Here is a 262,349-nt window from a genome sequence, read left to right on the forward strand (position 1 = left end):
TGAGATTATTGTAAAATTAACCGCTTTCTTTTGTGTGTTTTTAATATACATTTATCATTGTGTATCTCACTGTTTTAAATAAAATCTAAAAAAAAAATTCTGAATACTGCCTTAAGAAATTTATTTTCCCAAAGGACTATTTTCTTTTGGAAGAAACTGTTATTAATATGTATTCGAAATTAGACAGAGGAAAAAATATATGAGGGTAATCATTTTACATCTATAACGAGTGCAGTTGTAATGGTGGTATAAACAGCATTTACAAAACTATTAATATCGATATGAAACATAATCTCCCTGAGATTTAAAAAGATTTAGGAATAATATCCTTTCCAATGACGTTCTCTCGTTTGCTAATAACAGCAGTTTAAATATAATTATTTTCAGCGTGAAGAAGACGGCAATTATATAATTAAGTAGATTAGTTTATTCAATGTGGAGGACAGTTGTTATTATTACTAGGTACTGTTGATCAAAACTTATATGTAACTCTGCATAACAATGTTAACTAGAGTATCACTATACAAATTGCTGACCTAGAAAATGTACAGAGAACCTTCACGGCGCGCATAACGGAGATAAAACACCTAAATTACTGGGAGCGCTTGAGGTTCCTGAACCTGTATTCCCTGGAACGCAGGCGGGAGAGATACATGATTATATACAACTGGAAAATCCTAGAGGGACTAGTACCGAACTTGCACACGAAAATCACTCACTACGAAAGCAAAAGACTTGGCAGACGATGCAACATCCGCCCAATGAAAAGCAGGGGTGTCACTAGCACGATAAGAGACCATACAATAAGTGTCAGGGGCCCGAGACTGTTCAACTGCCTCCCAGCACACATAAGGGGGATTACCAATAGACCCCTGGCAGTCTTCAAGCTGGCACTGGACAAGCACCTAAAGTCGGTTCCTGACCAGCCGGGCTGTGGCTCGTACGTTGGTTTGCGTGCAGCCAGCAGCAACAGCCTGGTTGATCAGGCTCTGATCCACCAGGAGGCCTGGTCACAGACCGGGCCGCGGGGGCGTTGACCCCCGGAACTCTCTCCAGGTAAACTTCATAAAAATGTTAGCCAGAGCATCGCTATACATGACTCATGAAATCGTAATGACACGATTGCCCACAAACCATACCCCGGGCAGGGATAGAACCCGCGATCAGAGAGTCTCAAAACTCCAGACCGTCGCGTTAGCCACTGGACCAGCTAGCCACAATAAGATTCATCCAACTAGGTATATTTCTACACCATAGGAAGGTTAGCATAGGCACCACTGTGACCACAAATGCAAGTTTTTACAGAAGAATCTCCAGCTAGCGTGGCCGTGACGCACTCTAGCTCAAGTCCCCTCAAAGCCATCAACATGACTCATGAAATCGTAATGACACGATTGCAAACAAACCATACCACGGGCAGGGATAGAACCCGCGATCAGAGAGTCTCAAAACTTCAGACCGTCGTGTGTAGAAATATGGTGTAGAAATATACCTAGTTGGATGAATATTATTGTGGTTAGCTGGTCCAGTGGCTAACACGACGATCGAGTATTGAGACTCTCTGATCGCGGGTTCTATCCCCGCCCGTGGTATGGTTTATCACTATACAACTCATCATAACAATGTTAACCAGAGTACCACTATACAACTCTTCTTAACAATGTTAATCAGAGTATTACTAGACAACTCTTCATATCAGTGTTATTATCGATATAAAATTCGCAGGTCATAGAAGAGGATTAATTCCATTTAATAAACATTATTCTGCAAGATGTTATTTAACTGTCGTAGATTATATCCTGGGTCATAATCAACTGTTGGGAATGGCATCCTGGGTGCTAGTTGCTAGAAACAGATTTAGTTTAGTATTCGGAGAAACTATAGTTCTCATTAATATTTATTCAGACCATCAGATAAATTCTGTTGAGAAATGGCATTACCAGTTAAGTTTAAAGACTTATACTTAACTTAAAAGGACAACTCATCGCCTGCACAGCCGCCCCTGCAGACGAGGTCTAGAAGCTGTCAAAACCATCTCAACATGGGCTGTCAAGAAATATAATTTGTAAGATTATAAATTACCCCTAGGGGGTGTTATGTCAGCATATTTCATACACTGGTGGCTGACGATGTACGTACTTGTTTGGACTCAATGGTCCGCATATCACCGGGGTTTATGATAAGTGACTAACTCACGATTTTATACTCAACTGCGCAGTCAATAGTAGTACATCACGAGTTAGAACACTTACCTGGGTATATGTATCTGACCCGTAATTACGCCCGGATATCCGTTGAGTTGATTGAAGAATAGTGTTCTTTGAAGAATGTCGCACTACACTCTGTTGGATCGCAACACTCGTTGTTACACTGTTCATCAATAATTGTTGACACAATATCACTAAGAAGTTGATCACACTTCTCTGTAAGTGATTATCGTGTTTTGTGAGACACTTTGTCCACACTAACGCACAGATCAGTGTTCTTTGTTGGTTATCCTGGCGTCAGTGTCACTCGTAGTAGAGTCAAAGTAATCTGCAAGACGCCACAGCGCTCCATGCCGTCACTGCCCCCAGCACAAAAAAAAACTCACCTAGTACTCCTTGCTTCCTTGCCACTTCCTCGATGAAGCAAAGCAGAATGTTTGATTCTTGCTCTCTTAAGCATAGACAACAATGTCCACTATCTTTACTATGGTAATAAAGTGGGAGCAAGATTTTCCTTAATTGTCCTGCTAAAGTAAGAGATGCACTGTCTCTTATAAAAATACAATTTGCAACACTGGACTGCAAGGAGCAGAGGCCGTTTGACCACGCATATGGCATCTGAGATCAATTACTCACTCTAGCAGTAAACAAGATACTCGCCCCTTCTGAGAGGGCTTGGCCCCTCAGGGCTGAAAGGGGCTGAACGGGCTGAAGGGGGCTGAAGGGGGCTGAAGGGGGCTGATACCCCCCTCCTGGAGAAAATTTCTCCACACTGGGGGGCGGCAGAGGTTCGCTGCAGGTGAACTATTCATCACTTAACATTAATTTGTTTTTCTCACTCGCCACCACTGCTGCTTGTCTTTTCTGAACAGCTTTAGTCTGTGCGGTATCTGGAGAATCACTAATTTTGTTTTCAACACTGTGTAATTCTAACGGCACTAGTTTATTTATTGTCCGCTTATTCACTACACTTTTGTTTAAAACATCAACTGTCCTGATGATTCCATTCGCATCAGGATATATGGTCACAATTTTTCCAAGTGGCCATTGGGACCTCGGACTATCATTGTCAATAATCACTATGTCACCAGGTCTTAAGGACTTATGATTTTCAGGAACACCAGCTCCATAGAAGTGTTCTCTCAATGAGGTGAGATAGTCTTCTCGCCAAATTTTCTCCCAATGTTCAATCACTTTATTAAGGTGTTTGAATTTACTTATGAGTTGCTCAGGTTCGAAATAAGTAGGATCCTTTATGATTTCTTTATCATTCATGGGAGGAACAGGTTCGAGCCTTCTGCCATGGAGTAAATGAGATGGACTTAACACTTCTAAATTGTCCAGATCATCGGTAACATAAGTTAGAGGTCTGTTGTTGACTCTGTTTTCTATTTCAGTCACAACTGTACGGAATTCTTCTAAGTCGATTCTTTGACGATGAAGAGTCTTCCTTAAACAACGTTTTACAATGCCGATCATTCTTTCATAAAATCCGCCGTGTCATGGAGATTTAGGAGGAATGTATCTCCAACGACATCTGCGTTGATTCACCATCTGTTGTACTTCTGGTTGATCAAAGATCTTGCTTATATAAGCAGCACCAGCAACAAAGTTCGTTGCATTATCTGAAATCATCAGTCTGGGACATGCTCTTCTGGCTGCAAACCTTCTGAATAATTTGATAAAAGTTTCAGCAGACATGTCAGTGGCTACTTCTAGATGTACTGCTCTAGTTGTAGCACAAGTGAACAAACAGATGTACACCTTGATGGGAACTTTGTCAACTGTTTTGGTTAAAATTATTGGTCCAGTGTAATCTACACCTGTCACCTCAAATGGAGTGATATGACAAACTCTTTCAGAGGGATATGGAGGTGGACCTGGATACTGACATACTCGCATATCGCAGTGACGACAAGTAATACAGTCCTTTATTTGTTTTTTCACACTTTGTCGACCTTGAGGTATCCAGTAGGACTGTCGTATATGACAAAGTGTGTCAGCTACCCCACCATGTAACACGTTACTGTGGGCGTTTTGCACAATCAGTTTTGTTAGCCAATGATTCTTGGGGATCAATATTGGATGTATGGCTTCTTTAGGTAGTGAAGAATTATGAATTCTTCCTCGACATCTCATAATCTTTTCTGAGTCGAGATAAAGTCCTAAAGAATTAATCATAACAGGTTTCTTTGGGGATTTATTTTGTGTTTCTAGAAATTTATATTCTGTAGAGAAAACGTCTTTCTGTATTAGTTTCACCCAGTATTTAATGGGTTCAAGACATTCATAATCAGGTTTTATTCCTTTATTGAATTCAAAGACAAGAGCTGTAACTCTTAATAGTTTACCCAAAGATGAGTATTTAGATCCATCAATGACTATTTCTGTTGTGGCTGCTGCAGTATTTACACAACTTATTTCTGCTGTGTTCAAGCAGACTGTTTCTTCTGGCATAATGTGAGCTTTTTGCTGAGGCCAGTTATTTTCATCAGAGAGCCAGTTTGGTCCATGGAGCCATAATTTATTATCCACAAATTTCTTGAGTGGGACACCACGTGACAACATGTCAGCTGGATTCTCTTGGGTAGAGACGTGGAGAAAGAGATAATCTCTCTGCATCTCTTTTATTTCTGCTACTCTGTTCTGAACATAGACCAGCTTACTCTTAATATTTCTTAACCACTGGAGAACTGCCTCATTATCACTCCAGATCACGGTTTTTTCAATAGTGAGATGATCAAGTACTTTGTTGAGATAGACAGCTAATTTTGTACCTACATAGAGTGCTGTCAGTTCCAATTGTGGTACTGTTCTGACCTTCAAGGGTGCTACCCTGGCCTTTGAAGTAATTAGTGTACTTCCTTCAGCATTACTCATGTAAGCTACAGCGCCATAACCTCTGGTTGACGCATCACAGAACACATGTAATGTGTACTTGTTTCCCTCTTGACCTATTTGTCTGGGAAATTTAATTTGATGAAGTTGTTTAAACTCCTTGGATATTTCATCCCATGCTTGACTCATTTCTAGAGGCACGTTCTCATCCCATCCAATTTTGAGCTTCCATGCATTTTGCATAAGCATTTTACCCTTTATGGTAATTAGTGAGACGAGTCCTAGAGGATCAAAACATTGTGATACCTCTGACAGTAAACTACGTTTAGTGAGTGTACTGCATGATTTATTATTTATCCTTTTGAGACTCAAAGTATCTTCCTGTGTGTTCCAATTAAGTCCCAGCATATTGTTGCAATCAGGAATTTCAGTTTCAGGGAAATCTTCTTTGATAAGTTCCGTTAATTGCTTTGAATTTGTATTCCACATCCTTAGAGGCATGTTTGCTTCTTTCATCTCCTTGTTAGCTTCTCTGTATAAGGATTTCAAATCCTCCTCTTTATTCACAGTACCTTGAAGATTGTCCACATAGAAACTTTTCTTTAAGATTTCTTTGAAGGGACTTTCAGATTTCTTCAAATGTGTATTTAGAGTAGCTTCTAGTAAGAATGGAGAGGATGTTGCACCAAATAATACTGATTTGAAACGATAAGTTTTCACAGGACTTTGAGGATCATGTTGATTTTCAGGCCACAAGAATCGAGTATAATCTCTATCTATTTCTTGTAGTCCTACTCTTAAGAAAGCCTTGGAAATATCAGCCGTGTAGGCATATGGGTTTGTGCGAAATTTCATAAGCACGTCTCCAAGCTTCTCAGTTAGTGAGGGTCCGGTCATCAGACAGTCATTAAGACTTGCTATATCTTTATTTGCACGTGTGCTGCAATTATATACAACACGTAGTGGAGTGGTTTCAGAATCTTTTCTGACTCCATGGCGCGGGAGATAATGAGCGTTTGTCTTCAACTTATCTTCAACTATTTCCTCAATGAATTTATTGTCCAACTGTTCTTGTATGATATTATCATAGACAGTCAGTAACTCTGGATTCTTCCTGAGCTCATGTATTTGTGCTTTCATCTGTCCGAAAGCCATGCGATAATTGCTAGGCAGATGTGGTGGATTTAATTTCCATGGTAACCTAACCCAATACTGTCCATCTTTATATTTGACAGTGTCCAAATATTGGCTATAAGTCTGAGACTCTTGTGGGCTTGGTTTATTTACATCAATACCTATCGCATCTAAATCCCACAACTTATCAACTGGTTCATTCATTTCTTACAGTAATGATAATTTTTGCTGTGGTATGATCAGCGGTTATTCTCGTAACTAGTACATTTTCCACTGAATCAATATCAGCTTCTTTCCCACTTTGAGAGGGAATGGGACCACCTATCATGTGGCCTCCTGCTGTTTCAAGCAAGTGAACATCATGTTTACTTACTATATTTTGCACAAAACAGTGATAATAATCACTTCCAATTATTAAATCAATTGGACTAATAGTGTCCGTCTGTATGTCAGGACAGGCTAACTTGACCTTAGCTGCTTTCAGTGCTGCAACTATTTCTTAATCCCTGGATCTGCACAGACTTAGGCAAATCATCTACTACCACAGCTTCTACTGTCTTTTTCCTGTTTCGTAGACCAACAGTGATTCTGGCTAGGTCATATGTCTGTTTACCAGAATTGTGGAAAAAACCAGCTCTAACTGTATTTTGGCATAGGGTTGTTTATTCAGTTTCTGCAACACTGTTCTTCTTATGAAGGACCTTTGTGAGCCTTGATCAAATAGTGTTAGCACATTGGTTTTGTGTAATTTATTAGATAACTGAACTCGAGCTATCGGGAGAGCAGTTGCTTTAAACTTATCTCTCACATTTAATGCTGTTGCTTGTTGACTTCCTGATTCTGTGGAAGTCTTCTGCTGTTCAGCAAAAGTATTTTGGCATAATGCTGTATGATGCATAACCTTGCATTTAAAACACTTCTTCAGTGAGCATTTACCTCCCTTGTGTTCACCTAAACACTTGATGCACCTTTTCAGCTGATGAACACGTTGTTTACGTGCCTCCATTGATGTGTATTGACTACAATACTGTGCCCAATGTGTTCCATCACAAAGTACACATTTTGGAGTACGTTTATGTATGACAGTCTGTTTACTGTCTGTTGTATTCACAGCTTGATAAATGCCTATATGGGATTTCCCATTATGTGGTTTAGTGGGAGTAGTTATACTCTTTTTATGCTGAGTTGAAGGTTTATTATCCACCAGATTTGTGGATTTTTCATCTTGTCTCGTTGCTTGCATGCATGAAACTATTGTTTGTAAACCATTGCTAATTTCCTCACAAGTGAAATAGCGTTTATTGAACATAATATTTAATCGTTCAATAGTTTGTGGTGACAACTTATCTTGTACAATACCACTGATAAACCAATCACATTGTCTTAGGTCATATTTAGCACCTAGAGATCTGAGACTATTGTCTAATGTGATTCTAAATGCCTGTAAGTCTGAAAAACAATGTTTGGGTGGCTTTAAGCTTGATATTAAGACTGCATGTCTAACTCTGGCCTTGTCAGCATCGAAGTAATTGTCTGCTAAGACACGTAAGGCTATTTGATAATTGCCTTTGACCACCGGAAATGACTTAACAATTCATAGGGTTCTCCCTTCACAAGACATTTAAGGTAATTGAACTTAGCAATCTCATGTGGTGACGTGTACTTAGCTCAGTGGTGACGTGTACTTAGCTCTGTGAAGACCTGTTTCTGTGCTCTCTGTGAATCTGAACCAGGATGCCCTCTCTTGAGCAGCTTTACCAGCAGCTGAGAGAAGAGCTCAGAGTTGTAAGCTGGAGATACGGCGATTAACGGAGGAGAACAAGAGGATTCGTAGTAATCCTCCTGTTGTGAGTCCCCAGGTTAAGAGGGGAGCTTGGTCAGTGGCCGGGCAACATGGAACCAAGCTGAAGATCAAGAAAACGGTTGGAGAGGCAGAAACAACGAGAAACCAGAAGACTACCGTGGAAACTTCCAACTCATTCTCGGTGCTACCTGACGAATGTGAGTGTTCTACTGGGAATGCCACAACGAGCACCAAGGAAGCATTGGCAGACGTGAGTGAGACATCCCTAGAAACCCCAACGAAGACCATCGAGAACGTGTTGAAGAATTCTACAAGTGGTGTAATGCTACCTGAAGAATGTGAGTCGACTACTCGGAGCATCACGACGGACGACGCCAAGGAAGGTAAAAACATTGTTGTTGTTGGGGATAGCCAGATTAGGTACATGGATAGGGCATTCTGCTTGAAGGATAGGAGTAGGAGGCAGAGAGTGTGTTTTCCAGGGGCTGGGATGAAGGATATTGTTAGCCGTCTGGATGACATCATGAGAGGTAATGGGAGCAATCCTATTATCTGTCTCAGTGCTGGAGGCAACGATGTTGGCAGACGTAGGAGTGAGGACCTGATTAGCAGGTATAGGTCAGCAATAGAGATAATTAGGAGGAAGGGTGGGGAACCTGTCATATGTGGCATTTTGCAAAGGAGAGGAGTTGGAAATGAATGGTTGTCCAGAGCAATTGGTGTCAATTGCTGGCTGGACAAATACTGTAAGGAAAATGCGGTAACATTCATTGACAACTGGGACCTCTTCTATGGCAGAAATGACATGTATGCCAGGGACGGGGTTCACTTATCTAGGTCTGGGGTGGGAGCACTGGCCAACGCAGTGGAGGGAGCTGTTAGGTCTTTAAACTAGGAATAGTTAGTGGTATGGGTTTTTGAGGGAAAACTGTGAAGTCGCAGGGTAGTAATATGAGTACTAGGAGAACTAGTAATAGGCAAAATGAGGTGGATATTGGAAAGCCAGTAGCACTAATTGACAAGGGCAGTAATAGGTTTAGTGGAATAACAGAAAGGAGCAGGAAGGGTAAAGAGAGAGGAGGGTCCTTAAATATTTATTACACAAATAGTCGCAGTGCTAGGAATAAGATGGACGAGTTGAGACTAGTTGCTAGTGCAGGTAAAATAGATGTATTTGCCATTACTGAGACGTGGTTTAATTCAAAAAGTCGGGACATGCCTGCAGAATGTCTCATCCAGGGTTTTAAATTGTTCCAAGTAGATAGAAGTGTCGGAAAGGGGGGTGGGGTGGCATTGTATGTCAGAGATCGCTTGAACTGTTGCATAAAAACGGGTATTAAGTCTGAAGTAACACATACAGAGTCTGTTTGGATAGAATTTTCAGAGGGGCATGAAAAATTAAGTTTAGGTGTGATATACCGTCCCCCAAATTTAGATAGGGACCAGGGGAGACTACTATGGCAGGAAACTGTTATGGCCACAAGGCACGATAATGTAGTAATTCTAGGAGACTTTAACTTTAGTCATATTGATTTGAATTTCTTGACTGGAAATTTAGAATCACACGACTTCTTAGAAGTAGTTCAGGATTGTTTTTTGAAGCAGTTTGTGACAGAACCTACAAGGGGTAATAACCTGCTTGACTTAGTTCTGGCAAACAACGAATCCCTTGTTAATAATTTAGAAGTTTCAGAGGAACTGGGTGCTAGCGACCACAAATCATTTACATTTAGCATTGAATGGTTGTATGATAGTAGGGATAACTCAGTAACAGTCCCAGATTTTCGCTTAGCAGATTACGATGGGCTTAGAGAACACTTATCATCTGTTGACTGGGGTAACGAAGAGAGCTATCAATATGACAGTTTTCTTAACACAATACATGCTGCTCAAAGAACGTTTATCCCTTATAAGGAAATTAGATCAAATAGAAATGACCCAAAAAGGATGAATAATAGGCGGAAATATCTACTAGGGCATAAGAAAGGAATTTATAGGCGTATCAAAAGAGGCGAGGGTCATCTTATGAATCAGTATATTGACATTAAGAGGGACATTAAAAAGGGGATAAGAAAAGCTAAAAGGGACTATGAAATTAAAGTTGCTAGGGATTCTAAAACTAACCCAAAAAGTTTTTTCCAGGTATATAGAACAAAAGTCAGAGATAAGATAGGTCCCCTTAAAAATAACTATGGGCATCTTACTGACAAAGAGAATGAAATGTGCTCGATTTTAAATAATTATTTTCTCTCTGTTTTTACACAGGAAGACACTAATAATATTCCGGTAATTAATTTTTATAGTGGGCCAGAAGAAGATAAATTATGTAACATCACAGTCACTAGTGAAATGGTTGTGAAGCAGATAGACCGACTGAAGCAAAATAAGTCACCTGGTCCTGATGAGGTTTTTTCAAGGGTTCTTAAGGAATGCAAAATGGAACTCTGTGAAACATTAACTAATATTTTTAATTTATCTCTTCAAACAGGTGTAGTGTCTGATATGTGGAAGATGGCTAATGTAATTCCTATTTTTAAAACAGGGGACAAGTCGTTACCGTCAAATTACCGCCCAATAAGCCTGACCTCAATTGTAGGCAAATTACTAGAGTCAATTATAGCTGAGATTATAAGAAGCCATCTCGATAAGCATAGCTTGATTAATGATACTCAGCATGGATTCACAAGAGGCCGGTCTTGTCTAACTAATTTATTAATTTTCTTCAGTAAAGCTTTTGAGGCTGTTGACCACGATAAAGAATTTGATATTATTTACTTAGATTTTAGTAAGGCATTTGATAGAGTTCCGCACCAAAGACTGTTGAAGAAAGTAGCAGCTCATGGCATTGGGGGAAGGGTGCTCTCGTGGATCGAATCATGGCTCACAGACAGGAAGCAGAGAGTGTCCATCAATGGGGTTAAATCCGAGTGGGGATCTGTAACAAGTGGCGTTCCACAGAGATCAGTCTTGGGCCCGTTGTTGTTTATAATATATATCAATGATCTTGATGAAGGAATTACTAGTGATAAGAGCAAATTCGCCGATGACACGAAGATAGGTAGGATAATTGATTCAAACGTAGATGTTAGGGAACTTCAGGAGGATTTAGACAAACTCTACTCTTGGTCAGAAAAGTGGCAGATGCAGTTCAATGTAGATAAATGCAAGGTTCTGAAGCTCGGGAGTGTCCATAACCCTAGCACTTATAAGTTAAATAATGTAGAACTTAGCCATACAGATTGCGAAAAGGACTTGGGGGTTATGGTAAGCAGCAACCTTAAACCAAGACAGCAATGCCTAAGCGTACGAAATAAGGCTAATAGATTACTGGGATTTATATCAAGAAGTGTAAGCAACAGAAGTCCAGAGGTCATACTGCAGCTTTATGCATCATTAGTAAGGCCTCACCTAGATTATGCAGCTCAATTCTGGTCTCCATATTACAGAATGGACATAAATTCGTTAGAAAACATTCAGCGTAGGATGACTAAATTAATACATAGCATTAGAAATCTTCCTTATGAAGAAAGATTGAAGACTCTTAAGTTACATTCACTTGTTAGACGAAGAATGAGGGAAGACCTGATCGAAGTGTATAAGTGGAAGATAGGTATTAATAGAGGGGATATTAACAAGGTCTTGAGGATATCTCTCCAAGAGAGAACCCGCAGTAATGGATTTAAATTAGATTTAAATTAGTGGTGACGTGTACTTATTCAGTGGTGAAGTGTACTTAGCTCTGTGAAGACCTGTTTGTGTGCTCTCTGTGAATCTGAACCAGGATGCCCTCTCTTGAGCAGCTTTACCAGCAGCTGAGAGAAGAACTCAGAGTTGCTAAACTGGAGATACGGCGATTAACGGAGGAGAACAAGAGGATTCGTAGTAATCCTCCTGTTGTGAGTCCCCAGGTTAAGAGGGGAGCTTGGTCAGTGGCCGGGCAACATGGAACCAAGCTGAAGATTAAGAAAACGGTTGGAGAGGCAGAAACAACGAGAAACCAGAAGACTGCCGTGGAAACTTCCAACTCATTCTCGGTGCTACCTGACGAATGTGAGTGTTCTACTGGGAATGCCACAACGAGCACCAAGGAAGCATTGGCAGACGTGAGTGAGACATCCCTAGAAACCCCAACGAAGACCATCGAGAACGTCATGACGAATTCTACAAGTGGTGTAATGCTACCTGGCGAATGTGAGTCGACTACTCGGAGCATCACTACGGACGACGCCAAGGAAGGTAAAAACATTGTTGTTGTTGGTGATAGCCAGATTAGGTACATGGATAGGGCATTCTGTTTGAAGGATAGGAGTAGGAGGCAGAGAGTGTGTTTTCCTGGGGCTGGGATGAAGGATATTGTTAGCCGTCTGGATGACATCATGAGAGGTAATGGGAGCAATCCTATTATCTGTCTCAGTGCTGGAGGCAACGATGTTGGCAGACGTAGGAGTGAGGACCTGATTAGCAGGTATAGGTCAGCAATAGAGATAATTAGGAAGAAGGGTGGGAAACCTGTCATATGTGGCATTTTGCCAAGGAGAGGAGTTGGAAATGAATGGTTGTCCAGAGCAATTTGTGTCAATTGCTGGCTGGACAAATACTGTAAGGAAAATGAGGTAACATTCATTGACAACTGGGACCTCTTCTATGGCAGAAATGACATGTATGCCAGGGATGGGGTTCACTTGTCTAGGTGTGGGGTGGGAGCACTGGCCAACGCAGTGGAGGGACCTGTTAGGTCTTTAAACTAGGAATAGTTAGTGGTATGGGTTTTGGCGGGAAAACTGTGAAGTCGCAGGGTAGTAACATGAGTACTAGGAGAACTAGTAATAGGCAAAATGAGGTGGATATTGGAAAGCCAGTGGCACTAATTGACAATGACAGTAATAGATTTAGTGGAATAACAGAAAGGAGCAGGAAGGGTAAAGAGATAGGAGGGTCATTAAACATTTATTACACAAATAGTCGCAGTGCTAGGAATAAGATGGACGAGTTGAGACTAGTTGCTAGTGCAGGTAAAATAGATGTATTTGCCATTACTGAGACGTGGTTTAATTCAAAAAGTCGGGACATGCATGCAGAATGTCACATTCAGGGTTTTAAATTGTTCCAAGTAGATAGAAGTATCGGGAAGGGGGGTGGGGTGGCATTGTATGTCCGAGATCGCTTGAACTGTTGCATAAAAACGGGTATTAAGTCTGAAGTAACACATACAGAGTCTGTTTGGATAGAATTTTCAGAGGGGCATGAAAAATTAATTTTAGGTGTGATATACCGTCCCCCAAATTTAGATAGGGACCAGGGGAGACTACTATGGGAGGAAATTGTTAGGGCCACAAGGCACGATAATGTAGTAATTCTAGGAGACTTTAACTTTAGTCATATTGATTGGAATTTCTTGACTGGGAATTTAGAATCATACGATTTCTTAGAAGTAGTTCAGGATTGTTTTTTGAAGCAGTTTGTGACAGAACCTACAAGGGGTAATAACCTGCTTGACTTAGTTCTGGCAAACAATGAATCCCATGTTAATAATTTAGAAGTTTCAGAGGAACTGGGTGCTAGCGACCACAAATCAATTACATGTAGAATTGAATGGAAGTATGATAGTAGGGATAACTCAGTAACAGTCCCAGATTTTCCCTTAGCAGATTACGATGGGCTTAGAGAACACTTATCATCTGTTGACTGGGGTAACGAAGAGAGCTATCAATATGACAGTTTTCTGAACACAATACATGCTGCTCAAAGAACGTTTATCCCTTATAAGGAAATTAGATCAAATAGAAATGACCCAAAATGGATGAATAATAGGCTGAAATATCTACTAGGGCATAAGAAAGGAATTTATAGGCGTATCAAAAGAGGCGAGGGTCATCTTATGAATCAGTATATTGACATTAAGAGGGACATTAAAAAGGGGATAAGAAAAGCTAAAGGAGACTATGAAATTAAAGTTGCTAAGGATTCTAAAACTAACCCAAAAAGTTTTTTCCAGGTCTATAGAACAAAAGTCAGAGATAAGATAGGTCCCCTTAAAAATAACTATGGGCATCTTACTGACAAAGAGAATGAAATGTGCTCGATTTTAAATAATTATTTTCTCTCGGTTTTTACACAGGAAGACACTAATAATATTCCGGTAATTAATTTTTATAGTGGATCAGAAGAAGATAAATTATGTAACATCACAGTCACTAGTGAAATGGTTGTGAAGCAGATAGACAGACTGAAGCAAAATAAGTCACCGGGTCCTGATGAGGTTTTTTCAAGGGTTCTAAAGGAATGCAAAATGGAAGTATGTGAACTGTTAACTAATATTTTTAATTTATCTCTTCAAACAGGTGCAGTGTCTGATATGTGGAAGATGGCTAATGTAATTCCTATTTTTAAAACAGGGGACAAGTCGTTACCGTCAAATTACCGCCCAATAAGCCTGACCTCAATTGTAGGCAAATTACTAGAGTCAATTATAGCTAAGATTATAAGAAGCCATCTCGATAAGCATAGCTTGATTAATGATACTCAGCATGGATTCACAAGAGGCCGGTCTTGTCTAACTAATTCATTGACTTTCTTCAGTAAAGCTTTTGAGGCTGTTGACCACGATAAAGAATTTGATATTATTTACTTAGATTTTAGTAAGGCATTTGATAGAGTTCCGCACCAAAGACTGTTGAAGAAAGTAGCAGCTCATGGCATTGGGGGAAGGGTGCTCTCGTGGATCGAATCATGGCTCACAGACAGGAAGCAAAGAGTGTCCATAAATGGGGTTAAATCCGAGTGGGGATCAGTAACAAGTGGCGTTCCACAGGGATCAGTCTTGGGCCCGTTGTTGTTTATAATATATATCAATGATCTTGATGAAGGAATTACTAGTGATATGAGCAAATTCGCCGATGACACGATGATAGGTAGGATAATTGATTCAAACGTAGATGTTAGGGAACTTCAGGAGGATTTAGACAAACTCTACTCTTGGTCAGAAAAGTGGCAGATGCAGTTCAATGTAGATAAATGCAAGGTTCTGAAGCTCGGGAGTGTCCATAACCCTAGCACTTATAAGTTAAATAATGTAGAACTTAACCATTACTGCGGGTTCTCTCTTGGAGAGATATCCTCAAGACCTTGTTAATATCCCCTTTATTAATACCTATCTTCCACTTGTACACTTCGATCAGGTCTCCCCTCATTCTTCGTCTAACAAGTGAATGTAACTTAAGAGTCTTCAATCTTTCTTCATAAGGAAGATTTCTAATGATATGTAATAATTTAGTCATCCTACGCTGAATGTTTTCTAACGAATTTATGTCCATTCTGTAATATGGAGACCAGAATTGAGCTGCATAATCTAGGTGAGGCCTTACTAATGATGTATAAAGCTGCAGTATGACCTCTGGACTTCTGTTGCTTACACTTCTTGATATAAATCCCAGTAATCTATTTGCCTTATTACGTACGCTTAGGCATTGCTGTCTTGGTTTAAGGTTGCTGCTTACCATAACCCCCAAGTCCCTTTCGCAATCTGTATGGCTAAGTTCTACATTATTTAACTTATAAGTGCTAGGGTTATGGACACTCCCGAGCTTCAGAACCTTGCATTTATCTACATTGAACTGCATCTGCCACTTTTCTGACCAAGAGTAGAGTTTGTCTAAATCCTCCTGAAGTTCCCTAACATCTACATTTGAATCAATTATCCTACCTATCTTCGTGTCATCGGCGAATTTGCTCATATCACTAGTAATTCCTTCATCAAGATCATTGATATATATTATAAACAACAACGGGCCCAAGACTGATCCCTGTGGAACCCCACTTGTTACTGATCCCCACTCGGATTTAACCCCATTTATGGACACTCTCTGCTTCCTGTCTGTGAGCCATGATTCGATCCACGAGAGCACCCTTCCCCCAATGCCATGAGCTGCTACTTTCTTCAACAGTCTTTGGTGCGGAACTCTATCAAATGCCTTACTAAAATCTAAGTAAACAATATCAAATTCTTTATCGTGGTCAACAGCCTCAAAAGCTTTACTGAAGAAAGTTAATAAATTAGTTAGACAAGACCGGCCTCTTGTGAATCCATGCTGAGTATCATTAATCAAGCTATGCTTATCAAGATGGCTTCTTATAATCTCAGCTGTAATTGACTCTAGTAATTTGCCTACAATTGAGGTCAGGCTTATTGGGCGGTAATTTGACGGTAACGACTTGTCCCCTGTTTTAAAAATAGGAATTACATTAGCCATCTTCCACATATCAGACACTACACCTGTTTGAAGAGATAAATTAAAAATATTAGTTAATGGTTCACAGACTTCCATTTTGCATTCCTTAAGAACCCTTGAAAAAACCTCATCAGGACCCGGTGACTTATTTTGCTTCAGTCGGTCTATCTGCTTCACAACCATTTCACTAGTGACTGTGATGTTACATAATTTATCTTCTTCTGATCCACTATAAAAATTAATTACCGGAATATTATTAGTGTCTTCCTGTGTAAAAACCGAGAGAAAATAATTATTTAAAATCGAGCACATTTCATTCTCTTTGTCAGTAAGATGCCCATAGTTATTTTTAAGGGGACCTATCTTATCTCTGACTTTTGTTCTATAGACCTGGAAAAAACTTTTTGGGTTAGTTTTAGAATCCCTAGCAACTTTAATTTCATAGTCCCTTTTAGCTTTTCTTATCCCCTTTTTAATGTCCCTCTTAATGTCAATATACTGATTCATAAGATGACCCTCGCCTCTTTTGATACGTCTATAAATTCCTTTCTTATGCCCTAGTAGATATTTCAGCCTATTATTCATCCATTTTGGGTCATTTCTATTTGATCTAATTTCCTTATAAGGGATAAACGTTCTTTGAGCAGCATGTATTGTGTTCAGAAAACTGTAATATTGATAGCTCTCTTCGTTACCCCAGTCAACAGATGATAAGTGTTCTCTAAGCCCATCGTAATCTGCTAAGCGAAAATCTGGGACTGTTACTGAGTTATCCCTACTATCATACTTCCATTCAATTCTAAATGTAATTGATTTGTGGTCGCTAGCACCCAGTTCCTCTGAAACTTCTAAATTATTAACAAGGGATTCATTGTTTGCCAGAACTAAGTCAAGCAGGTTATTACCCCTTGTAGGTTCTGTCACAAACTGCTTCAAAAAACAATCCTGAACTACTTCTAAGAAGTCGTGTGATTCTAAATTTCCAGTCAAGAAATTCCAATCAATATGACTAAAGTTAAAGTCTCCTAGAATTACTACATTATCGTGCCTTGTGGCCATAACAATTTCCTGCCATAGTAGTCTCCCCTGGTCCCTATCTAAATTTGGGGGATGGTATATCACACCTAAACTTAATTTTTCATGCCCCTCTGAAAATTCTATCCAAACAGACTCTGTATGTGTTACTTCAGACTTAATACCCGTTTTTATGCAACAGTTCAAGCGATCTCTGACATACAATGCCACCCCACCCCCCTTTCCGACACTTCTATCTACTTGGAACAATTTAAAACCCTGGATGAGACATTCTGCAGGCATGTCCCGACTTTTTGAATTAAACCACTTCTCAGTAATGGCAAATACATCTATGTTACCTGCACTAGCAACTAGTCTCAACTCGTCCATCTTATTCCTAGCACTGCGACTATTTGTGTAAAAAATATTTAAGGACCCTCCTCTCTCTTTACCCTTCCTGCTCCTTTCTGTTATTCCACTAAACCTATTACTGCCCTTGTCAATTAGTGCTACTGGCTTTCCAATATCCACCTCATTTTGCCTATTACTATTTCTCCTAGTACTCATATTACTACCCTGCGACTTCACAGTTTTCCCGCAAAAACCCATACCACTAATTATTCCTAGTTTAAAGACCTAACAGGTCCCTCCACTGCGTTGGCCAGTGCTCCCACCCCAGACCTAGATAAGTGAACCCCGTCCCTGGCATACATGTCATTTCTGCCATAGAAGAGGTCCCAGTTGTCAATGAATGTTACCGCATTTTCCTTACAGTATTTGTCCAGCCAGCAATTGACACCAATTGCTCTGGACAACCATTCATTTCCAACTCCTCTCCTTTGCAAAATGCCACATATGACAGGTTCCCCACCCTTCCTCCTAATTATCTCTATTGCTGACCTATACCTGCTAATCAGGTCCTCACTCCTACGTCTGCCAACATCGTTGCCTCCAGCACTGAGACAGATAATAGGATTGCTCCCATTACCTCTCATGATGTCATCCAGACGGCTAACAATATCCTTCATCCCAGCCCCTGGAAAACACACTCTCTGCCTCCTACTCCTATCCTTCAAGCAGAATGCCCTATCCATGTACCTAATCTGGCTATCCCCAACAACAACAATGTTTTTACCTTCCTTTGCGTCGTCCCTCGTGATGCTCCGAGTAGTCGACTCACATTCTTCAGGTAGCATTACACCACTTGTAGAATTCTTCAACACGTTCTCGATGGTCTTCGTTGGGGTTTCTAGGGATGTCTCACTCACGTCTGCCAATGCTTCCTTGGTGCTCGTTGTGGCATTCCCAGTAGAACACTCACATTCGTCAGGTAGCACCGAGAATGAGTTGGAAGTTTCCACGGTAGTCTTCTGGTTTCTCGTTGTTTCTGCCTCTCCAACCGTTTTCTTGATCTTCAGCTTGGTTCCATGTTGCCCGGCCACTGACCAAGCTCCCCTCTTAACCTGGGGACTCACAACAGGAGGATTACTACGAATCCTCTTGTTCTCCTCCGTTAATCGCCGTATCTCCAGCTTACAACTCTGAGCTCTTCTCTCAGCTGCTGGTAAAGCTGCTCAAGAGAGGGCATCCTGGTACAGATTCACAGAGAGCACACAAACAGGTCTTCACAGAGCTAAGTACACGTCACCATTGAGCTAAGTACACGTCACCACATGAGATTGCTAAGTTCAATTACCTTAAATGTCTTGTGAAGGGAGAACCCTATGAACTGTTAAGTCATTTCCGGTGGTCAAAGGCAATTATCAAATAGCCTTACGTGTCTTAGCAGACAATTACTTCGATGCTGACAAGGCCAGAGTTAGACATGCAGTCTTAATATCAAGCTTAAAGCCACCCAAACATTGTTTTTCAGACTTACAGGCATTTAGAATCACATTAGACAATAGTCTCAGATCTCTAGGTGCTAAATATGACCTAAGACAATGTGATTGGTTTATCAGTGGTATTGTACAAGATAAGTTGTCACCACAAACTATTGAACGATTAAATATTATGTTCAATAAACGCTATTTCACTTGTGAGGAAATTAGCAATGGTTTACAAACAATAGTTTCATGCATGCAAGCAACGAGACAAGATGAAAAATCCACAAATCTGGTGGATAATAAACCTTCAACTCAGCATAAAAAGAGTATAACTACTCCCACTAAACCACATAATGGGAAATCCCATATAGGCATTTATCAAGCTGTGAATACAACAGACAGTAAACAGACTGTCATACATAAACGTACTCCAAAATGTGTACTTTGTGATGGAACACATTGGGCACAGTATTGTAGTCAATACACATCAATGGAGGCACGTAAACAACGTGTTCATCAGCTGAAAAGGTGCATCAAGTGTTTAGGTGAACACAAGGGAGGTAAATGCTCACTGAAGAAGTGTTTTAAATGCAAGGTTATGCATCATACAGCATTATGCCAAAATACTTTTGCTGAACAGCAGAAGACTTCCACAGAATCAGGAAGTCAACAAGCAACAGCATTAAATGTGAGAGATAAGTTTAAAGCAACTGCTCTCCCGATAGCTCGAGTTCAGTTATCTAATAAATTACACAAAACCAATGTGCTAACACTATTTGATCAAGGCTCACAAAGGTCCTTCATAAGAAGAACAGTGTTGCAGAAACTGAATAAACAACCCTATGCCAAAATACAGTTAGAGCTGGTTTTTTCCACAATTCTGGTAAACAGACATATGACCTAGCCAGAATCACTGTTGGTCTACGAAACAGGAAAAAGACAGTAGAAGCTGTGGTAGTAGATGATTTGCCTAAGTCTGTGCAGATCCAGGGATTAAGAAATAGTTGCAGCACTGAAAGCAGCTAAGGTCAAGTTAGCCTGTCCTGACATACAGACGGACACTATTAGTCCAATTGATTTAATAATTGGAAGTGATTATTATCACTGTTTTGTGCAAAATATAGTAAGTAAACATGATGTTCACTTGCTTGAAACAGCAGGAGGCCACATGATAGGTGGTCCCATTCCTCTCAAAGTGGGAAAGAAGCTGATATTGATTCAGTGGAAAATGTACTTTAAGAGTAGGACTACAAGAAATAGATAGAGATTATACTCGATTCTTGTGGCCTGAAAATCCACATGATCCTCAAAGTCCTGTGAAAACTTATCGTTTCAAATCAGTATTATTTGGTGCAACATCCTCTCCATTCTTACTAGAAGCTACTCTAAATACACATTTGAAGAAATCTGAAAGTCCCTTCAAAGAAATCTTAAAGAAAAGTTTCTATGTGGACAATCTTCAAGGTAGTGTGAATAAAGAGGAGGATTTGAAATCCTTATACAGAGAAGCTAACAAGGAAATGAAAGAAGCAAATATGCCTCTAAGGATGTGGAATACAAATTCAAAGCAATTAAGGGAACTTATCAAAGAAGATTTCGCTGAAGCTGAAATTCCTGATTGCAACAATATGCTGGGACTTAATTGGAACACACAGGAAGATACTTTGAGTCTCAAAAAGATAAACAATAAATCATGCAGTACACTCACTAAACGTAGTTTACTGTCAGAGGTATCACAATGTTTTGATCCTCTAGGACTCGTCTCACCAATTACCATAAAGGGTAAAATGCTTATGCAAGATGCATGGAAGCTCAAAATTGGATGGGATGAGAACTTGCCTCTAGAATTGAGTCAAGCATGGGATGAAATATCCAAGGAGTTTAAACAACTTCATCAAATTAAATTTCCCAGACAAACAGGTCAAGAGGGAAACAAGTACACATTACATGTGTTCTGTGATGCGTCAACCAGAGGTTATGGTGCTGTAGCTTACATGAGTAATGTTGAAGGAAGTACACTAATTACTTCAAAGGCCAGGGTAGCACCCTTGAAGGTCAGAACAGTACCACAATTGGAACTGACAGCACTCTATGTAGGTACAAAATTAGCTGTCTATCTCAACAAAGTACTTGATCATCTCACTATTGAGAAAACCGTGATCTGGAGTGATAATGAGGCAGTTCTCCAGTGGTTAAGAAATAATAAGAGTAAGTTGGTCTATGTACAGAACAGAGTAGCAGAAATAAAAGAGATGCAGAGAGATTATCTCTTTCTCCACGTCTCTACCCAAGAGAATCCAGCTGACATGTTGTCACGTGGTGTCCCACTCAAGAAATTTGTGGATAATAAATTATGGCTCCACGGACCGAACTGGCTCTCTGATGAAAATAACTGGCCTCAGCAAAAAGCTCACATTATGCCAGAAGAAACAGTCTGCTTGAACACAGCAGAAATAAGTTGTGTAAATACTACAGACACAACAGAAATAGTCATTGATGGATCTAAATACTCATCTTTGGGTAAACTCTTAAGAGTTACAGCTCTTGTCTTTAAATTCATTAAAGGAATAAAACCTGATTATGAATATCTTGAACCCATTAAATACTGGGTGAAACTAATACAGAAAGTTGTTTTCTCTACAGAATATAAATTTCTGGAAGCACAAGATAAATCCCCAAAGAAACCTGTTATGATTAATTCTTTAGGACTTTATCTCGACTCAGAAAAGATTATAAGATGTCGAGGACGAATTCATAATTCTTCACTACCTAAAGAAGCCATACATCCAATACTGATCCCCAAGAATCATTGGCTAACAAAACTGATTGTGCAGAACGCCCACAGTAACGTGTTACATGGTGGGGTAGCTGACACACTTTGTCATATGCGACAATCTTACTGGACACCTCAAGGTCGACAAAGTGCGAAAAAACAAATAAAGGATTGTATTACTTGTCGTCACTACGATATGCGTGTATGTCAGTATCCAGGTCCACCTCCATATCCCTCTGAAAGAGTTTGTCATATCACTCCATTTGAGGTGACAGGTGTAGATTACACAGGACCAATAATTTTAACCAAAACAGTTGACAAAGTTCCCATCAAGGTGTACATCTGTTTGTTCACTTGTGCTACAACTAGAGCAGTACATCTAGAAGTAGCCACTGACATGTCTGCTGAAACCTTTATCAAATTATTCAGAAGGTTTACAGCCAGAAGGGCATGTCCCAGACTGATGATTTCAGACAATGCAACGAACTTCGTTGCTGGTGCTGCTTATATAAGCAAGATCTTTGATCAACCAGAAGTACAACAGATGCTGAATCAACGCAGTTGTCGTTGGAGATACATTCCTCCTAAATCTCCATGGCACGGCAGATTTTATGAAAGAATGATCGGCATTGTAAAACGTTGTTTAAGGAAGACTCTTCATCGTCAGAGAATAGACTTAGAAGAATTCCGTACAGTTGTGACTGAAATAGAAAATAGAGTCAACAACAGACCTCTAACTCATATTACCGATGATCTGGACAATTTAGAAGTGTTAAGTCCATCTCATTTACTCCATGGCAGAAGGCTCGAACCTGTTCCTCCCATGAATGATAAAGAAATCATAGAAGATCCTACTTATTTCGAACCTGAGCAACTCAGATGTAAATTCAAACACCTTAATAAAGTGACTGAACATTGGGAGAAAATTTGGCGAGAAGACTATCTCACCTCATTGAGAGAACACTTCTATGGAGCTGGTGTTCCTGGAAATCATAAGTCCTTAAGACCGGGTGACATAGTGATTATCGACAATGATGGTCCGAGGTCCCAATGGCCACTTTGAAAAATTGTGACCATATATCCTGATGCAAATGGAATCATTAGGACAGTTGATGTTTTGAGCAAAGGTGTAGTGAATAAGCGGACAATAAAGAAACTAGTGCCGTTAGAATTACACAGTGTTGAAAACAAAATTAGTGATTCTCCAGAAACCGCACAGACTAAAGCTGTTCAGAAAAGACAAGCAGCAGTGGTGGCGAGTGAGAAAATTAATGTTAAGTGATGAATAGTTCACCTGCAGCGAACCTCCGCCGCCCCCCAGTGTGGAGAAATTTTCTCCAGGAGGGGGGTATCAGCCCCTTTCAGCCCTGAGGGGCCCAGCCCTCTCAGAAGGGGCAAATATCTTGTTTACTGCTACAGTGAGTAATTGATCACAGATGCCGTACAAGTATGCGTGGTCAAATGACCTCTGCTCCTTGCAGTCCAGTGTTGCAAAGTGTATTTTTATAAGAGACAGTACATCTCTTACTTTAGCAGGACAATTAAGGAAAATCCTGCTCCCACTTTATTACCATAGTAAAAATAGTGTACATTGTTGTCTATGCTTAAGACAGCAGGAAACAAACATTCTGCTTTGCTTCATCGAGGAAGTGGCAAGGAAGCAAAACGTACTAGGTCAGCTTTTTTTTTGTGCTAGGGGAGTGGCGGCGTGGGGCGCTGTGGCGTCTCCAGATTACTTTTGACTCTACTGAGAGTGACACTGACTCCAGGATAACCAACAAAGAACACTGATCTGTGCGTTAGTGTGGACAAAGTGTCTCATAAAACACGATAAACACTTACAGAGAAGTGTGATCAACTTCTTAGTGATATTGTGTGAACAATTATTGATGAACAGTGTAACAACGAGTGTTGCGATCCAACAGAGTGTAGTGCGACATTCTTCAAAGAACACTATTCTTCAATCAACTCAACGGATATCCAGGCGTAATTACGGGTCAGATACATATACCCAGGTAAGTGTTCTAACTCGTGATGTACTACTATTGACTGCGCAGTTGAGTATAAAGTCGTGAGTTAGTCACTTATCATAAACCCCGATGATATGCGGACCATTGAGTCCACACAAGTAGGTATTTTGTCAGCCATCAGTGAATGAAATATGCTGACATAACACCCCCTAGGGGTAATTTATAATCTTACAAATTATATTTCTTGACAGCCCATGTTGAGATGGTTTCGACAGCTTCTAGACCTCGTCTGCAGGGGCGGCTGTGCAGGCGATGAGTTGTCCTTTTAAGTTAAGTATTAGTCTTTAAACTTAACTGGTAATGCCATTTCTCAACAAAACATTGTTATGAAGAGTTGTTTACCTGGAGTTTACCTGGAGAGAGTTCCGGGGGTCAACGCCCCCACGGCCCGGTCTGTGACCAGGCCCCCTGGTGGATCAGAGCCTGATCAACCAGGCTGTTGCTGCTGGCTGCACGCAAACCAACGTACGAGCCACAGCCCGGCTGGTCAGGAACCGACTTTAGGTGCTTGTCCAGTGCCAGCTTGAAGACTGCCAGGGGTCTATTGGTAATCCCCCTTATGTGTGCTGGGAGGCAGTTGAACAGTCTCGGGCCCCTGACACTTATTGTATGGTCTCTTAACGTGCTAGTGACACCCCTGCTTTTCATTGGGGGGATGTTGCATCGTCTGCCAAGTCTTTTGCTTTCGTAGTGAGTGATTTTCGTGTGCAAGTTCGGTACTAGTCCCTCTAGGATTTTCCAGGTGTATATAATACATGTATCTCTCCCGCCTGCGTTCCAGGGAATACAGGTTCAGGAACCTCAAGCGCTCCCAGTAATTGAGGTGTTTTATCTCCGTTATGAGCGCCGTGAAGGTTCTCTGTACATTTTCTAGGTCAGCAATTTGTATAGTGATACTCTAGTTAACATTGTTATGCAGAGTTGCATATAAGTTTTGATCAACAGTACCTAGTAATAATAACAACTGTCCTCCACATTGAATAAACTAATCTACTTAATTATATAATTGCCGTCTTCTTCACGCTGAAAATAATTATATTTAAACTGCTGTTATTAGCAAACGAGAGAACGTCATTGGAAAGGATATTATTCCTAAATCTTTTTAAATCTCAGGGAGATTATGTTTCATATCGATATTAATAGTTTTGTAAATGCTGTTTATACCACCATTACAACTGCACTCGTTATAGATGTAAAATGATTACCCTCATATATTTTTTCCTCTGTCTAATTTCGAATACATATTAATAACAGTTTCTTTCAAAAGAAAATAGTCCTTTGCGAAAATAAATTTCTTAAGGCAGCATTCAGAATTTTTTTTTTAGATTTTATTTAAAACAGTGAGATACACAATGATAAATGTATATTAAAAACACACAAAACAAAGCGGTTAATTTTACAATAATCTCACACGACCAACGATACCCTACAATATAATGGTAATACACCTTACACACAAACAAAGTATAGACAAAGGTTTTGTGGAGAAATTTTCTCCAGGAGGGGGTATCAGCCCCCTTCAGCCCCTTCAGTCCCTTTCAGCCCTGAGGGGCCCAGCCCTCTCAGAAGAGGCAAGCGTCTTATTTACTGCTACAGTGAGTAATAGATCACAGATGCCGTACGAGTATGCGACGTGGTCAAGTGACCGCTGCTCCTTGCAGTCCTGTGTTGCAAAGTGTAGCTTAATAAAAGACAGTTCATCTCTTACTTTAGCAGGACAATTGAGGAAAATCCTGCTCCCACTTTATTACCATAGTAAAGATAGTGGACATTGTTGTCTATGCTTAAGACAGCAAGATTTAAACATTCTGCTTTACTTCATCGAGGAAGTGGCAAGGAAGCAAAAGTACTAGGTCAGCTTTTTCTTTGTGCTAAGGGAGTGACAGCATGGGGTGCTGTGGCGTTTTGAGATTACTTTTGACTCTACTGAGAGTGACACTGACGCCAGGATAACCAACAAAGAACGATCTGTGCGTTAGTGTGAACAAAGTATCTCCTAAAACACAATAAACACTTAAGAGAAGTGTGATCAGCTTCTTTAGTGATAAGATTGTGAACAATAAAGACAAATCTTGTGGAACATAGTGTACCAGTGTGCGTTTTCCTAGACTATGGAAGACGTGGACATCCAAGGACACTTCAGCTTCTATCAAGTCACCGATATCTGTCGAAGGTGTGAAGAACACCATAGCTCACGCTACAAGAGCAAGGTAGGTTATGAATTTCTTGTAGTACGGGGGACTGCGCAGTTCTTGAGTCGCAAGGAGTTTGTAATCAACCTATAGTCGGCAGTAAGGTGCGGACTTTTGAGTCCAAACAAGTACGTAAATTGTCAGCTATCAGTGAATGAAATATGCTGACATAACACCCCCTAGGGGTAATTTATAATCTTACAAATTATAACTCATTACAGCCCGTTGAGAGATGACTTCGACTGCTTCTCAAGACCTCGTCTGCAGGGGCGGCTGTGCAGGCGATGAGCTGTCTTTCTAAGTTACGTTCAAACTCTTTAAACTTAGCTGGTAATGCCATTTCTCAACAGGTTTTATACTCAGACACAACACATTATACATTATTAAAGAACATGTCTAACTATGTTGTATATACAAATGGCAAGCACACACGGGTAAGTATATAGACTGTATAATAAATCATTGTGTTAAAAAAACAACACACACAATAACACACACACACAAGCACACTCATACACACCAACATAAACATAGGTATTAATGAATCGACGACGAAAACATCCAAATATAACAAATACGATGTGTTATTTTTCATCTCAACAAATAATGTAATCAATTACATGTAATATCATATATTACAAGTAATGGGAAAACACATCTATACAAATACCAATGATTGGTATACAAGAATAACAAGGCAAAACTCTTAACGTTCTGCACATACAAAATTTTTACATTTTTATTAATGTCATCATCACATTGGAGACATACATACAACACTGGAGACATACATACAACACTGGAGACATACATACAACATTGGAGACATACATACAACATTGGAGACATACATACAACACTGGAGACATACATACAACATCGGAGACATACATGCAACACTGGAGACATACATACAACATTGGATACATACATACAACATTCACAAACACAAGACATTTACACCACACAATTAAACGCAGCTGACCAGCCCGTTAGATTGCCCACTGAACTAACACAAATTATCTCAAATCCTTTAACTCTAACGCTCTATATGCAGACGGGAAATCTTTCTCCCATCTCCCCTCATATACCAACTGATTTCGACACTTAGTTCTAAGAATTGTTCCCGCTAAAACCCGGATTCTGCTATTACCTTCAACATGCCTCATAGCCCAATATATTCAGAATTACCAAACAAGACGGTAAGTGTATTCATGTTATTAATAACAGAGGCGAGGATATTGTTGAGGAACTCGTCTGTACAAACTTCACTACTCACATCAAAATTTTGTTCATTCTTAGTTATGGTTTATTTATAAATAAATTGGCAGGCACATATAATCCCTACCTTATTATTATGGCATTCATATTGTCGGTGAACTTCTTGTTAACTACCACCACGCAATAATTATCTCTCCTTTTAATTTTTATCTAATACTTATATGATTTTTCGTAAGTACTGAACAGATAACGTAATCTTTAAAATATTTAATATGTTACAAATGGACATAGGAGAGATTAAATTCTCATTCCTAACCCAATTAATAAATCCACTATGTATAATGATTTAATGTAAACCATGTTTATTCATGGACAATTTCTTACTTTTTTAAATGAACGTGATTAAGTCTTTAAGTTATATAAACCTATTTCGGTATTTTTGTCGACATACGTGCAACTACGGCATTTACAGTAAATACATAATATCCAACTCTACTTCAGGTCCTCTTGAGAGATTACATTAATTTTAACCATAGAGACATCCGGTTTAGAATACACATCTCGTCGACTGGTTTTAGGAACGAAATAAATTTCTTTAATAATCCAAAGAGGAATGACATAACCTTGCAGCTAGAGGGAGGATAAATGTAATTTTACCACCACCATTCTTTCTTAATAATAATTAAATCTATTATTACAGTAGTGTGCAAATTCATTGGGACAGGAGTAAATTTTGTGATTATCTCATAATATGTTTTAGTCTCCTGCTTAATTAATGTAGTTTCAGTTCCTTTATTTTCAGAAGAGTTTGCTACCGACATCTGACAATCATCCAGCTGTGGTATTGCCTTGCAGTTCTCATCAGTGCTACAACAGCTGTTGTTTTGTAAGTCTATTCCTGTAAGTGTTCTCCATGAGTGACTATGGTTTTGGCAAATTATCTCCTTCAATTCATGATTATTGCTGAAATTGATGATGGATGTTGCACCTAGGAAGCGTGAAAATATTGTAGCTCATAGAAAACATGATGATATGAGTATCAGACAGATCGCCGAATATTTGAGCCTAGCAAAGTCAACTGTTGGTCGGATTCTGAAAAGAGCTGATGACACTTGTGACTGTGGAGTACTGCATGGGAAGATAAGGAAGAAAACACTAGACAACACCTCACGCTAACAAGGTTATCATAAGAAATTGTTTCAAGGATTCCATGGAAACTAGCAAACCTCTACTGAGAGATTTGGCTTCAGCTGGCGTACATACTGATTCTTCAACTGCTCGACAAAGCCTCCTTGAAGCTGGTAGAACTTGCAGAAAATCGGTAAAGAGACAATTATTGACTGCTGCAATGAAGCAAAAACGACTGCGGTGGACACTCGATCATAAGGGATGGACGACAGATGAATGGAGAAAAGTTATTTTTTTCAGATTAGGCGCATTTTGAAGTACATGGGTATAAATAGTAGTAGTGAGATGGAGCTAAGGCGAGCTTCTTCAGAATGGATGCATACAACAAGTGCCAATACATACATAACCCACATATAGGAGAGAAGTGCTTACGACGACGTTTCGGTCTGCTTTGGACCATTTACAAAGTCACACTAATAGAAAATAAGGAGGAAATAAGTATTTATTACTATTACCTTTACTTTTGCCTTCCTTCACTCCCACTTTTTTCTCTCTTTCACCACTAAACTGTTCTCCCTACTTTTTACTACCATTACAAAGTCACATTAACAGAAACGAGTATGGTACGAGTATATAGGCAAGTTGGAAAAGGGACGGGAACAAGAGAGGTAGAAGAGAAAGTGGAAGTAATGGTAGTAAAAAGTAGGGAGAACAGTTTAGTGGTGAAAGAGAGAAAAAAGTGGGAGTGAAGGAAGGCAAAAGTAAAGGTAATAGTAATAAATACTTATTTCCTCCTTATTTTCTGTTAGTGTGACTTTGTAAATGGTCCAAAGCAGACCGAAACGTCGTCGTAAGCTCCTCTCTCCTATGTATGGGTTGTTCCAGTCATGGTATTATGGACCCAGCAGGTAAGCACCATGGCCAGCAGTAATGCTTCGGAGTCTCAGGTTTAAGGGTTAAAGAAGGAGGTTCTACTTCTTCAGGAGGAAAATAGGAGGCCGAAGTTTTGCCTAGATGGGCTTGGGAGTGAGTGTGACATGGTGGGAGCTGGTGAGGAAAAGGATGCCAGCAGTGAGCTAAAGAGTTGCAGCCACTTTAAGTGGCAAGTGGTTCACAGTTCAGGAAGAAGGAAGACAAGGAAGGTTAATAGAGAAGATGTGAAGGTAGGAAATCGATTCTCTGTTCTCCAGGACGAGTCTACTTCAATGGTTAGTGAGGTTAAAGGTACCACTGACTCCCCTGCTAATCAAGGTAAGAATATTCTAATTGTAGGAGATTATCAGGTAAGATATAGGGACTGTGTTTTTTGAAACAGAGATAGGAAGACACACCCTCCTTGGAGAGTGTGCCTCCCAGGAGCTGGTGTTGGTGACATAGTCAGCAGGTTAGATATTATTATGTCAGGTAATGGGAACAAACCCATTATCTGTCTTAGTGTTGGCGGAAATGACAACAGGAAGGACAGGAGACAGGAGTTGCTGGATAAGTACAGATCAGCCATAGAAGTTGTCAGGTCTAAGGGAAGAATCCCAGTCATATGTAGCATCTTGCCTAGAAGGGAATGTCTAGGGCAATTGGTATAAATTGCTGGCTAGACAGGTACTGTAAGGAACATGCAATCCCATTCACTGATATCTGGGACAAATTCTCTGGCAAGCATGATATGTATGCAAGGGAAGGGGTTCATCTCTCTGGGGTTGGAGTAGTTGCACTAGCCAATTTGACTGAGTGGGTCATTGATGGCTTGTCTAAGAATTTAAACTGATAGATTATAGAGGTATGGGTGTTTGTGGGAAACAATCAGGCTGCAGTATTAGGGTTGAAAACATCAGATATTACCAGGATACCCCAGGGATATGTTTAAAAGACAATGTTCAAAATAAAGTTGCTAGTAAAGGCAAAACAATTGCTCAGCAAACAAAGAGAGATAGTAGAGGGCAACGAAAGACTAGCTCCCTTAAGGTTTACTATACAAATAGTAGGAGTCTAAGAAATAAGATAGATGAACTAAGATTACTTGCAAGTGCAGGTAATATAGATATTATTGCTATAACAGAGACCTGGTTCAGCTTGAAAGATAGAAATGCCTTCTGAATGAAGTATACAGGGTTATAAACTATTCCACACTGATAGGGACAACAGGAAGGGTGGTGGAGTGGCTATGTAGATCAGAGATAATTTAAACTGTTGTGTTAGACAAGATGTAAGATTAGAAACATCGGATACAAAATCTGTTTGGCTATAATTTCTCGAAGGTCGTGAAAAATTAATTTTGGGTGTGATTTATAGGCCCCCAAACGTATGCCGTATTCTATTCAAGATTGATGGACTGACAACATCGACTCAAGGTTGAGGGACTGATTACCTCATTCTCCTCCTATTCTTCAAGATTCTCCTTTGTATGGACTGATGAAGCCACTGTGTGGCGAAACGTTTCCTCAATAAAGATACCCAAGATTTGCACATGTGTCTAATTTATCAACATGTCGGTTCTCTGAACCATTCATCTTAAATCCATTATTCCTGGTTCTTACCTGGTTCGACACCCTCAGTACTTTATTAATGTCTCCCTTGTTTATGCCCGTCATCCACTTATACACTTCAATGATATCTCCCCTCATTCTACGCCTCTCCAGAGAGTGGAGATTTAAGGCTTTAAGTCTATCTTCATACGGGAGGTTCCTTACACAGTAAATCATTTTAGTCATTCTTCTCTGTATGTTCTCTAATGAGTCTATGTCCATCCTGTAGTAAGGGGACCAAAACTGAGCAGCATAATCTAAATGAGGCCTCACTAGTGATGTATAGAGCTGTAAAATAACTTTCGGACTTAAGAACATAAGAACATAAGAACATAAGAAAGGAGGAACACTGCAGCAGGCCTGTTGGCCCATACTAGGCAGGTCCTTTACAATTCGTCCCACTAACAAACATTTGACCTACCCAATTTTCAGTGCTACCCAAGAAATAAGCTCTGATGTGGAAGTCCCACTCAAATCCAACCCATCCCACTCATGTATTTATCCAACTTAATTTTGAAACTACCCAAAGTCCTAGCCTCAATAACCCAACTAGGTAGACTGTTCCACTCATCTACTACCCTATTTCCAAACCAATACTTTCCTATGTCCTTTCTAAATCTAAACTTATCTAATTTAAATCCATTACTGCGGGTTCTCTCTTGGAGAGATATCCTCAAGACCTTGTTAATATCCCCTTTATTAATACCTATCTTCCACTTATACACTTCGATCAGGTCTCCCCTCATTCTTCGTCTAACAAGTGAATGTAACTTAAGAGTCTTCAATCTTTCTTCATAAGGAAGATTTCTAATGCTATGTATTAATTTAGTCATCCTACGCTGAATGTTTTCTAACGAATTTATGTCCATTCTGTAATATGGAGACCAGAATTGAGCTGCATAATCTAGGTGAGGCCTTACTAATGATGTATAAAGCTGCAGTATGACCTCTGGACTTCTGTTGCTTACACTTCTTGATATAAATCCCAGTAATCTATTTGCCTTATTACGTACGCTTAGGCATTGTTGTCTTGGTTTAAGGTTGCTGCTTACCATAACCCCCAAGTCCTTTTCGCAATCTGTATGGTTAAGTTCTACATTATTTAACTTATAAGTGCTAGGGTTATGGACACTCCCGAGCTTCAGAACCTTGCATTTATCTACATTGAACTGCATCAGCCACTTTTCTGACCAAGAGTAGAGTTTGTCTAAATCCTCCTGAAGTTCCCTAACATCTACGTTTGAATCAATTATCCTACCTATCTTCGTGTCATCGGCGAATTTGCTCATATCACTAGTAATTCCTTCATCAAGATCATTGATATATATTATAAACAGCAACGGGCCCAAGACTGATCCCTGTGGAACGCCACTTGTTACTGATCCCCACTCGGATTTAACCCCATTTATGGACACTCATTCTCCTCCTGTTCTTCAAGATTCTCCTTTGTATGGACTGATGAAGCCACTGTGTGGCGAAACGTTTCCTCAATAAAGATACCCAAGAGCTGCACATGTGTCTAATTTATCAACATGTCGGTTCTCTGAACCATTCATCTACAAACCTGTCAGACACTGCAACTTCTTGGGATCTTAATACTTGGGAATTCTTCGCTTGCCTAATTCTTGGGCACGACCTACTTCCACATTGAACAAATGTGACACCGCCTATGGCTGCTACACCTCTCCTACCAACGGTTTATAAGCTCCTTCTCCGCACGTATGCCGTATTCTATTCAAGATTGATGGACTGATCACATCGACTCAAGGTTGAGGGACTGATTACCTCATTCTCCTCCTGTTCTTCAAGATTCTCCTTTGTATGGACTGATGAAGCCACTGTGTGGCGAAACGTTTCCTCAATAAATATACCCAAGAGTTGCACATGTGTCTAATTTATCATCAGGTGTAACAGGTGTTTGACCACTAGTAGTAGGTCTCTGTGACAGAGTTTTGCGGCAGATAGCCTGTACTCCTGTCCACCTTAATTGTTGATCACTAAAAGTATCCAAAACATTTTTAATTTCATCCTCAGATGGATCTGATTCAAGAAATTTATTTTCATAATGTGTATAGTCTGAATTAATTATTTCCATACGTTGTGTAAATAATTCAAACTTGACCTCAAGATCATCAAAATCTATGTTTTTATCTTGAGTTAATCCTATACAGACTGAAATTAGATTTTCTTATTGTGTAATCTTAGTCTGTAAAGACTGAAACTGAGTTTTCAAACAAGCCATTTTAATGGTATACTGAAAATTCTAGCACCACACTTAGACTGTTTAAAAATCACTGTACTGCTATAGACAGCTGAGTTTTTGTTATGCTTAAGTCAGCAATAATCGAGTCAGACACTACTGACCCACTAAGCTTAACCTCAGGGTCAATGACCATGAAGGGTACAGAGTACATGTGTCTGGTGTTTATGGCTTGAGTTTGCTGTGTCAGCCTGACCACGATGATTAATCGTAAATAACGATGTTATACACTTCATTCACTATACACTATAAATGTCACTGTATAACTGTAATCACAAGTGAATATTACTTACACATATATAAATTTCACTGTTAATATATATTTGAAAGCTTACACTTTATATATAAGTTCCTTTAATATAACAGGTAGATCTATAAGAAACAAACTTTAACACAATCTTGTCTCTTAATTTCTGTCTATAAACATTATAAACACTGTGTATATACACACATAGACAAACTGAACATCTGTTGGGTTGTTGTCTTGGTCAGCACTTCTCGAGATTGGAGCAGTGGGTGCAGGGTGTGGGTGAGTCACCCAGCTCCCGTTTTCTTTGGGTGAACGCTGGGTGAGCGCCCGTTTTCTTTTGGCTGCCCTTTCTCTGTGATTGAGTCTGGAGGGACTCATTTATACTGATTTATATTGTAAAACAGTAGTTCTACTGCTTTTTTCGAAGGACCTTGGCTCATAGGTTATTTGTACACTGTAGTACAACATATTTGGACCACAGTGTGGTCTTTATCCTGTTCGAAGGACCAATTCTGTTGAGAAATGGCATTACCAGTTAAGTTTAAAGACTTATACTTAGCTTAAAAGGACAACTCATTGCCTGCACAGCCGCCCCTGCAGACGAGGTCTAGAAGTTGTTAAAACCATCTCAACATGGGCTGTCAAGAAATATAATTTGTAAGATTATAAATTACCCCTAGGGGGTGTTATGTCAGCATATTTCATACACTGGTGGCTGATGATGTACGTACTTGTTTGGACTCAATGGTCCGCATATCACCGGGGTTTATGATAAGTGACTAACTCACGATTTTATACTCAACTGCGCAGTCAATAGTAGTACATCACGAGTTAGAACACTTACCTGGGTATATGTATCTGACCCGTAATTATGCCCGGATATCCGTTGAGTTGATTGAAGAATAGTGTTCTTTGAAGAATGTCGCACTACACTCTGCTGGATTGCAACACTCGTTGTTACACTGTTCATCAATAATTGTTCACACAATATCACTAAGAAGTTGATCACACTTCTCTGTAAGTGTTTATCGTGTTTTGTGAGACACTTTGTCCACACTAACGCACAGATCAGTGTTCTTTGTTGGTTATCCTGGCATCAGTGTCACTCGTAGTAGAGTCAAAGTAATCTGCAAGACGGCACAGTGCTCCATGCCGTCACTGCCCCCAGCGCAAAAAAAAACTGATCTAGTACTCCTTGCTTCCTTGCCACTTCCTCGATGAAGCAAAGCAGAATGTTTGATTCTTGCTCTCTTAAGCATAGACAACAATGTCCACTATCTTTACTATGGTAATAAAGTGGGAGCAGGATTTTCCTTAATTGTCCTGCTAAAGTAAGAGATGCACTGTCTCTTATAAAAATACACTTTGCAACACTGGACTGCAAGGAGCAGAGGCCATTTGACCACGCATACGGCATCTGTGATCAATTACTCACTCTAGCAGTAAACAAGATACTCGCCCCTTCTGAGAGGGCTTGGCCCCTCAGGGCTGAAAGGGGCTGAAGGGGCTGAAGGGGGCTGATACTCCCCTCCTGGAGAAAATTTCTCCACAAGATTATTTTACATTTCGGGGTATAAAGTGTTAAGAGATTTGAAGGACGTTAAATATAACACAGGTCCTGGATGTGAATACACACCGTGTTTGTACCTAGAAGTCTTAAGTAATTCCTATACGAAAATAAGGAATAAGCCAAATATTGTTGTCATTAATATCTTAATAAGTAACAGATATAAACGAGACATTGGGTCTGTTTCTAAATATTAAAAAAGACAATACTGCTTCTTGACAGCTTTGGTATGGCCTCTGTCCTGGCATTTAATATTATTTCAGAAATTTATAAAATATCCATATTTTACATACAAAAATGCAATACGGAACGTTAGTGGATACTATATAATGTGCATTGTTCTTGTATAATCTGACGAGGTATCCATGGAGAAAGTCTTTGAAAAAAGTATTAAAACCATTGCCATCAGATTCATTACAAAATAATAATTTAATTGAAAGATATGCCTTAAATACATTTAAAATACCAGTATGTATATGTATATTTTTTGTGAGTTTATTGATAAATTGTAATAAGGAGTAAAGGATCTATCTACGTAGTCAGACTGGCAGCACAGTACTTGTGAGTTAGCAACATTATGTTAACCTGAGCGAATCTGAGGATAAGGAGTGTTGACTTAGGGTTAACATACATAACATAGACACCTGCACAACGTAATACCTACAAGCTCACTCATCCGAAATGTTTACCATTGATGGTAAGTGTCAATTATTTTCTTATAGAACATAAGATTGTATAAGCGGGAACTTTTTTTAAAAAATTGGGTGCAGAAAATTTAAATAAATTTCATGGTCTAACTTCAGCAACATCAGAAATGTATCAGAAGGAACAAGTCTACTGAGTCTTATGAAGAGTTATTGCATAATGGAAGATTCGGGAGACTCAGTTTATAAGTTGTATGAACCCAGTTTTAGTCGTAATAAACGACTGTAAATGAGTATAACAGAAAGCTGGACGGGAGGATCACACCGTGGTCCTGGTGATGGCAAGTCCACATCTTTACCGCTGTTGTATATTTAATCAATAAAGAATAGAAGTGCAATATCTTTTTATTATTCCTAATTACAAAAAATTATTCATCTAATGTCTACAATATATATACCATTATCTATCGAAATGTATGAAATATGTAAAATAAAATTCCTAGACAAGAATCATGAAATAAAGTATACTTTATACATGGAAAGAATGTGTTTCCTTTATAAAATCCATGTGAGAAATAAATATATTTGAATGAAATAAAATAAGAGCAAGGTTGAACTCAGGGATGAGTGTTTAGGAACAGAGGATGAGACAGCTGGAGGAAGATTAAGTGCGAGTGCAGAGGGTCATGAAAGGTTGGGTTTTGGCTAGGATGGGACGGGGGGGTCAGGCGCAATGGTCAGGTTCTGGGGTAGGACATCAGGGGGTCGGGCACTGGGGTTACAATCGGGGTGCCATCCAGTGAAAATATTCTCCCCAAACTCCATACTAGAGTCAACGAGACACAATTATGACACTATTCAGGTTAGCACGGGATAAGCCAGAAGGAATTTTTAATTTATCCTGCTATATTTATATTTTCTTTGCTTATACATTTTTCCTCATGTATTCTTCACTAATATTCCCTCTACCTTCCACCTCTTTCTGGTTCCTTCAAGAGAATGAAGGTTTACAGCTCTCATACTGACTCTCTTAGAAAGATTCTGTACAAAGTGGATTAACTTTGCCAATAATTTTGCTATTCATTTTGATATTAATTTCGTCACTAAAGAAGTGAAAGAAAAATAGAAGGCAAAATATATTCAGAAAAACTGACATGGGAAATTTGAAGTTGGTTAGCTGGTTTTTACGAGAAATGATACGAGGAGCTTTATTGCAACTTGCGTTCAGTTATGATTTCAAGAATTTTCTTTCATTGTTTCCCTTAGTAAATATGAAGGCGTGTAAATTATCAGAAAAATGCTGCATTCTGGTCAAGATAACCTGCAACTTTGACATCACATCATTATTCACTATGGATCCTTGTTATACTAGGCATGCACCTAATTTGCCGAAAAATTCTCAGTAGACTTTCTCAATGATACTGAATGATGCATAAATTTTAATTAACTCTCTCATTAGCATTCTTGATAGAAGCACTAATTTGGCATGTCGACGGGTTCAGCACGGAGAATAGTCATGCCATCCCTTACAAGAATGACTTGGATGAGGAGAGAATAAGATTCCTCACCCCTGGGGAGGTAACTTGGCTAAGATACGTTGACGACTTCCTGATCATTGTTCCAAGACGCTTCATCAACTTCAACATTCTTAAAACACTAAACACTAAACACTAAAGTTTACCAATGATATGGAAAAAAGACAGAGATGCCTCTTCTTGATGTCACTATATGCAAGAACAAAGAAACACTTGATTTATAGGCATACCAACAAGGACTATACCAAAACCCACTAATGAACACAATTTACCTCACTGCTTATCTTACCACGACAAGAGAACGAAACGTGCAATATTATTGGCCTCTTTCAAAGTATACAAATGATGTGGTCAGTACCTACAGTCTAGAATGAGAACGCAACTACATTAATAAAACATTCTAAAGATTTTGCTGTCCACAATCCTTCATTACTTACTGCAGCAAAGAGCGGATAAGATACTAAACATATCAGACAATATTTCAACTCAAACAGACACATATTTATACATGCGAGCAGCACTAGCAAAAGCCTCCAAATCTTCAACCAAAGACATTGTCAGGGTTGCCACAATAGACTCCAACACAACAAAAGACTTGGTCAAAAACAAAACAGTATCCGATGGCACTACTGCCTGCGTCTGCTTTATACCCTGTAGAAAATGTGAAAAGATTTATGTTGGAGAAACTTCCAGCGATTTCAACATGAGGATCAGCGACAACAAATGTGCCTGGAAGATAAATGACACAAACAACGCTTGTACTTTTCACCGCAACAGAAAGAACCATCTGATAAACTTCTCCAGCACACACATAAACTCACTCACACACACACATACACACACATACACATACACACACACACACACATATTCACACATACGCACACAAACACAGAGAGACACACACATACACACCAGTGTTGCTGTCATGTAATGTATGTAAATTTATGGAGAAAATTATCAGGAAAAGAGTAGTGGAGCAGCTAGAACGGATTGGACTAATACCTGACAACAAGCATGGATTCAGGAAAGGAAAATCCTGCATGGAGTTCTATGACAAGATAACAGTAGTAAAACAGGAGAGAGAGGGATGGGTAGACTACATCTTGGACTGTAAAAAGGCTTTCGACACAGTACCATGCAAGAGACTGATTGAAAAATTAGATGAGCAGGCAGGAATGGGAGGGTAAAGTACTGCAATGGATTAGGGAATACCTGATACGTATGTCGGTCCGAGACGAGGTGTCAGAGTGGGTACATGTGTCGGATGGGGTTCCATAGTGTCAGTCATAGGTCCGGTGTCCCTGTCTGCAGACGATGTGAAATCAACGAGGAGAATACAAGCGGACGAGGATGAGGTGAGCCTACAAGGGGATCCAGACAGGCTGCAACCCTGGTACAACAAATGGCTCCTAGAATTTAACCCCAGCAAGTGCAAAAGTGTGAAACTTGGGGAAGGACAAAAGAGACAACATACAGAGTACAGTATTAGAGGTTACAGGCCGCAAAACTCATTCAAGGATAAGGATCTTGGGGTGAGTACCATACCGAGCACATCTCTTGAAGTATACATCAACCAAATAACTGCTGCACCATAAAGGCGTCGACATCTAGGTAAGGAGTCATTCACGACACTGTACACCATGTACGTCAGGCCCACATTGGAGTATGCAGCAGTTGGAACCCACACCTTGTCAAACATGTCAAGAAATTAGAGAAAGTGCAAATATTTACAACAAGACTTTTCCTGGAACTGAGGGGTTTGTGGTTCGTGGCCTGGTAGGCAAAGTTCTCGCTTCACACGCTGAGTGTCCGTGTTCGATAAAAGGGAAGGGTGAAAACATTGGGAGTGTTTCCTTACAACTGTTGTTCATGTTCACCCATCGGTAAAAGGGGTACGTGGTTGTTAGTCAACTGGTGTAGGGCGCATCCTGGGACAAAATTGACCTACTTTGCCCTAAATGCTCTGCATAACAAAGGGATTTCTGTATAGTAGTATGTCACTAATGTCACCTAGGCCTGTATACCTTGTACATGTACTTTCAGAAATAAAGATATGATTATTATTATTATTCTGATAATTATTATTAAGAAGAGAGGTTAAGGGAATTCAATTAGACATAAATGAAAGATAGGAGGGACAGGAGGGACAAGAGGGACAGGAGGGACAGGAGGGACAGGAGAGACATGGTAACAATACTTAGAAGAATTGACAAGGAAGATAGGAACAGAATGTTTCAGAGATGAGACACAGCAACAAGGGGTCACAACTGGATGTTCAAAACTCAGATGAGTCGCAGGGAAGTTAGGAAGTATTTCTTCAGCCATAGAGTTGTCAGAACGTCGAACAATCTTGTGAGTGATGTAATGGAGGCAGGATCGATACATAGATTTAAGAGGAGGTATGATAAAACTCGTGGAGCAGAGAGTAGTAGTAGTAGCGACCAGTAAAGAGGCGGGCCCAGGATCTATGACTCAACTCTAACCAATATTAGGTGAATTATGCGAGTACACACACGCATTCATGCACACACACACACACACACACACACACACACACACACACACACACACACACACACACACACACACACACACACACACACACATGCAGAGTCCATAACAGACCACACTGTCGCCCAGGAAAAGCTGAGAAGGGAAAATGGCAGACCACTGGACACAGAGATATCAGATAGAGAAGAGTTTGGAAAAAGGAAAGATGGGATGGAGACAGCTAAATCGACTCAGGGGATGCAAAGAGAAATGCAGTGGGAGAATGAAAGGGAGAGGTCAGGGTTTGTATATGGGCTTCAGCAAGTTGAAAGGGAAACTTACTAAGCAAGAAGAAAGGGGGAGAAAAAAGCAATCAAAAGTATCTTGAAAGCATTAATATAGGATAACATAACCTAGCTGACAAATTTTCTGAGAATAAGGGGGTTTACATGAGGAAAAATATGGTCAGTCAAAGTGATTTTCAAGACAGAATCGGCTCGAAACAGGGTTCTGCAGGTGAAAGCACGACTAAGCAACATACCAGTGTACTGGAGGGTGTATCTTGACTGCGAAAGAACATGAGAAGAAAAACAGAAACCGAAAGAGAGGGTACAAAGATGCAAGGAAGAAAGAGAAGCAAAGACATAATTGGGCAGGAGAACCCAAACTCAGGAGGAAGAGCAAATACAACCTCCCTCAGAACCAACTACAGAAGGCACTCAACCCTGACAACCCCAAAACAAGCAAATAATCTAACCCAAAGCCCACACACCGTACCCACTGCCCCCACCTTCCTCATCACAAACTCCACCTTCACAGCAACCCCCCCCCCCCCTCATTGATAACCAAAACCTGGTTATTGTTGTTGCATACAAACCTCAGGATGCAACTTCCCAACAATTGCAGGAACAGCTTTTGAAAATAGACCACTGTCTGGAAAATCTTCCAGCTCCTGCCCCAAACATCTTGCTCCTGGGGGATTTCAACTTAAGGCACCTAAAATGGATAAATGTAACAAATAATTCTGTAGCAGAGATAACCCCAGGACGCAGCTGAGTTGAAAACTCGCAGATAAACGAGCTTTTAAATCTCTGCACCAAATTCACCTTAAACCAACAAATAATAGAGCCAACAAAACTGGAGAATACACTGGATCTCATCTTCACTAACAATGATGATCTGATACGAAATAGTACCACATCAAAAACAATATTCACAGATCACAACATAATATGGGTTCACACATGCATGTGCGAGAGCCCAGACCAACAAAATGTGATCAATCACAAGGGAACCTTTACCAAATTCAACTTCAGTAACAAAAACATAAGGTGGGACCAAGTCAACCAGGTCCTAAATGATATAAACTGGGAAGATACCCTAAGGAACACGGATCCAAACCTATGTCTAGATCAAATTAACTTCGTGGCAGAAAGAGAAAGGCGCTCCCTGTACAGGCGAGGGCAAAGAGTAACAGCGACTAAAGGGACGGGTGAGCCATTTTTCTGTGATCAGGAAATTAGGATTGAAAAATTATGGAAAAAAATGTTTTTTACTGAAAAATAGTCCAAAATTCTGGCAATATTTTGATGTAATCAGCTTGTGTCTCAAATTTTCAAGTATTTTTTCATTAAATGTTACTGTTTTGTTCTTGCTGGCAGCAAAAATATATGTTGGTAATTAGTGTTTATGTTTTCATCTAAAAATTACGATTTTTATGATTATTTCATTCTAAATACTCTACATGGCAATTTCTCTACTGGCTAAAGTGTAGAACAGGGTGAGTGTCCCCCTCAGTAGCCTGCTGGCTGTCAACACGGAAGGAGAGTAGAAACATGCTGAGATAGTAGTTTCACACCAAACAAAAATAATAACTCAGAAATAAGTTATTGACATTGTGTTCCATTTTGTGAGATAAGAATTAATAGGAATGTTATGATTTTTGCACACGTTATTGAGGAATGATGGTTCTACAAACACCTGGGGGGGAGTTGCCATGTTGTTTACAGCTTTGTTTTTAATTATTTTTTCCACAACAAAAATAACTAACTTCAACATTTTTTTTTATGGAGTTTACTGACATTATCGCTGAAACGGCTTAACAATAATCTTGCCTTTATTTTTCATCTGGTGTTAAATAGAGCATTTTACATCAGGAAAATTTTAGGACCCATAAAATTTTGCATAATTTATTTTTTTCTATCTAACCTGAAGGCTAACAGTCAAAACAAACACAGTGTATACACAGTTGTATTAGGACTGAAGAAGCCACTCGTGGCGAAACGTTTCCTTTAATAAATGTCCTGAACTGTACATAAGTGTCTTTTTTCACATCTTGTCGGTATCACCATACCATTTCCTCACAGTGTATACATTTTTATGCTGCTTAATCCACTGTCAAAATCTCATTGAAACCGGAGCAAAAAAAAAAAATGGTGCTTTCGCTCGCCCCCTCCCAAAAGAGGCCAGCATATCTATCTGTAACACGAAGGGAAGTACTGGTCAGAGAAATAGCAAATATCGAACTTAATCTAAAGGAATCTTACAGGAGTCAAGAAATGTTGGAAGAACTACAAGCCAAAAATGAAATTGAAAAATCCAAAATATTTCTTTTCATATGCCAAATTTCAGTCGAGAACAACATCCAGTATTGGGCTCATACTTAGACGAGATGGGTCTTACACAGATGACAGCAAGGAAATGAGTGGGCTACTCAAGTCTCAATATGACTCGGTTTTTAGCGAGCCACTAACCAGACTGAGAGTCAAAGACCTAAGGCCAAATGACTTCGAAAAGGTGATAAATGACATGTCCATACACACTGCCTCCAAGCCCAGACTCATGGAACTCTGCGTTCATCACGAACTGCAAGAAACCCCTATCAAGTGCTTTTAACATCATATGGAGAAGGAACCTGAGGTCTTCTCACACCTGCTAATAACAACAGACATAGCCCCACTCCACAAAAGGGGCAGTTAAGCAATATGAAAGAACTATAGATCGATAGCACTAATATTCCATATCATAAAAGTCTTTGAAAGGGTTCTAAGAAGCAAGATCGTCACTCATCTAGATACCCATCAGTTGCACAACCCAGGGCAACCTGGGTTTAGAGCAGGTCGCTCCTGCCTATCCTAACTACTGGAACACTATGACAAGGTCCTGGATGCTCTAGAACACAAACAAAATGCAGATGTAGTACACACAGACTTTGCAAAACTCTTTGACATATGTGACCATTGTGTAATAGCGCACAAAATGCCTGAGAAAGGAATAACAGGAAAAGTTGGTAGATGGATCTATAATTTCCTATCAAATAGAACAAAAAGAGTAGTAGTAAACAGAGTAAAGTCTGAGACGGCTACTGTGAAAAGCTCTGTTCCACAAGGCACAGTACTCGCTCCCATCCTGTTCCTCATCTTCATATCTGACATAGACAGGGATGTAAGCCACGGCATAGTGTCTTTCATTGCAGATGACACCCGAATTTGCATGCCAGTGTCCTCCATTGAAGACACTGCAAGTCTCCAGGCGGACATCAACTAAATCTTTAAATGGGCCACAGAAAATAATATGTAGTTCAATGATGAGAGATTTCAGCTACTCTGATATGGAAAATGTGAGGAAATTAAAACTATATCGGAGTATAAACCAAATTCCAACCATTCAATAGAGCGAAAAACTAATGTAAAAGACCTGGGAGTGATCATGTCAGAGGATCTCACCTTCAAAGACCATAACATTGTATCAATCGCATCTGCTAGAAAAATGATAGGATGGATAATGAGAACCTTCAAAACTAGAGATGCCAAGCCTATAATGACACCCCTCAGATCGCTTGTTCTATCTAGGCTGCACTCTAACAACACCTTTCAAGGCAGGTGAAATTGGCCACCTAGAAAATGTAGAGAACTTTTACGGCACACGCAACTGCGATAAAACACCTCAATTACTGGGAACACTTGAAGTTCTTCCTCAATCTGTGCTCCCTAGAATGCAGGTGGGAGAGATACATGTTTATATAAACTTGGAAAATTCTAGAGGGATTAATACCAACTTGCACACGAAAATCACTCCCTATGAAAGCAAAAGTTTCGGCAGACGACGCAACATCCCCGCAATGAAAAGCAGGGGCGCCACTAGCACGATAAGAGACATCACAATAAGTGTCAGGGGCCCAAGACTGTTCAACTGCCTCCCAGCATACATAAAAAGGATTACCAACAGACCCCTGTCTGTCATCAAGAAGGCGCTGGACAGGCACCTAAAGTCAGTACCTGTCCAGCCGGGCTGTGATTCGTACGTCTGGTTGAGTGAGGCCTACAGTAACAGCCTCGTTGATCAGGCCCTGATCCACTATGAGGCCTGGTCAGAGACCGGACCGCGGGGGAGTTAACCCACGAAACCCTCTCCAGGTATACTCCAGGTGGTGATAGCTGAAAATTGATACTAGTGTCTCGTAGCTCTGTTAGCAGCGAACTCAGCTCACACACACTGAGGTCTGTGATTCAGGTCATGGTACCGGTGAAAACATGTGGGCGTGTTTCTTTAAGACATCTACTGTCCCTGTTCACCTAGCCCTAAACAGGTACCTGGGTGTTAGCCGACTGTTGAGGGTCCTATCCTATGGTGAAAATTAAACTAATTTGCACGAAATGCTCTGCTGTACAAGAAGCTTTCTATATAGCATGTCAAAGATATCGCCTGGAACTATATAATTGTATTATTTATTATTTATTAAAGATTCGCCGGTATTTTTCCGGCCCGGGCCTTTTCCAAGTGGTGGCCCGGCCTTGGCTCCCTCTCTAGGGAGTGACTCAGACCTAAATCTGCCATGGGAGGAGGCACAAGTACCCCCTCATCTTGTGAGCTACAAGCTCGGGCTCAGGCACCTACCCTACCCTAGAAGGGCTGGGCATGATGTCGATCTGTATAATTGCATTTTTATTATTATTATTTATTATTTTATTATTAAAGATTCGCCGGTATTCTCCCGGGCCGGGCCTTTTCCAAGTGGTGGCCCGGCCTTGGTTCCCCGTCTTGGGAGTGTCTGAGACCTAAGTCTTCCATGGGAGGAGGCACAAGTACCTCCTCATCTTTGGGACCAACTGTCCCCAGGCCTAGCCACAAGCTAGGCCTCCCTGGTCTGCCATCCCCGCTCCAAGGTGGCTAATGGGAATGACAGTCTTGTGAGCTGCAAGCCCGGGCTCAGGCACCTACCCTGCCCTAGAAGGGATAGGCATCGTGTCCATCTGCAAAATTGTATCATATACTTTGAGGAATAAAGATTATTATTATTTTTTATTCATTATTATTGGCTATTACACAATAAATAACTAAATAATTTACGTTCCAGATATTTCAGAATATTTAATCAAGCATATGATTTGAGGACAAAGTTATAATACACATATTTTGTTTTAGAGAGAGACAGACAAACAGAGAGAATGACGGTATTTATGAGTAAAGACACACGAAATTAGTGTTTTCTGAAGTTAGCCCTGTAATATCCCTAGATTTTCTTTGTTCTTATAAGTGAAACAGAACAAGGCAAATTTATTTACACCTGCGTCTGATTGCATGGGTCTCTATACCTTGCAATATACATCTTTTTTTCTAATATGGCTGTCTGAATTACTTATCATTCTTGTTATACATATTCCCAAAATGTTTACTAGATGGGATAACGAAAATGTTGAAAATAGCATCAATATACATCATTTTCAGCGCAACTCACCGAGTACTAACATCATGGCTTCTGAATCAACCTCATTCCTGACCTCACACACGCTCAGCCAACTTTGTAATGATTTCTTATGAATAATCGAAAATACACTTTAAAAAAATGGTAAAATAATTACTGAAAATTCAATTCACATGGCAGAATACATGGCCTATGACATTACCATTTATGAATGTAACTACGATTATTCATTTTAGAAATATTGTAGAGGAATTAGGTTTGCAACAAAATATTGCCATGCATCCAGAGAACTGAGGGTGCTTATCAACCACTTATTCTTAGGGTATCCCACCACTGCGCGGATTGTTCAATGGGCACGAGAGGAGCTCTGTGCCCATTGTGACCGAATGGTTCCGAAACCCTTGGTGCACTACCTGGCTACGATGCCACTTCCCGCTGCAGTCTCTGTGCGAGCCTGCTTTGGGCCTCCATTGCACTGTACACCAGCAGCCGTTAGTGCACACTAACTTTTGGTACGTCATTTAGCCATAGAGCCGGAGAGGTACCCCCTCCCCCTTCCCGCTGAAGAACTGCCATGCATGTACAAGAAAAGATAAACGACACTTCCCTACCCGGGGAGCCAATGCTGGGTCACCAAATTGGGAGAGACCCGGGCCGGGATCCATACCGGCAAATCAAATAGAACAGAAAATGTTGTCATGCATCAACACCATGCCCAGCCCTTCTAGAGCAGGGTAGGTGCCTGAGCCAGAGCTTGCAGCTCAGAAGCCTGCCTGCCATTCCCATTATCCCCCTTGGGGCGGGGATGGCAGACCAGAGAGGCGTAGCTTCTCCCTATGAGCCCCGTGAGGGCGGGGAATGTGGCTACGCCTGGGGACAGTTGGTCCCAACGATGAGCAGATACTTGCATCTCCTCTCATGACAGACATTAGTCTGAGATACTCCCGAGAAAGGGAGACAAGGCCGGGCCACCACTTGGAAAAGGCCCGGGCCGGGAGAGTACCGGTGAATCAAGAAGAATATTGCCAGATTTTAGCATCTCATAGGTGCACCTCTTAGGTGTAAACTAGGAGAAGAGAGGATTTTTTGGAGTGTGTGATTTTTACAAAACGATGGACAAGGTACAGGGAATGGAAAAGATGGGCTGGAGCTGTTGAGGCAAATACACAAAGAATAGAAAAGGATCTGAAGGTGCTAAAGAAGGAATTGGAGTTAATAAAGATAAGGGGTAAAGAGATGATAGCAGGAATAATAACAGTAAGCAACAGGATTAAATGAAGAGAAGAAGGCCTTTGCAGAGATACTCTTAGGTAACCATGAGGTGGTAGAGATAAGGGAAACAGGAAAAAAATTGCTCAAAATTTCCAAAAAATAAAAAAATGTAGGGAAAGGAAGTGGGAAGAAGAGAGAGAGAGGTCACTAATTATCCATGGGCTTCAGCATGCTGAAGGATATACTTATGATGAAATACGGCAAGTGGAGGAACAGGAGATAACAGACATAGTCAGGGTAACTGACAGGGAGGCTGGTGTCCCAGGTGACAAATTTTCATAGACTTGGAAAGTACTTGAAGGGGAAAAGATGCCCAGTCAAATTAACCCCTCACAACAGTAATGACAATGGACAGGATCATGCAGTGGAAACCACAGTTCAGGAACGTACAAAAATGACAATTGGGTATACTTTAATCAGGACAGATACGAGAGAGAGTGCGTACAAATGTGCTTGAGTCAGTAAGGAGAGACAGAACATGCATCCATGGAAATGAAAACTCAGCCTCCTGAGGACTGCGTAGCGTAGCGCACCCACGCATGTAGGCCATCCTTCAATCTATGGCATCCCCTCCCACCCTCGCACAAAAACTTAAATCAAATTATAATCCGCCTCCCTCTCCATACTCACAGTCCCTATTCACCAGCCCCAGTACCTTCTTCCCACCTGCCCCCTCACCCCAACTGCCAGACGCAATTTTCCCCCTCACATCAACCTCATTTATTGCTACTACATCCAGGATCCTGATTCTCTCCAGGGCACAAATTCCACCCTGCTTCCTATATTCCAATCCACCAATCTCTCCAAACCCCCTGACCCATGGGCAAGGACCAGGAATCCAGGAAGCAGCAAATCAGTACACGGTAGTGGAAAAGGAGTAGAAAGTATGGTACGTCAATACACAAAGCTCTCAGAGATGATAACATGAGAAATTTTCCTGGCTGGATATCAGATTTTTAAGAAAGATCGACGTAACGGAAGACAAGGAAAAGCACTGCTTATCAGAAACCGGGGAGTTTTGATAAGATAAGAGGAAAAGAGAGAGAGAGCGGGTTGGAGGGGGAGAGGGGGAAAAGCAGACGGCTGTCACCATGATGGGACCCACCGGGGGTCCCATGGTGGTGATATCAGTAATGTACATTCCTCCACTAAACAACGAGCAACCAAGACAAGAATATGATGAAAACAAGAGGGCAATGGTGGTCAGAAGAGTATACATGAGCAGGACAAAGAAGACTACTGATAATGGGGTATTTTAACCACAGTGAGAATAACTAGGAGAACCTAGAACCACACAAGCGACCATAAATGTGGAGGGCTAAGAAGCTGGAGTTGGTAATGGAGAACCTCATGCACCAACATGTTAGGGATACAACAGGAAAAGTGGGGAGAATGAACCAGCAAGGCTGGATCCTGAATGGTTCTGACATTTGAAACTCCCATCGGCGCTAGGGATCACACAGTCCTGAATTTCGAATACCTGGTGGAAGTATAGAAAAGAATGAAGCATCATGGGAAAGGTGTGAGTACACAAACTTTAAAAGAGAGGGCTTAACTAACATGGGGCAATTCCTGAATGAAGTGTGGAGGTAAAGAGAACTAGAAAAGACTGTAAATGAGATGATGGCGAATGGGGCAGGATAATGTCCATATATGGGTCCTGAGAGAGACACCAAAAACAATGAGCATGCCTCTGTCAACAATCTTCAACAAGTCTGTCAACAAAGGGCAACTGCCAGAAGTGTGAAAGACAATAAATGAGGTCCCAGTTATTAAGAGAGAAGAGACAGGTACTGTTAAATTACATACCATTGGCACTAACAAGTACAGTATGTAAAGTGACAGGAACTTGTTTAAGGATGGAAAATACTGTCAGAAGCCTACTGGAGTTCTATGACAAGATAACAAAAGTAAGGCAGGAGAGAGATAGATGAGTTGATAGTATTTTCTTAAACTGTAGGAAGGCGTTTGACACTACCGCGCAAGAGACAGTTACAGAAGCCAGAGTAGCAGGCAGGAATAAGAGAAAAAGCACTACACTGGATTAAGAAATACCTGACAAGAAGGAAGCAAGAAGTGATGGTCCAGGAAGAGGTGTAAGAAAGGGTGTAAGTGACGAGTGGTGTTACATAGGGATAAATACTACGGCTGTTGTTGTTTCTTGTATACGTGAATGACATGACAGAGTGATAGAGACAAGCTGAGATGATGTGACATTAATGAGAAGACTGGAATCAGACGTGAACCAGGAAAGGATGTAAATGATTCTAAATAGGTTGCATGTCACTTCTGACAAATGGTTCCTTGAGGTTAACCACAGCAAGAACAGAGTTACGAATCCTGAGGAAGGACAAAGAATACGGCTGACTGAGTTCAGGCTCGTGGGGAAAGGCTATAAACATTACTCAAGGAAAGGGACGTTGAGAGTATTATTATTATTATCATATTATTGAAGTACTCATCAACCAGATAATTTTCGTTATCTGAACAGTCATTCACGACACTTAACACCGTGTATTACAACCCAGGATTCCAAATGGCCTGTTATGCCGGGTGTAATGGGAGCAAAATAAACACAGCAGAAAAGTTTAGACTTATATTATCCTTCACCAATTTAGAACAGCAATATGTACACTATGTACAGTGATAAGTATAGTGCACTCCACGGTAAGCAAAGCAGAAATAGAAGCCACAAGATAGCAGACCGTGCTTCAACCAGCTCTAGAATGGGAATGACAAGGGCAGACAGGAGAGCGGTACCCACATAACCTCTGCGATTGCCCCCCTCAAGGAATGTTCCTTGATGTTGGTGAGGGGCTCTTGATTTAGGGAATTGGATCCGTGCTCCAGTTTCCCAAATTAAGCCTGAATGAATTCCACATCCCCCCCCCAGGCGCTGTATAATCCTCTGGGTTTAGCGCTTCCCCCTTGATTATAATAATAATAATAATCTGCGATTGCCAAAACCATCTTCTTATTGGCTAGAACCTGGTCACTAGTTGAACGACGGGGCCCCATCATCAACTCTTAGCAACCTGGTTCGCTGGTTGGGGGAGATAGCCTGTAAATGAGGGTGTGTACATGCGCCGAATAAAGGTTACGTACTCTTTGCATGCCACACCGTGTATGTCTGACCCAAATTGATGAACAAAGGTTTACAAAGTGTCTAGTCCTGGAGCTGAGTGTTATGTCAAATGGAGAGAAGTTATGAAAATTCAACCTTGAGACACTGTAGGACAGGAGAACTAGGGGAGAACAGGAACACGAGGGCCCTCTTGGAACTTGAAAATTCAGGTGAGTCAAAGGGAGATTAGATGGTATACCTTCAGTCTTAGAGTCTTCAGGAAGTGCAACGAAGTGCGGAGTGAATCAGAAGAGGCAAGAACCATACATAACCTAAATATAAGGAACGATAAGACTCTCAAAGTCAGGAGAAAGTGAACCTAGTAGCGATCACCGAAGTGGTAAGTACATATAGATGAGTACCTACATAAACACACACACACACACACATACACACACACACACACACACACACACACACACACAAACACACACACCCCAATCTCTATCTCGCTCACTCGCCATGGGTTGGGTAGGATTAGTGTTCCACATGGTTGAAACTCACCCATCACTAGCGTGTCTACGGGGAGAGGCACTGGCACAACAATAACAGTTAGCGTTTGGAAACCGCTTCAAAGGCCGTCTCCCTCATGCAAATTCATGCAGATAGGAGGGTAGAGTTGACAGTGAGAAGGGTAAGGGTCAAGGGATCTGTTTGCTGTATTCCTGGGTCATGATCCTATGTTTTCCTTGCAAACGTGAGCGGCCTAACTTGCCAAAGGGAGCACCAGGTGTTTAACAGCTGTGTGTGTTCTTTTGCACCATATATCCATTAGCCATTAAATTCGTTTATCAAACCGTCACACTATTATATCTGGACATTAAAAGAAAATTCAATACTGCCCCTATACAGCATCATGATCAATGTTAGCTTGTCTATTAATTTCCGTTTTTATCGTCGTAACAAAGTAATATCATTTACTTGGAACATCCCTTGATTATACCTTCAGAAGTAATAATAAATCTTTGGAGCGCGATAATATTCTTCCTCAATTTTAATGATATCTTAAAAAATATATTTAACTTGAGAATGGCAGGCAGTTATTTCACCAGATGTGTGTACCTGTGTACCCCATATATTGCAACCACGTTCTCCAGGACCTCGAGGACAGGTTTTCATTGCTGCTTCTAAATGTATAGAAGAAAACGGGTGGAGTAAGGAGAAGACGAAGAAGTAGAAGAAAAAGAAAGAGAATGTAAACATCATATAACCATTTACGAGAACTGGCTTAACAAATATCTGAATGCTTACAGAATACGATGGTCTGACCAGCACTAAACCACAGCCTGATCTGGATACAGCAGACCAGCACACACTCTCCATAGCTGAGTTTCATGAGTCACATCTGATCGTTCCCTCTCTCTCTCTCTCTCTCTCTCTCTCTCTCTCTCTCTCTCTCTCTCTCTCTCTCTCTCTCTCTCTCTCTCTCTCTCTCTCACCGTGGTGCATCCTTCTTTCACCCTTTTCATTGCCTCTTCTTCATTATATATACGCATTTGGCATCCTATGAAAAATACATGAAAACTGTTAGAAATTATTAAAATTATGTGAGCAAAAAACCTATAAGACTTTGTCATAATGAGTGTATGAAAACGTATAAGGTATTAATAGAAAAATATTATCAATCGAAGGTAATCAAAACTTCTTCAATCTGTGACTCGGGAACCAAGAGTTGAAGCAAGAGAGACTCCCGAAATACAGTGAAGTAAATTAAAAAATAATGGTTAACTTGCAACTTTCAGCTAACTCATCCTACCCTCTGCCATGTTCTCCCGCACCTCCACTAAAGTCTCTCCCACTCTCTACCCAACTCCCTCCACTTTTTTTTTATATATATATTTTATTTAAAACATAGAACAAATATAAGGATGTATAAGAGTATAATAAAATTAAAAACTATAGTGGATATTAACAATAACCTCTATTACACAATCCCAGTACAAAAAAATAAACACTACAGATAATGACCATATTACGACCAGATACACAACCCACAACATATCCTGCAAACCCCTCCTTTTACAATAATTACTATTGCCAGTGCAGACACACAGCTGACGCTTCTCACCCCCTCACATTAAATATATTTACATTCTGTGGAAAATAATTTCCCAATATTATGCTGTGTAAATAAACTTGATTAAAAGTGTATTTTTAAAAGAAGAGAATGGAGCCGACAGGGAGGCTCTGCGCATCCGCAAGGGACTCGCCATCTTGGTTTTAAATTGGATACAACGTTAATATAATGGGAAGAATTTTTCGTGCTCTAGAGGTTAAAATTGGATTGACACCTCTCAAATAGGAGGCGAAATTGTTGGATGTGCATTCCTGCATAACTTGAGATATCAGACGACTGGACAAGACAGCTCCAGGAACCTCAGATAAGCTCTCTAGATTTGTGTATAAATCTGGCCAGTGTTTTCATAAATTTAGTTAGTGAGGTTTTTCTGAGTATGATACAACTTAATATCCAGTCAAATTGGTGAGTGATATTAAGATATATTTTCCTTCTGTTATGTATATGTGAATTTATATATAATCATTTTTGAATATACAGTCCACAAATTTATATATTAACCAGTATTCCTGGTGTATGTATATTTCATTTAATTAATAGGTCCAGAGCAACTTGTGGTTATGATAGTGGTAGGTATCGAAGGGGAACATTTTTTGCGACCTAGGTGTCCCAAATTCCTACTTGTCTATGTAACATTGATAAATAATAATTATCTTTGTTATCATTTACTGTTATGTACATAATTAGTTACTTTCAGATAAATGCAATTTTCCACATTTAATTTGCCCGTTGGTCCTTCGAACCGGATGTAATTAGTTAAGTCATTAATTGGTTAATTACTTAATAATTATATGTGAAATGACAGGAGGTGGATGTTAAGTTCACAAATTTACTTAATGTGTAGTGGATTATAATTATTACAATATTAATTTGATAAGACAATTCCGGCCAAGATTTATATCAATGTATATGTAATTGATAAGGCAAGTGTTGCTAATTATATTAATGTGTATAATAATAATTTTGTTATGCCAAATTCTGGCAAGGATTTATATTAATTTGTATAATAATTTTGATAAGCCAAGGCTGGCTAAAGGTTTGTATTAATGTACATTTAAAATTTATATATAAATTTCTTACATGTGTAATTGCTAAGCTCAAGTAGCTAGGATTTATTCAAAGATAAGTTGTACTATTTACCTTTATAAAGTGCATAATTTAGTACATAATCAGTGTTATTAAGTTGAATTTAATACATTGCATCATGGCTGAAAATGAGGAAATTAATATAGAAGACAAACATATAGAATATAGAGTAAAGAAAGCATCAATACAGGCTAAAAAAGTTCATGTAACCAAGGCATATAATAAGTGCTTGGAATTAATGAATCAAGAAACTGTGAATACTGATGATTTAAAATTGTATTTAGATGCTTTAGGGAAAAGTCAGGCCTTGAATAAATTAAAATGTGTAAACCAGGCTAAAACTCCCAGAATTGTGTTTGCCTGTGTTTAATCCTGGAGAAAATTGGGAGGAATTTTGGTCAATTTTTAAAGCAGCTGTGCATGACAGGAGTGACCTAGCCTGTGTAACTAAATTATTTTACCTCAAAGGACAGGTAAGAGGAGATGCTTACATACTCATACAAGCCTTTCCCAATGTAGATGACTCTTACAAGGAAGCAGTTGACTTGTTGAAGGTCACTTATGGTAATACAGAACAAAGTAGGTTGGATCTAGTGAATATCATTGTTAATTTAAACTCTCCAGATCACACTTACAAATGTTTACAGCAGTTTAGAGTTAAACTGGAGAGCACTCTCAAAACTTTAAGTAATAAATATAATCTGAAGGAATCAGACTGGTTATTGAGTGCCATGGTACAGAATAAATTAAGCTGTAAAACACTTGAATGGCTCTCGAATAAATATCACAAGGATTATTTTTGTCTGGAAGAAATAAGACTAGGTCTACAAGAATCAATTGTTCAGTTGCAGACCAGCCAACTAACTCATTTTAAAGATGCAACATATAATAACTCTGAGGTATCTGTCAAGTTTCACAAAGGGAAAAATTATCCCAATGTTAATAATCAAATTTCATTTCTTAAAAAGAGTTGCATAGGTGCATATGATCCTTGCGTTAGTGTGAACAAAGTGTCTCACAAAACACAATAAACACTTACAGGGAAGTGTGATCAGCTTCTTTAGTGATAAGATTGTGAACAATAAAGACAAACCTTATGGAACATAGTGTACCAGTGTGTGTATTCCTAGACTATGGAAGACATGGACATCCAAGGACATCCAAGGACACTTCAGCTTCTATCAAATCACCGATACCTGTCGAGAGTGTAAAGAACACCATAGCTCACGCTACAAGAGCAAGGTAGGTTACAGATTTCTTGTAGTATGGGGGACTGCGCAGTTCTTGTGTCACAAGGAGTTTGTAATCAATCTATAGTCGGCAGTGAGGAGCAGACTTTTGAGTCCACACACATAAGTTTGTCAGCAATCAGTGAATGAAACATGCTGACATAACACCCCCTAGGGGTAAATTATTATTAACATAATATACTCTATTAAAGCTCGTTGTGGAGTGGATAAGACAACTTCTCAAGACCTAGCCTGCACAGGCGACTGTGTGGGCGATAGCTGTCTTATTAGCTAAGTACCCCTATATTTAATCTTTAACCTTAGATGGTAAACCATTTCTCAACAATTTGGTCGTGCTTAAACAGGATAAAGGCCACACTGTGGTCCAAATATGTTGTACTACAGTGTACAAATAACCTATGAGTTAAGGTCCTTCGAAAAAAGCTGTAAAACTAATGTTTTACAATATAAATCAGTATAAATGAGTCCCTCCAGGCTCAATCACAGAGAAAGGGCACCCGAAAGAAAACAGGAGCTTGCCCAGCGATCACCCGAAGAAATGGGAGCTGGGTGACTAGCCCAACAACAAAAAATGGGGGATGGCACCCATCATCCACTGCTCCAGATCCAGAAACGCTGACCACATCAACAAGCCAGATGACCGTCAGTTTGTCTGAGTGTATATACACATAGTGTTTATAATGTTTATACACAGAGATTAAGAAACAAGATTTATTATTATTATTAAAGATTCGCCGGTATTCTCCCGGCCGAGGCCTTTTCCAAGTGGTGGCCCGGCCTTGGCTCCCTCTTTAGGGACTGTCTGAGACCTAAGTCTCCCATGGGAGGAGGCACAAGTACCTCCTCATCTTTGGGACCAACTGCCCCCAGGCCTATCCACAAGCTAGGCCTCTCTGGTCTGTCATCCCTGCCTCAAGGGGGCTAATGGGAATGACAGTCTTGTGAGCTGTAAGCTCGGGCTCAGGCACCTACCCTACCCTAGAAGGGTTAGGCATGGTGTCGATGAAACAAGATTGTGTTTAAGTTTGTTTCTTATAGATATAACTGTTATATTAAAGGAAACTAAATATAAAATGTAAGCTTCATATATATATATATATATATATATATATATATATATATATATATATATATATATATATATATATATATATATATATATATAAATATATATATATATATATATATATATATATATATATATATATATATATATATATATATATATATATATATATATATATATATATATATATATATATATATATATATATATACATATATTAACAGCGACATTTATATATGTGTAAGAAATATACACGTGTGATTTACAGTTATGCAGTGACATTTATAGTGTGTAGTGAATGAAGTGTATAACATCGTTATTTATGATTAATCATCGTGGTCAGGCTGACACAGCAAACTCAAGCCATAAACACCAGCCATGTGTACTCTGTACCCTTCATGGTCATTGACCCTGAGGTTAAGCTTAGTGGGTCAGTAGTGTTTGACTCGATTATTGCTGACTTAATGACTTAAGCATAATAAAAACTCAGCTGTTTATAGCAGTACAGTGTTTTTTAAACACTGAGTGTGGAGCTAGAATTTTCAGTATACCATTAAAATGGTTTGTTTGAAAACTCAGTTTCAGTCTTTACAGACTAAGATTACACAATTAGAAAATCTAATCTCAGTCTGTATAGGATTAATTCAAGATGCAAACATAGATTTTGTTGATCTTGAGGTCAAATTTGAATTACTTACACAACGTCTGGAAATAATTATTTCAGACTATACACATTATGAAAAGGAATTTCTCGAATCAGATCCATCAGAGGATGAAATTAAAAATGTTTTGGATAATTTTAGTAATCAACAATTAAGGTGGACAGGAGTACAGGCAGTCTGCCACAAAACTCTGTCACAGAGACCTACTGTAACTAGTGGTCAAACACCTGTTACACCTGTAACAACAACAAGTGTCCCATTACCAAGCTTACCTACCTTGTCATTACCTATTTTCCAAGGTCATAATTACGAAGAATTCATTAGGGGTTTTCAATTCATAGTAAATTCACGAACTGACATAGATAAGATTGCTAAGTTTAATTATCTTAAGTGTTTTGTGAAGGGAGAACCCTATGAACTGATTAAGTCATTTACGGTGGTTAAAGACAATTATCAAATAGCCTTACGTGTCTTAGCAGATAATTACTTTGATGATAACAAGGCCAGAGTTAGACATGCAGTATTAATATCAAGCTTGAAGCCACCCAAACATTGCTTTTCAGACTTACAGGCATTTAGAATCACATTAGAAAATAGTCTCAGATCTCTGGGTGCTAAATATGACCTAAGAAAATGTGATTGGATTATCAGTGGTATTATACAGGATAAGCTGTCACCACAAACTATTGAACGATTAAATATTATATTCAATAAACGCTATTTCACTTGTGAAGGAATTAGTAATGGTTTACAAACAATAGTTTCATGCATGCAAGCAACGAGACAAGATGAAAAATAAACAAATCCTGTGGATAACAAACCTTTAACTCACTATAAAAAGAGTATACCTACTCCCACTAAATCACATAATGGGAAAACCCATATAGGCACTTATCAAGCTGTGAATACAACAGACAGTAAACAGACTGTCACACAAACGAACTCCAAAATGTGTACTTTGTAATGGAACACATTGGTCACAGTATTGTATTCAATACACATCAGTGGAGTCACGTAAACAACGTGTTCATCAGCTGAAACGTGCATCAAGTGTTTAGGTGAACACAAGGGAGGAAAATGCTCACTGAAGAAGTGTTTTAAATGCAAAGGTATGCATCATACAGCATTATGCCTAAATACTTTTGTTGAACAGCAGAAGACTTCCACAGAATCAGGAAGTCAACAAACAACAGCATTAAATGTGAGAGATAAGTTTAAAGCAACAGCTCTCCCGATAGCTCGAGTTGAGTTATCTAATAAATTATACAAAACCAATGTGGTAACACTATTTGATCAAGGCTCACAAAGGTCCTTCATAAGAAGAACAGTGTTACAGAAACTGAATAAACAACCCTATGCCAAAGTACAGTTAGATATAGCTGGGTTTTTCCACAATTCTGGTAAACATACATATGACCTAGCCAGAATCACTGTTGCTCTAGGAAACAGGAAAAAGACAGTAGAAGCTGTGGTAGTAAATGATTTGCCTAAGTCTGTGCAGATCCAGAGATTAAAAGAAACAGTTGCAGCACTGAAACCAGCTAAGGTCAAGTTAGCCTGTCCTGACATACAGACGGACACAATTAATCCAATTGATTTAATCATTTGAAGTGATTATTATCATTGTTTTGGGCAAAATATAGTAAGTAAACATGATGTTCACTTGTTGAAAACAGCAGGACGCTACATGATATGTGGTCCCGTCCCCTCTCAAAGTGGGAAAGAAGCTGATATTGATTCAGTAGAAAATGTACTAGTTACGAGAATAACCGCTGATCATGTACCACAGCAAAAATTATCATTACTGGAAGAAATGAATGATCCAGTTGATAAGTTGTGGGATTTAGATGCGATAGGTATTGATGTAAATAAACCAAACCCACAAGAGTCTCAGACTTATAGCCAATATTTGAGCACTGTGAAATATAAAGATGGACAGTATTGGGTTAGGTTACCATGGAAATTAAATCCACCACAGCTGCCTAGCAATTATTGCATGGCTCTCGGACAATTGAAAGCACAAATACATGAGTTCAGGAAGAATCCAGAGCTACTGACTGTCCATGAAAATATCATACAAGAACAGTTGCATAATAAATTCATTGAGGAAGAAGTCGAAGATAAGTTGAAGACAGAAGCTCATTATCTCCCGCACCATGGAGTCAGAAAAGATTCTGAAACCACTCCACTACGTGTTGTATACAATTGCAGTGCACGTGCAAATAAAGATGTAGCAAGTCTTAATGAGTGTCTGATGACCGGACCCTCACTAACTGAGAAGCTTGGAGACGTGCTTATGAAATTTCGCACAAACCCATGTGCCTAAACGGACTACGAGAAATAGATAAAGATAATACTCGATTCTTGTGGCCTGAAAATCCACATGATCCTCAAAGTCCTGTGAAAACTTATCGTTTCAAATCAGTATTATTTGGCGCAACATCCTCTCCATTCTTACTAGAAGCTAATCTAAATACACATTTGAAAAAATCAGAAAGTCCCTTCTAAGAAATCTTAAAGAAAAGTTTCTATGTGGACAATCTTCAAGGTACTGTGAATAAAGAGGAGGATTTGAAATCCTTATACAGAGAAGCTAACAAGGAGATGAAAGAAGCAAATATGCCACGAAGGATGTGGATACAAATTCAAAGCAATTTAGGGAACTTATCAAAGAAGGTTTCCCTGAAACTGAAATTTCTGATTGCAACAGTATGCTGGGATTTAATTGGAACACACAGGAAGACACTTTGAGTCTCAAAAGGATAAACAATAAATCATGCAGTACAGTCACCAAACGTAGTTTACTGTCAGAGGTATCACAATGTTTTGATCCTCTAGGACTCGTCTCACCGATTACCATAAAAGGTAAAATGCTTATGCAAGATGCATGGAAGCTCAAAATTGGATGGGATGAGAACTTGCCTCTAGAAATGAGTCAAGCATGGGATGAAATATCCAAGGGGTGTAAACAACTTCAACAAATTAAATTTCCCAGACAAATAGGTCAAGAGGGAATCAAGTACATATTACATGTATTCTGTGATGCGTCAACCAGAGGTTATGGCGCTGTAGCTTACATGAGTAATGCTGAACGAAGTACACTAATTACTTCAAAGGCCTTGAAGGTCAGAACAGTACCACAATTGGAACTGACAGCGCTCTTTGTAGGTACAAAATTAGCTGTCTGTCTCAACAAAGTACTTGATCACCTCACTATTGAGAAAACCGTGATCTGGAGTGATAATGAAGCAGTTCTCCAATGGTTAAGAGATAATAAGAGTAAGTTGGTCTATGTACAGAACAGAGTAGCAGAAATAAAAGAGATGCAGAGAGATTATCTCTTTCTTCACGTCTCTACCCAAGAGAATCCAGCTGACATGTTGTCACGTGGTGTCCCACTCAAGAAATTTGTGGATAATAAATTATGGCTCCACGGACCGAACTGGCGCTCTAATGAAAATAACTAGCCTCAGCAAAAAGTTCATTTTATGCCAGAAGAAACAGTCTGCTTGAACACAGCAGAAATAAGTGGTGTAAATTTCTTCAGACACAACAGAAATAGTCATTGATGGATCTAAATACTCATCTTTGGGTAAACTCTTAAGAGTTACAGCTCTTGTCTTTAAATTCAATAAAGGAATAAAACCTAATTATGAATATCTTGAACCCATTAAATACTGGGTGAAACTAATACAGAAAGATGTTTTCTCTACAGAATATAAATTTCTGGAAACACAAAATAAATCCCCAAAGAAGCCTTATATGAATAATTCTTTAGGATTTTATCTCGACTCAGAAACGATTATAAGATGTCGAGGAAGAATTCATAACTCTTCACTACCAAAAGAAGCCGTACATCCAATACTGATCCCCAACAATCATTGGCTAACAAAACTGATTGTTCAAAACGCCCACAGTAACGTGTTACATGGTGGGGTAGCTGACACACTTTGCCATTTACGACAATCCTACTGGATACCTCAAAGTAGACAAAGTGTGAAAAAAACTAATAAAGAACTGTATTACTTGTCGTCACTACGATATGCGAGTATGTCAGTATCCAGGTCCACCTCCATATCCCTCTGAAAGAGTTTGTCATATCACTCCATTTCAGGTGACAGGTGGAAATTACACTGGACCAATAATTTTAACCAAAACAGTTGACAAAGTTCCCATCTGTTTGTTCACTTGTGATACAACTAGAGCAGTACATCTAGAAGTAGCCACTGACATGTCTGCTTAAACCTTTATCAAATTATTCAGACGGTTTGCAGCCAGAAGGGTATGTCCCAGACTGATGATTTCAGATAATGTAACGAACTTTGTTGCTGGTGCTGCTTATATAAGCAAGATCAACCAGAAGTACAACAGATGCTGAATCAACGCAGTTGTCGTTGGAGATACATTCCTCCTAAATCGCCATGGCACGGAGGATTTTATGAAAGAATGATCCGCATTGTTAAACGTTGTTTAAGGAAGACTCTTCATCGTCAAAGAATCGACTTAGAAGAATTCCATAAAGTTGTGACTGAAATAGAAAACAGAGTCAACAACAGACCTCTAAATTATGTACCCAATGATCTGGACAATTTATAAGTGTTAAGTCCATCTCATTTACTCCACGGCAGAAGGTTCGAACCTGTTTCTCCAATGAATGATAAAGAAATCATAGAGGATCCTATTTATTTCGAACCTGAGCAACTCAGACGTAAATTCAAACACCATAATAAAGTGTTGAACGTTGGGAGAAAATTTGGCGAGAAGACTATCTCACTCCAATTCTATGGAGCTGGTGTTCCTGGAAATCATAAGTCCTTAAGACCTGGTGACATAATGATAATTGACAATGATGGTCCAAGGTCCCAATGGCCACTTGGAAAAATTGTGACCATATATCCTGATGCAAATGGAATCATCAGGACAGTTGATGTTTTGAGCAAAGGTGTAGTGAATAAGTGGACAATAAATAAACTAGTGCCGTTAGAATTACACAGTGTTGAAAACAAAATTATTGATTCTCCAGAAACCACACAGACTAAAACTGTTCAGAAAAGACAAGCAGCAGTGGTGGCGAGTGGGAAAATCAAATTAATGTTAAGTGATGAATAATTAACCTGCAACAAACCTCCGCCGCTCCCCAGTGTGGAGAAATTTTCTCCAGGAGGGGGTATCAGCCCTCTTCAGCCCCTTTCAGCCCCTTTCAGCCCTGAGGGGCCCAGCCCTCTCAGAAGGGGAAAGCATCTTGTTTACTGCTACAGCAAGTAATTGATCCCAGATACAGTACAAGTATGTGAAGTGGTTAAGTGACCGCCACTCCCAGCAAGAGTCCAGTGTTACAAAGTTGAGTTTAATAATAGGCAGTCCATCTCTTACCTTAGCAGGACAATTAAGGAAAATTCTGCTCCCACTTTATTACCATGGTAAAGATAGTGTACATTGTTGTCTATGCTTAAAACAACAAGAATCAGGCATTCTGCTTTGCTTCATGGAGGAAGTATGGGAAGGAAGCAAAAAGTACTAGGTCAGCTTTTCCTTTATGTTCTAGGAGCATTTCAACGGCGTAGGATGCTGTGAGGTCAGATTACTTTTCACTCTACTGGGAGTCTCACTGATTCCCGGATAACCAACAAAGAACACTGATCCGTGCATTAGTGTGAACAAAGTGTCTCACAAAACTCAATAAACACTTACAGGGAAGTGTGATCAGCTTCTTTAGTGATAAGATTGTGAACAATAAAGACAAACCTTGTGGAACATAGTGTACCAGTGTGCGTATTCCTAGACTATGGAAGACGTGGACATCCAAGGACACTTCAGCTTCTATCAAGTCACCGATACCTGTCGAGGGTGTATAGAACACCATAGCTCACGCTACAAGAGGAAGGTGGGTTACAGATTTCTTGTAGTATGGGAGACTGCATGATTCTTGTGTCGCAAGGAGTTTGTTATCAATCTATAGTTGGCAGTGTGGTGCAGACTTTTGAGTCCACACACGTAAGTTCGTCAGCAATCAGTGAAAGAAATATGCTGACATAACACCCCCCAGGGGTAAATTGTTATTAACATAATATATTCTATTACAGTCAGTTGTGAAGTGGATAAGACAACTTCTTAAGACCTCGCCTGCAGAGGCGACTGTGTGGGCGATAGTTGTCTTATTAGCTAAGTACCTCCTATATTTAATCTTTATCCTTAGCTGGTAAACCATTTCTCAACATTATCCAAATGGTTCATCGTGATTTTAGTAAGATAACATCACCATACCAAACTCCTTATAATATCTAACATGCCACATACAAACATACCGAATCTTAACACACATTCTACGAGTACTACACTTTCGCTGTGCCTTCTAGCACGTGCCTAACTAGTATTACATACAAATAAACATACAATCGATATTAATTTAGGTTACTAATCTTAATCACACATGAATACATAATAGGTAATTGCTTCAAAAGTTATGCAGGAACACGTTGCAAAAATTGCAAATAAACCTCAATGTTTCATGGAACATAATGAAAGGAATACCCTCTCTAGAAAAGCTAAAATTCACTTGCAATACCAGTACAAGCAGGACATAATCGCTTCCAAAGAAATTATTCATGTTGTATATTTTATATGTTACATATTTATAAATGTTATATATTTAAAATGTCATTTTTACCTTCCCCAACAAGGGAACTAAACAAAAATAGATCTTTCACACGCTGAGGTCAGTGCTCACGTGTGATCATACCTGCCTAAGCTCTAAGGAGTTAGAGTGGGCAGTTACCAAGCACCATGGCTTGTTGTAGTGCTTTAGTATCTCAGGTTCAAGTGTTGTAGAAGGAGATTCTGCTTCTTCAGAAGGAAAATAGGAGACTGAAGCTTCACATAGATGAGTTTGGGAGCGAGTGTGAGAAGGATTTAGCTGGTAAGGAAATGGTCACAAGCAGTGATAGTGACAGCCGCTTTAATTGGCAAGTGGTTCACAGTTCAGGAAGAAGGAAGAGGAGGAGAGTTAATAGAGAAGATGTGAAGGTAGGAAATCGATTCTCTCTTCTCCAAGACGAGTGTACTTTAGTGGTTAGTGAGGTTGAAGGTACCTCTAATTCCCCTGCTAATCAAGGTAAGAATATTTTAATAGTAGGCGATTGTGAGGGAAAAGTTCAATAGACAGGAGTAGCGAGGGAATATGTAGTAACAATAGTTTTATTGCCAGCTACTTGTTAAGGTAGGGTAAGTCCAGCTCCCGCTATTTCCCCCCTTTTTCCCCCTCCCCAAAAGTGATAGTTTGATTGCTGGCTGCTTGTTAAGGTAGGGTCAGTCTAGCTCTCGCTATCCCTTCCCCTCCCTCTTCCCCCCCCCCGAAAGGTGACGTGTGGGGCTCCGGTCAAACAGTAAATCACTCGACTCGCAGCTCCCAACACTACTGTAAGTACATGCCTGATCATATTTTAGTGGACTTATTGGTTGAAAGCTTCACTTTTGACTAATAATTAACTTAGTCCTCTCAATCTTGATAGGTTAAAATGTTTTAATAATCACCACATCTTTTAGGTATTGTACTTATCATGGAGAGTGATTTTTTAAGCAGTGGGTAATCTCTCTTTCTTTACAGCTTGAAAGGACAGAGAGGTTCACCTGCTAATCAACGAGTAGAAATTGAAGGAGATGGGCTAACGTTCTGAGACGTCCCAAATTTTGATCCACTTACCTGTTTGTGTATGCAAGTAGCAGGATATAACCCCTCATCATTGCAGTGGAAAAAACCTGCTTTCCTGTCATCTGGACGGATTATTGACGGCTAAAAAATCTGTGAAGAACGAGCCGGTGGGTTGTCACCAACACCTGCGACCCCCCACCCCATCATCGGCAGCGGCTACGATTTCAACAACACGCAGTGTCACCAACACCAGACACCCAAGTTTTATATGTATATATATTAGCATTGAATTCAGATATCATTTATATTTTTCATTTTTCATTTTCTTTAAGTGTTTTATATTTAAGTGTTTTATATTTTTTATTTTCTAAATAATAAAGTGTTTATGTTTGTCAGTTTTTGTTCTTTTTCTATTCACTAATTTTCCCGAGGAGGAGCCAGCCTTGTTAATACTGACTGAAGTTGTTACAGGGCTGATTAAACCTTCACAAGTGGCGACCTTGCCAGGATCAACTCGACTGAATCAAGATTCAACTCCATCTCGAATCTACCATTGGAACTTCAATGCTGCATACCACAGACGGTTACCACCAGCCATGAGTAATCATTCTCTATTGTAGGACTACAGTACAGGTATTTAAAAGATTTGGTGATTGTTATAGTCTCAATTTTTTGTAAGTCAAGTCGGGTAGGATATAATATTTAATTCTGCCACCTTTTTGTTCGAGCTTGAAACACTTTGGATGATTAGACTCTAGGGACCCGAGATTTTCCAATAACAATTTGTTTCATTGAGCTCTTTATTTTATCAGGGGAACTGTCACAGGACACTCTTGATTTGTTGGTGAGAAGATTGGATGGTCAAGTGACCCCATTCTACTTACCGTTTGCTCTGAGCCGGCAAAGAACCTTTCGTTTTCATTAATTGAAGCAGGGATCGAGCCCTCTGGTTTATTTACAGTTTGAGCAGAGCAGGAATTGAACCCTCCGTTTTCTTTAATACCCGTTCATTTCCCCTGATAGTTTAAGTTATTATTGCAAGTATGGAGGAATACCAGTTTTGGATGAATGCTGGAAGTAAGTTAGGAATAACAGGGAAAAATTTAGAATCTTTCATTAGTGCTAAGATCCAGGAAAGACTTGAAAGAGAGAGAATTGAGAGAGAAGAAAGACTGTTAGAAAGGGAAAGAGAAGAAGAAAAGGAGAGAGAGAGAATCGAAAGAGAAGAGAATACAGAGAGAGAGAGAATCGAAAGAGAAGAGAAAAAGGAGAGAGAGAGAATTGAGAGAGAAATCCAAGAAAGACAGTTAGAAAGAGAGAGAGAAGACAAAAAGGAGTGTGATAGACTTGATCGTGAGGAGAGAGCTAGAGTACGTGAAGAACAAGATAAATTAAGAGAACTTGAGGAAAGAGCAAAGGATACAGAAGTTGAGGAAAAAGCTAGAGAACGTGAAGAAAAAGCTAGAGAACTCGAGTTAATAGAGAGAGAAAAGGATCGCGAGCTCGAAAAAGCTCACCTTGAATTAGAGAATAAAATGTTAACTCTTACACAACAACAATTAGAGGAAGGAGTAATGGAACAACGTGCAGTCAGTGCACATATTCCAACACCTAATTTACCTCCCTTCACAGAGGGGGAAGACATTACTTCATACATTATCAGGTTTGAAAATACCGCTACCCTGTGTGAATGGCCTGCTGACACCTGGGCTACCAGGTTAGGAATGTTATTTTCTGGTACAGCTTTGAATATCTATGCAACTTTGTCGCAGGATATCATATGTAATTATAACCTACTGAAGAAGGCATTCCTTAAAGCATATCAAAAAACCACTAATTCTTACAGGAAAGATTTCAGTTATGCCACCTTACAGCCTAGCCAGAACTTTCAGCAGTTACAGGTAACACTCTTTCGTTTGTTCGACGTTTGGATAGAGAGTTCAGGAATTGATCACAGTTATGAATCTCTTAGAGACTTCATGGTTGCTGACCAGTTCCTGACAGCTCTTCCCCACCAGATAAGAACATTCATCAGAGAACGTAACCTGATTAAAGCTGAGGAAGTTGCTGAGGCTGCTGACCTGTATGCTGAGGCTCACAATTCCTATAAAGACCTAAAGGGATCGAACCCCAAGGGCAAGGGTTCATCAGACGTTAAAAAATCAAAGCCTCTAGTGGAAAGTAAAATGACTTATTTTATTCCTGTTTATCAATTGTGTGGTGTTAAGGGACATAAACGTCCAGATTGTCCTTCTAAGAAGGTCCAAAAAGTTGGAAGATGTTTTGAAGACTGTAATGACAAAGCACCCTTCTGTTCAGGAACAGTTAATGGACTTAATGTGTCTACCATTTTACGAGACACTGGATGCACATGTATAGTCATTTCTAATAAGCTGTTCCCTAACCTTAAAGAAACTCATTCCTCTGCTTTACTTTCAGACTACTTGGGCCGTAAGGACACTTTTCCTACCATCCGTTGTTACATTAGGTCTAAATGGTTCACAGGTTGGTCTGAAGCCGTACTAGCTCCCATCACTTCTTGCTCCATACTAATAGGTAATGTAAAAGGTGCCATTCTTCCTTCTGAGGTTGACCTTTCATCACCAAAGGTGGACATAAACTTTTCAGATCCTCTTCCTGTAGAGTCAGAGAAGCCCCTCGAAAGTTCAGATGAGACAATGTCTCGCGAGATTCATGTGGGATTAAAAACCAGTGATGCTACTCTCGAAAGCGAGGTAGTAGGATCACCGGTTCACTTGTTAGATGAAAGTGAAGGTATCACCTCCGATACCATAAATGTTTGACTACGGCTCAGACCAAAGACCAGGCTTCTCCTACTATCCATCATTTGATTTTCCCTGACTTTAAGCCTTTAGATATATCGAAGGACTCCTTTGTCAATTTACAACGTAATTGCCCTTCTCTTCATAATTGCCATAATGCCGCTTAACAAAATCAGGTTATCCAAAGGAAAAACTTTTCATATAAATTTGAATATATAAAAGGTATCTTGTACAAGTCAGTATTCAAATTAAATTCAGATGAGATAGACTATTCCATTTTAGTTGTTCCAAGTCAATGCAGAGAGACTGTTCTTAAAATGGCTCATGACCTGCCAGTGGCCGGACATTTCTCGCATCGTAAAACCTTAAATAAAATTAGGGAAACCTATTTTTGGCCAAAAATGTCCTCAGATATCACTACTTATTGTAGATCGTGTAAAGTTTGCCAACTGTCATCCTCCCGAGGTACCAGGCGAGTACCTATGGTCAAAATGCCTATCTTTATGGTACCCTTTGAAAGAGCAGCTATTGACATCGTTGGTCCTTTATCTCCAATTTCATCTGGGGGACATAGATATATATTAACATTAATTGATTATGCTTCGAGCTTCCCTGAAGCCGTTCCCTTAAAGACCATAACTACTACAGAGGTGGGTGAAGCCCTTTTGTCCATCTTCTCCAGAGTGGGCATCCCTAGAGAAATTTTGTCTGACCGTGGGTCACAATTCACATCTGACTTAATGCAACATCTATACCAACTTTTGGGAGTGAAGCCTCTCTTCACCACACCCTATTATCCAAGCTGTAATGGGAGAATTGAGCGCCAGCATTCGATTCTAAAGTCAATTTTAAGGAAACTTTGCTCCCTTAAACCTAAGGAATGGCATCGTTACCTACCCTGTGCTTTGTTTGCCATGAGGGAAGTTCCCAGTGACTCTTTGGGGTTTTCACCTTTTGAACTTCTCTATGGTAGACAGGCCAGAGGCCCATTGTCCATCCTTCATGACTTATGGACTAATGAGGACATAAGGGCTGAGGTTCAGTCTTCTTATCAGTTTCTCATTGACCTTAGATCCAAACTTGAGGAGACCTCTGACATAGTTTCGAAAAACTTAAGCTTGTCAATGGACCAGTACAAAACCTATTTTGATTCCAAAAGTCAGAGGAGAAGTTTTAAAGTAGGAGATGAAGTTCTTGTACTTTTGCCTATCAGGTCAAATAAATTATTAGTAGCATGGAAAGGTCCATATAAAGTATTAAAAATTTGTGGGAAAGTTGACTACCTCATGGAAGTCAAGGGGAAACCTAAGCTTTATCATATCAACATCCTTAAGAAATATTACCGAAGAAATTCGGTTAACAGCCTTAATAACTTTGACTTAGTTTTTCCACACGAACTTGAAAAGGCAACTGAAGAATGTAAGGTGTGTGTAATTGACACCTCTAACTTAGACTATGATGAAGAACTACATGACTTGGTGACTCTTGACCACTCTGGCACAACTAACATTAATATTAATGAATCTTTGGATGACCATAAGAGACATGAGCTACTTCAATGTGTAAGTAACTTTTCAGACGTCTTTACAGATATTCCAGGTGTTACCTCCACGGTAGTCCATAAGATTGACTTAGTGAGGGACAATCCTATCAAACGAAAATTATACCCAGTTCCAGTTCACCTTAGGGGTGCATTTGACCGAGAGGTAGACAAATTATTAAAACTAAAGATCATTGAAACTTCAGTATCTGCATATTGCTCACCAGTAGTCATGGTTAAGAAAGAGGATAATTCATATAGACTTGCTATTGACTTCAGAGGCCTTAATGCTATCACTCGGTGGGATGCTGAGCCTATGCCCTTAATAGATAGCGATCTACACAAATTTTATGACTCTTCCTTCTTTTCAGAGATTGATATTGCGCAGGCATATCATCAAGTAATGTTAGATCCTTCTTCTAAGCAGTACACCGCTTTTCCTACACACCAAGGACTGATGCAGTATAGAACTATGCCCTTCGGTTTGGTAACTGCCTGTGCTACCTACGTGAGACTGATGAGAAAGGTCTTGGGTAATATGCCAAATGTTTCAGTTTATTTTGATAACATTTACGTAATGACATCCAAGTGGGGCGAGCATATCCAAACATTAACATCAGTTTTGCGTAGGTTACGCTCACATGGCCTCACTGCCAAGCCGAAGAAATGCTTCCTTGGGTATAACAAGATTAGATATCTTGGACTGATGCTTTCTAATAACTCTCTGCAGCCTCTTCTCAGTAAGATCAAAGCTTTATTAGAATTTAAATTCACCAAAACCAAAAAGCTCATGTGTAGCTTTCTTGGTTCTGTAAATTTTTATGCACGGTTTATCCCGAACCTTACTGATCTTACATGCATCTTATCTGACTTCCTTAAAAAGTCTGTAAAGGAACCTCTTGAACTTTCCGATGTAGCTCGGGAAAAGTTTAATGAGATTAAAAGTATCTTTTCGAAAGACCCTATACTTAAGATTCCAGATATTAATAAAACATTTTGCTTAAGAACTGATGCCTCCAATTCTGGCTTAGGTGTGGTGTTACTACAATACCATGATGGTACTCCCTTCCCTGTATGCTTCCTAAGCCGGAAACTCCTTCCCGCAGAAACAAGATACTCCACCATAGAAAAGAAATGTTTGGCCCTTGTGTGGGGTATCTCCAAACTTAAATTTTATTTGCTTGGAAAAGAATTCATTTTAGAAATGGACCACAAACCTTTGATATACCTATAAACTTTTAAGGGAACGAACAGTCGCATCTTGAGGTGGACATTGGCACTCCAGGCTTTTAAGTTCCATATTGTATATATCAATGGTTCATCCAATTATTTCTCTGATTGGTTAAGTCGTGACAGTGAGTAGAAGATTTGTTGCCTTACACGACATCCACATGTTAGAACTTTTTCCTCGCCTATTCTTCTTATACTCCTTGGCTATAAGTCTTGGTATGAGGGAGTGTGAGGGAAAAGTTCAATAGATAGGAGTAGCGAGGGAGTATATAGTAACAATAGTTTTATTGCCAGCTACTTGTTAAGGTAGGGTAAGTCCAGCTCCTGCTATTCCCCCCCTTTTTCCCCCTCCCCGAAAGTGATAGTTTGATTGCCGGCTGCTTGTTAAGGTAGGGTCAGTCTAGCTCTCGCTATCCCTTCCCCTCCCTCTTCCCCCCCCCCGAAAGGTGACGTGTGGGGCTCCAGTCAAACAGTAAATCACTCGACTCGCAGCTCCCAACACTACTGTAAGTACATGCCTGATCATATTTTAGTGGACTTATTGGTTGAAAGCTTCACTTTTGACTAATAATTAACTTAGTCCTTTCAGTCTTGATAGGTTAAAATGTTTTAATAATCACCACATCTTTTAGGTATTGTACTTATCATGGAGAGTGATTTCTTAAGCAGTGGGTAATCTCTTTTTACAGCTTGAAAGGACAGAGAGGGTCACCTGCTAATCAACGAGTAGAAATTGAAGGAGACGGACTAACGTTCTGAGACGTCTCAAATTTTGATCCACTTACCTGTTTGTGTATGCAAGTAGCAGGATATAACCCCTCATCATTGCAGTGGAAAAAACCTGCTTTCCTGTCATCTGGATGGATAATTGACGGCTAAAAAAATCTGTGAAGAAAGAGCCTGTGGGTTGTCACCAACACCTGCGACCCCCCACCCCATCATCGGCAACGGCTACGATTTCAACAACACGCAGTGTCACCAACACCAGACACCCAAGTTTTATATATATATATTAGCATTGAATTCAGATATCATTTATATTTTTCATTTTTCGTTTTCTTTAAGGTAGGATTAATATTTCATATTTAAGTGTTTTATATTTTTTATTTTCTAAATAATAAAGTGTTTATGTTTGTCAGTTTTTGTTCTTTTTCTATTCATTAATTTTCCTGAGGAGGAGCCAGCCTTGGTAATACTGACTGAAGTTGTTACAGGGCTGAGTATACCTTCACAGCAATTCTCAGATAAGATATATGGACCATACATTTTGTAACAGAGACAGAAAGGTCAGACAGAGAGTGTGTCTTCCTGCAACTGGTGATGGTGTCATAGCCAGCAGGTTGGATAATATTATGGCAGGTAATGGAAACAAGCCTATTATCTGTCTTAGTGCTGGGGGTAATGACATTGGGAAGGGCAGGAGAGAGGAGCTGCTGGATAAGTACAGGGCAACCATAGAAGTAGTTAGGTCTAAGGGAGGGATCCCAGTCATATGTAGCATCTTGCCTAGAAAGGGAGTGGGCAATGAATGGATGTCTAGAGCAATTGGTATAAATTGCTGGCTAGACAGGTACTGCAAGGAACTTGCAATCCCATTCATTGATAACTGGGACCTATTCTTTGGCAAACGTTACATTTATGCAAGGGATGGGGTTCATCTCTCTGGGGATGGAGTGGTTGCACTAGTCAATTCGATTGAGAGGGTAAGTGATAAGATAAGATAAGATAAGATTTCGTTCGGATTTTTAACCCCGGGGGGTTAGCCACCCAGGATAACCCAAGAAAGTCAGTGCGTCATCGAGGACTGTCTAACTTATTTCCATTGGGGTCCTTAATCTTGTCCCCCAGGATGCGACCCACACCAGTCGACTAACACCCAGGTACCTATTTGCTGCTAGGTGAACAGGACAACAGGTGTAAGGAAACGTGTCGAAATGTTTCCACCCGCCGGGAATCGAACCCGGGCCCTCCGTGTGTGAAGCGGGAGCTTTAGCCACCAGGCCACCGGGCCTGGAATTTAAACTGATAGATTATAGAGATATGGGTGTTTGTGGGTAACAATCAGGCTGCAGCATTAGGGTTAAAAACAGCAGTTATTACCCGGATACCTCAGGGATATGTTTAAAAGACAATATTCAAAATAAAGTTGCTATAATGGCAAATCAATTGATCAACAAACAAAGAGAGATAGTAGAGGGCAACGAGTGATTACATCCCTTAAGGTTTAGTATACAAATAGTAGGAGTCTAAGAAATAAGATAGATGAGCTATGATTACATGCAAGTGTAGGTAATATAGATATTATTGTTATAACAGAGATCTGGTTCAACCTGAAAGATAGAGAAATGCCTTGTGAATGCAACATACAGGGTTATAACCTATTCCACACTTATAGGGTCAAGAGGAAGGGTAGTGGAGTGGCAATGTAAGTCAGAGAAATTTAAATTGTTGTTTAGACATGATATAAGATTAGAAACATCGATCACAGAATCAGTTTGGCTACAGTTTCTCGAGGGACGCGACAAATTTTGTGTGTGATTTATATGCCCCAAACTTTGATAGGTAGTGCAGTAAGCTGATATGGGACGAAATTCATAAGGCATCTAGATATGAAAATGTTGTGATAATGGGAGATTTTAACTTTAGACGAATTGAATGGAACAATATGACAGGAAATCTTGAGTCTAGTGGCTTTCTTGATATGGTTTAGGATTTCTTTTTAGAACAGGTTGTGACAGAACCAACTAGAGGAAACAATCTGCTTGACTTGGTTCTTGCCACCAAAGATTCACTAATTAATAATTTTGAGGTTAATGATGAGCTTGGGGAAAGTGATCACAAATCACTTACTTTCAGTATATCATGGAATTACCCAGATAACTACAATCAAATCTCTGTCCCAGATTTTCGCTTGGCCGACTTCATGGGGCTGAAAAATTACCTGGATGGGCTAAATTGGGATGTCCTCACTATGGGTCAGGTAGGTGATCTTGGTTGCCAATATGACGTTTTTCAGAGCATGGTTCTAGCTGCACAGACAACTTTTCTTCCGAGTAGGGAAATTAGATCTAACAAAAAAGACCCCAAATGGATGAACACTAGATTAAAACTTCTCATTGGTCAAAAGTGAGGCATATATAGGCGTGTCAAAAGAGGGGATGGGCAGTTAAGAAATCAATATATTCAATTAAAGAGAGAAATAAAGAAAGGAATAAGAAAAGCAAAAAGGGATTATGAGGCTAAGGTCGCAAGGGATTCAAAGACTAACCCAAAAGGGTTCTTTCAGGTATACAGAAGTAAGATTAGGGACATGATTGGCCCACTTAAGGGTAACTCTGGTCAGATCACTGACAGTGATAAGGATATGTGTGAAATTCTCAATACCTACTTCCTCTCAGTTTTCACCCTGGAAAATACTAGCGATATTCCTGAAATAATAGATTATGTAGAACAGGATGATAATAAACTGTGCATGATTGTGGTCACGAGGGACATGGTCCTCAGACAAATAGAGAAACTAAAACCTAACAAATCTCCAGGTCTTGATGAACTGTTTGCAAGGGTGATAAAGGAATGTAAAGAGGAACTTAGCATACCTTTGGCTAATCTTTTTAGCATATCACTACAAACTAGCATAGTTTGTACATATCACTACAAACTACCTATTTACAATGCAGGTGAGAGGTCATTGGCTTCGAACTATAGACCAATAAGCCTTACCTCCCGTCTGCAATATACCATGTAGGAAACGATACATAACCTTACGGTCCCTAGGTCGTATCCTTAATTTACTAAATCTTTGCCATATTACATCCCATATATACATGGGGTGTATCCCTTCAACCAGTACATGTCCCTCTAACAATTTACACAAAGTTTCCACCTTTACTTTTCCCGGTTCCTTGGCTAACACTAAGGCACGTAACACTTTTTCACATTCCTTCATTTCCGCTCCTCCATACCATTTCCATAGGTGATCATGTACCTTATCTAGTTGCCCCCCCCCTCCATCCACCTACACGCATCACTTCCCTCTTAATTAACACACATTTCACGTGCTTTCTCAAGTCAAACAAACCCAACTCTCCATTACATACCGGCAATGTCAGTACCTCCCTTCACAACCAGTTGCACCCTGAAACCCACAAGAATTTGAACACCATTCTAAAAATACTCGTGATCGCCATGCGACTTTACTATATAGTAATATATTGATGACAATTGCTCGTTGCCTAAGGGTTAATGGTGAGGTCACAGTATTCCAAACGTCACTGCACCTGTTCCACAGTCCTATTCAAATTGTTCACCCTTGCAGCACTCAGGTCAGCCTCATATATGACACCACAGATTTTCAGACAACCAGTCTGATACTACACTACATCACATCCCCATTCCAATCTCCCTGCCCCCTCTCCCAGCCCCATTATCATTGACTTCTCCAGATTTACTTTCATCCCAGTAGCTCTCCCGAACATGTGTACAACTTCCCCCAAAACTCCTAACCGTGTCTCCTCACACACAGGAATAATTGTATCGTCAATATAACCCACCAAACCAGGCCAAGGCTTCCGCACCTCATCCCCCCCATTCCTTAGATGATCCTCCACCATCCTATAAAAGGAATCCTGAACACATGCAAGCAATAGTTGTGATGTTGGACAACCCTGCCGAAGACCCTGTTCCATGTTGACTCCCTCCCCCACACACCCATTGATCTGCACCCTTAATTTCGCTCATGAGTACAACGTATCCATCCACCCCACTATTTATTCGCCAAGCCCCTGAGGAGAATATCCCGCAATGCCCCTCTTTCCACCCTGTCATAAGCCCCTTGCCAATCCTGTGGAGAAATTTTCTCCAGGAGGGGGGTATCAGCCCCCTTCAGCCCCTTTCAGCCCTTTCAGCCCTGAGGGGCCCAGCCCTCTCAGAAGGGGCAAGCGTCTTGTTTACTGCTACAGTGAGTAATTGATCGCAGATGCCGTATGAGTATGCGACGTGGTCAAGTTATAACTCTTTACAGCCCGTTGAGAGATGACTTCGACAGCTTCTCAAGACCTCATCTGCAGGGGCGGCTGTGCAGGCGATGAGCTGTCTTTCTAAGTTACGTACAAACTCTTTAAACTTAACTGGTAATGCCATTTCTCAACAAATCCAATGCCAACAACACCCCTCTTCCCCCTTTCATGTCCTCCAGGAACCCCTTTATGATCCCATGGCCCTCGACCATCGACCTACCAGGCAACCCAAACTGAGACTCAAACACCACCCTCCCCACAACACATTTAAGCCAAGAATTTTCATGAACAACTTATAATCGGCACAAAGCAACGAAATGGCTCAGTAATCCCAAAGGGTACTCTGCTTTTTACCCTTCGGGACCAACACCACCACCGCCGTTGCCTGCAATTCTCCCATCCTACCTCCGTCTTCATGGCATTCATTAACCTTTCTAGGAAACCCCTTAGCAGACCCCAGTGTTGAACATAAAATTCGCCTGGTAAACCATCTATCCCGGGAGCCTTTCCCTTCCTCATGTCCATAAGGGCTCTCCATATTTCCTCCTCCTCAATGACCCCACCCAGTACCTCCCGATCACTCCTCCCAAAGCGCACGGCACACACTCACATACCTGCCCAAAAACCTCACAATCCATCCCACTACTTTCCCCATATTCCTCAAACCATCTATTTACATATGCACTCGTCCCCGTTCTTTCCTGTAATACCTGACCCTCTCGAAAAAACCCCACCAAAGAAATGACTTGCAATCCCGGTATTGCAATCATTTGCTGTTATACCTTCTGTCCTTGCAGCATGCAAGCCGATGGCTTGTCGCCCCAGAGTACTTGGTCCAACCGCGCTTGTACCTGTACTGCTGCAAAATGCTCTTCTTGCAAATCCCTTATCTTGTCCTTCAACATTTGTATTTCCTCCACTGGGTAAACCCCCGTCACCCCACCTGCGTAACAATCCTGTAATCTAAATTCTAAATAATTTGACAATCCATACCACAATTGATTAATGTGTTTGCCCTCCCTCACATAAAATTGACGTATTCTTACCTTAGCCACACTATCCCACCATCCTACCACATCCTCCTCAGTCCTTCCCTCCACAAAGAGTTGTTCCCAAAATACTGCAAAACCTTCCACTCCCTCCCCATCCCCCAAAACCATCGTATTCAGTTTCCAATAACTTTCCTGCCTACGAGCCAAAGCTTCCCACCCCATCTCCACTGTTACCGCCCTATGATCGGAAGACACCATCTCAATGAGATAAATATATCCTGTCCAAACGAGCTGCGTATCCCCACCTTATAAAAGTATGTTCAACCTCCCATGTACCTCCCACAAAAGCATCTGGTAACTGAAGATCTCTAAACAGGCCCCCTAAGACGGAAGAAAAATATCCCGCTCCTCTGGGTTCCACGTCTCCCCTACACAATTCCAATCCTCCCCCCCCCCCGACAATCGCCACAGACGGTAACGTGGGTAGGAAGTACACAAGTTCCTCCCGCACAAAATCTGTCTTTACTTTCACTTCACTTTCTGCTGGGACATACACACACACAAATACCACTCTCTCTCCCGTCCACCATCCTTCCACAAGTAATACTCCCCCCCCTCTCCCCTCTTTCCTGTGCAATACAAGCAGGCTCGCCTCCCTGATCAACACTCCCCCTCCTCCTTTTAAACTCTCAGATGGCAACACATAAGCCTGGCACCCAGAAACCACTAATTCACGACCAAGTTTAAAATTGTGTTCCTGCACAAAAGCCACGTCAACCTTATATCTATTCAAAAACATCCGGAAGTACTCACGTTTTACACCATCACACAAACCATTAATATTTATTGTTACACACCTGAGACAGGTTTAAGGTTTCCCTCCCCACCTCATTTCAATACTCTTCCCTTTCTGACCATTCCCCTGGGCATTGCCTTTGCCACGTACTCCACCTTCTTTCCCTACCTCCCCCCCCCTTCTGTTGTGGCCCTCTCTTAGTCACTCTGGGTACCATAACCCCATGCCTTTTTCCCTGGCCTTTGTGCCGGCGTCAGAACATCGTCCGAATCCGACGCCACCGCCCTTTTTCTCGTTGCTTCCTCCGTCTCCATATCTGTGTCCTGGGAGTCCTCACAATGGACTTCCACCTCTACCACCCTGAATTCGTCTCCATGTCCTTCCATGGCAATCCCACTGTCCATCACAGGTGCCACCTGGTCCTCCCTCCTCCCACACAAACCTCCTTCCGCCCGGATCCCAGGTACCTGCTCAATGCGACTCTCCACCTCCGTAGACTGTAACATAGCCTGTAACACCGTCGCCAACTCTTCCTCGATAGCTTTCACTTCCGCGCCCACTTGCACCTCCTCACTCGACAACTGTACTGTCAATGGGCTGGGTGATTCATGAATCTCCACGTCCCCTTCCGATTCCACAGGAGGAGCCACCACCTCTTCACTCATGCGACCATGCCCTCCTCCTTGCCTCTGTTCTTACTCAGGCATTGTTTTCTCATGCGCAAGTGCTCCGCCTCTTGCCGACCCAAGAGCCCAATTCCACTTGCCACAATCTACCGCCATATGGTCATATTCGCCCCACAGTCGGCACGTACGCCTCTGCCCGGCATACGCCACCATTACCTGGGTTTTAAACTCCTCGAGATATACATACGAGGGTATTGGATGTCTCACCATCATCTTAAGATTGAAAGTACCCTCCGGAAATCCTGCATAAGCTCCTTTTACCCATTTTCCTCGTTGGGCTAGATGTACAGTCCCATATCTTTCGAAAACACTTCTTATATCCGCTTCATCAGCCTCAAAAGGCACGTTACGGAGCTTGTCCCAAGAATAATGTCTTGATACATCTGTCAACCTGACCCTCACTGCTGGTGTTACGTTAATGCTGACATCTTGAAAACGATCCACCAACGCCTCGTACACTTGAGCTGTTAGCACTTTCTCGAATATTCTATAAATACCATTTAGTGCCACTCCATATAAATCCTCATCTCTGATGTCGTATGTCTCTTATAATTTTGGGCAGTAACATCTCGGCTGACGTAGGCGTTAAAGCCCCACTAATATTAGAGCACAATGCCCACAGTATTCACTCTCCGGTGCATCTTTCTGCTTTATATTGGATTGATGAAGCCACTGTGTGGCAAAACGTTTCTTTAATAAAGATTCCTATATGATGCATAAGTGTCTCAATCTTCAACTTGTCGGTTGTGAAAACCATTCAACTCAACATATCAACAAGACCGACGTCGAAGACCTAACATCTTGACCGACGTGCAAACTGTCTCCAATCCTCCACCAATATTTCTAACATTCTCTACCAAATTTTCCCGGCAATTTCTCTGTGGTCTTTATCATTCTCTTCTGTCAAAAATCAGACAACTTACGGTGTACCGGCAGTGGCAGCAGTAGTGAAGAACAGCGGGTGGAACGATAGTGATGATTATTTTGATGAGTGTATATTACGAATTTATACCTATGCCGATATCACAATCGCATTCACACAGACCTGTATGCTGGTCGTAATATGATTGCCAGTACTTGACTTCCACTCTCAGGTTGTATCTTATTTTATGAAAACCTGAATCGTTTTATCAAAAAAAAAAAAAGAAAGAAAAAAAAAAAACATAATGTTCAGGAAGGTAATATACTAAATATCAACCAGTCATTTAAAATTTCCTTTAACGTCAAAAGGAAAACGTACCCTAATATATTTAGCAAAATCAATACACAGTGCTCTTACTCTCACAAACTTAGATTTTTATGTGCATTTACAAGTTACTATCAAGGAATGAAATGACTTTAAAATTTATATGCGGTGGAGGAACATATGAAGAATTTATTAAGATATTGGCCGTCTACCACTAAGGAAGGATGACCAGGAAAAGAAGAAGCAATTCCACTGACGTTCTTTTAGCCCATGTGATTCCAGAATCATCCGAACATCACAGCTCAAATAACCTTCTAAACTGCAATATTCTCACTTCTCCTTCAGATTGCAAGCGCTGTACTTCCCGCCTAGGACTCAAATCCGGCTAACAGTTTTGCCTGAATCTCCCTCACTATAACAAAACACCAAATTATGACATCACTTGGCTCTACACACTCCTGCCTAACACGTTTACCCAAGCCTGACAGATATTCCCTTCAACCCTACTTGGGACCACCCTCACTCATCCTTCCTTTTATCTCAAATTCATATGCCCTCCTAATCATCCTAATTTGCTCAATCATCTCTGTATGTCCATCTCAACATCTCCTCTACCATCTAAATAATACTCTTGGTAACCCCAAACGTAATCTCCTAACCACCAATTCTCTGCAAAATATTCCATAGATTCCCCTCAAATTTGACATCGCCACTGTCTCCAGTCTCTAACCTGCTGCAATGATTAAAACCCATGGTTAATATCTGCATAACAGTGATGGTAACTGTACTCTCTGGTACATTCCCTTTAATTGCCGCCTTGTATAAAGTTTATTGCCTCGACGCACCACCCACCTGTTTCTTCTCGTCAGTTTTATAAAGGGTTTACCTAATCTTTCATAGACCCATCTGCCGACGAATCGACTTCTAAGTACATAAAAACTTGAACATCAAAATGGTATACAATACCGACAGGTTGTTAGGTAAGACACATATGCAACAGTTAGACAACTTTATTCCGAAACGTTTCGCCTACACAGTAGGCTTCTTCAGTCGAATACAGAAAGTAGGCAGGAACAGTAGAGATGTGAAGACGATGTAATCAGTCCATCACCCTTAAAGTCGTAGAATTTGAGGTTGTCAGTCCCTCGGCCTGGAGAAGTTCAGTTCCATAGTCAGGAACTATCTGAAGATCAAGCGACAGTGCGGAGACTTAAATACTGTCGGAAGGAGAGGTGCAGGGTAGTAGTAGTAGTAGTAGTGAGAGGCAACTGAGAGGTCATGTCCCTCTCAGATCCAACCCTTCTCACTTGAAAAGCTTGTCCAAGGTGTTTTCTGTACCAAGATGCCACGTGTTGCAGTGTCTGACAAGATGAACATCAAAATGGTATACAATACCGACAGGTTGTTAGGTAAGACACATATGCAACAGTTAGACAACTTTATTCCGAAACGTTTCGCCTACACAGTAGGCTTCTTCAGTCGAATACAGAAAGTAGGTAGGAACAGTAGAGATGTGAAGACGATGTAATCAGTCCATCACCCTTAAAGTCGTAGAATTTGAGGTTGTCAGTCCCTCGGCCTGGAGAAGTTCAGTTCCATAGTCAGGAACTATCTGAAGATCAAGCGACAGTGCGGAGACTTAAATACTGTCGGAAGGAGAGGTGCAGGGTAGTAGTAGTAGTAGTAGTGAGAGGCAACTGAGAGGTCATGTCCCTCTCAGATCCAACCCTTCTCACTTGAAAAGCTTGTCCAAGGTGTTTTCTGTACCAAGATGCCACGTGTTGCAGTGTCTGACAAGATGAACATCAAAATGGTATACAATACCGACAGGTTGTTAGGTAAGACACATATGCAACAGTTAGACAACTTTATTCCGAAACGTTTCGCCTACACAGTAGGCTTCTTCAGTCGAATACAGAAAGTAGGCAGGAACAGTAGAGATGTGAAGACGATGTAATCAGTCCATCACCCTTAAAGTCGTAGAATTTGAGGTTGTCAGTCCCTCGGCCTGGAGAAGTTCAGTTCCATAGTCAGGAACTATCTGAAGATCAAGCGACAGTGCGGAGACTTAAATACTGTCGGAAGGAGAGGTGCAGGGTAGTAGTAGTAGTAGTAGTGAGAGGCAACTGAGAGGTCATGTCCCTCTCAGATCCAACCCTTCTCACTTGAAAAGCTTGTCCAAGGTGTTTTCTGTACCAAGATGCCACGTGTTGCAGTGTCTGACAAGATGAACATCAAAATGGTATACAATACCGACAGGTTGTTAGGTAAGACACATATGCAACAGTTAGACAACTTTATTCCGAAACGTTTCGCCTACACAGTAGGCTTCTTCAGTCGAATACAGAAAGTAGGCAGGAACAGTAGAGATGTGAAGACGATGTAATCAGTCCATCACCCTTAAAGTCGTAGAATTTGAGGTTGTCAGTCCCTCGGCCTGGAGAAGTTCAGTTCCATAGTCAGGAACTATCTGAAGATCAAGCGACAGTGCGGAGACTTAAATACTGTCGGAAGGAGAGGTGCAGGGTAGTAGTAGTAGTAGTAGTGAGAGGCAACTGAGAGGTCATGTCCCTCTCAGATCCAACCCTTCTCACTTGAAAAGCTTGTCCAAGGTGTTTTCTGTACCAAGATGCCACGTGTTGCAGTGTCTGACAAGATGAACATCAAAATGGTATACAATACCGACAGGTTGTTAGGTAAGACACATATGCAACAGTTAGACAACTTTATTCCGAAACGTTTCGCCTACACAGTAGGCTTCTTCAGTCGAATACAGAAAGTAGGCAGGAACAGTAGAGATGTGAAGACGATGGACTGATTACATCGTCTTCACATCTCTACTGTTCCTGCCTACTTTCTGTATTCGACTGAAGAAGCCTACTGTGTAGGCGAAACGTTTCGGAATAAAGTTGTCTAACTGTTGCATATGTGTCTTACCTAACAACCTGTCGGTATTGTATACCATTTTGATGTTCATCTTGTCAGACACTGCAACACGTGGCATCTTGGTACAGAAAACACCTTGGACAAGCTTTTCAAGTGAGAAGGGTTGGATCTGAGAGGGACATGACCTCTCAGTTGCCTCTCACTACTACTACTACTACTACCCTGCACCTCTCCTTCCGACAGTATTTAAGTCTCCGCACTGTCGCTTGATCTTCAGATAGTTCCTGACTATGGAACTGAACTTCTCCAGGCCGAGGGACTGACAACCTCAAATTCTACGACTTTAAGGGTGATGGACTGATTACATCGTCTTCACATCTCTACTGTTCCTGCCTACTTTCTGTATTCGACTGAAGAAGCCTACTGTGTAGGCGAAACGTTTCGGAATAAAGTTGTCTAACTGTTGCATATGTGTCTTACCTAACAACCTGTCGGTATTGTATACCATTTTGATGTTCATCTTGTCAGACACTGCAACACGTGGCATCTTGGTACAGAAAACACCTTGGACAAGCTTTTCAAGTGAGAAGGGTTGGATCTGAGAGGGACATGACCTCTCAGTTGCCTCTCACTACTACTACTACTACTACCCTGCACCTCTCCTTCCGACAGTATTTAAGTCTCCGCACTGTCGCTTGATCTTCAGATAGTTCCTGACTATGGAACTGAACTTCTCCAGGCCGAGGGACTGACAACCTCAAATTCTACGACTTTAAGGGTGATGGACTGATTACATCGTCTTCACATCTCTACTGTTCCTGCCTACTTTCTGTATTCGACTGAAGAAGCCTACTGTATAGGCGAAACGTTTCGGAATAAAGTTGTCTAACTGTTGCATATGTGTCTTACCTAACAACCTGTCGGTATTGTATACCATTTTGATGTTCATCTTGTCAGACACTGCAACACGTGGCATCTTGGTACAGAAAACACCTTGGACAAGCTTTTCAAGTGAGAAGGGTTGGATCTGAGAGGGACATGACCTCTCAGTTGCCTCTCACTACTACTACTACTACTACCCTGCACCTCTCCTTCCGACAGTATTTAAGTCTCCGCACTGTCGCTTGATCTTCAGATAGTTCCTGACTATGGAACTGAACTTCTCCAGGCCGAGGGACTGACAACCTCAAATTCTACGACTTTAAGGGTGATGGACTGATTACATCGTCTTCACATCTCTACTGTTCCTGCCTACTTTCTGTATTCGACTGAAGAAGCCTACTGTGTAGGCGAAACGTTTCGGAATAAAGTTGTCTAACTGTTGCATATGTGTCTTACCTAACAACCTGTCGGTATTGTATACCATTTTGATGTTCATCTTGTCAGACACTGCAACACGTGGCATCTTGGTACAGAAAACACCTTGGACAAGCTTTTCAAGTGAGAAGGGTTGGATCTGAGAGGGACATGACCTCTCAGTTGCCTCTCACTACTACTACTACTACTACCCTGCACCTCTCCTTCCGACAGTATTTAAGTCTCCGCACTGTCGCTTGATCTTCAGATAGTTCCTGACTATGGAACTGAACTTCTCCAGGCCGAGGGACTGACAACCTCAAATTCTACGACTTTAAGGGTGATGGACTGATTACATCGTCTTCACATCTCTACTGTTCCTGCCTACTTTCTGTATTCGACTGAAGAAGCCTACTGTGTAGGCGAAACGTTTCGGAATAAAGTTGTCTAACTGTTGCATATGTGTCTTACCTAACAACATAAAAACTTTTCCGTCTTTCAAACTCCCTCCCTCTAATCTATTCTCAAATAATTAATTGTCTAGTTTTTTGTTAATATACATATAAAAATATAGTTACACATTATCTATACATCAATAATAGCCTAAATACCCAATGCATAATAAATATATTTAATTTTGAAATAGTTGCCAACACCCAGGCTAATGAAAGCACACACTGAACAACAATAGTAAGTATTAAACACACTAAGCTGGAGATAAAATAAATAATCTTAAAAAGTCCCAATTAAAATGCTAGGTAGTGTAATTACCATGTATTCCGACTATGATTGTGCACCGATACTGTGTTCTGGACAGCTGTGCTCAAAACAGCTAAGTACGTAATGAATACAATCTTCGTGAAGAGAGCCAACAAGAACACCGGTATACCCTGACTCACTACCAAAGATGTGTAAGAACATACAAGGTATTACCTAATACTGATAAAAATATGAAAGCAGCCGTATACTCTAGGTGTTTTCCAGAGAATTCTAATATGTTGGTGAGGTGAATGATAAACAACAGAAACGTCAATCGCACACACTACAATGCTACAGGTAAAAACATGAGAGAAAACATGTAATGATGTACAGTGCCAACCAATGAGGGATAGTGTGGTAACGTACAGACCGCAAGCTATACCATGTAAGATGGAGCACCCACACGGGTGGTATTTGTCATGTACACATCAAACAGTGCAGTAAAAAAAATTATGTACCACAGATATTAAGCTATCATTCCTTCATAGAAAAACAATAAATAAATTTAAAATATTAGGTAAAATAACATCTTGTACATAAGGTCGATATTTAAATACAACAATGAAAATAATATGAATAATATTCATATACCTTAATGATAATATTCAGTAAGCAAGAAAACTAACTAATTAACATTATTATTTTTGTAATGTTGATTTTGTGCACAAGATATAATTTTGCCTAATATCATTATGTTATATTATTAGAATTCTAAGCAGGAATGGCAATATTAATATTCATCGTTCTCTAGTTTTTTTTTCTGCAGAGGTAGTTGCATGAATGACAAATGTCTCCTTAATGTGTATTCAGTCTTAATAATTCTATCTTGTAATCTAAACATTCCCGGATTCCTCCTTATTGGTGGTGCTGAAGATGGACGTGGTCTCACTTGTGTCAGTACTCTGCTTCATTAACTTCTCTATATCATGCTTTTGCTTGTAGTTTTCGTTTGCGTATTTGACGTTTATGTTGTTTATCGCTCACCCACACCAACATATGAGGAGATTCTGGGAGACACCTGGAGTGTAGAAATGCCTGCAACTTTCTCTTTCTGTCTTGGTTTGTATCTTACTGTGCGAGGACGTGGTACTGCTATCCTCGGAAGATTATTCCCATTTCTGGTTTTGTTTGTCCTTACACATCTATGGTGGAGAATCATATCGGATTTACGTCATTTGGATCTTATTTAGCATGTACCTAGTTGTCATGTAGATTTTCGCATAATGTTCAGGGGTAATGATGGTATATTGTCCAGGGGTAATCAGAAGTTTATATTACTCTGATGAAGATTAGCCCTTGAACCGTGCATGGCGTACATCGTATATCAAAAGACCTGAATGGGGATGAGGTACGTTGTACGCAGAATTTATTCCTGTCTCCATATATGATAATTACAACACTGTTTAGGCCTCAGGACCTTTGTTTGGGTTGTCACACACCTCTCGAGGTCAAAGCAAATAAATTGTTGGCTACGGGGTCAGAATAAAGGACGAAAGGTAAAATTATCTCAGAATGCTATTCTTACAGTGGTTGGCTGGAAAATGCTGATTCGTGTCTATCCCAGCAGCCCTGATACTCCCAGCAGTCCAGACACCCTGAATAGCCCTAACACCCTCAGTAGTCCTGACACCCCAGCAGCCTGGACACCTTCCTGCCAGTACAACATGTGACACCTGCACATTCCTTACACACTACACATAGGGCACCAACAGTACCCCTGACACCCACCACCAATACCACCACTACCCCTGTCACCCACCACCATCCCTGACACCCACCACCAACACCCCTGACACCCACGACCACCAGCACCCCTGAGATCCACCACCACCATCACTCCTGACACCCACCACCACCACCACCATCCCTGACACCAACCACCACTACCACCTCTGATACCCACCACCACCAGCACCCCTGACACCCACCACCACCAGCACCCCTGATACCCACCACCACAAGCATCCCTGACACCCACCATCACCAGCACCCCTGACACCCACCAACCGACCACCCCAGACACCTACCACCATCTGCGCCTCTAACACCCACCACCATCTCCACCTCTGGTATCACCACCACCAGCACCCCTGACATCCACCAACACCAGCATTTATGACACCCACAACCACCACCACCCCTGACTCTCACCACCACCACCATCACTGACACTCACCACCACCACCACCATCCCTGACACCCACCACCACAAGCACCCTTGACACCCACCACCACCACCACCCCTGACACCCATCACCACCAGCACTCCTGACACCCACCACCACCACCACCCCTGACACCCACCACCACCCCCAACAATACCCTAGACACCCACCACCACCCCTAACACCACCAATCCTGGTACCCATACCAGAACAATATGTAACAGTATCAGCTGCTGCCAACTCCACATGGAGCACCACCTGGCACTCTCCTGACTGCCAGTTGCTCTGACACCTCCACATGTAACACCAGCTGAAACGCTAACATCACAAATGCACCACCTGTACTCCGGAGATTACCAGTTGTCCAGCTAACACTATATAAGACACTATCAGTTTCCGCTGCTATCACTGCATCTGACATAACAAGCTGTGCTACAGAGCATACAAGCTAAACAAATTCAACCAGTTTCCCTTCCAACACCGTGTGACACAAGCTGCCATGCTAAAATCACAATAACACCACTAGCTGCCCTGCCAGGAGCACATGTTGCATCATCAGTATAAGTAACAACACCACTTGTCCTATCAAATCCACATGTGATACTACAATCTACACTCTAATCACAACATCCTTGACATCACCAGCTACTCTGCCCACAATACATCGGACACCACCAGCAGGACTGACGACGCCAGCTGCCATGCCAATAAAGATAGTCATGCGATGCGTCAATAGGTCTATCTTCATGTTTCAACAGTTCACAACAGTATCACAACAGTATCACAACAGTATCACAACAGTATCACAACAGTATCACAACAGTATCACAACAGTATCACAACAATATCACAACAGTATCACAACAGTATCACAACAGTATCACAACAGTATCACAACAGTATCACAACAGTATCACAACAGTATCACAACAGTATCACAACAGTATCACAACAGTTCACTGTACAGATAATGAAGCAAAAATTGACTCATTAGAATTGATGCAACATTTATTAGAACAAATTAATGGAAAATATTGACATATTGGATTTATTATGATAGGGTTATCCGCTTATTTCTAGTGTTAAAACAACTTGAAAAACGTTTTTACTATTGTTAAATGTTGTATATAGTCACTGACAATGCAAAATGGTCATATTTACCTAACAAAAAATAAAATATATTATTTTTTGAAATAATGACGATGTTCCTGTTGCTGGGTCACTGTCTGCCAACATCTCCATTCCAAATATCATTATATTTTTATAAGAGTTTCGGTTTTTTAGCTTTATTCAAATGAGAAAAATCAGCTATAAAAGTTAAAAAAAAAAATGATGAGGACAACGATAGCGGTTTGTAAAGTAAAAGGACACAAGTGCAACTAATGTCATTTTATTGTGGCAACATTTCGCTCTGCAGGAGTTTTAACAAAACGTTGCCACAATAAAATATCACATTAGTTGCACTTGTGTCCTTTTACTTTACATATTGTCGGTAATTATACCAAAATAAATAGCGGTATGCTTTTCACATAGATAAAAGATCTTATGTACTTATGTATAAAATATATCGTACCGCTCGAAGGGCCACTTACTTCTCCCCACAAAAAAAAATAGCATATATTCTAACTATTATATGTGTATAATAAAAAAAAAAACATCAAAATAATAATAGTGTACACATATTTTTCATTTTACACACTTTGTTTCATGATACAGGACACGAGATGAAGTTTGATATCTCAGTCAGTAGGAGCTAAACTACCAAATTCAAATAGGGTTGCATACTAGTTTTTACTTAGTAAAAACATTCCCAAATGCCTCACAAACTTTATTTACTTTTCAAAATGTAGGTTACACCTTTATTTTTTCACTAAAAAGAAATTAATATGATCACCTTAATTCCAGATTAATAACGTTTGGATGGATAAAGGAAATTTAGGAGCATGAAACAAGCTGCTGCACTCAACATGCTGAATGTGTTTACATTCCCATTCAATGGGATGAGACCAGACGCCTACATAAGAGGTGATGTTGCTCCTTGAAGCCTTCTAGTTGACGCCATCTTTAATGTGCATTTAGGAAAGAAATACCATGTACCACCCGATGAAGGTATAAGTACTATGATTAATATTCTAACACATCAATAATGATATACATTGAAATTAATTTATTCTGTGTATGTCTGCCTCTCTGCATATTAACAAGGTGGTAGTTGTTATGACTGCAGTGGCTAGTAGGTGGATAGGTAACTGATAGGTTAAGTGGTGGGACTGAGGAAAGGGAGAATGGAGCGTGGAAAGCAATTCGATTGGTAGTCATGGGTGGATGCACTGTGCAACGAGGTGCAAACTAACCTCCCTGACGAGGCTTTACTGACTAGGCATCATAGACGAATTACCACAGACGAGGCATCTCAGAGTTACTTGCTTAGAGACATCATTGAAGGCACATCTTTCCGAAATATTAAGAGATGAAAATTAAGATAAAGATTAGGATTCTTTATTTCTGTCTATGGAATTCCAAAGTATATAGTAATAAAAACATAAGATACGCAGCATTTTGGTAGGAAGTAATACAGAAATATTTTTCATATTTATAATTTTATGTGATAATTCCAGCCTGGAATGACAGTGTAAAGAGTTAAGTTGATTCTAAAATACCAGCCACATCACAAAGTTTGAGTTGTACTGATGTGCAAAATCCTACAGACAAAACAGTCGAGTGATTCTTAATTGTCCTCAATAGTCCATCAATCATATTTAAAAATAATAATTGTTTTCCATTCCTTGTGTGGATAAACTGGACACTTGTGCGGTACTTGGGTATAATTACTGTGGAAACGTTTCGCCACATAGTAGCTTCATCAGCCCAGTACAAAGAAGAGTGGTAAAGATCAGAAGGAGTTTGAGGTAATCAGCCCCTCAGCTTCGAGTCGATGTAATCAGTCCATCAGTCCTGATAAGAATACAGCACATGAGCGAAGAAGGGGCTTATATACTACAGACAGGTGAGGTGAAGCAGTGGTAGGTGGTGTCACCTTGGACAAATCCACAGGTGGAAGTAAGTCATGCCTGTAGGTTCGGCAAGCGTAGAATTCTCTGTATCCAGATCTCAAGACGTTGCTGTATCTGGCAGAAATGTGGATAAATGGTTCAGAGAACAATTGATCAACATTCCTTGTGTAAATTAAAAGTAATCTTAACTATTATCATACATTCTTATTCCTCTAAGTTAATAATTTTGTTTCAACAATTGGAATAATAACTGCGCGTGGTACAATTACAAGTAAGTTAACACCTCAGGGAGTAACCATGATGAGTAACGTGACAACTCTGGGAGTAACTATGACAGATAAGATAACAGAATAAAGAGTATCCATGATGAGTAATTAAAAATCTCATGCAGTAACCATCACCAGTTACATAACAGAGAGCAATCAATGAATTTTAATAAAAACATTAGGAATCATCAAGTTGGGTACTCAGGGACGTTTTTAAGTCTAATACATGAAGAAGAACATGATAAATGTGCATTACTTTCATCTTTACTACTGAGACATTTTCCTAACCAGGGAGATGGTAGAAGATATGAGGAGACAGTTTGTGATTCATCCCTCAACCTGGAAAGTTCTGATGAAGACGGTGGAAGAGTTGAAGAAGTAAGCTGAAGTGATCAGTCTCTCAGTCTTGCTAGGAAGCGATCAATCCATCAGTCTTATTTGTCTACTTGTCGCTTTTATAAATAATTAATATAAAGTACTTACTGTTGTATGAACGCTGTGGCCGCCTCACTACTGCTTAATGCTCTTAATCTAAAGAGATGCCCTGTGGCCTGGTGGGTCAAGCTCTCGCTTGGGGGGGTATTTCCTTACACCGGTTGTCTATGTTCACCCATCAGTAAAATGGGTACCTGGCTGTTAGTGGACTGGTGTAGGTCGCATCCTGGGACAAAACTGACCTAATTTGCCCGAAATGCTGAGCGTAACAAGTGGCTTTCTATATAGTAGTATGTTATTGATGTCAGCTACACCTGTATACCTTGTACATGTACTTGTAGAAATAGAGATATTACTATATTAGGTAGAACTACAAATGTCATCCATCAGGATTATCTCATTTTCTCCCTCTCAGTACAACCCTTACAGGTTTAGTGCTTACTCATTACTACAATAAAAATGTATTAATGTTAATAGCTCGTTAAGTTGACAAGCATCTGCTGTCCTTCCCTAAAGACTTTTATGTGAAACATAAACAAAGGATCAGTATATCGGTGTTTCCTAAGCCGCTTCCAAATATTTTACTATCACCTCTTAAAATCTGAATTTATCTAGAACTGATCGTCTCTTTCGAGCGGATGGGCTTAGGAGAATGTATCTTTGTTATTCTTAGGAGGACCGTAACTGTCTGGCAAGACGAGGCGAGGATCATCAACTTCACATAAAGGGGATTTCCATGCGTGCGCAGACACATCTGTACTCACTGTTCTCACCTGCTCGTAACTGCAGAGGTCGAGGCTCAGGTCCTCACTCTGCCTCTCAAACTGGCCACTACTGGATTCAGTATCTCGTGTCTTCGTTAGCCCTGTCATACCTATTCTTGAAGTTATAAGAATATAAGAACATAAGAATGGAGGAACACTGCAGAAGGCCTACTGGCACATAAAAGGCAGGTCCTTATCAAAACCACCCCTACCCAAAGCTATCCATTAATTTACCCCAGTATATATCACGGCAAATCATCTTTACTCCCTGACTAATTTCACTTTCTGACCACTTTGAAGCGAATGAGTAGGAGAGCTCTGGTTTGAAAGAGAGGGAAATAGATAGATAGATAGATAGATAGATAGATAGATAGATAGATAGATAGATAGATAGATAGATAGATAGGTAGATAGATATATAGATAGATAGATAGAGAGAAAGAGAGAGAGAGAGAGAGAGAGAGAGAGAGAGAGAGAGAGAGAGAGAGAGAGAGAGAGAGAGAGAGAGAGAGAGAGACGACTGAACTCTGACATTTACTTTTCCATGAGAGGAAATGGCAGCTGCTATTAGTTACATTAGTTACCAGCTTACTTCTCTTACTTCTCATGTGTCTCTTATCACCATCTCAGACTCCCTCAAGAGAACATCATCGCCAGTGATTCCATCACCTTCCATCATCTCCGAACCCCTGAGGTTTCTCTATATTTCACCAGCTTTGCCCTTACTGATTTCCCTCTCATTATCTTCGAGGTTGCCTTCAACTCTCTTAGCTCCTCTTCCAGTTTTGTGGTTCTATCTTCTACTAAACTGGTCCTACCTACCCGTTTTACATCCTCTTCCCACCATTTCCTCCCGAAGGGAATTGAATTGCCTCTTAAAAACCTCACTCGTTATGCCAGCTTCTATAGTCTCTTTCAGTCTTATTAATTCTCTGAAGAGCTTCAGAACACTTTATTCCGCCACAGCTGCCTTATTAAATTAACTGTTCTGTGATTTTTTCACTGGCTTGACTGAAGTTTGCTAAAGTTTCTCTCCGAAGGTGATATGAACATCATCTTGTTTCTCCCAGACACACACACTCACACAGAGAAGTGTGCGAGTGTATGTCTGAGATGTGGGGATCTGGGCACGAAAGAGTGCTCACCTATGTGAGTTTTTGTTTGTGAATATGAAATAATGTTCGTGTTTGTGTACGCGATTGTGAATTTGCTTGAAAGTGTCTGTTCGCATTTATGTGCACGTGAAGGAATCCAAAAACTGGAATCTTTGCGCTTATGTATGTGTACATTCTGAATATGTTTACATATCTGGGTGTATGATTATGCTGGTCTGCGAGTGTTTTGAGGGCTGTGAGAATGTGTATGCTAGAGTTAGTTGCTATTTTGTCACAGACACTTCTCGATAAAACACTTGACCTGTCAGGTGGGATGCATATGTGTGAGTTCGTGAATGTGTGTGCTCACCTATATGTAGTTGTAGGGGTTGACTCACAGCTCTTGGCCCAGCCTCTTCTGTGGTCGCTACTAGTTCACCACGCTATCATTTCCCATCTATCCCTCCTGTCCTTCAGCATCACCTATCCCCCCTGTTCCCTTAACCCCTCCTCATAGGACGTACCCCTTAGCTTTGAGATAAGTTTTGTAGTATCTACCATTCACTTTATCCTGTATACTAGACGGGCTTATTCTCCTACAATTCATACACTCCCCTTTATCCTCTTTCCATTTTTTCAAAGTAACTATACATAATCTCTGCCTGTAATTAGGTAAATATTCTTTCATGCATATATCGAACAAATACACCATCCTCTCCAAAACAACATCTCCAAAAGCCTTTGACATTTCTGTCTTAATCCCATCTGTACCAATTGCTTTATCCATTTTTATTCTGACCACTGTCTCGCACACCTCACCCTCACTCGCATCAGGTTATTCCTCACTTCAACAAGATGCTGCAGGTTCCCTGCCTAGTGGATGAAATTTCAGCCTCGCTTTCTTCAGAATATCCTTCAACATTCCCAGAGCCTCCACCTCTCCACTTAATGACTTCTCTCTTTTGTTTTTAACTGGCAAATCCATTTGATTCCAAGGCTTTATTTCATTTATTTATTCATATTATTATTATTATTATTATTATTATTATTATTATTATTATTATTATTATTATTATTATTATTATTATTATTATCATCATTATTTTTATTATAATTATTACTGTTACTGTGAGAAGGCAGTTAACCCGTAGAGTTGACGGAGCGCATGTGGAATGGGTAGCAATCAAGATTTGATTCGAGGACGGTGAGGAGTGTGTGATCGTGGATATGTGTTGCTGAAGACATACGCTTTTGTGTCTGAGCTTATATTAAAGTTATTAAGGCTAAACATTGTCATAAATTGTTGTTCTAAGTGTAGACAGGCCTTACGCAACAAAATATTCCCATATAAAACAAATCACATACAAACGGAAAAATATGTTCATTTTGAATCTAGTCTGAGGACTCCGAGCTCACTAAACTTATTTAGGCTTTCAGGAAAGTGAATCTTATAGCGGCCAGTTAATGGCTATAATAAAATGCTAGAAAAGACCCATTACTGACTAAACCTACAACACAAAACGTGAGAGAAATCATCCCGAGAGTAATCTTGATGCCAAGTCTTGTTTTTAATATTGCAAATGATTGCGGAATCTACAAAGAACTTAGTAAACAATGCATGATTGTCACCTCTTCATTGAAGTGCTTTTTTTAAAAAAAATTCTGATTATATACTCATTTTCCTGACTTTCTTTAATTCGTCATGTCTGTACGAATATTCGCTAATAACGTTATACTCTCTCTCCGCTGAGAGAGAGGGAGAGAGGGAGACAGAGAGAGAGAGAGAGAGAGAGAGAGAGAGAGAGAGAGAGAGAGAGAGAGAGAGAGAGAGAGAGAGAGAGAGAGAGAGAGAGAGAGAGAGAGAGAGAGAGAGAGAGAGTGTGTGTGTGTGTGTGTGTGTACTCACCTAGAGTTGTAGTTGCAAGGGACGAGTTACAACTCCTGGCCCCGCCTCATCAATGGTCGCTACTAGGTCACTCTTCCTGCTCCATGAGCTTTATCATACCTCTTTAAGGCTATGTATGGATCCTGCCTCCACTAAGCCACTTCCCAGACTATTCTACTTCCTAACAACTCTGTGACTGAAGAAATACTTCCTAACATCCCTGTGACTCATCTGAGTCTTCATCTTCCAACTGTGTCCCATCTCTGGAACATCCTGTATCTGTCCATCTTATAGATTCCTCGCAGTATTTTATATGTCGTTATCATATCCCCCCTATCTCTCCTGTCTTCCAGTGTCGTCAGGTCGATTTCCATTCACCTCTCCTCGTAGGACTTGCCCCTTAGCTCCGCGACTACTCTTGTCGCAAACCTTTGCACTTTCTCTAGTTTCCTTACATATGGGCTCCAAACTGGTGCTGCTTACTCCAATATGGGCCTAACGTACACAGTGTACAGGGTCTTGAATGATTCCTTATTAAGATGTCGGAATGCTGTTCTTAGGTTTGCTAGGCGCCCGTACATTGCAGCAGTTATTTGGTTGATGTGCGCCTCAGGAGATGTGCCCGGTGTTATACTCACCAGAAGATCCTTTTCCTTGAATGAGGTTTGTAGTCTCTGTTCCCTTATACTGTACTCCGTCTGTGGTCTACTTTGCCCATCCCCAATCTTCATGACTATGCACCTGGTTTGGTTGAACTCCAGAAGCCAGTTGCTGGACCAGGCCTGCAAACTATCCAGATCCCTTTGTAGTTCTGCTTGGTTCTCGTCCGACTGAATTCTTCTCATCAACTTCACATCATCTGCAAACCGGGACACTTCGGATTGTATTCCTTCTGTCATGTCGTTCACAAGTATCAGAAACAGCAGCGGTCCTAGGATTGACTCTCGTGGAACTCCGCTCGTTACAGGCGTCCACTCTGACACCTCGCCATGTACCATGACTCGCTGCTGTCTTTCTGACAGGTATTTCTGATCCATTGTAGTGCCTTTCCTGTTATCCCTGCCTGGTCCTCCAGCTTTTGCACTAATCTCTTGTGTGGAACTGTGCTACACGCCTTCATACATAGCATTAGAAATCTTCCTTATGAAGAAAGATTGAAGACTCTTAAGTTACATTCACTTGTTAGACGAAGAATGAGGGGAGACCTGATCGAAGTGTATAAGTGGAAGATAGGTATTAATAAAGGGGATATTAATAAGGTCTTGAGCATGTCTCTCCAAGAGAGAACCCGCAGTAATGGATTTAAATTAGATAAGTTTAGATTTAGAAAGGACATAGGAAAGTATTGGTTTGGAAATAGGGTAGTTGATGAGTGGAACAGTCTACCTAGTTGGGTTATTGAGGCTGGGACTTTGGGTAGTTTCAAATCTAGGTTGGATAAGTACATGAGTGGGAGGGGTTGGATTTGAGTGGGACTTTCACATCAGAGCTTATTTCTTGGGTGGCATTGAAAATTGGGTTGGGCTAATGTTTTGTTAGTGGGATGAATTGTAAAGGACCTGCCTAGTATGGGCCAGCAGGCCTCCTGCAGTGTTCCTCCTTTCTTATGTTCTTATGTTCTTATGTAAGAAAATGCAATCTACCCACCCGTCTCTCTCTTGTCTTACTGATGTAACCCTGAGCAGTAGGTTTGTGAAACAGGATTTCCTGCCCATGAAACCATGCTGGCTGTCCTTGATAAGCTCACTCCTTTCTAGGTACTCCACCACTCTTCTGATAATCTTCTCCATGACTTTGCATACTATACATGTCAGTGACATTGGTCTGTAGTTTAATGCTTCGTGTCTGTCTCCTTTTTTTAAAAACTGGGACTTCATTTACTGTCTTCCATACCTCAGGTAGTCTCCCTGTTTCTATAGATGTGTTGACGATTCTTGTTAGTGGTATATATAGTGCCTCTGCTCCCTCTTTCAAGACCCATGAAGAGATGTTATCCGGCCCCATTGACTTTGAGGAATCTGGCTCGCTTAGCAGCCTCTTTACTTCTTCCTCGGTTGTATGTATTGTGTCCAACACTCAGAGACGTCATAAAGGGAGGGGGGCGGTCCGCCCCGGGTGACACCATGTAGCCTCTAAAGAAGGTGACACTAATGCAGAAAACAGTGCCTCGCCTACATAAGAAAAGAATCCTTCGTTGATTTTGATGATGTGATAGATGATTTTGCATAATTGAAGGCAAGGAAATGTAATATAAGATTTACTGTGATCTTACCTGTACTCAAGGCCAAATGTAAGATCAGATTCATTGAGATGTTACCTGTACTCAAGATCAAATGTAATGTCAGATTCACTGAGACGTTACCTGTACTCAAGGTCAAATGTAAGATCAGATTCATTGAGATGTTACCTGTACTCAAGGTCAAATATAAGATCAGATTCACTGAGATGTTACCTGTACTCAAGGTCAAATGTAAGATCAGATTCACTGAGATGTTACCTGTACTCAAGGTCAAATGTAAGATCAGATTCACTGAGATGTTACCTGTACTCAAGGTCAAATGTAAGATTAGATTCACATACTTCGCGTTCGTTTCTTGTGACCTCCCGTCCTTCCTTTCTCAGCCTGATTACCTGGTCCTTAACTGTTGTTTTCCTCCTGAAGTGGCTGTACAACACCTTCGGATCAAATTTTGCTATCGCTGCTATATCATTTTCATATTGCCGTTGGGCCTCCCTTCTTATCTGTGCATATTCATTTCTTGCTCTACGACTGCTCTCCTTATTCTCCTGGGTCCTTTGCCTTCTATACTTCTTCCATTCTCTAGCACACTTGGTTTTGGCCTCCTTACCTTTGGGTAAACCAAGGGCTTATTCTGGCTTTCTCGTTATTTCCGTTACCCTTAGGAACAAACCTCTCCTCAGCTTCCTTGCATATTGTTGTCACATATTCAGTCATCTCGTTTACTGACTTCCTTGCCAGTTTTCTGTCCCACTGAACCCCGTGCAGGAATTTCTTCATGCCTGCATAGTCTCCTTTCTTGTAGTTTGGCTTCATTCATCTGGCCTCTCCTGCTTCCCTCTCCACTTGCAGCTCTGCTGTGTATTCGAAGCTCAGAACCACGTGATCACTTGCCCCGAGGGATCTTTCATTTATGATGCCATTAATATCTGCACTACTCAAGGTGAATACTGGGTCCAGTCTCGCTGGTTCATCCTCTCCTCTCTCTTTGGTAGTGTCCCTTATGTGTTGGTACATGAGGTTTTCTAATACCACATCCATCAGTTTAGTTCTCCACGTTTCTAGTTCCCCATGTGGTTCCAGGTTCTCCCTGTCGATTTCCTTGTGGTTGAAGTCACCCATAATCAGTAGCTTTGCCCTGCTCACATGAGCCTTCTGGCCACTTCAGCCAGTGTGTCAACCATCACTCTATTACTCTCCTGCTGCTCTGTGGTGGGTTATACATCACTGAAATGACCACCTTGGGACCTACAGACTTGAGTGTTAGTATTATGTAATCTCTTGCTGCTCCTCTGTCTTCTCTCTCCTGCTCATCAAAATTCCATTGGTTGTTCACCAGCATTGCCACTCCTCCACCCCCTCTGTTCCCTCTGTCTTTCCTTAGGATCTGATATCCCTTTCGAAAGATGGCATCTGTTATCATTCTTATGAGTTCGGCTTCTGTGAGAGCTATGATGTCCAGTGATGCCTCTTCGACTCTTTCGTGGCACTCCTCCCACTTATTTATTATTCTATCAGCGTTAGTGTACCATACCTTCAGTTTCCTATCCAACACTGTTTTTGGGGGGTCTGTGAGGGTCGGTGACCTGGTAGTGTGCCGTGTATGTGTGTGTGTGTGTGTGTGTGTGTGTGTGTGTGTGTGTGTGTGTGTGTGTGTGTGTGTGTGTGTGTGTGTGTGTGTGTGTGTGTGTGTTTGTGTGTGTGTGTGTGTGTGTGTGTGTGTGTGTGTGTGTGTGTGTGTGTGTGTGTGTGTGTGTGTGTGTGTGTGTGTGTGTGTGTGTGTGTGTGTGTGTGTTTGTCTGTGCTGTGGGTTATGTAGGCACGAAGATATTCTCACCAATGTGAGTTTGTATGTGTGTGTGTGCCTTTGTGAGTATGGGTATGCGTTCGTGTTTGTACATGTGCGTTTATGTACGTACGAGTGAATTTATGCTTGTTAGCGTCTGTTTGTGTATATGTACTCTTGAGTGTGCGCTGAAGCGCTTGTGTGGGTGTGTGCATTCATGAATAGGTGAGTGCTTGATCGTGTGTGTGTGAGTGTATGTGGATGTGTGTGTGTGTGTGTGTGTGTGCACGTTTGTGATTATAGGTGTATTTGTGTTTATATGTGCCTGAATATCCTATTTAATGAGTTTTCCGACTTTTCCATTAATACTTGTACAGATAAACGCATAATGAAACATTATTAATGTTATACGCAGGCATAGCAGTATGTAATATTCCTATGAACAACAAATCTTATATTAATGGAAAAATTGCAAGTTATGAATTCCATCTGAGGACTTCTAGCCCACTAAACTAACTTGGTTACCAGTGAAGTGAATCTTATAGGGACCAATTAATGGCAGTGAAAAAATGCCCAGAATAATTTATTGCTGACCAGAGCTGCTACACTATACTGGAATGAAATCAACCAGCAGTCATCCTGACACCAAATCTCGTTTTTAATATTCCAAATGACTACCGAATCTGCGAAATTGTAAACAATACCTTGTTGACTACTGTTTACTGACGTTATGTTTTTGGAATTTTAGATTTAAAGTAGTTTTTTGACTTTCATTAGTTCGTCATATGTTTGTATAGATATTCACTGAATAAGTCATGAACTCTCTCCGCTGAGACATATTTAGAACTGGCCAAGTGATAACAATGTCCGGAGCACTGCTGGCCACTAACTGAACACGTGTGTGTGTGTGTGTGTGTGTGTGTGTGTGTGTGTGTGTGTGTGTGTGTGTGTGTGTGTGTGTGTGCGTCTTCTTGTAAATATACGTGTACGGATATGTTTTTGTATGTGTACATGTGTATAGGTATACGAGTGTGTATGGTTATAGGCTTATGTCCTAAATATTTATTGTAATATCCCGTATGGGGCTTTATATTAATTAAATTTCATTGCCTATTTTTATGCGAGATCTTCATGCACCTTGAAGATGCAAAAGTTTATCAGTGAATATATTATAGTGGTGAGTTGTGTTGGGTAAATGTTATACCAGGACAGTACAAGTATGTGTTTAGGTTGCCTAGTAATACTAGTGCTAACTTGTTCCTAAATATGAACGTATTCCTATACGTTCCTCTCTAATGTTAAATTAAATATAATTCATACATACAGTTTAATTAAAAATGAAAGATAATTTGTCAATAACATATTATCACAAATGTATTAATAACATGTTCATTTCTAATGTGTAAATAACTGTATTTTTGATAGTATAGTGTATATAAAGTTGTAAGGTAATGTTTATACCCGAGAATAATTTGTGGCCAGGAGTATCTTGTGCTGAGAGAATGAGGCTACGATTGTATTTAGTGCTATTGTCAACATGTTTCCGTTACCTGTTGGAAAAGTAGAGTATTACTATTGGTAATAAATATTATTATCAAGTTTTAGGAATGTTTGTTCAACCTATGGATGTATTACGAATATATTTTTTAAGTAAAATATATATAAAAAAAATAATGCTAGTAGACATTCCAACAACATGTTAGGTAAAGAACACGTTAACTAATGTAACATTTTACTATAGAAACGATTTGCTCTCCACGAGCTTAGTCGAGCCATTACAAACAATTATGGAATATAGAGGATGTATATATATATATATATATATATATATATATATATATATATATATATATATATATATATATATATATATATATATATATATATATATATATATGTCGTGACGAATAGGCAGAACTTGCGATTTTGGCTTAAATAGCAACACTCATCTTGCCATATAGGACAAGTGAAAATTTGTGTATGCAATAATTTCTCCAAAATCATTCTGAACCTAACGAAAAAAATATATTTCACTGTGTTTGTTTAGTATTAAATTATTGTGAACGTATCTAAAATATATTTAGTTGGGTTAGGCTAAAATAAATTGTTCTTGTTTTAATAAGGTTAGGTAAGTTTTCTAAGATTGTTTGGGTGCAACACTGTAAATTTTTACAATAACATTAATGAAGAAATATATCTTTAAACGTATAAGAGAAAATTTAAAAAAGGACTTAATTTTAAATGAGTTCTTGCTAATTGACCAGTTTTACATATTCGGCACGACATATATATATATATATATATATATATATATATATATATATATATATATACATATATATATATATATATATATATATATATATATATATATATATATATATATATATATATATATATATATATATATATATATATGTCGTGCCGAATAGGCAGAACTTGCGATCTTGGCTTAAATAGCAACGCTCATCTTGCCATATAAGACAAGCGAAAATTTGTGTATGCAATAATTTCGCCAAAATCATTCTGAACCTAACGAGAAAAATATATTTCACTGTGTTTGTTTGGTATTAAATTATTGTAAACAAATCTAAAATATATTTAGTTGGGTTAGGCTAAAATAAATTGTTCTTGTTATAATAAGGTTAGGTAAGTTTTCTAAGTTCCTTTTGGTGCAAAATTATAAATTTTTACATTAACATTAAAGAAAAAAATATATCTTTAAACGTATAAGAGAAAATTTTAGAAAGGACTTAATTTTAAATGAGTTCTTGCTAATTGACCAGTTTTACATATTCGGCACGACATATATATATATATATATATATATATATATATATATATATATATATATATATATATATATATATATATATATATATATATATATATGTATATATATATATATATATATATATATATATATATATATATATATATATATATATATATATATATATATATATATATATATATATATATATATATATATATATATATATAAAGTGAAAAATCATATCCACAATACGACTTGAATGATCCTTAATGTGACATTTTTATTGTGGCAACGTTTCGCTCTCCAGGAGCTTAATAAAGCTAACATTAGTTGCACTTGTGTCCTTTTACTTTACGTATTGTCGGTAATTCTACCAACGTTATTACAAATGTTATGAACTAGAATGAGTTCAGTTTCATCATGTCTGTAATATTAACACGAGTTATCCTCAAAACAATGAACATAGCCATCCTATACCTGCCGTAAGTTATATCCACTATTACTAATACTTCTGATATTACTATTACTACTATTACTGTTATTACTACTATTAATATTACTTCTACAACTATGACTACTACTGCTATCCCTACTACTACTACTACTACTGCTTATACTACTACTAATACTACTTATATTACTGCTACTGTAAGTAATACTACTACTGTTACTGCTACTACTACTATTCCTACTGTTGTTACTACTACTATTCCTACTGTTGTTACTACTACTATTCCTACAGTTGTTACTACTACTATTATTGCTACTACTACTTTTAATACTATTACTAACCACAACATTGGCCATTGGCTACTGCAGTGCTTATGCTTTTCATCTGACATGCGAGAATCCACTGTGTCTCAGTACTGCTTGTAGCAGCTTGACAAAGGTATGGATACCTGGAGTTTACCTGGAGATAGTTCCGGGGGTCAACGCCCCCGCGGCCCGGTCTGTGACCAGGCCTCCTGGTGGATCAGAGCCTGATCAACCAGGCTGTTGCTGCTGGCTGCACGCAAACCAACGTACGAGCCACAGCCCGGCTGATCAGGAACTGACTTTAGGTGCTTGTCCAGTGCCAGCTTGAAGACTGCCAGGGGTCTGTTGGTAATCCCCCTTATGTATGCTGGGAGGCAGTTGAACAGTCTCGGGCCACTGACACTTATTGTATGGTCTATTAACGTGTTAGTGACACCCCTGCTTTTCATTGGGGGGATGGTGCATCGTCTGCCAAGTCTTTTGCTTTCGTAGTGAGTGATTTTCGTGTGCAAGTTCGGTACTAGTCCCTCTAGGATTTTCCAGGTGTATATAATCATGTATCTCTCCCTCCTGCGTTCCAGGGAATACAGGTTTAGAAACCTCAAGCGCTCCCAGTAATTGAGGTGTTTTATCTCCGTTATGCGCGCCGTGAAAGTTCTCTGTACATTTTCTAGGTCGGCAATTTCACCTGCCTTGAAAGGTGCTGTTAGAGTGCAGCAATATTCCAGCCTAGATAGAACAAGTGACCTGAAGAGTGTCATCATGGGCTTGACCTACCTAGTTTTGAAGGTTCTCATTATCCATCCTGTCATTTTTCTAGCAGATGCGATTGATACAATGTTATGGTCCTTGAAGGTGAGATCCTCCGACATGATCACTCCCAGGTCTTTGACGTTGGTGTTTCGCTCTATTTTGTGGCCAGAATTTGTTTTGTACTCTGATGAAGATTTAATTTCCTCATGTTTACCATATCTGAGTAATTGAAATTTCTCATCGTTGAACTTCATATTGTTTTCTGCAGCCCACTGAAAGATTTGGTTGATGTCCGCCTGGAGCCTTGCAGTGTCTGCAATGGAAGACACTGTCATGCAGATTCGGGTGTCATCTGCAAAGGAAGACACGGTGCTGTGGCTGACATCCTTGTCTATGTCGGATATGAGGATGAGGAACAAGATGGGAGCGAGTACTGTGCCTTGTGGAACAGAGCTTTTCACCGTAGCTGCCTCGGACTTTACTCTGTTGACGACTACTCTCTGTGTTCTGTTAGTGAGGAAATTATAGATCCATCGACCGACTTTTCCTGTTATTCCTTTAGCACGCATTTTGTGCGATATTACGCCATGGTCACACTTGTCGAAGGCTTTTGCAAAGTCTGTATATATTACATCTGCATTCTTTTTGTCTTCTAGTGCATTTAGGACCTTGTCGTAGTGATCCAATAGTTGAGACAGACAGGAGCGACCTGTTCTAAACCCATGTTGCCCTGGGTTGTGTAACTGATGGGTTTCTAGATGGGTGGTGATCTTGCTTCTTAGGACCCTTTCAAAGATTTTTTTTTAGTGCTATTGGTCTGTAGTTCTTTGCTGTTGCTTTACTGCCCCCTTTGTGGAGTGGGGCTATGTCTGTTGTTTTTAGTAACTGTGGGACGACCCCCGTGTCCATGCTCCCTCTCCATAGGATGGAAAAGGCTCGTGATAGGGGCTTTTTGCAGTTCTTGATGAACACAGAGTTCCATGAGTCTGGCCCTGGGGCAGAGTGCATGGGCATGTCATTTATCGCCTGTTCGAAGTCATTTGGCGTCAGGATAACATCGGATAGGCTTGTGTTAATCAAATTTTGTGGCTCTCTCATAAAATATTCATTTTGATCTTCGACTCTCAGTCTGGTTAGCGGCTTGCTAAAAACTGAGTCATATTGGGACTTGAGTAGCTCACTCATTTCCTTGCTGTCATCTGTGTAAGACCCATCTTGTTTAAGTAGGGGCCCAATACTGGACGTTGTTCTCGATTTTGATTTGGCATAGGAGAAGAAATACTTTGGGTTTCTTTCGATTTCATTTATGGCTTTTAGTTCTTCCCGCGATTCCTGACTCCTAAAGGATTCTTTTAGCTTAAGTTCGATGCTTGCTATTTCTCTGACCAGTGTCTCCCTACGCATTTCAGATATATTGACCTCTTTTAGCCGTTCTGTTATTCTTTTCCGTCGCCTGTAAAGGGAGCGCCTGTCTCTTTCTATTTTACATCTACTCCTCCTTTTTCTTAGAGGAATAAGCCTTGTGCATACATCGAGTGCCACCGAGTTAATCTGTTCTAGGCATAAGTTGGGGTCTGTGTTGCTTAGTATATCTTCCCAGCTTATATCGGTTAGGACTTGGTTTACTTGGTCTCACTTTATGTTTTTGTTATTGAAGTTGAATTTGGTGAATGCTCTCTCGTGACTAGTCTCATTATGTCGGTCTGGGGCTCCACGCATACATGTCTGAAACTCAATTATGTTGTGATCTGAGTATATTGTTTTTGATATGGTGACATTTCTTATCAGATTATCATTGTTAGTGAAGATGAGGTCTAGTGTATTCTCCAGTCTAGTAGGCTCTATTATTTGCTGGTTTAAATTGAATTTTGTGCAGAGATTTAAAAGCTCGTGTGAGTGTGAGTTTTCATCAGAGCTGCCTCCTGGTGTTATTACTGCAACAATATTATTTGCTATATTCCTCCATTTTAGGTGCCTTAAGTTGAAATCCCCCGGAGCAAGATGTTGGGTGCAGGAGCTGGAAGATTTTCCAGACAGTGGTCAATTTTTAACAGCTGTTCCTGGAATTGCTGGGATGTTGGATCCGGAGGCTTGTAGACTACCACAATGACTAGGTTTTGGTTCTCGACCTTTACTGCTAAAACTTCCACTACATCATTTGAGGCATTAAGCTGTTCTGTGCAAACAAGTGACTCTGCAATGTACAGGCCAACCCCCCCCCCCCCTTTTGCCTGTTCACTCTGTCACATCTGTATAGGTTGTAACCTGGGATCCATATTTCGTTGTCCAAGTGATCCTTTATGTGGGTCTCAGTGAAAGCCGCGAAACGTTGCCACAATAAAATGTCCATTTACCTAAAAAGAAAACTGGAATGCTCCTGTCTTAGCACTGCAGGTTAAGCAGATTTCCACATTATTTCTGAGTGTTTTAAGGGTCGCTTTCCGGCAACAAGAAGAGCTAAAAAACCAGGATTCTAGTTTCGTGTTAGCAGCGTTGGTAATTTAAGTTTAGTTTATGTCACCCTGCAACCGGGACATAAATCCTAAGTCACGGCTGCAAGTTGACACCCTGTTTTCATTTAAGGAAGGTGACCCTTAGGACACCCACAAATTAGGGGGGAATCCACTTCGCTAACAGCGGTAAAAAGGGTGTATCTCACAATTCCCTTGCGTATGGGAAGAAAGTGAACCTCTATTGTCATTCACTTTTCTCGTCATTAATTTCCAGTATTTAACCAGGTCTTAGATGACCTCATAAGAGGGGGCTTACAATTATACACATGTTTGATTTAGGGCTAATTTTATGAAAAAGTGTTCAGGCAAAAACACAATTTATTTTAGCAGTGATAGCTCATAATCAATAGTTAGTACATATTTCTAGCAATAGTAAAGGCATAGTATATTAATGTTCATATTATATATGTTTCTAAATGAAATATTTTTACCAGCATTCTCTCCAACCTGAACCACGGTGTAGCACTGAAGGCTTGGGCGCTTGCCCGACCGTGATATGGACAACAGTCTTCTTACAGCGATGTAACCTGGGCAGGAACAACCTCTCGTCCCCATATATATTATCCATGAACTGTATAAATATGAAAAAACCCTTGTAACAATCTGTGGCAGCACCACTCCTGATAGCACACTCTCCAACCCGCCACACACTGTAGCATTACAGAGTAGCAGAGAGGCTGGTCAGTCATTGTGAACACACCAGTTCATATCTCCAGAAAACCTGCAGTTGTTGTGGTAGCAGTAGTAAAAGTAGTAGTAGTAGAAGTAGTAGTAGTAATAGTACAAGTAGTAGTAGTAGTAGTAAAAGTGGTAATAGTAGCAGAAGTAGTAGTAAGGGTATTAGTATTAGTAGTAGTAGAATAGAATTGGGAGCAGTAGTAATAGTATTAGCAATATTAATAGTAATAGTAGTAGTACTAAAAGGAGTTTTAGTAATAGTAGTAGTTGTCAAAGAAGTAGCAGTAGCAATATTGATAGTATTAGTAGTAGTAATAGTATTAACAATAGTAGTAATACTAGAAGTAGTAGTAGTAGTGGATGTAACTTTCGGTAGTTATATGATGGCGGGTTTTGTCTTGCTAATTATTTAGAGAAGACGAAACTGCCTTTATTCTTTTTATTGGTGTTTCAAATTGTGATTATGGATGATCCAAGGCATTTTCTGCATATGATTTTTTACTTCGTGTCGTTACCTGTATATATACATCCCTTACATGACAGTGACAGTGACAGTGACAGTGACAGTGACAGTGACAGACAGTGACAGTGACAGTGACAGTGACAATGACAGTGACAGTGACAATGACAGTGACAGTGACAGTGACAATGACAGTGACAGTGACAGGGACAGGGACAATGACAGTGACAATGACAGTGACAGTGATAATGACAGTGACAATGACAGTGACAGTGACAGTGACAATGACAGTGACAATGACAGTGGCAATGACAATGAGTGACAATGACAGTGACAATGACAGTGACAGTGACAGTGACAGGGACAATGACAGTGACATTGACAGTGACAATGACAGTGACAGTGACAATGACAGTGACAATGACAGTGACAGTGACAGGGACAGGGACAGGGACAATGACAGTGACAATGACAGTGACAGTGATAATGACAGTGACAATGACAGTGACAGTGACAGTGACAATGACAGTGACAATGACAGTGGCAATGACAATGACAGTGACAATGACAGTGACAATGACAGTGACAGTGACAGTGACAGGGACAATGACAGTGACAGTGACAATGACACTGACAGTGGCAATGACAGTGACAGTGACAATGACAGTGACAATGACAGTGGCAATGACAATGACAGTGACAATGACAGTGACAGTGACAGTGACAATGACAGTGACAGTGACAATGACAGTGACAGTGACAGTGACAGTGACAATGACAGTGACAATGACAGTGACAGTGACAGTGACAGTGACAATGACAGTGACAATGACAGTGACAATGACAGTGACAATGACAGTGACAATGACAGTGACAATGACAGTGGCAATGACAATGACAGTGACAATGACAGTGACAGTGACAATGACAGTGACAATGACAGTGACAGTGACAGTGACAGTGACAGTGACACAGGTCTGTAGTTTAACGCTACCTCTCCATTTCGTTTTTAAAAAAATTGGAAGACGACTTAAGAAATCGTAATGACACGATTGCAAATAAACCATACCCCCGGCCGGGATTGAACCCGCGGTCATAGAGTCTCAAAACTCCAGCCCGTCGCGCTAGCTGGTCTAGTGGCTAGCGCGACGGGCTGGAGTTTTGAGACTCTATGACCGCGGGTTCAATCCCGGCCGGGGGTATGGTTTATTTGCAATCGTGTCATTACGATTTCTTAAGTCATGTTTACGGCAGTGAAGGGACTTGAGCTAGAGTTCGTCACGGCCACGCTAGCTGGAGATTCGTCTGTAAAAACTTGCATTTGTGGTCACAGAGGTGCCTGTGCTAACTTTCCTATGGTGTAGAAATATACCTAGTTGGATGAATCTTATTGTGGCTAGCTGGTCTAGTGGCTAGCGCGACGGGCTGGAGTTTTGAGACTCTATGACCGCGGGTTCAATCCCGGCCGGGGGTATGGTTTATTTGCAATCGTGTCATTACGATTTCTTAAGTCAAGTTTAAGGCAGTGAAGGGACTTGAGCTAGAGTTCGTCACGGCCACGCTAGCTGGAGATTCGTCTGTAAAAACTTGCATTTGTGGTCACAGAGGTGCCTGTGCTAACTTTCCTATGGTGTAGAAATATACCTAGTTGGATGAATCTTATTGTGGCTAGCTGGTCTAGTGGCTAGCGCGACGGGCTGGAGTTTTGAGACTCTATGACCGCGGGTTCAATCCCGGCCGGGGGTATGGTTTAAAATTGGAAGACATTTGATATTTTCCACTCTTCCGTCAATTGTCCTTTGTCGACAGAGGTGTTGAAGATTGTTGCTGGAGGCTCACTCAGTGCTTCTGCTGCCTCTCACAGGTGTTGAAGATTGTTGCTGGAAGCTCACTCAGTGCTTCTGCTGCCTCTCACAGGTGTTGAAGATTGTTGCTGGAAGCTCACTCAGTGCTTCTGCTGCCTCTCACAGGTGTTGAAGATTGTTGCTGGAGGCTCACTCAGTGCTTCTGCTGCCTCTCACAGGTGTTGAAGATTGTTGCTGGAGGCTCACTCAGTGCTTCTGCTGCCTCTCACAGGTGTTGAAGATTGTTGCTGGAAGCTCACTCAGTGCTTCTGCTGCCTCTCACAGGTGTTGAAGGTTGTTGCTGGAGGCTCACTCAGTGCTTCTGCTGCCTCTCACAGGTGTTGAAGATTGTTGCTGGAGGCTCACTCAGCGCTTCTGCTGCCTATCACAGATGTTGAAGATTGTTGCTGGAAGCACACTCAGTGCTTCTGCTGCCTCTCACAGGTGTTGAAGATTGTTGCTGGAGGCTCACTCAGTGCTTCTGCTGCCTCTCACAGGTGTTGAAGATTGTTGCTGGAGGCTCACTCAGTGCTTCTGCTGCCTCTCACAGGTGTTGAAGATTGTTGCTGGAGGCTCACTCAGTGCTTCTGCTGCCTCTCACAGGTGTTGAAGATTGTTGCTGGAGGCTCACTCAGTGCTTCTGCTGCCTCTCACAGGTGTTGAAGATTGTTGCTGGAGGCTCACTCAGTGCTTCTGCTGCCTCTCACACGTGTTGAAGATTGTTGCTGGAGGCTCACTCAGTGCTTCTGCTGCCTCTCACAGGTGTTGAAGATTGTTGCTGGAGGCTCACTCAGTGCTTCTGCTGCCTATCACAGGTGTTGAAGATTGTTGCTGGAAGCTCACTCAGTGCTTCTGCTGCCTCTCACAGGTGTTGAAGATTGTTGCTGGAGGCTCACTCAGTGCTTCTGCTGCCTCTCACAGGTGTTGAAGATTGTTGCTGGAGGCTCACTCAGTGCTTCTGCTGCCTCTCACAGGTGTTGAAGATTGTTGCTGGAGGCTCACTCAGTGCTTCTGCTGCCTCTCACAGGTGTTGAAGATTGTTGCTGGAGGCTCACTCAGTGCTTCTGCTGCCTCTCACAGGTGTTGAAGATTGTTGCTGGAGGCTCACTCAGTGCTTCTGCTGCCTCTCACAGGTGTTGAAGATTGTTGCTGGAGGCTCACTCAGTGCTTCTGCTGCCTCTCACAGGTGTTGAAGATTGTTGCTGGAGGCTCACTCAGTGCTTCTGCTGCCTCTCACAGGTGTTGAAGATTGTTGCTGGAGGCTCACTCAGTGCTTCTGCTGCCTCTCACAGGTGTTGAAGATTGTTGCTGGAGGCTCACTCAGTGCTTCTGCTGCCTCTCACAGGTGTTGAAGATTGTTGCTGGAGGCTCACTCAGTGCTTCTGCTGCCTCTCACAGGTGTTGAAGATTGTTGCTGGAGGCTCACTCAGTGCTTCTGCTGCCTCTCACAGGTGTTGAAGATTGTTGCTGGAGGCTCACTCAGTGCTTCTGCTGCCTCTCACAGGTGTTGAAGATTGTTGCTGGAGGCTCACTCAGTGCTTCTGCTGCCTCTCACAGGTGTTGAACATTGTTGCTGGAGGCTCACTCAGTGCTTCTGCTGCCTCTCACAGGTGTTGAAGATTGTTGCTGGAGGCTCACTCAGTGCTTCTGCTGCCTCTCACAGGTGTTGAAGATTGTTGCTGGAGGCTCACTCAGTGCTTCTGCTGCCTCTCACAGGTGTTGAAGATTGTTGCTGGAGGCTCACTCAGTGCTTCTGCTGCCTCTCACAGGTGTTGAAGATTGTTGCTGGAGGCTCACTCAGTGCTTCTGCTGCCTCTCACAGGTGTTGAAGATTGTTGCTGGAGGCTCACTCAGTGCTTCTGCTGCCTCTCACAGGTGTTGAAGATTGTTGCTGGAGGCTCACTCAGTGCTTCGGCTGCCTCTCACAGGTGTTGAAGATTGTTGCTGGAGGCTCACTCAGTGCTTCGGCTGCCTCTCACAGGTGTTGAAGAATGTTGCTGGAGGCTCACTCAGTGCTTCTGCTGCCTCTCACAGGTGTTGAAGATTGTTGCTGGAGGCTCACTCAGTGCTTCTGCTGCCTCTCACAGGTGTTGAAGATTGTTGCTGGAGGCAAACTCAGTGCTTCGGCTGCCTCTCACAGGTGTTGAAGATTGTTGCTGGAGGCTCACTCAGTGCTTCGGCTGCCTCTCACAGGTGTTGAAGATTGTTGTGGAGGCTCACTCAGCGCTTCTGCTGCCTCTCACAGGTGTTGAAGATAGTTGCTGGAGGCTCACTCAGTGCTTCGGCTGCCTCTCACAGGTGTTGAAGATTGTTGCTGGAGGCTCACTCAGTGCTTGTGCTGCCTCTCACAGGTGTTGAAGATTGTTGCTGGAGGCTCACTCAGTGCTTCGGCTGCCTCTCACAGGTGTTGAAGATTGTTGCTGGAGGCTCACTCAGTGCTTCTGCTGCCTCTCACAGGTGTTGAAGATTGTTGCTGGAGGCTCACTCAGTGCTTCGGCTGCCTCTCACAGGTGTTGAAGATTGTTGCTGGAAGCTCACTCAGTGCTTCTGCTGCCTCTCACAGGTGTTGAAGATTGTTGCTGGAGGCTCACTCAGTGCTTCTGCTGCCTCTCACAGGTGTTGAAGATTGTTGCTGGAGGCTCACTCAGTGCTTCTGCTGCCTCTCACAGGTGTTGAAGATTGTTGCTGGAGGCTCACTCAGTGCTTCTGCTGCCTCTCACAGGTGTTGAAGATTGTTGCTGGAGGCTCACTCAGTGCTTCTGCTGCCTCTCACAGGTGTTGAAGATTGTTGCTGGAGGCTCACTCAGTGCTTCTGCTGCCTCTCACAGGTGTTGAAGATTGTTGCTGGAGGCTCACTCAGTGCTTCTGCTGCCTCTCACAGGTGTTGAAGATTGTTGCTGGAGGCTCACTCAGTGCTTCTGCTGCCTCTCACAGGTGTTGAAGATTGTTGCTGGAGGCTCACTCAGTGCTTCTGCTGCCTCTCACAGGTGTTGAAGATTGTTGCTGGAGGCTCACTCAGTGCTTCTGCTGCCTCTCACAGGTGTTGAAGATTGTTGCTGGAGGCTCACTCAGTGCTTCTGCTGCCTCTCACAGGTGTTGAAGATTGTCACTCAGTGCTTCTGCTGCCTCTCACAGGTGTTGAAGATTGTTGCTGGAGGCTCACTCATTGCTTATGCTGTCTCTCACAGGTGTTGAAGATTGTTGCTGGAGGCTCACTCAGTGCTTCTGCTGCCTCTCACAGGTGTTGAAGATTGTTGCTGGAGGCTCACTCAGTGCTTCTGCTGCCTCTCACAGGTGTTGAAGATTGTTGCTGGAGGCTCACTCAGTGCTTCTGCTGCCTCTCCCATGTGTTGAAGATTGTTGCTGGAGGCTCACTCAGTGCTTCTGCTGCCTCTCACAGGTGTTGAAGATTGTTGCTGGAGGCTCACTCGGTGCTTCTGCTGCCTCTCACAGGTGTTGAAGATTGTTGCTGGAGGCTCACTCATTGCTTATGCTGTCTCTCACAGGCCATCTACGTATATAAATATGTCTTGCCGAATAGGTAAAATTTGCTTAAATAAGAACGCTTTTCTTGCCTAATAAGGCAAGCGAAAATTTGTGAAAGCAGTAATTTCGGAAAAAATATTATGAACCCAACGAAAAAAAAAATGTATTTCAGTGATTGTTTATTATTAAATTATTTTAAACATATCTAAAATACACTTAGTTGGATTAGGCTAAATTAAATTGCCCTTGTTATAATAAGGTTAGGCAAGTTTTCTAAGGTTCTTTTGGTTCAAAACAATTAATTTTTATATTAACATAAATGAAAAAATATATCTTTAAACGTATATACGATTTTTTTTTAAGAAAGGACTTTATTTTAAACGAGTTCTTGCTAACTGACCAGATTTTACCTACTGAGCAATATATCTATCTCTCTCTCTCTCTCTCTCTCTCTCTCTCTCTCTCTATATATATATATATATATATATATATATATATATATATATATATATATATATAATATATATATATATATATATGTCGTGCCGAATATGTAAAACTGGTCAATTAGCAAGAACTCATTTAAAATTAAGTCCTTTCTAAAATTTTCTCTTACAAGTTTAAAGATATATATTTCTCATTAATGTTAATGTAAAAATTTTTAATTTTGCTCCAAAAGAATCTTAGAAAATTTACCTAACCTTATTTTAACAAGAACAATTTATTTTAGCCTAACCCAACTAAATATATTTTAGATTTGTTTAACATAATTTAATACTAAACAAACACAGTGAAATACATTTTTTTCGTTAGGTTCAGAATGATTTTGGCGAAATTATTACATACACAAATTTTCACTTGTCCTATATGGCAAGATGAACGTTGCTATTTAAGCTAAGATCGCAAGTTCTGCCTATTCGGCACGACATATATATATATATATATATATGTATATATATATATATATATATATATATATATATGTCGTGCCGAATAGGCAGAACTTGCGATCTTGGCTTAAATAGCAACGCTCATCTTGCCATATAGGACAAGTGAAAATTTGTGTATGTAATAATTTCGCCAAAATCATTCTGAACGTAACGAAAAAAATATATTTCACTGTGTTTGTTTAGTATTAAATTATTGTAAACAAATCTAAAATATATTTAGTTGGGTTAGGCTAAAATAAATTGCACTTGTTATAATAAGGTTAGGTAAGTTTTCTAAGTTCCTTTTGGTGCAAAATTATAAATTTTTACACCAACATTAATGAAAAAAATATATCTTTATACGTATAAGAGAAAATTTTAGAAAGGACTTAATTTTAAATGAGTTCTTGCTAATTGACCAGTTTTACATATTCGGCACGACATATATATATATATATATATATATATATATATATATATATATATATATATATATATATATGCACTCTGAAGGAGGGGTGTTAATGTTGCAGTTTAAAATCTGTAGTGTAAAGCACCCTTCTGGCAAGACTGTGATGGAGTGAATGATGATGAAAGTTTTTCTTTTTCGGGCCACCCTGCCTTGGTGGGAATCGGCCAGTGTGATATATATAAATTTATATAAATATATAAATTTATATAAATATATAAATTTATATAAATATATAAATTTATATAATATAAATATAAATTTATATAAATATATATCTATATATATATATATATAAGTGTATATATATGTGTATGTCGTGCCGAATAGGCAGAACTTGCCATCTTGGCTTAAATAGCAACGCTCATCTTGCCATATAGGACAAGTGAAAATTTGTGTATGCAATAATTTCACCAAAATCATTCTGAACCTAACAAAAAATATATATTTGATTGTGTTTGTTTGGTACTAAATTATTGTAAACGTATTTAAAATATATTTAGTTGGGTTAGGCTAAAATAAATTGTTCTTGTTATATTAAGGTTAGGTAAGTTTTCTAAGTTCCTTTTGATGCAAAATTAAAAATTTTTACATTAACATTAATGAAAAAAATATATCTTTAAACGTATAAGAGAAAATTTTAGAAAGGACTTAATTTAAGTGAGTTCTTGCTAATTGACCAATTTTACATATTCCGCACGACATATATATACACACTCACACTCGTGTTTGATATGAAATATTCGTAGAAGATGTAAACTAACACACGCATAGTTTGAGATAGTCAGAAGGGAAGCAGCTTCCTGTAGTCTACGACGTACCTCTGTATCTCTCCCTGTGGATATTTACAATATCTCGCTTCCTGCACCTTACATAACACGCTCTCTCTCTCTCTCTCTCTCTCTCTCTCTCTCTCTCTCTCTCTCTCTCTCTCTCTCTCTCTCTCTCTCTCTCTCTCTCTCTCTCTCTCTCTCTCTCTCTCTCTCTCCCTCTCTCTCTCTCTCTCTCTCTCTCTCTCTCTCTCTCTCTGTATATATATATATATATATATATATATATATATATATATATATATATATATATATATATATATATATATATATATATATATATATATATATATATATATATATATATATATATGTATATATATATATAAAGCTGAATAGGCAGAACTCACGATCTTGGCTAAAATAGCAACGTTCATCTTGCCATATAAGACAAGTGAAAATTTGTGTATGCAAAAATTTCATGAAAATCATTCTGAACCTAACGAAAAAAATATATTTCACTGTGTTTGTTTAGTATTAAATTATTGTAAACAAATCTAAAATATATTTAGTTGGGTTAGGCTAAAATAAATTGTTCTTCTTATAATAAGGTTAGGTAAGTTTTCTAAGATTCTTTTGGTGCAAAATTAAAAATTGTTACATCAACATTAATGAAAAAAATATATCTTTAAACGTATAATAGAAAATTTCAGAAAGGACATAATTTTAAATGAGTTCTTGCTAATTGACTAGTTTTACATATTCGGTACGATATATATATATATATATATATATATATATATATATATATATATATATATATATATATATATATATATATATATATATAAACACATCGGCCGTTTCCCACCAAGGGAGGGACGCCCGAAAAAGAAAAACTTTCATCATCATTCATTCCATTACTGTCTTGCAAGAGGCACGCTTACACTACATTTATGAAACTGCAACATTAACACCCCTCCTTCAGAGTGGAGACACTGTACTTCCCATCTCCAGGAATAAAGTCCGGCCTGCCGGTTTCCTTGAATCCCTTCATATATGTTATCTTGCTTACACACCAACAGCTCGTCAAGTCCTAAAAGCCATTTGTCTCCATTTGTCCCTATCTAACATGCTCACGCACGCTTGCTGGAAGTCCAAGCCCCTCACACACAAAACTTTTACCCACTCCTTCCAACCTTTCCTAGGCCGACCCCTACCCGACCTTCCCTCCAATACAAATTTATATACTCTCTAAGTCAAGCAACAGCAGAAGCCTTCCACCCAAGCAACAACATATGCTGCCATTACCAAGATTCAGTCAGACACCACCAAAATTCTCAAGGCCACCCAAGCTGTTTCCTCCACCAATACTGCATCTCCTCCACTGCCCGCTGCTGACTCCACTAAAATCCTATACTGCATTATGTATGCCCATGTACACAATGTTGCAGTACCAGGTTCATTCAACACCATCATCAACGAACTCTTCCAACTCAACAACATGCCCATCTTCGCATTCCCTGCATCTCCACCTTCAAGTGACATCATAAAGTCCACCATTAATATTACTGACATCACCTCTGCTCCTCCACCACCGCCGACCGCCCAAGAATCCAACCAACCAGAGACCATTGAGCCTCAGCAGAATCCCACCAATGAGAGCCCACCTGCAGCCTCTCCCTCCACCACCACTACCAACCAAGCTCCTACCCTACTTATCCCATCCACATCACCGACCCCACCTCCACCACCAACCCCACCTCCACCACCAACCCCACCAAAACCACCTATCCTCACCTACAATGGGTCACGTTGTACACCACGAAACAATACAGCAAATCTATGCCCTTCCCAGAGTTCAGCCAACGACTCCAGGACAACATTGCAAAGTTCACCTGTCACGCAAAACCACCTGCTACCCTTGAAGCCATAATCTACCACCTCAACAATAAAATATACTCCAACTCCAAAATGAATGTACTGCACCTCTCAAGAACAAGATTTAACGCAGTCTGCAGGGGCTCTAACGGATGTTCAACTGCCTAATCACCACCTACCAACAAGCTGAAGTCCCCCAGCACTTTGCTGTTTAGCTAAAGCTGGAGTGTGGCTCCAATCGACCCTGATTTTCCAGTCACCACTGCCCTTCCAGTCGTCTCCTGCCTGAAACCTGAAGCCCAACCCAACTCGCCACCTGAACACTTCACAACGACACAACTCCCTGCAGTATCTCTGCACAACTTGCCCAGAGTGGACGGGCCACTCACCTTTATTACCCTTCCTCCTCCATCATCCCAACCCCTTCCCATATTTCCATCCTATCCCATCCTTCTTCCTTCCCCATCTTACCGACGCCTCTCCTCAAGCCTCTGGATAATAGTTTAGGTAATACCACACCTTTTCCTAATCTCCAAACTATGAATTCTCTGTATTATATTCACACCACACATTGCCTTCAGACATGACATCTCCACTTCCTCCAGCCTACACGTTGTTGCAACATTCACCACCCATGCCTTACACCCATACAAGAGTGTTGGTATAAATGCACTCTCATACATTCCCCTCTTTGCTTTCATGAATAAAGTTCTTTGTCTCCACAAGCTCCTCAGTGCACCACTCTCTTTTTCCCCTCGTCAGTTCTATGATTCTCCTCATCTTTCATACACCCATCTGCTGACACGTTCATTCCCAATTATCTGAATACGTTTACCTCCTCCATGCTCTCTCCCTCCAATCTTATGTTACCTAATTTTTTTTTTATCCTATAAGGATAAAAAAGTTGCAGAAGTTGCAGAGGTTGGTTGATGAGTTTGGTAGGGTATGTAAAATAAAGAAATTAGAAGTGAATATAGAAAAGAGTAAGGTGATACACCTTATTCTTTTCTATATTCACTTCTAATTTCTTTATTTTACATACCCTACCAAACTCATCAACCAACCTCTGCAACTTCTCTTCAGAATCTCCCAAAACCACAGTGTCATCAGGAAAGAGCAACTATGACAACTCCCACTTTGTTTAAGATTCTTTATCTTTTATCCTCACACCCCTTGCCAACACCCGAGCATTCACTTCTCTTACAACTCTATCTATAAATATGTTCAACAACCACGGTGACATCACACTTCAAAATCTAAGTCCTACATTTTATTGGGAAATATTCTCCCTCTCGCCTACATACTCTACTTCACTATCCTCGTAAAGACTCTTCACTGCTTTCAATAACCTACCTCTTATTCCATACATTTATAACGTCTGCCACATTGCCCCCCTATCCACCCTATCATATGCCTTTTCCAAATCCATAAATGCTACAGAAACTTCTACCCTCATGTAAATACTGTTCACCTATATGTTTCACTACAAACACATCGTCTACACACCCCTTACCCTTCCTAAAGCCTCATTGTTCATTTGCTGTCCTGCTCTCATCTAACTCTTAATTCTTTCAATATTAATTAACTCTACCATACACTTTACCAGGTATACTCAACAAACTTATTCCCCCTTGAATTTTTACACTCTTTTGTCCCCTTTACCTGTATACAGAGGAACTATGCATGCTCTCTGCTAATCCCTAGGTACCTTACCCTCTTCCATCATTTATTAAATAAAAAACACTAACCACTCCAAAACTATATCCGCACCTGCTTTTAACATTTCTATATTAATGCCGTCAATCCAAGCTGCTTTACCCTCTTTCATTCTGCCCACTGCCTCACGAACTTCCCCCACACTCACAATTGGTTCTTCCTCACTCCTATAAGTTTTTATTCCTCCTTGCCTTATACACGAAATCACAGCTTCCCTATCTTCATCATCATTTAACAGTTCCTCAAAATATTCCCTCCATCTTCCCGATTCCTCTAACTCTCCGTTTAATTACCCTCCTCTCCTATTTTAAACTAAGAAATCCATTCGTTCCATAGGCTTTCTCATCTTATTAATCTCACTCCAATACCTTTTCTTATTTTCAACAAAATTTGTTGATAATATCTCACCACTCTCTCATTTGCTCTCCTTTTACATTGATACACCACTCTCTTAACCTCTCGTTTTTTCTCCATATACTCCTCCCTCCTTGCATCACTTCTACTTTGTAAAATGTTCTCATATGCTATCTTTTTCACTCTTACTACTCTTTTTTCATCATCATTGCACCAATTGCTCTTCTTCCCTCCTGCACCCACTCTCTTGTAACCACAAATTTCTCCTGAACACTCTAACATTATATTCTTAAACTTACCCAATACTACTTCTAGCCCATCTGTCCTCCAATAGTTGTTTTCATCTTACCCTAATTCCCTCCTCTTTTAGTTTATAAGCCTTCACCTCTCTCTTACTTGCTGCTTCCATTTTCCTTGTATCCCATTTACCTTTTACTCTCACTGTAGCTACAACTAAAATGTGATCTGATATATCTATGGCCCTTCTATAAACATGTACATCCTGAAGTCTGCCCAACAGTCTTTCATGTATCAATACGCAGTCCAACAAACTACTGTCATGACGCCCTGTATTATATCTTTTATACTTATTTATCCTCTGTTTCTTAAAATATGTATTACCTATACAAAGTACAATCAAATGCTCCCAGTTATCTTTTACATCTGGCACTCCGATCTTACCTACCGCACCCTCTCTAAATCATTCTCCTACTTTAGCATTTAGCTCCCCTACCACAATTTCTCTCTCACTTGGTTCAAAAGTTCTTACACGTTTAACGTCTCGCAAAATCTCTCTTTCTGTCCTGTACAATCCTCTCTTCTCCAGGTGCATCCACACTTGTTATGACCCACTTTTCACATTTGACCCTTATTTTAATCCCCATAATCTTTGAATTTATACATTTAAATCCCCTCTTTTCTCTCAATGTTTAATCCTTCAACATTATTGCTACCCTTCCTTAGCTTAATTGATCTTTGTGGAACGCCACTTGTGGCTAATGCCCATTCAGATTTGACCCCATTAATCAAAACTCTCAGCTTTCTATTGGTAAACCATGCCTCTATCCATGCTAGAACTTTACCTCCTATACCATGAGCTGCCACTTTTCTTAAGAGTCTCTTGTGAGGTACTCTATCGAAGGCTTTACTAAAATTCAAATAAACAATATCATATTCCTTATCACTGTCTACTTCCTCAAATGTGCTATTGAAGAACGTCAGTAAATTTGCAAGGTGACTTCTAATAATGTCAGCTATAATTGATTCTAGTAACTTGCCCACTATATATGTCAGGCTTATTGGATGGTAATTTGAAGGAACGGACTTATCCCCTGATTTAAATATAGGAACCACATTAACCAGCTTCCACAACTCTGGCACAACACCAGTAAGGATGGACGCATTAAACACACTCGTGCATTCCTTAAGTACCCTGGAAAACAACTCGTTGGGCCCCGGGGACTTAGTTTGCTTCAGTTTGACAATCTGTTTGATAACCATGTCCCTCATGACAGTAATGTTAGTCAATTTGAATTCGTCAGGAACTGAATAATTGTTAATTTCTGGAATCTCAATAATGTCTTCCTGTGTAAAAACTGACAAAAAATAGTCGTTGAATATGGACCACATTTCCAGTTCGTTATCCGTCAGCTGTCCATTCCCAATTTTCAGAGGTCCTACTTTTTCCTTCACCATCGTCCTATACACTTGAAAGAACCCCTTTGGATTAGTCTTTGATTCTTTAGCAACTCTAATTTCATAGTCAAGTTTAGCCTTTCTAATCACCTTTTTCACTACTCTTTTATGCTGAACATAATGGTCAGTAAGGTTAACCTCTCTTCTTCTGATGCGCCCATAAAATCCCATTATCTCCCATAACAGATGTTTCAGCCTCCTGTTAACCCATTTGGGATCGTTATTATTAGACCTAATTTCTCTCTGGGGAATGTATATATTCTGAGTACGGTGTACATTATTAAGAAAAAAATCAGAAATGGAGATCCCTTCCGTAATCATAAGTATGATCATCGTCAATAAAATCATTAACTAAATAACCCCAATCGAGATTTGACAGGTGTTCCCTAAGTCCATTATAATCGGCAGAGCGAATATCAGGGATTTTTACCGTATTATCTTTATTCTTGTATTCCCAGTTAATGCTAAAAGTGATGGATTTGTGATCACTTGCGCCAAGCCTTTCAGTTATCTCCAGATTATTTACGAGTGTTTCCCTATTTGACAAGACTAGGTCTAGCAAATTATTACTCCTGGTAGGTTCTGTTACACACTGCTTCAGAAAACAGTCCTGAACTGTTTCCATAAAGTCACTGGGCTCTAGATTACCGGTCAAAGAATTCCAGTCAATTTGACTGAAGTTAAAATCCCCTACTATCACTATGTTATTGTGTCTAGAAACCCTAACAATTTCGTCCCAAAGAAGTCTCCCTCTATCGTGATCCAAGTCTGGAGGTCAGAATTAGTTTTTCTTGGCCTTCTAAAAACTCTACCCAAACAAATTCTATTACTGTTCCATCTATTTTTATACTTGTTTTTATGCAACAATTAATATTTTCTCCGGCACATAATGCAACTCCTTCCCCCTTCCCATTACATCTATCCACATGGAACAACTTTAACCCTTGAATATTATACTCAGCAATCATATCCCGACTCTTTAAATCATACCGTGTTTCAGTTAATGCAATGACATCAAAGTTCCCAGCACATGCTACCAAACATAATTCATTAATCTTATTTCTTGCACTTCTGCACATTTTTCCTATTCACCTTTGTTGTTACACAATTTCTGAAATTATCATTACCTAGAGTTACTCCATGACAGTTACTATTAAGATTCTTAATATCAGAGCATAAGTCAATATATCCATACTCATTATTTATCCTTTCTAAACCCATACCTCTAACTAATCCTAGTTTAAAGTCCTAACAACCCCCTCAACTGAGCTAGCAAGAAAACCCACACCTGCCCTGAATAAGTGAACCTCATCCCTGGCATACATGTCATTCCGGCCATAGAAGTTGTCCCAGTTGTCAATGAATGGTACTGCATTATCCTTACAGTGTTTATCCAGCCAACAATTAACACCAATTGCTCTGGACAACCATTCATTTCCAACACTCCTTCTTGGCAAAATGCCACATATAACAGGATGAACCCCCCTTCTTCTTAATTATATCTATTGCTGTCCTGAACCTTCTAACTAAATCCTCACTTCTACGCTCACCTACATCATTGTCTCCAGCACTGAGGCAGATAACAGGATTGATTCCATTACCTCTCATGATGTTGCCAAGCCGGCTAACAATATCCTCCATCCCAGCCCCAGGAAAGCAAACCCTCTGTCTCCTACTCCTGCCCTTCAAGCAGAAGTGCCTATCCATGTACCTAACCTGGCCATCCCCAACAACAACAATATTCTTACCTTCCTTGGTGTCGTTCGTCGTGACGTTCCCAGTAGTCGACTCACATTCGTCGGGTAGCACGGAGAATGCATTAGAGCAATCTCTTTCTTCTTCAGCGTTTCTATCTTTCCATTTGTCTTCTTGATTGTCAACTTCGTTCCACGTTGTCCAGCCACTGTCTAGGTTCCCTTCTTGACCTGAGGACTCAAAACAGGTGGACTACTACGAATTCTCTTGTTTTCCTCCATCAATCGCCGTATCTCCATCTTCGCTTCCCTCAATTCTTCCTTAAGCTGCTGGTATAGTTGCTCGATGGAGGGCATCATGGTTCAGTCCAAGCAGAATAACACTAACGTCCTCACTGAGCTAAGCACAGGTCAGCACAACTTGTCAGATACTGCAACATCATGGAATTTTGGTTCAGAGGGCATCTACAAGACCTTCTTCACGGCTACTACTACTAACCCATCCATTTGGGTAGGACCTACTTCCTCTGGGAAAACCCGCCTACCAGTGACTATGCCCTCGTCTGCTACACGTCCCTATCCACTGACGCCTATATAAGCGCAAGTCACCTTGCCTTTGCTCTAGAATATCTTCAACCACGGTGCTTTCCACTCCAAGGCTGAGGGACTGATCAGAACCTCTGATTGCGGGTTCTATCCCCGCCCGTGATATGGTTTGTTTGCAATCTTGTCATTACGATTTCGTGAGTCCTGAACTGTTTCCATAGAGTCACTGGACACCAGATTACCGGTCAAAGAATTCCAGTCAATTTGATTAAACTTAAAATCCCCTACTATCACTATGTTATTGTGTTTGGAAGCCCTAACAATTTCGTTCCAAAGAAGTTTCGCTCTATCGTGATCCAAGTCTGGAGGTCGGTATATTACACCTAGAATTAGTTTTTCTTGACCTTCAAACTCTACCCAAACAGATTCTGTTACTGTTCCATCTATTTTTACACATATAATGCAACTCCTCCCCCCTTCCCATTACATCTATCCACATTGAACAACTTAAATCCCTGAATATTACACTCAGCAGTCATATCCCGACTCTTTAAATCATACCACGTTTCAGTTAATGCAATGATATCAAAGTTCCCAGCACATGCTACCAAACGTAGTCCATTAATCTTATTTCTTGCACTTCGACTGTTAGCATAAAATACCATCATGTTTTTTCTTCTGCACATTTTTCCTTCTCACCTTTGTTTTTACACAGTCTCTTAAATTATCATTTCCCAGAGTTACTCCATTACAGTTATTATTAAGATTCTTAATAAAGCTGTAAAATTGCCGCTGGACTTCTGTTGCTTACACTTCTAGTTATAAATCCCAGTAATGTGTTTGCTTTGTTACGTACGCTTAGGCAATGCTGTCTTAGTTTAAGGTTGCTGCTTACCATAACCCCCAAGTCCTTTTCACAATCTGTATGGCTAAGTTCTACGTTATTTAACTGATAAGTGCTAGGGTTATGGACACTCCCGAGCTTCAGAACCTTGCATTTATCTACACTGAACTGCATCTGCCACTTTTCTGCCCAGGAATAGAGTTTGTCTAAATCCTCCTGAAGTTCTGTGACATCTACGTTTGAATCAATTATCCTACCTATCTATGTGTCATCGGCGAATTTGTTCATATCAGTAGTAATTCCTTCATCAAGGTCATTGATATGTATTATAAACAACAACGGACCCAAGACAGATCCCTGTGGAACGCCACTTGTTACAGGTCCCCACTCGGATTTAACCCCATTAAGCATACTCTCTGCTTCCTATTGGTGAGCCATGACTCGATCCATGAGAGCACTTTTCCACCAATGCCATGAGCAGCCGCTTTCTTTAACAGTCTCTGGTGCGGTACTCTATCAAAAGCCTTACTAAAATCTAAATAAACAATATCGAGTTCTTTATCATGATCAACGGCCTCGAAAGCTTTACTGAAGAAGGTTAATAAATTAGTTAGGCAGGAGTGGCCCCTGGTGAATCCATGCCGAGTATCATTAATCAGTTATGCTTATCCAGAGGGCTTCTTATAATCTCGGCTATAATTGACTCTAGTAATTTGCCTACAATTGAGGTTAGGCTTATTGGGAGGTAATTTGACGGTAAGGACTTGTCCCCTGTTTTAAAAATATGAATTACATTAGCCATCTTCCACATATCAGACACTACACCTGTTTGAAGAAAAATATTTGAAATATTAGTCAATGGTTCACAAAGTTCCATTTTACACTCTTTAAGAACCCTTGAAAAAAGTTCATCAGGGCCCGGGGATTTATTTTGCTTTAATCGGTCTATCTGTTTGATAATCATTTTGCTAGCGACTAAGATATTGCATAATTTATCATCTTCAGACCCACTATAACAATTAATTACTGGGATATTTTTAGTGTTTTCCTGAGTGAAAACCGAGAGAAAATAGTTATTAAGAATATAGCACATTTCAGAAGAAAGTAAAACTATATACAAAAGATGAGGTAATCAGTCCCTCAGCCTTGGAGTTAGTGTTCATAGCATCGTGGTGGTGGAGAATCTGGAGCAAAGGCAAGGAGACTGGCGGTTATACAGGCGTCAGTGGATAGGGACGTGTAGCAGACGAGGGCATAGTCACTGGTAGGTGGGATTTCCCAGTGGAAGTAGGTCCTACCCTAAGGGATGGGTAGTTGTAGTAGCCGTGAAGAAGGTCTTGTAGATGTCCTCTGAACCAATATTCCATGATGTTGCAGTGTCTGACAAGAGGACATCTACAAGACCTTCAACGGCTACTACAACTAACCCATCCCTTTGGGAAGGACCTACTTCCACTGGGGAATCCCGCCTACCAGTGACCATGTCCTCGTCTGCTACACGTCCCTATCCACTGGCGCCTATATAACAGCCAGTCTCCTTTCCTTTGCTCCAGATTCTCCACCACCACGATGCTGTGAACACTAACTGCAAGGCTGAGGGACTGATTACCTCATCTTTTGTATATAGTTCTACTGTCTTCTAATTATGTCCTAGACTCTGTATTGATAAAGGTACTGGTTGGCGAAACGTCTACGATAAAGATATCCAGGTGTTGCACATGTGTTTTAACTCTCATATTGTCTTTATTGTATACCTTTCTTGCACGAATATATCTACATTCTTAGGTGTAAGACACAAAATATCATCGACATATCCGAACCATTTACCTCTATTAGGGAGGATTGTGTTAAGCAGTCTTGTTTCAAAAAATTCCATGTATAAGTTACTAAGAACAGGTGAAAGAGAATTTCCCATTGCCATACCAAACTTCTAAGTGTAAAAACACTAGCCGTGTTTGTGGGAGGAACCATAGCAGGGGCTCTTCGCCATGATCTCTCGAGCTGACCCTCTCCAGTAGCTCAGTCCGGCGATCTCAGTCCAGCGATTTCAAGAAGTTGTTGGCTGTGTCAAAGACAGATAGGGAAATGGGAGAAGCATAGGTGGAGGCATGTATTGCGGCTCTTGATGGTTGGTCACTCCGTGCTCATATTCAAATCCTGGTCTTCGATACTACCCCCTCGAACAAGGGTGTTCACTGCAAAGCCTGTACACTGATCGAAGAAGGGCTTGGGATGGAACTCTGGTGGACAGCTTGCCATCATCCTGTATTGGAGATTGTCCTCTACAGTGTTTTCAAGGTAGTCTTCGGGCCGATGGGAGGACAGGTAACTGGACTCTTCAAGAGGTTTCAGATGGAGTGACCCAACATCAACCAAGAGGTATACGTTGGTGCCCCCGGCGAGATGTTCCACAAATACAGACTGGAAGAGCAGCATGTCGACTTGGTTTCCTACATCATGCAGGCTATGAAGTAGCAACAAGTATGAGGACTGCGCCGAGTTCCCCGGCCTGAGCCTCCTCTTGTTGAGTGGATGGGGTGACAAGTGAGCCAAGTTTCGGCCCCAAGGCCCAACGCATCAAGCGCGGTGGATAGGGAAGATATTGTACATCCTGAAGGTTTTCGTCTTCTGGAACCAGTTTAATCTCACTGCCAAGGAATCGTGTGACGTTGGATCACTCTCACTTTTTGTCAACTCAGTCAGGCTTATTGGGTGATAATTTGATGGTAAAGACGTGCCCCTTGCTTTAAAAATAGGAATTACATTAGTCATCTTCGACATATCAGACACTACACCTGTTTGAAGAGATATATTAAAAATGTTAGTTAATGGTTTACAAATTTCCATTTTGCACTCCTTAAGAACTCTTGAAAAAAAAGTTCATGAGTAGCCAGGAATTTATTTTGCTTCAGTCGGTCTATCTGTTTGACATCCATATCCATAAGGACTTTGACATTACGTAACTTATCTTCTTCAGACCCACTTTAAAAATAAATTACTGAGATATTGTTAGTGTCTTCCTATGTGAAAACCGAGAGGAAATAATTGTTAAAAATCGAATGCATTTAATTATCCTTGTCAGTGGAGATAAATGACAAAATACCGAGACGATGGAAAATAAACAAACGAAGTATAATGCGATCATTTATTGACTATGCTTCACCCACACAGTGGGCTTTATGTGTGTATGTATAATGTTCGTCAAGACTGGGGTCTTGGCATGGGTCTTAATCTTGCAAATACCAGTCTCTGGCTCCGGAAGGAGAATGGGTTCTGCATTATTGCAGCATGTGTTGCTTAAGCAGTGTCCTGAGCAGTTAGGTTATGTACGGTTCGTTAGGAAACATGACAAGGGTTTTCTGACGTGGGTCTTAGTCAGATGATGACCCACCGTTGGAAATTTTGGTCATTTGACCGAGGCTTTCCGCTGGCTTACCGGTCCACCCCTTTGAAAATTATGGTCATAGTTATTTGTCCATGGGAAAGTGGAACAGAATTCTTCCTCCGTAAGCTATAGGTGTCGTAGGAGGCGACTAAATGCCTGGAGCAATGGGCTAATAACCACTTCTCCTATATAAATTACTAAAATCAAGGAAAATCAAAATTGGGATATTTGAATGTGCGCTGATGTAGTGCAGATGCTAAGATAGAAATGATGGCAAATGTTATGATTGAAAAGAAGTTGAACGTCCTAGCCCAAAGCGAAACAAAACTGAAAGGGATAGGCGAGTTTCAGTGGGGACAAATAAATGAGATTACGTCAGGAGTATCTGAGAGAGTTAGAGCTAAGGGAGGGGTAGCAACAATGCTGAAGGATCAGTTATGGGGAGAGAAGAGGGAATATAAATGTATAAATTCATGAATTATGTGGATTAGAATAAGGGTCGCATGTGAAAAGTGGGTTATAATAAATATGGATGCACCTGGAGAAGAGAGGATTGTAAAGATGAGAGAGAGTTTTTGGGAGATGTTAAGCGAGTGTGTAGGAACTTCTGAGCCAAGTGAGAGAGTAATTGTCCTAGGGGACCTAAATGCTAGGTAGGAGAAGCATTTAGAGAGGGTGTGGTAGGTACGTTAGGTGTGCTAGTTGTCAATGATAATGGGGAGCATTTGCTTGAGCATTGTATAGAAAGGGGTTTGGTTATAGATAACACATATTTCAAGAAACAGAGGATAAATAAGTATAGGGCGTAATGACAGTTGGGCTGCGTATTGGTTGATTAAAGACTGTTGGGTAGACTACAGGATGTACATATTCATAGAGGGGTCACAGATATATCAAATCACTTTGTAGTTGTAACTACAGTGAGAGTAAAAGGTTGATGGCATACAAGGAAAATGGAAGCAGCAAGTAAAAGAGAGGAGAAAGTTTATAAACTAAAGGAGGAGGGACTAAGAGTGAGATATAAACAACTGATGGAGGCCAGATGGGCTAGTGTGAGAATATGCAATGAGATACAACTGTATGGGGTAAGTTTAAGAATATAGTGTTAGAAAGTTCAGCAGAAGTTTGTGGATACAGGAAAGGGGTACAGGAGGGAAGAAGAGCGATTGGTGCGAAGAGAGAGAAAAAGTTAGCATATGAGAGGTTTTTACAGAGAAGTAATGCAAGGAAGAAGGAGTATATAGAGAGAAAAGAACATAAGAACATAAGAAAGAAGGAACACTGCAGCAGGCCTACTGACCAATGCAGAGCAGGTCCATGTCCCCCCCCCCGGAGTAGACCAATGACCCACCCCCCAGATTATCCCAATGACCCACCCAGTCTGGTCATCCCCACTCAAGGATGGAGCACTGTAACAGACCCAGCAGCACAAGCTAGTCAGGTCCAACTCACACCCACCCACACCCACTCATGTATTTATTTAACCTATTTTTAAATCTACACAACGTTTTAGCCTCAATAACTGTACTCGGGAGCTTGTTCCACTCATTCACAACTCTATTACCAAACCAGTGCTTTCCTATATCCTTCCTGAATCTGAATTTTTTCAACTTGAAACCATTGCTGCGAGTCCTGTCTTGGCTGGAAATTTTCAGCACACTATTTACATCCCCTTTATTTATTCATGTTTTCCATTTATACACCTCGATTATATCCCTCCTAATTCTACGCCTTTCGAGAGAGTGCAGATTCAGGGCCCTCAGTCTATCCTCATAAGGAAGATTTCTGATACATGAGATCATCTTTGTCATCCTCCTTTGTACGTTTTCCATAGCATTTATATCCATTCTGTAATACAGTGACCAGAACTGAGCAGCATAGTCTAAATGAGGCCTAACCAAGGATATATAGAGTTGAAGAACAACCTGAAGACTTCTATTATTTATACTTCTAGATATGAAGCCAAGAATTCTGTTAGCTTTATTGCGAACACTAATGCACTGTTGTCTTGGTTTTAGGTTACTGCTAACCAGAACTCCTAAATCCTTTTCGCAATCGGTAGTATTAAGATCTACATTATTTAGTTTATATGTGGCATAGTTATTTAACTGTCCAACATTTAGAACTTTGCATTTGTCAATATTAAACTGCATCTGCCACTTCTCCGACCATTGCGTCTGTCTATTCAAATCATCCTGGAGTGCTCTAATGTCCTCATTATAATGAATTTTACGGCCTATTTTGGTGTCATCAGCAAATTTGCTTATGTGGCTATTTATTCCCTCATTTATGTCGTTTATGTAAATTGTGAACAACAACGGGCCCAACACCGACCCCTGAGGAACACCGCTTGTGACGTGCCCCCATTCGGATTTCTCTCCATTTATGCAAACTCTCTGCTGTCTATTTGTCAGCCATGCTTCTATCCAGGAAAAAATTTCTCCTCCTATTCCGTGTGCGTGCCCTAAGTTTCCTCAATAGCCTCTGGTGTGGAACTCTGTCGAAAGCCTTACTGAAGTCCATATACACAATATCTTATTCATTACCATGATCTACCTCCTCAAACACCTTAGTGAAAAAAGTTAGTAAATTCGTAAGACAGGAACGCCCCTTTGTAAAACCGTGTTGAGAATCATTAATCAATCTGTGCCTGTCAAGATGGCTACGAATTGCTTCGGCAATTATTGATTCCATAAATTTTCCCACTATGGAGGTAAGGCTTATTGGTCTATTAACGAAGCCAAGGACCTGTCACCTGCCTTGTAAATAGGTATTACATTTGCCATTTTCCACTTATCAGGCACTATGCCAGTTTGTAGTGATATGTTAAAAAGATTAGCCAAAGGTATGCTAAGTTCCTCTTTACATTCCTTTAACACCCTTGCAAACAGTTCATCAGGGCCTGGGGATTTGTTAGGTTTTAGTTTCTCTATTTGTCTGAGGGCCATGTCACTAGTTACCGCAATCGTACATAGTTTATTATCATCCTGTTCTAGGTAATTTATTATTTCAGGAATATCGCAAGTATTTTCCTGGGTGAAAACTGAGAGGAAGTAGGTATTTAGAATTTCACACATATCCTTATCACTGTCAGTGATCTGACCAGAGTTACTCTTAAGTGGGCCAATCTTGTCCCTAATCTTACTTCTGTATACCTGAAAGAACCCTTTTGGGTTAGTCTTTGAACCCCTTGCGACCTTAGCCTCATAATCCTTTTTTGCTTTTCTTATTCCTTTCTTTATTTCTCTCTTTAATTGAATATATTGATTTCTTAACTGCCCATCCCCTCTTTTGATACGCCTATATATGCCTCTCTTTTGACCAATGAGATGTTTTAATCTATTGTTCATCCATTTGGGATCATTTTTGTTAGATCTAATTTCCCTACTCGGAACAAAAGTTGTCTGCGCAGCTAGAACTATGCTCTGAAAAACGTCATATTGGCAACCAAGATCACCTACCTGACCCATAGTCAGGACATCTCAATTTAGCCCACCCAAGTAATTTTTCAGTCCCATGAAGTCGGCCAAGCGAAAATCTGGGACAGATATTTGATTGCAGTTATCTGGGTAATTCCATGATATATTGAAACTAAGTGATTTGTGATCACTTTCCCCAAGCTCATCATTAACCTCAAGATTATTAATTAGTGAATCTTTGTTGGCAAGAACCAAGTCAAGCAGATTGTTTCCTCTAGTTGGTTCTGTCACAACCTGTTCTAAAAAGCAATCCTGAACCGTATCAAGAAAGTCACTAGACTCAAGATTTCCTGTCATATTGTTCCAATCAATTTGTCTAAAGTTAAAATCTCCCATTATCACAACATTTTCATATCTAGATGCCTTATGAATTTCGTCCCATAACAGCTTACTGCACTCCCTACCAAGGTTTGGGGGCACATAAATCACACCCAAAAAGAGAGGTTAAGAGAGTGGTGAATCAATGTAAAAGAGAGCAACTGAGAGAGTGGGTGAAATGTTATCAATAAATTTTGTTGAAAATAAGAAAAAGTTGTGAAGTGAGATTAATAAGATGATAAAGCCTAGGGAATGAATGGATTTGTTAATTAAAAATAGGAGAGGAGAGCTATTAAATGGAGAGTTAGAGGTATCGGGAAGATGGAGGGAATATTTTGAGGAGTTGTTAAATACTGACGAAGACAAGGAAACTGATTTCGTGTACAAGGCAATGAGGAATACCATCGTATACGAGAGAGGAAGAACCAATTGTGAGTATGGGGAAATTGCGTGTGGCACTGGGTAGAATGAAAGGGGGTAAAGCAGACTGGATAAAGATTGAAATGTTAAAAGCAGGTGGGGATATAGTCTTGGAATGGATAGTGTTTTTTTATTTAATAAATGTATGGAAGAGCATAAGATATCTAGGGATTGGAAGAGAGCATGCATAGTTCCTTTGTATAAAGGCAAAGGAGACAAAAGAGTGTAAAAATTATAGGGAAGTAAGTTTGTTGAGTATACCTGGTAAAGTGTGTGGTAGAGTTATTGTTGAAAACATTAAGATTAAGACGGAGAGCAGGATAGCAGATGAACAGTAAGGCCTTAGAGAGGATAGGAGGTGTGTAGACCAAGTGTTTACAGTGAAATATATAGGTGAACAATATTTTGATAAGTGTTAAGAGGCTTTTGTGTAATTTATGGATTTGGAAAAGGCGTTTGATAAGGTGGATAGGGAGGCAATGTGGCAGATGCTGCAAATGTATGGAATAGGAGGTAGGTTATTGAAACCAGTGCAGAGTCTTTACGAGGATAGTGAGGTTCAGGTTAGAGTATGTAGGCGAGAGGTAGAATATTTCCCAGGAAAAAGTAGGCCTTAGACAAGGAAGTGTAATGTCACCATGGTTGTTCAACATATTTATAAATAGAGTTGTAAGAGAAGTGAATGCTCGGGTGTTGGCAAGAGGTGTGGGGTTAAAAGATAAAGAATCTAACACAAAGTGGGAGTTGTCACAGCTTCTCTTTGCTGATGACACTGTGCTTTTGGGAGATTCTGAAGAGAAGTTGCAGCAGTTGGTTAATGAGTTTGGTAGGGTATGTAAAAGAAGGAAATTAAAAGTGAATATAGGAAAGAGTAAGGTGATGAGGATAAAAAAAATAGGTAACGGAAAACTGGATATCAGAGTGGAAGGAGAGAGTATGGAGCAGGTGAATGTTTTCAGATATTTGGGAGTGAACGTGTCAGCAGGTGGTTCTATGACCGATGAGGTAAATCATAGAAATGACGAGAGGGTAAAAGGTGAGTGGTACACTGGGGAGTTTGTGTAGACAAAGAATTTTGTCTATGAAAGCAAAGAGGGGAATGCATGAGAGTATAGTTATACCAACCCTTTGTATGGGTGTGAGGCATGGGTTGTGAATGTTGTAACAAAGAGAAAGCCGGAGGAAGTGGAAATGTCATGTCTGAGGCCAGTGTGTGGTGTAAATATAATGCAGAGATTCCGAAGTTTGGAGAATAGGAGGGTATGTGGGATTACAAAAGCTATTATCCAGAGGGCTGAGGAGGGGTTATTGAGACGGTTTGGGCATGTAGAGAGGCTGGAACAAAATAGAATGACTTAGTGTATGAATCTGTAGTGGATGGTAGGCGGGGGTAGGGGTCGGGCTAGGAACGGTTGGAGGGAGGCGGGTAAAGGTTTTGTGTGTGAGGGGCTTGAACTTCCAGCAAGCGTGCGTGAGCGTGTTAGATAGGAGCAAATGGAAACAAATGGTTTTTAGGACTTGACATGTTGTTGGAGTGTAAAAAGGTAACATTTATGAAGGGATTCAGGGAAACCGGCAGTCATGAGTTGATTCCTGGAGATGGGAAGTACAGTGTCGGCACTCTGAAGGAGGGGTGTTAATGCTACAGTTTTATAACTGCAGTGTGATTGCACCTCTGGCAAGACAGTGAAGGAGTGAATGATGATGAAAGTTTTTCTTTTTTGGGCCACCCTGCCTTGGTGGGAAACGGCTGATGTGTTATTTTTTTTTTACTGGACAGTGCATCTAACTTGTTTCCTAAGCGACAATGCCGTCTGTAACCTTTGAGTTCCTGGCTGAACACTGGACAAATTATACACATACATTCGCATATTCATGCAAACATTCATAAGCACACACATGCACTCTTAACTGTGGAAACGCTAGCGAGGAAGAGGATATGTGGTAATCATGAGCAACAGCTTCTCCAGTTCGTTGACTCCATGGTACACCAGGATAGCCGCAGTCCTCTCTGGGTGCTCTTTGGGAGGGGACGTCAAAGCTAGTTGCCTGTGGAGTGTCTCAGTGACGTGGCACTCAAGGATATGGTGTATAAGGGGTTGCCGGATAACGTGCTGGCATATCTCCTCATCTGCCTTGTCGACCATCATCTTGGCTGTGGGAAAGCCCAAACGAAGCCAATGGATGGCCGTACACTGCGCTCTGGACCAGCATCTATTATATGGGGGAGGAGGAGGATTCTTCCTGAGTCGCTGCTCACTGTTGAGCTGGGGTATCACCTAGGAACTCCCCCATATGTTTCATAGCTTAAACGGCCACCAGTTTGGTCTGGCGTAGGCTGATGGGGACGGTAATCCCCACATGTGGATGATCTGTGGCTCTGCCCCCTCATTTCCTCCGATGCCAGTATGGCTGGGGATCCGGTTCAATGTCGCTCTGTTACCCTGATCTTCCAAGGGTGCCATTATGCTCATGATCGATGTGATGAGGTGAACATTTTCTTGTGGTTGTGAATGGGAGATAACACTGATTGCAGAGGTGGAGTCAACATATTATAACAGGTCGAACTCGCTGTCATATAATATGTGCCAATGCCTGTTGAATCGCCACCAACTCAGCTTGAAGAATCACGCAATGGTCAGAGAGTCGTCACCCTTGTGTGTGACTATTGTGGTACATACCAGTTGCTGCCCTCTTCTTTGGGAAATAAATCTGCTACATATTTGTGGTCTTCTATCAGTGCCATGCTTGTCTCGGCATGCTTACGCAGTGTGTCTAGACTGCAGAGACGCTTAGAGGCAGGTAAACATCAGTTGAATCTGGGCGCCAGGAAGGTGGGGGAAGGTACCCATCAACAGGAAGGTCACAATTCTTTTCAAGTAGTTGTGTAGGCAGCAGCTTCCGCCCATCAGCAGAAAATGAGCGAATTCAGGAATAGTCAGTGAAGAGAGCTGGATCTTCGTATCATGTTTGCCAGTATCCGTCCCCTCAGTGGTGTACCTTGCTGCCGTGAAGAATCATGGCTACTTTGTAGGCGTTTATGTATCTGACTGTCGGTCAAAGAAAGTAGCAGGGCCTCGAATCTGAGATATACTGTGTTGGTCCGAATGGGGACCCGATGCATAGTTTCTATCTCTTGCTTTGCAGAAAGAGATGAGCCAACGCCGGTGTTCCATAGTCAATGAGTGAGCGCACCTCTAGAAAACAGTAACTTGCTCGGTGCCACGTTATGTCTCTCAAGGCGATGAGTCTGAGAAAAGCACTGGATTTGACATATTCGGCCTGTTTCTGTAAGGTCGGTTCTTTTTTATCAATGTACATTCCCAAGTATTGGTAGAAGCCTCTCTACTCAAGTTCTATATCCTAAATGTGTTATCTATTCATAGGATCTGGTCCCATGAACGTCATTGCAAGAGATTTCTTGGCAGAAATCTTGACGCCTAGTTCTTTACAAGACTGTATTGTTAGGTCCAAAGCTCTCTGGGCCTCTCGCTCCAAACTTCCTTCCACATTCACTACGAGTGCAAGATTATCATCACAGTTGAGGAGCAGCGTACCATTTTGAAAGAGAAGGTTTACAAGTTCCTGCATAAAGATGTTGAACATGGTAGCGTGCCGTTTTCCAGGGTTTTACAGGAAGAGTAGTGTCCCTGGAAGCTGAAATAGGTCTGCCTGTCCCTGAGACAGGACTCAATCCAGGGCAGGAGGCTTACTTTGATCCCCTTGCTCGCTAGTACTGTTAGAATTGCTGTGGGGCTGGCTAGCACAAATTCCTTTTCGATGTCGAGATAGACAATGATACTAGGCATGTTGTTGCTATCATCAATCTGGCATAGTAGGGTGGGTATGTACTCTGCCATACCCATTGCTGAAGCCAAATATGTGTTGATGTGGCGGTACAAGTTTTCATAACAGACGGTTTTACACCATCCCCTCAGAAGTCTTGGCTGAACAGCTGGTCAGCGACATGGGTCTCATACTACCCGAGTCCATAGACTTTGGGTTTGGTATGATGTTGGCCCTCGTCCAAACTACTGGGAGTGTCCCAGCCGTCTATGACTTGTTTATGAGGTCTGGTGTGGCGTCCCGTCCAGTCAAGGACTACGTGACACAATCGATGCCCGGGGCAATGTCACATATATTCATGATAACACGTCGGAATTCCATGTCCGTGAGGTCTTCATCCGTTACATCTTCAGACTCACATGTAGCCTGAACAGTTAACTGGCGTTGTGGCAGAAGATCCATCTGTATGTGCAAGATGTCCTGTGAGAGCTGAGTGGGGAGGTGAAGAACACCAGTTTCTCAGCTTCCTGGGCTGGGTTCGGGTGTGCTGGTGGCTTCGGCTTGCTTTTGCCATTTGCGATTTTAAGCTTGCCTCATATCACAGATGATGTGGTGTTTTTTTTTCAGTTTTTCATCTGAGGGAAACTCTGCGGGCATGCTGCACAATGGCTCTCAGAGTATTTTTGTTCTCTGGTGCAGGGTTCCGTCTTTAATGCTTTCTGAAGGAGTTGATACGGTGGTCTTACTCCAGCACCTCGTCATTGTAGAACCACCGGTCTCTTTTGTGAGTGTGTCCTGCAGATGTCTTTAGAATGGCGCATTATGCCGCCTGGATGAATACTTGTCAGTTTTTGCTCAGCTGTATGAATGTCTTTGGATACAGTGTATGTGGCCCACATATCATCAAGATAATCCCGGAACGCCTTTCAACTGGCCCTCTCTACATCCTATCCAGGAGGCATCACAAACGTTGGGGCCGTTGATATTGAAGGTGATGATCACTTCAAAGCGGTCACTGACGAGGTTGGGATGAATTTCCTGTATGGTTAGTGGTGCGAGCTCTCTTGTTCCGGAAGTAAGGTCAAGGCGGCTGCCTGACAGGTATGTGGGGCCTCCATAATTTAGCAGCTTTACCTCTTGAATATCGTGTTGCAGATGATACCTGTGAATGGTCAGTGCTACGAGACCCTTCCTGGTGAAAGACTGCATTGGAGATGAATTCTAAGCAGAGGATATTACCTGGGTTACTGTAGTCTGTGGGGCCTGCTGAGGGTTGGATTTCTTCAATGTGAGCGCCTGAGCCTGTTGCCAGGGAAGCCTGCATAACTATGTCAATTGATTGACTGACTGATAAATGCTTGAGGAGTTTCACATACCCCGAATGTGAATAAAATGGATACGATTCAGTGAGCAGTTCATTAACATATAATCCCACCCATTTAAAGAGACTTTGACTTAAACTATTAACTAAAACCGGCTTTATATGCATTCAGCAAAGTCAATCCACCCATGTTTACGATGCTTAAATCAACTTCCATCCGAGCTTTGAATTCTAAACTAGAAATATTTGTCAGAATTGTGATTTTTAGAGAGTATTTCACACATACGCATGGAGGCTCTACCTGATTAGATACTGAGAAATCTACTCATTTTTGGAAATCGAATGGGTAAAAATAGGAACGGGGAAACTGAGCCTCCCTTGTGAAATATACAATGATCCTGCGGACATATTGGTAGTACGAAAGTTTACTTCACGCTAAAGAAATTTACAATAACCAATTCTTTTTATGAAGAGTTTTAATTCTTTTTTTCAAATTGATTTTTGCCCTTCCATCACCTGCGAGAATTGTCTTGCCGCGCCAGTCAACGTTTCTACTCCTCTGGTGTTTTGCTGAATTCTTTGTTTCCATTTTCCTTTTAACATACCCTAACAAATTTTGTCCATATCGCAACGCATCTTGAGCAATAGTTTTCAATCCTTTTAGAAATTAAAATATTCATCCACCTCTCCCATATGCTTTATACAACGTAATATTTTCTAATTCATCTCCTTTCACTCTCGAGGTGTTGTAGGAGGGGAAAATTCTGTCCTCATTTTGACTGCTTATACAATGTTAACAAATTTAGATTTTCCTTGTCTTTTTATGCTGACATCATTCAATATAAAAAGATAAGTACACATACTGAGTACACATACTGAGTACACATATTGAGTACACATACTGAATACACAGTGTACACATAATGAGCACACATAATGAGTTCGCATACAGTCCAGATTTTATTATGTGGAATCGATCTGCCTTTCTAAACCGGGAGTTTGGTAGCCACTTGTTCAATAATCTTTGTATTAATAATTTTATATATCGTGGTGTCAGAATTACTTCTTAATGTGTTTGTATCTAATAAACCCATAATAGATATTAGTTGGTTCCCGAAATTAATAGGTTCTATGAGATCGGCGTTTATAAGCATATAATTTATATCAGATTCGGGATATGGTGCATTATCTGCTCTGATCCGTTTATTTAAATAACCTCTTGTTTCCTGGTTTTCTTAAATCTGTACATATATAATATGTGTTCGGTACAAACCCTAATATATTAGGTCCTTGACTAAATAACAACCCCACATTTCCATTCGAAAATGTATCATAATGACGAACGAGTATATTCCGTTGAGGTTTTATTAAAATTGATAATTTTAGTGTCATAAGTTAGCACAATATAATCTGAAGAAATGATAACTCTTAAATGAGTTTTAAACTGATAAGACACTTTATTACTACTATCAGTACTAATGGCCTAGAGAATTCTAATTACATCAACTCCCAGCATTTAAAATTTATGGGTCAGGGAAGGATTTAAAATTTATGTGTCAGGGAAGGATAGAGCCCGCCTCCTGGCAGTGAGAGTTCCTCATACAGGTGACTGACAGTTGGCTGTTCCCAACTCCAGCCTTGGCACACGCCTCGACCCACAGACCATCCGCATTGTTGTTGCCCATCGACTTGCCGCCCCAATTCTCACCGAACACAGGTGTATTTGTGGCAGTGAAGAAGCAGACCGATTCTGGTACCATGGTCTTGTGTGCCGTAACTCCGAGGGAAAGATTGCAAGACATGAGGAGGTTAAGAACATTATCAAGAGGAGCCTCACAACAGCCGGATGCCCAGCAGTAAGGGAGCCACCCCAACTATGCAGATCTGATGGCAGCCAGAAGCGTCCAGCTGGTATCACACTTCAAGCCTGGACAGATGGTAAGCAGGTGGTGTGGGACTACACATGTTCATCTATCTTGGCTGATACCTATCTCCAATACACCAAGGAGGAAGGAGGGGCAGCCGCCAGCTTCAGAGAGTCCCAGAAGTCTAGAAAATATGGATAACTTGCCCATAGGATAACTTGCCCATAGGCTCAGAGACCCTTGGTTCATGGGGAAAGAGTGCATCTAAGTTCCTTAAGGAGCTGGGCTCCCAGGGCAGCTAGTTTTCTGTTCCAGCGACTCAGCACTGCTCAGCCTGCTGTATTTTGGGCACACGCCACAGTTCTAAAGAGCTGAATGAGATTTTTTCATTATAAACAGTGACAAACACGTAGCAGTATGTACTAGACAAGTATCTCTCACATCTCATGTACTGTATATGCCATCTTTATATCAACACTGTATCTCTTAAACCTTTTGTACCATATCATGTAATAAAATATACCTATTGGTAAAAAAACAATAAAAAGATGGGGTGGTAGGGGAAGTGGAATATTCAAACGGCTTCAGGAAGAAATCCAAATATTCTTCCTTGAAGTCTTTTTATCCACTTCTCCGAGGCTATGGCTCCCACAATTTACACCAGAGGTTCTTCCCATACTTATATACGTATTTCTTGTATAAAATGGAGCTTGTTGAAAATTATATTTTTCAAAGGTACTTCTTAAGAAACATTGCTATCCAAGATAATAGGCGCATAAAGTTCATTGATGAAAGTACATGGTGTGTTGTCCGGATACACATCCTTATACTCACATGCAAAATGTTCAGTCATCTTACCCACCCTCTCGTATCACCTCTACTTGATAAATCTATTAAAGCACAAATATTATAAACACTTACCGCATAGGGATGACATAGTATTGTATTTTTTTTAAAAGAAACTCACAAATCGAGATCTCTTAATACGTTTGGCACTCTGTTAGACCTGCAATTGTTCTGATCCCTTGAATTTCTGATGACTTCAAATTGAATACTTGAAATATTTAAAATAAAAGGTTCATATTTTCGATAAATCCAGGGAATTGATTCTCTTTTGCGAATTTACGTGAGTTATGGCTAAGGTATTTAATACTTTGAAAATATATTTTTTTTCCAGAAGTAGGGTTGAAAGATCTTCATCCTCCTAACTAATCAGGTTGCCAATTTGACGTTTTTCAGAGCATAGTTCTAGCTGCCCAGACACCTTCTGTTCCGAGTAGGGAAATTAGATCTAACAAAAATGATCCCAAATGGATAAACAATATATTAAAACATCTCATTGGTCAAAACAGAGACATATATAGGCGTATCAAAAGAGGGGATGGGCAGTTAAGAATCAATATATTCAATTTAAGAGGGAAAAACAAAAAGGAATAAGAAAAGCAAAAAGGGATTATGAGGCTAAGGTCACAAGGGATTCGAAGACTAACCCAAAAGTGTTCTTTCAGGTATACAGAAGTAAGATTAGAGACAAGATAGGCTCACTTAAAAGTAACTCAGGTCAGATCATTGACAGTGATAAGCATATGTGTGAAGTTTTCAAAACCTACTTCCTCTCAGTTTTTACCCAGGAAATTACAAGCGAAATTCCTGAAATAATAGATTATGTAGAACAGGACGACAATAAACTATGCACAGTTGTGGTAACTAGTGACATGGTCCTCACACAAATAGATAAATTAAAACCTAACAAATCCCCAGACCCTGATGAACTGTTTACAAGGGTGTTAATGGAATGTAAAGAGGAACTTAGCATACCTTTGGCTAATCTTTTCAATATATCACTACGAACTGGCATAGTGCCTGATAAGTGGAAAATGGCAAATGTAATACCTATTTACAAGGCAGGCCCATAGTGGGAAAATTTATAGAATCAATAATTGCCGAAGCAATTCGTAGCCATCTTGATTGGGATAAATTGATTAGTGAATCTCAACATGGTTTTACAAAGGGGCGTTCCTGTCTTATGAATTTGCTAACTTTTTTCACTAAGGTGTTTGAGGAGGTAGATCATGGTAATTAATATGATTTTGTGTATATGAACTTCAGTAAGGCTTTCGATAGAGTTCTACATCAGAGGCTATTGAGGAAACTTAAGGCACACGGAATAGGAGAAGAAATTTTTTCCTGGGTAGAGGCGTGGCTGACAAATAGGCAGCAGAGAATTTGCATAAATGGGGAGAAATCAGAATGGAGGCACGTCACAGGTGGTGTTCCACAGGGGTCGGTGTTGGGCCCGTTGTTGTTCACAATTTACATAAACGACATAAATGAGGAGATAAATAGCAACATAAGCAAATTGGCTGATGACACCAAAATAGGCCGTCCAATTCATTCTAATGAGGACACTAGAGCACTGCAAGATGATTTGAATAAACTGATGCAATGGTCGGACAAGTGGATGATGCAGTTTAATATAGACAAATGCAAAGTACTAAATATTGGACTGGGACCGTGCCACATATATACTAAATAATGTAGGTTTTAATAGTACTGATTGCGAAAAGGATTTAGGAGTTCTGGTTAGCAGTAATCTAAAACCAAGATAACAGTGCATTAGTGATCGCAATAAAGTTAACAGAATCCTTGGCTTCATATCTAGAAGTATAAGTAATAGAAGTCATCAGGTTGTTCTTCAACTCTATATATCCTTGGTTAGGTCTCATATAGATTATGCTGCACAGTTCTGGTCACCGTATTACTGAATGGATATAAATGCTCTGGAAAACGTACAGAGGAGGATGATAAAGTTGATCCCATGTATCAGAAATATTCCCTATGAGCACTGACTGATGGCCCTGAATCTACACTCTCTCGAAAGTCGTAGAATTAGGTGGTGATATGATCGAGGTGTATAAATGGAAAACAGGAATAAATAAAGGGGATGTAAATAACGTGCTGAAAATTTCCAGCCAAGACAGGACTCGCACCAATTGTTTCAAGTTGGAATAATTCAGATTCAGGAAGGATATAGGAAAACACTGATTTGGTAACAGAATTGTGGATGAGTGGAACAAACTGCCGAGTACAGTTATAGAGGTTAAAACGTTGTGTAGTTTTAAAAATAGGTTAGATAAATACATGAGTGGGTGTGGGTTGGTGTGAATTGGGCCTGACTAGCTTGTGTTACTAGGTCTGATGCCGTGCTCCTTCCTTAATTGGATGTGACCTGACTAGGTGGACATTGGACTAATCCGGGGGGGGGGACATGGACTTGCTTCGCATGGGTCAGTAGGCCTGTTGTAGTGTTCCTTCTGTCTTATGTTCTTATCACCGGATTGATCTGCAAAACATTTTTCATAGACTTGACATATTCGATATTCCTGGGTAGCACTATTAAATACATAAAAGTTATCATGTCTGGGGTAGTGGGCGAATGAACCGAGTTGCGTGCTGGTGTGGGAAGAGGTGTCTCTACCCTTTTCATGTATTTGAGGCTTGTGGAAACATTACGTGTTCCATTCAAGCAAGTCTTAGGAGATCTTCCATTGTTTACTGATTCTTTCGCTGACTATGTTCTAGTTGCGACTTGGGAAAATGGAAATTATTTTGCCATCCATAATAGAGGTTAGAACGAGCTAAAATTCCTTCATGATTTAGTAAACAATTTAGTAATGATATTGGCTACAAATGGCAAAACAATACCTAGAAAATTATCTGCTCTAATGGTCAATAAATATTTCCTTTCATTTGCTACTAATATTCTTACACATCAAGCATTTCATTTCTTTGTATTTTTCTTATAATAGTCGAGGCAATTCGTAATTTCTTCTCGATAATATTAGGACTGAAGAAGCCACTCGTGGCGAAACGTTTCCTTTAATAAATGTCCTGAACTGTACATAAGTGTCTTTTTCCACATCTTGTCGGTATCACCATACCATTTCCTCTTAAAAATCTCAGTTATACAGTTTATATGGATTTTTTAAATTGTTCTAACAAATCTGTACGATCACTTCGGTTGAGACCGGTGAGAACGAACAAGAAATGTTTACGTTTCTCGAGCAAAGATTTTTCATGGTTTAATAAATTCAGTCTCTGCGACCCATGAATTAAGTGTTGAATCCAACTTTATATGACATTCAGTAAAGTGAATTTCCTCTGATATTTTTCTACCTAGAACTGTGTAAATAATAAATGTTTCCACTGTTGAAGCAGGAATCAGTTAATAAATTAGACACATGTGCAACTCTTGGGTATCTTTATTAGGGAAACGTTTCGCCACACAGTGGCTTCAGCAGTCCATAGACAGGAGAAACTTGAAGAACAGGAGGAGAATGAGGTAATCAGTCCCTCAACCTTGAGTCGATGTGGTCATTCTCCTCCTGTTCTTCAAGTTTCTCTTGTGTATGGTCTGATGAAGCCACTGTGTGGCGAAACGTTTCCTTAATAAAGATACCCAAGAGCTGCACATGTGTCTAATTTATCAACGTGTCGGTTCTGTGAACCATTCATCTACAGGAATCAGTTATTCGATGACTTTACCATTCAAGTCTCTAAGATAATATATCGTTACAGCTTGAGAAGTTTTTATTCTAGATATATTAAAAGAGTTCTGAATTCTAAATTTGAAATCTACGATTAAATTTAGCTCTTTGGACGACCACAGTGCGTACTATCTGGCAGACAGAAAATATCTTACTGACTTGTTTCTAGATGAAACCTCGTTGTTTATAGTTTATTTGAAATTATTTCCAAATATCTTCCAGGGAGGTGGTTTCATGCGCTTGTAAAGGAGTTTTCCCACCAATACCTGAGTGTGGAGTAATGTTAGATGTCTTCACCATTAATGCCCCGTAAGACGGGTGTAAAGTTTAACGTGTTATGGGTTGTTACATACTTATAAATCTTACGATTCAGCTTTTACAACACTCGCTTAGCAATGGAAGCCTTTGTCTCCTTCGACAAATCATGATAAATCTTATGTGTTTAGTTTTCAGATAAGTTTTGATGTGCCTACTGAGGAATTTGGTAACTTTATCCATGAAAAGCCCTTCCAATCTACAGTTTCTAGCATTCTCTTAAATACTTCTAAAGTGCTCAGAGTATCTTTCTTTCTGTTGCTTGAAAATATCTTGAAAACACTTCTATACAAACAAGAAAAAAGTTATAACCTTCATTATGGAGTGTTAATACTGACATTCTGCCGACAACACACGTTAAAACAACTTTCGGTTTGTGAGCAAGAATTGTTCAGGGATTTTTTTTATTCAGTACGTGCAGTGTATACTTTCTGTTCTTAAGAAAGAAATCCTTAATATCTCTCAAGCATATGCTAGGGTTACTTTTAACAGTATCATGTAACCTTTTAATACCACCTAAAGAACCCACATTTGTGTTCTTTAGGTGGTATTAAAAGATCTCGTTTATGCATTTATAAATAACTGGATAGAAGTTTTCACCCATTGTATTGGTTAACTACTGCAGACTTTCTGGTGTATATAACACCAGATCTTCCATTAAATACCCGAAAGGTGAACGACTTATGGCTGCTATGTATATATCAGCAAATTCTTTAGATTGACCTTTTCCAAATATATGTAAACCCAATGTCACGACTTGACTTGGATTATGCATTTTGAATAAAACAAAATGTGTGGCATTTAATGTGAACATAGAGCTGTAATGTCCACCATGAAATACGTTTTGAGTAATCATGATTACAGATAAATTTATATGGTAAATGAATTGAGAATTATCTCGCTTGCAGAGCCTTATAGAAGCTAATCATCAACTTTTAACAAAGTATTTTTCAGTGACTTTGGTAATATTTTTGAGATGAATAATTTCTTTATGAGCACTAAATTTATGAGAAATTTCTAGGTTTCCTAAGGGGTAGGTTGTAATACTGTATATGATAATATCTTGGATTGTTTCATGATATAACTTTATGATTTTGCTTGCAAAATGGTTCTTTCCGTTGTTGGAATGACCACGTAAAACGATTCTAGAAGGGAAATGAAACAAGTCAATATACCAGCAGACGTGTATACTTCGAAATCGATTTTGAAACAATGTAAAATCTTTGATTTTTTTTTTTGCTTTAATATGGAATTTGTGTAGGACACTTCAGATGGAGAACACAGATGTGAGGGGGTACATGATTAGAGGCAAAGAATGAGAGATTTTTTTGTTAAGATATTTGAAGAAGGATCAACTTTTAATGATTACTTGAAGAACATTGTTTCGTGGTCGGCGTCTGGAGAAGTCGGCGAGTCTATTGATCAGTGTCCCTAGAAGTTTAATGAGTTCCAGGTACATCTGACGTAGCAGGTGGGAGGCAACACACTGAATATAATGAGTACTTTCTTTTGAAGGAAATGGTTTTATGGTCGGTGTTTAGAGAAGTTAACGAGTCTTTCATTACAGTGGCACTAGAAATTTAACCAGTTCTTGATACATCTAACGAAGCAGATGAAAGGCGAGACAAAAAATAATGAAATGATTTGTCTTACTCTATCCATGATTCAGACTCCGGCTATAAAATTTGGTGTCTTCCAGATGAGTCTGAAACATGGGACAAACAGGTGTGATGTGACACCACGAGTAATAAAACGAGTACTTTCTCTTGAAGGAACTTGTTTTATGCTTTTCAGGTGCGCCTGATGCCTGATGCAAACAGGTGAGCCAAGTGCTGTTATAAAATTTCATGAGATTCAGATAGGCCTGACGCCAGGCCCAACAGGTGGTTCGAGACCTTTTGTAGTTTTTCAGATGCAGGGGTGAAAATTGTATTACAAAATCTACCAATATACGCCTTACGATAAATTTTAGAAGTTAATACCCTCCCTTATTCGAGAACTATAAAGACGAGCTGAAAGTGCGCCAGCGGCTCTCTCGAAGCATCGTCATGGAGTCGAATACAGTAAATACAGTTGAGTTAATGACCTCTTTATGGTGGGAAGCGGCGTATGTTGTTTAGAAGTTTTGCGTGTCTGTGTGTGTCAGGTGAGCTAATGACTTTCATGATATGGAATGGGCAAGTGTTATTTATAAGACATATTTGTAAGAATCATAGTTCTATGAATTATTACCCATTTCGTTGGAAACATTTCTCTAAAATGTGTATTTGTCTTCTGCAGGTTCATTCAAGACCAAAATTCGTAAAAATTTAAAGGCTGCTATGCAATTGTCAAGAAGAGAAAGGCCATAAACATAAAGATACTCTATCTAATCAAGGAAAAACTATTACTGATGGAGTTTTATGCACAACTAGATAACACCTATTACAAGGATAAATCAAAAGGGTGAATGAGTTATGAGATATTGCATCTTCTGATTAGATGTTACACACCAAGTCCAGACTGTAGGAAAGTGAACGTAAGTCGTTTTTAATGAGAGTTTTATCAATATTCTTTAATTAAAGTTTAAATTAAAAATTTGTTGAAAGCATGAATGATGGTAGTGACTGATAAAATCTTTTCCAAAAGAACTGGAAGTAACCCACTTCTTCCACTTCAGTATCGAAGCAGTATAGATCACTTCAGCACAGAAGCGGGATAGACCCCCTCACTTCTGCACCACTAGCACCCTCTCACAGCAGCGGGATAGACCCCCTATCTACCGCACCACCAGCACCCTCTCACAGCAGCGGGATAGACCCCCTATCTACCGCACCACCAGCACCCTCTCACAGAAGCGGGATAGACCCCCTCTCTATCACATCACCAGCACCCTCTCACAGCAGCGGGACAGACTCCCTTCACTACCACACCACCAGCACCCTCTCACAGTAGTGGGATAAACCCCCCTCACTACCGCACAACCCACACCCTCTTACAGCAGTAGGATAAACCCCCCTCACTACTGCAAAACCAGCACACCACCACTACCACACCACCAGCACCCTCTCACAGTAGTGGGATAAACCCCCCTCACTACCGCACAACCCACACCCTCTTACAGCAGTAGGATAAACCCCCCTCACTACTGCAAAACCAGCACCTTCTCACAGAAGTATGATAAACCCCCCTCTCTACCACACCACCAGCACCCTCTCACAGCAGCAGGACAGACCCCCTCACTACCACACCACCAGCACCCTCTCACAGCAGCAGGACAGACCCCCTCACTACCACACCACCAGCACCCTCTCACAGCAGCAGGACAGACCCCCTCACTACCACACCACCAGCACCCTCTCACAGCAGCAGGACAGACCCCCTCACTACCACACCACCAGCACCCTCTCACAGCAGCAGGACAGACCCCCTCACTTCTGCACCACTAGCACCCTCTCACAGCAGCGGGATAGACCCCCTATCTACCGCACCACCAGCACCCTCTCACAGCAGCGGGATAGACCCCCTATCTACCGCACCACCTGCACCCTCTCACAGAAGCAGGATAGACCCCCTCTCTATCACATCACCAGCACCCTCTCACAGCAGCGGGACAGACTCCCTTCACTACCACACCACCAGCACCCTCTCACAGTAGTGGGATAAACCCCCCTCACTACCGCACAACCCACACCCTCTTACAGCAGTAGGATAAACCCCCCTCACTACTGCAAAACCAGCACCTTCTCACAGAAGTATGATAAACCCCCCTCTCTACCACACCACCAGCACCCTCTCACAGCAGCAGGACAGACCCCCTCACTACCACACCACCAGCACCCTCTCACAGCAGCAGGACAGACCCCCTCACTACCACACCACCAGCACCCTCTCACAGCAGCAGGACAGACCCTCTCACTACCACACCACCAGCACCCTCTCACAGCAGCAGGACAGACCCCCTCACTACCACACCACCAGCACCCTCTCACAGCAGCAGGACAGACCCCCTCACTACCACACCACCAGCACCCTCTCACAGCAGCAGGACAGACCCCCTCACTACCACACCACCAGCACCCTCTCACAGCAGCAGGACAGACCCCCTCACTACCACTCCTCCAGCACCTTCTCACAGCAGCAGGACAGACCCCCTCACTACCACACCACCAGCACCCTCTAACAGCAGCAGGACAGACCCCCTCACTACCACACCACCAGCACCCTCTCACAGCAGCAGGACAGACTCCCTCACTACCACACCACCAGCACCCTCTCACAGCAGCAGGACAGACCCCCTCACTACCACTCCACCAGCACCCTCTCACAGCAGCAGGACAGACCCCCTCACTACCACACCACCAGCACCCTCTCACAGCAGCAGGACAGACCCCCTCACTACCACACCACCACCACCCTCTCACAACAGCAGGAGAGACCCCCTCACTACCACTCCACCAGCACCCTCTCACAGCAGCAGGACAGACCCCCTCACTACCACACCACCAGCACCCTCTCACAGCAGCAGGACAGACCCCCTCACTACCACACCACCAGCACCCTCTCACAGCAGCAGGACAGACCCCTCACTACCACACCACCAGCACCCTCTCACAGCAGCAGAACAGACCCCCTCACTACCACACCACCAGCACCCTCTCACAGCAGCAGGACAGACCCTCTCACTACCACACCACCAGCACCCTCTCACAGCAGCAGGACAGACCCCCTCACTACCACACCACCAGCACCCTCTCACAGCAGCAGAACAGACCCCCTCACTACCACACCACCAGCACCCTCTCACAGCAGCAGGACAGACCCCCTCACTACCACTCCACCAGCACCCTCTCACAGCAGCAGGACAGACCCCTTCACTACCACTCCACCAGCACCCTCTCACAGCAGCAGGACAGACCCCCTCACTACCACACCACCAGCACCCTCTCACAGCAGCAGGACAGACTCCCTCACTACCACACCACCAGCACCCTCTCACAGCAGCAGGACAGACCCCCTCACTACCACTCCACCAGCACCCTCTCACAGCAGCAGGACAGACCCCCTCACTACCACACCACCAGCACCCTCTCACAGCAGCAGGACAGACCCCCTCACTACCACACCACCAGCACCCTCTCACAGCAGCAGGACAGACCCCCTCACTACCACTCCACCAGCACCCTCTCACAGCAGCAGGACAGACCCTCTCACTACCACACCACCAGCACCCTCTCACAGCAGCAGGACAGACTCCCTCACTACCACACCACCAGCACCCTCTCACAGCAGCAGGACAGACCCCCTCACTACCACTCCACCAGCACCCTCTCACAGCAGCAGGACAGACCCCCTCACTACTACACCACCAGCACCCTCTCACAGCAGCAGGACAGACCCCCTCACTACCACACCACCAGCACCCTCTCACAGCAGCAGGACAGACCCCCTCACTACCACACCACCAGCACCCTCTCACAGCAGCAGGACAGACCCCCTCACTACCACACCACCAGCACCCTCTCACAGCAGCAGGACAGACCCCCTCACTACCACACCACCAGCACCCTCTCACAGCAGCAGGACAGACCCCCTCACTACCACACCACCAGCACCCTCTCACAGCAGCAGGACAGACCCCCTCACTACCACTCCACCAGCACCCTCTCACAGCAGCAGGACAGACCCCCTCACTACCACACCACCAGCACCCTCTCACAGCAACAGGACAGACCCCTCACTACCACACCACCAGCACCCTCTCACAGCAGCAGGACAGACCCCCTCACTACCACACCACCAGCACCCTCTCACAGCAGCAGGACAGACCCCCTCACTACCACACCACCAGCACCCTCTCACAGCAGCAGGACAGACCCCCTCACTACCACTCCACCAGCACCCTCTCACAGCAGCAGGACAGACCCTCTCACTACCACACCACCAGCACCCTCTCACAGCAGCAGGACAGACTCCCTCACTACCACACCACCAGCACCCTCTCACAGCAGCAGGACAGACCCCCTCACTACCACTCCACCAGCACCCTCTCACAGCAGCAGGACAGACCCCCTCACTACTACACCACCAGCACCCTCTCACAGCAGCAGGACAGACCCCCTCACTACCACACCACCAGCACCCTCTCACAGCAGCAGGACAGACCCCCTCACTACCACACCACCAGCACCCTCTCACAGCAGCAGGACAGACCCCCTCACTACCACACCACCAGCACCCTCTCACAGCAGCAGGACAGACCCCCTCACTACCACACCACCAGCACCCTCTCACAGCAGCAGGACAGACCCCCTCACTACCACACCACCAGCACCCTCTCACAGCAGCAGGACAGACCCCCTCACTACCACTCCACCAGCACCCTCTCACAGCAGCAGGACAGACCCCCTCACTACCACACCACCAGCACCCTCTCACAGCAACAGGACAGACCCCTCACTACCACACCACCAGCACCCTCTCACAGCAGCAGGACAGACCCCCTCACTACCACACCACCAGCACCCTCTCACAGCAGCAGGACAGACCCCCTCACTACCACACCACCAGCACCCTCTCACAGCAGCAGGATAGACCCCCCTCTCTACCACACCACCAGCACCCTCTCACAGCAGCAGGACAGACCCCCTCACTACCACTCCACCAGCACCCTCTCACAGCAGCAGGACAGACCCCCTCACTACCACACCACCAGCACCCTCTCACCGAGCTGATTTGCCTCAAGACGATATGAGTGTTTTATGTATGCATCCTCCCTCACATTAAACTTAAGAATTCACCCCACTGTTATGATTACACAGAATATTTAATTAAGGTGATGCAGAATATGGGCAATTTGTGATTAACTTACTATTTGAAATTGTAGATGATTCAGTAAAGTCATATGATCGCTGGGCGAAGTACATACTAAACAGTCTAAGGAATGAACCTCATGAGAAGGAGAGGTTTAGGATGGATCGTTGAGCCATTTAATTTAGAATTTTTATAAGAAGAATATAAAATTCTACTTGGATCATATCTTCATTATTCAAAGAAGCTTTGGTGGAGACAGTATATATTCAATCCGGAGTTAAATTATGGTTTATGTGGATTTAGAGCTTTCACGGTTTACAATTGTCTCAAGTGGAAATAAAAATGGAAAAATACACCCAAACTTTTTAAAACTAAGAATGGGCGTCTCAACCACGTAATAGTAGTAGCAGAAGTAAAAATAGTACAATCATAGTTAGATAGGCTGTGTCTGAGAAAAACCTTTCAACATCACATTACAATGATCTCGAGAACAGGCAATAATCTGTTGATCAGCAATTGCATATAGATCAGAGCTCGATTTCCATACGCAAACTTTTGCTTGCCTTATTCAGGAAAAACTACATTGCCAAACTCGCAAGTTTTACCTATTCGGCACCACACACACACACACACACACACACACACACACACACACACACACACACAAAGATATTACAGAAGTAGCATCGGCAATGGCTACATCGAACACAGACAACAGGTCCGAAGGAAGCATGGAAACTAAACTGTATGCAGAGGTCCTGTCAAACCCACATGGGGCCAAAACAAAGACAGGTAGCACTCTAGGACAGAAAGAGAGGTTGGAAGACATTGAAGGAACTAGGACATGTGCAAGGACCTTACCAGATGCCTGTGGGGGCCAGGAGCAGGTGAGCAGGAAGGATAAACCAAGAAGCATAGGGGCCATAACGAGGGAAGGGACTGAAGGAAGGAACACTCCACGGGAAGGAACTAAAACACATCAGAGGATGCAATGGGAGTCACAGTGGGAGGTGGAAAGGGAGAGATCCGTGTTTGTCTATGGGCTAGACGAAGCTAAAGGGGAAACTTATGATGAAAGAAAGCAGGAGGAGAAAAATGCGATTGAAGACATCATGAAGGTGATAGGCGAGGGGGACATGACCCAGGTGGCAAATTTTCGGAGAATTGGGTGGTTCACAAAGAAAAGGAATCGGCCTCTCAAAGTAATTTTCAAGGCAGAATCAACCCGAACCATGATCCTGCAGGAGAAAGCACGGCTGAGAGGCAAGCAGGAGTTCCGGAGTGTGTACCTCGACCGAGACAGAACACAGGACGAAAGGAAGACAATGAAAGAGAGTTCAAAAACGAAAGGAGAAATGGGAGGAAATGAAAAAGGAGAGCAGAATAACCCAGGATCAAATGGAAAGACAAGCGCACCCCCCAGAAACACCTGCAGAAGGACTCCAGCTACGACACCCCCAAGGCAACTGAACAATCCAAACCAACCATCACACACCGATCCCTCTGTTTCCACCCCCCGCACCACAGTTACAGTATTAGAACAGAAGTTGAAGGTTTGGTACACAAATGCAGATGGATTAACGAATAAACATGAGGAATGGCAAGAAAGAATCAATGAGAAGTCCCCAGACATCATAGCAGTTACAGAAACAAAACTCATGGAGACAATAACAGATGCAATCTCCCCACCAGGATACCAGATCATGAGGAAAGATAGAAGGGGCAGGGGGGGAGGTGCGGTTGCTCTGCTCGTAAAAAACAGATGGAAATTCGAGAAAATGGAAGGAATAGATGAGACGGGAGAAAGAGACTACATAGCAGGTACACTTCAGTCTGGGGAACACAAAGTGGTCATTGCAGTGATATATAATCCACCACAGAACTGCAGGAGGCCAAGAGAGGAATATGAAGAGAGCAACAGAGCAATGGTGGACACACTTGCTGAGGTGGCAAGAAGAGCTCACTCCAGCAGAACAAAGTTGCTGGTTATGGGGGATTTCAACCACAGGGAGATTGACTGGGAAAACCTGGAGCCACATGGGGGTCCCGAAACATGGAGAGCCAGGATGTTGGACGTGGTGCTGGAAAACCTCATGCACCAACATGTTAAGGACACTACCAGAGTGAGAGGGGAGGATGAACCAGCAAGATTGGACCTTGTGTTCACCCTGGGCAGCTCAGACATTGAGGACATCAAGTATGAGAGTCCCCTAGGAGCTAGCGACCACGTGGTTCTGTGCTTTGAATACATAGTAGAGCTGCAAGTGGAGAGAATAACAGGAGTAGAATGGGAAAAGCCTGACTATAAAAGAGGGGACTACATAGGGTTGAAGAACTTCCTGCGGGAGGTCCAGTGGGACAGAGAACTGGCAGGAAAGCCAGTAAATGAAATGATGGAATATGTAGCAACAAAATGCAAGGAGGCAGTGGAAAGGTTCATTCCCAAGGGCAACAGTAACAATGGGAAGACCAGAACAAGCCCCTGGTTCACCCGACGGTGTAAGGAGGCAAAAACAAAGTGCAATAGAGAATGGAAAAAGTACAGAAGGCAGAGAACACACGAAAATAGGGAGATCAGTCGCAGAGCCAGGAATGAGTACGCACAGGTAAGGAGGGAGGCCCAGCGACAGTATGAAAATGACATAGCATCGAGAATCAAGACTGACCCGAAACTGTTGTATAGCCACATCAGGAGGAAGACAACAGTCAAAGACCAGGTGATCAGATTAAGGACAGAAGGTGGAGAACTCACAAGAAATGATCAGGAGGTATGTGAGGAGCTGAACAGGAGATTTAAGGAAGTTTTTACAGTAGAGACAGGAAGGGCTGTGGGAAGACAGCACAGAAGGGAACATCAAGAGGGAATATACCAACAAGTGTTGGATGACATACGAACAACTGAGGAGGAGGTGAAGAAGCTCTTAAGTGACCTTGACACCTCAAAGGCGATGGGACCAGACAACATCTCCCCATGGGTCCTTAGAGAAGGAGCAGAGATGCTGTGTGTGCCTCTAACCACAATCTTCAACACATCCCTTGAAACTGGGCAACTACCTGAGAAATGGAAGACAGCTAATGTAGTCCCCATATTTAAGAAAGGAAACAGAAACGAGGCACTAAACTACAGACCTGTGTCTCTGACATGTATTGTGTGCAAAGTCATGGAGAAGATTATCAGGAGGAGAGTGGTCGAACACCTGGAAAGGAACAAGATTATAAATGAAAACCAGCATGGGTTCATGGAAGGCAAATCTTGTATCACAAACCTCCTGGAGTTTTATGACAAGGTAACAGAAGTAAGACACGAGAGAGAGGGTTGGGTAGATTGCGTTTTCCTAGACTGCAGGAAGGCCTTTGACACAGTTCCCCGCAAGAGATTAGTGCAGAAGCTGGAGGATCAGGCACACGTTAAAGGAAGGGCACTGCAATGGATAAGGGAATACCTGACAGGGAGGCAGCAACGAGTCATGGTACGTGAAGAGGTATCACAGTGGGCGCCTGTTACGAGCGGGGTCCCACAGGGGTCAGTTCTAGGACCAGTGCTATTTTTGATATATGTGAATGACATGATGGAAGGAATAGACTCTGAAGTGTCCCTGTTCGCAGATGACGTGAAGTTGATGAGAAGAATTAAATCGGACGAGGATGAGGCAGGACTGCAAAGAGACCTGGAGAGGCTGGACATGTGGTCCAGTAACTGGCTTCTCGAATTCAATCCAGCCAAATGCAAAGTCATGAAGATTGGGGAGGGGCAAAGAAGACTGCAGACAGAGTATAGGCTAGGTGGACAAAGACTACAGACCTCACTCAGAGAGAAAGACCTTGGGGTGACCATAACACCGAGCACATCACCGGAGGCACACATCAACCAAATAACCGCTGCAGTATACGGGTGCCTGGCAAACCTGAGAATAGCGTTCCAATACCTTAATAAGGAATCGTTCAAGACACTGTACACTGTGTATGTTAGGCCCATACTGGAGTATGCAGCACCAGTCTGGAACCCACACCTGGTCAAGCACGTCAAGAAGTTAGAGAAAGTACAAAGGTTTGCAACAAGGCTAGTCCCAGAGCTCAAGGGAATGTCGTACGAGGAAAGGTTAAGGGAAATCGGACTAACGACACTGGAGGACAGAAGGGTCAGAGGAGACATGATAACGACATACAAGATACTGCGGGGAATAGACAAGGTGGACAGAGATAGGATGTTCCAGAGAGGGGACACAAAGACAAGGGGTGACAACTGGAAGCTGAAGACTCAGACGAGTCACAGGGACGTTAGGAAGTATTTCTTCAGTCATCGAGTTGTCAGGAAGTGGAATAGCCTAGCAAGTGAAGTAGTGGAGGCAGGAACCATACATAGTTTTAAGAAGAGGTATGACAAAGCTCAGGAAGCAGAGAGAGAGAGGATCCAGTAGCGATCAGTGAAGAGGCGGGGCCAGGAGCTGAGTCTCGACCCCTGCAACCACAATTAGGTGAGTACACACACACACACACAATGGGGAAGGAAGCTAGAAGAGCTTGGAAGGAGGATGGAGGAGATGGTAGCTGCAGAGAGAAGAAGGTGGGTACAACATGTCATAGTAGCAGAAGACAAGATACAGCACTTAGAAGAGGAACTGAGCAATCTGAAGCAGCCTAAAGAAAGAAATAACAGCACAGACATAACATCAGTAACTTCTACATCAGACACAGACAAGGGGGCTGGAGGGAGCCAGAAAGCTATACTGGATGCAAAAGGCCGGTCAGACCCACACAGGGTTAAGGCAATGACAAGGAGCACACTAGGAACAAATGAGAGGTCGGGAGACATTGAAGGAGCTAGGATATATGCAGGAACTCTACCAGACTCCTGCAGGGGCCAGGAACAGCTGAGCAGGAAAGACAGACCAATGAGCAATGGGGCCTCATCTAAAGGAGGGATTGAAGGAATACTCCAAGGGAAGGAACTAAAACACCTCAGAGGACGCAATGGGAGACACAGTGGAAGAAAGGGAGAGATCAGTTTTTGTCTATGGGCTCCAGGAAGCCGACGGGGAAACCTACGAGGAAAGAAAACAGGAGGAGATAAAAGCGATTGAAGGTATCATGAAGGCAATAGGCGAGGGCGACATTACCCAGGTGGCAAATTTTCGGAGAATTTGGGGGTTCGCAAGGAAAAGAAAGCGGCCTCTCAAAGTAATTTTCAAGGCAGAATCAACTCAAACCATGATCCTGCAGGAGAAAGCATGGCTGAGTATGCACCTCGACTGAGACAGAATGCAAGAGGAAAGGAGGATACTGAAAAAGTGCAAAAACGAAAGGAGGATTGGGAGGAAGAGACAAAGAGAAGCAGAATAACCCAGACACAGGTAGAAGAGCAAACACACCCCCCAGAAACACCCAAAGAAGGACTCCAACCACGGCAACCCCAAGACAACTGAACAATCTAAACCAACAATCGCACACTGATTCCTCTATCCCCAACCCCACACCACAAACCCCAACCCTACAGCAACCTCCTACAGGAACTCTACCCCCACAACAACCCACAATAGGCCCCTGGCAGGGCTCCTACTCTCCCCACCCCAATATCCTCCCAGGACCACAGTTTTGGAACAGAAGTTGAAGGTTTGGTACACGAATGCAGATGGCATAACGAATAAATATGAGGAGTGGCATGAAAGAGTCAATGAGAAGTCCCCAGACATCATAGCAGTCACAGAAAAGAAACTCATTGGGACAATAACAGATGCAATCTTCCCACCAGGATATCGGATCCTGAGGAAAGACAAAAGGAGGAGAGGGGGAGGAGGGGTTGCACTGGCCATAAAACACCGATGGAAATTTGAGGAAATAGGAGGCATGGACTAGATTGGAGGAAGAGAATATATAGTAGGTACACTTCAGTCTGGGGAGAAAAAGGTAGTCATTGCAGTGATGTATAATCCACCACAGAACTGCAGGAGGCCAAGAGAGGAATATGAAGAGAGTAACAGAGCAATGGTGGACACACTGGCTGAGGTGGCAAGAAGAGCTCACTCGAGCAGAGCAAAGTTACTGGTTATGGGCGATTTCAATCACAGGGAGATCGAGTGGGAAAACCTGGAACCACATGGGGCTCCCAAAACATGGAGAGCCAAGATGATGGACGTGGTACTGGAAAACCTCATGCATCAACATGTTAAGAATTGCAACCCCTGAATGGGTCACAATGTATATAATGTATATTATCTGTTCATATAATTTTATATTGCTTATATTTGTGATATTAGCTAAATCATAAATATATTGCTTTATATTATTATTTGACTTAGTTATATTGTTAGGTAGGATGTAACATTTATATATTACTCAGTGCTCATAGTTCGAGTGTTAAGTAGCTGATAACATTGTCTAACTACTGTGTTTTCTCTCCGCTCATTATGCTGCCGGCTTGTATGTTGCTAGGCAGCAGCAGTCCATGGAGAGTCATGTGATCAGGGGGGCGATCACACCTCACCTGGAGTAGTCTGCCTGACCTGCTCGGTCTATTGTCATTTTGACGTTCTCCTAACAAGACGTCCCACACCAGCTCTCCCTTGTGGGCCCTTGTTGGAAGATCGTCTCTGTCGCTTTCTTGTTGTTGGTTCTGTGTAACTCTGTTCTCAGAACATAGCCTAGACTTAGTGATTTTCGACGTTGTACTGAGGTTGTGTGTCGCATAGACACTCTGAGAAACTCAGGTCCTGAGCTGTAGCTTCTGACCTAATTTGTACTGGTATCTGTGTACTGTCACAGTCGGGGATTTTCTTATGCTGAACTTAGATTCAGTAGTATGGGAGTTTTGTGGCTTTTGTGGAGGATCTGCAGATGGTCCCTACTTAGTGTCGTTATATTATCTCCTTGTTCCTGATTCTGTGTCGCTGTTGCTTGTTATATTGCTGTTCGGCTTATCAGTCGTTTTATTGTTTAAGCAAGCTGTTCTGATTGCCAGGTTGGTCAAGAAGTTAATTTATGTGAGGACTTCTAGTCAGTCACTGGTTAAGTCTAGTCGAGTCTTGAGATATAGCGAACTACTTAGAGCACTTACACATATACACACAAAGTTGCTTGTATATATCTGTGTTATGTTATTAAGTACCAACAATGTACCAGATGGTACTTAAGCCATAAAGATGTGATAATACCTTCAGCACAATACTACTGTACACGAGAGAAGTGATTATTTTGATTATGTTGATTACAATAATTTACTTTGATAATATACGCCTAGACAATTTAATTGTTATTAATAGTTACTAGCTTACCAGTTGTAATCCTGAGCGCACTATTGAATCTTACTAAATTCTAATGGATAATTGAACCAGGATACTGACTATTTGTTACAAAAACCCAGTAACAGGCTGGATGCTAGAAGGGCAGTCCTTTCTAGTATTCACTGGAGATCTCTATGCTTATTAGAAATCGCGTTATTTGTAACATTAAGGAAACTACCTGAGAGAGAGGGGAGGATGAACCAGCAAGATTGAACCTTGTGTTCACCCTGAGCAGTTCAGACACTGAGGGCATCACATATGAGAGACCCCTAGGAGCTAGTGACCACGTGGTTCTGTGCTTTGAATACATAGTAGAGTTACAAGTGGAGAGAGTAACAGGAGAAGAAAGGGAAAAGCCAGGCTATAAACGGGCAAACTACATAGGTTTGAGGAACTTCCTGCAAGAGGTTCAGTGAGACAGAGAATTGGTAGGAAAGTCGGTAAATGAAATGATGGAATTCGTAACAACAAAATGTAAGGAGGCAGAGGAAAGGTTTGTTCCCAAGGATAACAGAAATATTGGGAAGACCAGAACGAGCCCCTGGTTTACCCGACGGTGTAAGGAGGCAAAAACCAAGTGCAATAGAGTATGAAAAAAGTACAGAAGGCGAAGAACACAGGAAAATAAGGATATTAGTCGAAGAGCCAGGAACGAGTATGCACAGGTAAAGAGGGAGGCCCAGCAACACTATGAAAATAGCATAGCATCGAAAGTCAAGACAGACTCGAAACTGCTGTACAGCCACATTAGGAGGAAGACAACAGCGAAAGACCAGGTGATCAGGCTGAGGAAAGAAGGTGTGGAACTGACAAGTAACGATCACTAGGTATGCGAGGAGCTCAACATGAGATTTAAGGAAGTATTTACAGTAGAGAAAGGAATGGCTCCAAGAAGACAGCACAGAAGGGAACACCAACAGGGAACATACAAACAGGTGCTTGATGAAATACAAACAACGGAGGAGGAGGTGAAGAAGCTGCTAAGTGACCTCGATACCTCAAAGGCGAGGGGACCGGACAACATCTTCCCATGGATCCTTAGAGAAGGAGCAGGGCCGCTGTGCGTGCCACTAACCACAATCTTCAATACATCCCTTGAAATTGGGCAACTACCTGAGGTATAGAAGACAGCAAATGTAGTCCCCATTTTTAAGAAAGGAGACAGAAACGAGGCACTAAACTACAGACCATTGTCTCTGACGTGTATAGTATGCAATTTCATGGAGAAGATTATCAGGAAAAGAGTGGTGGAGCACCTGGAACGAAACACGATTATAAGCAACAACCAGCATTGATTCATGGAAGGCAAATCCTGTGTCACAAACCTTCTGGAGTTTTATGACAAGATAACAGAAGTAAGAAACGAGAGAGAGGGGTGGGTTGATTGCATTTTCCTGGACTGCAGGAAGGCCTTCGACAAAGTTCCTCACAGGAGATTAGTGCAGATGCTGGAGGATCAGGCATGCATAATAGGAAGTGCACTGCAATGGATCAGAGAATACCTGACAGGGAGGCAACAACGGGTCATGGTACATGATGAGGTATCACGGTTGGCTCCTGTGACGAGCAGGGTACCACAGGGGCCAGTCCTAGGACCAGTGCTATTTTTGATATATGTGAATGACATGGTGGAAGAGAGATACTCTGAAGTGTCCCTGTTCGCAGATGATGTGAAGCTAATGAGAAAGATTATATCGGATAAGGATCAGGCATGACTACAAAGAGACCTAAGCAGGATGGACACGTGGTGCAGCAACTGGCTTCTCGATTTCAACCCTGCCAAATACAAAGTCATGAAGATTGGGGAAGGGCAAGGAAGACCGCAGACAGAGTATAGGCTAGGTGGACAAAAGATCTCGGTGTGACCATAACATCGAGCACGTCGCCGGAAGCACACATCAACCAGATAACGGCTGCAGCTTATGGGCGACTGTCAAACCTGAGAATAGCATTCCGATACCTTAGTAAGGAATCGTTCAAGACACTGTACACTGTACGTCAGGCCCATACTGGAGTATGCAGAACCAGTTTGGAACCCACACATGGTCCAGCACGTCAAGAAATTAGAGAAAGTACAAAAGTTTGCAACAAGGTTAGTTCTGGGGCTCAGGGGAATGTCCTATGAAGAAAGGTTGAGGGAAATCGGACTGACGACACTGGAGGACAGGAGGGTCAGGGGAGACATGATAGCAACATACAAAATAATGCGTGGAATAGACAAGGTGGACAGAGACAGGATGTTCCAGATAGGGAATACAGAAACAAGGGGTAACAATTGGAAGCTGAGGACTCAGGCGAGTTACAGGGATGTTAGGAAGTACTTCTTCAGTCACAGAGTCGTCAGGAAGTGGAACAGCCTAGCAAGTGATGTAGTAGAGGCAGGAACCATACATAGCTTTATGACGAGGTATGACAGAGCTCAGGAAGGAGAGAGAGAGACGACTTAGTAGCGATCAGTGAAGAGGCGGGGCCAGAAGCTGAGTCTCGACCCCTGCAACCACAATTAGGTGAGTACGTACGCATACACACACACACACACACACACACACAAACACACACAAACACACACACACACAAACACACACACACACACACACACACACACACACACACACACAAACTCACACACACACACTCACACACACACACATACATATATATATATATATATATATATATATATATATATATATATATATATATATATATATATATATATATATATATATATATATATATATATATATATATATATATACATATATATATATTTATATATATATATATATAATATATATATATATATATATATATATATATATATATATATATATATATATATATATATATATATATATATATATATATATATATATATATATATATATATATTTATATATATATATATATATATATATATATATATATATATATATATATATATATATATATATATATATATATATATATATATATATATATATATATATATATATATATATATATATATATATATATATATATATATATATATGTCGTGCCGAATAGGCAGAACTTGCGATCTTGGCTTAAATAGCAACGCTCATCTTGCCATATAGGACAAGCGAAAATTTGTGATTGCAATAATTTCTCCAAAATCATTCTGAACCTAACGAAAAAAATATTTCACTGTGTTTGTTTAGTATTAAATTATTGTAAACAAATCTAAAATATATTTAGTTGGGTTAGGCTAAAATAAATTGTTCTTGTTATAATAAGGTTAGGTAAGTTTTTTAAGATTCTTTTGGAGCAAAATTAAAAATTTTTACATCAACATTAATGAAAAAAATATATCTTTAAACGTGTAAGAGAAAATTTTAGAAAGGGCTTAATTTTAAATAAGTTCTTGCTAATTGACCAGTTTTACGTATTCGGCACGACATTTATATATATATATATATATATATATATATATATATATATATATATATATATATATATATATATATATATATATATATATATATATATATATATATAAAGGCTTCAAGGAAAAATATTTGGATTTCTTCCTGAAGCCGTTTGAATATTCCACTTCCCCTACCACCCCATCTTTTCATATTTATTTTTTTTACTAATAGGAATATTTTATTACATAATATGGTACAGAAGATTTAAGAGATACATTGTTGATACAAAGGTGGCATATACGGTACATGTTGTTACGTGTGTATCACCGATTATAAGGTGAAAGTCTCATCCAGCTCCTCAGAGCTGGGGCGTGTGCCCAAAATACAGCAGGCATTACCCCTTTGAACAGCCGCACTGAGCCGCTGGAACAGAAAACTAGCTGCCCTGGGATCCCTAGTTACCCTGATGAGTCTTTTTCCCAGCTCCTTAAGGAATTTAGATGCACTCTTTCCCCATGAGCCAAGGGTCTCTGAGCCTATGGGAACAAACATATAATGATGGGCAAGTTCTCCATATTTTCTAGACATTTGGGACTCCCTGAAGCTGGCAGCTGCCCCTCCTTCCTCCCTGGTGTATTGGAGATAGGTATCAGCCAAGGTAGATGCACATGTATAGTCCCACACCACCTGCTTCCCATCTGTTCAGGCTTGAAGGGTGATACCATCTGGACGCTTCTGGCTGCCATCAGATCTGCATAGTTGGGGTGGCTCCCATACTGCTGGGCATCCAGCTGTTGTGAGGCTCCTCTTGATAATGTTATTAACCTCCTCATGTCTTGCAATCTTTCCCTCGGATTTACGGCACACAAGACCATGGTACCCGAATCGGTCTGCTGCTTCACTGCCACAAATACACCTGTGTTCGGCGAGAATAGGGGCGGCAAGTCGAAGGGCAACACCGATGCGGATGGTCTGTGGGTCGAGACGTGTGCCAAGGCTGGAGTTGGGAACAGCCAACAGAAAGTCCCCAGCATGAGGGGCTCTCACTGCCAGGAGGCGGGCTCTATCCTTCCCTGACACACTCTGAAGCATTGTTGAGGCAATATTTTCCACTATTGGACCATCCCAGTGCGATTGTTTGTAGTTGTTGGGGGGAGCAGGTCTGGCTCCAGAGCCCGTTAGATTATCCCAGATCATTGCTATATATATATATATATATATATATATATATATATATATATATATATATATATAGGCGAGAGGGAGATTATTTCCTAGTAAAAGTATGTCTAAGACAGGGATGTGTGATGTCAACATGGTTGTTCAATATATTTATAGATGGGGATGTAAGAGAAGTGAATGCTCGGGTGTTGGCAACAGGTGTGGGGTTAAAAATAAAGAATTTAACACAAAGTGAGAGTTGTCACAGCTGCTCTTTTCTGATGACACTGTGCTTTTGGGAGATTTGGAAGAGAAGTTGCAGAGGTTGGTTGATGAGTTTTGATAGGGTATGCAAAAGAAAGTAATTAAAGTTGAATATAGGAAAGAGTAAGGTGATGAGGATAACAAGAAAAAATAGGTAACAGAAGACAGGATATCAGATTGGTGGGAGAGAGTATGGAGGAGGTGAATGTATACAGATATCTGGGAGTGGACATGTCAGCAAATGGGTCTATGTAAGATGAGGTGAATCACAAAATTGATGATGGGAAAAAGGTGAGTGGTGCACTGATGAGTCTGTGGAGAAAAAGAACATTATCCTTGGAAGCAAAGAGGGGAATGTATGAGAGTATAGTTATACCAACGCTCTTATATGGGTGTGAAGCATGGGTGGTGAATGTTGTAACAAGGAGAAGGCTGGAGGCAGTGGAAATGTGGAGAAATTTTCTCCAAGAGGGGGGTATCAGCCCCCTTCAGCCCCCTTCAGCCCCCATCAGCCCTCTCAGCCCTGAGGGGCCACTCAGAGGGGGAGAGCGTCTTGTTTACTGCTAGAGTGAGTAATTGATCACAGATGCCGTATGCGTAAGTCAAGTGACCTCTGCTCCTTGCAGCGGTGTTGCAACGTGTATTTTATAAGAGACAGTACATCTCTTACTTAGCAGGACAATTAAGGAAAATCCTACTCCCACTTTATTACCATAGTAAAGATATTGTACATTGTTGTCTATGATTAAGACAGCAAGAAACAAACATTCTGCTTTGCTTCATCGAGGTGACGACAAGGATGCAAGGTACTAGGTCAGCGTTTTTTTTTTGTGCTGGGGGCAGTGACTGCATGGAGCGCTGGGGCGTCTGGCAGATTACTTTTGACTCTAGAGAGAGTCACACTGACGCCAGGATAACCAACAAAGAACACTGATCTGTGCGTTAGTGTGAATAAAGTGTCTCGCAAAACACGATAAACATAAGAGAGGTGTGATCAGCTTCTCTTGTGATACATTGTGAACAATAAAGACAAATCTTGTTGAACATAGTGTACCAGTGTGCGTTTCCTAGACAATGGAAGACGTGGACATCCAAGGACACTTCAGCTTCTATCAAGTCACCGATATCTGTCGAAGGTGTTGAGAACACCATAGCTCACGTTACAAAGAGCAAGGTATGTTACGAATTTCTTGTAGATCGGGGGATTGCGCAATTCTTGAGTCACAAGGAGTTTGTAATCAACCTATAATCGGCAGTAAGGTGTGGACTTTTGAGTCCAAACAAGTAAGTATTTCGTCAGCCATCATCGAATGAAATATGCTGACATAACACCCCCTAGGGGTAATTTATACTTACAAATTGTATCTCTTGACAGCCCACTGTTGTGATGGTTTCGACAGCTTCTAGACCTTGTCTGCAGGGGCGGCTGTGTAGACGATTTGCTGTCATTTATCAGCTAAGTGTTTATATTTATAATATAATAAACACAGCAGGTAAGGCCAAATTCTCAACAGAGCTTTGGTCGTGCTCGAACCGGATAAAGACCACACTGTGGTCCAAACATGTTGTACTACAGTGTACAAATAACCTATGAGCCAAGGTCCTTCGAAAAAAGCTGTAAAACTAGTGTTTTACAATATAAATCAGTATAAATGAGTCCCTCCAGACTCAATCACAGAGAATGGGCAGCCAAAAGAAAACGGGCGCTCACCCAGCGTTCACCCAAAAGAAAACGGGCGCTCACCCAGCGGACACCCAAAGAAAACGGGAGCTGGGTGACTCACCCACACCCTGCAACCACTGCTCCAATCTCGAGAAAATGCTGATTAATACAACAACTACCCAAATGATGTTGTTTGTCTGAGTGTATATATACACATAGTGTTTATAATGTTTATAGACAGAAATTAAGAGACAAGATTGTGTTAAAGTTTGTTTCTTATAGATCTACCTGTTATATTAAAGAAACTTATATATAAAGTGTAAGCTTTCAAATACATATTAACAGTGAAATTTATATATGTGTAAGTAATATTCACGTGTGATTACAGATATACAGTGACATTTATAGTGTATAGTGAATGAAGTGTATAACATCGTTATTTACGATTAATCATCATGGTCAGGCTGACACCGCAAACTCTAAGCCGTAAACATCAGCCACATGTACGGTGTACCCTTCATGGTCATTGACCCTGAGGTTAAGCTTAGTGGGTCAGTAGTGTCTGGCTCGATTATTGCTGACTTAAGCATAACAAAAACTCAGCTGTCTATAGCAGTACAGTGTTTTATAAACACTCTAAGTGTGGTGCTAGAATTTTCAGTATACCATTAAAATGGCTTGTTTGAAAACTCAGTTTCAGTCTTTACAGACTAAGATTACACAATTAGAAAATCTAATTTCAGTCTGTCTAGGATTAACTCAAGATACAAACATAGATTTTGATGATCTTGAGGTCAAGTTTGGATTATTTTCACAGCGTCTGGAAATAATTAATTCAGACTATACACATTATGAAAATAAATTTCTTGAATCAGATCCATCTGAAGATGAAATTAAAAATGTTTTGGATACTTTTAGTGATCAACAATTAAGGTGGACAGGAGTACAGGCTATCTGCCGTAAAACTCTGTCACAGAGACCTACTACTAGTGGTCAAACACCTGTTACACCTGTAACAACAACAAGTGTCCCATTACCAAGCTTACCTACATTGTCATTACCTATTTTCCAAGGTCATAATTATGAAGAATTCATTAGTGGTTTTCAATCCATAGTAAATTCACGAACTGACATAGATGAGATTGCTAAGTTCAATTATCTTAAATGTCTTGTGAAGGGAGAACCCTATGAACTGATTAAGTCAATTCCGGTGGTTAAAGGTAATTATCAAATAGCCTTACGTGTCTTAGCAGACAATTACTTTGATGCTGACAAGGCTAGAGTTAGACATGCAGTCTTAATATCCAGCTTGAAGCCACCCAAACATTGTTATTCAGACTTACAGGCATTTAGAATCACATTAGACAATAGTCTCAGATCTCTAGGTGCTAAATATGACCTAAGACAATGTGATTGGTTTATCAGTGGTATTGTACAAGATAAGTTGTCACCACAAACTATTGAACGATTAAATATTATGTTCAATAAACGCTATTTCACTTGTGAAGAAATTAGCAATGGTTTACAAACAATAGTTTCATGCATGCAAGCAACGAGACAAGATGAAAAATCCACAAATCTGGTGGATAATAAACCTTCAACTCAGTATAAAAAGAGTATAACTACTCCCACTAAACCACATAATGGGAAATCCCATATAGGCATTTATCAAGCTGTGAATACAACAGACAGTAAACAGACTGTCATACATAAAAGTACTCCAAAATGTGTACTTTGTGATGGAACACATTGGGCACAGTATTGTATTCAATACACATCAATGGAGACACGTAAACAACGTATTCATCAGCTGAAAAGATGCATCAAGTGTTTAGGTGAACACAAGGGAGGAAAATGCTCACTGAAGAAGTGTTTTAAATGCAAGGGTATGCATCATACAGCATTATGCCCAAATACTTTTGCTGAACAGCAGCAGACTTCCACAGAATCAGGAAGTCAACAAGCAACAGCATTAAATGTGAGAGATAAGTTTAAAGCAACTGCTCTCCCGATAGCTCGAGTTGAGTTATCTAATAAATTACACAAAACCAATGTGCTAACACTATTTGATCAAGGCTCACAAAGGTCCTTCATAAGAAGATCAGTGTTGCAGAAACTGAATAAACAACCCTATGCCAAAATACAGTTAGATATAGCTGGTTTTTTCCACAATTCTGGTAAACAGACATATGACCTAGCCAGAATCACTGTTGGTCTAGGAAACAGGAAAAAGACAGTAGAAGCTGTGGTAGTAGATGATTTGCCTAAGTCTGTGCAGATCCAGGGATTAAAAGAAACAGTTGCAGCACTGAAAGCAGCTAAGGTCAAGTTAGCCTGTCCTGACATACAGACGGACACAATTAGTCCAATTGATTTAATCATTGGAAGTGATTATTATCACTGTTTTGTGCAAAATATAGTAAGTAAACATGATGTTCACTTGCTGAAAACAGCAGGAGGCCACATGATATGTGGTCCCATTCCCTCTCAAAGTGGGAAAGAAGCTGATATTGATTCAGTGGAAAATGTACTAGTTACGAGAATAACCGCTGATCATGTACCACAGCAAAAATTATCATTACTGGAAGAAATGAATGAACCAGTTGATAAGTTGTGGGATTTAGATGCGATAGGTATTGATGTAAATAAACCAAGCCCACAAGAGTCTCAGACTTATAACCAATATTTGGACACTGTCAAATATAAAGATGGACAGTATTGGGTTAGGTTACCATGGAAATTAAATCCACCACATCTGCCTAGCAATTATCGCATGGCTTTCGGACAGATGAAAGCACAAATACATGAGCTCAGGAAGAATCCAGAGCTACTGACTGTCTATGATAATATCATACAAGAACAGTTGGACAATAAATTCATTGAGGAAATAGTCGAAGATAAGTTGAAGACAAACGCTCATTATCTCCCGCACCATGGAGTCAGAAAAGATTCTGAAACCACTCCACTACGTGTTGTATATAATTGCAGCGCACGTGCAAATAAAGATGTAGCAAGTCTTAATGACTGTCTGATGACCGGACCCTCACTAACTGAGAAGCTTGGAGACGTGCTTATGAAATTTCGCACAAACCCATATGCCTACACGGCTGATATTTCCAAAGCTTTCTTAAGAGTAGGACTACAAGAAATAGATAGAGATTATACTCGATTCTTGTGGCCTGAAAATCCACATGATCCTCAAAGTCCTGTGAAAACTTATCGTTTCAAATCAGTATTATTTGGTGCAACATCCTCTCCATTCTTACTAGAAGCTACTCTAAATACACATTTGAAGAAATCTGAAAGTCCCTTCAAAGAAGTCTTAAAGAAAAGTTTCTATGTGGACAATCTTCAAGGTAATGTGAATAAAGAGGAGGATTTGAAATCCTTATACAGAGAAGCTAACAAGGAGATGAAAGAAGCAAATATGCCTCTAAGGATGTGGAATACAAATTCAAAGCAATTAAGGGAACTTATCAAAGAAGATTTCCCTGAAACTGAAATTCCTGATTGCAACAATATGCTGGGACTTAATTGGAACACACAGGAAGATACTTTGAGTCTCAAAAGGATAAACAATAAATCATGCAGTACACTCACTAAACGTAGTTTACTGTCAGAGGTATCACAATGTTTTGATCCTATAGGACTCGTCTCACCAATTACCATGAAAGGTAAAATGCTTATGCAAGATGCATGGAAACTCAAAATTGGATGGGATGAGAACTTGCCCCTAGAAATGAGTCAAGCATGGGATGAAATATCCAGGGAGTTTAAACAACTTCATCAAATTAAATTTCCCAGACAAATAGGTCAAGTGGGAAACAATTACACATTACATGTGTTCTGTGATGCGTCAACCAGAGGTTATGGCGCTGTAGCTTACATGAGTAATGCTGAAGGAAGTACACTAATTACTTCAAAGGCCAGGGTAGCACCCTTGAAGGTCAGAACAGTACCACAATTGGAACTGACAGCACTCTATGTAGGTACAAAATTAGCTGTCTATCTCAACAAAGTACTTGATCATCTCACTATTGAGAAAACCGTGATCTGGAGTGATAATGAGGCAGTTCTCCAGTGGTTAAGAAATAATAAGAGTAAGTTGGTCTATGTACAGAACAGAGTAGCAGAAATAAAAGAGATGCAGAGAGATTATCTCTTTCTTCACGTCTCTACCCAAGAGAATCCAGCTGACATGTTGTCACGTGGTGTCCCACTCAAGAAATTTGTGGATAATAAATTATGGCTCCACGGACCGAACTGGCTCTCTAATGAAAATAACTGGCCTCAGCAAAAAGCTCACATTATGCCAGAAGAAACAGTCTGCTTGAACACAGCAGAAATAAGTGGTGTAAATACTGCAGACACAACAGAAATAGTCATTGATGGATCTAAATACTCATCTTTGGGTAAACTCTTAAGAGTTACAGCTCTTGTCTTTAAATTCATTAAAAGAATAAAACCTGATTATGAATGTCTTGAACCCATTAAATACTGGGTGAAACTAATACAGAAAGACGTTTTCTCTACAGAATATAAATTTCTAGAAACACAAGATAAATCCCCAAAGAAACCTGCCATGATTAATTCTTTAGGACTTTATCTCGACTCAGAAAAGATTATAAGATGTCGAGGAAGAATTCATAATTCTTCACTACCTAAAGAAGCCATACATCCAATATTGATCCCCAAGAATCATTGGCTAACAAAACTGATTGTGCAAAACACCCACAGTAACGTGTTACATGGTGGGGTAGCTGACACACTTTGTCATATACGACAATCCTACTGGATACCTCAAGGTCGACAAAGTGTGAAAAAACAAATAAAGGACTGCATTACTTGTCGTCACTACGATATGCGAGTATGTCAGTATCCAGGTCCACCTCCATATCCCTCTGAAAGAGTGTGTCATATCACTCCATTTGAGGTGACAGGTGTAGATTATACTGGACCAATAATTTTAACCAAAACAGTTGACAAAGGTCCCATCAAGGTGTACATCTGTTTGTTCACTTGTGCTACAACTAGAGCAGTACATCTAGAAGTAGCCACTGACATGTCTGCTGAAACCTTTATCAAATTATTCAGAAGGTTTGCAGCCAGAAGGGCATGTCCCAGACTGATGATTTCAGATAATGCAACGAACTTTGTTGCTGGTACTGCTTATATAAGCAAGATCTTTGATCAACCAGAAGTACAACAGATGCTGAATCAACGCAGATGTCGTTGGAGATACATTCCTCCTAAATCTCCATGGCACGGCGGATTTTATGAAAGAATGATCGGCATTGTAAAACGTTGTTTAAGGAAGACTCTTCATCGTCAGAGAATAGACTTAGAAGAATTCCGTACAGTTGTGACTGAAATAGAAAATAGAGTCAACAACAGACCTCTAACTTATGTTACCGATGATCTGGACAATTTAGAAGTGTTAAGTCCATCTCATTTACTCCATGGCAGAAGGCTCGAACCTGTTCCTCCCATGAATGATAAAGAAATCATAAAGGATCCTACTTATTTCGAACCTGAGAAACTCAGACGTAAATTCAAACACCTTAATAAAGTGATTGAATGTTGGGAGAAAATTTGGCGAGAAGACTATCTCACCTCATTGAGAGAACACTTCTATGGAGCTGGTGTTCCTGAAAATCATAAGTCCTTAAGACCTGGTGACATAGTGATTATTGACAATGATGGTCCGAGGTCCCAATGGCCACTTGGAAAAATTGTGACCATATATCCTGATGCAAATGGAATCATCAGGACAGTTGATGTTTTGAGCAAAGGTGTAGTGAATAAGCGGACAATAAATAAACTAGTGCCGTTAGAATTACACAGTGTTGAAAACAAAATTAGTGATTCTCCAGAAACCGCACAGACTAAAGCTGTTCAGAAAAGACAAGCAGCGGTGGTGGCGAGTGAGAAAATCAAATTAATGTTAAGTGATGAATAGTTCACCTGCAGCGAACCTCCGCCGCCCCCCAGTGTGGAGAAATTTTCTCCAGGAGGGGGGTATCAGCCCCCTTCAGCCCCCTTCAGCCCCCATCAGCCCTCTCAGCCCTGAGGGGCCACTCAGAGGGGGCGAGCGTCTTGTTTACTGCTAGAGTGAGTAATTGATCACAGATGCCGTATGCGTAAGTCAAGTGACCTCTGCTCCTTGCAGCGGTGTTGCAACGTGTATTTTATAAGAGACAGTACATCTCTTACTTAGCAGGACAATTAAGGAAAATCCTACTCCCACTTTATTACCATAGTAAAGATATTGTACATTGTTGTCTATGATTAAGACAGCAAGAAACAAACATTCTGCTTTGCTTCATCGAGGTGACGACAAGGATGCAAGGTACTAGGTCAGCATTTTTTTTTGTGCTAGGGGCAGTGACTGCATGGAGCGCTGGGGCGTCTGGCAGATTACTTTTGACTCTAGAGAGAGTCACACTGACGCCAGGATAACCAACAAAGAACACTGATCTGTGCGTTAGTGTGAATAAAGTGTCTCGCAAAACACGATAAACATAAGAGAGGTGTGATCAGCTTCTCTTGTGATACATTGCGAACAATAAAGACAAATCTTGTTGAACATAGTGTACCAGTGTGCGTTTCCTAGACAATGGAAGACGTGGACATCCAAGGACACTTCAGCTTCTATCAAGTCACCGATATCTGTCGAAGGTGTTGAGAACACCATAGCTCACGTTACAAAGAGCAAGGTATGTTACGAATTTCTTGTAGATCGGGGGATTGCGCAATTCTTGAGTCACAAGGAGTTTGTAATCAACCTATAATCGGCAGTAAGGTGTGGACTTTTGAGTCCAAACAAGTAAGTATTTCGTCAGCCATCATCGAATGAAATATGCTGACATAACACCCCCTAGGGGTAATTTATACTTACAAATTGTATCTCTTGACAGCCCACTGTTGTGATGGTTTCGACAGCTTGTAGACCTCGTCTGCAGGGGCGGCTGTGTAGACGATTTGCTGTCATTTATCAGCTAAGTGTTTATATTTATAATATAATAAACACAGCAGGTAAGGCCAAATTCTCAACAGGAAATTTCATGTCTGAGAGCAATGTGTAGTGCGAATATAATAAAGAGAATCCGTAGTTTGGAGATTAGAAGATGTGGGATTACCAAAACTATTATCCAGAGGGCTGGGGAGGGGTTACTGAGATCGTTCAGATATGTAGAGAGGATGAAACAAAATAGAATGACTTCAAGAGTGTATAAATCTGTAGTGAAGAGAAGGCGGGGTAGGGGTCGGCCTTGGAATGGTTGGAGGGAGCTGGTAAAAGAGGTTTTGTGTGCAATGGGCTTGGACTTCCAGCATGTGTGCGTGAACATGTTAGATAAGAGCGACTGGAGATAAATACATTTTAAGACTTGTCCTGTTGGACTGTGAGCAAGGTATCATGTATGAAGGAATTCGGGGAAACTGGCAGGCGCGACTTGAGTCCACTCTGAAGGAGGGGTGTTAATGTTACAATTTTATAACTAGTGTAAGCGTGCCTCTGGCAAGACAGTGATGAAGTGAATGATGATGAAAGTTTTTCTTTTTTGGGCAACACCAGTCCGAATGGCCTCTGGGTCTAGTGCCCGGAGAGCAATTGGGAACACCTAGATGGTAATCTCCTGAATGCTGTGCCTTCACACCTAGAAGACGAGCTTTGTCCTTCCCTGAAGTGTTGGTGAGCTTGTGGTGGCGATTTTTTCCATGATCGGTTTGTCCCTGTGGGACTGTTTTGTGTTCTTTGGGAGGAGCTGGTCTACTGGAGGAGTCCACAAGGGTGTTCCACCGCACGACTGCTTTAATGAACTTTGGGTCTTGAGCTCCTGGCGCATCTCTCAAGCGTTCGGGGACAATCTCCTTGACTAGTCCACTGGAAGCCAAACACGATGACAGAAATGCAGGTGAAGCTACATGCGTTGCTTTGTTCACCCCTATACCTCCCAGTAGCCCTGGGAAGGTTGCCTGATCCCATTGCAGATCTTTCAGTGACAGATTCAGTGTCTTCTTAAAGATTGATCTCAGGAGTGAGTCATATTCGTTGAGTGTTGGGTTGTCAAAAGAGTGTAGGCACCTCAGGAAGTAAGTGAGTCTTGGCAGAGTAAGGTATCTTGTGAGGAGATACAGGGCATCAAGATTTCTTATTCTTTCCTCCATTCTCTCCAGCCACTCTTGGCTGGAGTGGTAGTAGAGACTCCTCAGTACCTGCCAGAGTGCCATCATCCGGGTTCCAGATGTTGAGCTCGCTACGTAGGCTGGAAGTTAGTTCTCTTACTGTCAAGCAAAAGAGAAGTGGAGCGAGTGGGTCACCCTGCTAAACACCCTTGGATGAGGGAATTTCATGTTCGCCAAACAAAAGAATTGAAGGTTTGCTGTAGACAGCTGAAATGAAAGGAAAAAGACTGGGGAGCCGATCCGGAACGGCTAGCAAAACCAAATCTCCTTTCACCATATTAAAGATATTTCTGAAGACAAGTTTGACTACGGCCTTGTCTTTTTACCGAGACTTAACGCTTTTGTCACGTCCATTAAATTCACCGTGGAGAAAGAGGTGGACTTTCAACTTCCATTCTTAGACGGTCTGATCCACCGAGGTGACTGAATGTTTAAGTCTAGAGTATATAGGAAGGCCTTGATGTGTTCATATATTTATTATTACTCTAACTTATAACAAGGGTAAGAAGGAATGTCTCTCTCACTATGTTTTTCGAGAACTTACCCAGTGTGCAACCCATAGCTTCTTAACGAAGAAATTAGGAGAAATCTTTGATATTGCTGCGAAACTACGTTACCCTCTGGAGTTTATAGAAAAGGCTTTGCTGGCAGCTAGGAAAACTTGTCATAAGACTAAACCTACAATATCTTATCACATCAAGAACATGCCGGTTCTTCTATTCAATGAGAATATATGTCTTGCAAATGCCCTATAAAGATTCAATATACAAGTAGTGTTTAGGAATTCATGGAATGTTAATAGCATTTTGATCAAGAATTCCCTGCAGCCCTGTTTTCTCTGTGTTTTCAGGATTGAGCATAATGAATGCAACTTATCTTAAGTGGAACAGACTGGCAGACTTCTAGATAGATTAACATAGCACCGATATTCAATAAGAACAGTTCAGGAATCAAATGTGATATTCAACCTCACATGAGTTTGCATCAATCCAGCAAACTGGTTGATAGCGAGAGTCCTGGTTCATTGTACCTTATGGCTGGAAACAAATATTTTAGAATCGGCAATTTTAAAACATGATAAACGTTCATTATATAACAATAAAACATGATAAACGTTCATTATATAACAATAAATTCAGATTATTCCAGTTCTATTCATTTATAATTAAGGCCATCATGTTTAACCTAAAACTGGATTCCTATATGAATGCTTTGGATTGTCTTAGGTGTCGTAGTTCCACACCAAGGCCCCTCAAGGAAGGTTCCTTGATGTTGGTGAGGGGCTCTTGATTTAGGGAATTGGATCTGTGCTCCAGTTCCCCGAATTAAGCCTGAATGCCTTCCACATCCCCCCCCCAGGCGCTGTATAATCCTCCGGGTTTAGCGCTTCCCCCTTGATTATAATAATAATAATCCACACCAAGGAATTACGACCTGTTTTCCTGTTTTCTTGTTAGACCAGTGTCTGCCCAAGAGTCTAATGGAATAGATAAATTATAGACGTCTTATTCCGGATAAACTATACATGTCTCTCCTTTGTTTTAAGCGAGTCAGCCACAGATCTATTTCCTTAATATTATGGAATTTTCCTAAGACAGTTGACAGTTGGCCATGGTTGGGTGTCCAGTAGTTCGATCACTAGCGATCTCAGCTCACACACTGAGGTCCGGAGTTCGAATCTCCTCCGGTACGGCTGAAAAATATTAGGGACGTGTTTCCTTAAGACACCTGCTGTCGCTGCTCATCCATCTGGGTGTTAGTCAACTGGTGTGGGTCGCATCCTGGGACACTGACCTAATTTACTCGACATGCTCAGCATAACAAGCGGCTTTCTATATAGTAATATGCCATTGACGTCAGCTAGGCCTGTATACTATGTACATATACTTGTAGAGAATAAAGATATTATTATTATTATTATTATTATTATTATTATTATTATTATTATTATTATTATTATTATTATTATTATTATTATTTATTATTGTTATTTATTATACACATATTTATATTCAGAGTTTAAAATATTTTATGTCGTATCGAAGTCTTACCGTGTTATTGAAAATGTGTTGTCACTAATGTTATATTCATTAGGTCATTACGATATTATCAGTGCTTGTTGTCGGGCTTTCATCTGATGCTTTAATACTCAGTCTTTCTGGCATTTGGTACAGGTCAGTTTGCGTCAGAGCGTTTCCCCCCTCCTTCATTAGAGTTAAAACGTTTTGCCTGAACAAATTTGCATCGACTTCCTACTAATTTCTCCAGCACTGCAGGTTGCCATTGATGTGTTGATTGAAATATGAAAAGCCTAGAGCCATCATTCCACTACCCCTGTGGTTGTTTTCCATCTTGCATCTCTTTTTCGCTATTATGATAGAGTGGATAAGGTGATGTCAACACATTTTGGTGAGAATAAGAAAATGTTTTTGACATAAATAAGTTAGGAAAGCCTAGTGAACAAATGGATTTGAGAGTTAAAAACAAAATGGGGAAGTTGGTGTATAGAGAGTTGGAGGTATTGTAATGATGGCGGGAATATTTTAATGAACTGTAAAATGTTGTTGAAGAGAGGGGGGCAGTGATTTCATGCATTGGCCATAGAGGTATAACATCTTTTAGGAATGAAAAAGACCCGGATGTGAGTGCAGGGGAGGTGCATGAGGCATTAAGCAGAATGAAAGGAGGTAAAGCAGCTGGAACTGATGGGATCATGACAAAAATGTTAAAAGAAGGTGGGGCTATAGTTTTGGAGTGGTTGGTATTTTTGTTCAATAAATGAATGGAAGAGGGGAAGGTACCCAGGGACTGGCAGAGAGTATGCATAGTTCCTTTATATAAAGGGAAGGGGGACAAAATAGAGAGTAAAAATTATGGGAAAATAAGCCTACTGAGTATACCTGGTAAAGTGTATGGTATGGTTATTATTGAAAGAATTAGAAGACGGAGAGCAGGATCGCAGGGAAGTTTTCGTTGCTTTATGGATTTAGAAAAATCTTATGATTGGGGAGCAATGTGGCAGATGTTGCAAGGGCATTGAATAGGTGGAACGTTACTAAATGCTGTAAAGAGTTTTTATAAGGACAGTTAGGCTCAGGTTATAGTGTGTAGGAGAGAGGGAGATTACTTTCAAGCAAAAATAGGTCTTAGACAGGGATGTGAAATGTCTCCTTGGTTGTTTAACATATTTACAGATGGAGTTGTAAAAGAAGAAAATGCTGGGGTGTTGTGGACACGGGTGGGATTAAATTATGTGGATTCAAGAGGGTATCAGACAATTCAGATAAAGAATGTGTATCAGATTGGATGGAGGGAGTATGGAAGAAGGGATAGAAGGGATTGTGTTCAGATATTTGGGAGTAGATTGTCGGCGGATGAGTTTAAGAAGGCCAGGGTAAACCATACAATTGATGAAGGAAAATATGTGGGTGGTGTATTGTGGTATCCGTGAAGACAAAGAACATTGTCAATGGAGGCATGGGTGTGAAGCATGGGTTGTTGATCTTGCAGCGAAAAGGAGGCTGTAGGCAATGGAGATGTAATATCTAAGGGCAATGCGTGGCGTAAATATTATACAGAGAATTCGTAATTTGTAACTCAGGAGGAGGTGTGGAGTTAATAAACATATTATTCATAGGGTTGATGATGGGTTGTTGAGGTGGATGGGTAACTTGGAGAGGATGGAGCAAAATAGGATGAATTGGAGGGTGTATAAATGTGTAATGGAGGGATGGACGGGGTAGGGGCCGTCCTTGAAAAGGATGGAGGGAAGGGGTAATAGAGATTTTGAGTGAAAGGGGCTTGGACACACAACAGGCACATTTGAGCCAATTAGAATGGAGAGGAGACGAATGGGTTGTGGGACTTGACGAGCTGCTGGAGCATGAGCAGGGTAATATTTTGCGAATGGAATCAGAGAAACCGGTTAGCCGGACTCAAGGTGGAAAATACAATGCTTGCATTTTAAAGGTGTTTGGGATATTTGTTGTATTGCTGTTTGGGGTAACATCTGAACTGTGATATATGAACACCTCTGCAAAGACAGTAATTATGTGTGAATGATGGTGAAAGTATTGACTGACGGTAAAAGTGATACTTTTTGGGTCACCCTTATATATAAAATACTGCTTGTTGAGGCTAGTACACCAAACGGGGAGGAGAATGAAATTAGCTCAGAGGCACCCACACCACAGTATGTCCTCGGATCACAATAAAACGCCTAGCTCTACTGGGTGCCTGATTCTTGTAGGATTTAGTGGTCCTGTGGGTTAGAGCGTCATGTGGTTTTCTCCCACAATGAGGCGGGCCAAAACAACATGGGCTCGAATCCTTGGCTAGTGCAGTGTTGTTATTGATCAATACCACTCGTTCGTGTTTACAATAATATATATATATATATATATATATATATATATATATATATATATATATATATATAAATTATTGTACCCACGGAACAAGTAGTATTGATCAATAACAACGCTGCACTAGGCAAGGATTCGAACCCATGCTGTTTTAGCCCACCTCATTGTGGGAGAAAACGCATGACGCTTTAGACAACTAGACCACACAAGGAATTTGTGGTCTAGTGGTCTAAAGCGTCATGCGTCTTCTCTCACCATGAGGCGGGCCAAAACAATATAGGTTCGACTCCTTGGCTAGTGCAGTGTTGTTATTGATATATATATATATATATATATATATATATATATATATATATATATATATATATATATATATACATATATATGCCTTCATCTCAACCGCTCTTCGTTACCACAGGACGTGGTATATCATACGCGCAGCTGCACGAGTCAGGACGTGGTGTATCAGAAAACCACCTGCTGATGTAACTTTTGACGACGTAAAAGGAGCGTCCGCTTCACATATTCTTAGTGTCACTGTAAGCCTGGTAACCAAGCCTGCACGAACAATGGTCCGGACCTGGCAAATCATCCTTCTGCTACTGACTGCCAAAATGGCGTCGTCTGGCTTGACTAGGTAAGACACTGTGTTTTGTATAATTGCTTCTGACTGCTAAATTTGACGCTCCTTTCTAACCATTTATACATGTGCTCTACCTCCAGCATTCAACATTGTGCTCTTGTGTGCTACTTGTATTAACTAAAAGTTTGCACATGTGTTCAACCTGTAGCATTTAATATAAAGAACACATGTGTCACTTGCAGAGTCACAGTAAGATTTTGTAGACCCCTGGGCTACAGTGATATTTTCTGAAGGAAAAATAATTAAAGGAATATTAAATTCATTTTTACTTGGCTAACCACAATTAAAATTCCAACATTTGCTTTCCGTATTTCCTTGAAAACAAATTACTCCAAAACGTAGTGAAGTGTAAGGTGTTGAAAACATGTCTGGAGGACCTCCAGGTGGCGGAGACCCCTGGGTTACAGCTCCTGGAACCCATGCCCCGGCCCTGGTCACTTGTATCAACTAATAGTGTGTGTATGTGTTGTACCAGTAGTAACTAACAATGTGCAGATGTGTGTTAGCTGTTACAATAATTAAGCACATGAGTTCTCACTTTAAAAAATACCAAGCATATATATTCTACGTGAAGCAAATAACAATGTGTACATGGTTGCTGCCTGTAGAAATAATGTGCACCTGGTTGCTGCCTGTAAAAATAACAATGTGTACATGTGTGCAACGCGTAGAGAAAATAATGTGCACATGAATAGTATTTGCAATAGCTCTCAACATATGTATTAGCAACAGCAATTATCACAGTACGTGTGTATAGCGTTGAACTGACTGATAATGAGACATACAGCGACGTTATGTTGATCTTACTAACAATAAGTCATACAGTGGTCTAGAAGCTGATCTTATTAACATTGAACCATACAGTAGTTTTTAAGCTGATCTTACTGACACTGAGCCACACAGTGGTCTTGAAGCTGATCTCACTAACAATGAGCCATACAGTGGTCTTGAAGCTGATCTTACTAACAATGAGCCATACATTGGTCTTGAACCTAGTCTAACTAACAATGAGCCATACTGTGGTCTTGAGGCTGATCATACTGACAATTAAGAATACAGTGGTTGATAAGCTGATCTTACTAACAATGAGTCATACAGTGGTCCTGATGTTGGTCTAACTAATAATGAGCCATGCAGCGGTCTTGATACTGTTCTTAATAATAATGACCTATACATTTGTCATGATGTTGACCTTGAGCCATAGAATGGTTCCAATGTTGGTCTTAGCAATAATGAGCCAAAGAGTAGCTTAGAAGCTGATCAGACTAATAAATGAGCCATACAGTGGTCTTGAAGGTGATCTGACGAACAATGAACCATACTGTAGTTTTGAAGCTTAACCTACTAACAATGAGCCACACAGTGGTCTTGAAGCTGATCTTACTAACAATAAGCAATACAAGGGTGTAGAAGCTGATGTTACTTACAATGACCCAAACAGTAGTCTTGAAGCTGATCTTACTAACAATAAGCCATACAGTGGTTTTCAAGCTGATCTTACTAAAAATGAGCAACACAGTGTGATTTTTAAGCTGATCTTACTAACAATGAGCCATACAGTGGTCTTGAAGCTGATCTTACTAATAATGAGCCACACAGTGGTCTTGAAGCTGGCCTTACTAACAATGAACAACGCATTGGGCGTGAAGCTGATCTTACTATCAATGAGCCACACAATGGTCGCAGTGCTGATCTTACTAACGATGACCCACATAGTCTTGAAGTTGACCTTAATAACAATGAGTCACACAGGGTTCGAGAAGCTGATCTTATTACCAATGAGCCAAACAATGTTCATGCAAGCTGATCATACTAACAATGAGCCACACAGTTGTCGAGAAGCTAATATTACAAACAATGAGCCACACAGTGATCGTGAAGCTGACCATACTAACAATGAGCCACACAGTGGTCTTGAAGCTGGCCTTAATAACAATGAGCCACAGAGGGGAAGTAAAGCTGATCTTACTATCAATGAGCCCACACAATGATCGTGAAGCTGATCTTATTAAAAATGAGAAACACAGTAGTCTTAAAGCTGACCTTACTAACAATGAGCCACACAATGTTTCGGAACCTGATCTTACAAACAATGAGCCACACAGTGGTCGGGAAGCTGACCACACTAACAATGAGCCACACAGTGGTCTTGAAGCTGACCTTACTAACAATGAGCCACACAGGAAGTATTTCTTCAGTCATAGAGTAGTCAGGCCGTGGAATAGCCTAGAAAGTGACGTAGTGGAGGCATGAACCATACATAGTTTTAAGGCGAGGTATGATAAAGCTCATCGGGCAGGGAGAGAGAGGACCTAGTAGCAATCAGCGAAGAGGCGGGGCCAGGAGCTATCACTCGACCTCTGCAACCACAAATAGGTGAGTACAAATAGGTGAGTACAGGGTTCGTGAAGCTGACCTCACTAACTATGAGCCGCACAATGGGCGTGAACCTGATCTTACTAACAATGAGTCACACAGTGGTCGTGAAGCTGACCTTACTAACAAGGAGCCGTACAGTCCTCATGAATCCGATCTTATTACCAATGAGCCACACAATGTTTGGAAAGTTGATCTTACTAACAATGAGCCACACAGTGGCCGTGAAGCTGATTTTACTCTCAATGAGCCACACATTGGTCATGAAGCTGATCTTACTAACAATGAGCCACACAGTAGTCATGAAGCTGACCTTACTAACAATAAGCCATACAGTGGTCGTGAAGCTGATCTTACTAACAGTGAACCACACAGTGGTCGTGAAGCTGATCTTATTAACAATGAACCACACAGTGGTCGTAAAGCTGATCTTACTAACAATGAGCCATACAGTGGTCGTGAAGCTGATCTTACTAATAATGAGCCACACAGTAGTCATGAAGCTGACCTTACTAACAATAAGCCACACAGTAGTCATGAAGCTGATCTTAATAACAATGAATCACACAGTGGTCGTAAAGCTGATCTTACTAATAATGAGCCACACAGTAGTCATGAAGCTGACCTTACTAACAATAAGCCACACAGTAGTCATGAAGCTGATCTTAATAACAATGAATCACACAGTGGTCGTGAAGCTGATCTTACTAATAATGAACCACACAGTAGTCATGAAGCTGACCTTACTAACAATAAGCCACACAGTAGTCATGAAGCTGATCTTACTAACAATGAACCACACAGTGGTCGTAAAGCTGATCTTACTAATAATGAGCCACACAGTAGTCTGGAAGCTGATCTTATTAACAATGAACCACACAGTGGTCTCGAAGCTGATCTTACTGACAATGAACCACACAGTGGTCGAAAAGCTGATCTCACTAACAATGAGCCATACAGTGGTCGTGAAGCTGATCTTACTAACAATGAGCCACACAGCAGTGGTCGTGAAGATGATCTTAGTAACAATGAGCTACACAGTTGTCGTGAAGCTGACCTCACTAACAATGAGCCACACATTGCTCTTGAAGCTGACATTACTAACAATGAGCCACACAGTGGTCGTGAAGCTGATCTTACTCTCAATGAGTCACATATTAGTTGTGAAGCTGATTTTACTATCAATGAGCCACACAATGGTCGTGAAGCTGACCTTATTAATAATGAACCACACAGTGGTCGTAAAGCTGATCTTACTAACAATGAGCCACACAGTGGTCGTGAAGCTGATCTTAGTAACAATAAACCACACAGTGGTCGTGAAGCTGATCTTGCTAACAATGAGCCACACAATGGTCGTGAAGCTGATTTTACTAACAATGAACCACACAATGTTTGTGAAGCTGACCTTATTAATAATGAACCACACAGTGGTCGTAAAGCTGATCTTACTAACAATGAGCCACACAGTGGTCGTGAAGCTGATCTTACTAACAATGAGCCACACAATGGTCGTGAAGCTGATCTTACTAACAATGAGCCACACAGTAGTCATGAAGCTGACCTTACTAACAATAAGCCACACAGTAGTCATGAAGCTGATCTTACTAACAATGAACCACACAGTGGTCGTAAAGCTGATCTTACTAACAATGAGCCATACAGTGGTCGTGAAGCTGATCTTACTAATAATGAGCCACACAGTAGTCTGGAAGCTGATCTTACTAACAATGAACCACACAGTGGTCGTGAAGCTGATCTTACTGACAATGAACCACACAGTGGTCGTAAAGCTGATATCACTAACAATGAGCCATACAGTGGTCGTGAAGCTGATCTTACTAACAATGAGCCACACAGTGGTCGTAAAGATGATCTTAGTAACAATGAGCTACACAGTTGTCGTGAAGCTGACCTCACTTACAATGAGCCACACATTGCTCTTGAAGCTGACATTACTAACAATGAGCCACACAGTGGTCGTGAAGCTGATCTTACTCTCAATGAGCCACATATTAGTTGTGAAGCTGATTTTACTATCAATGAGCCACGCAATGGTCGTGAAGCTGACCATATTAATAATGAACCACACAGTGGTCGTAAAGCTGATCTTACTAACAATGAGCCACACAGTGGTCGTGAAGCTGATCTTGCTAACAATGAGCCACACAATAGTCTTAAAGGTGACTTTACTAACAGTGAGCCACATAGTGGTCGTAAAGCTGATCTTACAAACAATGAGCCACACAGTGGTCGTGAAGCTGATCTTAGTAACAATGAGCCACACAGTGGTCATGGAGCTGAGCTTACTCTCAATGAGCCACACAATGGTCTTGATGCTGATCTTACTAAAAATGAGAAACATAACGGTCGTGAAGCTGACCTTATTAATAATGAACCACACAGTGGTCGTAAAGCTGGTCTTACTAACAATGAGCCACACAGTGGTCGTGAAGCTGATCTTAGTAACAATGAACCACACAGTGGTCGTGAAGCTGATCTTACTAGGAATGAGTCACACAGTGGACGTGAAGCTGATCTTTCCAATAATGACCCACACAGTAGTCTTGAAGCTGACCTTACTAACAATGAGCCACACAGTGGTCGTGAAGCTGATCTTACAAAATATAAGCCACACAGTGGTCGTGAAGATGATATTAGTAACAATGAGCCACACAGTGGTCATGTAGCTGGTCTTACTAACAATGAGCCACACAGTGGTTGTGAAGCTGATGTTACTAACAATGAACCACACAGTGGTCGTGAAGCTGATCTTACTAACAATGAGCCACACAGTGGTCGTAAAGCTGATCTTGCTAACAATGAGATACACAGTGGTCGTAAAGGTGATCTTACTAACAATGAGCCGCACAGTGTTCGTGAAGCTGATCTTATTAACAATAAACACACAGTGATCGTGAAGCTGATCTTACTAACAATCAACCACACAATAGTCAGGAAGCTGATTTTACTAACTATGAGCCTCACAGTGGTTGTGAAGCCGATGTTACTAACAATGAGCAGGAGAAATCGCACCTAAGGAACAATCAGGAGTTCTGGAGTGTGTACCTCGACCCAGACAGAACAGAAGAAGAAAGAATGATACTGAAAGAGAGGGTGCAACGTCGCAAGGAGGAATGGGAGGCAAGGAAGGTGAAGAGCAGGAGAAATCAGGCCCCGGTGGAAGAACAAACAGAACTCCCTCCAGTTCCACCCACAGAAGGAACACAACCATGGCAATCCCAAAGCAATCAAATGACCTAACCCAAAACCCACTCACTGTACCCTCTGCTCCCATCCCCCTCAGCACAAACCCCACCCCCACAGAAACCCACAGTAATCCACACATCCCCTTCTGCACAAACCCCACCCCCACAGTAACCCTCATTAACCCATACATCCCCCTCAGCTCAAACTCCACCCCCACAGAAACCCACAGTAACCTTCACAACGTACCCTCTCCTCCCATCCCCCTCACCACAAACCCCACCCTCACAGTAACCCACAGCAACCAACACACTGTACCCTCTATCCCTATCCCCCTCACCACAACCCCCACCCCCATTGCTACCCCACATAGGCCCTCTCCCCCATCCCCCTCACCATCACCCCTACCCCCCTGAAAGCCCCCATAGGCCCTCTTCCCCCACACCCCACACCACAGACCCCACCCCCACAGCAACCCCCTTTAGGCCCCTGCCAGGGCACCTGCTCCCCCTAACCAACCTCTCTCCCCTGACCACAGTTACTGAAAATAAGTTGAAGATTTGGTACTCGAATGCGGTTGGAATAATGAATAAATGTGAGGAGTGGCACGAAAGAATCAAGGAGTTGTCCCCAGACATCGTAGCGGTTACAGAAAGAAAGCTCACTGGGATAATAGCAGATGCAATCTTCCCACCCAGATATCAGATCCTGAGGAATGATAGAAGGAGCAGAGGGGGAGGAAGGGTTGCACTACTAATTAAAAACCGGTGGGGTTATCAAGAAATGGAAGGAATGGACGAGATTGGAGAAAGGAATTACATGGTAGGTACAGTTCAGTCAGGGGAACACAAGGTAGTCATTCCAGAGATGTATAACCCACCACAGAACTGCAGGAGGCCAAGAGGGGAACATTATGAGTGCATCAGAGCAATGGTGGAAACACTAGCTGAGGTGGCAAGAAGGGCTCACTCGAGTAGAGCGAAGTTACTGGTCATGGGCGACTTCAATCACAGGGAGATTGATTGGGAAAACCTGGAGCCATATAAGGGTCCCGAAACACAGAGAGTCAAGATGATGAATGTGGTGCTGGCAAATCTCATGCACCAACATGTTATGGACACTACCAGAGAGAGAGGAGAGGATGAACCAGCAAGACTGGACCTTGTGTTCACCCTGAGTAGCTCAGACATTGAGCGCATTACATATGAAAGGCCCCTTTGAGCTAGTGACCACGTGGTTATGAGCTTTGAATACATCGTGGAGCTAAAAGTGGAGAGGGTAACAGGAGTAGAAAGGGAAAAGCTAAACTATAAAAGGGGGGACTACACAGGAATGAGGACCTTCCTGTAGGAGGTTCAGTGGGAACAGGAGTTGGTAGGAAAATCAGTAAAAGAAATGATGGACTTTGTAACAGCAAAATGCAAGGAGACAGAGGAAATGTTTGTTCCCAAGGGTAACAGAAATAATGGGAAGGACAGAACAAGCCCTAGGTTTACCCGAAGGTGTAGGGAGGCAAAAACTAAGTGCTCCAGAGAATAGAAAAAGTACAGAAGACAAAGGACTCAGGAAAATAAAGAGATTAGTCGTCGAGCCAGAAACGAGTATGCACAGTTAAAGAGGCAGCAGAGACACTACGTGTGCCACTAACCAAAATCTTCAACACTTCCCTTGAAACTGAGCAACTACCTGAAGTATGGAAGAAGGCAAATGTAGTCCCCATCTTTAAGAAAGGAGACAGAAATGAAGCACTAAATTATAGACCAGTGTCACTGACGTGTATAGTATGCAAAGTCTTGGAAAAGATTATCAGGAGGAGAGTGGTGGAGCAACTGGTGCGGAACAAGATTATAAACGACAGGCAGCACAGATTCATGGAAGGCAAATCGTGTGGCACAAACCTACTAGTTTTATGACACGGTAACTGAAGTAAGAAATGAGAGTGAGGGGTGAGTTGATTGCATTTTCTTGGACTGCAAGAAGGCCTTCGACACAGTTCCACACAAGAGATTAGTACAGAAGCTAGAGGAAGAGTAACGTATAAGAGGAAGGGTACTGAAATGAATCAGAGAATACCTAACAGGGAGGCGACAGCGAGTCATGGTCCGTGATGAGGCATCACAGTGGACGCCGGTGAAAAGCGGGGTCCCACAGGGGTCAGTCCTGGGACCAGTGCTCTTCTTGGTATATGTGAACGACATGACGGAAGGGATAGACTCAAAAGTGTCCCTGTTTGCATGTGATGTGAAGTTAATGAGGAGAATTGAATCAGTCTCGGACCAGACAGGTCTACAAAGAGACCTGGACAGGCTGGATACATGGTACAGAAGCTGGCTCTTAGAATTTAACCCCGCCAAATGCAAAGTCATGAAGATCGGAGAAGGGCAAAGAAAACCGCAGAGTATAGGCTAGGAGGCCAAAGGTTGCAAACCTCACTCAAGGAGAAAGACCTAGGAGAGAGTATAATGCCAAGTACATCGCCAGAAGCACACATTAACCAGATAACTGCTGTGGCATATGGGCGCTTGGCAAACCTGAGAATAGCGTTCCGGTACCCCTGTAAGGAATCGTTCAAAACTTTATACACTCTATACGTCAGTCCCATACTGGAGTACGCAGCACCAGTTTGGAACCCACACCTGGTCAAACACATCAAGAAATTAGAGAAAATGCATAGGTTTGCAACAAGGCTAGTTCCAGAGCTAATGGGAATGTCCTATAAAGAAAGGTTAAGGGAAGTCGGTCTGACGACACTGGAGGACAGGAGGGTGGAATAGACAAGGCCGACAGAGACAGGCTGTTCCAGAGATGGGACACAGAAACAAGGGGTCACAATTGGAAGCTTATGACTCAGATAAGTGAAATGGATGTTGGGAAGTATTTCTTCAGTTATAGAGTAGTTAGGAAGTGGAATAGTCTGGCAAGTGATGTAGTGGAGGCAGGAACTATACATAGTTTTAAGACTAGGTATCATAAAGCTCATGAAGCAGGGAGAGGGAGGACCTGTGAAGAGGCGGGGCCAGGAGCTGAGTCTCGACCCCTGCAACCACAGTTAGGTGAGTACAATTAGGTGAGTACTAACTAACAATGAGCCACACAGCGGCCGTGAAGCTGATCTTACTAACAATGAACCACACAATGATCGTAAAGCTGATCTTACTAACAGTGAACCACACAATGTTGCCAAAGCTGATCTTACTAACAATGAGCCACACAGTGGTCGTCAAGCTGATCTTACTAACAATGAGTCACACAGTGGTCGTGAAGCTGATCTTACTAACAGTGAGCCACACAGTAGTCATGAAGCCGACCTTGTCCATTAGGACTGAAGAAGCCACTCGTGGCGAAACGTTTCCTCTAATAAATGTCCTGAACTGTACATAAGTGTCTTTTTCCACATATCGGGATAGGTTTGTAGACGTTAGTGTTACTAATTGGTCCTCAGTATGTCTCGACTTTATAGGACGAGGATTCTAGAGGATGGGAGGGAGGGTTGTAGCTGGGGTGGTCCTGGGAGAGGGAAAGAGGGTGGTCTCTGGGGTGGTCTCTGGGGTGGTCCTGGGAGAGGGAGGGTGGTCGCTGTGGTGGTCGTGTACAGGGAATCAGGGTCGTCAACTGGGCCAGGCACAGGTTCCTAGACCAACACCTTATCTCCTAAATTAAAGGAGCGAAATTTAGAAGATTTGTCATACCTCTGTTTCACATTGTTTTCAGCGATTCATAGGTTGGTTTTAGCCAGCTGACGGGCCACATGCATTCTTAATGTAGGATCATAGGGCGTCTTTCAGGCTTCTCTCAACCATCCATTCTTGATGACGTGTAGTAGACCTGTCATATTATGCCCCAAAAATTGGTTGCAAGGGACTGTACCCTGTTGATTCCCGCGCAGTTTCTCGCAGTGCAAACAGTAACAAAGGAAGCAATTCATCCCACTCAGTAGGAAAATGCATAAATGCTTCCGCATCAGAGTTTTTAAGGTTTGATGAAACACTTTGTAAGCCACCTTCACCTTGGGATTGAGAATAATAGACTGTGGATAGTTTTCGGTTAATTCCTAGCCGGTTCAAAGCTTCTCTGAATGCTTTTGCTCTGACATTAGTGCCTGGTCACTTCGAAAAGGTCGTGGAATGCCAAAGTGGGATATAAACGTAATGAGGGCTTCAGTATTAATAATACAGATAGGTACTTCTTCAGGATACCTAAAAGTTTTATCCATAACGGTAAGGGTCCCACACAATTGTTAATTAGGTCTGCAAGTCGTTCTCCATCAGCATGTATGGGACGAAGTGGTGCGGGCTTAATGTAGTGTCCGGCTTTACCCACTTGCTGACACTCACGATAGGTTCGGATGTAATTTCGCCCCTTCGCCTTACTCCTGGCCAATCAAAATGCTGTATTATCTTCCCAATGACAAACCTATCTGATTTTAACGCTCCCGCTACCTCCTTATCAGGATTTTTAAAAGTGAATGCTAGAGAGGAGTTCCTTTGCAGCTCTTCTCAGAAGAACAGTTCCTCGGGCATGGAAACAAGAACGTCTGGCATTCTTGCAACCTCGGAATAGGAAGGCTGGTTGACAGACAAGATTTCCGAAGCCCTGACCAGTTTTCCTCGAAAAATAAATTGTTTATCCCTGGATTGAAGTCCTCCAAGGTAAAGTCAGCATTCTCTTCAGACTTTTCTTTGCGCGTTGCCCAAGCTATGACCAACATCGGAGAAGATTTCCTTGGTTACAATTGGTTCGGGACATCTAGAATTTAGAACATTGTTTCCAACCAACAATAAAACATCTTTCACGACGAACCCCCCAGGTAAATATACAGTTAAACACCTAGTGTAATACTGGCTTTGCATGAATATTCTATGCAAAAGAACAGAAAATACAGCTTCCATATAAGCTTCTAACAACACTGAGGAGTTTAAAGATGATTGCTCAGAAATTGAAAAAGGGAGCAATAATCTTCGGTATTCCTGAAAGTGGATACTTCAGTGGGTCATTCCTGCTCCTTAAAGGAGATTTGACTATAATTTTGAAAAGGTGTCATACAGGCATTAATAGACAGCTGATTTGCTTCGTGAATATTTTAACCCAGGAACATTAAGGCCTGTTATTCTGGGTGTAAAGGGGACCAAGGAGCAAAACAAACACAGCTGAATGACTTTGAATTATATTTTCCTTCACCAAGTCCGATTGTAAGTATTTGCAAGTATGTACACTATATACAGTTGGAAATGTATGTGTACAACACGGTTAATCAAAAGGCAAAGACACAGCCTGGAGACAGAATGGACAACCATGTTCAACCAGCAGTTGGATGAAAATGACAAGGGTGAGAATGTGAGTGGTATCCATGTCACCTCCACAATTGCCAATTCCACAATATGATTGGTTGAACCTAGGTGCTGATTTGACGACGGGGCCACGAAATCATCAAACCCTTAGCTACCTGGTTCGCTGGTTGGGAGGTAGCTTTTAATGAGTGTGTTCACATGCTGCGAATAAAGGGTATATACTCTTTGCATGCAACAGTCAATAAGCATAGTTATTTTCCTCAGAGGTTGTGGTCTAGTTAACTTAGCACTTGAAGCAGCTTTACGTAACCTGGGGCAGGTGGCCTTGATGTGGCCAAGCTTACGGCAATAATAACAGAAATCTTTTTTTGTGCTCCTTGCTGGTTTTAGTGTAGGAGTCGTTTCTCAACTCCAGTTTTCATCTTCGAACGAAATTCAGAAGTTCCTCAAAGACGCTGGGAAAAACGTTTAATCTCAAGCTCTGGATGATTATTATAGACATATTATATAACTACCACCGGATCACTTCGCTCCCGTACAGTGCTAAGGAACCCTGGTGGACTCTGTCAATGACTTATTTTTAACGTGGAATATATGATGAATAATTTCAAATGAATTACTGTTGCAATTCCTACATGGAATGAGAGCCATGGAGAGGTACGGTACAAATATCATTTATCACATGGCAAGAAGTTAAGCCACTACATTCTGGAAGCATCATGTGTTAGTAGCCGGACTCTTCTGAGTTGAAACAACAGTTGAAAGAGCGATGCAACAATAGAAGGGAATTCAATCCTCTTTTAACATCGCTGCTGCTAGTGTTATGAAAATTTCTGGAATGTGAACTTCTAATACCCAGAGAATTTTAAGTTAAAAAGGCATATCAACATTGTGACTAATAGAGTAAAAATAGTACAGAAATTTGTTAAGGTTAAATGTCACTATTTGAAACATCGAATATTTCATGTTATTTTATTATTATCTGCTAAGTTTTGTTTTGTGAATAAAACATGTTTTCCTAATATAAAAGTTGTGCTGCTCTCATCCATGTAAGAAGTGCAACAGTAATACATTTGAAATTATTAATCAGTTGGGTGTGCATGACCTAAGTGGTTTATTATGTATAGTTTATTTTGTCGAGGGAAGTGAGAATGCAACAACTGGCCAGGCTCACAAATGCAATCTTTATTTTAAGATTCCCAAGCTTCTTATTGGTTGAACCCAGTAGGGGTTATAACCCTCTCACCTGTTTCAAATCTGCTTGTCATTATTCATTGCTTTATGACCCCCCTTTACCTATACCCTTATATGTGAGTGAACGATCTTTCTGTGATTATCGTACATCTTTACCAGAATAGATGCGTCTTTTACTGTGTCCTATGTTGCCACTGGTTCAGTGTGAGAGATGGCTGATTCTTCACTTCTCTTCAATTCTAAGACTTTTTATATAGCTATATTTATTATATCCCCTATAAATCAGGGTTCATACTAGTGGTGTTTATATTAGAAAGATCTTATAAAGAATTTATATGAATATTTTGTGGATGGTTGCAGGATATTCATGTAAATGTACCTTACCGCCACAAGCTTGGCTGTCTGGGCACTATCACTGTCAGGGTACACTGAATTATAGCATTTTAATCAGTACGTGTTTTCTATAGGGCTTCTGTGAGTCCAACATAAGGTCAACACACAGTGAAGAAAAGTTTGGGCACAAACACTGATAATATCCAGGTAGACCTAGAAACTGCTAACCAAATTTGTTGGGAAAGTTGCGCCTCTGTTTGTTGGTACATTACTCTTACCTTCAAAAGGTGTAACATGCTATTTCATTATTATGTATACTATGTACTCTTAATAGCTAGTCGAATTCACAGTTTGCCTGATTCACCTCGAATAAAACAGAGTTTAACATTCAAACAGAGAAGGCAGGCGGTACATGTAATAATTAAAGTCTTGACTGCGAATAATACTTTTCAAATATATTATTTGTGAATGCACTAGCATTCACAATAAATTTGATTCATTTCTTTTTACAAACGGTGTTACTTAGTAACTATATCACCCATCTGTAATAATATATGTCGCGATGTCTGGTGGAACCGTTTTATAGACACCTGTTAAGGTAACTGGGGAAGTAGATGCAGCAGAAGAAATACCAAGGTAAGGAAAGGCTGCACATAAAAACCTGAAGGGTAAAGTTTGATATTTGTTCCAACTACATTTCTATTTTCCTCTTTTGTACAGCTCCGGGGCATCTTTACTTAGCGCACATTATTTTAATAAAATTCCAATTTCGTAACTTCAGGCAAAGTAATGGACCTACTCAATCACTCAGAAATCTGACAAACTGCTTATTATCATGTGCTCTGGAACAAGTTACTCTGACGTTATTCCCATGAGTAAAATAAATTCTCGAACTTGAGCAGGTGAAGACTTTCTCTTCTTTTAATAAGAAACAATTATGCAAGTCAATTTGTGGTGTTTAATTTTACCTGTGAACACTAACAATAATTAACACGTTCATTAATATAAAAACCTAATATAAAATGCCATAGATAATGATGGTTATTTAAGCAGGAGGCCTCATGATGCCACATTTGGGAAATAACAACAGAAGCTTTTTCTATCAGAACAAAACCATGAACTCCAGATACCTAACCCTAAGCATAATGTTTAGGAAAAATGTATTTACTGCATCTATGAAAAAAGTTTTAAACCCATAATAAGCAGTAACAATGACATCTTTATCTTAGGTAGTTACAGGATTTGTAGAAGTTCAAGTAGCAGTAGTAATAATAATAATAATGCTAGTTTTTAGAAACAGAAAGAATATTTTTATACTTCCTACTATCTCAAAAAGTTTCCATGCTCTATTCTCTTATTTCATGAAGCAATGTAACTAAGGTGTCTCATGTTATACTAGAATTGAGTGGATGGTTAGAAAATAATCATTTCTGTTTCGGACGAAAGCAGCCTTCGTACTACAGACTTTAATTTATTTTTTTCACTCGAATTTACCTCTTTTTCAATTAAAAGACCTACTTTTTATAATCTTAGAGTGTATTCAATTAGTCAAAATTTTTCAGGGAACGTCGAGCCTTCAGTGCAAATTCACAACACATTTACTCGCCAAGTTTGGGCTCGTATTCCTTGGGAAACCCCCTGTATAAAGGTAAGTGATGAAATGCCATGCCCATGACATGGATGAATGACCACAGAACATATAGGGAATACACACAGAAGAGTCAGGAAATGAAATAATGTATTATTAATAACCTAACCAGAGTTAATGAATGTGGCCTAGATATGCACCTCACACGGAAGATTTAAAGGCTCGGGACAAGTATGAAATAGAAATATGAACAAGTTTACACCTGAGACAAAATACATTTGGAGATTAACAGCAAGTGGGTCTCAGGGACTGCACACAGTAGCAGAGTGACAGCAAGTGGGCTAAAGAGATAACATATAGAAATGAATAGAGAGCGAATGGTTCTCAAGGACAACGTACAGTGAGGCATTATCAGGAAGTTTACCCTTGTTATGGTATAAACCTTGGTACTAAATACTGACAAGTTGGTTTAGAAAGACACGTAAGCAAACACTATGACGTTTTCTAATAAATATGTCATAGTGTTTGCTTACGTGTCTTTCTAAACCACCCTTGTTATAACACAGTCAGAGATTAAGAGCAAATGTGACTCCTGGGACAACACAAAATTATGGAATAAATACAAGTGGAGCGCTGGGGCTCTACTTGAACTGAGCATCAGTTTTCAAGAAGATATTTAACAAAGTTTCTTGATGCTCAGCACGACATATATATATATACATACACACACACACACACACACACACACACACACACACACACACACACACACACACACACACACACACACACACATACACAGCAGAAGGGAAGTATGCCAGACATGAGGAGGTCAATGACATCATAAAGAGAAGCCTCGCCACAGCCCGTTGTCCAGCTCAACGGGAACCCCAAGTACAATAGGATCGGAGACCCTTGGAGCATGGGGCAACTGTGCTCTAAAGTTCCTCAAAGAGCTGGGTGAGAAGCTCATCATAGAAACCAAGGACCACAGGGCGACCAGCTTTCTCTTTCAGAGACTCTGGGCACGCGGCCCACCGCAGGGGAGCTGGACGAAGTATTCGAGATGTAGCTCTGAGTTACCTATGTTGTTTTACTTTCTGTTGTATTTTTGTGAATGTTTGGCCAATGTATTTTGTCTTTAAATAAAACATACTTGAAATATAGGGGCTGGTAGGAGAAAATTCTCAAACAGTTTTCCCTGAAGCAAGTTTATTCTTTTCTCTGAGGATGAGGGTCCCTATGACAGTTCTAGAGGTGGTACCTCCCTATATTCTTAATATATATATATATATATTTATATATATATATATATATATATATATATATATATATATATATATATATATATATATATATATATAAATATATATATATATATATATACATATATATATATATATATATATATATATATATATATATATATATATATATATATATATATATATATATATATGTATATATATATATATAAATATATATATATATATATATATAGATATATATATATATACATAAATATATATATATATATATATATATATATATATATATATATATATATATATATATATATATATATACATATATATATATATGTACATTTATATATATATATATACATATATATATATATATATAAATGTACATATATATATATATATATATATATATATATATATATATATATATATATATATATATATATATATATATATATATATATAGGTAGTAGGTTGGTAGACAGCAACCACGCAGGGAGGTACTACCATCCTGCCAAGTGAGTGTAAAACGAAAGCCTGTAATTGTTTTACATGATGGTAGGATTGCTTGTATCTTTTGTCTGTCTCATAAATATGCAAGATTACAGGTACGTCTTGCTACTTCTACTTACACTTAGGTCACACTACACATACATGTACATGTTTATTTATACACACTCATCTGAGTTTTCTTGGATTTTATCTTAATAGTTCTTGGTCTTATTACTTTTCCTTTTATATCCATGGGGAAGTGGAATAAGAATCTTTCCTCCGTATGCCATGCGTGTTGTAAAAGTCAGCTAAAATGCCGGGAACAATGGGCTAGTAACCCCTTTTCCTGTAAAGATTACTAAAAAGAATAAGAAGAAGAAAATTGTCAAAGTGGGAAGTCTGAATGTGCGTGGATGTTGTGCAAATGATAAGAAAGAGATGATTGTGGATGTTATGAATGAGAAGAAACTGGATGTCCTGGCTTTAAGTGAAACAAAGCTGAAAGGGGTGGGAGAGTTTCAATGGAGAGGAATAAATGGGATTAGGTCAGGGGTTTCAAATAGAGTTAGAGCTAAAGAAGGAGTAGCAATAATGTTGAAGGATAAGCTATGGCAGGAAAAGAGGGACTACAAATGCATAAATTCAAGGATTATGTGGAGTAAAATAAAGATTGGATGTGAAAAGTGGGTTATAGTAAGCGTGTATGCACCTGGAGAAGAGAGAAGTGTAGAGGAGAGAGAGAGATTCTGGGAAATGTTGAGTGAATGCGTGGGGAGTTTTGAATCAAGTGTGAGAGTAATGGTGGTTGGGGATTTCAATGCTAAAGTGGGTAAAAATGTTATGGAGGGAGTAGTAGGTAAATTTGGGGTGCCAGGGGTAAATGTAAATGGGGAGCCTTTAATTGAGCTATGTGTAGAAAGAAATTTGGTAATAAGTAATACATATTTTATGAAAAAGAGTATAAATAAATATACAAGGTATGATGTAGCACGTGATGAAAGTAGTTTGTTAGATTATGTATTGGTGGATAAAAGGTTGATGGGTAGGCTCCAGGATGTACATGTTTATAGAGGGGCAACTGATATATCAGATCATTATTTAGTTGTAGCTACAGTTAGAGTAAGAGGTAGATGGGAAAAGAGGAAGGTGGCAACAACAAGTAAGAGGGAGGTGAAAGTGTATAAACTAAGGGAGGAGGAAGTTCGGGCGAGATATAAGCGACTATTGGCAGAAAGGTGGGCTAGTGCAAAGATGAGTAGTGGGGGGGGGGGGGGGTTGAAGAGGGTTGGAATAGTTTTAAAAATGCAGTATTAGAATGTGGGGCAGAAGTTTGTGGTTATAGGAGGGTGGGGGCAGGAGGAAAGAGGAGTGATTGGTGGAATGATAAAGTAAAGGGTGTGGTAAAAGAGAAAATGGTAGCTTACGAGAGGTTTTTACAAAGCAGAAGTGTTATAAGAAGAGCAGAGTATACGGAGAGTAAAAGAAAGGTGAAGAGAGTGGTGAGACAGTGCAAAAGGAGAGCAGATGAAAGAGTGGGAGAGGCACTGTCAAGAAATTTTAATGAAAATAAGAAAAAATTTTGGAGTGAGTTAAACAAGTTAAGAAAGCCTAGGGAAAGTATGGATTTGTCAGTTAAAAACAGAGTAGGGGAGTTAGTAGATGGGGAGAGGGAGGTATTAGGTAGATGGCGAGAATATTTTGAGGAACTTTTAAATGTTGAGGAAGAAAGGGAGGCGGTAATTTCATGCACTGGCCAGGGAGGTATACCATCTTTTAGGAGTGAAGAAGAGCAGAATGTAAGTGTGGTGGAGGTACGTGAGGCATTACGTAGAATGAAAGGGGGTAAAGCAGCTGGAACTGATGGGATCATGACAGAAATGTTAAAAGCAGGGGGGGATATATAGTGTTGGAGTGGTTGGTACTTTTGTTTAATAAATGTATGAAAGAGGGGAAGGTACCTAGGGATTGGTGGAGAGCGTGTATATTTCCTTTATATAAAGGGAAAGGGGACAAAAGAGATTGTAAAAATTATAGAGGAATAAGTTTACTGAGTATACCAGGAAAAGTATACGGTAGAGTTATAATTGAAAGAATTAGAGGTAAGACAGAATGTAGAATTGCGGATGAGCAAGGAGGCTTCAGAGTGGGTAGGGGATGTGTAGATCAAGTGTTTACATTGAAGCATATATGTGAACAGTATTTAGATAAAGGTAGGGAAGTTTTTATTGCATTTATGGATGTAGAAAAGATAGAGGAGCAATGTGGCAGATGTTGCAAGTTTATGGAATAGGTGGTAAGTTACTAAATGCTGTAAAGAGCTTTTATGAGGATAGTGAGGCTCAGGTTAGGGTGTGTAGAAGAGAGGGAGACTACTTCCCGGTAAAAGTAAGTCTTAGACAGGGATGTGTAATGTCACCATGGTTGTTTAATATATATATAGATGGGGTAGTAAAAGAAGTAAATGCTAGGGTGTTCGGGAGAGGGGTGGGATTAAATTATGGGGAATCAAATTCAAAATGGGAATTGACACAGTTACTTTTTGCTGATGATACTGTGCTTATGGGAGATTCTAAAGAAAAATTGCAAAGGTTAGTGGATGAGTTTGAGAATGTGTGTAAAGGTAGAAAGTTGAAAGTGAACATAGAAAAGAGTAAGGTGATGAGGGTATCAAATGATTTAGATAAAGAAAAATTGGATATCAAATTGGGGAGGAGGAGTATGGAAGAAGTGAATGTTTTCAGATACTTGGGAGTTGACGTGTCGGCGGATGGATTTATGAAGGATGAGGTTAATCATAGAATTGATGAGGGAAAAAAGGTGAGTGGTGCGTTGAGGTATATGTGGAGTCAAAAAACGTTATCTATGGAGGCAAAGAAGGGAATGTATGAAAGAATAGTAGTGCCAACACTCTTATATGGATGTGAAGCTTGGGTGGTAAATGCAGCAGCGAGGAGACGGTTGGAGGCAGTGGAGATGTCCTGTCTAAGGGCAATGTGTGGTGTAAATATTATGCAGAAAATTCGGAGTGTGGAAATTAGGAGAAGGTGTGGAGTTAATAAAAGCATTAGTCAGAGGGCAGAAGAGGGGTTGTTGAGGTGGTTTGGTCATTTAGAGAGAATGGATCAAAGTAGAATGGCATGGAAAGCATATAAATCTATAGGGGAAGGAAAGAGGGATAGGGGTCGTCCTCGAAAGGGTTGGAAAGAGGGGGTAAAGGAGGTTTTGTGGGCGAGGGGCTTGGACTTCCAGCAAGCGTGCATGAGCGTGTTAGATAGGAGTGAATGGAGACGAATGATACTTGGGACCTGACGATCTGTTGGAGTGTGAGCAGGGTAATATTTAGTGAAGGGATTCAGGGAAACCGGTTATTTTCTTACAGTCGGATTTGAGTCCTGGAAATGGGAAGTACAATGCCTGCACTTTAAAGGAGGGGTTTGGGATATTGGCAGTTTGGAGGGATATGTTGTGTATCTTTATACGTATATGCTTCTAAACTGTTGTATTCTGAGCACCTCTGCAAAACTAGTGATAATGTGTGAGTGTGGTGAAAGTGTTGAATGATGATGAAAGTATTTTCTTTTTGGGGATTTTCTTTCTTTTTTGGGTCACCCTGCCTCGGTGGGAGGCGACCAACTTGTTGAAAAATATATATATATATATATATATATATATATATATATATATATATATATATATATATATATATATATATATATATATATATATATATATATATATATATATACGACTTTCTCAACGTTTTGAAAATCAATTGGATGGTTAAAATCTCTCACATTAATTAATAGAGCATTGGAATCTTGTCCAGTTCTAATGCTATATTTATGTTGTTTTATTCTTAGTTCGAGACTTTTACCAGTTTGACCGTAATAAACTTTATCGCAAATTTTACGAGGAATCTTTTAGACACATCCGTCAGCATTTTGAGGGGAATTCTTTATCAAAAGTTTATTTTACGGTATCAAGATTTTTGAATAAAACTTTGATATTAAAAGTCTTCATGATAAGGGAGAACCAACATATTTTTAGTTGAATAAGGTTGGTTGTCCCTTTTTGGATTGTAAAATGTATTTCTAGCAATTTTAAAAGATTTATCAATTACGTTTCTTGGGTATTTCAGATCATTAGCTATTTCATAAATTTTGGATATTTCTTCATCTATGAACTCTGAACTACAAATACATAAAGCTCTCAAAAACACTGATGAAAAAAACGGCAGTATAACTCTGTCTTGATGTGAAGAATAATAGTGTACTTAGGAACAGTTATTTGTAGGTTTTCTGTAAATTTTAAATTTGAATTTATTATTACCCTTAATAATAACAACTTCTAGAAAAGGCAATGAGTTATTTTCCTCAGACTCAACAGTAAAGTTTATAGAATGGCTAAGTTATTTAATTTAACAAGGAAAAGGTTTATATCTACATTCTAAGGCATAAGACACAAAATACCATCAACGTATCTAAACCATTTAGCTGTATTAGGGAGGATTGTGTTATGCGGTCTTGTTTAAAAAAAATCCATGTAGAGGTCTTTATTGTCTTTATAGTTCCTTGATAACGTGAGAGTTCACAAAAGCACTTGGAATTTCACTATCCTTTCACAGTGGTTGTTTTGCATATCCTGATATCACCTGTTTACTGTGATCTTATTGCATATATATATATATATATATATATATATATATATATATATATATATATATATATATATATATATATATATATATATATATATATATATATATACATATATATATATATATATATATATATATATATATATATATATATATATATATATATATATATATATATATATATATATATATATATATATATCTACATTTATATATTTATATATATCTTTGTCACCATGGTTGTTTAACATATTAATAGACGGGGTTGTAAAAGAAGTAAATGCTAGGGTATTGGGGAGAGGGGTTTGATTAAATTATGGGGAATCAAATATAAAATGGGAGTTGACACAGTTACTTTTCGTTGATGATACTGTGCCTATGGGAGATTCTAAACAAAAGTTGCGAAGGTTAGTGGACGAGTCTGGGAGGGTGTGTAAGGTAGAAAGTTGAAAGTGAACATAGATAAGAGTAAGGTGATTAGGGTACCAAACGGTTTAGATAAAGAAAAATTGGATATCACATTGGAGGGAGGGAGTATGGAAGAAGTGAGTGTTTGCATATACTATATTTGGGAATTGACTTGTCAGCGGATGGGTTTATGAAGGATGAGGTTATCTGTACAAGGGATGAAGGAAAAAAAGTGAGTGGTGCATTAAGGTATCTGTGGAGAGAATACAAAACGTTATCTAAGAACGCAAAAAGAGAATGTACGAAAGTATACTGGTACCAACACTTTTATATGGGTGTGAAGCTTGGGTTGTAAATGCTGCAGCGAGGAGGGGGCTGGAGGGAGAGGAGATGTTCTGTCTAAGGGCAATGTGGGGTGTAAATATTATGCAGAGAATTCGGAGTGTTGAAATTAGGAGAAGGTGTGGAGCTACTAAAAGTATTAGTCAGAGGGTTGAAGAGGGGTTGCAGAGGTGGATTGGTCATTTATAGAGAATAGAACAAAGTAGAATGACTTGGGGGTCGTCCTCGAAATGGTTGAAGGGAGGGGGTAAAGGAAGTTTTGAGGGCGAAGAGCACCGTCTTGGGAGCACCATTGGGTCACCAGGCCATCGACACGGTCATCAAGGACAAACTGAATGATCTGAAGAGAATGGAGGAGTGAATAAGCAATCTTGATGCCCATGATGTCTTGTATCTCCTCAAAAGGTGTCTTACTATGCCAAGACTCACTTACTTTTTGAGGTACACACCCAGTTTTGACAACCCAACACTTAACAAATATGACGCACTCCTGAGAATAACCTTTAAGAAGGCGCTGAATCTGTCACTTGAAGATGAGCAATGTGATCAGGCAATCCTCCCAGTGCGACTGGGATGTATAGGGGTTCGCAAAGCAAAGCAGGTAGCTTTAACTGCATTTCTGTCTTCGTGTTTGGCTTCCAGTGTTATTATCAAGAAGATTGTCCCTGAATGCTTAAGAGACGCGGTAGGAGCTCAAGACCCCGGGTTTATTGATGCAGCGATGCAATGGGACATCCTTGCAGACTCCTCCAGTAGGCCAGCTCCTCCCATAGGGCACAAACAATCCCACTGCGACAAACCGATCATGAAAAAAATCACCAACACAATGCTCACTAATGCTTCAGGAAAAGACAAAGCTCGTCTCCTAGCGGCGAAGGCACCACACTCAAGAGATTTCTTTCTAGCTGTTCCGAATTGCTCTCTGGGCACTCGGCTCGACTCACAGGCCATTCAGATTAGTGAAGCACTTCCCCTAGCCGCCCCTATACTCACCGAACATAAGTGTATTTTTGGAAGGGCGATGGCTGATCAATTCGGTTTTCATGGTCTCTTGTGTCACGTATCAGAAGGGAAGTATGCTAGACATGATTGAGGAGGTCAACAACATCATAAATAGAAACGTCGCCACAGCCCATTGCCCAGCCCAACACGAACCCCAAGTGTGGGAGTCTGACGGAAGTCAAAAGCATCCTGATGGAGCCACTATGCTACCCCTAGAAGGATGGTAAGCAGATTGCCTGTGACTACACCTGCACTGCCTCAATGGCAAACACCTACTTGCCATATTTCGTAGATGAAGGTGGTAGAGCTGCCAGCCACAGGGAGACCCAGAAGACCTGCAAATATGAAGGCATTTCCCCTAGATATAACTTCATCCCAATGGGCTCGGAGACCCTTGGAGCGTGGGGCAAGTGTGCTCTAAGGTTCCTAAACGAGCTGGGTGAAAAACTCATCATAGAAACAAAGAACCACAGGGCAGCCAGCTTCCTCTCTCAGAGACTCAGTGTTGCAATCCAGAGGGGAAATACCTGCAGCATTCTGGGCACGTGGCCCACTGCTGGGGAGCCAGACAAAAATTCGAAAAGTAGCTCTGTGTTGCTATCTACGTTGATCTGCTCCATATTGTATTTTGTCACTGTATTTTGTCTTTAAATAAAGTATCCATGGAATAAAAAATATAGCGGGTTGTAGGAGAAAAAAATATTCAAACAGCTTCAGGAAGAACCTCGTGTTTTCCCCGAAGAAAGTTTATTCTTTTGTCCTAAGATGAGGGTCCCCAGCACAGTTTCAGAGATGGTACCTCCCTCAGTGACTCAGCAGGAATACATGACCCTAGCTACACTGGTACCATCACTGAATGGGAGACTCTTGCTGCTCCAGTACCAACATCTAGTGCAGCACTGGCCTAGAGTCAAGTTGCAAGGCCCCATCACTGAAAAGGTGCTTGCCAACATTGTTAGGGCTGTAACAACAGAGAAGGAAACTACCCATCTCCAAGCTGTGAGCGCACATCAATTTGGAGACTTCCTCCAAACAGTTCCCATTTCAGCAATGGGAGCACGCCTCGATCCTGAGACTCTGCCTTGGGCTCTCAGCCTCTCTGCCCCGGTTCACACGGAATATACATATATTTGCAGCGATGCACAAGCTGACAAATATGGTGTTACAAAACACGCGATATATAATAATGATAGAGATCTTCAGTGAATACTAGAAAGGACTGCCATTCTAGCATCCAGCCTGTTACTGGGTTTTTGTAACAAGTAGTCAGTACCCTGGTCCAATTATCCATTAGAATTTAGTAAGATTCAATAGTGCTTCAGAATTACAACTGGTAGGCTACTAACTAAATAAATTAAAATTTAATAAGTTTATTAATAATAAAGTTGTCTAGACGTATATTATGAAAGTAAATTAAAGTAATCAATTGAATATAATATAGGATACAAGTTCCTACACTTCTTCTGTGTACAGTAGTATTGTACTGAAGGCACATATCACATCTTTATGGCTTTTAAGTACCGTCTGGTACATTGTTAACATTTTATAACACAATACAACTATATACAAGTAAGTTTGCGTGTATGTGGGTAAGTGCTCTAAGTAGTTCGCTATGTTTAAAGACTCGACTAGGCTTAACCAGTGACTGACTAAAAGTCCTCACATAAATTATCTTCTTGACCAATCTGGAAACCAGAAGAGCTTGCTTGAACAATAAAACGACTGATAAGCCGAACAGCAATATAACAAGCAATAGCGACACAGAATCAGGAACAAGGAGATAATATAATGACACTAAGTAGGGACCATTTGCAGCTCCTCCACAAAAGTCACAAAACTCCCATAATACTGAATCAAAGTTCAGCATAAGAGAATCCCCAACTGTGACAGTACACAGATACCAGTACAAATTAGGTTAGAAGCTACAGCTCAGGACCTGAGTTCCTCAGAGCGTCTATGTGACACACAACCTCAGTACAACGTCGAAAGAGTTACACAGAACCAACAACAAGAAAGCGACAGAGACGATCTTCCAACAAGGGCCCGCAATAGAGAGCTGGAGATGGACGTCTTGTTAGAAGAATGTCCAACAGACAAGAGCTAGTGCAGGCCAGGTAGGCTCTCTCCAGGCGAGGTGTGGTCATCCCACCCTGATCACGTGACTCTCCGTGGACTGCTGCTGCCCAGCAACACAGAAGCTGGCAGCAAAACAAGTGAAGTGAAAACTACTGTGAGGTACTTAACACTCGAACTATGAGCACTGAATAATATATGTTACATCCTACCTAATAATATAACTAAGTCAAATAATAATATAAAGCCATATATTTATGATTTAGCTAATATTGCAAATATAAGCAATGTAAAATTATATGAACAGGTAATATACATTATATACATTGTGACCCATTCAGGGGTCGCAATACCCTTCCCCCCCCCAGCACGACAAACGGTTGCACTAGGAGTTGCATTAGTGTCGTTCACATTGTTTGTGATAACTCATGTCACTTTAATAAACAATTTAATATAAAAAAAATCAGTCATTCTTGTGCCAAGCACTTCTTACATTTTACAGTGTCTATTTCACTATAAGTTATGCCCCTCGTACTAGGGCAGTACACAGTATCGTATCTCCGCATACTCGTGGTTATGTACATCAGTGTAGAGACAGGATAACGTAGACAAGCATGACACGTTGAGGCTCGATCATAGTAGTGGAGACTGTATATTACAATATCAGTCTTGTGCGATAGACAGATGGCATTCCACTCTTAAATAGTGGTAGAGGAATGCGAGGCAGTATGGACATCTGCGTATGAGAAAGCTTGAGTGCAGCAACTAAGGTGTGTAGAGAGGGGGAAGCTGCGGCAGGACTGTTCCGCCACTCAGTAACTAGCATCACCCACACAACACTGTACACACTCAGCACTCAGCTTGTCTCTAACTGTCTCCTTCTCACACCAACATATATCAACACTACTGTGAATATATAAATAGAATAATTAGACATGAGTATACATAGTTAACATGGGCTTGATAGATTACGTTACATTACTAAATTTGACGTATCAAGTAACAAAAGGTATTTGGGAATAAAATTACATTTATTTAAACATAACAATGATAATTAAGGACGTGACAGAGTGTCAGCAATTACATTACAATGACCACTGATATGTTGTACACTAGTAGAGTATGACTGGATTCTGAGAGCCCACCCCATGATCCTAGCATTTTTACTCTACATTGTGTTTATGTAGGTGAGTGGATTGTGGTCTGAAAATTTTTTAATTTTAATTGGGGACGTCTTGTTAGGAGAATGTTCAACAGACAAGAGCTAGTGCAGGCCAGGTAGGCTCTGTCCAGGAAAGATGTGGTCACCCCACCCTGATCACGTGACTCTCCATACACTTCTGCTACCTAGCAACACAGAAGCTGGCAGCAAAACAAGTGAAGTAAAAACTACAGTAGTTAGACAATGCTGTGAGGTACTTAACACTTGAACTATGAGCACTGAACAATATATAAATCTTACATCCTACCTAATAATATAGCTAAGTCAAATAATAATATAAAGCAATATATTTGCGATTTAGCTAATATCGCAAATATAAGCAATATAAAATTACATGAACAGGTAATATACATTATATACATTGTGACCCATTTAGGGGTCACAATATATGGTCTACATGATCTTTACTGCTCCAAAGTGGGCATGCAAGGCACAGTGAAGTCAATGACGTTATAAAGAGAAGCCTTGCTACAACTGGATGCGCTGACGAGAGAGAGGCTCGATCACTTGCAACCAACAATACTCACAACCCAGCAAACCACCCCAATGGGATCACCATCTATCCTTGGAAGAATGGCAAGTTCTTAGCATGGGACTATATGTGCATGTTGAAGTTCGCTGACACTTACAGCCATCACAGTGTCGGGCAACAAGGAGGAGCTGCTGATCACAAGGAGGAGTATAAGACCACCAAGTACAGAGACATAGGCCAACAATACGAAATTGTCCTAGTGGGATAAGAGACCTTGGGATCATGGGAAAAAAACGCTACATGTTTCCTTAAAGAACTGAGTTCCAAACTTATCGACACCACCAGAGACCTGAGGGCAGCCACTTTCACGTTACATGCGTCACAGCGTTGCCATCCAGAGAGGAAATGCTTCTGTGTACTGGGTTCGCATCAGTCATGGGAGGAGCTGGAGGAGATTCATAGTCATTGATATATTGTACCAACGTATTCATGTTTTTTTTTTTTTGTCGATGCATTCTGTCTATTAATAAATGTTCCCATTGAATATAAAATATAATGGATGGTAGGAGAAGAAAATTATATATATATATATATATATATATATATATATATATATATATATATATATATATATGTATATATATATATATATATATATATATATATATATATATGAAAGTAATTCGCAAGAGCAGGCGAAATATACACAAACACTGATCTCTGGCCGAAGGAAATTCGAACCTACGAACCTTGGGACAAGGTACGCATAGTGCTTTACCATCCTCACCACACTGGACCAATACCTTGGCGTCCAGCTAATATAAACACTGATTATTACCCACCTCTTTCATAGTTACTAATACACCCTGGCTATTACCAACTTCTCTCATCCACCATTTGCTATATTCCTCAATGAAGTTTAATACTGCACCTTTCGATTTCACTCTCAATTAACTATACTTACATCTCTTTTCGATAATCATATTCTCAGCGTACTGTTCTTTTAGTGACTGGTGCAACATGCTGATAATCTTGTACAAAAGCTGGAAATACGGAGTGAACCTTCATTTTTGATCAGGCGTTAACTTCATAACGTAAATTTTACACTTAACGAAATATTTTGTAAGATTAAGTCTTTCTCTGCATTTCATTTTTTTATTCATATTATTTTGATGTTTATTCACTATTTATAAGGTTACCAAATTTTCTTTCATTCAAAATACCTCAAACATGCAGGTATTTCGTCATTTTCTGTATTCCAGTCAGTCATAATGTACACTTACAATTAAGAATTCGATCATCACAATTTCAAAAATGTTTTGCCATTAATTAACAAATTTTATATAAATATATTCAATATCAGCTATATTAAACTTAATAAATTTATCATTATTTTTTCAGCTTGCACTGAAAGGCCAACTATTGCCAACGCTCAAGTACGTTGCTTAGTCAGGTAAGTAACTCAAACAACCACACTGAAGTAAGTCCTTACTAAACTATGCTGACCAGCTTATAAGCGAGTACCGTAAGAAAATAAGACAGAGAGTTGGTAGCTTCATTTAAACTTTGTGTACAATTTTTTTTAAAATGGTCTTGAAAGTAGACATGAAAGTACATCATGAAGAGTTAACATGTTTCAAAACCACGTAGCCAACCAGTATGACCTCATGACTAAACGTAACACCAGACAGTCACATGAGGGATGGCAAGTTCTGGGTTGGCACGACGAGTGGACTTGCGATACCTCATACGACTGTCTGGCGTATGTTACGACTTATAAATTATACACTGTTACTTAATTCTGACCGGAAGAGAAACTACTTTGTTTAATAAAATTTATATGTTACTTTCACAACTTAAAACCAAAAGAAAACTTATTTTGAGCAAAACAAATCATACCTTAACCCTCATATTCAGCTAGAATGTGTATTTTTTAAGTAATATATATATATTTTATTTTATTATCACACTGGCCGATTCCCACCAAGGCAGGGTGGCCCGAAAAAGAAAAACTTTCACCATCATTCACTCCATCACTGTCTTGCCAGAAGGGTGCTTTATACTACAGTTTTTAAACTGCAACATTAACACCCCTCCTTCAGAGTGCAGGCACTGTACTTCCCATCTCCAGGACTCAAGTCCGGCCTGCCGGTTTCCCTGAATCCCTTCATAAATGTTACTTTGCTCACACTCCAACAGCACGTCAAGTATTAAAAACCATTTGTCTCCATTCACTCCTATCAAACACGCTCACGCATGCCTGCTGGAAGTCCAAGCCCCTCGCACACAAAACCTCCTTTACCCCCTCCCTCCAACCTTTCCTAGGCCGACCCCTACCCCGCCTTCCTTCCACTACAGACTGATACACTCTTGAAGTCATTCTGTTTCGCTCCATTCTCTCTACATGTCCGAACCACCTCAACAACCCTTCCTCAGCCCTCTGGACAACAGTTTTGGTAATCCTGCACCTCCTCCTAACTTCCAAACTACGAATTCTTTGCATTATATTCACACCACACATTGCCCTCAGACATGACATCTCCACTGCCTCCAGCCTTCTCCTCGCTGCAACATTCATCACCCACGCTTCACACCCATATAAGAGCGTTGGTAAAACTATACTCTCATACATTCCCCTCTTTGCCTCCAAGGACAAAGTTCTTTGTCTCCACAGACTCCTAAGTGCACCACTCACTCTTTTTCCCTCATCAATTCTATGATTCACCTCATCTTTCATAGACCCATCCGCTGACACGTCCACTCCCAAATATCTGAATATGTTCACCTCCTCCATACTCTCTCCCTCCAATCTGATATCCAATCTTTCATGACCTATTCTTTTTGTTATCCTCATAACCTTACTCTTTCCTGTATTCACCTTTAATTTTCTTCTTTTGCACACCCTACCAAATTCATCCACTATTACAACCCAGGATTTCAAAGGCCTGTTATCCCAGGTGTAATGGGAGCAAAAGAAACACAGCAGAAAAAGTTTAGACTTATATTATCCTTCACCAATTTAGAACAGCAATATGTACACTATGTACAGTAATAGCATATACATGTATCCCAGCTAAATATCGTAAGACCTTCAAATTGAACAGGCGGCAGCTTGGTCAATCCCTGGTGGACTTTGTGAGACAGCAAACCAAAGCTTTTACCAAAGCTGGTATAAAGCGAGTGGTGTCTCTAACTTTGAGGAGCTGGTGCAGCTTATTCTGATTGATAACCTGCTGGAGTCTGTGGGACCAGAGGTTCGTGTCTTTCTGCAGGATCGTGACTTAACCACTGCATTGGAGGCGGCCAGGTTGGCTGATACCTTCGAAACGAACCGCTCCTTGTCCGAGCGGTCCCGTCTCTCTTTTCAACAGTCTGGCGTGAGCAGAGATCGACAACATTGGAGAATGAAGTGCCAGCCGGAGGGAGAGCGTCTACGTCATTCCCATTCTAGAGCTGGTTGAAGCACGGTCTGCTATCTTGTGGCTTCTATTTCTGCCTTGCTTACCGTGACGTGCACTATACTTATTACTGTACATAGTGTACATATTGCTGTTCTAAATTGGTGAAGGATAATATAAGTCTAAACTTTTTCTGCTGTGTTTCTTTTGCTCCCATTACACCTGGGATAACAGGCCTTTGAAATCCTGGGTTGTAATATGGGTAGCCTGTCCGAGAGCTGGAGCTGGACTTAGAGAAACGGTTGAGCTTAGGGTGAAGCTTGTAGCAGGAACATTGTGTAGCTTGCTGTCTCGCTTCGCTTTACAAATTTTGCGTGTCAGTTGCTTATGATCAGCCTTGCTATTGTGTGATCGTTCAACAGCTCGCTACTAGCTTGTTCAGTGTGCTCGCTTCGCTACGGTCAATCTTGTGTGCAGTCGGCTTTGCTTGTATGCGTATTCTGCAATCGTACTGTGCATAGCTAAGCGTGTTCTGCAAATTAACGTGTTACGTTGGGGTATTCGTACTGTGCATAGCGAATAACTTATGCCACCTAGACGAGTCAGACGCCTGGTGTCGGCATATACTTTGCATAACCTACCTAAATTGTCCCTACAGCGTTGTTGGCAAATTGCTCGTTCCATTGGCATTCCCTATAAACGCACTCTTACAGCTGCGCAACTGCGTTCACTTATTGCTGACAAACTTATTGAAGAAGAGATGGCACATCAAACTCCTCCCTCTACGGGAGCTGGGGCAAAAACTCTTATGTTCTCGCATGAGGAAGATGATACACCTACGGAGCAAAATGGTCAGTATAGTGCAGCTGGGTTGTCTCGAGGTGAATCAGCGTCGTTGGCACTTGAGCTGGCAAAAATCACGCTGGAGCAAACTAGGGAACAGAGAGCATTCGCAAGGGAAGAATTTGATAGGGAAAGAGAAAGGAGGCAGTTTTCGCATTCTGTAAACGATTTCAGTTTACAAAAAGCAGTACAGCTTGTTCCCCGCTTCAATGAGGCCGAACCAGAGCAATTTTTCGAAAGCTTCGAAAATCAGGCTCGAGCCTTGAGGTGGCCGGAACAGCACTGGGCAGCGTTGGTTCATACAGCATTATTGGGTAAGGCACAGGAATTTACGTCGGTATTAACTGACGCTGAATTTTCTGATTATCAAGTAGTGAAGACCACAGTGTTGGGAGCATATACATGTATCCCAGCTAAATATCGTAAGACCTTCAAATTGAACAGGCGGCAGCTTGGTCAATCCCTGGTGGACTTTGTGAGACAGCAAACCAAAGCTTTTACCAGCTGGTATAAAGCGAGTGGTGTCTCTAACTTTGAGGAGCTGGTGCAGCTTATTCTGATTGATAACCTGCTGGAGTCTGTGGGACCAGAGGTTCGTGTCTTTCTGCAGGATCGTGACTTAACCACTGCATTGGAGGCGGCCAGGTTGGCTGATACCTTCGAAACGAACCGCTCCTTGTCCGAGCGGTCCCGTCTCTCTTTTCAACAGTCTGGCGTGAGCAGAGATCGACAACATTGGAGAATGAAGTGCCAGCCGGAGGGAGAGCGTCTACGTCATTCCCATTCTAGAGCTGGTTGAAGCACGGTCTGCTATCTTGTGGCTTCTATTTCTGCCTTGCTTACCGTGACGTGCACTATACTTATTACTGTACATAGTGTACATATTGCTGTTCTAAATTGGTGAAGGATAATATAAGTCTAAACTTTTTCTGCTGTGTTTCTTTTGCTCCCATTACACCTGGGATAACAGGCCTTTGAAATCCTGGGTTGTAATATCCACCAATCTCTGCAACTTCTCTTCAGAATCTCCCAAGAGCACAGTGTCATCAGCAAAGAGCAGCTGTGACAACTCCCACTTTGTGTGTGATTCTTTATCTTTTAACTCCACGCCTCTTGCCAAGACCCTCGCATTTACTTCTCTTACAACCCCATCTATAAATATATTAAACAACCACGGTGACATCACACATCCTTGTCTAAGGCCTACTTTTACTGGGAAAAAATTTCCCTCTTTCCTACATACTCTAACTTGAGCCTCACTATCCTCGTAAAAACTCTTCACTGCTTTCAGTAACCTACCTCCTACACCATACACTTGCAACATCTGCCACATTGCCCCCTATCCACCCTGTCATACGCCTTTTCCAAATCCATAAATGCCACAAAAACCTCTTTAGCCTTATCTAAATACTGTTCACTTATATGTTTCACTGTAAACACCTGGTCCACACACCCTCTACCTGTCCTAAAGCCTCCTTGTTCATCTAAGAACATAAGAACATAAGAACGAAGGAACACTGCAGAAGGCCTACTGGCCCATGCGAGGCAGGTCCAAGTCTCCTACCGGCTTAAGCCAATGCACCCAACCTAGTCAGGTCAGGTCACATTGACTTAAAGGAGGAACACGGCAACCGACCTGTTAGCACAAGCTATCAGGTCTAACTCACACCCACCCACATCTACTCATGTATTTATCCAACCTATTTTTAAAGCTACACAACGTTCTGGCCTCTATAACGGTACTTGGGAGTTTGTTCCACTCATCCACAACTCTATTACCAAACCAGTACTTTCCTATATCCTTCCTGAATCTGAATTTTTCCAACTTAAAACCATTGCTGCGAGTCCTGTCTAGGCTAGATATTTTCAGCACACTATTTACATCCCCTTTATTTATTCCTGTCTTCCATTTATACACCTCAATCATATCCCCCCTAATTCTACGTCTTTCTAGAGAGTGCAGTTTCAGGGCCCTTAGTCTATCCTCATAGGGAAGGTTTCTGATACATGGGATCATCTTTGTCATCCTCCTTTGTACATTTTCCAGAGAATTTATATCCATTCTGTAATACGGTGACCAAAACTGTGCAGCATAATCTAAATGAGGCCTAACCAAGGATGTATAGAGTTGAAGAACAACCTGAGGACTCCTATTATTTATGCTTCTTGATATGAAGCCAAGGATTCTATTAGCTTTATTGCGAACACTTATGCACTGTTGTCTTGGTTTCAGATTACTGCTAACCAGAACTCCTAAATCTTTTTCGCAATCCGTAATATTAAGATCTACATTATTTAGTTTATATGTGGCATGGTTATTGTCCTGTCCAACATTTAGAACTTTGCATTTGTCTATATTAAACTGCATCTGCCACTTCTCCGACCACTGCATCAGTCTATTCAAATCTTCCTGGAGTGCTCGAATGTCCTCGTCAGAATGAATTCGACGGCCTATTTTGGTGTCATCGGCAAACTTGCCGATGTCGCTCTTTATGCCCTCATCTATGTCGTTTATGTAGATTGTGAACAGCAGGGGGCCCAACACTGACCCCTATGGAACACCGCTCGTGACGCTTCCCCACTCTGATTTCTCCCCATTTATGCAAACTCTCTGCTGCCTATTTGTCAACCATGCCTCTATCCAGGAAAAAATTTCTCCTCCTATTCCATGTGCTTTAATTTTCCTCAATAGTCTCTGATGTGGGACCCTGTCAAAAGCCTTACTGAAGTCCATATACACAATATCATATTCATTACCATGATCTACCTCCTCAAATACCTTAGTGAAAAAAGTTAATAAATTCGTAAGGCAGGAACGCCCCTTTGTAAAACCATGCTGAGATTCGTTGATTAATTTATGCTTTTCAAGATGGCTACGAACTGCCTCGGCAATTATTGATTCCATAAATTTTCCCACTATGGAGGTTAGGCTTATTGGTCTATAGTTCGAAGCTAAGGACCTGTCACCTGTTTTGAAAATAGGTATCACATTTGCCATTTTCCACTTATCTGGCACCATGCCAGTTTGTAGTGATATGTTGAAAAGATTAGCCAAAGGTGTGCTAAGCTCCTCTTTACATTCCTTTAGAACCCTTGCATACAGTTCATCAGGGCCTGGGGATTTGTTAGGTTTTAATTTACCTATTTGCCTAAGGACCATGTCACTTGTGACCCTAATAGTGCACAGTTTATTATCGTCCTGTTCTACATAATTTATCATTACTGGAATATCGCTGGTATCCTCCTGTGTAAAAACTGAGAGGAAGTATGTGTTAAAAATTCTACACATTTCCTTATCACTGTCAGTGAGCTGACCCGAGGAACTTTTGAGTGGGCCTATCTTGTCCCTGATCTTACTTCTGTATACCTGAAAGAATCCTTTTGGGTTAGTCTTCGATTCTTTTGCAACTTTAACCTCATAATCTCTTTTTGCTTTTCTAATTCCCTTTTTTATTTCTCTCTTTAACTGAATATATCGATTTCTTAATTGCCCCTCTCCTCTTTTGATTTGCCTATATATGCCTCTCTTTTGACCAATCAGATATTTTAATCTATTGTTCATCCATTTAGGATCATTTTTGTTTGATCTGATTTCCCTATTTGGAACATAATTTGACTGAGCAGCTAGAACTATGCCCTGGAAAGCATCATATCGGCAACCATCACCACCTACCTGACCCTTAGTCAGGTCATTCCAGTTCAGCCCACCTAAGTAATTTTTCAGTCCTATGAAATCAGCCAAGCGAAAGTCAGGGACGGAGACTTGATTGCCATTATTAGGGGAATTCCATGATATATTAAAACTGAGTGATTTGTGATCACTCTCCCCAAGCTCATCATTAACCTCAAGATTATTAATTAGTGTTTCCCTACTGGCAAGAACCAAGTCAAGGAGGTTATTTCCCCTAGTTGGCTCTGTCACAAACTGTTTTAAAAAACAATCCTGGATCGTATCAAGAAAGTCACCCGACTCTAAATTTCCTGTCAAATTGCTCCAGTCAATCTGTCTATAGTTGAAATCTCCCATTAGCACAACATTTTCGTATGTAGATGCCTTACGAATTTCGTCCCATAGAAGTTTACTGCACTCCCTATCAAGATTTGGGGCCCTGTAAATCACACCCAAAATTAGTTTTTCTCGGCCCTCGAGAAGCTGTAACCAAACAGATTCAGTGGCTGACGCTTCTAATTTAATATCTTGTCTAACACAACAATTTAAATTGTCTCTGACATACATCGCTACTCCACCACCTTTCCTGTTGACCCTGTCAGTGTGGAATAATTTATAGCCTTGTATGTGACATTCAGAGGGCATCTCTCTATCTTTCAGATTGAGCCAGGTCTCTGTTATAGCAATAATATCTATGTTTCCTGCACTTGCAATTAATCTTAGCTCATCTATCTTATTTCTAACACTCCTGCTATTAGTATAGTAAACCTTAAGGGAGCTAGTCCCTTGCTGCCCTCTGCTGTCCCCCTTTGTTTGCTGACCTGTTCTATTGTCTTTATTTATAACTTCATGCTGAATGCCTTTTATACATTTACTGTTTCCAACCCTAGTGTTGCAACCTGCTTGTTTCCCACACACACCCATACCTCTATCTTCCATCAGTTTAAAATCATAGGCATTTCACCAATGGCCTTCTCAATCGAGTCTGCAAGTGCTACCACCCCTGACCCAGAGAGATGTACCCCATCCCTTGCATACATATCATGTTTGCCATAAAAGTTGTTCCAGTTGTCAATGAATGGGATTGCAAGTTCCTTGCAGTATCTGTCTAGCCAGCAATTTACACCAATTGCCCTAGACAACCATTCATTTCCTACTCCCCTTCTAGGCAAGATGCTACATATGATTGGGATCCCTCCCTTAGACTTAATGAAATCTATAGCTGACCTGTACTTATCTAGCAGCTCTTCTCTCCTACCCTTCCCAATATCATTTCCACCAGCACTGAGACAGATAATGGGCTTGTTCCCATTACCTGACATGATATTATCCAGCCTGTTGACAATGTCCCCAACACCAGCTCCAGGGAAGCACACTCTATCTCTCATCTTCGTATTCCTATTACAAAAAGCACGGTCAATATATCTTACCTGAGAGTCACCAACCACAAGAATGCGCTTACCTTCATTAGCAGGGGCAGTAGTACCCTTACCTTCACTGGCCACTGAAGTACATTCATCCTGGAGAACAGAGAAGCGATTTCCTACCTTCAGATCTTCACTCTTAACTTTCCTTATTCTGATGCGCCTCCCATTACTGTGAACAACTCGCCACTTGTAGCAGGTGCTGGGCTGCACCTCACTGCTGGTAGCCGTTGCTACCTCCCCAACTACAGCCTCCTTACAGCGAGAGACAGACTGCACCTCACTGCTAGAAGTCTCATTCCCCACAACTCCAGCCACCTCACACTCTCTCCCAGACCCATTGAGGTGGACCTTCAGCCTCCTAATCTCCTCCTGGAGAAGCAAGATCTCCTCCTTCAACTCTCCAACCTCAGTTTTTAAAACACTGCAGAAGCAAGCCATGCTTTGTAACCGTCCACGCTAATCCCCAAAGCAGCTCAGGGTCTGTGACCTCACGTGACGACTGACCACTGACGATGACGATCTGCTATCCTATTCTCCGTCTTACTCTTAATTCTTTCAATTATAACTCTACCATACACTTTACCAGGTATACTCAACAGAGTTATCCCCCTATAATTTTTGCACTCTCTTTTATCCCCTTTGCCTTTATACAAAGGAACTATGCATGCTCTCTGCCAATCCCTAGGTACCTTACCCTCTTCTTTACATTAATTAAATAATTGCACCAACCACTCCAAAACTATATCCCCACCTGCTTTTAACATTTCTATCTTTATCCCATCAATCCCGGCTGCCTTACCCCCTTTCATTTTACCTACTGCCTCACGAACTTCCCCCACACTCACAACTGGCTCTTCCTCACTCCTACAAGATGTTATTCCTCCTTGCCCTATACACGAAATCACAGCTTCCCTATTTTCATTAACATTTAACAATTCCTCAAAATATTCCCTCCATCTTCCCAATACCTCTAACTCTCCATTTAATAACTCTCCTCTCCTATTTTTAACTGACAAATCCATTTGTTCTCTTGGCTTTCTTAACTTGTTAATCTCACTCCAAAACTTTTTCTTATTTTCAACAAAATTTGTTGATAACATCTCACCCACTCTCTCATTTGCTCTCTTTTTACATAGCTTCACCACTCTCTTAACCTCTCTCTTTTTCTCAATATACTCTTCCCTCCTTGCATCACTTCTACTTTGTAAAAACTTCTCATATGCTAACTTTTTCTCCCTTACTACTCTCTTTACATCATCATTCCACCAATCGCTCCTCTTTCCTCCTGCACCCACTTTCCTCTAACCACAAACTTCTGCTGTACACTCTAACACTACATTTTTAAACCTACCCCATACCTCTTCGACCCCATTACCTATGCTCTCATTAGCCCATCTATCCTCCAATAGCTGTTTATATCTTACCCTAACTGCCTCCTCTTTTAGTTTATAAACCTTCACCTCTCTCTTCCCTGATGCTTTTATTCTCCTTGTATCCCATCTACCTTTTACTCTCAGTGTAGCTACAACTAGAAAGTGATCTGATATATCTGTGGCCCCTCTATAAACATGTACATCCTGAAGTCTACTCAACAGTCTTTTATCTACCAATACATAATCCAACAAACTACTGTCATTTCGCCCTACATCATATCTTGTATACTTATTTATCCTCTTTTTCTTAAAATATGTATTACCTATAACTAAACCCCTTTCTATACAAAGTTCAATCAAAGGGCTCCCATTATCATTTACACCTGGCACCCCAAACTTACCTACCACACCCTCTCTAAAAGTTTCTCCTACTTTAGCATTCAGGTCCCCTACCACAATTACTCTCTCACTTGGTTCAAAGGCTCCTATACATTCACTTAACATCTCCCAAAATCTCTCTCTCTCCTCTGCATTCCTCTCTTCTCCAGGTGCATACACGCTTATTATGACCCACTTCTCACATCCAACCTTTACTTTAATCCACATAATTCTTGAATTTACACATTCCATAACTGATCATTTAACATTACTGCTACCCCTTCCTTTGCTCTAACTCTCTCAGATACTCCAGATTTAATCCCATTTATTTCCCCCCACCGAAACTCCCCTACCCCCTTCAGCTTTGTTTCGCTTAGGGCCAGGACATCCAACTTCTTTTCATTCATAACATCAGCAATCATCTGTTTCTTATCATCCGCACTACATCCACGCACATTTAAGCATCCCAGTTTTATAAAGTTTTTCTTCTTCTCTTTTTTAGTAAATGTCTACAGGAGAAGGGGTTACTAGCCCATTGCTCCCGGCATTTTAGTCGCCTCATACGACACGCATGGCTTACGGAGGAAAGATTCTTTTCCACTTCCCCATGGATAATAGAAGAAATAAAGAAGAACAAGAGCTATTTAGAAAACGGGGAAAAACCTAGATGTATGTATATATATATATGCATGTGCGTGTCTGTGAAGTGTGACCAAAGTGTAAGTAGGAGTAGCAAGATATACCTGTTATCTAGCGTGTTTATGAGACAGAAAAAGAAACCAGCAATCCTACCATCATGCAAAACAGTTACAGGTTTTTGTTTCACAGTCATCTGGCAGGACGGTAGTACTTCCCTGGGTGGTTGCTGTCTACCAACCTACTACATATAATATATTTATATATATATATATATATATATATATATATATATATATATATATATATATATATATATATATATATATATATATATATATATATATATATATATATGCAAAACAACTACTCTGAAAGAATAGAGAAATTCCAAGCGCTTTCGTGACTACTCACATTATCAAGGAACTATGAAAGTGAAACATCCAAGGAAGCTATATAAGGGGTCCGGCCAGCACCTCACTATCAGATCCCACAACGGTTAAACACGTGACGCGCGGCGAGCCAACTTGGATAGGTCCTTTGCACAACTCACCCCCAAGCTATTTATTTGTCCAGTGTATTATTAAATTCTTCCCAAATTCTATTAATTATAAATGGATCTAATTTATATAAACCAAAGGAAATATTCATATTATTGTCAAAACTGCTTTTTATGAAACAAGATTCAATTATATTCCTGTCGATCATGGACTTGCTTGATACTACTTTCTCAACTTTTTGAAAATCAATTGGATGGTTAAAATCTCTTACATGAATAAATAGAGCATTGGAATCTTGTCCAGTTCTAATGCTATATTTATGTTGTTTTAATCTTAGTTCGAGATTTTTACCAGTTTGACCGTAATAAACTTTATCGCAAATTTTACAAGGAATCTTATAGACACATCCATCAGCATTTTGGGGGGAATTCTTTATCAAAAGTTTTTTTACTGTATCAAGATTTTTGAATACAACTTTAATATTAAAAGTCTTAAGAAGAGAAGGCATATCAACCAAGTTTTCATGGTAAGGGAGAACCAACATATTTTTAGTTGAATAAGGCTGGTTGCCCCTTTTTGGATTATAAAAAGTGTTTCTAGCAACTTTAAAAGATTTATCAATTACATTTCTTGGGTATTTTAAATCATTACCTATTTCATCAATTTTGGATATTTCCTCATCTATGAACTCAGGACTACAAATTCGTAAAGCTCTCAAAAACATTGATGAGAAAACAGACAGTTTGACTCTATCTTGATGCGAGGAATAATAGTGGACATAGGAACAGTTATAACTGTTCCTATGTCCATTGCTGTAACTTAAAACGAGACTGTTCAGCGAGGACGTTACTCGCTGGTGGACTGTATGCATTTTAATGCTAATTCTGGAGCTCCTTTCAACACGAGATGTCCAGCAGCATATTATGCGGTGATTTCTTTAGTCCAAAACGATGATCCAACTCTTGGTGTCTCCTTCAAATTTTGTATCCTCTTACTATTTAGGACACGATGCTACCGACCCTCGATTTCACTTTTTTCTTCAGAAAGATAACCAAATAAATCATCGTGTCGGTTCTCTGAACCATTCATCTACAAATAAATATAATAGAAGATTAGAGACTGAAGGCAGTGTTTGACTTAGGTATACAACATTGGATAGGTTCATTAGTTTCTTCAGAGTATCAGCATCATTTGGAAAGTGAGCCTTAGGCTCTTGAAATGCCCTCACTAAAAATTATGACATCTAATTTCCATGGTAAACAAATCTTCTGGTTCAACATTGGCCTTTCTCTAAGTGGCCACAAGGGAAGAAGAAGAAGAATCATAACCAAAATCTTCTCTTTCATGTGGAAGAAACATTGTATTATAATTCAAACTAACTTTAAGCAGCACAATTTCAGGGAACAAAATTCTTCAAAGCTTATAAAATGGTGAGTAAGACGCATATGCAACAGTATTTTTATTCCGAAACGTTTCGCCTACACAGTAGGCATCTTCAGTTGAGTATAGAAGAGTTGGCAGGAGCAGTAGAGATGTGAAGACGATGTAATCGTCAAGGTTGATGGACTAATTACATCATCCTAGCATCTTTACTGCTTCTGCTAACTTTTCTGTATTCGACTGAAGAAACCTATTGTGTAGGCGAAACGTTTTGGAATAAAGATGTCTAACTGTTGCATATGTTTCTTACTTACCATCCTGTTGGTACTGTATGTATTTTTGATATTCAGATTATAAGATGTTCCTTTTCACGAAGAAGAGCCCAATTATCCGCTTTTTCGTTCTGATAATGTTCGTCTTTTCAAATTCACCCAACATTGTTTTCATAAAAGAACAATTTAATTAATTTACATGGTGAAAAAACATAGCATAATGGTCCCTAGATGCGTATTTATCGCAAAAAAATAGATTTTATCGGAGATGAATCTTAAAAACTTCACTGATCAAGGATTCCCTAACGTTGTCACATTGTAAGAGAAAGCGTGCGGACTAGTTACGTAATTTGGCTGGATATTAAATATTTCACAGCTAGTACAAATAAATAAGGAATTCCTATGTTTATAGCGAGTGTATATTCATGTCTTAATATTAGAAACCAATAGTGACAGAAAAGTAGCAGGAATGCTTACTTTTAGCCAAAATGTCGCAAGTAGTGTAACTCGGTATTAAGTAGCGAATTAGGCCCATGTTGATAAGAACTTGGGAAAATTCTCTCTGATCCTTGGAGTTAATGCAAAATAAAACCCTCAGAATTATTCTTAACTTTACTAAATCTACCAAGGATCTTAATATGAAGAAAGAGCTTGGTGTCTCTAGTACCAGTGATAGGATTATTGAGATTTGGCATTAAAATGTTAAGAAATGAACCAGACACTGTTACCATGAATCTTATTCAATGTCCAGAAGTAAATGCACATAGATCTAAAGGGGTTGTGCAAACATGCACTTATATTAAGTTTCACAACTTGCACGAACTGTATCACTGTAGAAAACAATATCATTTCACCCCTCCATACCTCCATACCACATACCTGCAAGCCCTCCCAAGAAGTTCATCTCTAGTAATCCCTTCCTTAAATCACTTGTAAAAGCAACTGCTCAGAGAAAACATTTCTCGCCTAACTAGAAGTAATAATTTATCACAAGTTGTATACAATGAAGAATATAAGGATGAGTCTACTAGCAGGTTTGCATCTGCTGTTGTTGCCACTTACCTAGTCAACTACAATAGGAACTTTGAGTAAGGCATAAGAATTAACAACTGGGCTTCTACACTGTAATCTACATTGTTTGCCATTCTAATGACGCTAAAGCTAATTTATGACAGAGCTTGAGTATACAAATTTTACTGACTGTATGTCATTACTGAAGGCTCTGGACTCACATAAAGACTTTAACAACATGCTCATTGGAGAAGCTTGATATAGATACTCGAAAGTCCCGGAAAAGGGACAGTTGTTATGGATTCCATCACACACTGGGTTACTCCTTCATTATGAAGTTGATACGTTAGCCAAGAAAATTACCCTGAAGGAGAATGTAGAATATAACTTTGATGTATCTGTGTCGAGCATTAGGAATAATATTAGAAGATAAGTAAATAGTGAAAATGAGTGTAATAGAAATGCATTCAGAAGCCTGAATTGATCTGTAACTCACTATGATAACTTGAACGTAGATAAGTACGTTTATGGAGCAATTTGCAATGTTAACGGACTGACTGATGTGTAGTGGCCAGGCTTAGGCTTGGTTACAAGTAATTCTGGAAGTTTGGCAGACACACAGATGATGATTAAACCAAATGCAATGTATGTGGCCAGCCCTATGGTCACAATCTTGAACACTATGTGCTTAATTGTCCGCTTATTGAGAAATATAGAGACAAACAGTACAATAATCTATGTGACATGTCAAGATATCTTATTGAAGCAAATATGATTCCAGATGTATTAAGAAAATTTCCTAAATTTGATTGAAACAGAAAAATGAACTGCAGATATAAATTCAGATGCACTCTTGTTAATCCATTTGGGGCCGAATTCCTAGGCCTTTTGTATATCCATATGCTCATGCGCCACAAAACTGAAATAAAGTGCACAATGAAATAGCCACTGCGGTGGCAAAATCTGATCTGCATTGATGACACACTTCTAATTTCATTTTATTTTTTTGCAAGGTTAGGCAGTAAGAAGGAATGAAGGTAGTTTATACACTGGCTGAGGTAACACTGGGATCACCAAGTGCCAGCCAAGTACTACATGGTCCTATCTATGGTCAACCTGCGTGAATAGTCACCCTGATCGAGAAACACTATTCTAGGTTGTGTAGTTTTCAGCTAGCTAATTATATTAAAATATTCTTTGGAATTATTTTCCCAGCAATTACTTGAGAAACCATTTTATGACCACCTTTAAAGTGTATTAAGCTTTAAAGAAGATTTAATGATGAATTAGCCCAAGTGATGGTAATTTCTTTTGCGTGCATTGAGATTGATAAGGATGAGTTGGTAAGAATTGGGGGATACCATTCACAGAAAGCGGAGCGACCAAAACAATTCTAGAAATGTGTGTAGTTAGCTGGTATAGTCCTCATATTCACTGACAACTATACAAACCTGCTTCAAGTAACTGTTAGACTGTAGTCAGTATTAGCATCAAGTATAACTGTGTTTGTTGACACAGGAAACAGTAAATGATTTACACACTAACAGTTTTACATATGTTCCCAATTTGAAACCCAAAAATATCTAGTTAATTAGCCAAAATTAATCGAGAATAAAGCTGGATTAAAAATTACATTTTCTGTAACCGAATTACATTTATACATGGTTTATAAATTCACAATATTTCATATAAATTTGCCTTGTTGAATGATGTGCTTTAATAGTTAAAGAAGATCTTGCGGGGTGGTAGTGTATATTAAATAGGGCTGGGTTTTGAAATAAGTTGAAATACGATATCATCTGATAGCCTGTAAAACTGATTTGTGTTAAAAATATATAAAAAAGAAACGAACATTCTCTAGTTATAGCACAGAAACTCTTCAAGGAAAAAAAATACTGATAACCAATATGTGTAAATTTACATTTTAATAGCTCAGGAAAATGTGTATTATCTCTGTATTAAAATCTGCGAGTAGCAGTGTTCCAGTTTTAACGAAGTTAACTGGTTTTCTCTTAGACGTTTCAGATTAAAAAAAAAAAACAGTAATTTACTGAAAAACTTTTGTTGGGAAAATGTTTCTCTGTGAGTTGGCCTCCACACAGGATGGCACGTCCTAATGAATGAGTGCTCTATAAACTGTGTTTTGCTCTCATTCTTGTCGCTATAACACAATTTGATCAATGTTTTGAGATTTTGTAAAATAATTCACTATTGATTTTTAATTTTACCTTTTACTTTGATAAGTATTTTATACGCAATTGTTCTTTGACTTGATAGAAAAACTACCAAATATATTTTAAAATATTTGCAAATGTTATTATTACAGAATTATTCTCTAAAGCATTGACAGAATGCAGTTAATAAGTTGTGTTACCTACAGTGGTTGCCGCGTGAAATGTAACACCGGGTACAGGCTTCAGTCAGGCTATGTGTCAGCTATGCTGCTGTGTAATCACAACACTGACCAACTCATCTACCACTCCCGACCATGGACGCCATCACTTACCACCTGCACCAGTATGTTACATTACCTTCTTATTTTAAACCTCATTGTAAACAAATGTTTTTGAACCTCTTATGGAAGGTAGCGGTGGCCGTTCATTCGTGAGAAAACAGAGAATGCTAGGTTGGTTTAGTAAGATTCGACAGGAAACAGGACAAGTGTTTCCTGACGAGGGTCTTAATTATATGATGACTTGCTGCTGAAGCGTATGGTCATCTGGCCGAGGAGTTTCCCTGTCTTATCGGTCCACTTCCTTCGTAAATTAATATTTTCCTGTGTCTCCTAACATGGGTATGTAAGTTTTTATTTAGGTATCGACTAAAGTCTAAATTTTTACGTCTTTGGCAGTACCTTCTGTAGACATTACACTTCGATAGCCCAACAAAGTCAAACAATGGAACTGTTTACCAGTTGGATCCATATGTTACACAGTTTCATAGTAACAACTTACCTGGTTAGACATATGTACTGTGTATAAGAACATAAGAACATAAGAAGGAACACTGCAACAGGCCTACTGGCCCATGCCAAGCAGGTCCATGTCTTCTCCCCATAGTGAGGTCACTTCCACTTAAGGAAGGAGCAAGGCATCAGACCTAGTAGTACAAGCTAGTCAGGTCCAACTCACACCCACCCACAACCACTCATGTATTTATCTAAAATATTTTTAAACTACACAACGTTTTAGCCGCTATAACTGTATTCGGGAGTTTGTTCCACTCATCCACAACTCTATTACCAAACCAGTGCTTTCCTATATCCTTCATGAATCTGAATTTTTCCAACTTGAACCTATTGCTGCGAGTCCTGTCTTGGCTGGAAATTTTCAGCACGTTATCTACATCCCCTTTATTTATTCCTGTTTTCCATTTATACACCTCGATCATATCCCCCCTAATTCTGCGCCTTTCGAAAGAGTGCAGATTCAGAGCCCTCCGTCTATCCTCATAGGGATACATGGGATCAACTTTGTCATCTTCCTCTGTACGTTTTCCAGTGAATTTATATCCATTCTGTAATACGGTGACCAGAACTGAGCAGCATAGTCTAAATGAGGCCTAACCTAGGATATATAGAGTTGAAGAGCAACCTGAGGACTTCTATTATTTATACTTTTAGATATGAAGCCAAGGATTCTGTCAGCACTAATGCACTGTTGACTTGGTATTAGATTACTACTAACCAGAACTCCTAAATCCTTTTCGCAATCAGTAGTATTAAGATCTACATTATTTAGTTTATATGTGGCATGGTTATTTTCCTGTCCATCATTTAGAACTTTGCATTTGTCTATATTAAACTGCATCTGCCACTTCTTCGACCATTGCATCAGTTTATTCAAATCATCTTGCAGTGCTCTAGTGTCCTCATTAGAATGAATTGGCCGGCCTATTTTGGTGTCATTAGCAAATTTGCTTATGTCGCTATTTATTCCCTCATCTATGTCGTTTATGTAAATTATGAACAATAACAGGCCCATCACTGACCCTTGCGGAACACAGCTTGTGACGTGCCCCCATTCTGATTTCTCCCCATTTATGCAAACTCTCTGCTGCCTATTTGTCAGCCATGCCTCTACCCAGGAAAAAAATTCTCCTCCTATTCCGTGTGCTTTAAGTTTCCTCAATAGCCTCTGATGTTTAACCCTATCGAAAGCCTTACTGAAGTCCATATACACAATATCATATGCATTGCCATAATCTATCTCCTCAAACACCTTGGTGAAAAAAGTTAGTAAGTTCATAAGACAGGAACGTCCCTTTGTAAAACCGTGTTGAGACTCATTAATCAATTTATGTCTATCAAGATGGCTACGAACTGCTTCGGCAATTATTGATTCAATAAATTTTCCCACTATGGAGGTCTATAGTTCGAACCTAAGGACCTGTCACCTGCCTTGTAAATAGGTATTACATTTGCCATTTTCCACTTATCAGGCACTATGCCAGTTTGTAGTAATATGTTGAAAAGATTAGCCAAAGGTATGCTAAGTTCCTGTTTACATTCCTTTAACACCCTTGCAAACAGTTCATCATGGCCTGGGGATTCGTTAGGTTTTAATTTCCCTATTTGTCTGAGGACCATGTCACTAGTTACAGCAATCGTACATAGTTTATAATCGTCCTGTTCTACATAATCTGTTATTTCAGGAATTTCACTAGTATTTTCCCGGGTAAAACCTGAGAGGAAGTAAGTATTGAAAATATCACACATATACTTATCACTGTCAGTTATCTGATCTTAGTTACTCTTAAGTGGGCCTATCTAGTCCCTAATCTTACTTCTGTATACCTGTAAGAACCCTTTTGAGTTAGTCTTCGAATCCCTTGCAACTTTAGTCTCATAATCCCTTTTTGCTTTTCTTATTCCCTTTTATTTGTCTCTTTAATTGAATATATTGATTTTGTTTGCTGTCCATTCCCTTTTTTTGACACGCCTATATATGTCTCTCTTTTGACCAATGAGATGTTTTAATCTATTGTTTATCCATTTGGGATCATTTTTGTTTGATCTAATTTCCCTACTCAGAACAGAAGTTGTCTGGGCAGCTAGAACTATGCTCTGAAAAACGTCATATTGGCAACCAAGATCACCTCCCTGACCCATAGTCAGGTCATCCCAATTTAGCCCACCTAGATAATTTATCAGTCCCTTGAAATCGGCCAAGCGAAAATCTGGGACAGAGATGTGATTGCAGTTATCTGGGTAATTCTATGATATATTGAAACTAAGTGATTTGTGATCACTTTCCCCAAACTCATCATTAACCTCAAGATTATTAATTAGTGAATCTTTGTTGGCAAGAACCAAGTCAAGCAGATTGTTTCCTCTAGTTGGTTCTGTCACAAACTGTTTTAAAAAGCAATCCTGAACTGTATCAAGAAAGTCACTAGACTCAAGATTTCTTGTCACATTGTTCCAATCAATTTACCTAAAGTTAAAATCTCCCATTTACATAACATTTTCGTATCTAGATGCCTTATCCTCTACCATAATAAACATTATTAATAAAAATTAGTATATAATATGAAGGTTACGTTATCAATATTTTAATAACATGAAATACCTCTCCTCCACCTCTAGCATCTTCATTCATTGTGTATTCCTTAAATTCATTCTTAAAATAATTTATGCTAAATCTGGCTTTGGCTTGATCAGGTAGCCCATTCCAATACTTTAACACTGTTTAATAAGCGTTTATAGTGCACAATGCAAAATTGTATTTCCTTTCCTGAGTACACTACTAGTTTTGATTTTTAACTTTCAGATCATTTGAAGCAACATATTTTAGACAATAGTACTTACAGTATCTATCGGTCATCCTAGTTAACATATTCTCTGGTATCCAGGTTCAGGATGAATATCATTATTTTATTTTTAAAAATTTCTAAATTTTTTTTTCAGATTTTCCCAAATCAAAGTTCCAAGAAGAGTAGAAGTGATGTAAATGGCATTGTTATGTAATAACTGTATTTCTACCTCGTTTTATTTCTGAGTCCTGGCGTATTTTAGGTTTGCTAGTCGCCCATATACTGCAGCAGTTATTTGGTTGATGTGCGCCTCAGGAGGCATGTTCGGTATTATATTCACCGCAAGATCTTTTTTCTTGAGTGAGGGATGTAGTCTTTGGCCCCCTAGGCTGTATTCTGTCTGGGGTCTTCTTTGACCTTTCCCGAACTTCATGACCTACCGCTTGGCTGGGTTGAACTCCTGCAGTCACGTGCTAGACCAGGCCTGTATCCTGTCAAGATCCCTTTGTAGTCTTGCCTGGTCCTCCTCCGACTGAATTGTCCTCATTAACTTGGCATTGTCTGCAAACAGAGACAGTTCTAAGTTTATTCCTTTGCAGTGCCTTTCCTGTTATATCTGCCTGGTCCTTCAGCTTTTGCACTAATTTATTGTGTGGAACTGTGTCGAAAACCTTCTTACAGTCCAAGAAAATGCAATCTTCCCACCCCTTTTCTCTTCTCTTACTGCTGTCACCTTGTCATAAAACTCCAGGAGGTTTGTGACACAGGATTTCCTGTCCTTGAATCCGTGCTGGTTGTCGCAGATAACCTCATTCCTTTCTAGGTGCTCCACTACTCTTCTCCTAATAATGTTCTCCATGACTTTACATTTTATGGACGGTACTAATACTGGTCTGTAGTTTAATGCTACATGTCTGTCTCCTTTTTAAGAAATTGGGACAACATTTGCTGCCTTCCACATCTCAGGTAGTCGCCCTGTATCGATAGATGTGTTAAAGATTGTTGTTACTGGTGCACAGAGCACCTCTGCTCCCTTTCTCAGGACTAATGGAGAGAAGTTATTTGGTTTCATCGTTTTTGAGCTATCTAGTTCGCTTAGCAGCCTATTCACCTCCTCCTCGGTTGTGCGTATTGTGACCAGCACTTGATGGAGTACCCCACCACTCTTTGTTTCTTCAGTCATTTCTGTTTCAACTGTGAATACTTCTTTAAATCTCATGTTGAGCTCCTCACATACTTCACAGTCATTTCTTGTGAGCTTCCCTCCTTCAATCTTCTGCCTGATTACCTGGTCTTTTAATGTTGTTTTTCACCTGATGTGGCTGTACAACAGCTTTGGGTCAAACTTGGCTTTAGCTGCTATGACATTTTCGTATTGTCGCTAGGCCTCTCTCTTTACCTGTTCACATTCATTTTTGACTCGACTACTCTCCTTATTCTCCTGGTTCTTATGCCTCCTAAATTTCTTCCATTCTCTATAGCATTTGGTTTTGGCCTCTCTACACTTCCGGGCCTTCTCGTTATGTTTGTTGCACTTGGGTACAAATCTCTCATCTGCTGCCCTGAAAATTGTTTTTATGTATATAATCATCTCATTTACTTATTTCCCTGAGAGTTCTCTGTCCCACCGAACTTCATACAGGAAGTTCCTCATTCCTGTGTAGTCCCCTCTCTTGTAGCTTGGTTTCGTTCGCCCTGCCCTTCCTACTTCCTTCTCCACTTGTAACTCTACTATGTATTCAAAGTTCAGAACCACGTGATCGCTAACTCCGATGGGCCTTTCGTAAGTGATGTCCTCAATATCTGCACTGCTTAAGGTGAATACTAGGTCCAGCCTTGCTCGTTCGTCTTCTCCTCTCTCTCTCTCTCTCTCTCTGGTAGTCTCCCTAACGTGTTGATGCATGTGGTTTTCCAGTACCACATCCATCATCTTAGCCCTCCAAATTTCTGGGCCCCAATATCGCTCCAGGTTTTCCCAGTCAGTTTCTTTGTGATTGAAGTTACAACCAGTAGCTTTGCACTGCCTACATGGGCCCTTCTGGCCACTTCACCCAGCTTTGTTACTCTTATCATATTCTTATCTTGGTCTCCAGCTATTCTGCGGTAGGATGTACATGACTGCAATTACCACCTTGGGACTTCCAGACTGAAGTGTTCCTATTATGTAGTCTCTTACTTCTCCTCTGTCTCCTCTCTCAGCTCCTCAAAATTCCATTGGTTTTTGATGAGCAGGGCCCTTTCTCCACCCTCCTCTGTTTACTCTGTCTTTCCTCAGGATCTGATACCCGGTTGGAAAGATACTATTTGTTATCATACCCGTGAGTTTGGTTTCTGTGAGAGATATGATGCCTGGTGCTGCCCCTATCAACTGTTTGTGCCACTCCTCCCATTTATTCGTTATTCCATCAGCGTTGGTGCTCCATACCTTCAGTTTCCTCTCCAACACTGCTCTGGGGGTCTGTGGGTGTTGGGGGAGTGGGGTACCTGGCTGGGTGCTGTGGGATTCTACTGCAAAGTGAGGGGCAGGGGTTGTGAGTGTGGATTGTGTGTGTGTGTGTGTGTGTGTGTGTGTGTGTGTGTGTGTGTGTGTGTGTGTGTGTGTGTGTGTGTGTGTGTGTGTGTGTGTGTGTACTCGCGTAATTGTAGTTGCAAGGGTCGAGATTTAGCTCCTGGCCCCGCCTTTTCACTGAACGCTACTAGGTCCTCTCTCTCCCTGCTCCATGAGCTTTATCATACCTCGTCTTAAAGCTATGTATGGTTCCTGCCTCCACTACATCGCTCGCCAGACTGTTCTACTTCCTGACCACTCTATGACTGAAGAAATGCTTGCTAACATCCCTGTGGCTCATATGAGTCTTCAACTTCCAAGAGTGACCCCCTTGTTTCTGTGACCCATCCCTGGAACATCTTGTCCCTGTCCACCTCGTCTAACCCACGCAGTATTTTGAATGTCCTTATCATGTCTCCTCTATCCCTACTGTCCTCCAGCGTCGTCAGGGCGATTTCCCTCAACCTTTCTTCATAGGACATTCCTCTTAGCTCTGGAACTAACCTTGTAGCAAACCTTTGCACTTTCTCTAATTTCTTAACGTGCATGACCCGGTGTGGGTTCGAAACAAGTGCTGCATACCCCAGTAAGGGCCTGACGTACACGGTGTACAGTGTCTTGCAAGATTCCTTACTTAGGTATTGGAACGCTAATCTCAGGTTTCCAGGCGCCCATATGCTGCAGCAGTTATCTGGCTGATGTGTGCTTCCGGAGACGTGTTCGGTGTTATACTCACGCCAAGATCTTTCTCCTTGAGCGAGGTTTGCATTCGTTGGCCACCTAGCCTATACACTGTCTGCAGTCTTCTTTACCCTTCTCCGATCTTCATGACTTTGTATTTGGCAGGATTGAATTCGAGAAGCCAGTTGCTGGACCACGTGTCCAGCCTGTCCAGGTCTCTTTGAAGGCCTGCCTAATCCTCATCTGATTTAATTCTCCTCATTAATAATACATCATCTGCGAACAGGGACACCTCTGAGTCTATCTCTTCCATCATGCCATTCACATATACCAAAAATAGCACTGGCCCTAGGACCAACCCCTGTAGGACCCTGCTCGTCACAGGTGCCCACTGTTATATCTCATCACGTACCATGACTCATTGTTGCCTTCCTGTTAGGTATTCTCTGATCCATTCAAGTGCCCTTCCCGTTATATGCGCCTGATCCTCTAGTTTCTGCACTAATCTCTTGTGAGGAACTGTGTCGAAGGACTTCTTGCAGTCCAAGAAGATGCAATCAATCCACCCCTCTCTCTAGTCTCTTACTTCTGTTACTTTATCATAAAACTCCAGAAGGTTTGTGACACAGGATTTGCCTTCCATGAAACCGTGCTGGTTGTCATTTGTGCTTTTGTTCCGTTCCAGGTGCTCCACCACTCTCCTCCTGTTAACCTTCTCCATGACTTTGCATACTATATACGTCAGTGACACTGGTCTGTAGTTTAGCACCTCTTTTCTGTCTCCTTTTTTTAAAAATGGGAACTACATATGCCGTCTTCCATACCTCAGGTAGTTGCCCAGTTTCAAGGGATGTGTTGACGATTGTGGTTAATGGGACACACAACATTTCTGCTCCCTCTCTAAGGACCCACGGGGAGATGCTGTCCGGTCCCATTGCCTTTGAGGTTTCATGGTCACTTAGCAGCTTCTTCACCTCCTCCTCAGTTGTGTGTATGTCATCCAGCACTTGTTGGTGTATTCCCTGTTGGTGTCCCCCTCTGGCCTGTCTTCCCAGAGTCCTTCCTGTCTCCACTGTGAATACTTCGTTAAATCTCTTTTTGAGCTCCTCACATGCCTCTTGATAATTTCGTGTGAGTTCCCCACCTTCTTTCCTCAGCCTGATCACCTGGTCTTTGACTGGTGTCTTTCTCCTAATGTGGCTCTACAGCAGTTTTGGATCCGAATTGACTTTTGATGCTATGTCGTTTTCATACTGTTGCTGGGCCTCCCTCCTTATCTGTGCATACCCGTTTCTGGCTCTTCGACTGATCTCATTATTTTCCTGGGTCCTTTGCCTTTTGTACCTCTTCCATTCTCTAATGCACTTAGTTTTTGCCTCCCTACACCTTTGGGTAAACCAAAGACTCACTTTGGTCTTCCCATTAATTCTGTTGCCCTTTGGAACGAACCTTTCCTCTGCCTCCTTGCATTTTGTTGTTACATATTCCATCATTTTGTTTACTGACTTTCCTACCAGTTCTCTGTCCCACTGAACCTCCCACAAGAAGTTTCTCATACCTGAGTAGTCCCCCCTTTTATAGTTTGCCTTTCCCAATCGACTCCTGTTACCCTCTCCATTTGCAGCTCTGCTATGTAATCCGAACTCAGAACCACGTGATCACTAGCTCCAAGTGGCCTATCATATGTGATGTCCTCAATGTCTGAACTGCTCAGGGTGAACATAAGGTCCAGTCTTGCTTGTTCATCCTCCCCTCCCTCTCTGGTATTGACCCTGACATGTCGATGCATGCGGTTTTCCAGTACCATCATCTTGGCTCTCCATGCGTCAGAACCCCGGTGAGGCTCCAGGTTTTCCCAGTCGATCTTCCTATGGTTGAAATCACCCATAACCAGTAACTTTGCTCTGCACGATTGAGCTCTTCGTGCCGCCTCAGCCAGTGTGTCTACCATTGCCCTGTTGTTCTATTCACATTCCTCTCTTAGCCTCCGGCAGTTCTGTGGTGGGTTATATATCACAGCAATGACTACCTTAAGTTCCCCAGACTGAATTGTAGCTACTTTGTAGTCCCTTTCTCCAGTGTCGCCCATGCCTTCCATTTCATCAAAACCCCATCGTTTTTTATGAGTAGTGCAACTCCTCCTCCCCCTCTGCTCCTTTTATCTTTCCTCAGGATCTGATATCCCGGTGGGAGGACTGCATCTGTTATTGTCTCGGTGAGTCTCGTTTCTGTGACTGCTATGATGTCTGGGACTTCTCATTGATTCTTTCATGCCACTCCTCGTATTTATATGCTAATCTATCTGCGTTCGTGTACCACACCTTCAACTTCTTATCTATCATGGTGGTCCTGGGAAAATATTGGGGTTGGGGGAGCACGAGCCCTGGAGGGGGCCTATCGGGGTTTGCAGTGTGGGTGGGGTTTGTGATGGGGGTAAGGGCAGAGTGCCCGTGGGGAGCTGCTGTAGGGGTGGGGTTTATGATGTGGGGGTGGGGGGAGAGGAAATAGTGTGTGGGATTTGGCTTAGATTGTTCAGTTGCATTGGTGTTGTTGCAGCTTGGGTAGGGTTTGTGATGGGGGTTGGAGGCAGAGTGCCCATAGGGGGCTGCTGTAGAAAGGGGGGTTTGTGATGTGGGGGTGTGGGCAGAGGGAACAGTGTGTGGGGTTTTGGTTGAGATTGGTCAGTTGCTTTGGGGTTGTCGTGGTCTGAGTTCTTCTTTGGGTATTTCTGTAAGGTGTGTTTGCCCTTTCACCTGAGTCTGGGTTCTGCTCATCTTCATCAGTGCATCTCGTTTCTCCTTACATCTTTGTACCCTCTCTCTCAGAATCCTCCTTTCTTCTTGTGTTCTGTTGCAATCGAGGTACACTCTCCTTTACTCTGGATTGTCCCTCAGTCATACTTTCTCCTGCAGGATCCTGGTTCGAGCTGATTCTGCCTTGAAAATTACTTTGGCAAGCCGTTTGCTTCCACTCGAAAACCACCCAATTCTCCGAAAAAATTGTCACCTGGATCATGTCTCCCTCACCTATTGCTTTCATGATACCTTCGATCACTGTCTTCTGGTTTTTTTCATCACAGGTTTTCCCTTCGACTTCTCAGAGCCCGTAGACAAACACTGACCTCTCCATCTCCTCCTCCCACTGTGTCTCCCTTTGTATCCTCTTAGGTGTTTTAGTTCCTTCCATCGAAACGTGTGTATGTGTGTGTGTGTGTGTGTGTGTGTGTGTGTGTGTGTGTGTGTGTGTGTGTGTGTGTGTGTGTGTGTGTGTGTGTGTGTGTTTGTGTGTGTGTGTGTGTGTGTGTGTGTGTGTGTGTGTGTGTGTATGTGTGTTTGTGTGTGTTTGTGTGTGTGGGGGGTTTGTATTTGTTTGTGTGTGTGGGCGTTTGTATGTGTGTGTATGTGTATGTGTGTGTGTGCATATGTATATGTGAGTGTGTGTGTGTGTGTGTCTGTGTGTGTTTGCGTGTCTGTGTTTTTTTTTCTGTGTTAGTATTAATCTTTCTGTGTGTATTTCTATACTGCGTGAAGATTTCAAAACCTGAAGATAATATTAGATGTTTCGGTGACAAATCAGTCAATATTATTTTTATCAAAATATTTCTGTAAAACTTACTAATCGTGAATGTCTTCTTTCTTCAGATGTGTGAACAGTCGTGTGAGACAGTCTGTGACACTCTCCAGGGAAGTGTCCTTAATCAGTGGAATAATATATATGAAAATGATGGGAATGTCTTGATCCTCTGGAGATATGTCTTCCTTGTTGCTTTATTGATCATTATATGTTTACTGTTCATATACCAAGAGGCAGTAATACACTGGAAACCTCTCACGCTTCATATTTACTGTTTACATACCAAGAGGCAGTAATACACTGGAAACCTCTCACGCTTCATGTTTACTGTTTACATACCAAGAGGCAGTAACACACTGGAAACCTCTCACGCTTCATATTTACTGTTTACATACCAAGAGGCAGTAATACACTGGAAACCTCTCACGCTTCATGTTTACTGTTTACATACCAAGAGGCAGTAACACACTGGAAACCTCTCACGCTTCATATTTACTGTTTACATACCAAGAGGCAGTAACACACTGGAAACCTCTCACGCTTCATGTTTACTGTTTACATACCAAGAGGCAGTAACACACTGGAAACCTCTCACGCTTCATGTTTACTGTTTACATACCAAGAGGCAGTAACACACTGGAAACCTCTCACGCTTCATGTTTACTGTTTACATACCAAGAGGCAGTAACACACTGGAAACCTCTCACGCTTCATGTTTACTGTTTACATACCAAGAGGCAGTAACACACTGGAAACCTCTCACGCTTCATATTTACTGTTTACATACCAAGAGGCAGTAATACACTGGAAACCTCTCACGCTTCATAACGGGATTTTTCTTTAAAATGTGTTAAAAAATTTTGTTATAATAATTTTTTTGGCCTCATTCAAAAAAATTATGTTAAGCTTTCATATAAATATCATAAACTGTTTGTGTAATGCATTCTTGCTCATGCTTTTATTGAAGAAATAAATCTTGCAAATATCCAGTGTCATTTTGAATTAAATCAATATACCTAAATTACATCAACACAGTAAGTTTTGTCGTAATTAATGTACTCTTCTATCATGTGCCAACACTAACTGTTTGATTGATCAGGGCTGCTTTTTCCTCAGTCTGACATGTGTGCTGATATTACAAAAAGAGTCACCAAAATATATGAAAGAGTAAGCAGAAATTATAACATAAGAAGCTACAGTTCATCATATCAGGAGGATAGATTACCTGGAGGTTACCTGGAGGTTACCTGGAGGTTACCTGGAGGTTACCTGGAGGTTACCTGGAGGTTACCTGGAGGTTATTCCGGGGATCAACGCCCCCGCGGCCCGGTCCATGACCAGGCCTCCCAGGTTAGGTAATGTTTCTCAGGAAACAGGACAAGTGTTTCCTGACGCGGGTCTTAGTTATATGATGACCCGCAGCTCGAGCTTTTGGTCATCTGACAGAGACCTTCCGTTAGCTGACCTGTCAACCCCTTTAAAAAATTATGGTTATGATTTTAATCATTTAGAATATGTCAGGAGGATAATGATAGAAGTATCTTATTGGTAATGTAAATTTATTAAAATCATAGGCAAGGGAATATATATATTAGGAATTTCAATGCTTATAATTAAGTTGACTTTCCTCAGATTACAGTTGTATGAAATTGAAAAAGAAAATTATAATCTAGACAATAATTTATTACATATACGAGTATCTCTTATAACCAATGGTTCGTTAATGATTAAACAATTAATAAAACCAACTGGTTTATGTTAACAGATACCACAAGTTGTGTTAATATTGCTAGAATTACCAACAATATGTTAAATAAAAGAACTCAAATGCGACTAATGCGACATTTTATCATGGCTATACAGTTTTCGCTTGACAAAGTTCCTGGAGAGCGATTCATTGCCACAATAAAATGTTCCATTAGTCGTAATTGTGTTATTTTACCTAACAGATACCACAAAGACGAACAATAAGTTAAATATACTTCCATGTCTCAACAACAAAGGAGTAGATAAAGTACATAGAATCACGGAGGCGATGAGAGTAGACGTCCACCCACACTGTCAGCTATTAAAGTTGTATAGACAAAGCTGCAAGGTAACCACCGCCTACAAGAGTGCCAGAGATATACACTGATAACACCACCAATAATATCAAGTGAGTGTAAGTATTCGATGAGCGTTGATTATATACAAAGTGATCTGAGTTCAGTGACTTCTGCTGTATCTGCCTGGAAGATACAGGCAGCATTTGCTTACCTTATGTTACGTGATCACATATGTGTTGTAAAGTATTATATAACATCACATAAAGTAGCCTAGTATTAAATAGGATCAGATTCATGTCACCAGACAAATAATTAGTCTGTAGTAATGATAAAGTAATGCAGGAGGCAGAGTGGACACAGTGTTCCTCCGAACTCAAACTCTATTATTAGTAACAATTGAAAAATATATTATCTAGGAAATAATAATAATAATAATAATAATAATAATAATAATAATAATAATAATAATAATAATAATAATAATAATAATAATAATAATAACTAAGTTTAACCTGGACTGTGGTTAGGTAATTAGTTCATACACTACCACTCGGTGCTCTCTGTTCTCACGTGCATCGACACCATGCCTAGCCCTTTTAGGGTAGAGAAGGTGCCTGAGCCAGAGCTTGCAGCTCACAAGACTGTCATTCCTATTAACCCCCTTGGGGCGGGGATGGCAGACTTAGGTCTCAGACACTCCCTAAAGAGGGAGCCAAGGCCGGGCCACCACTTGCAAAAAAGGCCCGGGCCGGGAGAATACCGGCGAATCTTTAATAATAATAATAATAATAATAATAATAATAACTTCTCACATGTCTATGAGATATTTCTTTAATAATTTGGAGAATTTGTGATGAAAGCTTGTAAATCTGCAGTTAGAAGCAAGGGCTGCTGTATTTTCCGGTATCCATAATTATTAAACACATAGTGTGAGGGAAAAGTTCAATAGATAGGAGTAGCGAGGGAGTGTATAGTAACAATAGTTTCATTGCCGGCTACTTGTTAAGGTAGGGTAAGTCCAGCTCCCACTATTCCCCCCCCCCCTTTTTCCCCCTCCCCGAAAGTGATAGTTTGATTGCTGGCTGCTTGTTAAGGTAGGGTCACTCTAGCTCCCGTTATCCCTTCCCCTCCCTCTTCCCTCCACCCCCGAAAGGTGACGTGTGGGGCTCCGGTCAAACAGTAAATCACTCGACTCACAGCTCCCAACACTACTGTAAGTACACGCCTGATCATATTTTAGTGGACTTATTGGTTGAAAGCTTCACTTTTGACCAGTTAGTTAGTTTAATATGTTTATTATGCACCCCATACCCATCCTGTGGGCGGTAGTCAAAAGATTACAGAGGTACATAATTGGTCCAGGGACTGGACTCCAAAGTTTTGATAGCTGAGCAAGTTACAAAGGTAATGAACTAGATCTGGTCATAATCATGACCAAGTTACAAAGGTAATGAGCTCCAGGTAGAGCTGGTCACACATAAATAATTGCGAAGGTAATGAATCAAACACATTAATCATGAGAATTTACGAAGGTAATGAGCTCCAGGTAGAGCTGGTCACAATCATGACAAGTTTCAAAGGTAATGAATGATAAACACATTATCACATGATTACAATCATAGACAAATTACAGAGTAATGAGCAGTTAACAAACCAATAATTAACTTAATCCTTTCAGTCTTTATCTATTAAATGTTTTAATAATCACCACATCTTTTAGGTATTGTACTTATCATGGAGAGTGATTTCCTAAGCAGTGGGTAATCTGTCTCACTTTACAGCTTGGAATGACAGAGAGGGTCACCTGCCAACCAACGAGAAGAATAGAAAGAGACAGACTAACGTCCTGAGACGTCCCATGTTTAGTCTACTTACCTGCTATGTAAACCAACACAGGACCTAACCCCTCATCATAGAAGTGGTAACGAACATGTTTTCCTGTCATCTGAAGTAATTACACACGGCTATACTCTGTGAAGAACGAGCCAGTGGTGGTCACCAACACCTGCAACCCCCCCCCCCACATCAGCAATGGCTACGATTTCAACAACGCTCAGTGTCACCTGACACCCCATTACCACGATATACCTACACAGTGGTCCCTCGTTCGTAATTAATCCGTTCCTGGAGCCGTTACTATAAACGAAATTTACGATTTACGAATCAATTTTCCCCATAAGAAATAATGTAAATACAATTAATCCGTTCCTGACACCCAGAAGTATTAAAACAAAAAAATTTTTAACATGAAATATGCATGTAGTACATAAACAATACAATGGAAAATGATGAATGAAACATTAACAGCATAACACTTACCTTTATTGGAGATTTTTCTTGGTGTATGGGAGACTGGAGGAGGAGAGAGAGTGGATTGTTTATAGTTTGGAAGGGGAATCCCCTTCCATCAACACCTCAGGTACCATTTGCTTTTCTGGGGTTGCTTCTCTTCTCTGTTTCTTAATGCCACTAGGACCACCTTGAGAGTCACTGGAGTCTTGTCTCACAAAATAACTGTGGAGAGAGCTCTGTTTCTAGCGTCTCTTTAACACTTCCCTAAATGGCCCAAGACTTTGTCATGTACATGTTGCCAACCTGGCTTGCAACAACCTTGTTAGGGTGATGTTTCTCCATAAAGCTTTCCATCTTGCCCCACATAGTAAAAATCTCTTTAATTTCTGAAGAAGGCACCTTCTTCCATCTCTCTTCCTCCTCCTCTGCAGCAAGATTCTGAGCTGCGATGTGTTGCTCTTCCTGCTGAAGCTCTTGCAGCTCCTCAGTGGTGAGCTCTTCATTGTGGTCTTCCACCAATTCTTCCACATCCTCCAAACTCACATCCAACTCCATGGAACTCCCCAGTGCCACAATTGATTTTACAACAGACATAGGCTCATTAGGGTCAGTCCCAAATTCTTCAAAATCCCTCTTGTCGACACAATCTGGCCACAATTTTCTCCAGGCAGAGTTCAAAGTCCTGGTAGTCACTCCCTTCCAAGCCATACCTATAAGGGTTATGCAGTGGAGGATGCTGAAGTGTTCTCTCCAAAATTCCCTTAGGGTCAAGTGAGTGTCTGTGGTCACAGTCAAGCACCTGTGAAACATTGCTTTTGTGTAGAGTTTTTTAAAGTTTGCAATAACCTGCTGGTCCATGGGTTGGTGGAGAGGAGTGGTATTCGGGGGCAAGAACTTTACTGTGATGAACCCAAACTCCTCGAAAATTAGGTCATCCAAGTTTGGAGGATGAGCAGGTGCATTGTCCATTACTAGCAGGCACTTGAGATGCAATTTCTTTTCCAGGAGATACTCCTTCACACTAGGGCCAAACACTTCATTGAACCACTCGACGAAAATTTCCCTCGTGACCCATGCCTTACTATTAAATTTCCAAAACATACACAATTTACTCTTCATAACATTGTTTTTCCTGAACACTCTGGGATTTTCAGAATGGTACACTAGTACCAGCTTCACTTTGAAATCCCCACTAGCATTAGCACAGAACATTAGCATCAGCCTGTCTTTCATAGGCTTGTGTCCTGGCATTGCCTTTTCCTCTTGTGTAATGAAGGTCCTCTTTGGCATTTTCTTCCAAAAGAGGCCTATTACGTCACAATTGAACACTTGTTCAGGTTTCAGTCCTTCAGCCTCTATGTACTCCTGGAATTCATGCACATATTTTTCAGCCGCCTTGTGGTCCGAACTGGCAGCCTCACCATGCCTTACCACACTGTGTATGCCAGTACGGTTCTTAAATCTCTCAAACCAGCCTTTGCTGGCCTTAAATTCACTCACTTCACCACTATTTGCAGGCAATTTCTTTACCAAATCTTCATGCAACTGCCTAGCCTTTTCACAAATAAACGAAGTCATAAGAGTATTTCCTGCTAATTGTTTCTCATTTATCCACACCAATAATAACTTTTCAACCTCTTCCAGTACTGGTGATCTCATTTTTGTCAGCATAGTTACTCCCTTTGCAACAACAGCATCCTTTATTTCATTTTTCTTGGCCACTATGGAACATAAGGTTGTGTAGGGTTTCTTATACATCCTGGACAGTTCGGCCACACTTGTACCACTTTCATATTGTTCAATGATGGTTTTCTTAAATTCAATCGTATTTCTCACCTTCTTTACCACAGGCTTGGCACTAGGAGCTTTCTTTGGAGCCATGGTAGCTTATTTAGTACTTGCAAGCACTAAAATAAATGGAATATTATAAAATATTTCGCTGGAGCACGTGAGGGGACCTTCGCTCACTGGTAAACAATGCCAGACTGTCTGCCGCCCTGGCTCACGCCATGGGTACACGTCCCGGACGAACTACGACTCGCGAGTCAACCTATGAAAAGCGAGTCCATGTTTATACGAAAATACCTCTATGACTGGCGAATTTTAATATTGCCAGGAACTACGAAAAGCTGGGGACCACTGTATTAGCGTTGAGTTCAAATGTAATTTTTTTCATTTTATTTTTCATTTTTCTTTTAATTAGGATACCCATTCATGTTTTATTGTTTTTCATTTTCCGTTTCTAAATAATAAAGTGTTTATCGTTGTCTGTTATTATTTCTTTTTCTATTCATTAATTTTCCTGAGGAGGAGCCAGCCTTGGTAATACTGACTGAAGTTTTTACAGGGCTGAGTAAGCCTTCACACATAGACACACACACACATACACACACACACACATACACACACCACACACACACATAGACACCACACACACACACACACACACACACACACACACGCGCCAGTGTAGTGGGTCACAAGCGCCAGGCTCCGAGAATCTTAGTGCTTTTAGGGCGTGTTTTAGCAGCTAGAAGCAAACAGTGTTAGTGACAACGTCAGTGAACAACCCTACAAGTGATAACCAATATATTAGCAAAAATAAATAAAGTAAAGGCGAGGGAAAGCCTGAAATTATACAACAAAATTTCAAAGTGCCAGTTCGTTGAGGCCTAGTTGGCACCTGTTGCCACATTGTTACACATATACAAAGTACAAAGCGAGTGACTAAGAAAAAGACCAAATAGAATTAAGAGGGTGGCTAACGACAAAATGTGATGTAGCACACAGCGTGAACAAGCTAGCCAGAAAGGGGATATATATATATATACATTCAATACGTAAATATAAGCAGAGGTGGTGGCAGCAGTAGGCCTGAGGTAGCAGCCGCCGCCATAACAGGTTGGTGTCATCACAAATAAGTAGTGTACTTACCAAAAGTGAAGTGTAAATTATAAAAGTAGCAGTATACAAGTGATAAGTGTGGTAAATGAGGACTCAAAAGGGCAACGAGATAAGAATAGCGAAGAAGCCAGTGGAGGAAGGGCGAGGTGCACGAGTCATCGTACAGCAAGCATCGTACAGCAAGCATCGTACATCAGGCACCTGGATGGACGTCCCCTCTGACCAGTAACGTACAAATCACCTGTTTTGTGGTTGGGGGGAAGTCTGAGTGATAGCCAGGCCCTGCGGTCACTGGTAACTCGCTATCTAAACCCTGCTCCAGAGCGATTATCATGACTTGCTAACACACGCTAGTATTATAATTATTAGAACTACTCTCAGTGTTAATGGTATCTCATTAGTATTACCGATACACAGAAGTGAATTGTATTTTCTGGGACATATAAACAACTGACGTGCTCACACACACACACACGCACACAACATACACTCCAGGGCCAGGGAGCTGGGTCTCGACCCTGAAACCACAACTAGGTGAGTACACAGCTGATACTTGGAATTTGACCGCCTCCCCCATAGACCTTTCACCCCCTCTTACCTTTCCCTCCCTCGCATTTCTTTCTCCCTCTCATGCCTCTTTCCCTCCCGTCCCCCCTCACCCTCCTCCACTCCTCTCTCTCTCTCTCTCTCTCTCTCTCTCTCTCTCTCTCTCTCTCTCTCTCTCTCTCTCTCTCTCTCTCTCTCTCTCTCTCCTCTCTCTCTCTCTCTCTCTCTCTCTCTCCCTCTCTCTCTCTCTCTCTCTCTCTCTCTCTCTCTCTCTCTCTCTCTCTCTCTCTCCCTCTCTCTCTCTCCTCTCTCTCTCTCCCTCTCTCTCTCTCTCTCTCTCTCTCTCTCTCTCTCCCTCTCTCCCTCCCTCTCCTCTCCCTCCCTCCTCCCTCTCTCCCCTCTCTCTCTCCTCCTCTCCCTCCCTCCCCCTCTCTCTCTCTCCTCTCCCTCTCTCCCTCTCCCCTCTCTCCTCTCCCTCTCCTCCCTCTCCTCTCTCCCTCCCTCTTTCTCCCCTCTCCTCTCCTCTCCCTCCTCTCTCCTCTCCTCCCTCTCCTCCATCTCCCTCTCCCCTCCTCTCCCTCTCCTCCTCTCCCTCTCCTCCCTCTCCCTCCTCCTCTCTCCTCTGCCTCCCTCCTCTCCTCTCTCCCCCTCTCTCTCTCCCCCTCTCTCTCTCTCCCTCTCTCTCTCTCCCTCTCTCTCTCTCTCTCTCTCTCTCTCTCTCTCTCTCTCTCTCTCCCTCTCTCTCTCTCTCTCTCTCCCTCTCTCTCTCCCTCTCTCTCTCTCTCTCTCTCTCTCTCTCTCTCTCTCTCTCTCTCTCTCTCTCTCTCTCTCTCTCTCTCTCTCTCTCTCTCTCTCTCTCTAGCCTCTTTCCCTCCCGTTCCCCTCACCCACTCTCTCTCTCTCTCTCTCTCTCTCTCTCTCTCTCTCTCTCTCTCTCTCTCTCTCTCTCTCTCTCTCTCTCTCTCTCTCCCTCTCTCTCTCTCTCTCTCTCTCTCTCCCTCTCTCTCTCTCCCTCTCTCTCTCTCTCTCTCTCTCTCTCTTTCTCTCTCTCTCTCCCTCTCTCCCTCTCTCTCTCTCTCTCTCCTCCCCTCCTCTCTCCGTCTCTCCCTCTCTCTCTCTCCTCGCTCCCTGTCCCCCTCTCTCTCTCTCCCTCCCTCTCCCTCCCTCCTCCCTCTCTCCCTCTCCTCTCCCTCTCCCTCCTTTCTCCCTCCTCCCTCTCTCTCCTCTCTCCCTCCCTCCTCCTCTCCCTCCCTCCCTCTCTCCCCTCCTCCCTCTCTCCTCTCTCTCCCTCCCCTCTCTCTCCCCTCTCTCTCTCCCTCTCTCTCTCTCCCTCTCTCTCTCTCTCTCTCTCTCTCCTCTCTCTCTCTCCCTCTCTCTCTCTCCCTCTCTCTCTCTCTCTCTCCCTCTCTCTCTCTCTCTCTCCCTCTCTCTCTCTCCCTCTCTCTCTCTCTCTCTCTCTCTCCCTCACCCCCCATACTCCCTCCTCTCTCTCCCCTCTTTCTACTTTCCTTTCTCTCCTCCTCTCCCTCCCTCTTTCTCTATCTTTCTCTCCCCCTCCCTACACCCCTCCTCCCTAGCCTTCTGTCTGTGGTAATATGGGTGGCCTTAGAGGACGGAAAACCAGAGATCTGGTAGACGAACCAGGAGGAAAGACTGGGAGTTAGAGCTCCAAAAAGGGAGGAAGAGTGGGGAAGGAAGATAGTAGAGCTTGGTAAGAAAATGGAGGAGCGGATAGCTGAAGAGTGCAGGAAGTGGGAAGTACAGGTCTTAGCAGCAGAAGCTAGGGATACAGTGCTTAGAAGAGAAACTGCAAAGCGTGAAACAGATTAGAGAGACAAATGACAATTCAGATGTGACATCAGGAAATTCAAAGTCAGGCGCAGACAAGGGGATGGTAGCAACAAGGCAGACATGCCGCCTGCAGAAGGCCCTATCAGACCCACGTGGGGTTAGGGGCCCAAAGGGGAAACGAACGCGAGCACACTAAGATCAAAACGACAGGTCCGAGGACAATGAAGGTATGCTATATGCAGAGATTCTAACAGCCAACTGCAGTAGCAAGGGACAGCTGATCAGGAAAGACAGTTCACTGAGAATAGAAGTTTCAGATATGACAGGGACTGAAGGCAAGAACATGTCAATGGAAGGAAATAAAATGCCTCAGAGGACACAGATGGAGACTCAGTGGGAGGAGGAAAGGGCGAGGTCAGTTTTTGTGTATGGGCTCCAAGAAGCCAAGGGGGCCAACTTTGAAGAAATAAAACAGGAGGAGAAAAAAATGATTGAAGGCATTATGAAAACAATAGGGGAGGGCAATATGACCCAGGTGACAAATTTTCAGAGAATTGGGTGGTTTGCGAGTGGAAGGATACGGCCTGTCAGAGTAACTTTCAAGGAAGAATCAGTTCGAACCAGGATTCTGCAAGAGAAAGCAAGACTGAGGGACAAAGAGGGGTACCAGAGAGTATACCTCGACCGCGACAGAACACAAGAAGAAAGGACTACACTGAAAGAGAGGGTACAGAGACGCAAGGAGGAACGGGAAGCAATGAAAATGAGCAGGACCCAGACACAGGAGGAAGGGCAAACACACCCCACAGAATCTCCCACCAAAAGACTCCACCCGCGACATTCCCAACGCAACTGAGCAACCTATACTACAACCCACTCACTGTTCCCTCTACCACCAACCCCCATATCACAAACCTCACCCCAACAGCTGTCCCTTATGGGCATTCTGACCCCACCCCCATCAACACAAACCCCACCTACACCACAGCCCCATATAGGCCCCCACCAAGGCTCTCCCTCCCCCAACCCCAATATTCTTGCATGACCACAATGATAGAAAAGAAACAAGGTTTGGTACACAAACGCGGATGGAATAACGAATAAACATGAGGAGTGGAATGAAAGAATCAGTGAAAAATCCCCAGACATCATAGCAGTCACAGAAACAAAACTCGCTGAGACAATAACAGACACAATCTTCCCAACAGGATATCAGATCCTGAGGAAAGATAGAAGGAGTAGAGGGGGAGGAGGGGTTGCACTGCTCATAAAACACCGATGGGGATTTGAGGAAATGGAAGGCATGGACATGATTGGAGAAAGAGACTACATTGTAGGTACAATTCAGTCCGGAGAACATAAAGTAGTCATTGGAGTGATGTATAACCCACCACAGAACTGCAGGAGGCCAAGAGAGGAGTACGAAGAAAACAACAGGGTGATGGTGGACACACTGGCTGAGGTGGCAAGAAGAGCTCACTCGAGCAGAGCAAAGTTACTGGTAATGGGCGATTTCAACCACAGGGAGATCGACTGGGAAAACCTGGAGCCACATGGGGGTCCCGAAACATGGAGAGCCAAGATGATGGATGTGGTACTTGAAAACCTCATGCATCAACATGTCAGGGACACAACCAGAGAGAGAGGGGAGGATGAGCCAGCAAGACTGGATCTTGTGTTCACCCTGAGCAGTTCGGACATTGAGGACATCACTTACGAGAGGCCCCTTGGAGCTAGCGATCATGTGGTGCTGAGTTTTGACTATATAGTAGAGTTACAAGTGGAGAAGGTAACAGGAACTGAAGGGGTCAGGCCAAACTATAAAAGGGGGGACTACACAGGTATGAGAAACTTCCTGCAGGAGGTTCAGTGGGACAGAGAAATGGTAGGAAAATCAGTAAACGAGATGATGGAATATGTGGCAACAAAGTGCAAGGAGGCAGAGGAAAGTTTTGTTCCCAAGGGAAACAGAAATAATAGGAAGACCAAAACGAGTCCTTGGTTTACCCGAAGGTGTAGGGAGGCAAAAACTAAGTGCAACAGAGAATGGAAAAGGTACAGGAGGCATAGGACCCAGGAAAACAAGGAGATTAGTAGAAGAGCCAGAAACGAGTATGCACAGATAAGGAGGGAGGCCCAGCGACAGTATGAAAACGACATAGCATCGAAAGTCAAATCTGACCCGAAACTGTTGTATAGCCACATTAGGAGGAAGACAACAGTCAAGGACCAGGTGATAAGGCTGAGGAAAGAAGGTGGAGAACTCACAAGAAACGATCAAGAGGTATGTGAGGAGCTCAACGCGAGATTTAAGGAAGTATTTACAGTAGAGACAGGAAGGACTCTGGGGGGACAGACCAGATGGGGACACCAGCAAGGAATACACCAACAAGTGTTGGACGACATACATACAGATGAGGAGGAGGTGAAGAAACTGCTATGGGACATCGATACCTCAAAGGCAATGGGACCGGACAACATCTCCCCGTGGGTCCTTAGAGAGGGAGCAGATATGTTGTGCGTGCCACTTGCCACAATCTTCAACACATCCCTGGAAACTGGGCAACTACCTGAGGTATGGAAGACGGCAAATGTAGTTCCCATTTATAAAAAAGGAGACAGAAAAGAGGCACTAAACTATAGACCTGTGTCATTGACGTGTATAGTATGCAAAATTATGGAGAAGATTGTCAGGAGGAGAGTGGTGGAGCACCTGGAACGGAACAGGAGTATAAATGCCAACCAGCACGGATTCACGGAAGGCAAATCCTGTGTCACAAACCTTCTGGAGTTTTACGATAAAATAACAGAAGTAAGACAAGAGAGAGAGGGGTGGGTTGATTGCATCTTCTTGGACTGCAAGAAGGCCTTTGACACAGTTCCTCACAAGAGATTAGTGCAGAAGCTAAAGCATCAGGCGCATATAACAGGAAGGGCACTGCAATGGATCAGAGAATACCTGACAGGGAGGCAACAACGAGTCATTGTACGTAATGATGTATCACAGTGGGCACCTGTGACGAGCGGGGTCCCACAGGGGTCGGTCCTAGGACCAGTGCTATTTTTGGTATATGTGAACGACATGACGGAAGGGTTGGATTCAGAATTGTCCCTGTTTGCAGATGATGTGAAGTTAATGAGGAGAATTAAATCTGATGAAGACCAGGCAGGACTTCAAAGAGACCTGGACAGACTGGACACCTGGTCCAGCAAATGGCTTCTCGAATTTAATCCTGCCAAATGCAAAGTCATGAAGATAGGGGAAGGGCACAGAAGACCACAGACAGAGTATAGGCTAGGTGGCCAAAGACTGCAAACCTCACTCAAGGAGAAAGATCTTGGGGTGAGTATAACACCGAGCATGTCTCCGGAAGCACACATCAATCAGATAACTGCTGCAGCATATGGGCGCCTGGCAAACCTGAGAACAGCATTCCGATACCTTAGTAAGGAATCATTCAAGACACTGTACACCGTGTATGTCAGGCCCATACTGGAGTATGCAGCACCTGTTTGGAACCCGCACTTGATAAAGCACGTCAAGAAACTAGAGAAAGTACAAAGGTTTGCGACAAGGTTAGTTCCAGAGCTAAGGGGAATGTCCTATGAAGAAAGATTAAGGGAAATCGGCCTGACGACACTGGAGGACAGGAGGGTCAGGGGAGACATGATAACGACATATAAAATACTGCTTGGAATAGACAAGGTGGACAAAGACAGGATGTTCCAGGGAGGGGACACAGAAACAAGAGGCCACAATTGGAAGTTGAAGACACAAATGAGTCAGAGAGATAGTAAGATAAGATAAGATAAGATTTCGTTCGGATTTTTAACCCCGGAGGGTTAGCCACCCAGGATAACCCAAGAAAGTCAGTGCGTCATCGAGGACTGTCTAACTTATTTCCATTGGGGTCCTTAATCTTGTCCCCCAGGATGCGACCCACACCAGTCGACTAACACCCAGGTACCTATTTGCTGCTAGGTGAACAGGACAATAGGTGTAAGGAAACGTGTCGGAATTTCCACCCGCCGGGAATCGAACCCGGGCCCTCCGTGTGTGAAGCGGGAGCTTTAGCCACCAGACCACCGGGCCACAAAACATTGTCCTCCCCGGCGGGGAATCGAACCCCGGTCTCCCGCGTGACAGGCGGGGATACTCACCACTATACTACCGAGGAAGTATTTCTTCAGTCATAGAGTTGTAAGGCAGTGGAATAGCCTAGAAAATGACGTAGTGGAGGCAGGAACCATACACAGTTTTAAGACGAGGTTTGATAAAGCTCATGGAGCGGGGAGAGAGAGGGTCTAGTAGCAACCGGTGAAGAGGCGGGGCCAGGAGCTAGGACTCGACCCCTGCAACCACAAATAGGTGAGTACAAATAGGTGAGTACACACACATACACACACCACACACACACATAGACACCACACACACACACACACACACACACACTCACACCATCATATCACAGCCATCATAAATTATAAATGATAAGGTGACCCCAAGGCAGTAGTGAAGTGCAAATCTTGTGCTGTGATTGACGCATTGTAAATGGGATAAAATTCAGACAGAGAAGAAACTGAAGTGGAACCAGGAGTCAAGAGTCAACGAGTTCAGCGCTGCCAGCTGTATGTACTTGCCTAAGCGTGGTGTTGTGGGTCGAGTACTTAGCTAGGTCCTGCCAACTGTAAGCTAGGAGGTCCTCTCTCAGTGTGAGCAAGGAATAGGATAATAACCAGCAGTAACTGATACTTAAATCCAGAAAGTGCAATAAGTGGAGAGAGTAGCAACACAAGGAAGGACAGCTGGGACTAAATTTGGGCCTACACGACAGAGAGGTATAACGGATCTTTCAACCACAACAACCCTTCCCCTACCCCCCTAACCATCTCTCCCTCACACACACACACACACACACACACACACACACACACACACACACACACACACACACACACACACACACACACACACACATACACACACACACACCTTTACTAGGCGAGTACACACACACACACACACACACACACACACACACACACACCTACCTAGTACCAATTTCCGTATTTTATAAGTAGAATTGATAAGTGTTAGAAATGCTATTGGTAAGTTTTTTAGAATTACTGGCATTTCTACTGGCATTTATTAGCAGCATCTCCCCATCACACCTCCCCCAAACACACGAACACACACACATACGCACACACACACACACACACACACACACACACACACACACACACACACACACACACACACACACATACACGCACACCTTTACTAGGCGAGTACACACACACACACCTTTACTAGGCGAGTACACACACACACACACACACTGTAAGATTATCAGGAGAAGAGTGGTGGAACACCTAGAAAGGAACGATCTCATCAACAGCAGCCAACATGGTTTCAGGGACAGGAAATCCTGTGTCACAAACCTACTGGAGTTCTATGACATGGTGACAGCAGTAAGACAAGAGAGAGAGAGAGGTGGGTTGATTGCATTTTCTTGGACTGCAAGAAGGCGTTTGACACAGTTCCACACAAGAGATTAGTGCAAAAACTGGAGGACAAAGCAGGGATAACAGGGAAGGCACTACAATGGATCAGGGAATACTTGTCAGGAAGACAGTAGCGAGTCATGGTACGTGGCGAGGTGTCAGAGTGGGCACCTGTGACGAGCGGGGTCCCACAGGGGTCAGTCCTAGGACCAGTGCTGTTTCTGGTATTTGTGAACATGACGGAAGGAATAGACTCCAAGGTGTCCCTGTTTGCAGATGACGTGAAGTTGATGAGAAGAATTCATTCGATCGAAGACCAGGCAGAACTACAAAGGGATCTGGACAGGCTGCAGAACTGGTCCAGCAATTGCCACCTGGAGCTCAATCCCACCAAGTGCAAAGTCATGAAGATTGGGGAAGGGCAAAGAAGACTGCAGATGGACTACAGTCTAGGGGGCCAAAGACTACAAACCTCACTCAAGGAAAAAGATCTTGGGGTGACTATAACACCAGGCACATCTCCTGAAGCGCACATCAACCAAATAACTGCTGTAGCGACCAGTGAAGAGGTGGGGCCAGGAGCTTGGACTCAACCCCTGCAACGTCAACTAGGTTAGTACACACAAACATATATATACACACACACACACACACACACACACACACACACACACACACTCACACACACATACACACACACACACTCCTTTACTAGGCGAGTACACACACACACACAAACACACACAACGGTAATGCACCCCTGTTTCAAGCAGTCACTCTACCCTCATGCTTCTCTTCCCCTCCCCCCTCCTCCCCTCCCCTTCTAATCCCATCACACACACACACCCACAACCTTAAAGCTCCCCGGTTTCAAGGGGTCACTCTACCCTCACCCTTCTCTCCCCCTCCCCCCCCCTTCCTTCTTAATCCCATCCCTCTCCCACACACACACACACACGCACACAAACCCACACATACACAGACACACACACACTTGACACATACACATACTCCCCTTCCCTTAACCACCTCTCCCCCTCCCCCTAGCCACCTTCCCCACCCCCAAAGCTTCTATCCCCCTCCCCCAACCATCTCTCCCCCTCCAATAACCATCCTCCCCCTTCCCCATAACAATCCATCCCCCTCCCCCTAACCATCTATTCCCCTCCCCCTAACCATCTCTTCCCCTTCCTTCTGTGGTGCAATGGGGCAACCAAGAAGTAGGATAAGATATAACGGTCTGACGGACAAATCTGGGAGGGAGGATTGGGAAGCAGAGATCAAAAAAAGCGAGGAAGACTGGGGAAGGAGGTTAGATGAGCTTGCATGGAAGATGGAGGAGAGGTTAGCTGCAGAGAGCAGTATGTGGGAGCAACATGCCACAGAAGCAGAAGCCAAGATACAGAGCTTAGAAGAGGAGCTGAAAATTTTGAAACAGCCTTGAGATAAAGATAGTACAGAAGTAGCATCAAGAATATCTACATCAGACACTAACAAAGGGTCTGGAGGGAGCAAGGGAGCTAAAATGTATGCAAAGGTCCTGTCAAACCCACACGGGGCCAAAACAATGACAAGGAGCACACTAGGACAGTTTGAGAGGTCGGAAGACATTGAAGGAACTAGGACATATGCAAGGACTCTACCAGACACTTGTGGGTGCCAGGAACAGGTGAGCAGGAAAGACAAACCAATGAGCATAGGGGCCACAGCTAGGGAAGGGATTGAAGGAAGGAACACTCCATGGGAAGGAACTAAAACACCTCAGAGGATGCGATGGGAGTCAGAGTGGGAGGAAGAAAGGGAAAGATCAGGTTTTGTCTATGGGCTCCAGGAAGCTGAAGGGGAAACCTATGATTAAAGAAAACAAGACGAGAAAAAAGCAACTGAAGGTATCATAAAGGTGATAGGCGAGGGAGACATGACCCAGGTGGCAAATGTTTGGAGAGTTGGGTGGTTCACAAAGAGAAGGAAACGGCCTCTCAAGTAATTTTCAAGGCAAAATCAACTCAAACCATGTTCCTGCAGGAGAAAGCACGGCTGAGAGGCAAACAGGAGTTCCAGAGTGTGTTCCTCAATCGAAACAGAACACAGGAGGAAAGGATGATACTGAGAGAGTGCAAAAACGAAAGCAGGAATGTGAGGAAATGACAAAGAAGAGCAGAATAACCCGGGCACAAGTGGAAGGGCAAGCACACCCCAAAGAAACACCCACAGAAGGACTCCAACCACGACACCCCCAAGGCAACTGACCAATCTAAACCAACAATATCACACCGATCCCTCTGACCCCACCCTCCACACCATGAACCCTACCCATACAGCAACCCCCTATGGGAACTCTTCCTCCACCCCCACTGCAGCCGCCCACAGGCCCCCACCAGAGCTCCTGCTCTTCCAACCCCAATATTCCCCCAGGACCACAGTTTCAGTATTAGAACAGAAGTTGAAGGTTTGGTACAAAAATGAGGATGGATTAACGAATAAATATGAGGAGTGGCAAGAAAGAATCAATGAGAAGTCCCCAGACATCATAGTAGTTACAGAAACAAAACTCACTGAGACAATAACAGATGCAATCTTCCCACCAGGATATCAGATCATGAGGAAAGATAGAAGGGGCAGAAGGGAAGGAGGGGTTTCACTGCTCGTAAAAAACCTATGGAAATTTGAGAAAATGGGAGGCATAGACGAGACTGGAGAAAGGGACTTCATAGTAGGTACTCTTCAGTCTGCAGAGCAAAAGGTGGTCATTGCAGTGATGTATAATCCACCACAGAACTGCAGGAAGCCAAGAGAGGAATATGAAGAGAGCAACAGAGCATTGGTGGGCACACTTGCTGAGATGGCAAGAAGAGCTCACTCGAACAGAGCAAAGTTGCTGGTTATGGGTGATTTCAACCAGAGGGAAATTGACTGGGAAAACCTGAAGCCACATTGGGGCCCCGAAACATGGAGAGCCAAGATGTTGGAAGTGGTGATGGAAAACATCATGCACCAACATGTTAAGGACACTACCAGAGTGAGAGGGGAGGACGAACCAGCAAGATTGGACCTTTTGTTCACCCTGGGCAGTTCAGACATTGAGGACATCACATATGAGAGCCCCCTAGGAGCTAGTGACCACGTGGTTCTGTGCTTTGAATACATAGCAGAGTTGCAAGTGGAGAAAGTAACAGGAGTTAAATGGGAAAAACCAGACTATAAAAGAGGGGACTACATAGGTTTGAGGAATTTCCTGCAGGAGGTTCTGTGGGCAAAGAACTGTTAGGAAAGCCAGTAAATGAAATGATGGAATATGTAACAACAAAATACAAGGAGGTAATCGAAAGGTTTATTCCCAAGGGCAACAGAAACAATGGGAAGACCAGAACGAGCCCCTGGTTTACCCGAAGATGTAAGGAGGCAAAAACTAAGTGCAACAGAGAATGAAAAAAGTACAGAAGGCAGAGAACACATGAAAATAGGGAGATTAGTCGCAGAGTCAGGAATGAGTATGCACAGGTAAGGAGGGAGGCCCAGCGACAGTATGAAAATAACATAGCATCGAAAGTCAAGACTGACCACCTGAAACTGTTGTATAGCCACATCAGGAGGAAGACAACAGTCAAAGACCAGGTGATCAGACTGAGGACAGAAGGTGGAGAACTCACAAGAAATGATCAGGAGGTATGTGAGGAGCTAAACAGGAGATTTAAGAAAGTTTTTACAGTAGAGACAGGAAGGGCTCTGGGAAGACAGCACAGAAGGGAACATCAACAGGGAATATACCAACAAGTGTTGGATGACATACGAACAACCGAGGAGGAGGTGAAGAAGCTGCTAAGTGACATTGATACCTCAAAGGCGATGGGACCGGACAACATCTCCCCGTGGGTCTTTAGAGAAGGAGCAGAGATGCTGTGTGTGCCCCTAACCACAATCTTCAACACATCCCTTGAAACTGGGCAACTACCTGAGGTATGGAAGACGGCAAATGTAGTCCCCATTTTTAAGAAAGGAGACAGAAACGAGGCACTAAACTACAGACCTGAATGCAAAGTCATGGAGAAGATTATCAGGAGAAGAGTTGTGGAACACCTGGAACAGAACAAGATTATAAATGAAAACCAGCATTTATTCATGGAAGGCAAATCCTGTGTCACAAACCTCGAGTTTTATGACAAGGTAACAGAAGTAAGACACGAGAGAGAGGGGTGGGTCGATTGCATTTTCCTGGACTGCAGGAAGACCTTTGACAAAGTTCCTCACAAGAGATTAGTACATAAGCTGGAGGATCAGGCGCATATAACAGGGAGGGCACTGCAATGGATCAGGGAATACCTGACAGGGAGGCAACAATGAGTCATGGTACGAGAAGAGGTATCACAGTGGGCGCCTGTGACGAGCAGGGTCCCACAAGGGTCAGTTCTAGGACCAGTGCTCTTTTTGATATATGTGAATGACATGATGGAAGGGATAGACTCTGAAGTGTCCCTAATTACAGATGATGTGAAGTTGATGAGAAGAATTAAATCGGATGAGGATGAGGCAGGACTGCAAGGAGACCTGGACAGGCTGGACACGTTGTCCAGAAACTGGCTTCTCTAATTCGACCCTGACAAATGCAAAGCCATGATGATTGGCGAAGGGCAATGAAGATCGTAGACAGAGTATAGGCTAGGTGGATAAAGACTGCAGACCTCACTCAGGGAGAAAGATCTTGGGGTGACCATAACACCGAGCACGTCACCGGAGGCACACATCAACCAGATGACTGCTGCAGCATACGGGTGCCTGGCAAACCTAAGAATAGCGTTCCGATACCTTAATAAGGAATCGTTCAAGACACTGTACTCTGTGTACGTTAGGCCCATACTGGAGTATGCAGTACCAGTCTGGAACCCTCACCTGGTCAAACACGTCAAGAAGTTAGAGAAAGTACAAAGATTTGCAACAAGGCTAGTTCCAGAGCTTAGGGGAATGTCGTACGATGAAAGGGTGAGAGAAATCGGACTGACGACACTGGAGGACAGAAGGGTCAGGGGAGATATGATAACGACATACAAGAAACTGCGGGGAATAGACAAGGTGGACAGAAACAAGATGTTCCAGAGAGGGGACAAAGAAACAAGGGGTCACAATTGGAAGCTGAAGACTCAGACGAGTCACAGGGACGTTAAGAAGTATTTCTTGAGTCATAGAGTCGTCAGGAAGTAGAATAGCCTATCAAGTGACGTAGTGGAGGTAGGAACCATACATAGTTTTAAGAACAGATATGACAATGCTCAGGAAGCAGAGAGAGAGAGGACCTAGTAGCGATCAGTGAAGAGGCGGGGCCAGGAGCTGAGTCTCGACCCCTGTAACCACAATTAGGTGAGCACAATTAGGTGAGTACACACACACACACACACACTGTGGAGGCAGGATCCATACATAGCTTTAAGCAGAGGTATGATAAAGCTCACGGCTCAGGGAGAGTGACCTAGTAGCGATCAGTGAAGAGGCGGGGCCAGGAGCTCGGACTCGACCCCCGCAACCTCAACTAGGTGAGTACAACTAGGTGAGTACACACACACACACACACACACACACACACACACACACACACACACACACACACACACACACACACACACACACATACACCCAATGGTAACACTCACACACATACACCCAATAGTAACACACACACATACACACACACACACACACACACACACACACACACACACACACACACACACACACACACACACACACACACACACATACACACAGCAAAGGCGATCAAATCAGATACAGAGATACGGAAGGAAAGGATATGGGAAGAGAAAAGGAGAGGTCACTTATTATTCATGAGCTTCAGGAGGCTGGAAAGAGGACACATGATGAAAGAAGACTCGGGAAGGAGAAAAGGACGTGTCCCAGATGACAAATTTTCAGAGACTCAGGTGGTAGTAGAGGGGAAAAAATCGGATCTGTCAGATTGACATTCATGACAGAAATGGAATAAACCAAGATATTTCAGCAGAAACCACCATTAAAGGACTCACAAAATTACCACCAGGTGTACATCGACTTCGACAGATCAGGAAAGGAAAGGAAGCAACTGAAAGGACACAAAGAGGCCAGAGGCTTTAAGGAGAGACAGGGCAGGCATCGACAGGCATGAATTCTCATCCTAGGATGGACCACCAAACACAACCACCCACAGCACAAATACCACCCTCACAGCAGTTTCTCACAAAATTCGGCCCAGCCTTCCATACCCAGAACACGCACCAACCCTCCCCCCCCCCATCCCAAAATACGATTAACACCTCTGCTAATAAAGGTAAGAATATCCTCATGGTCGGCGACTCACAGGAAAGACATATTGACCGATGAGCTTGGGAAAAGTCATCACAAATCACTCAGTTTCCATATATTAATAAAAACCTTAACAACTACAACCAAGTCAATGTCCCTGACTGCCCTTGGCAGATTTCATAGGACTGAGAAATTAGCTGGGTAGGATTAACTAGTATGATTTGACTGGTCATTTTACTGAGGGTCAAGTAGGTGGTTGTGGATGCGAGTGTGACATTTTTCAAAGAATAGTTCAAGACACGCAGGATATTTATGTTCCAAATTGGGAAATTTAGATAAAACAAAAATGGCCCTAAATTGATAAATAATAGATTAAAACATCTCACAGGTCTAAAGAAAGGATATTGCAAGCGAATCAAAAGGGAAGAAGGGTACTTAAGAAATCAATATGTTCAATTAAAAAGATAAATAAAACAGAAATAAGAAAAGCCAAAACAGATTATGAAGTTAAAGTTGCAAGCGATTCGACGACTAACGCAAAATGTTTCCTTCATGTATATAAGAATAAGATTAGGGATAAGATAGGCTCATATGAAAGATGCTTAGTTCAGCTCACTGACAGTGACAATGAAATGTGTACAAGGTGAATCACTTCTGTCCAATCAGTTTTTATGAAAGAAGAAACTAGAGAAATTCCAAAAATAAAAAAAAAGTATGTAGATCAAGAAGAAAATAAGTTGTGAACGATCAAAGTTACAAGTGACATGGTTCTCAGATAAATAAAACCAAACAAATCTGCGGGCCTTGATAAACTGTTCTCAAGGGTTACAAGGAAATATAAGGAAGAACATAGCAAACAATTGGCTAATCTTTCTAACATATCGTTATAAACTAGTATAGTGTCTGATAAGTGAAATACGGCATATGCGATACCTATCTACAAAGCAGGACACGGGCCTAAAATTGGAATTTTAGACCAATTAACCCAACCTCCATTGTGAGAAAATCGATGGAATTAATAATTGCCGAGGCAATTCGAAGCCACCTCTAAAGACATAAATTGATCAATGAATCTCAGCATGGTTTTACAGAGGGGCGTTCCTGCCTTATGAATTCATTAACGTTTTTCATTAAAGTATTTGAGGAGGTAGATAATTAATGAGTATGAGGTAATGAGTATGATATTGTGTATAAGAACTTCAGTAAGGCTTTTGAAAGTTACACATCGAAGACTATTAAATGAAGGACACTGAATAGGAGGATTTTTTCCTTGATAGAGGAGTAGTTGACATACAGGTAACAGAAAGTTTTTATAAACGGAGATGCTCCTTAGGAGTTTGTGTTGGGTGCTTTGTTGTTTACAGTATACATAAAAGACATGGATGAGGGAATAAATAGAGACACAAGCAAGATAGCCAACGACACCAAAATAAGCCGAGGACATTAGAGTGCTACAGAAAGACCTAGACTGATGTAGAGGTCGGAGGAATGGCAGATGCAGTTGAATATAGACAAATACAAAGCTCTAGGTCTTCGAAAGGAAAATAACAATGATGCTTATAATTTAAATAATGTAGATCTTAATTAATCACTGAATACAAAATGCCAAATCAGGAGCGGGTAAGTGTTCTCATGTAGTGAATAGAATTCATGGTGTTGAGAAATGGTTTACCAGCTAAGGTTAAAGTTTAAATAAAGGGGGTACTTAGCTAATAAGACAGCTATCGCCCACTTAGCCGCCCCTGCAGGCGAGGTCTTGAGAAGCTGTCTTGTCCACTTCACAACGGGCTGAAAGTATATAATGTATGATTATAAATTACCCCTAAGGGGTGTTATGTAAACATATATCAGACACTGATAGCTGACAACACTTACTTGTGTGGACTCAAAAGTCCGCACCTAACTGCCGACTATAGGTTGATTACAAACTCCTTGCGACTCAAGAACTGTGCAGTCCCCCGTACTACAAGAAATCTGTAACCTACCTTGCTCTTGTAACGTGAGCTATGGTGTTCTTTACACCCTTGACAGGTATCGGTGACTTGATAGAAGTTGAAGTGTCCTTGGATGTCCACGTCTTCCACGGTCTAGGAATACGCACACTGGTACACTATGTTCCACAAGGTTTGTCTTTATTGTTCACAATCTTATCACTAAAGAAGCTGATCACACTTCTCTTAAGTGTTTATCGTGTTTTGTGAGACACTTTGTTTACACTAACGCACGGATCAGTGTTCTTTGTTGGTTATCCTGGCGTCAGTGTCACTCCCAGTAGGGTGAAAAGTAATCTGACCTCACAGTGTCCTATGTCGCTGCAATGACCCAAGAACATAAAGGAAAACCTGATAAAGTACTTTTTGCTTCCTTGCCAAACTTCCTCCATGAAGAAAAGCAGAATGCTTGATTCTTGCTGTCTTAAGCATAGACAACAATGTACACTATCTTTACCATGGTAATAAAGTGGGAGCAGGATTTTCCTTAATTGTCCTGCTAAGGTAAGAGATGGACTGTCTCTTATTAAACTACACTTTGCAACACTGGACTCTTGCAAGGAGCGGCGGTCGCTTGACCATGTTACATACTCGTACTGCATCTGCTATCAATTACTTGCTGTAGCAGTAAACAAGATGTTTGCCCCTTCTGAGAGGGCTGGGCCCATCAAGGCTGAAAGGGGCTGAAAGGGGCTGAAGGGGACTAATACCCCCCTCCTGGAGAAAATTTCTCCACACTGGGGGATGGCGAAGGTTCGCTGCAGGTGAACTATTTATCACTTAACCTTAATTTGATTTTCTCACTCGCCACCACTGCTGCTTGTCTTTTCTGAACAGCGTTAGTCTCTGTGGTTTCTGGAGAATCACTGATTTTGTTTTTAACACTGTAATTCTAATGGCACTAGTTTATTTATTGTCTGCTTATTCACTACACTTTTGCTAAAAACATCAACTGTCCTAATGATTTCATTTGCATCAGGATATATGGTCACAATTTTTCCAAGTGGCCATTGGGACCTCGGACCATCATTGTCAATAATCACTATGTCACCAGGTCTTAAAGACTTATGATTTTCAGGAACACCAGCTTCATAGAAGTGTTCTCTCAATGAGGTGAGATAGTGTTCTCGCCAAATTTTTTCCCAACGTTCAATTACTTTATTAAGGTGTTTGAATTTACGTCTGCGCTGCTCAGGTTCGAAATAAGTAGGATCCTCTATGATTTCTTTATCATTCATGGGAGGAACAGGTTCGAGCCTTCTGCCATGGAGTAAATGAGATGGACTTAACACTTCTAAATTGTCTAGATCATCGCTATCATAAGTTAGAGGTCTGTTGTTGACTATTTTCTATTTCAGTTACAACTGTACGGAATTCTTCTAAGTCGATTCTCTGACGATGAAGAGTCTTCCTTAAACAACGTTTTACAATGCCGATCATTCTTTCATAAAATCCGCCGTGCCATGGAGATTTAGGAGGAATGTATCTCCAACGACAACTACGTTGATTCAACATCTGTTGTACTTCTGGTTGATCAAAGATCTTGCTTATATAAGCAACGCAAGCAACAAAGTTTGTTGCATTATCTGAAATCATCAGTGTGGGACATGCCCTTCTGGCTGCAAACCTTCTGAATAACTTGATAAAGGTTTCAGCAGACATGTCAGTGGCTACTTCTAGATGTACTGCTCTAGTTGTAGCACAAGTGAACAAACAGATGTACACCTTGATGGGAACTTTGTCAACTGTTTTGGTTAAAATTATTGGTCCAGTGTAATCTACACCTGTCACCTCAAATGGAGTGACATGACAAACTCTTTCAGAGGGATATGGAGGTGGACCTGGATACTGACATATTCGCATATCATAGTGACGACAAGTAATACAGTCCTTTATTTGTTTTTTCACATTTTGTCGACCTTGAGGTATCCAGTAGGATTGTCGTATATGACAAAGTGTGTCAGCTACCCCACCATGTAACACGTTACTGTGGGCGTTTTGCACAATCAGTTTTGTTAGCCAATGATTCTTGGGGATCAATACTGGATGTATGGCTTCTTTAGGTAGTGAAGAATTATGAATTCTTCCTCGTCATCTTATAATCTTTTCTTAATCGAGATAAAGCCCTAAAGAATTAATCATAAAAGGTTTCTTTGGGGATTTATCTTGTGTTTCCAGAAATTTATATTCTGTAGAGAAAACATCTTTCTGAATTAGTTTCACCCAGTATTTAATGGGTTCAAGATATTCATAATTAGGTTTTATTCCATTAATGAATTTAAAGACAAGAGCTGTAACTCTTAAGAGTTTACCCAAAGTTGAGTATTTAGACCCATCAATGACTATTTCTGTTGTGTCTGCAGTATTTACACAACTTGTTTCTGCTGTGATCAAGCAGACTGTTTCTTCTGGCATAATGTGACCTTTTTGCTGAGGCCAGTTATTTTCATTAGAGAGCCAGTTCGGTCCGTGGAGCCATAATTTATTATCCACAAATTTCTTGAGTGGGACACCAAGTGACAACATCTCAGCTGGATTCTCTTGGGTAGAGACGTGGAGAAAGAGATAATTTCTCTGCATCTCTTTTATTTCTGCTACTCTGTTCTGTACATAGACCGACTTACTCTTATTATTTCTTAACCACTGGAGAACTGCTTCATTATCACTCCAGATCACGGTTTTTTCAACAGTGAGATGATCAAGCACTTTGTTGAGATAGACAGCTGATTTTGTACCTACATAAAGTGCTGTCAGTTCCAGTTGTGGTATTGTTCTGACCTTCAAGGGTGCTACCCTGGCCTTTGAAGTAATTAGTGTACTTCCTTCAGCATTACTCATGTAAGCTACAGCGCCATAACCTCTGGTTGACGCATCACAGAACACATGTAATGTGTACTTGTTTCCCTCTTGACCTACTTGTCTGGGAAATTTAATATGATGAAGTTGTTTAAACTCCTTGGATATTTCATCCCTTGCTTGACTCATTTCTAGAGGCAAGTTGCCATCCCATCCAATTTTGAGTTTTCATGCATCTTGCATAAGTATTTTACCTTTTATGGTAATTGGTGAGAAGAGTCCCAGAGGATCAAAACATTGTGATACCTCTGACAGCAAACTACGTTTATTGAGTGTACTGCATGATTTATTGTTTATTATTTTGAGACTCAAAGTATCTTCCTGTGTGTTCCAATTAAGTCCCAACATATTGTTGCAATCAGGAATTTCAGCTTCAGGGAAATCTTCTTTGATAAGTTCCCTTAATTTCTGAGAATTAGTATTCCACATCCTAAGAGGCATATTTGCTTCTTTCATCTCCTTGTTAGCTTCTCTGTATAAGGATTTCAAATCATCCTCTTTATTCACAGTACCTTGAAGATTGTCCACATAGAAACTTTTCTTTAAGATTTTTTTGAAGGGACTTCCAGGTTTCTTCAAATGTGTATTTAGAGTAGCTTCTAGTAAGAATGGAGAGGATGTTACAAGAAATAATGCTGATTTGAAACGATAAGTTTTCACAGGACTTTGAGGATCACGTGGATTTTCAGGCCACAAGAATTGAGTATAATCTCTATCTATTTCTTGTAGTCTTACTCTTAAGAAAGCTTTGGAAATATCAGCCGTGTAGGCATATGGGTTTGTGCGAAATTTCATAAGCACGTCTCCAAGCTTCTCAGTTAGTGAGGGTCCGGTCATCAGACAGTCATTAAGACTTGCTACATCTTTATTTGCACGTGCGCTGCAATTATATACAACACGTAGTGGAGTGGTTTCAGAATCTTTTCTGACTCCATGGTGCGGGAGATAATGAGCGTTTGTCTTCAACTTATCTTCGACTATTTCCTCAATGAATTTATTGTCCAACTGTTCTTGTATGATATTATCATAGACAGTCAGTAGCTCTGGATTCTTCCTGAGCTCATGTATTTGTGCTTTCATTTGTCCGAAAGCCATGCGATAATTGCTAGGCAGATGTGGTGGATTTAATTTCCATGGTAACCTAACCCAATACTGTCCATCTTTATATTTGACAGTGTCCAAATATTGGCTATAAGTCTGAGACTTTTGTGGGCTTAGTTTATTTACATCAATACCTATCGCATCTAAATCCCACAACTTATCAACTGGTTCATTCATTTCTGCCAGAAATGATAATTTTTGCTGTGGTATGATCAGCGGTTATTCTCGTAACTAGTACATTTTCCACTTAATCAATATCAGCTTCTTTCCCACTTTGAGAGGGAATGGGACCACATATCATGTGGCCTCCTGCTGTTTTCAGCAAGTGAACAGCATGTTTGCTTACTATATTTTGCATAAAACAGTGATAATAATCACTTCCAATGATTAAATCAAATGGACAGGTTAACTTGACCTTAGCTGCTTTCAGTGCTGCAACTGTTTCTTTTAATCCCTGGATCTGCACAGACTTAGGCAAATCATCTACTACCACAGTTTCTACTGTCTTTTTCCTGTTTCCTAGACCAACAGTGATTCTGGCTAGGTCATATGTCTGTTTACCAGGATTGTGGAAAAACCCAGCTATATCTAACTGTACTCTGGCATATGGTTGTTCATTCAGTTTTTGCAACACTGTTCTTCTTATGAAGGACCTTTGTGAGCCTTGATCAAATAGTGTTAGCACATTGGTTTTGTGCAATTTATTAGATAACTCAACTCGAGCTATCGGGAGAGCAGTTGCTTTAAACTTATCTCTCACATTTAATGCTGTTGTTTGTTGACTTCCTAATTCTGTGGAAGTCTTCTGCTGTTCAGCAAAAGTATTTGGGCATAATGCTATATGATGCATATCCTTGCATTTAAAATACTTCTTCAGTGACCATTTTCCTCCCTTGTGTTCACCTAAACACCTGATGCACCTTTTCAGCTGATGAACACGTTGTTTACGTGCCTCCATTGATATGTATTGACTACAATACTGTGCCCAATGTGTTCCATCACAAAGTACACATTTTGGAGTAAGTTTATGTGTGACAGTTTGTTTACTGTCTGTTGTATTCACAGCTTGATAAATGCCTATATGGGATTTCCCATTCTGTGGTTTAGTGGGAGTAGGTATACTCTTTTTATACTGAGTTGAAGGTTTGTTATCCACTGGATTTGTGGATTTTTCATCTTGTCTCGTTGCTTGCATGCATGAAACTATTGTTTGTAAACCATTGCTAATTTCCTCACAAGTGAAATAGCGTTTATTGAACATAATATTTAATCGTTCAATAGTTTGTGGTGAAAACGTATCCTGTACAATACCACTGATAAACCAATCACATTGTCTTAGGTCATATTTAGCACCTAGAGATCTGAGACTATTGTCTAATGTGATTCTAAATGCCTGTAAATTTGAAAAACAATGTTTGGGTAGCTTAAGACTGCATGTCTAACTCTAGCCTTGTCAGCATCAAAGTAATTGTCTGCTAAGACACGTAAGGCTATTTGATAATTGCCTTCAACCACCGGAAATGACTTAATCAGTTCACAGGGTTTTCCCTTCACAAGACATTTAAGATAACTGAACTCAGCAATCTCATCTATGTCAGTTCGTGAATTTACTATGGATTGAAAACCACTAATGAATTCTTCATAATTATGACCTTGGAAAATAGGTAATGACAAGGTAGGCAAGCTTGGTAACGGAACACTTGTTGTTACAGGTGTAACAGATGTTTGACCACTAGTTACAGTAGGTTTCTGTGACAGAGTTTTGCAGCAGATAGCCTGTACTCCTGTCCACCTTAATTGTTGATTACTGAAAGTATCCAAAACATTTTTAATTTCATCCTCAGATGGGTCTGATTCAAGAAACTCATTTTCATAATGTGTATAGTCTGAATTAATTATTTCCAGACTTTGTGTAAGTAATTCAAATTTTACCTCAAGATCATCAAAATCTATGTTTGTATCTTGAGTTAATCCTATATAGACTGAAATTAGATTTTCTAACTGTGTAATCTTAGTCTGTAAAGACTGAAACTGAGTTTTCAAACAAGCCATTTTAATGGTATACTGAAAATTCTAGCACCACACTTAGAGTGTTTAAAAAACACTGTACTGCTATAAACAGCTGAGTTTTGTTATGCTTAAGTCAGCAATAATCGAGTCAGACACTACTGACCCACTAAGCTTAACCTCAGGGTCAATAACCATGAAGGGTACAGAGTACATATGGCTGGTGTTTATGGATTGAGTTTGCAGTGTCAGCCTTACAACGTTCACAGTAAATAACGACGTTATGTACTTCATTCACTATACACTATAAATGTCACTGTATAACTGTAAATCACACGTGTATATTTCTTACGTATATATAAATGTCACTGTTAATATATGTATGAAAGCTTACATTTTCGTATAGTTTCCTTTAATATAACAGTTAAATCTATGAGAAACAAACTTAAACACAATTTTTTCTCTTAATTTCTGTCTATATACATTATAAACACTATGTGTATATACTCTCAGACAAACTGACGGTCATCTGTCTTGTTGATGTGGTCAGCGTTTCTCGAGCTTGAGAGAAGTGGATGATGGGTGCCATTCCCCGTTTTCTTGTTGGGTGAGTCACCCAGCTTCCGTTTTCTTTGGGTAATGGGAGAAAGCTGATTGAGCACCAATTTTCTTTTAGCTGCCCATTCTCTGTGTAATGAGCCTGGAAGGACTCATTTATACTGATTTATATTGTAAAACACTAGTTTTACATCATTTTTGAAGGACCTTGCCTCGTAGGTTATTTGTACAGTGTCATACAACATATTTGGACCACAATGTGGCCTTTATCCGGTTCGAGCGCGACCAAATTGTTGAGAAATGGTTTACCAGCTAAGGTTAAAGTTTAATTATAGGGGGTACTTAGCTAATAAGACAGCTATCGCCCACACAGCCACCCCTGCACGCGAGGTCTTGAGAAGGTGTCATGTCCACTTCACAACGGGCTGAAAGTACATTATGTATGTTTATAAATTACCCCTAGGAAGTGTTATAACAGCATATATCAGACACTGATTGCTGACAACACTTACTTGTGTGGGCTCAAAAGTCCGCACCTTACTGCTGACTATAGGTTGATTACAAACTCGTTGTGACACAAAAACTGCACAGTCCCCCATAATACAAGAAATCTGTAACCTACCTTGCTCTTGTAGTGTGAGCTATGGTGTTCTTTACACCCTTGACAGGTATCAGTGACTTGATGGAAGCTGAAGTGTCCTTGGATGTCCACGTCTTCCATAGTCTAGAAATATGCACACTGGTACACTATGTTCCACAAGGTTTGTCTTTATTGTTCACAATCTTATCACTAAAGAAGCTGATCACACTTTTCTGTAAGTGTTTATCATGTTTTGTGAGACACTTTGTTCTCACTTACGCATGGATCAGTGTCCTTTGTTGGTTATCCTGGCATCAGTGTGACTCCCAGTAGGGTGAAAACAATCTGACCTCACAGCATCCTACGTGGCTTCAATGCCCCTAGAACATTAAGGAAAAGCTGATCAAGTACTTTGTGCTTCCTTGCCAAACTTCCTCCATGAAGCAAAGCAGAATGCTTGATTCTTGCTGTCTTAAGCATAGACAGCAATGTACACTATCTTTACCATGGTAATAAAGTGGGAGCAGGATTTTCCTTAATTGTCCTGCTAAGGTAAGAGATGGACTGTCTTTTATTAAACTTCACTTTGCAACACTGGACTCCTGCAAGGAGCAGCGGTCGCTTGACCATGTCACATACTCGTACTGCATCTGGGATCAATTACTTGCTGTAGCAGTAAAAAAGATGTTTGCCCCTTCTGAGAGGGCTGGGCCCTTCATGGCTGAAAGGGGCTGAAAGGTGCTGAAGGGAGCTAATACCCCCCCCCTGGAGAAAATTTCTCCACACATGGTTTCATATCAAGAAGTACAAATAACAGGAGTCCTCACCTCGTTCATAAAGTCTATATATCTTTGGTTGGGCCTCATTGGGCTGCGCAGTTCTGGCTACCGATATAAATGCGCTGAAAAACGTACAGTGATGGATGACAAGGTTGATCCAATATATCAGAAATTTTTCCTATGAGGACAGTCTGAGGGCACTGAACCTACACTCTCTAGAAAGGTCTGGAATTAGGGGATGAAGGGATATGATTGAGGTGTATAAATTGAAAACAGGAAGGCAATGGATTGAAGTTGGAAAAAATTAGATTTAGAAAGGATATTGGAAAACACTGGTTTGGTAGTAGATTTGTGGATGAGTGAAACAAACTACCAAGTAGTGTTTGAAGTTAAAACCCTGTGTAGCTTCAGTGTACATGAGTGAGGGAAGTACATGAGTGAAGGTAGGTGGGTGTGAGGTGAACTTGACTAGCTTAGGCCAGTAGGCTTGCAGCGATACAACTTCCTTCTTAAGTGGGTGTGACTCGGACCTGTCTAGCATATGCCAGTAGGCCTCCCACAGTGTTCTTTCTTTCCCATGTTCTTAGGTTGAAAGTATGGTACTCTAAAGCAGGTGGAATAATAAATCAGAGCGAGAAGTGTCATGAACGAATCATGGAGGCATCCAAAGACATCATAGCACTCATGGAGACAAAGCTTACAGAAATTATAACAGGAGCAATCTTTCTGACTGGCTATCAGATCCTGAGGAAAGACAGAGGAAATAGAAGGGTCAGAGTTGCACTACTGATCAGAAACCAGTGGAGTCGTGAGAAGATAGGAGGAATGAACAGTGGGGAAGCAGATTCACTACATAGGGACACTTCAGATTGAGGGTTCCAACTTGGTGAGAGCAAGAATACGATAAGAACAACAAAGCAATAGTTGACACACCATTGGTGTCCCTTACTTCGATCGCTAGTGCATTCAGCTCACACACTGAGGTTCTGAGTTCGAATCTCAAGTGCAGTTGGAAAAACGTTAGGACGTGTTTCCATAAGACACCTGCTGTCTTTATTCGCCCATCAGTATAAAATGGGTACCTGGGTGTTAGTTGACTGGTGTGGGTCATATCCTGGGACAAAACTGACCTAATTTGCCAGAAATGCTCTGCATAACAAGTGGCATTCTATATAGTAGTTTGTCATTCACGTCAACTAGGGCTGTATACCATGTATATGTATTTGTAGAAATAAAGATTTTATTATTATTATTATTATTATTATTATTATTATTATTATTATTATTATAACTGAGGTATTGAGAAGGGCCCACATGGGCAGGGCAATGTTATTTGTAATGGGGGACTTTATCCAGAAGAAGACTGACTGGGAAGAATTGGAGCCTTATTGGAGACCAGAAACGTGGAGGACTAAGATCTTGCAGGTGATACTGGAGAACATCGTGCACCAATATGTTAGGGACACAACCGTAGTGAGAGGAGTGGATGAATCATTTTGTATTAACATTGAGTAGCGCAGACATAGAGGATATTACATAAAAAGGCCCCTCGGTGTATATGATCACAAGGTCCTGAGTTTCTAATGCCTTGTAGAGATTACAATGGAGATTGAAGCATTATAGGAAGTAAGAAGCGAAACTTCAAAACAGGAGGCTTCACGTGCATGAGGCAATTCCTGTATACGGTGCAGTGGAGAAGAGAACTAAAGGGATTGACAGTAAGAGAAATGATGGTGCATTTAACTACAAAGTTCAGTGAAGCAGAAAAGTTCATAATCAGGGCCAAAAGAAACAATGGAAAAACTATGGTTTATCAGGAGGTATAGAGAGGTTAAAGTTAAGGGTACATAACCACTGAAAAAAGTATAGAAGACAAAGGACTCAGGAATACAAGAAGTTAAGTCAAAGAGCCAGAATCAAATATGCATGGATAGAGAGGGATGTCCAGAGGCAATATGAAAATGACATAGCATCAAAAGCCATATATAACCCAAAATTGTTATGCAGTCATATCAAGAGGTAAACAAACAGTCATGGACCAGGTAATCAGGCTGAGGAAGGAAGCAAGGAATCATCAAGATGTATGTGAAGAGCACTGCACGAGATTTAAGGAAGTATTCTTACAGGAGTTAGAAAGACTTCCAGCAAAAAGTGGAAGCAGAGAACACAAACAAGTGCTGGACGCACTTCATACAACCAAGGACGAGGTGAAGAAGATGCTTTGTGAACTAGATTCCTCGAAGGCGGTGGACCCAGCAACATCTCTCCATAGGCCCTGGGAAGGGGAACAGATACATTGTGCGTGCCGCTAACACCAATCTTTAACAATTCTATCGAAACATGACAACTACCAGAGGTGTGAAAAACAGGAACTGCAGTCCCTGTTTTTAAGAATGCAGATTGGTAGGCAGCATTAACTAGACGCCAGTGTCACTGATATGAAGACCACATAAAGCCATGGAGAAGTGTGGTAGAACATGTAGAAAGGAATAGGCTCATATGTGACAAACAACAAGGCTTCAGGGACTGGAAATTCTGTGTTAGAAACATATTGGAGTTCTACGAGAAGGTAACACAAGTAAGACAAGAAAGAGAGAGGGGAGGTGGGGGAATAGGTTGACTAAATTTTCTTAAAATGCAGGAAGGCTTTCGACACAGTACGGCAAAAGAAACTGGTACAAAAGCTAGAAGAGCAGGCAGGAGTAGCAGGAAAAATGCAATGGATCAGAGAATACCTGATAGGAAGGTAACAACGAGTGATGGTACGTGACTAGGAAACAGAGTGGTCGCATGTGTCGAGAGGGATTCTACAAGGGTCAGCACTAGAGCCGCTGCTGTTTCATGTACATATGAATGAATTGATGGAAGGGATAGATACAGAGGTGTCCCAGTTTGTAGACGACGAGAAGCTAATGAGAAACATACAGGCTGATTAGGATCAGGAAAGCCTATAAAGGAATCTGGACAGCTGCAGGCCGAGTCCGACAAATGGCTCCTAGAGTTTAACACCACCAAGTGAAAAGTTATGAATCGTTGGGAAGGATAAAGAAATCCGCAAACGGAGTACAAGTCAGGGGGATCAAAGGCTGAAAACCTCACTCAGGGGAAAAGGATCTTAGGTGAGTATCATGCCGAGCACATCAGCCTAACTGTCATGCAGATTCGGGTGTCATCTGCAAAGGAAGACATGGTGCTGTGGCTGACATCCTTGTCTATGTCGGATATAAGGATGAGGAACAAGATGGGAGCGAGTACTGTGCCTTGTGGAACAGAGCTTTTCACCGTAGCTGCCTCGGACTTTACTCTGTTGACGACTACTCTCTGTGTTCTGTTAGTGAGGAAATTATAGATCCATCGACCGACTTTTCCTGTTATTCCTTTAGCACGCATTTTGTGCGCTATTACGCCATGGTCACACTTGTCGAAGGCTTTTGCAAAGTCTGTATATATTACATCTGCATTCTTTTTGTCTTCTAGTGCATTTAGGACCTTGTCGTAGTGGTCCAATAGTTGAGACAGACAGGAGCGACCTGTTCTAAACCCATGTTGCCCTGGGTTGTGTAACTGATGGGTTTCTAGATGCGTGGTGATCTTGCTTCTTAGGACCCTTTCAAAGATTTTTATGATATGGGATGTTAGTGCTATTGGTCTGTAGTTCTTTGCTGTTGCTTTACTGCCCCCTTTGTGGAGTGGGGCTATGTCTGTTGTTTTTAGTAACTGTGGGACGACCCCCGTGTCCATGCTCCCTCTCCATAGGATGGAAAAGGCTCGTGATAGGGGCTTCTTGCAGTTCTTGATGAACACAGAGTTCCATGAGTCTGGCCCTGGGGCAGAGTGCATGGGCATGTCATTTATCGCCTGTTCGAAGTCATTTGGCGTCAGGATAACATCGGATAGGCTTGTGTTAATCAAATTTTGTGGCTCTCTCATAAAAAATTCATTTTGATCTTCGACTCTCAGTCTGGTTAGCGGCTTGCTAAAAACTGAGTCATATTGGGACTTGAGTAGCTCACTCATTTCCTTGTTGT

The 262,349-nt window shown here is 41.2% G+C and overlaps 1 protein-coding gene and 1 non-coding gene across 2 annotated transcripts; one reads left to right on the plus strand and one right to left on the minus strand.

Moving 5' to 3' along the window:
* The first annotated feature begins 90,005 nt into the window (after positions 1–90,005).
* LOC128685517 (uncharacterized) lies at positions 90,006–228,062 on the plus strand. Its single transcript, XM_070083058.1, has 6 exons — positions 90,006–90,062; positions 173,488–173,706; positions 187,673–187,758; positions 201,033–201,084; positions 216,900–217,036; positions 227,144–228,062. The coding sequence occupies exons 2-6, from the start codon at positions 173,639–173,641 to the stop codon at positions 227,149–227,151; spliced, it is 351 nt and encodes a 116-aa protein (XP_069939159.1). The 5' UTR covers positions 90,006–90,062; positions 173,488–173,638; the 3' UTR covers positions 227,152–228,062.
* A 12,697-nt stretch (positions 228,063–240,759) lies between these two features.
* On the minus strand, positions 240,760–240,831 carry TRNAD-GUC (transfer RNA aspartic acid (anticodon GUC)). Its single transcript has one exon. It is a non-coding gene; the product is annotated as a tRNA-Asp (tRNA).
* Between the last annotated feature and the right edge of the window lie 21,518 nt (positions 240,832–262,349).

This window comes from Cherax quadricarinatus, chromosome 8 (genome assembly GCF_038502225.1).
Source record: "Cherax quadricarinatus isolate ZL_2023a chromosome 8, ASM3850222v1, whole genome shotgun sequence".
Taxonomy (NCBI): domain Eukaryota; kingdom Metazoa; phylum Arthropoda; class Malacostraca; order Decapoda; family Parastacidae; genus Cherax; species Cherax quadricarinatus.

Coding starts and splice junctions, on each gene's coding strand:
- LOC128685517 (XM_070083058.1), top strand. CDS start 173,639: ATGGTCCGGACCTGGCAAATCATCCTTCTGCTACTGACTGCCAAAATG. Junction 173,707..187,672: donor GCGTCGTCTGGCTTGACTAG/GTAAGACACTGT, acceptor AAAATTTTTCAG/GGAACGTCGAGCCTTCAGTG. Junction 201,085..216,899: donor CAAGTACGTTGCTTAGTCAG/GTAAGTAACTCA, acceptor TGTTACCTACAG/TGGTTGCCGCGTGAAATGTA.